Source organism: Phymastichus coffea, unplaced genomic scaffold (genome assembly GCF_024137745.1).
Source record: "Phymastichus coffea isolate CEN01 unplaced genomic scaffold, Cenicafe_Pcof_1.1 PCOF00078, whole genome shotgun sequence".
NCBI classification, from domain to species: Eukaryota; Metazoa; Arthropoda; class Insecta; order Hymenoptera; family Eulophidae; genus Phymastichus; species Phymastichus coffea.
The window spans coordinates 1,027,995-1,275,472 of NW_026706889.1; the positions used below are offsets into that span (position 1 = coordinate 1,027,995).

Consider the following 247,478-nt stretch of genomic DNA (forward strand, 5'->3'; position numbering starts at 1 on the left):
GCTTGGACTTGGCTGATTCCAAGGAGAGGCCTTTTCCTTTTCTCTCTGCTCTTCGATTGTCATTCCAGACAAAGTACTGATGCTACTGTTGCTGCTGGCGCTGTTGCTTTTGCCACTGCTGTGTGTTGATGAGCGTGTACTTTGTCTCACTCAGCATTGTTTGCCCGTGCGAATGGAATAGTTAACGTTACATTTTTTATTTTGCAAGATTTGAAAAGCCTCGTCGGTAAATAATGTATTAATAATGTCTTTTAAAGAACCACAAAAATCTGAAGGATGCAGCTTCGCCATACGATATATGTATGTATGTATGTGCGGTGAGCAGAGTTTTGCTCGATATACGTACGCGTATCAATGAGATTGCTGTTCTCGCGCCATCCGCTAAAACTTGACGGACGGGAGGAAAATAAATGGCGCAATAACAGCAGTTTTCGTTCTCGGGGCAAGGAATATTCAGCGCGACTACTGCTTTGACTTTGAGATGATTATTGAAGCCCGAAGCGTGTTGTAGCCTCCGTTCCATCGGGCACGCAACAGTAACTAACGTTTTCCTTTCGTCGGCTTTCGTTAGTTACGCGGCGTGTCGCGGCATATTGCGCAAGCGGCGAATCCTTGAGCTTCGATTTTTCAAGCCGCTCGTGTGCTTTTTCAACTCGTCGGGAAAAATCAGCTTCACTGTTTTTCCTCCGTGAACCCGTTAGCCGTTGTAAATCAATCGACCAGATTTTTCATTGTTTTGCCGGAGCGTACGTCTAGCATATGTCGGAGAGATTATCGATGCAGCAACACAGTGCTTAATGAGCTGTAAAAGGGTATGAAGCGTGATTTTACGAGTGACTCCGAGGAGGAGAGCAAACTTCTATGTTTTATTTCCTCTCGTGACGCGGAAAAGGGTAATGTAACGGTAAAGCCAAGTTGTTCTCGTCGGCAAGACTCCGCGAATTCGCGGCTGGCTAATTAGCGACACAACACACCTGACGGCCTGACGACGTTACGCGGGAATCCTTAAAATTTTACTTGGCGCGTGGCCTTAATTTCTTGCGGCAATTCTCACGAAACGAGAATTCTACTCGTATGGCCAACACGACGACGTTTGTTAAACAGGCTCCTTCTGTCTTGGTTCATCAATGCACACGCACGAAATATGGATACACGGACGGGTGATTACGGCAACTGTTTCCCATAATTCTATCGATAGCAGGTGTGAAACTTAGCCAATATTCCGTTCGTATATTTCTAGTGAAACTGAGTACGCGAGCTACGTGAATTTGTATATCTGTTACATTTTCAAACTGACGTGTTCGTAAAAAATTGTCAGATATTGCGGTATGCAAGCGAGAAGAAAAGTCATGTAGCGCATTAATCATCGCGAGCTGTGGCAATGTCTTTAGAGACGTAATTATCTTGCGAACGGCAAGTTGTATACGCTGTATAAACTGTCACATCAGACTTAAAAAACGAGCGTCGATTCGACGTCTGGACATGGTCCTGAAAGATCAAACAACATCTCTCCGAGCTAGGCACTGCACTGAAAGTGCAAAGTCGGCGCACGCTACGATAGATTTTGCCGCTCGGTGAGTGCGCTGGTGGGAGAGGCGCAAAGCAATAGCATACAGTTGCATAAGGTGCGCCTTGACCTTGACTTTGGCACTTGGTTACGAGACGACGGCGACTACGACAAACGGCCGTTTGCGCAAGCTATCCTATAGCCGCCAAGACATATTGCGCCGCGGCGCGCTAACCACGTGGGAAATGACTCGCGTCGATTCAATCGTGATTGTAAACATCCATCCTACGTATACACATTGTTTCACACGCGCGCACGCGCGCGCGCGCGTTTGCCTCTGCATAAAAAGCCACTACCGATTATTATTTTTGGACTTTCGACTGACTGAACTAAAAAATTGCTGCTGACGGAATCGCAAAAGCGTTGTTTGATGGACACATTTCAGTCATTTTTTTAACTCGAGTAATTATAAAGCAAGCATCATTAGCATGAAATCCGATCGACCGAGAATTTTTTGATACATTAGTCTTTGTTATGCGCTGTGTGACTCACGAATATACCGATTCCAATCAAAAACAAGTTGGAAAAAAAAATCGCCCGACTTTTTTGTCAGCGCTGTCTTTCAAAAAAAGAAGCAGCGGCACACGCTTACAGCGCGCGCACACACATGAAGCATTACGCTTTGCGGTGAAGCGCGATGAGCGTTAGATAATCGGTTGCGCGCCTCGCTAACGTAATGGTTGTACGAGTAGAGAGAGACCCAGCAGCGTAACGAGCTCTCTTTGCCGGTAAAATGAAATTCTAGGAAAGAATGCTCTTTCTCTTTCTCCTTGGTAAGCGCCATGGAGAAAGTAGGCAATGTGTGGCGCGGCATGTGCGCGTGTGTGTATTACTGAACTTGAAAAGAGTCTTACGAAATTTGCCTATGCGACTGTTAATTTAGCAGTAAAAGTAAAAAATGATACAATGAAAAGTTTGTCAATGCCGATCTTGAGAGTTTCATCAACTTCGTTGCAGCAATTAACAATCGACTCGTTTTATTTTCTTTTTTTTCAGATTGGTGAATAATCGTGTTTTTTTTTTTTTTTTTTTTTTTTTTTCATGAGCAATTTCGAGCTTGAATTTACAGCCATCTTCGTAGAGAGTGCTTTATGTCGGTCTATACAAGGATAAATCAAGGAGAAAATTTATCCGCGCGACAAAGTGTCTATCTGTATGTGTGTCAGCAGATAGAGCGCTAATTATTGCTTGCCGGTAAATCGGTATTGTGGAAAAGCGCCGACACGTTCGTTTAATTGAGAAATTAAGAGCGCCGTTAATCATTTTAGAATTCGAGTTTTTTCAGTCTCTCTTTGTTTTCCGCTAATCGCTTGCACGGAATCGGCTCGGTGATAAATTAAGTTTTTCTTCATTTCTGTTTTGTTGCTACGCGTAGGCTTGGTTTTAAAACGCAAACGCCCACGAAAAAAAGGTGCGGACTCGTGAAACATCAGCAGCTGCCATGCAGTAGCAAGGGGAATCGTCGACGCACAATGGGCGCGAGAAAAGGCCACTTGTCCTGATTGTCGGGGTGGCTCTCCGCATGAGTTATGCTCCGGGAGAATGAGACATCTCTTGGAAGATCTAAGGGATGCGTTTCGCAGGAGCATGTTTACCTTTTCACGATGTTGTCTTGTTCGAGAAACATTAAAATTGGAAAGAGCCGTGTGCATTTAAGCCCCATCTAAAGCCAGCGAAAGAGGGCACGGATAAGCTAATCAATGTAGCAATCGAAAAGTTGTCTACGATGCTGTGCGCAGGTATATCAACCAGTACCTGTTGCAACAACGGTCCTCCACTGCGCGACTCGGTTTCCACTTGAAAAAGAAAGAGTGCAATTGACCCTTTGAGAAAGGAGAGCGAGAAGAAAGAGAGCAGTTAATGGTGCGTACAAGTCCATTAGAACCCTTCTTGTTTTCGCACGAGCCTAGCAGCATGACCCTTTTAACGCTCGATCCACTGTTAGCACTTTCTTCCGTTTCGCGACACTCCACATGTTCAAGCCTCGAAATTTCGATCGAATTCGTCCATAAATCTAGAAGCGATCACAACCAGCCTCCAAAAATGCGTTTCTCGTTTGAAATCGACGAGGCATGCAGCCGAAGGATGGCATCGTAAAAAGAATCCGTTCCATAAAATGCATCTCTGTGGTTTGACTTATCGATCGGCTCTCGGGCCAATAAAGAAGGAAAAAATGCCCTTCGGACTTAGCAATGCATTCCCAGACTGCAGCGGCGAGCAACAGCGTCGGCTTGCATTGAACCGACCGGACAGGTTTCTCTCTCCTCTCTTCGTTCCTACATCCGCGACTCTCTCGCCGCAGCGGAGAAGCAACTTCTCTCTCTCTCTCTCTCTCTCTCTCTCGAGCGCCGCTACCACACAGATATACCACGTATTCCACGTACGGTATAAATCCCGCTCTCTCGCTAGATCTCTCGCGTAACAGGTCGCTTCGAAGGCGAGCGCAACCTTGGCCCCTACTTGGAAGCTCGCTCGTCGAGGACAGAGCTTTGGTCGCGCTTACACCAGCAAGTGGTGCACTGTGGCGTGGGCAGGCTTAGGGAATTGGAGCTTTCGGGGCTCTCTCTCTCTCTCTCTCGGCCTGGCGGCATAAAAGTCGGCGATGCGGAGAAGGCAGACTTGCTGGTGCGCGGATCGCCAAGAGCTTCGAGATGCGCGAAAGGGCTCTCCCGTTAGTTGCGCATGCGCAGCGGGAGCGCGACTCCTCCTTCCTCTATACCGCTAGCAAAGGGCCTCGCAAGCCGGCAGAGAGGGAGAGCGAGAGAGTCTCTTTCCGTGCCCGCTTCGGGACAGCGATAGAGAGAAGAGAGCCGCAGAGAGGTGGGGGCAGCGTATACCTGTGCCGTGCGTGAGCTCACCTCGGCAGGCCAGTCGAGCGCGAGAGCCTCGAGCTGCCAGAGTGCTCTTTGTCATTCCTCAGTTGCATTATTCCGCACGCACGCAATCCGTTTCCTTCTCCGAGTTGTTCCTTCTTCTGCCGGTATCTGGTTGTTTCTTAACTCTAAGCAAAAGTGAGTGATTCGCGGCAGATATGCGGTGAGCTCTCACCGCCCCTCGCTGCACACGTGCGCCCGAGATTCGCGACCAGACTGTTGAATGTGAGAATCAAATTTGAGTTGAGTGAGAGAGAGAGAAGAAGCCACGAGGATGCCCAAGATCTTTCTGATAAAGAACCGGCTGCATCAGCAGCAGCTGCGCCTCCTCGAGGCACAGCACCTCAGCAAAAGTCCGCCGCCACCCGGTTCCGGACATCATCACGTCATCGTCAAGGACGTGTCGCCGCCACCCATAGCCCCCACTCGTAGTCCTTCCACTCAGGAGCCGCTCAGTCTCATCGTCAGCAAGCACCAATGTGAGTTTCTTGTTTTTCAGCTGCTGCTACCAGCAGACGATCGGCAAACAATTCCCAAGGTTTTGGCCGGTATGCTTGGCCGAAAAAGCCATTCCCAGTTTCAGAGTTTCAGTAGCAGCGCGCTTTGTCGGTGTCGATGCCTGTGGCTGGTATCACGCGCAAACGGTACTTGAATTCTTGATACACACTCGGCATACGCGCCCGGCTGAATGGCAACTCGTCAATAGCGTCCACGTCGAGTCACATCTACGCTGTTTCGTCGAAGCTTAGAAATCTATGCGGGACGAGTGAAGAAATCGCGTAGCCGCTTTTACCGGCTTTTTTTTTTTTTTTTTTTTTTTTTTTCTATGAGATCAACGAGTCACCGAGAACTCGAAGATCGGCATTTCGCAGGTCGCGCGAAAATCTGAGCGTCGTCCGTTCGTATTGGCGAACGTTGCTCCGAAAGACCGTTTCGAGGATCGAAAGGTCGTCCGAGCTTCGAACGAGATGCAAACAGTGTTCCTCCTGCTGCAAGAACACCGAACGAACCTGTCCTCGAAATTCGCACGGTCGATAAACGATCTGACCGAGGAAAGGCTCGTTCGCGCGCGACATGCATACTGAAATAGGCGTAAATGTTATAAGGTCGCGCGCGGGCAAGCATCGGCAAGCGCATGCCGCGAGTCCTCCAGGACGCGCACGTGCGCGCCGATCAAAGGACGTCGCGAATTTCGGGCGTCAGAGGCAGGCGCGCGCGCACAGCTGCGCGAGCTCGTCGACGCCCTTGAAACCGGAGCGACAGCGAGGCCTTCGGTGCCAGCGAATCGAGAGAGGCTTTTCGGAGCAACGGTAAAGCGAGCGGGCGGCGGCCCCACCGGGGCAAACAGACGCAACTGCGACTGGTCGCCAGGGGAAAAGTCCTTCCGCCGAGGAATGCAGCGATCGCGGACGCGCTCGGGCAGCCAGGCCGCGCGCAGTGCGTGTAACGAGGAAAGTAAACACGGAGCTCGCTCGCGCTTACTCAGCCAAGGTTCTCGCCGCTCTGCAGCATCGCTCGCGCTCTTTTCTCCTTTGGCCGCTCTGCCCGCGCGCTGTCGACACGGCTCTGCTGACTCTTAACGGATCCCCGACAGCTATGCGCGCGACGCACGGTGACTTCAATGCCTCGCGGACGTGCCTGCATGCCGGCTTCGGCTCTCCTCTCTGTGCACTGCACGGCGCTCGGCGAGCGAGTGTCGGCCCCACTCGACTCCGCCGGCAGCCGAAAAGGGAACGCGACTAGCCCGACGAAACACTTTCCACGAGGCCGCGGCTCATTGTTAAGCCGTCCGTCGCGCACGCAAAGAAAAGAGAAGAGGCGGCGGCGAGCCGAGCGGACGCTACATAACGGGCGGCGCGCGGCGCGCGGCGCATTGACACGCACCGCCACAGCTAGCCTATAGGCGAGCATTGCGTATGCGTCGAGCGCTGCAGGTGGCTATCAGGTTGCGCGCTCATCGAGACGAATTACAATGCGTTGCGGCAGAGCTCTCTGTGCGCGTTTTCCCTCCGCAGATACGGATAGTTTAGCCGGCGTCCGGAAGTGCAGGCCGCCTCTGTGAATGCCTCTGGCCAAGCTGCGCTTCGTCAACACTGCGAGCGGTTTTCGCCTGATACGCGCGCTCGCCGTCTAACGCTTGTCGCCGTCAGGCGTACGTACGTGCGTGCTCGAGAGAGCCGAGACCGGCGAGCCCTGACCGAAATTCCGTCTACGGGGGCCAAGTGCACGCACTGCGCTAGCAGCCAGTCACACGCGCGCAATCTCACTTGGCCGCTCTTACCTCTCTCTTTTTCTTATTTTCGCCGGATGGACGCCTCGCGGCGATGGTTCCTGTAATGCGTGCGGCTCGTTTTCTTTCCTTAATGCTCGTGGGACGGAGCAGCAGAAAACGAGTCGAGATCGAGTTCAGGGCCACGAGCGTTGACTGAATGATATTTGCCAGGAGAGACGGCCGACTTGACTAGTGACGAGGATATAATGATATTGCTATTTTTCAAAAAACATCTCCTCGCTCGATCTTGGACCAGCCTGTAGGCTCATCTGCATTTGGTTTGGCAAATTCGCATAATAAACTCTTGGCCGGTGTATACCGTAAACGTTTAACGTGAAATTGCGTCGGCGCTACGGCTAGCGAAATCTCGCAACTGAGCCGAGGTGAATTTGAGTGGCTCGGAAAGCAGAGAAAAAAGGCTCGCGCAGGAGTGAATCATTAAAATCCATCAAACGAAAAACTCATCGATCTCTCGAGCGCGCCTCGGCTCAATTAAAGCGCGCTCTGACGTTTGTAAAATGCCCAGCGGCGGGGCTGCATCGCGCAATTTCTCTACCTTGACTTGCGCTCGCGCGCGAAAAACCAGGGAGACCTTGTTCTCGCTCTCCTTTGTTCGACTCCGATCTCTTTTTTGCCTGTGTGCGAGATGTTGATTCTTTTTTGCTCTCGCGCGCGATGATTCTGCGTAACGGATTGAGCTCAGGGATATGGTCTGCAATTGAATTTTTCGCCCGGAGACACGAGCATCATCCTCGGGCCACCATAGTTTCGCATTATCCCCATTGACAGTTCTTCGTTGCGCGAGAGAGGGTAACTGCTTGCCCGGCAAACGCTGCTAAAAGAGGAGGAGATGCGCTAACGAGGCACACGTCCGGCTGCCAGTGAAAAATAAACTGTTGTAGCGCCCGAAAAATCACATCTGGCCGTGCAACCCCCGAAAAGGGAGCCGCCACGTGTACTTGCAATTATTCAATCACCTGCATGTGTATCCTCTCTCGGTGCAGATTTCACGTGTGCCTGCTTTGACCGCCGGGTCGTCTTTGGCTCGCTTCTTTCTTTTTTTTCGTTGTTCAACACACACACAGACGCGCGCGCGCGTGCCTAATTATACATACGGCTGCGGGCATACGGGCTAAGTACAGACGTACGTATGCGTGCGTACGTGCGATAATCATTTGACGGACGCGCATTTGAATATGTATCTTACTATACGCAGCTGCGCGCGCGTGCCTTGGTTTCTTTTTCGGCGACGTACGTATAAGTCGTGGCTTATATGGTAATTGCGCGGCTACTTGAGGCTTCTGATTTAAAGGCATATCGTGATTGCGCCAAAAAAGGGGGATGCGCGTACTTGGCTTCTTCCAGGTGCAAATGCCCTTTTGTATAGCCGATTTTTGAGCTGCGCGCTCGATGAAAAATGGCCAAGAGTGGGTGGCTGGCTATTTTGTATCGTGATTTCCTTCATTTTTTTCGGCAGCGTATGTACGTACTTTGCCAGGTGATTTATTCTATCGCGCAAACGATCGCTAACCGAACCTATGCAGGTTCTCACTGCTTGTTCTTCGCCAAAATTACTGCTACCGTTCGATCAAATAACTCTTTAGTTTTTTGCTTTTGTTGCTTAGATGAAGATATTTCGCGTTGCACGTGTCGACGGATACACGCTTTAATCTTGCACAATGATCAACCTATTTAACTAAACATAACGAATCAAACTATTACTGATTTACATTTTTAAATTGACTATCGTTCATTTACAGCTATTAAAAAACACCATCGCGTAGGCTTCGTAATTCTGAGATAGTATCAACAAAGAGTCGCAGAGACAGAGAGAGTGAGAGACAAACTTTAATCAAGTGCATTCAACAACTTTGCGATTTCGGTATTTGGGAGTTGTACTGCATTTGGTTAATAGCTACCATGGTAAAACGTTTCTAAAGCGCATATAGACTTTCGATCTCAATGATATGCCACGCGCGTGTCACATATACGTATAATAAATCGTATATTACGAGAAATTTGACCTCGTCCTTCGCCCGAAAAAATCGGCTCGTGTGTGCAAAATAACCCTCTCGCGAAAGATCGGCGCGACATTGAATCGTTAAGCGACGACATTGACCCGAATTTCGTATTCTGCCGCGAGCGAGCCGTTATATGCCGCGCAGCGAAGGTTTCCTTGTCCAGGCGTTCGTGTCTCTCTCTCTCTCTCTCTCTCTCTCTCTCTCTCTCTCTCTCTCTCTCCCTCTCTCTCTCTCCTACGGAACTTGGCAAACACGACGAAAAAGAGCGACTTCAAGAGACCGATCGTTACCTAATCATCGCACACACGAACTGCCATTTTGAACGTGCCATTTGCCAAACAGAGAAAGTACGTCTCGCTCTCTTTCCGAAGTTCTTGCCAAAAATAACTAAAAATTCTTATCTGCACAGCAGCTGTGCCGTAAGCGTAGGCAGCTGCTGCTCTGTGATTTTTTATTGTGTCACAGCACATTGACAATCCACGTGCCGAGATATGCTGATGATCGCTGCCAAGCCATTTTTTGCTTTTTTTTATGTAACTGTAACGCGCGTGAAATTAAGATCGATTTTCAACGCGTCGAGACAACGGTGACGACAATTGTTTGGCGCGCGCTGAATGGAATGCTGTCGGCGCCTTTTTCCCTTTGTTTTCCATGGCTTTTTTTCACGTGCCAAGGGATTTCTGTGTGCGAATAATGGAAGCGAACAATTGCGGAAATTTTTGTAGATGAAATAGACACGCAAACACACAAAATTGAGAGAGATTCGTACAATGTTTCGCGCAGTTGTGTATATGTATCTAGAGAAAGAGATAGAGAAAGGGGGGGGGGGGCAATTTTCGACTCTACTACTTTATAAAATAAAATCGAGGCAAAGACACAATTGTTTTTGCAAAGTAATTGTCTGTTCTCTGAAACTATCACCGCACAGTTTATATTTTATTACAAAGTAATCATTTTACAATACAGAAATAAGCGTATCGTTAATAATTATAAATTAGATTTCTCGATGAACTCGTTCATATTTGTTCTTTTCATTATAGATCGTGAAAAATCCGACGATGAGCGTGCAACGACACCAGAATCACTGCGAGGCGGCAGCTCGCCAGCACCGTCACCGCCGCCAACTTTAGTTCCACTACCGCCAATCGTTCGACCGGAGACGACAACGACACCACCACAGCAACAGCAGCAACAACAGCAACCATCGACAAAAACAGCGCGACGCTTCATATCGAGTATCCTCGGTGGAGACGTACCGTATGGCAGTCGTGGACATGTACTCAGTAAAACCGACAGAATCGAACTGCCAAGGCCGGCAAGTCCGGCGGCAAGGATACCAGAGGCGCCTACAAGGGTATCCGTCATACAAAGGGTCCCCACAAAGGTACAGGCTGCTAGGAGGGAGGAGACCAAGATCGAACTGCCCAGAACTCAGGAGCCGGAGCAGGTAATCGCTCGAGCTTCTATCTCAATTAACAATTTTGAGTCACAGTAAATCATTACGTCTGCAAATTGTCTAAATGGGTCGTAGAGTCTGCAACGTAGCACGTCTGTATGTTAGTAGAGTAGGACCCTTCGAGGACTGCCGCTTCTTTAGATCACTTTATGACCTTATTGTGCGCGCTAAACATTTACCCTCCCATCTATATCCACTCACAGCAGGGGGTTAATATTCAAAAATTCGTGTCCATACTTCTTGGCCGACATTTTCCCCAGAGCTCAGTATGCCTTCGACACTCTCGAAGTATAGAGCCATGCGGTTCCCTCCAACGATAATCGCTAAGCTTATCACTAGCAATAAAACATTAGCAATCTGATTGCCAGGACCAACCTATCGACTACGCGGTTCCGAAACGCAACAAGGACGACCAGGAAGAAAGCGGACACGAGACAACGAAAGCTACCTCTCGTGCGCCGATCGACACTTCGCTAGCCCGACCCCTGTTGGCGGCTATGAGAGTACGCGTACCTGCAGGAGCCATTCACGTTGCTGCAAGTGGACACGGTAGATCGAGCAGTGCCAGTGGTGGCGGTCAGTCGAGTGGTGGTTCCGGTGCCTCGTCTGGTTCCGCAGGCGGTGGCTCGGCTGGAAGCGGTGGTGGTTTCGCCTCTAGTGGAGGGGGCGACGCGGGTGGTGGCGCCGCTGGCGGCAGCGCCGGTGGCGGCGGCATGAATCCTGGCGGCAACGGTGGACGCGGCAATTACGGCCCAAGCTCCCCGCCGACCGGTTCGTTGCCCCCGTTCTATGAGAGTCTCAAGGGCGGAAACAACTTGGCTAACTTTGCCAATCAATACAATGGTGAGTTTGTTGCCCGTCGTGCAGATTTCGTGAAAACTGACAAGACTCATCAAGCACTTGCGCGATTCGCCAGGTAATGGATACCTTACGGCTTCTCCGGCAGTCGGCATGGAATGCGACACCGGTCAGGGTGACAGCTTGAACTCGCATAATCAGTACTCGGCCCAGGAAGGCAAGCAGTACTCGCTCCTTCAGAACGTTTGCGCTTCGTACGGTATTGCATTGAAAGAGGAGGAGGACCTGGCCGGGTACAAGATGCAGCCGAACGACCTGTTATCTGGACAATACGGTGGCTACGACGTCACCGATTCCGGCATGATGTTGGACGTCGTTTCTGGCGCTGGCGTCGATCCGCTTCAGTTCTCAGCAACTTTGACATTCACATCGTCCGATCACTCGGCACTTCTGGAAAGTCTGACGGACGCTGCTGAATTATTCTTACCGAGGCTGACTTCGGATGAGAATGCCGAGCTACTTGATGAAACCTTACCCTCCCCTGCTTCCGCCGCTAGCAATGGCATCGCTCAGGATGCCACGCAACTCAGTACTCCCGTTGAGCCTAGCGTCGATCCGTTTCCTGAACACAGTATCTCGCTTACGAGAGGATTCGATGCGTCGAGGTTAGCTTGAATAACAAAAATTCAGTGTCTAACATTAAAATCCCATTTTAAATAAACGATTTTCAATTTTCATTGCAGACATTACGGAGCGCCACAGCACTTTGGCTCGTCCAAATTACCCTCGCTCTACACCAACGGTGATTCCACCTACCAGTCACTAAACAAAGAGCGCAACGAGCTTGGCCTTCACATCAACCAGAACCAGACGGAGCCACAGCTTCAACAACTACAAATTCAAGTGCAACTACAGCAGCAACAGCAGCAGGCGATGTCACCACATCCACCGCATCACCAAGGTTTGCTGAGTCCCGGTCTCAGCTTTGGCAGTGGTGGGCTCCTTTCCTCTTTCACTCTCTTTTTCTATTTCTCTACCCCCCCCCCCCCCCCCCCCGCGCTCTTAACAGTTGCGTCGTTAATTATTCGATTGATTTCTAACAGTTGTGACCTTACTAAGTCCTTGTAGCTCAGAAGTTTGTTTTATTTATTTTTTATTTTTACTACGATCATTGAAAATTCAGTGCCAATTGCGACTTTTTAGTGCTTCTCGAAGTTTAATGAGAAATAGTTATTTAGAAATAGAACTTTAACAGTCGACTAACAACCTTGCTACGAGCTTACTTCCTTCAACGACGTCCTTGCCTATAACTATTTGTTTTATTTTCCAGGATTAGAACTCGACTCGGCAAGTAGCGGTTCATTGCCAAGTCCTGGAGCTGGAAGCTGCTCGTTGGACGCTACTTCGACAAGTACGTCACCGTCATGCGCTCTGATGGAACACGCACCAAGTCCATCGGCCGTGGCAACAAATACTCCGAGCAGCACTCAAGAGCCACCGCTTGTGGCGCAAAGGGTTGGTGCTCTTCAGCAGAGGGTAAGCTGCTCATATTGATACAGGCAAACGCATAGCGGACAACCAATACTTTTATTTTCTCTTCGTGGTTAGTCAAATCAATCAGAATATATTTTTTATTTGTCAAAGAAAGATCGGCTTCCTCTTCTGCTTCCTCGGATGATTAGTCTGCACGATAGACTTTATTAACCAAGAAAGTGTGGTACGGTTTTAGCTAAAAAAACATTATATGCAATGCCAATCAACTTGAGTGCTGTATCCTAAAATATATCAGACGGCTATGCTGTTTTAATTTGAAAAGCGAATAGCAATAAAAAACGCGCATGGTTTTCTTCTACAGCTGGGACTTCCCGGTGACTTACCACTAGAATTCGTGAATGGAGGCCACGGAATAAAGAATCCATTGGCGATCGAAGGGCAAAGGCAAGCTACCACTAATAGAGACGAAGAACGCACAACTCGAGCTCCGACCAGTAAGGTAAAATACTAACACTTGCTTGGATATTTCCACAAATAATATTTTCTGTTGTAAAATAATGCTAATCATTTGGAATCTCAATCGACAGGACGACGATCCCAGTCGATTCAGCTGTCGTGTTTGCAACAAAAATTTCAGCTTGCAGAGATTACTGAATAGACATATGAAGTGTCACAGCGATGTGAAACGTTACCTCTGCACGTTCTGCGGCAAAGGCTTCAATGACACGTTTGACCTGAAGAGGCACACGCGCACGCACACCGGTGTACGACCCTACAAATGTAATCTCTGCGAGAAGAGTTTCACGCAACGATGCTCCCTCGAGAGCCATTGCCTCAAAGTACATGGAGTGCAGCATCAGTATGCTTACAAAGAACGTCGCACAAAGGTAAATTGTCGAGCGCTTACGTTACGTACAAACGTTCTGCTCTTTTTTGAGGACGTAATTAACTGTAATGTCGTTTGTCCGTGCAGGTTTACGTGTGCGAAGAGTGCGGCCACACAACGCAGGAGCCCGAAGTGCACTACCTGCACCTCAAAGACAAGCACCCGTACAGTCCGGCCCTCCTCAAGTTCTATGACAAGCGTCACTTCAAATTCACGAACAGCAACTTCGCCAACATGCTGTTGCAGGTGCGCACGTAGAACAAAAGACCACGACAACAAAACGATCCTTTTTTTCAACTCCTAACACATCACTTTTGATATACATCCGCGATACTTTATTGCGTATATAAATAAGCACAACTTTGCTTATCGCCCCTTCCCTTATTGCTTCGTGCGCGAAACTTGGTTTCCTCGAGCGTGTACAAATTTTTCAGAGCTGTATGTAGCATTTTAAGAGACTTAGCACGATAAGCAAAGTTTTCTTAGAGTCTAGACGTATACTTTTCACGCTATATAAACTGCTTCTAACATCACAAATCAAGTTTAAAAGACAGACGTAAAAACAAACTTGTCGTACGTAAAATCGTAGCAGGCGCAGCTCACCTGTGCATGATGTGGTGTTCTCGAATGTGTGTAATCTGCAGGGCGGGCTGCTGCAGCGGGACTCGCGAAACCCAGACTCCTGCGTCAAGTCAGCCTCGAAGACGCTCGAGACGACGCAGCTGCGCAGGGCCTCGACTTTGTTGCACATGGGCCGGGCGGCATCCACTTTTTGAGCGAGAGACTCACGCAAATACATTACGAAAACCGAGAGAGCGAGAGATAGAGAGGGGGAGAAAGAGAGAGAGAGAGGGAGAGAGAGAGAGAGAGACAGAAAGGGAGACTACCTTTTTTACAATCACGGATGATGGACACTCACTCGTAACACACACCCTTACGTACATTTCTCCGTTTGCAGCGGCATCGTTCAGTATTTATTTTTGTTCGCACAATCATAGACACACAAGCGCAAATTTATTATCATACGTAACCCAATCTTTCATTTAGCGAGGTTTTATTTTTTCTTGCTCTGGTTTTCTTTCATAGGGGAGGGTACATAGCTTAGTTATTTTCTTCGCGTGAGAAGGGTAACAGAACAAAAAAACACCGAGGGCCCAAAGACTTGGAATCGACGTTTCAGGAATGTTCAATAATGTATTGCTTGCTCTCTTCACGGTTGATTTATTATAATGAGATGCTCGGCGCGTTACGTTGCTTTCCGACTTTGCGGGCCGATTCTTTAAACGAATGCTCTTAAGAGATCTTTCGCGTTGCAAGCGAGGAACGCGCACCGCTTTTACGTGCAGCTCTTCTCAAGCAGCAAAACTTTTGTGACTCTTTTACATTTTGATTAATCTCAGAGATAATTTTTGCAAGATGCAGCGACATTTTTCTATGCGAATACAAATGAACGTCATTACAAAGTCTGATAATCTCATGTTTTATTTCGCACGCACAAGTTCCATATTTAGTGTAAAAGACTGCTGGACGTTAGAGATCTCTTAATGTACTTAAATGGATCGACGTTTATACTATTATATAGAAGATCGCCGCAAAGTTAAGAAGCTTTCGGTCGATTCTTTTATTCGACTGACGTGGTAAATACTTAAATAATGTTAAATAATTACTGTATAAAAAAATAAGGATAAGAGAAAGCTGATGATGTAATCCCTTTCTCTTCTTTTATAATATAGATTTTATGCGCACCTTTGTTAAATGGTATAACCTGTGATATAGAGTGGCCCGAATGATGAAAAAAATAGAAGCACAATTTCAAACCAATTTTCTTCTTCTTGAATGCTGGCGTGAATGAGGATCTTTCATTGAACACAGATTTGAACGTGAGCTCTATAATACATAGAAGATTTTTTATGAAAGAAAATATTTTAGGGCGGGACGATGCAATCGAATTTTTACATGTACTTAAAAGGCGATACATAGTTTCGCATGGCATCGAATGCGAGATTTTATATGCGCGAAAATCAAACGCGTATTATAAACATAAACACAAATCGGGGATTCGTGCAATTATTCGCGGTGGCAGAGAATCTTAGTAGGCGCCTTTCGCTTCTATTTGACAAATTATGCGTAGGTAGATTTCTTTCTTGTCTTCATTTGCAAGACGGGACAATTAAAGCACGCAGGGTGCTTTATTTGCTTGGAGGATCAGAATCTTTTTAAGGATAAACAGTAAAAAAATGACGACGAGGTGCTTACTCACTCTTATAACGAATTTAAGTGAAATTATTTGTACATATAGTATTTTAATCGAGAATTTATATAGATATGTACGTGTGTGTCAGAAAGTTTTTCTATGAAAAAGAAGGGAAATGCGATATAGATGTAAACTAAGAAAAGTTATGTCGTCGAGGTAACACCTGCATTTCTTTATGCTTCGAGTAAAACATTGTCGGCGCTCGCGATCTTTACTTGGCACAAACTTTCATTCCAATGATCATTAAAGTTATACATGCGACCATTGTGTAGTTCTTTTGTAGGTATTAGACTAGTGCGTTTCTCTCTTTTTTAAAATATAATTGTAAATCTGTTTAAAAAGCAAAACTATCTATGTTGGTGACTGTAAATAATATCTTATCGATATTTTTTATTTTGGGCTGCTTTTCAGGCCTCCTACGCGGGTCAAATTTCAGTCTTTACACTATTAGTACCTTGCATATTTTAACTATAAAATATAAAATGAGTAATTGTATAAATAGCGTGAGATTTTATTAGTATATTAATAATATTAATACAACTATTATATAATCATATAATTCTATTGATATATTATTAATGATTGATTATGGATGATAAAAGTAAAAAGGCTATTGTATAAAGAAAAACAAATCAAGAAGCATGAAACAAATCCATCTGTCCAGATTCAAATACTCAAGTAAAAAGCAAGTGAACACCGAGGAGTGCGATTACTACGACTCTATTATTTAATTTACGCCCAGTATTGTTTTTACCGCATAATAAATACAATCTCTCTCTTTTTTCTTTTGTGCTTGAGTCGAATTAAAACATAACGTTATGCTATGTGCGTAATTTCGAATATATACGTATCATCAGCAAGCGCTCAAACACGATTTATAACACTTTTTACATATTGATGTCTCTTTTTTTTAACTTTATAACGTTGGACTCTCGTCGTTAATAATAAAAACATGGTTATTGTCCGTATTATATTATTAATATTATTGAATATATTATAAAAATATTTATCGTCGTTAAGATCAACGCATATGAATGTTATTATTATAGAATAAATAAAAATGGTGAATACATTTGTTGGGACGGCAATGAGAACGCCTACCAATTTATAAAAAAATTATCTACGATGACTATCTTTTACGCGCTTAATAATGCCTTTTTATTGTAAAAGCTGCGTAATTAGCGTTTCAAAATATGAAAATAAATAATTTAACGCACAATTAATCGAGTATTTCATTTGTCAACCTTTCAGAAACATTATTATTAAGTATGGATTTAAATGGAATAGAAAATTGTTATTGTTCAAAAAAATAAATTTTCATTTATTTTGTACTGAGTGTGCTTTGTAAAACATGTCATTCGATCTTATAAAATATCAATCCTCTCGTAGTAAATTTTGATTTTACAAAAAATTAAAGTTTACTTACAAATATACAATTGAATTTTTTCATGCTATTCAATCAACAATATTTTGTTTAATTTAAAGTTAATAAAATCTTTTATATAACACTACTCTTATACTACTACTCCTGGGTGTGTTTTAGCTGAAAGAATATTTATTTTTATTACTATTAGCGTACAATTAATTATTTTTATAAGTAGCCAAATAATTTTTTTTGTCAAAGCATACATATGCTTTCACTTTATTGGTAAACATGCAATTAAAACATGCATAAATACATAATAAGCATTACTACTCACTACTGACAACAGAGCTCATTGGTATGACTCTTGGTTTTGCTGGAACTTTCGGAGCATTTTTTCTAGATTTGGACGATGAACTACCTTCGCTCGGTAGTTGTTGCAGCTAAAAATATTGCAAATGTAAATTACCGTTTATACAATGTTTATATACCACTTGGATTATCTAAATTATGCAAACCTGTTCATCAATCGCATTGAACTGCCACTTCCACGTGTGATTATACAAAAATTGTCTATGGTCAAATCGGTTGTCATCTGGACTATAAGTTTCAGCATGACAGGATGGAGTTAATATAGTCATTTTATGACGATTGATGGCATAACAACGGTAGAAGTGTTTGACTTTATCTGCAACCTACAAATATTTCAAATATTAATGGGTAAGTGTAAAAGTTCTAAATAGTAATAAAGTTTTCCGTGAAAAATTACTTCTTTTGGTGAAAGGTGATTCCATGTATGTACAAGTTGACAGAACATGGAAAGTGGACCCGCACAATTTTGTTTTCTGAGACGTCCGAAAATTCCTAATTCTACATAAGTCATACCCATGTCAATTTCATCGAGCTGTACTAATTGTCCGGCTTGAAGAGGTTCTAGTTCGGCCGTCGGTTGAGCCTCTAAGATTTGATCAATGGCTGGAAGGTTATATTTTTTCCTATAATTGAATAAACTATATTTTTTACGAATTCTTTTCAAATTACTCGAGGTAATAAACGTAATTAACGACAAACCGGAAAAATATAAGAAAACTCTTTAAGTCATTTTTAGCGATCCCGCCAATGGGATTAATATCAGCACTACTGCAATCGTATTTGGTAAAGTAGCCTCGCAATGCTTCATCGACGTTGCCGCTTCCGAGAACGAGTAAACCACCTGGTCTGCCACGTACCCAAAGCATGAGTTGTGCAAATAAATAAGCGATCACCATTCGTATTCTCGCCTGAAAATCAATTATTCGAGTGAGCGCCGATTCCATACGACGAGACACTGATATTTTAATATATTAGCGAGCGGCAAACCTGAATGTTTTGGAGAGCCAAATTTTCCCTCGGCGAGCCACCTTGGACTTTGAATCGAGGCTTTAATTTTGTCACCTGATAAAATATACCGAGTATCGCCGAAATAGCAGTATCGATAATAACACTGTGATGGCAAGCGCCAAGTTGGCTTGCAAGATCGGCCGCTCTTGACTTTGTCTCGGTCGAGGAATTTTCGGTTGCCATGTAACAAGTAACAAGAAGCGTGTTACAAAGTTGTTTCGGATCCGTTGGGACATATTCCGGATCACCGACAATTTTTCTTATGTCCATGAGAACTTGCACGTCTAAAAACAGCATTCAGAGAACATTATCCAATTAAAATTTTCATATACGCATCAGAAATCGCAAATATGTAGACATCTGAAAGCTTTGAAAAAAACGTCTTCATATAGACGAGAGACTTGAAAAAAATGTGTCATGCATTAGAGTTCAATTTGGATTACCTCCTTTCTGCACAGACTCGACAATCATACAGCACATCGAATAAACTAGACAAGCAGTGGCTGAGGAATCGACACCGCCACTCAGTGGTAAGAAAAAGCCACCTTGACATGAGCGCCTTCAAAAACAAATGGAAATTCATAACAGTTTATCGATGCGACATTATAGATGAGTTCGCCGTTTAAGCGTTTACCGTAAGTAGTCCCAAAGCCAGCAAGCAGGTGCCATCGAGATTTCTTCCTCGGGCGTGTAGTAGATTATTTTAGATTCTTCTGCCTCGTCATCCTTGAGATTGATCGGCGCATCTGGAGCATTAAAAATTAGACTGTCCGAGGTTAGCGCGAAATCCACTTTAATTCTCGGATACGGATTGGTTTTCGAGGCGGTGAACGTCCTTGAGCGAATGCTGTTCCGGTAACTCCTACAATTTGGTCATGATCGTTATTGAATGTTCCCTGGCGCTTCTATATGCGAAGATTAACGAGGTTACCTAATATCTTCAAGATCAACGGTAGCAACAGTAACTTCAACTTCAGCCAGTCCAAACTGTTTGCTTCTGCTAAGTACCTGACCATTAACGGTAATGCTTGAACCGCCATTGAAATAAACCCTCGCACCATCGCATCCGCGCATATTACTAAACATGTAACAACCACCTGACTTGTAGGTAGCCGATTTGACAAGATCGACCGTGACGTAGGCCTTTCTAAGCTCAAAATAAGAGCCACTACCTGCGAATAATTATCACAACTGATTAATTATCCTTGGCAAAATAACGAGTAATTTTAAGGGAAAATGTTTTGGCGCTGACCGTTTGATATGATCTCGACGCCGTCAAGTGCCATTGGTATGTGATTGCTGGACGGATTCCAAAGCTCCTCACAGATCTCGAAACCGATGCAGGTATCGTGTGTGGCGATCACCGCGTCGCCAATGTGCACCGTCTGTTGCGACGTGATTTGTGCAATCATTCTTGGCAGAAAGTGCTCCTCGACCGTGCGCTCCTTTTACAATTTTTGATGTAATAAATCACACTATCACAAGCACAATCAGTTTGATTACGCGGTTTATAACCTTCATGTTTGCGTTTTATTGCGCATAGCATATTATAGAGAGAAGATTTAATTTGAATTTATCATTGTCTGGGCTAATAATATTTCCGAATAGCTAGTACGCGCCAGTATTAATATCTTCTTTGTGCGTGGAAAGTGCGAATGCTTTGTTTTCGCACGCAGAAACATATTGTCGTCACGAGAGAGCAAGAAAGATCATAACCCGCCTTCCCGTCTGGCAAAACGTCCAACTCCGAGGTTATAAAATTTTCAGTTTTACTTTTTCTCAACGATACTTCATTAACGAAAAAATAAAAAAATATATGGAAACATCTGTTTTAATTACTCGCCTTGTATAAAATGATTGTAAACGTGAATCAATGAAAAAAAATCGTAAATGAGTAAATAAAGGTACCTTTGACCAGGGCGAAAACCATCTGGATTCCCTGTAATTGCCATTGTCACACATCGCCATTTTCGGTCTGATAAGAAGGATACGTCGATTGAGAAAAGCAATTCGGCAATTGTAGGTGACGTTCCTGTGCATCACTGGCATACCTACGTCGACGAGCATGTCCTCGCATTCGGGTGACTTTAACAGTACGGCCAACACTTCCCAACAGTGCAGCAACGTGTCCGACTCGTAGAAGTGATCTTCGCAGTTGTAGCCACTGGAATTATGTAATCTGAGCGTGAGTTTTTTCCAATAGCTTCTTCCAGCCGTTAGGGTTGACATCGCTATGTACACACAGTGTCTACAACGAATGTTTCTTCTTTCATTGACATCATAAAAAAGTCAACGTTCGAATAAAATGCCAGTTGTTGTTTAAGATCAGGGAATCTACGTGCATATTCTCTGTTCGCAAAATACACGTAGATCGCAGCGTTGAACAAATGGAATAAGTGAAATGAGTGAAATGAGTGAAATGAGAAGAAATGACTACAAGAAATGGCTCGTATTCGCGTGCTGTTTTGAAAAATGCGAGATTAAATTGTTCGCAGCGCGTCAATTAAAAACGAATCTTAATTTACACGGTTGTTACCGGTTTCATTTTTAGACCAGTGTTAATAACAAACAGCTAAACAAATTACCATATTTCAAGCTCGGGACCGCTTCTGTATCTAGCTCCTGCTTCTTTAGCTTGCTGTATGCTGAGTAGAATCCTCTTGAGGTTGCCCTCGAAATCCATAGCCCATTGGTTGAGGGTACACACCGCGACGGTGGCTGTCCGTCCCATCTCCAATTTGAATGCTCAATTCCAAACAGAAAAAAGAACAAGAGCTGCAACAAGCAGATAGGCCTCGAATGAGAAACCGAGATAGTATACTAAAAAAACCTTCTGCCGTGCGCCGCTCTTGATTGATCAATATCACCTTAACGCCATGTTCGTGCCCTCACGAAACCCAACCCACCGACGACGCGTATGTATGTAAATTCCTCAAAGCCGCGCGGCTGAAATTTTCAGTGCAACTAAAAGAAGTCTAATAATAGCTTGAACTTGACTGGTGGCTAAAAATATCCAGGCTGAACCTTAGAAAAAAGAAAGGAAGAAGGCTCGTTCAGCTCCATTCACTAATTGTCTTGCCGACTCAAGGATAATCAATAATGACAATTGGCAATGGCTCAAGGGAATATATCGTCTGCGACGATATAATCAAGGCCACTACGTTTTTTCATTTCTTTTCCGCTTGCGATGCTGTTTACATCGATACTTACACACACAAACTAAGAATACACGAAGCGTTAGTTGGTTGCTCGCCAGCGAGGCGCCGATTTTTCACCCCGCGCACGTGAGGGCGATGATCAGCAACGACCACCCTCACCCGCGCTCTGTCAGTCTTGCTCGAGCCGTCGGCTCGACAACATCACGCAAAATTTTACTCGCGCGTTAGCTCGCTTGACCTAGTATATGTCTGCAGTAGAAACGCGCAGAGGCGAGGAGGTAAAAATAGTGACGTTCGCAAGGCAAAATCAGACCTCTTGCTCTCTCTATTTTTTCTTCTTTTTCGCATGCCTTATTTTATTTTCGGTAGCAACGGTCGACATAAATAAAGTGCGCCCGATCGATTAGATCGATCTGCGTTCTTCTCGCAGTGTTTGTTGTCATTCTAAAATTAGAGTTACAAGTGGCAAAGTCGAGTAGCAGGCTAGCCCGGAACCTTGGCAGATACACGTTCGAATAATTTTCGCGTCGTGGTCGTCGTCGTTGTCGTCCAAGTTCTTTAAATTTGAGCAGACCAAATGCGCTAAGTTCGCGCAAGGTTCGCAAAGTTGACACACTGATTGCATGGGTGAACGAACGCGGGCGAGTGAGCGAAGCGGCTCGATCAATCACATGGACGCGCTGATGCGCCTGCATATCACGCTTGTCGGAATTCCCGTCGGATCGATTTAACAAACCAATAAGACTTTTGTAACTCGAGTTTGCTATTTTATATGCAGCAGTAGCGAATGAACAACGAATCATGAGATTGCTGTGCTCGATTAGATGAGATCGAATATGATGCTAAGGCTTGTGACTGAGGATGCTGCCGGACACGCTGACGACGAGACATGGAGTACGTCGTGAACGGCAAAGTGAAAGACCTGCAAGCTGCTCTATTTCCGGTACAACCGATTCCTGGTAAACTTCGATTGTCTTTAGTTTTGTTTTTCTTGTTTCTCATTGTCATCATTCTTTTCGTTTTTGAAAAATTTTCCTGATTTTTTTTTTTAAGAGGAGCAAAGTCAAAAACCTAAAAAGAAGAAAGTGAAAAAGAAAGTTAAAAAAGTTAAGGCTAAAGGTATAAAATGAGTGATGGCTTGTTCTGTTATTGAGTGATATTTGCCATTTCATTCATCTAAAAATACTAAAGCCACTTTGTATGGATAAAATCTCTGTTGGTTAACTAAAAATAAGAGATTTTGTTGATTAAAAACATAAAAATGCTTGCTTACTCTTTGACTAACGACTGCAACAACTATATGCGAAGATAAACAATGATTTGCTCTGTGTCGAATTACGCTTCCTGTATTCCATCAAGAAATTCCCCGGGCAAGGGTCCAACATTTCCTGATTATTAACGTATACGCGTGTTGTCTGTTTTTCCCACGAATGAAAAAGTAATTAATTGGATGCATCTGCCTGCTTGTTCTAAGTCCTAAAAACTGTTCCACAGGCAATTCAATATCGAATCAATGTCTGCAAACGCGGTTCGGCATCGAACGCAAGGATCTGGACTCGGTTCTGACTCTGGCCAATGGCTTAGTCAAAGCGAAGGATGGTTTTCTACAGGGTGGCGATGCGAACTTCGATGCAGTGGCACGATGGCCAACAGAGTGCCAAGTGAGCATACATATGTGTTGCAATGATCGTCAGCTCTCGGACTGAAATTTATCACCGCGACAGGTGTGTGTTTGCAACGAGATATGTAGGAATGCATTTGGTGTGCAGGTATTAGGAGATCGCGTGCGACACCTGGACTATTCGCCAGCAGAACCCGAAGTTTTTTACATCCCGAGTGGCAAGGAACCAAGACCAAAGCCCGTAGGAGAAGAGTCTGGAGAAACTGTGTTCCAGTATTGCCCGGCCGGCCCCATCAATTACGTAAGAGCTACACGATTTACTTACGATATGATTTGCACGCGACACCAACAACAATTTGTTCTGCCTGGTAATAATGAAGTTTTTATTGCGTAGTTCAGCAGGTCATGCATAGGCGGTAGCGCTGTTGAATTGAACAATGAACGGAATGGAGAACAGCCGCCAGCAAACGTTAATAATCTGGCATTCGAGTCGAGATTCGAGTCGGGTAACTTGGGCAAAGTTATCAAAATCACCGATACGTATTATCAGCTTCACTTGAGAAAAGATTTATATACGCAGAGACATATGCAGTGGTACTACTTTCGGATCACGAATACTCGTAGCAACGTCATGTACAGGTAAGAATAGGAAGGCGTGTGACAAAGATATTTTGTACTTGGTCGCGCTCCAAGTTATAATTTTGGAGAAAATCCAAAGTCGCTCTCGAGAAAGAATTTGCCGAGTTTGCAATTTCAAGAATTATTAATACTGTCAGTCAAATACTAAAGTTTCATCAGTGGATTAAATCGCAATAGCGCCAATACGCCTGTGCCTGTGCCTAGTACGCTAATTCTCAATTTCTCAAATGCGTTAGAACGCCAGACTGATTGGCGCTCTGAAAGTGGAGCAATGCTAAGTAACGATCTCGATACATTTTTCATCAGGTTATCCATAGTAAACATGTGTAAGGAAGACAGTCTGTACAACGAAGGATTGCGACCGCTAATGTATTCGGAGAAGGAGGCGACTTCCAAAAAAATCGGCTGGAGGCGCTGTGGCGAGAACATTTGCTACTATAAGAACGACTCGTCGTGAGTTGCGCGCACACGCACGGCACGCCAAACTCGAGCAATGCCTCTTTCGTTAATAATCGTCTCGAAAAATGTTGTAGGGACGAAGAGAAAGAGAAGCACACGTTGACATTCAACGTTTACTTTCCTCACGATCAGGACACCGTCTACCTCGCTCACTGTTACCCGTACACCTACACCGATCTGCAGGTATGCGTTGCACCTAACGATCAGACTCGCTGTTACAACGAATCAGTCAACAATGACAGATCACGCGTGTACGACAACAGGAATACCTGGGCAAGATAGCCAACGACCCGATAAAAGCACGCTTCACAAAGCTACGCCTGCTATGCCGAAGTCTGGCCGGCAACGCCGTCTACTATCTGACGATCACCGCGCCTCAAGCCAACGACGACGCCCAACAGCGCAAGAAAGGTGTCGTCATAACGGCGCGTGTTCATCCTGGTGAGACGCCCTCCAGTTGGATCATGAAGGGCATTATCGACTTTCTCACCGGCGAGTCCAACCAAGCGAGGGTATGCCGAAGCAGCCGTAAACCACTTGAGTCTTGGCGTCGCGCTTTCATTTCAAAAGCCAATGTTTGCTCGAAGGAATTACGCGAGCGTTTCATCTTCAAGCTCGTGCCAATGCTGAATCCAGACGGAGTGATCGTAGGTAACAATCGCTGCTCGCTCGCGGGCAAAGATTTGAATCGTCAGTACCGCACGGTTTTGCGAGAGAGCTATCCCTCGGTATGGCACACCAAGCTAATGATTCGACGTCTGATGGAAGAGTGCGGAATCGCCATGTACTGCGACCTGCACGCGCACTCGCGCAAGCACAACATCTTCATCTACGGCTGCGAGAGCAAACGCGCCGGCTATCCGGGCAAACTTGCCGAGCAGGTGTTTCCACTGATGCTTCACAAGAACGCCGCCGATAAGGTAAAGTACACAAGCTTGTATTTCCGAGGAGGGCGATAATTGGAGCGCCGACTGGTTTGCAGTTCTCGTTTGAGAATTGCAAGTTTCACATCGAGAAGAATAAGGAGGGCACGGGTCGAGTTGTGGTGTGGCTGATGGGTATCCAGAATAGTTACACGATGGAGGCCTCGTTGGGTGGCTCGCGACTGGGCTCGCGAAATGGCACGCACTTTAGCACGCAAGATTACGAGCAAGTTGGCAAGGCTTTCTGCGAGACTCTGCTCGACTTTTCCGACAGCGACCCCATTAAAGTAAGAGTGCAGCGTGCACCAAACGATCGACCGGTCGCTCCAATCGCTCGTTTTTCTTGCAGGAGAAACTCAGGAGCAAGATTATAGCAAGGTTAGCGAAGGAGGGTTCGAGTGCCGATGAGCCGACCAACATCGATTTAACCGATTACTCCAGGTGAGATCGCGCGAGACTATTGATCGTGAGGCTTCGAGCGCAAATTAACATTCGGATGCTTTTCGTCAAGCGACGAGGGAGACACGTCGGAGAGTTCGTCCGAGGACGATAAGTACAACGGCGACGTGATTTCGCGAAGACTGAGCGCTTGCAGCGAGGACCGGCGTTACCTGTGCGTGCCACCACCTTCGCCGATGCTGCTCAAACCTGCCACCGCCGATTCCTTAGGCAAGATTAAAAAGCCCAAGGCGACTCTGCCGAGATCGGTGTTGCCGCGAAGGAAAACGGTGAGTGTGCGAGTTCGAGTAGCCATCCGAATGACCGAAATCAATGGCTGTGGGTTCTCGACTGTACAGAGAAACAGGACGGCCATGGACCTGCCAACGACTGACCCCGGCAGCGACTTGTACGACATGACGGACTCGGGTGACGAGACAAACGCACGCTCGGCAGCGGAGAACCAAGGCGGCAGAAGCTCGGGAGACGAATCGCGGTTATATGGCAAGGAGAATCGCGTGTCGAAAAAATCCGACATCAATTTGCCGGCGATAGTGAGGCCGCGGAGCTTATCGCTGGGCGAGGAGATAATCGAAGACCACTTGTGCACGAAGAACAAACATCGGCTACACCGTCGTGACATGCCAAGGTACACATCGACGTTTTGACTTTTCTGATCGCCCGTTAAGCTGCCTCTCCCGCACTCTCTGTCTCTGTCTCTGTCTCTGTCTGTCTCCGCCTCGTGTCTCTGTCTTCGTCTGTCGCTATATTAGCTATAAATTGCAATTTGAAGGCCATTCAGGAATTTATCTCCTGTCATGCAAAAAGGCCAAGCAGCAGCGGACCACATGCAGATCAAGCTGCTGTCGCTACGTCGCCAGATTTGGACGGCCGTGGGCAATTACGAGCAAAGGCCAGACGAGAGCGTCGAGTACTTCTCCCTCACCAACAATTATCCACTTAGCTGGGCTGTATCTAAGATAGCCTGCGAGTATCAGATTGATAATGACGTCACTCTTGAGTGAGTTCTATGAGGCCAAGTTTTCATCAAGATATGTGTGTCATATGTTTTTTGTTTGTAGATCTTGTTCAAAGAAACTGGAGGAATTAAATTGCAATAAGAAGGACCTGAAGAAATCAAAGAAGAAAACGCGCAAAAAATTCACCAAAGAGAGGGTCACTGAAGCTCCACCTGTGATAAATGTTCTAGACGAGGACAACCAACAGACCAAAAAGAAGAAGCCTCGAATAAAGAGGCAGCGAGCTGTCAAGTCATCTCTAGAACCAATGGAACCAATAGAGAATAACACAATAGAGAATAGCACCAGCGACGGATTGGACTTGTTAAAACTATTTGGAACTGCCAAGCTACCAAAAGTTCAGTCCCAAAAGTCAAAGTTCGAGTCTAAGAAGAAGCTGAACAAAACAGTGATAGCTACTACAGTTGTTACTACAAAGTTGAAGCCTAATAAGCTTGCTGTTGATTCAGTGGATGATAGCAGTAGCTCTGAGAACTCTCCACCTGTCAGACGCAAGAGTATTAAGAAGAAGAGCAATTCGACAACTATAATTGTGAAGAAACGCATACAGAGTGCAGTGGCTTCCAAGAAAGATCCTAAATAATAGAAAAACGTATACTCACCTAAAAGCAACTGCCATCCATAATTAATTTTGCACTGCCAGTTAAAATAATATTCAACTTTATCGTGCCACTGACAAGAGAGACTTATTCATCAACATTTAAACTTATTAGGATAAACAGAATCATCACACACAACCGGGTAGCCAAAAAAACGGAAAAATCTATCTCTACGTGTTCTCACTCCGGCATAACCTCTCACACCTTCTCTACTATATTTATTAAGCGTTGTTTGGAAATACATTTGTAACATTGTAGATTGACATTTTTTATGCTCTGTAAAACAGATATTTGAATAATCGTTAATTGTTAAAAGATAATGTTAATTTTAACGTGTTCTGCCCAGCAGAGTTTTACGTAATACAATAATAAATGAAGGTTAGCAAAATATCGCTTTTATTTACTTTGATCGAATGCCACAAGTGCGGGTGTGGTCGTCACTGGATGGTCTTATTTTCCTATCCTTCTTGAAATCTCAAATGAATTTGACGTTCTCACACTGAGTTTTGAAAATAAAGATTTATCATGACGCGTCACTGGGAGTATTTATACCGGAAAATATTTTCAAAAAGTACACTCAAAGCTGATAAGAGTGATCATTGGCGCGCACGTGACCACGTGATTGATAACATGCGTAACTACCTGACCGACAGGTGCCGCTGGTGAGCCTATTGAGTTTCATTCTGTTTGCGAGTTCTTAACAATGAACTAAGACTATATTATCCGGCGATAGCGTACCCAGATTCATCATTAGAAATTGAAATATTCATTGCATACGCCATGAGAAAAGTGATACTTTACAAGAAAGAAAATAAACAATACGTATTTTTGAAAATTTAATGGAAGTAGCGCTACTTGTAAAATAAAATAAGTGACGAAATTTGGAATATTAACATTTAATTGAAAATCTTCAACAATAATTACTCATTTTCCAAATTTAAGAAAGTAAGTGATGAAGCTATTTGATATAAAAGAGTTAGTAAAACAGATGCAGAACATCATACGGGTCAGCGATCACTGACCTGGATATCCGCCCATTGTAAGCGTAATTCAATTTTTTCACATAAAAAACCTCGACAAACGTACCTCGTGTTTGCCACCACAACTACAACTACAACAGACTTTATTACTTTGTCATTATATACTTTTTGTGTATATCTATTTGCTAGCTTCCTTTTTGATGGCACGTTTTCACAGTTCACTGTAAAATTGCACACGCTGCTGTATAAAGCATCTATCTATGCATACTGCTTGTTTGATACATTGTTTTGAACGAGCGGGCTTTTTATAGTTCAACTGATCAGTAACACTCCTGAATTTGGCGTGAGAAAGTTACGGTTGAAAAATATGGAGTATAAAAGTACCTGTTTATATTGTTCCGGGCAAAATCAATAAAAAATAATAGCAATTTCGCTGTAAAAAGCATTGCACAATGACAATTGTAGAAATTGATGAGACATAAATTATCGCTGCGATCGACAGCGTTAATAGAATTCAAATGTTTGATGCTGAGCAGAAGCTGAGCGCTCTGGCAGTAAAAACGCCGATGTCTATGATCAGCAAAAATCAATCTCTCATCTTTCTTTAGCATACAGGAATTTCGTCGAAAGCTCTGGAAAAGCCCGTCGACCGTGTAGACGATAGAGCAAAAGCGGCGCGTAGTGCAGTGCGCCGGCGTGTAGTCCAAGTGAAGGCGAGAGTGAAACGACGTGCTGCTAGCTCCTGGCCGCCTGATACCCGCACAGTCGCATATGCAGAGGGAGTCGCGACGGAGATTAGGATTAGATGTCGCCGCCGCCGTTCAGCTCGGGAAAACGCCGAGGCTTCTATTTGCAAGGGCGAAGCCCCCGCTCCCCTTCCCACGGGGACTTCTGTAGCATGCTGCCTGCTATAATACACACGCGCGATGTGCACGCATGTGTGTGTTAAAGGCACGCGTGTTTACATCTGCTGCGCTATCGTCTAAGTGAGCACTTCGCAAGAGCAGAGGAGCTGGTAAATGAGAAACGACGATTTCTCTTTCTTGCTCTTTTTGCAGATTGAGAATTACGTTTAAAATCATTAATTATTCTGTTAAATGATTCATTTTGCGCATTGCTCTCCGTTTTGGTGTTCAAAATTAATCCTAGCTATTTTCTACTCATTTGTATTATGAATCGCTCTTTGTTCAGTGATTCTATTAATCAATGAATAATGAAGCGTACAGTTTAAAAAACTGTACATTACACGTTATATGAATGGATTTTGCAAATTTAAGGACTAGTTCTTGCAATTTTAGAATTTTAGTGAGTCACTTTTGTAACTTTTTATTCAGCCGCAATCATTGTTTGCAATGCAATGCATCGATCAACGAGATGCGATTTTCTATTTTAACTTATTTCTAGTTTTTTCTAGTGTAATTTTTCTTGTCCAAGAGAGAAACAAATAATCATTATCATTGATTCCAATACCGAACAGGTGAAGCAGTCAAGCTTCTAGGCATGTAAATAAAATCAGTAGAAAGTTCTAACGGATTTGTTTTTTTTTAAATAAAAAACGACACGTACCAATTCCCATCGCATTATAATATTGCGAGTTAGTTGTCTTCTAGCGGAAGAAAGAATGTTGGTGTCACCGCTTGCAAAAGTTGATCTCTCCAAAGCTAGAGCAAAGCAAAGCTCGTTGAGCCAAGCAGCAGACATGTGATGGCATTCAAGCACACACTGGTGCCGGTGATGAGATACCACTCGAAGCGCGTTTTTCCAATAATAGCATCCTCGGTGCGTAACGCACCCGTATGGCGTGCGTGATACGCGTATAAAGAGGGGGAGTGACGAATATACACCGACGGGCGTACACACGGCTGCGTTATACTCGGCACATGCTACCCTAGTACGTAAAGTTGCCTATTGGTGAGCTTCGTCGCCAAGGAGACGCGCTAGCGTGAGCTTGCGCACCCTCACGAGCTTTTTCAGTGATCCCATATATAGACTCTAGTTACAAACTACTGCTGCTGTCGTTCTATAATGGAAGTTTTGCCGTGAGAATTTTAAGACTACGTAAACAAACAATCTCAATGACGATAAGACATCGGCTGTTTAATTTTAATAATTTTACCAGGCGGAAAGCTGCTACCAGGTTGGAATTGTTCTGAAATCTTCCGTTAATTATTCATTTGTTGCAGCTATAGCTTTTCTGTAGTATGTAGACATACGTGAGGTGCATGCGAGTGACATTGCAATTTGAGTGTTTTTAAGCATTCGGCTCTATTTATTAAAAGATAATATTCATTTAAGTGAAATACGTAGAAATACAGAGCTTTATTTTCAATTTTTTAGTCTATATACTTTTATCTACTTTAGAATACGTAATGTGTTCCCTACGGTAAATCGTACAACCAATCTTACAAAGTTATAAAAAACATCTTTCTTAGACATATTAGCAAATCGAAAGTAATATTGAAAAGAAGGATATTTCATAAATGCTATTTACCGTTAAAAAAATATTTAGTTTAAATTATATTTTGATTAGATTTAGATTTTATAAAATGTTAAGTATAGAAAACAGTGTATTTCTTGAAATTAATACATGAAGTTCTAGTTCATTTTGTTTTTCAATTTTTGAAATTACTCGTTTAATCGTTCCAAATTACCCTCTTATTTTATTATCTAGTTCCATTGTATTGATCTAATTTGTCTGCCTATTTAAAGTATTTTTTTATAAAAAAAATCAACATAAAAATTCTTCCGTGATAAAATAAAATTAAAAATCATCATCTCAACAAATAAAAAAAAAAATTTCATGGTAAGTGTCAACCACTGTATAAATTAGAAGCGACTCCAGCGCAGGTTGGAGCGAATCACGCGGAAGCGATATATACAAGTGCAACGGTTGGCTCGTGTGTCATTCGGCTAACGTAAAAGCATCATTGTTTGCAAATGATCCTGACGATAGGCGTTTACATACAGCACACGGCGAAAACAGCGTGTACGAGCGTCGAATTCACGTGCGTGTAATGTTGGTGGCTGGTCAGCATGGAAATTTGATGATTGACATGCGATCGAAGGAAAGCCGGCAATGACTGACATTACGATCGTGAACAAGAAAGATAAGCGCTGTACGATATAGCAAATGATTTTTTCGTCAACCCTCGGAACAATCCGGAGATAATTCCGGAACACTTTCAAGTGGTTCCGTACTTTCGGATACACGACTCAGGCAACAGTTTTCACAAGCGCACGTGTGAAAAAGTTGGGAAAATGCGAGGTTATTATACGGCATTATACAACAATGATGAATCGCGATCGGTCGATTACAATGCTCAAGTTCCAGCGTGCATTTTCATTCTTGCATTAGCAAATGCGTCGCTGGATAATGCCCGGCTTCGACGAGGAAAGTATCCGGAAAAGAGTGTAAAATCTTCCACGATTTGATTTGACATTGCCAGTGATGAGCACGCATCACAGCAGACGAGACAAGCCTTTCCGATAATGCTGACTAGTACAGCAGGACATCGAAAACCACGTGCGCCCGCGGTGTAAATTAAGGTAAATGCGTGTTGAGCAGAGTGATTAGCGATTCAAATGCCCACGGCGACGATCATTCGGGGTGGGAGTAGAGCTCGGTTATAAAAGGCAGGAGCGAATCGCAGGCCATGTCAGTTCGGTGGTGGTTCATCAACTGCGACTCGGCGCAAATTGGTGCGCTTTTAATCGTTGTGAGAACGTAAGTGAAAGAATTGTGCTTCGGCCGGGTTAATACAAGTGCTCGCGACGGATTGTTCTTTCCTGGGCTGAAGGATGTTTTGCGCCTCGCGGACCTTGTTCGCCGGCACTTGTGACGCTAGCTGAAAAATTTTGTGTGGTTTCCTTTCGATCGAGATTTTTGACGTGACTGTCGAACGTAACCCCATTCGTAGAGCACATTTCAGTTGGAAACATTCACCAACTACTTTGAACGCTCTGTTCCACTTGCCGAAAGACTTGAGATCTGCATTGACGAGCACGGCTTTACCTGTTACAGACGAGCCACTCATTGCAGAAACAATGTCGGCAGCGGGACCAGAGATGATTGTTGGGTCTGTGGCCGGTGCAGCCGCCGGGGCAACTGGTTTTTCCGCCACATCGGTGTTCTTCACCCTCCTCGTTCCAGCCCTTGTACTCTACTACATCTACTTCCGCGTATCCAGGGCTCACATGCTTGAGCTTGCCGAGAAGATCCCTGGACCAAAAGGCTTGCCACTGCTTGGAAATGCTCTGGAACTTCTGGGATCGTCCGACAGTGAGTACAACTTTACCCTGCGTACGACATTTCTTCGGCTTGTTTGATCGACTGTGCATTTGTTTCCCAGCGATCTTCCGTAATGTGTACGCAAGGTCGTTCGAATTTGACCAGGTAATAAAGCTATGGGTTGGACCAAAACTTGTCATCTTCCTCATCGATCCGCGTGACATCGAAGTGATCCTCTCGAGCCACGTTTACATCGACAAGGCTTCCGAGTACAGATTCTTCGAGCCATGGCTTGGCAATGGCCTTCTTATCTCTACTGGTAAGTATTTCTCTCAAGCATACATATAAACATTGCCTGTGTAAACACATACCAAACATGAATACATATTTTTGTTGCCGCTCGAACGAGAACAAGTGTATGTATTTTGAATTTTCCTCCTTACAGTGACTTCGATTTACACTTATTATCGGCTCCTAGTGTCATCAAGTGCCCTTATATCTTGTTTATATTAATATTTAGTTTTATGTTTGAGAGTAAAACTGCTATGTGGGTAACGTTAAAAATTCTAAAATACACTCATACTTGGTAGATCGTTGAGTGATCGCAAGCGTTATTTCCTTTTAATACCTAACAATTGTTTTAATAGTTTTTATTCCTTCAATTAACTGATGATAAATTAATGCAAAACTCCTCGCCTAGTAGTAATCCACGTGACTGTCTTGTTTTTAAGTCAATAAGATGCCAAAAAATGATTTCGCAACGAAACGCAACAAAAGCAATCTCGACTATAATTGCATTTTATTAGCGTGGATCGCGTGCCACGAGAAAATGTTGTCCTTATACGTAACCGCTAATTTCACCTCTTGATCTTTTTGCGTAATAGGCCAGAAATGGCGTGCCCACCGTAAACTTATCGCGCCAACTTTCCACTTGAACGTGCTGAAGAGTTTCATTGACCTGTTCAACGCCAACTCCCGCGCTGTCGTTGGCAGAATGCGCGAAGAAGGTACCAAGGAATTTGACATTCACGACTACATGTCTGAAACCACCGTCGAGATTCTACTCGAGACTGCTATGGGTGTATCCAAGAGCACTCAAGACAAGAGTGGCTATGAATACGCCATGGCTGTTATGAAGTAAGTTTTTTGAAAAACATATCAATTAATAGTCTGCTTCTTGTCATTATCGAAGCTATTTCAGTGGCTAGAGAAGTAGAAAATTTTGGCCAATCACTTGTGATTATAACTTGTTCGTTCGCGGAAATGGACAATTTAAGCTATTATATCCGTTCTACATATCGAGAAAAACGAGTGTTTACGAGTCCTTAACGAGTCCCAAACGCTAGACCAGTCTACAATTAGATCAATAATCTGTACCAATTTCCCAAAGAGCCGATCGACGTAGTTTGTAATTGACCTGCGATACTTAACTTATTTCTATGCTTCGTCAGGATGTGCGACATCTTGCACATGCGTCACACTCGGCCATGGCTGCGGCTTGACTGGGTGTTCAGCCTGACCAAGTACGGCAAGGAGCAGGTGCGTCTACTCGACATCATCCACGGCTTGACCAAGAAGGTCGTCGCCAAAAAGAAGGAAGACTACAAGAGCGGTAAGCGCAATTTCGTCGACACGGGCGCCACCGTGAAGGATGTAGTCAAGAGCACCACCGTGGTCGAGGGATTGTCGTTCGGTCAATCGGCTGGCTTGAAAGACGACTTGGACGTGGACGACAACGACATTGGTGAGAAGAAGAGACAGGCTTTCCTCGACCTGCTGATCGAGTCTAGCCAGAACGGCGTTGTCCTCACCGACGAGGAAGTGAAAGAACAAGTAGACACCATCATGTTTGAGGTAAGTGCAAACGTAGTATCTGCGTGGCGAAGGAGAAAAAAGACGCGTTATTTGGTTATTTACGTGCGCTCAGGGACACGACACAACGGCTGCTGGATCCAGCTTCTTCCTGTCGATGATGGGCTGCCACCCCGACATCCAAGAGAAAGTCATCCAGGAAATCGACGAGATCTTCGGTGACAGCGACAGGCCGGCCACCTTCCAGGATACCCTCGAAATGAAGTACCTCGAGAGGTGTCTCATGGAAACGCTACGCATGTACCCACCCGTGCCCTTCATCGCTCGCGAGATCAAGACTGACTTGAAGCTCGGTAAGCGAGTCGGCCGCCGGCCGCCGGACCGGCTACCGGTTGCTCTTGCGCACTGCATCTAAGGAGATAACGAATCGATTTGCAGCGTCGGGCGACTACACGATCCCGGCCGGATGCACGGTGGCCATCGGCACCTTCAAGCTCCACCGTCAGCCGCACATCTACCCCAACCCGGACGTCTTTAACCCTGACAACTTCTTGCCTGAGAAGACCGCAAATCGTCACTACTACGCTTTCATACCATTCTCGGCTGGTCCGCGTTCCTGCGTAGGACGTAAATACGCCATGCTCAAGTTGAAGATCCTGCTCTCGACGATCCTGCGTAACTTCCGTGTGAAGTCTACCGTGAAAGAAGAAGACTTCAGGCTGCAGGCCGATATAATTCTGAAGCGTGCCGAGGGTTTCAAAGTCAAACTTGAGCCAAGGACCGATCGTGGACGCACTGTTACCAAGGCCTAAATTAATTAGTTTAATTTTCTTGTCGTCGAGGGTACAGTGAAGCAACCGAGAATATGATCATTAGTGATCCGTGGAACGACAACTTGCGGCGTCGCACGGCGGTTTTGATTTCTAACTTCTCAGCGTTCGTTCATTATTTACTTATATCAGGGGGTGCGCGCTGTTCTTGAATATATTTACGTTATTTTTCTCTCTCGTCGCGCGACACTTTACTTTCTGCCTTGTTATGCCGAATGCTCCCACCGAGCATTTTACCTTGTATAGCCGCCTAAGTCTTCACAAGCACATTCATTTATTGCATATATTATTTTATGTTTGTACATTGAATTTCTTTTGCTTTCTTTATTTTTTCGCTAAGAGTGCGGCGCTTAGGGCTGCTCTGACAAATCCTATAGCTGTTTAACTTTTTAAATGAAAGTCTTCATTTATACTGTTATTAAATTTAATCTCGTGCAATAAATTGTGCAGTACACCACTGCAAAACCACCTAGCCGATGACTTTTATTTGTGACTCACTTCAGAGATTTTCTTCCTCGCGCGATCGCTCTAGTTGTAGTTTACGTATAAAAATCCAAAAAATTCAAGAATGATACGGTCGACTCGTGGAAAAACGTTAGCGTCAGCATTGCCTAAAGATATCCCAAAGGTTAAGGAGGAAATCAAAGCATCGCTGCCGCTCCTACGAGCAGCGGATATCAGAAGGTTAGCAATTGTAATGTTGCCCGATAACTTGCCGTACGCCTCGCTGAATTAACCAAATTTATTAAATTTATTCCGAATAACGAGATACCGTGAGCCGTACAATGAGGTACTGGTAGCAGAGTTACACGAGGAAGGTTTCCATGAGGCAGCCGAGTATTTTAAATTCCTCTTCGAGCTCGACGAGGAGACCAGAAAAACCGCTGGTCCCGACACTTTGATTTGGTATAAGCCACGACTTGCCGACAACGAGCAATACGTCGACAGACTTCGATCGGTCTTATTGATTTTTTGTCAACGGACGAGTAAAATTTTAGTCTACTTCAAATGATCTTTCATTTTATGCAGAGTTTGCTTTTCCTCTTAGTACCGGCTGCAGACAGAACCTTGGCGATGATCGACACCGCGTTATTTTTTCAAAATTTAACCTGGGAGTGGTGGTGGATCGCAGAAACCCTCTATCGCAGTGCATTTTATATAGCCAAGGAAATTGAAAATGACGATAAACAGATAATCAACATTTTACGCTTTATCTACGCTAGATTCTTGTTCTTTCAAAGTAAATTTTTTATTATGCCATGGCTACCAAACATTGAAATTTGAACGATTTACTTGCAGTGAAAAACGCTCAAACCGCATTGGAATACATTCGAGAAGCTTATCAAGAGTCTCGTCATAAGTCCTGGAACGCCTCGGACATCGTAGGCTTTGAGCAGGAAAGTTTATTCAACGAAAGTTGCGCTTTGTTACATCAAGTTTTGCTACAGATTGCACGGCAAACTCGCGATTGCGACGTGCAAACTTCCATCGATTCGTGCCGAGTAGCACTCAATGCTTCTAACGAATGTACATAAATACATTTAAAATTTTTGTATTCACGAGAATCACGAGAGCACCGTGGTAAGTTAGACTTTATTGGCAGCCGGTCACGATGAGCTCGTCGCGGAGGTAGAGTATGAATTTGGTAAAAGTGAATTCACCGCGGGTAACATCGAGGAAGCGATTACACATTTCATAAATAGTCTCAATGCTTACGAGCAGATTCACGATGCACAGGGCACTTGCACGGTTCACGCGGAACTTGTTAATGCTTATAAGGTAAGAGTTGAATTGATTGAGGTCATTGATCGAGAACTGAGCGAGGTTTTTTTAATCAAGCATTATTTCAGCAAATTGGGAATAAAGATATAATTTTAAGACACTTGGAGGAAATGACAAATATTGCTTCAAAATTTCAATTACAACAAAAGCTCGCTGAAGCTTATTATTTAACTGCAGAGTACTATTTATCACGGGTAGTTAACTTGAAAAAGAGATTGTTTAAGTAAGTTCTTAATTAAAGTTTTTGGCCGTAGGCCAATCTGAAGGAAGCGATTCCAAGTGCCGAATACGCATTTTCTTTGTATAATCGTCTTGGTTTGCGAATACAAGCGAATAGTGCTAGATGTCTCGTAGGTGTAACGAAAGGTAATAACCACGAATAATTCATTAACTTTTTTTTTATTGAATACACCAATTTACATACAGTTTTTTGTCTTTCTCACAAATATGCAATAGTAATTATTTTACAAGATTTTCTGGTTGTTATAAAATAAAATAAAATGGATCTCGAGAGTTCCTTAAGGACAAAGAAAATTATGTGCACGATACCTACATCTAAATAAAAAATAGATATGCGAATCGTTTATTTTCTCATTCAAGTACTTCAAATCAAAGCGGGCTATAGACTTACGTGTATATATATATATATATTCCTAAATTAATCGTAAGATTTTATCATTATTAAACATAACACTCGTTTCGTGTCATATAAAAATGTATTTATTTTAAATCTCTATATTACAAGCCATTTAACCTCTTGAAAAAAATGAGAAAAAATCACAAATAACGCAGAATTGTTTAACAAGTTGAAATTTCATTTATGTCAATTTATATTCAAAGTAAACTAGCTTTACTATGAAGTATTCGTGTATTTAACAGTCATGAGATGATTAACAAAAAAAACGAAAATCAAAAACTCGAGCTTATAAGCTGATGTATTCTTAACATGTTAAATACATTGTACAAAAAAAGTAATTCAACATTATGATTTAATAAATAACACTAAATCAAGTAGAACAAATTCTTCGCATTTTGCGTTTAATTTGTATATATTTACAAACTTTCAACTTGTATCATAAGTATTATCTTATATTTATTTATACGATTCGCATGTTTGATTAATTTTTTTTCTACTCAAGGTAAAGACATAACGGATGCGTACAAAGTCTTAATTAAAAGAAGTGTCGAAGGCGATGCTGACGCTATACTAAAAATTTGCCAATGGAGGGATCGTGGTGAATTATTCTAATATCTCGATGTGTATGAAAGGTGTTCTTTAACTATCTACTTAATAAATGTTTGTCTTAGTTATTATTGGTTTATAGTATCTCTCAACGCATATTCTTATGAGTTTACTTTAGATACTTGGAAGTACAGCAAATTTTGTAGGCACGTTTCGAAATTTTTCATTTTACAATGTGATAAAAAACAATGAAGCAGGATAAATTTGTAAACAACTAAATATTGTATTATAAACGAATGACCAAAGGAAACTCAAGGAATATACGTGAGATGTAGTGCACAACATATCAATTAATTTAAATTACCTAATTTATTTGTATCGTACATGTACGTCTCTCATATTGGGAACTCCCATTTGCTTTGCGCTACAAAAGAGCCGGAATAATGATTAAGAGGACTGATCTAAAGTATAAAAGCTATTAAACACTGGTTTTTTTCAATGACATTGGATGAAAAATGGTTCTATTCTAAACAGAATTGATTTTACAAAAGAACTCAAAGCACTTCGAGCGATATAGTGCAACTACTCTACTACGCAGATACAAATTTAGGATTAAAAATATCGAATAAAGGGAACTCTGATCATTTGATAAATGATTATGTAGATTGGTTTCGCCATTAGTTTTCGTCGAGTCGACGTCTCCGTCGGGACTAAATATGAAATAGCTAATTTTTTTAGGGGGAAAAAATATATAACGCCTCGCTGGTTGGCTGAGATCCTGTGATACTTTGTAGATGGAGATGTCGACTCTAAGAAAAACGTACGAAGATTTTTTTCTCACTCGTCCAGTCTCATGCGACGCCGTCGAGTGGGAGTGTGGGAAGGTCCAGTATTAGTTTAATACAGCTTCGGGAAATTGAAAGAAACTGAAAATAAAGCAAATCAAATTTAAAAGAAAAACACAAAAAAGCAAGCAGGTTAGTTTGATAAACTAGGGAATACATAAGTTTTTAAGCAAAGCAATTGATACAAAGTTATTTGTCAGATGATTAGGAGGATGTTAGTTTATAAAATAAAATAGTAATACAATGTACTCAATCAGTTAAAAAGTACATTTTAATTATTTATTAGAAAAAATATTAGATAGCGAAGATACCAGAAAACGATAATATTTACGAGCCATACATTAGTTGTTTGAAATAACGATAGCAGTAGCCACCGATTCTCAAAAGCAATATACTATCTTTTTTGAACTAATTCAAGTTTTATAAAATCGAATAAAACTAATTATGTAACGTTGAATCGAGTTGTAGTAAATAGTTGAGGTTTACTATTGATTATAAAACATTTAAAAAATTTATTTCATCTTTTTTAGGGATTATGAGATGAAAAGAAATAAAATCTAATTAGTTTTACCAAAAATTATGGATAGTTAAATATAAAGTATTAGGAAACTTTAATTACACAGGTATACAAATAATATAGGTTATTTTCTGTATCACAAGCGAACTATAGTATTACCGAAGAATTTTGGTGCATCGGATCCAAATCTTGCCTCAGAATTGTTCCACCACATCAGGTTTTTCAGATATCCCAACCTGAAGTGCAAAAAACATTATTTTTTTTACATATTTGAAGTTATGTAGCATCATAAATAAATTTTTTTACATAAAACTAATAAAAGCATCTTAAAGTACAAATCTTCCTCTTTCAAATGCCGTTGAGTATACCTAAATATCTTTTTTTTCCGCTAAGATATCACATTTTGAAATATTTATATGTATGATTTTCTTAAAATTTGAAAATCCATTAACCCTTTGAAGCACACGTTTTTTAATTAGCTATTTTCACTCGTGATTTTGGAAAATTGAAATTTAATAGCAAATTCAACCCTGAGTTACTATTTCTAGAACACAATTTATGATTTTAAACATTTTTCATTTGGCCATTTTGAATTCGCCATCTTTGATTTAAAAAAAAAACGAAATTCTGTTGCAGTTCACATTCAATAACCCCAAAAATCCTCGAGTAAAATTCTTCATACAATAACACCTAATAGAAAAAATGCTTCAAAAGGTTAACGAATTTTCGAATTTTGAGAAATTCATAAACATAAATATTTCAAAATGCGATATTTTGGTGAAAAAAAAAAAAGATATTTGGGCAAACTCAACGGCATTTGAAAATGGAAAATTTGAACTTTTAAATGCTTTAAATAGTTTTCTATGAAAAAATTTATTTACGATGCTACATAAGTTCAAATATATCAAAAGTGTTTTTTGCACCTTTAGGTTAGGATATCATAAAAACCTGACGTGATGGAACAATTCTGTGGCCAGATTGGGATTCAGCGCACCAAAATTCTTCAGAAATACTATAGCTCGCTTGTGATACAAAATCTTGTACACCTGTGTTATTATTTATAACTGTTCACGTATGACTTAAATTTGAACGCAATCGTCTTTTCTTATTTTTCAAGTCTATAAGAATATGTAAAACATGTATTTACAAAAAAATAGCACACTAAAATTAAAAAATCCCTTTGATAGATTTTTTTAGAAGAAAGCTTATTCCTTAATTCTTCCAAATTAATATTAAATTATTATATACAATAAAAATTTTAAAATGCGACCAATTTCTTGCATGACTAGACAAATTATGACATGTATTATCCTAATATTTTTATCGCACATCGAGTGCTCAAAATACATTTGATTAAACCTTGTTTAACATCATTGAATGAATGATTTACGATGATTATATGACTAAAATGATTTTGAGATGCTCATAAAAACAAACTTTTTGTGAAAATTAAGTATTTCATTATCACAGGTATAATACTAAAACGAAATAATTTTTTCAAATTTAAAGAAATATAAATATATAAATTTTATAATTGAACATATAAATTATTTGTCAAAGGAATAAAAACCGCAAATTAAAAAATTGCACAATTAGAAAGACTAGCATCTCAAAAGTAATAGTAAAGCTATTCATCCCCCGAGTCCTCGCAAATAGGATCGAGCAAAGGCATATCCTTACTGTTACGAGCTTCCCTTGGTACTTGCCCAAGAGGCTCAGCTCCTAATGTATCATCGTCATCGTCGGATATTGGCTCTGTTTCCAACTCTATACACTTGCGTTCCTGCAAAGCTTGACCTACTACATTATTAGTTACATTTAGACAATTACCGTTGTTGCTCTCGACTTCGACCTCCTCGACGACATCGTTCTGTGGCTGTACGTCGTCATCGTCGTTCACCACTTCCTCGACTACATCGACGTCTTGTGTAATTTGAACCTCACCGACGACAGACATTTTATTCGTCTTATTGTTAGTAATCTCTAGAATTTCCGTGCATTCAGTGTCGGAGATTTTGATCTCGAGCTCGTTATTAGTCTGGCTTTTTTTTAGTGGAGTGTTTTCTTTTTCGGAGCTAACATGCAGTTCCTTCTCACTTTCGTCTTCGCCGTCAGTTACCGATTCTGCGAATTCATCGACCACTTGAAGGCCTTTGCGTTGGAGTAAATCTTCAAGGCTTTCTTGAGCCAAAGCCTCGTCTTCGGTGGTGTTGTCCGTGTCATCATTTGGTTTAGGATTTTCAGCGTCATTCTCGACTGTTGGCTCTGCCGCGGTTGTAACATTGATTTCTGTCACAGAATCAACGGTGTTATCGTCCTCATTAACGTTTCTGTCTGGCTCTTGTATGATCTCTTCAATGTCATTATCGTCGTCGTCGTTGTCAGCTTTTGAAGCATCTTCGATATTATCCCTTTCAGTGAGATCGACTTGCTCGCATTCGACAACTTCATCAGGCATAACAGTTTCGTCTTCGGCTTCAACATCTTCCACTTCCGTTATTTCAATCTCTGATTCCTCAGAACGTTTTTTGGCTTCACTCTCCACATCAACCACATCTCTAGATGCTTCATCATCAAGGTTAACCACCGGATGTTCTGGTTCTTCTGGTTCAGCGTCTCTACTTTCAGTGTTCGATTCGCATATGACTTCATCTCTCGAAGAGTCATCCGCAATATCGTGAGTTTCGATTTCTTGTTCTCGGATATCTGCATTTTGCATTGCGGTGACTTCAGTTTCACTTCCAGACTCGACTTCTTGCTCGACTGTTTCAACCTCTGCCTCATCATTCGACACTACTTCTGGTTCTTTATCTGTTATGTTTTTATTTTCCTTCTGATTTTCTATCATTACCTCATCTTCCTCTTGATTTTTGGAGGTTGATTCTTCTTGTATTCTCTCATGTAATTCAGCCATGTCATTTAGAGTCTCTTGAACTGCTTCTGCAATTTTATCGGGTTCAGCTTCAATAACTGCGGTAGTCACTTCAGATTCAGGAATATTAGTTGCAGTTTTCCTTCTTCCTCTTGTTTTCTTTTGTCGCTTCTCGTCTGACACTTTGCTCGAATGGCGTCTGAATGCTCGTCTACCTCTACTGTTTGGCGTGACTTCAGTTTCTGACTCATTGTGATCCGTGACTTTATCCAGTTCATCATCTTCATTCACTGTATCGATTCTGTCCAAATCATCATTATTTCCAGGTTCTTTGTCATTCACTTCAGCTATTTCAATGTTTTCATTCTCTTTCTCTTTGTTAAGTACTTCTGTCTTGTCAGTTTTCTCTACGTCTTCATCATTTTCGACTTCATTTACTACTTCTGTATCTTCGTCTACGTCCATTTTCTCATCAACTCCGTCGCTAACGTTTGATTTTCTCCTTTCTGGTACGATTACTTTTTCCAATAACACTTTTAAATATTTTGCATGCGTTATCTCATGTAGGAGTCCATCATATTTCTTATCAAAAATTTGTTCACATACATTGCACGTGTATGTAATCACTATTGGTTCATCAATAAATTTGGTCTGTTCTGAATCTGAAACATCAGATACAATATCCTTCATTTTACACTTTTCAGATTTTTTTCCAGTAATAGACTTGGATTTTCGAGCATTCTTCTTCAATGATCGTTTTTTTGAGGCAACCTTATTTTCTTTTCCATCATCAGACATATCTTGATCATCCACATCGGATTTATTTTTAGACATACTGGCATCATTGTCATCGTCATTTTCTTCAGCTTTAATTACATCTTTTTCAACAGACTTTTCTTTTGTATTTTCTTCGATTGTTTCTGGCTCATCTTGATCAATTGACCTAAAACTCACATTACTCTGAGCATCTTCATTAATCTCATCATTGAGTTGAGAATTTTCTATACATTTTGATACCGAGTCCTCTACTTTTTCTACTAATTTGTCTGCTACGTCATGCTCAGAATCTATTTCAATGTCAGAAATAGCCTTAGAACCATTTCCTTTATCTAAACTTTCGTCGTGCTTGCTCTCTTCGTCAGTTGATTTTAGAATATCAATTTCTTCCGATTCAGAAGACTCAAATTCTTTAGATCTCAACACATTTGTCTGAATTTCTGTTACATTTGTACTATCGTCAGTTTCTTTTCTAGAAGGTGATAATGGCTGTCGCTCTGGCGTTGGCTCTTTACTGGACATTGGAGAAGATTTATTTGACTCAACTTTATGTAATTCTGTATCGCTACGTTCATCATGCAAAGCTGTGTTTGCCTTTCGACTGCGTTTTGGTCGGGTAAGTTCTTTCTCAACTTTATCTGTATCAGATACATCATCATCAATTTCAATGATTTCTTCTAATGCTTGTGTGTGCTTCTTAACATTTCTAGTAGACATTCTACGACTGTCTATTGACTCAATTGAACTACTTCGGCCTCTCTTACGTTTAACCGTAGTTGTATTTTGTACTTTTGACTTTGTAGTAGACTCTGATTTTGCACTAGATTTCTTGGCTCTTTTAGTTGATGGTCCTTCATCACTATCAACGTCTATATCAATTTGCACTTCTTCTTGTTCACTTTTTTCAGAGTCTCTTCTTGAGGGTTTAACTTCAATACTTTGTATGCTCTGTACACTTAGTTCTGAGTTTTTTCTGGATCTACTCCTTGTAGGCTTTTTTTCATAATCTTCTTGGACACTTTGCTCAGATTCTTTCCTTCTTCGGGCAGATCTAATAGGTCTAGATTCAGCAATTTCTTGTACACTTTGGTCAGAATCTTTTCGTTGCCTGGTTGCTCTAGTGGACTTGACTTCAATATTTTCTTGGATGCTTTGCTCAGAGTCTTTTCTATGTCTAGTAGTCCTACAAGACTTCACACTCACTTCTTCTTCTTCATTGTGTTCTGAATCTTTACTAACTCTAGTAGTTCTTGAGAACTTAACAGAAATATCTTCTTTATCTTCACTTTTTTCTGAGTCTTTTCTCTCTTTAGAAATTGAAGGTTCATCTTTCTTTTCATATTTACTTTGCTCTGAATCTTTTCTTTGCCTTGTAGTGCTGAATAGTTCATCAGTTACATTTTCATTATCTAGACTTTTCTCAGACTCTTTTCTTTGCCTTGCTTTGAACTTTGGAGATTTATCTACTGTCATTACTCTATTGTCACTTTCTTTATGTTGTACATGACTGATCTCATCACCGGTTACTTTGAAAATAATATTTCCCTTTTTATCTTCTATGATTGTGTATTCACTATCATTAGTTGAACGATAGAGATCTTTTAAAACAATAGAGCATAACTTTGTTGTTGGATAATTGACTTGGGTTTTTTTACGCTTCTTGGATGTAGTAGCTTTATTGAAATCTGTACTGAGCCAACACTGTTTGCAGAGTGTCTTTCCTGTTTTGAATAATCTGTATGTGTCAATACTGTTACTAAATGCTGTTTTACATTGTCCACATTTTGCAGATGATTGAGAAGACTTGCTCTTCTTACTGACTTTCTTCTTATTAGCCATGCTTATAGATGTATCGCTATCTGTATCTGATGGGGTATTTAGATGTAAATTAGATGACTGTATATATGTGGTCTTGCGACTGGCAATTATTGTTTTTGTCTACAAAACACATGAAAAAAATACCAAAATTATTTTTAATGATGATTAAAAGCTAATTCTATTAATAATACAATTCTTTGATATAATAAGATTTATACCTTTGGAAGATCTGCTGGATCTATACCATTTTTCACAATAGATTTCAATTTATCAGGTACTTCATCTAGTAAAGTTTTTAAATCAGCTAATAAATCCACACAGTAACGACATGATAGACATATAAATTGTTTTTTTAATTCCTTATTTTTCAGCTGCAACAAATTAAAAACTAATTAGACTACTTGCTTGCAATTAATAGCTTTATTTTAATATAACCTATCTTACTTCATCTGAAAATTGGTCTTGTAAGCGTTGGAACAAGCCATTTACTCCATTTTTCTGTTTTGATAAATCAAAGAGGTAAATTTTGTCTGGTGTGTTAAGGCATAAAACGCAGGAATCTTCTTTGGCATTCTGCGCTATACTAGCTTTCTTAACTTTTTCAATAAACAGGTTACATTGGTCTATCTCGAAAGCACACTTATGACAGATTTTATTGGTCTCACTTTCATCCCAAACCTACAACACCAAACAACAACATTAGATATTAATTATTAATGATAACATCTAATGGGATTTTAAATAAACCCTAGCATAAAATTTATTCATGAATATATTTAAATGATGAATCAGACCATTATTATAATTGTAAATGAAAAATTAGGAACACATTGGAATATTCATTGAAAACATAAACTAAGTCACAAACCGCTAAAAATTACTTATGAAAATACCACCAGTAGCCGATTAAAATATACGAATCTATCGACTACATATACAAAACTATTAAAAACCATCAAAAACTGCAAACCTAAACTTCGTGAGCTTAATGAAAAATTTGTGATTTTATTGAAAAATCGTATTAATGAAGAAATATATTAAAAAATTTGCGAGAGGTTAAAGTAGCTTATTCCGCGAGACTCGAGAGAGAAGCTCCTTCTCCCTCTCTTTTTCGTGGTGCGCTGCAAAAACGGGTCTCTACGTATACGTTTCCACGACGTTGCCTGCGTATGTGTCCGATAAGCACTAACACACGAATTATAGAAGCTGCTACGGTTGCTGAGACGGATTTTGATTATAGTTTGCAAATCGAATTTATGATTCTTTTCATAATTTAGAAGTTTATTTTGGAATACTGTGTGCGTTTATATCTTGTATTCTACATGAAAATATAATTGGAGAGTTTCTCCTTCTCTCAACGTGATTGACAATTGTTAATCAAATATATGCAGCGTGCAGAACGAAGCCTGCATTATAAGAAAAAAATTTCATTTTCCCCATATCTCCTTTACTCTCTAGCAAAAAAAAAACAGTTGCTTTCTCTCTCTCTCTCTTTCTTTCTTTAATTCCCTCTTGGAAAATTCATCAGTCAGAGATATTAGATGTGCAAAAGAGATGGAAGGACCGACTAAACTTCCATTACACGCAAGCGCGAGAAAAGCGCGCGATATCTTAGTCTCGTATGCAACCTGTGCGTTGTGTATGCATTTTATGTTACTTGATCTACCATTTGAATCGCAAACTGATATTGCAAAGCCGCGTAATAACGCTTAGTATGTTCTGAAGAGAATTGTCTTTTTGAGATTGTTATACTTCAAGCAGATATATGACAAACGATGCATTAATCATATGAATGCCATTTCTATTATCAGTTATTCGAATATTTTTTTGTTCGATATATTTTTTCCGAGTGCACAAATTACTAAATTCTAATTTTTTAAGGTAGAAGGTAAAATGTCACGACCTTTTTCATTTACAAACAAAGATACAATTACGAATAAAGATTTGAACATGAATTGGATAATCGCTTATCCTAACCTACAAATGGTAACGAAATGATCGAATAACCTTTACATACCTTATCTAATCGGCAATTTTTTGCCTTATCCTTGAGTTCTGGCTGCTTCTCGATGTCCACAAATACGCCTTCATTTGTGGCACAGACTAAACAATTGTCTTCAGGCATTTCGACCGAAATATTTTGTTTGCTTTCCCTCTTGAACGTACTGCCGGTGGTGTAGTGTCTACGGCCACCACACGCTCTCCTGTGACTGTACGTATGCGTCAGGATAAAAATTCCAAGCCGCGCAAACTCGCACCTAGCCTAGCAATCATAAGATTACACGCGATCAAAAAAAATCTTTCTCTTCTTTGACACGATAAATTAAATTAACTTATCACTGCTCTTTTTTTGTATTAATATCCGCGTCGTAACGTATACGTACCCACATACAAAGAAGGGGGGGCAAAGAAAAACGCGGCAAAACACACACTCATTAGTTACGACACTTTCGTTATTTCAACACGTGATATATAATTTTACCAGCGAATTTTGTTGCTAATTTTCACATTACCGAAAAAAATATTTCACGATTACATCTCTCACTCGATATACACCGTTTGCGAATAACTTGCTTATGTCGCTGATTTAGAGAGCCAAACGCTCGGCGCAGTTTCAAATGTAAAATGGCCGACAATCCCGCGCGCGCCTAAATAACCGATAGTTTTTCTAGTTTTCCTTTTTCTCTTAACTTTCCAGTCCATGACGCCATCTCACCGTGACAAGTTGAATTTAATGTTTCGGTTATCCGAAATTTGAAGATTCACAATGACTAAGATTCAGATTAAGAGTTATTTATTCTTTATGTAAATTTTGTATAAAAAAGTAAAATGTTGTTTATTAATACAGTTACGTATTTTTGAACGCTTTCTGATGACTTTTTGAAAATCTTTAAAAAACATTGTTTTGGCATTATAAAATGGCATATCGTCATAGAAAAAAGAAATTAATCTTGCATTTCAAACACTTGATTCGTAAATAATAATCTGCACTATAGATTTTCTCGGTTCTGGTTTAGCTTTAGAATTTGCAATATCTCGTAGAATAGCCTCGACTGCCGCTTCCCACTCGCTGTCTTTGATTTCGCGATTTTCTACGCCGCTCTTTCGACGTCGTGGCATGGAGATGACTTGGAATACGCGTCTAAAAGACATTGATTATGTACAACATTATTCCCAATCTTAAATAAAAAAATTTATTTAGAAAATGATTGTTACTTGAGATCATGTTGTAACGCTGACATATCACCGCCAGCTTGTTCGCCAAGTTTTCTAAGAGTATCGGCGAGTGGTCCACTCAGAGATTGTAGTTTTTTCCACGAATCCGCGTATTGCATCCGCACTAATTCGATAATTGTGCTGGTAAGTGCGAGTCCGATTAAAATGTAACCGGTACAGAACAGCATGTAATTTGGTTTTGCTGTAAACGAATAAAAAAGCCTTTTGAATGTCGCTGGCTTGAGAAAAAGATACATCGATGATTGTATTGCGCCTGGAAACCTACTAGGCACAACGTCACCGAAGCCAATAGTAGTCATCGTAACAAAGCAAAAGTAAAATGCTTCGAACAACGACCATTCGTTTTCCCAGAGCTTAAAGATGCCAGCGCCACAAGCGAGGTATATGAATAAAAGCAGCACCGCGCCTAAAGCTCCTGTAAACATACAATCGAATGCTAATAATGATCCACTTAAAAGTATTATAAAAACACCGTAATCAACTGTTTCACTAACATTCAATTTTTGAAAATTGAATTTTGATTGCTACTTACCTAGTGTATTTTTTCCAGCTTGGTTTGCTGGCATACAGGAGTTCAAGCACGACGGCATTTTCGTGCGAGATTTTTTAGCCAAGGCGCTTACACCCTTGGCGAATAATTTACCGTAGTCAGCGATAACGGTTAAAGTCAGTGGGATGCCAATCAAAGCGAACAGAATGCAAAATATTCGTCCCAAAAATGTCGATGGGAATACGTTCCCGTAACCTGTAAACGTTAAAAATCCTTGAAAAGTATTTATTTGTACTTTTAGTTTCTTTTTATCTACCTATAGTAGTTAAGATTGTGCTTGCAAAGAAAACCGCTTGGAGAATACTCCATCGATCAGCAAAGCATGGCTCCTCACCCAACTTGAACGGTTCCATTGAAAGACCTGCTCTTGTGGCGCTTTCCACTGCTTTCTCGTATGGTTGTAGATATTCCACTTCCTGTAAATTTTTCCAACCTTGTAAGTAATTGTTGCATTAATTGAACATCAGATTTTTACCCATTCTGAGCTTGTTGCATTGATATTATTGAGTAGTTCTTGTCTTTTTTGCAGTAGATCCGCTTTTAATCCATCTAGTTTTATCTGTTCGGATGGCAGTTCAATTTGACGAAATATCTACAATATTATTATTAATATTATGATTATTATTATTGTAATGATAATCATCTTTTCTACAATATTAAGATAAATTTTATATTTGTTCAATACCATCAGCTTATGGAAACAAACATAAGAATTTTTCGAATTGAAACTCGATGTCATCATTGCTGGAAGTTTGGATGAAAATTGGAGGCCGAAATAAAACGCAATTATTTCGTTAACGTTTTCGCATCTAATTTTACGAAATCGTATACAATTCGGATATATATGCATATACAGTGTGTGCCTAAAATTATATAACACATCAACATCAAAGATTATTTTTGCGATCGACGCGCATGCACTCCAATGTCTATTTCCACCCTATCGCTCGCGCGCGCACTGGACAAAGTGGCATCGCGCAATGTTGAGCAAACAAATCTCACAGGTCGTTAATAACGTTCAGTCGCCTTAATTATCTTCTTCCTATCGTCTATTTTTATGTTTTCGAATGCAGCTGTGAAAGGAAAGATAATGCAATTGGAAATTTCAAATTAAATAAGTTTCACTTTTTGACGTACTTCCAATAATCGTCTCGAGACAATCGAAAGTGGCGTTGATAAATCAAAAGAGCAGATTGCACGTAATGTTCGAAGAAACAAATGTTTGAAAAGCTAACAATCAGATAACTACCGAGAATATATATTACCCACGCCAGATTTTCGTGTCGACGAGCATCATCCAGAAACCAGTAAAAACGGCTTTTTCAATAAGACCAAAGCGATTTCAGCTGACTCGATTACAACTATGTAAATTTTCGTTTTATTCTCTGCTTCTGTGATATATGTGTAACACATGGTTATGCTCAAAGTGGAAGGTTATTTGGCGAATGTGCGTTCTATCTGCAAGATTTTCCGTGGCATACCCTAATGTTTTAGGATATTTAAAAGAAAGTTCATTGTCCCAAATGCAGTATTAAAAGTTGAAGAACAGTATTTTATTGCAAGTTAGTGACATTGTAAAACTTCTTTACTGTATGCTTTAAAGTTCACTTGAAAAGGAACGTTTAAAAATAATTTCTAAATCTGGTATCTGTATAGACAATTTATGTTGGAAAGCAGCAAATATTTACCGTAAAAAATTATTCGAATAGTGATAACGTTTAAACATCTAGTACGACGAAGAAATATTTGCTTGACACTTTAGCAATGGTGTTTACAATATGAGCTTGTGATCATCAGAATATAAAGCTTACTCGTTTAAAGTATTAAAAAAGTAAAAATTCTTTCAAAAGAATACAAACCAACGAGTAACGGTGAAATCCAAGAAATGAGCTTGCTTATTATGAAAAGCTTTGTTGGCGAATATATTCGTTCACATGTTTTGTTTTCGAAGCAGCGTGCTTAAAGTTCTCTCCCACGAGAGATGAGAGTCGCGCAGCAGAAATAGTAACACGACGATTCGTCGTTCAGAATATAGTAGTCTTATACGCGAAATGGAGGGAGTGTGAAGTCGTAGAACTGGGACGTGTATAAATATATCATTAGAATGAAAAAAATTATTCTTTATAATTTCTTATTTTCGTAATGCGTTGCTCGACCGAGAACGCCACACCGGATTTTTTTAGTAGGTAGATTACTATGTACTATAAAAATTTAATGCACACGATTTGTTTTTAGCGGTAATTAATCAATAAATTAACAAATTTGGGATATCATTAATTACTAAGGAATAATCGATTGCTTAAATAATATTACTTACTATTCCTCCAATAAAGGTGTAAATCACCAAAGTGGCTAGTAAACCAATATGCCCAGTGATAGATTTGAGCTTTTTCAAAGTATTCGGTTTTAAGCCTAAGCAACCAGCCGGCTTAGTCTCAATAATATAGCTACTTTGCAATTTTTTGTTAAAAGACATTCTAAAAGTTATTAAAAAACTTGAAAGAACAAAGGAAATTGCTGAATCTTTAGTCTTGTCGGCCTCGTGTCGGTTTCCTCATCGTAAAATCATCACTACAGGATTATTATTTTTACATTAATTTGTACTAAAACTGCATAAAGCAACAAAGCAACTGTTATAAATTTAACAAAAAAATCATCGTCGGTTTTTAGCGAAAAGCGCGAAAAACAAATATAAAAGCCGCCGGTTGGCGCGCTATCGAGCAAGTGGTTAACGAGCGACTAGCCAAGATTTTCGAGGTGAGGATCATTCTTCTCTCGTGAGAAGAAACAAGGAACAAATCTCATCGACGCATTCAAATCGGCGCCAGCGCAGTCGTGCCATCCATCGCAACTGAATCATACGAGACTCTGCTTCCTAACCTTCGTTCGCTTTAACAATATTAAATCGATCAAATCAACTTGGCTTCAAGCAATTCTCATTCTATACGATTGTTTTTCACTTTGTTTTTCTGATGGAAAATTTGGTTCATTTTTAAAGACTCGACATTCGTTTGACTCGAGTAGTGATGGGAAGTGGGTGTCGCTCTCTCGGTATCGTCGACGTCACAATCTGCTCTTTCTTGCTCACTCTCACTATCCGTTGCACGCTTATAAGGTTGGTACGGGCAAGTGGGCCGTCTATCGTTCGTCTTTTCACTGAGACAGAGAGCAGAGTAGATAGTATAGTCCATCATATAGTACTGAGTGTTTCCCCATTTTTCGCCTTATTTTTTTTTCATCGTCCACTGCCAATACCGTTATGTGTAAGTAGATGTCCTTCGACTTAATATCGGCTCGACTCGTCGTCTTTGCGCAATTATATCCATGTTCGCAATTTTTGGAGTAAGTCGTAGCCCTCTTGCTCCGGCAGATCGATAATACAGCCAGTAGTCTAATACGAGAGTGAAATCCGTTGTCGCGTTGTCGTGCGCGGATGTATCATTTTTAGAATGGGGCGTATTTATTGATGAATTGATATCACAGACTGTAAGTTCAATCATTGCTGTTGCTTGCTTGCTTGAATGCTTTGCTAATTAGTTACTCTAGGTGCACACATGTTGGATTTGTTACTCAATTTTCTATATTATTTATTTATTTACGCAATAATAACGGGATTTATTTAATGACATAGCAATAAGTAAATCTTCAATCGTTCTCACGACAGTTAAACATCAATTACTTCTGCTGGTTGGCTTATATAAATCTCTATGCAAGACACTTTCATAAAATGTTCAATTATTTTGATTCTTTCTGATATCCAGTGATATTACAGGCATAAATACCGAACACTACAGCAAATAAATTTGTCTACAATTTAATGTATAATTGATGATACAGCTAATGCAAAGCTAATGAATCTTTACAGATATTCTAGTGTAAAAGCTGTTCAACATATCCACCAAAATGATTGGTGGTTTGTTTGTCTACAATCACAAGGGAGAAGTCCTTATTTCTCGAGTGTATCGTGATGACATTGGCAGGAATGCAGTGGATGCATTTCGTGTCAATGTCATTCATGCTAGACAGCAGGTACGTTCACCGGTGACTAACATCGCTAGGACTTCATTTTTCCACATCAAAAGGGCCAATATTTGGCTAGCTGCAGTTACCAAGCAGAATGTCAATGCTGCAATGGTATTTGAATTTCTCCACAAGATCATTGATGTAATGCAGTCTTACTTTGGCAAAGTTTCAGAGGAAAATATCAAAAATAACTTTGTTTTGATTTATGAGCTTCTTGATGGTACTTATTATTCTAATTTTATCAAGTTTGATCATATTTTGGTATTGGAGTGCCATAATGGAGTTTTTTTCAGAAATACTTGACTTCGGTTATCCACAGAACTGCGATACAGGAGTTTTAAAAATGTTTATCACACAACAAGGTGTAAAGTCTGGTACAAAGGAGGAGCAAGCACAAATAACATCACAAGTAACTGGACAAATTGGATGGAGAAGGGAGGGTATCAAGTACAGGCGCAATGAGCTCTTCCTTGATGTACTAGAGTATGTTAATTTATTGATGAGCCCTCAAGGACAAGTTCTTAGTGCTCATGTTGCTGGAAAGGTGGAAAATATTTTAAACAATGTTTTTATCTTACTTTGTTTGCATTTTTTTAACACAAAAATTGTTTTATTCATGGGATAGGTGGTAATGAAGTCCTACTTGTCTGGTATGCCTGAATGTAAATTTGGGATCAATGATAAAATTGTCATGGAGGCAAAAGGTATGAAAGGTGGTGGAGGCTTAGGAACTGTAGGAGGTGATGATCCTACTGGGGCTAGATCTGGAAAACCTGTTGTTGTCATCGATGATTGCCAATTCCATCAGTGTGTCAAACTGTCTAAATTTGAAACAGAACATTCCATTAGTTTTATACCGCCCGATGGAGAATTTGAGTTGATGAGGTATACAGTTCAAATTAAAATTGGTGTAAAACAATAATTTCTTGTGATTGAACATAAAATCATAATAATTTTCCCTCTTATAAAGGTACCGCACAACAAAAGATATTTCATTACCGTTCCGCGTGATTCCGCTGGTTCGAGAGGTCGGTCGCACTAAAATGGAAGTCAAAGCCGTGCTGAAGTCAAACTTCAAACCATCTCTTCTAGGCCAGAAGATCGAAGTTCGTGTCCCAACGCCGCTGAACACAGCTGGAGTGCAACTGATATGCTTGAAGGGTAAAGCGAAATACAAGGCCTCTGAAAATGCAATTGTATGGAAGATTAAACGTATGGCTGGTATGAAGGAGACTCAACTGTCTGCCGAAATTGACTTGTTGGAAACTGATACTAAAAAGAAATGGACGCGTCCTCCGATTTCAATGAACTTTGAAGTACCTTTTGCACCTTCAGGTTTCAAAGTTCGTTATTTAAAAGTCTTCGAATCGAAGCTAAATTACTCTGATCACGATGTCATTAAATGGGTCAGATATATAGGCCGAAGTGGTCTCTACGAGACAAGATGCTAAGATACTCCGATTAATTTGTTAATAGTAAATGAGTAATCTCAGTAATTTCAGAGTTATGATTTTGTTATCGTTTTTATGCTGCAAACTAACGTAAAGTCACCCGGAATTATTGTATCTTAATCAGCAGAAAAAGAATAACCGCTTAACATTGATGCCATAAAAGATATAGCACACTTGTCTTTCGACAGTTTGAGCTTTGTTTGCAGGTAATAACGTTACTAAAAACAAAAGAAGTATATAGCTTTCTTGAAGATTAATTGGAGCCAAGCCAACTTAGTATTGAAAATGTTACCTCGGTAGTTTTTGTGTTGATAATATTTTTCAATCATTGAGTGTGAAAAAGAAAGCTGAGTAGATTTTTCAATACAAGGGTGTCTGGTAAGTGTGACTCTTGTGTAAAGTGGAGGATGAGTCTCTTGTCTCTTAAGCATCATTGTTCGGCCCATTGTTGATCATATAATTGACATCGCTCCGTTCATTGACATAAATTTCATTAAAATTGCGTGACTATGTAGACGATTACGAGTACCAAACGTACATACACAAACAAGTATCAAACATTGTTTTAAGAATATGTCGTTAATGAGTAATATACTTTGTTCGAATTTTATCGAGTAAAACAGATTTGTGGCTTTTGTCTGTATATCTCAAAGTCATTATAATGTATGTTGAAATACATGTGCAAATGATACAAAGATCTTATTTATTCGCAATTGAGTATTATAGCAAATCCTTTAAGATTATGAGTATAAATAATAATTTTAAAACGATTTTTAGAAAGAATCATGAAAGATATTAAATATTAAGGAATTGAATGAATTTAAGACAATTAATACATATTGATCAAATAATAATCATGAAATTCATTGCAATCATTGAATATATTAGCTTGATCATGAATTGGGATTACATATCTGGTAGTATTTAGAAACGTGATATGCATTCATTTTCTAAATTTTTTTCATTTTATATTATTTTTATTGTATCTATGTTATTAAAGAAGTTAATGGTTAAATAAAACTGTAAAATACTGACTAATTAATGAACCTCTTACTGATCATCTTATATGCGAGAAAACTTATCTTTTTACTATAATTTTTCGCAATAAAATTAGTTATTTAAATATTGAAATTTAAAAATAATGTTTAACAAGAATTTTATCAGAAAATCATCTGGATTAGTTTTCATTCTGTGCTAAATTAAATTGGACTGTTTCTTTTTTTCTTTTTGTGATTGCGTGTTACTGAATATTCTGAGCAATGAAGATATTAAAAATTCTCTAATTAAATAACATGTGCTACAAAACTTATTCAATGACAGTAGTGCATTGTGTCCTTGCAAAATTATTCAGCTAGTACCATGTGTTTGGTATTTCTGTTATTACTTTGTGTTTTTCTCGTTTCGCTATGGAAAATATATTTTCCCTCTAAGAATTCTACGTTGACGTAACATTAATATTAATATTTGTATGGTTGAAATTGTTTTTACGATCGAAAAATACTCCTAGTATTTCTGTATTTATCTTCAAACTTTATTAGTTATCCGATAACAATTTCCAATAATAAGTTGAAATTCTTCACAATTATACGACGTACACGATGTTGATCGCCGTGACAGTCTGAATTATTAATTATCACGTAAATTTTATTCATTTGAAAATTTTTATTCTTTAATTGAATTCTAGAGTTTTGTTTACACCAATGATTCTCATTTCACTTAGCATATTTATATTATTGATAAAACTAATATTGATTCTTTTATGTAAAGAAATTATAAATGTTGTAAAAAGGAAATAATTAAAATATTCAATCATTTTAACATAACATTATTTTTAATATTTAGTTGATGCATTAATAACTATATTACTATGTTAATCTGTCATATATGGAAATATAAGCAAGTGATGTAATATTTATTTTACCAGGATAAGGGACTTTCTACATAAGAGCTATCGGACATTGGACATCGGACATCATACGTGAACGAAGCTGTAAAAATGAATTAATTATTTGACATTAACTCATAAAATAATAATTAATGTTGCACATGGTCTTTTCAGACCTCGCACAAATCTTTAGTAAGATAATAACAAACAATCAATTTGTTTTTTTACCTCAATATTCGTCTAACATCCAATGTCCGGTAGCTCTTATGTAGAAAGTGTCGTAGAAAGTTCCGTATGCTATTGATATACAAGATTTGAAAAATTATTTTAAATTAATGATATAAAAAATATCATAGCACGAAGAGATATCATTACAATTGATTAGATGCTGGTTGTTATCTGTATAAACTGCACATTTAGGTAATATCAAAACACTTGGACATACAAATTAAAAGATTATTCACTTAATTCTATATAAGTCTGACTTAAGCAGACAGCAGTTCCTTGCAGTACAAGGGAAAAAAAAGACATTCCTGGGCGACCGACTAAATCGTGACTTGATCTACTGCGAGCAGCGCACACCACTGCACCCTCCCCCATCTGTGTGTCAGTAGTAAAAGCCAAAGCATAATCAGTCAAAGCGTGCGTGTTCAACGTCCATTCAACAAATCTCGCGCTTCTCACGTCAGCGGGTTGCGCGTGCGCGCCAAAGCTAGTCTTCTGCTAGGGCGCATGCGGCCACATCGCTCTCGCGCTGTGTGTTGCCTTTTGGTGGTTTTGGTTTTCCCGATAGGTATATATTTGTGCGCTTCTCGGCAACGACCCAAACATTACTCCTTATCACAAATCGTTGTAACTACGAAGAAAAGACGTACGGAGTATCGTGCCAGCATGACGACCAGGCGGAAAAATTGCCGAAACGTGAGTCCCTCTTACTTTAATTCGATTATTAGCATCAGTCAAGCCGTACGAAAGAGTCACTCCGCTGCTTCGAGCGTGCGAGGCTCACATATACACAACATAGATTGACTTTTAGCTCGAGTGCAAGTCTCGAGAGGTCGCTTTCCGCGGCTCTTAGCAGAGAGGAGTGTCGGAGGAGTAAGAGAGAGAGACAGGTACGTACGATATATCAGTGCGTGAGCGGAATCCGCGACGGACGGCAGGCGACAGCGAGAGACAGAGAGAGAGAGAGAGAGAGAGAGAGAGAGAGAGAGAGAGAGAGAGAGAGGGAGGGAGAGAAAGAGAGAGAGAGAGATAGGGAGAAATTATTAAAAAGAGAAAAAGAAAAAACCGAGTTTCAAAGTGGATATGGCTCCGCTTCGACGATACTGCTACAGTCGAGACACCAACAGCTCGCGACATCATGGACGGGCAAAGCATCTTGTCAGGGACTGATGATTAAAACGTGTGTGTTATAAATACACCTACCCCTTTACTCTCTCTTGTTCTCTCTGTACTTATCATTCACACTAATTCACACTCTACTGCCACTCTTTCAGTATTTGATGTTTTCCCTTCTCGATGTTACTGCTAATTGTTTCTTTCTCTATGCGTGCTCTCCCATGCTCATTGTTATTATCAACATCATCATCGTCATTGTACCCTAGGGGGTAAGTTGGCACAACGGCCAGTAGTTAAGGCGATCTCTTGTTTTGCTACACTTATTGCCTTCGTCTGGCCGTCGTGCAAAAGAGGCTGTTTACGTATATAAGGTATCTCTTACTCACACACACATATACATACATCGATTCATTTAAGTGTATTATTAAATTATGATTGGCGATTAGTGTTTTTCTGTGTGCATATGTGTATGTGATATAACTGTTGATATAACCATCTCGATATATTTTTCGTTTGAGCTACCTTACCTTTCAATTATTTTTCCTCCCATCCGCCTTTGCAGTACCCAAAAAAGCTAATTCATTGAATGGACATTATAGAAAAACTCTGTCGTCAATCTCATAAAGCTCATTGTAGTTTGGTTTGTTTTTTGTTCTTGACAGCTATTTCCTTTCCTTTATGTTTACATTAATAGAACCATTCACCGACAGTCTCTTTCTCTTTCTCCAACGTCATTATCATTCTTTCCGAAATCTGCTATGTTCGTGCGTTTCACACGCAGAAGAGGCGAATTGGGCCAATTTCCTAGCCCAATTATTCACAATACGTTAAGTACATTCTCTTTCTGGACGTTGATGTACCTTCTTGTCAGCACATACACATACATATATCTAGATGTTTTTCGTGTACACAGACCAATATGTTGTTAAGTACCTCCTAGAATAGTCATTAACTACGTAATATAATTGTAATTTTGTTTATCTCTTTCTCGTTATAAAATTAATACCTGTGTATTTAATGTTATTTATTTGTAAACAAAAATATAACTATTCCCTCACTAACTCTCATACTTATTAACCATAAACCCAATGTATAACTTGCCTTATATATTTGATGTATCATTATGATGTCAGTTTTATTATAATACATAGATGTTGCATAGAACGTAGTGTATGTCCAATAAAAAAAATTAGTTTATAAATTAGTCTCGTAAAATTCGCATGCGTCGTAGGTGTTGCCTACGCGCAATGTTTTTTTTTGTTTCGCTAGTTATCTTCTCGCGAAGACGAGTTATACGTGAAACGGGCGATCCCATCGCATTCCGTTCTATTCGCGAGAGTTCTATGTGCGCGCGTGTATGTGTTGCTCCTGCGACTATTTTTGCATCAACGACCATGCTTATGACTTTTTCATTTGCTGCCGTGGTAGTTTAAAAAAAGAACAATAAGCCTTTCGGACGACAAAAGCCTCGCGGATCGAGTAGTCTTTTGAATGTATGTGTACGAGGTTCGCGGTGCGAGTTTCGTCGTTCTTTTTTTAAAGACGTGAGTAATCTCATTACGTTTGCGCGTACGGTTATAATACATGTATTTGGAACTGTTTGTACTTCATCGGGAGTTACATATTTGGAAATTCTCACGAGGCCTAGCTTAAAAGAAAATAAGAAATTTCAGGGCGTTGAATTGTACGCGTATATTCACATTAAATTATTAATTCTGTGCGCGTGACATTAACATTTTATTATTACGTTACCAAAGCAAACGCACACATGTGCTCGAGTGTTTTCATTTAACGAGGTATCATTTGCTTTCATTAACATTGAGCGATGTGCGCGCAACATGGCATGCTAGTGTAATTAATTAAATTTGAGAGAAAATAAAGAAAGAAAGTAATTGACAATTTTGATAATATTATTGGTGTCGGTAAAGCAATAAAATGAAATATGTAAGTAGGTTTTTCATGGAGTCTACGAGGGGAAACGAGGTCGCGAGTTAGAAAAAACAAGCCAGTGGCTGCAATAAAATGTAGATTTTGCAAAGTCAAGCGTATCTTGTTTCGAAGCTTATAGCTCAGATAAAATGACAAGTCGCTTTAGCAGTTTGTTCTCTAGTTGTTTTATTGGTTACTCAGTTTCGTCGTCGGTTTCTCTCTATCTATCGTGTTGTGTTCGTGTTTTCGTTTGCGTCACCACCTGTTAAAGATCGAACGGAAACTCTTGTCTTTTTCCCATCGTTGTTGATTTTCCGTTAATCGTAGACGGCAATTCCTTTTATTTTTCACTGAAAATCGATTTCGCGTCATGCGCGCGCGAGCAAATAACGTCGGGGACGAGCGCAGCGTGAAATTGATAACGTCACTCGTTAACAAAAGCGATATGTAGTTACCTTGTCGAGCGGCGCGACCGCTAATTATTCCCTGACCACCTCCCCTCCGCCGCTCCTGGCCGTTTTGTCCGAGTTCGTTCGCTCTTAATGACGTTTTCGAACGAAGCGAGCTGATAACGTTTAATTTAACGCTCCTTTGATTCGTTCAACTCCCCTCTACTTTTTTTCGAGCTCGATCCTTTTTCTTTGTGGATAGAGAGAAAGGAATCAGACGGAGAAAAAGTCGACGAGGGGATGTCTTTACTTGGTTTGCCGAGCAAACATCGCTCTTAGCCAATTACTTGTCCAACGTCTAATGAGATTTTTCAGTGTTTTCGTTTGACGCTAACATACAGCCGTTTTCACGACGTAAAACTTGGAAAATCTCTAGGTTACTTTTAATTTATTTTTATTTTTAGAACTTCACCTGTCAGTTGGTCAAATAATTAGAAATACGGTTAAGCAAAAAGTAAATACTTCGTGACGCGTAACTTTTTTACGAAGATTCATAAAACCCTCTGGCGGAAGATTTTGAAATAAAAGTTCCGATTTCCTAAGTAATATTCAAGCAAGTTTTAATTAAATTCAGTTCATTTTTATCTCTTATTGAAAAAAAAGCCGTATTAAAATTCGTTAATCTAAGATTAGCAAACCAATTTTTCAAAGAAAATTTTAATTAAAATTTTCTTTTGCGTCTTGAGTACTCGCACTTGCTGTCGTATCGTCGTTTAAACGCCCTCAAAGAAACACGCCTTTGGTAAATGAGCTAATGTTTCGTTCTACTTAGCCCGATATCAGAGTTTCATGAATGGAAATAGAGAAGTGGCTGGAAAAATTGAAACTTACAATAAGAAAGCTGAGGACGCGCGCGCGGGTGCGTAAAAAAAGAAAGAAGAACAACAAGATAAGCTGCGAAGCCTCGCAAAAACAAAAGCGTCGTCGGCTGGAAATTCAATGGCACTCTGCCCCCTTTCTTTATCCCAACAGCCACACAGCCACACAGCCACGCAGTGCGCACCTTCGTTTTTTTTATTCGATTCTCGATAAGAGCAGCATCGTCGGGCGAGTTAAGCATCTTAAAGGGTCGATCAAAGGTACATAGCGAAGCCTCGCTCTTAATCCTTATATATAGGCTTGTCAAAGAAAGCCGCGGAGCAGGCGCCTTAAAGAATTCTCTCTTTTCTGTGCACGAATTGCAACTTCACATGCGAAGGTTGGCGAGAGATCGGCGATCAATCAAGCTTTAACGCGTGGCAACGACGTCAGGTTACACGCAGCTCGGCCGCTCGCGGACGCCTCTAATAATCATCATTTGCATTTGAAATGAATAGTAGGACCGTGCGAGTGTGTAGAAAATAGGGCGGAACAATCGGCGGAACAATTGTCGAAAATACATCGGGGCCATTCGCGGAAGGGTGACTATATGCATACTCGGTGTGCGCATGCAACACACAACACACGCGGACCAGACGAACCGACGGACGGACGGAGAGAGAGTTTATGCCGTGCGAGATCCACGTCACGAGCTTTCGTGACTCGGCCTAATGGATTGATCAAACAGTCTGGCTGTTGTATATACGTGTATATACACGTATATATGTGTACGCGTGATACGAGAGCAAAGCTATGAGCTTGGGGGACCATGCGAGGTGTTGATAAAAAAGCGATGCACGCGTGCCTGCTGCTGCAACGAAAGGCAGCTGCGCGACAATCGATCTTTTGCTCTCTTGCTCGTCAAAGCTCTCGCTCGTGTGTGCGCTAGCTACGCTCAAACGCCGACAAACAGAGTGTTCCAGCCGAGAACTGCTTTGAATAATTAATTCGATGTTCAGTATAGCTTTTCATTGCTTTTTACGTCTCGCTCGGCATACAAATTCTTCGTTAACGCATCTTTAATTAGCGCTATGAAAGTCAACAATATTTATTGGGCATTTTTATTCGGCCGACTTTCCTGGTGTCCTCATTATATAGGGAAACATTTTGTTTTTTTCGACATACAAGATTGAGTGCACTTCAGAAGAGCGAACCGATTCTACAAAGCTACAGTAACGAGAATGTCGATAAGAAATCTATCAAATTAAAGAGAATACGACTATAAGTTGAAAAGCGTCAACATCCGCGCGTTCAATAATTAGCCTAGTTACGATTGATTGAAGCCGAGAATGGCGTTGACAGGCCAATTAACACTTTTGACGATACCAAGTTATTAATCAATTATGTAATTAATGAGTGTAGGTCACCGATTCTGGCGTCAAGTGGATTCTAAGCGAACATCTCGAGAAAACAAGCATTTACAATTTTATGTTGTAGCTCTCATTAGGATAGTGAGAGAGAGAGAGAGGGGGGGGGGAGCGAGCGAGTGAGTGAGGCCGAATATGCGAAGAGGGAAAATCGCTGGTGCGTGCAACAATTTCCGCTCAGTGCTGGCTCGTGCCAAGCGCCGTTCTCTCTCTCTCTCTCTCTCTCTTTCTCTGCGAGCTTGATCAATTTTTCAGTTTCTCTCTCTGTTCGTATGTACGTTCGTTCGTCCGTGTATGTGTGAGTTTGTATTACGAGCTCTTTCGTGTTTCTCCCGGGCCATTCGTTCACCTTGCGGCCTGATTTATCGGGGAAAACTTGGCGATTAAATCTTTTTTACTATTGCTTCCCACCCCAATACACACACACACATACGAATAATCGAGCTTCGAAGCAATTATTCCTTACTATATCGCTCGCTCGCCATACCTCAGCGAACGCGTTATATGGCGCGTTCCTAACGCTTAATGCCCGTCTTTTTTGCAAAACTTTTCTGTGCTGTCCTTCCTTTTGTTTCACACACGAGTTGATTGGTATCTTCTATTTTTAAGTCGCGCGACATTCGCTTTTTTATTTGCATTGTTTGCTTTCCATCAAATTTTCTGATTCGATGATGCAATTTATACCTTGCAGCGTACTTTGATTCACTCAAAGGAAATTGGCATAGTTACAGCATTCTTTGCATATCTCGTGCCACATTCTTCCAATGTCATAGGAGGAATTTGCGGCTACCACAGCAACAATTGCAAATATTCGCGGATTCAATAAAACGAGTAATCAAGTAGTCCTTGAAAACTACAACGTTTTTCATACTTTGACGAAATGAATGCTGTAAGATGAAATTCTCGTTATTTCTAGAGTACGTAGAGTTGTAAGCTTCCCTCAGAAAAAGTGGATTTCATTTTAATTGGATGAAACGAAGCGTCTTCTTCATCTTGTTCCTCCTTAGCCAACATTTCCTTTATAGTCCAAGTCAAAGAAAATAAAATCGTGAGGTTTTAACGTTCGTTACAATCAATATCAATTCGTCGATGATACCAATAAAAAAGCGAGGCTTCTCCTTAATAATTTTTCGACAGAAAAGTCGATGTGTTTTCTTTCAGTATCATTAACTTTCGGGAAAAATCAGGCCAGTTTTCTTCACCATATCGCCAGTAAAGATGCTAATCTTCGCTCTCCGTGGGTTAAAGCTCAGCTGGTTCCTGTTTGGCAGCAGCAACTTGCCAAGAGTATTCCTTTCGATATCCGGCATTTGAAATGAGCAAGGAAACCGTAAAAGTGTGCACACACGATAACTACGAATTGCGTAATTAACAATGACGAAAAAAGAAAATTTTTTTCGAAGATGTAAAGTGGAGCGCGAAACACGCGTTACATCCACAAAGCTCTCTGGGCTCTTTTATAAATAGCCGGGGAAACAGCACTGCTGTTGACGCGACGTCTAAAATTCACGCGTGTTGTCTTTGAACGTTTGGCTTTCGCATACACGCGCGTAGAGCGAGCGAGAGAGAGTGGGGGAGGGGAGGTGAAGGCTATAATTCTGCATAAAAAAGTAATACATTGAGAGAGTTACGGATGCGACGGGATATCGCGTTACTCGAGCAGTGTAGAGAAACTACTTTACATTTGCATTTAGATGGATGGATTTCTCTCCTCGCGCCTAAGTAAGAGCGCCGCCGCCACGATCGAGTTCGATGTGTTTTCAAATTCGTTCTCCCACTCTCTTAACGAAGCTGGGAAAAAAATGCAAAACAATTTTTCCCTTTTTTGGGGGATATAGGTCGTGGCCTCAAAGGCCGAATCCCTTGCCCTTTGCCGTTTGCTCTCGCGAGTGCGCGGGTGCATTTTTGATGAGTGACTCGGCTGCAAGTGCTCAAGCTATTTCTGTCGTGCTAGACACATCCACGTCGGCTCAGGCACGCCGATAGGTCTCGATCGATGTGCTGCTGCTCGGCTTGTCACCTGTATATCTCTCGTGTTTGGATGTTCATGAGTTTGCGAACTATTTGATGCTGCTTCGATTTTCAGTTTGTGAACGATGGATTTTTAGTTTGTTTAATTTTCATTGCTCTACCGTAGGAATTTTTTGTCATTATTTTCTGCACGAGCTGCTAGAGAGATGTCGAAACTTTGATAGAACGTTATGTTTGCTTTGAACAATATATTATTCTTTAAAACTTGCACCGATCATGACATGAAATAAAACACTCACATAATGCACATTTTATTATTCTTCTTGATAAATATAATCTCGAACATCGCTGTATATTTGTACCAATTTTATAGTTCATTTTTCTATCATTGATCATTTATGTGGTTCACATGACTTTTTGTTTAATCAATTTCTGTCGTACAATTCTAATCTTTCGAATCATCATTGCTTAGATTATATGTAATTCTGATTGACTCGAATGAAATTTCCATAAGATTAGATCTGTCGATATCGCGCATCCGACATTTGCTATATGAAATTTGTAATCTGTGATCCATGCGGATGGTCAAATTCGTGCTAATTTATATCGAAGTTAAAATAAGAAATAAATGTCACTTGTTAGAATAATTGTATTAACAATTATTGCACGATGCCTAACGTGAAAAATGTAATTTCGGAAATCACGAAAAAAGATGTAACGTTAATTCCAATTGGCCGTAGGCCCGTGTAATGTTTACGATCGTGGAGTTCGTTAGCTCTTGGTGTGGCGCCTGGCGCTGTGCGATGTACACATACACTCACATACGTGGTCCATAGCCGAAAATAAGACTCGCCGGTTATCCTGCTCGCTCGTTTTCAAACGGCCGCCGGACTACGTTTTATTAATAGTGGGCGCTCATCGCACGCGGCAACCCCGCAATTCGCTCTAATTTTAGACAATTTTTCCAAGAGATAGTCGTGTCCACCAAATTAGGCTAATGGCTAGCTTGGCTCTCTTCTGTGTCGCACTGAAAATGTTTCATCTAAAAAGGGTTACACCTACTGTCAAAGGATATTTCACTATCCCAATTTTTCGGCTCTTCATTAAACAACAACGTGGAAAATTTTTTCAAAGAAGCGCGTCCGCAGATAATGAATTTCATTTTTACCAGCAGCATCGTGGTGACCTACGAAACAGGTTGCATGCAAATCGTACGCGTGCTTGGAATTTTAATTGTATTGGAAATATGTGTCATGTAAACTTTTTTTTTGCGAAAAATAGAGACTGTAAACAGAGGCACGTTGGTTGAATGCAAAAAAAATTTTTTAATAATGCAGAAAAGAAATTTATGTGCATTTTTAGCTGATTCTCTTTGCTGGTCACTTAAAAAATCGTTCGTTATTTTTAATGATTACAAGGCGCAAGCATTTCATTAGGGATTGTGTGGGCTTGTGTAAGAACACTCGCGATAGCTATTTATGTACAAACAATTCGTGCGGCAAGAGATCGCATTTTGCGCGTGCAGAATTACACACGCGCAGTCGGGAAAAGCTACTTTGATAATTTGCATCTTCGAATGTTAATGCCACGGCATATCATGTAGAATAACAGGCGTGTTTATTTAGTAAATAACTTTTCTCTTTTCATGAGCAAGATGCAGATCGAATATTTTACGAAGAATAATATTGCGTGCAAGGAAATTATTTCCGTATTGATTGTAATGCACGTGCTTTGTCAATGAATTGTATTCATTTGTTGGAAGCACTTGCAGTTATTGAATTTATCGTCCAGTGTGAATTTTTGTATTATCTGGTTAACATAACTTTCACTGAGACCATCGTAAACTGAAAATTAATAAGTTTATAATTAGGCAAGTGAAAACATACGAAAGGTAAGCTTTGATTGAAAATAAGCCTCGCCGATGCAAAAGAGCAGCGGTGTTTTATAAAAAGAGCTGTCGGTCGCGCAGAAGCAAACTGGCATCGCTTCAGAGAGATACTTTTGCGGAGCTGTGAACAAGCGTCACGACAGACGTGCCATTTACACACATAAAGACCATCAAGCCGGTGTATAATCAACAATCGCCAAGCTCGATGAAATACAGCGACTTGACTCGTGTAGCGCGCGTGTTTTGCTTACGATCGTCGGCGTTGATTACCTCGAGGCGACTAAAAGCCACTGGCAGGTACATGCATGTCGTGTTATTTTTTGTTTGTTTTTGAGGGCAAAACAACGAACCACCTGCGTCCTGCTCATCTCCAGAAATTAATACGTCACTCTAAAAACAGCCTTGGCAGCCGGTCAAAGAGCTGAGCTTTACGAGCATCAAAAGAGATAGACATTAAAAAAAAGCGCTCAAGTCCAAATGCTACATTTGAGCGGGCCAAAGAAACAAGGGCTTCCAAACGTATAAATATTTATTTGCTTGGAGATTCTTTCGTTTGATTTTCGCGATTGCGACTGGGTTGTGGAGATGTAATACTTGTCGAGCGTGATTGGAAAGGGATTTTTCCCTGCCATCTGTAGCGTCGTGCGGTCCATGGGAGAAGCGTGCGATTTTTTTCCTTTTTTGTTGATTTGGATGGATTGGATGAATACCATTGATCCTCGTTTGATTTGAATATTGCTTTTTGAATTTCAGATGTGTATATACTTATACCAGATAGCTTTACAAAATTCGTAACGTGTTTCTTTTCGGAATAGACAACGTTGTGGCTCGGAATTATTTATTGCTGCTTCTGGAAAACGCGAAATAACAACAAAAGCTGTTAATTTCATGGTTGACGCCAAATGGATCCACTCACAAGTTCATAGTAGCTTGAAAGATCTGCCGTTACTAGAAAATTAAGAGCTACAATCGAAAGATATCTGCGTCGATAAGCTTTGGCTTTTGCAATTTGATTGTGCTTGATATGAAAGTGATACATCTTTCTCAGGCAGAAGTTTATGCACAGTTATATAATTATGAATCATTAATTTATATTGTTAGATGTGCGATAGATAAGAAATAGTACTTACATTGCAGGAGCGCGCGTATTTCAAGAACCTCGGAAAGAAAGTATGGTCATATCACGAGCACATCAAGCCGTCGCACCTGAGCGCGGCCAAATTTGTATAAAGGAGCTTGGTCTTGCCTTTTTTCGCTATCTCGGGTATATAGAATCCTTAACAATCGGTGGCGTCATTGCCAAGCTCTAGCATCCTCACTTTTTTCTTTATCGTCTTTCACTCTCTCAGAGAGAGCGAGAGAGCGAGAGAGCGAGAGACGACGACGACTGTACAATTGGCGTCGCTCAATTTTTCGCTAGCCTTCCTTTCTCTCATTCCTTTTTGTTTCGTACATACATACATATACATCGCGCTGCCGCCGGAGAGTCGCACGTGAGCCGCATCGAAATACACTTGGGGCGGTCTGCTATAGTCAGCAGAATTTTCCATCCGTAGGCTCCACTCCAGTTTTCAGCGACTGACTTTTTCTCGCTCACAGACAGACAGACGACTGAGCGCGAGGGAAAGAGAGATGGAAGAGGATAATGGCGTGCAATTATAAAAGCTTCGCACAGACTTTGGGGATTTATTTCACGGTCGCGTATTGATTTTCCTACAAAGTCTTGCGATGTGAGTATGTGTGCAAGCACGTATCACGATATGTGTCTGCGTGTGTACGTGTACGTGCGAGAGTGAGTCGAGCGACAGAGTAGAGCGACCCGTTAACGAGTTGTGAAGTATGAGTTTGCTTAATGGCTCGCTTTATTTTTAGCCTCGGGCTCCTCTCTTTTTAGCCGGCTGATGAGAAGAGCACGTTAATTACGAATCGAGGTGATGAAGGAATCTTCTTTTGATTTTGTGCTTAGCGCCTTTTACACTCAAAAAATGCGCACATCGCCATCTCTATGACGTTTATGACCCAGCAATATTTGTGTTTCTCAAGACGTCATTTGTTGGGCGAGCGCGACCGCCCAGCTAGGCAATGTCTAATGATCATTTGTTGGTCCGACTAATTTTCGTTGACATTACGTGGCACGCGAGTATCGTGCAAAATGCTCGGTAAAATGATTTTCGAAAGCGTAGTTTTTGGATGACGATGAAAGCTTGCGTTAAATATGAAAAAACCGTCAATGATACAAATAGAGGCAACAGACTTGTTGTTCGGAGTAAAAACTCGTTGATGGCTTTTATCAGAATTGTTTACTATGAGTATCCGAAGCGATAGAGCGTTAAATAAACGCATTAATTCGCAAAACAGAAGCATAGCGTGGTAACAGCAATCTGTTTTTTTGGTTCTGTTCCAGAGCACAGAGTCGCGCGAATGGCAGTAAGTGAGCCGCCAGTCCACTAAACGAAAAGGAAAATCGTTCGGTTCGTTGCTGTTTTGCAACGTTCGTGCGCGCAAAAGCAACAGTGAAAAGTAAAGGAGAAGTGGTGCGCCGATAATATGAGGCAAGTGGTGGTACTAGAGCCGGCGGGTAGCGTGCTAGTGATACGCCAGCAGACGAGTTGCTGCAACGCAACGCAAGGCAGCACAGTAGGGCATCATCGTCAAGCTGCTCTTGTGCCGCGCAATGCAGTAAGCGCCGTGCAGGCGGCTACTGCAGCTGACCACAATCAGAACAGGATCGTCGTCGTGCGATCGTCCGTCACGGTTAGTATCTTGTTACTCACCCCTCCCCTCCCCTGCGATCGGAGCTTGTCGTCTCGCATATTGGATCGCGAGAGGCAGAGGTTATATGCGCGCGTTCGTGCACCTGCTTGGACTGTTTTGTGGTTGACGATCGCCAGGAATATAATCTTAACTTTATCCATTTTCATGGGAATTCTTGTAAAAGCGCCGGAAAATCGGCACTTTCGATAGAATTACGCCAAGTCGCCATTGTTTAGCTTATTTTTCCACGCGGAAAATCCAAAGTATGTACTTACACGATTGCCAACTGGAAAAAAGCGCGTTCAACTTTCGCATTTTCGTGTCTGTTTTTCCGATCGGATTACGCACAATGAACAAACGCACATGCTATAGAATTTCCTCGCGACATTGTCAGCTTCACAACGAGCCTCGTTTTCTGTATCTCGCACGACGCGAAAGGCTCTACCGACAACGTGTGAATAAGCAGCCAAAAAGGACTCGCATTCAGATAGCTTCGCTCGGCAAATGTCGAAACCAATGAGAATAAATGGACGAACTAGCTTGCAAAACAATGATCGACAGTGAATCAAGGCCGCGCGATTTGGGCCTCGCGTTCTTTTTGAAACGCTTCTTGAAACATAGATAAACTTGAACACTTGATGCGTATATAATTCGAAAATTTGGGAGAATGTCTTGCGCGTGCGACCTAGTTTCGTAGCTCATGCATATTCGCAAATCCACGCATACGCGCGGCTGTATATAGGTGTATAACGAGTCCCTTGCTAGTGGGCAAAGTCTCTTGCTCTCAAGCGGGCTGGAGGCTCAAATCGCATTAGCTAATTGACGTTGCGCAATTGCCATGTGCGTACGTGTATAGGCTAGTAGTACTGAGTTCGGCAACAACGAGCAGCAGCAGCGTCGATCGAGCAACGATGTCAAGAAAGAAGAGGCCGTTGATCGGCCGAGTAAAGACGCCAATTCTGATGTTGGTGTTAACGATAACGCTGTGAATGGTGAGTCTTCTTCTTTTACCTTTTAACGGCAGTTTTATCTTATTGCCCATCAACTTTGGTTATTTGTGGATTGTAAGAACTGCAAACTAGGAGAAAGTGCATTTCATCAACATATTTGTCAAAAATCAATTTTCCATAGACTGTGAAAAATCGAGCGATTAAAAGAACATTTGAACTGAAAAAAGCAAAGTAGAAATCACATTGAAACCAAATCAGAAATCAATTATCTCAGCGACCTTCCCGCATTTACAAGTTCATAAATCACGAGTAAATGGAGAGGCAGCTTTTTCGCGCGATCAGTGTTTTTTAAATATAAAGCAGAGCTCCAAAATACATTCCTCAACTTAGTCGTAAATCCAGCAAAGCATTTTGGCGATGCCATAATTTACGACTTGAAAATACACACTTGCCTGCACTAATTCCTTTTACCCAAAAAACTTTTTCCACCGCCACGTAGTTGTAAGTAAGTTACAGGGACTCGCCGCAAAAACTGCAATAACTTAGTGTCTTCATACACGGACAATTTGTCGCCTCTAACTCGAACGTACACACAATAGGGCAATCGATCGTGGTGTTGCGGCGACAATGCTCACGTCATAATGCACACAGCTATGTAGAAAAAAAGTCAAAGCCAAGTCTTTGGAAGGCAAGGCGAAAAACATGTTCGCGGTCTACGCTTCAAGCTCGAATAGCCCATTTCGTTTTCTCTCTTGCGCGATCTTTTGTGTGATGCTTTTCGCAATGAGAGAGACAGACACAGACAGAGAGAAGGAGTGTGATCGCATCCTACTATTATTCGCAGGACGTGGCTTATTTTTTCGTCGAAAAGTTCCCGCGCTTTTGCGTTTATCAATGTCTCTGTGTGTTGTCAAGGTCGAATTAGAAATTTTGCTCACTGTTTAGTACTGATTTTCAACTTGAAGAATCGTTTTTTATAAACTACCAGTAGAATGAGAATTTTTATCCTGTCGAAGAGTAAAATGCTCATCGTTTACGTATTCGTTAGTTTAGGAAAATGAAAATAAATGACAAAGTGCAGATTAGCTGTATCGCGAATTGTAGCCATCACATGTATTGTGTGTGTAATTCAATGTTGGTTTAGCAAGTTAAATATGTTGAAAATAAATATCGGCTTATAAATGTATAAACTTTGTATAAATCTCATTGTGAACGACGACTGATTAATTACATACAGGTTTATTTCGTATCTTTTCCTTTAACATCATAAAATTTACTTATTTAACAAAGCAATTCCACTCATAATAAAAAGAAAAAATTAACCTAATTCAGTGCAAATACCCTAAGTTAAAAAGTTTCTGACTTTTTTTCACGTACACAGCAGTAGAAGTCGCGAGCACAGAGAAGTTCGAAACAGAGTATCTCGCGCCAGCCAAGCGTACAATCCATAATCTCGGGTGCGATGTAACGAAGCCTCTGGATTAGTGCACAAGTACCTCTGTCTCTGTGAAGTTCGCGCGCGACCGTGCACGCGCAAGTATGCGTGTGTGAGTGTGTCTGTTCTTTCGTGAATATTAGGCCGCGCGATTCATTTTCAGTGTCTAACCGCTAAAGCTGCTGCAACATTTCTGCTCTCGGAATTATCCGACTGGGCTCTCTCTCTCTCTCTCTCTCTCTCTCTCTCTCTCTCTCTCTCTCTCTCTCTGCATGTGCGCTCGCTTTGTAATTGGGATTATAGTTTACGAGGCTGGGATTTCTAGTGCGTGTACAGGTAAAGCGAGCGAGCAGCAACGGTGCACGAGTTACGCGCCGTTTATTGCACTCCATTCCTCTCTCCCACTTCCCTTTTACGAGTAGTTCGCGTGAGACTTTCTTTGTCCATTGTTCTTTTTCTTTTTTATTTCTTAAATTGCTTTATTGTTTTGTAGACTCTCCCTGTCTGTGTTGACACTTTGCGAACCTTCCTCTTGTTCGCTTCAGAGCTATACACACAGAGACACAGCCTCGTAAAATGTCGTTGTTATACTGCTCAAACAAGTGTCGCGCGCGCTATGTTTAAATTCCAAATCATGTCGTGCTTTCTTACCTGCTGCTGCTACTGAACGTACATGTGAGTATATACGATGTGCGATCGATCTCCGACACTCCTTCAGGGAGGGAGCTTTTTATAGGTCAATGTAAAACGCTCGCTATGCCCTCTATTTTCTGTTTTTTATAGCCAAGCTTGCGGCTCGTAAAAAAGAAAGCTCGCGGTAAAACAATCGCGCAGTTCCAATTCTGCCCTGATCTCTCTCGCTTTTTTTTCGAGCAAAAGTATTGATTCGTTACATCGGCTGCATTCCAAAAAAGCGAACAAACTCGAAGAAAGCGTATAGAAGCAGAAGCCAAGTGCTGCCAGACACGTTTCTCGCGAGCGCGCCTATCTCCGCCGAGAGTCGCGCGACCGATTTTCTTCCCAACGAGCTTTTATAGAGTGGATTGTCGGCGGGAAGTTTCGCGCGCGCCGTGCGAGAAGGATGGTTGTTTTTAGCTCGAGTCGCGGGGGAATATATGCACGGACTTGTTTTGAATTGTTGAGATCATTTTTTGTAACGAGTTTTTTGTTGCCTTGAATCTCACTGCACGTCAATGCCTTAATGTGACTTGTATCGATGAAATATTTGAATCCGAAAGAAATTTAACTATTTTCCGCTAGATGGATTGTTTTAAAATGTAGCCTTCTTCTCGCAGGTTAGTTGATTTTTAATGATGAATATCTGTTCAGTGTCCAAAATGAACGAGCAATTTTACAGTGAACAGCTACGTATTTTGGGTATTTGTGAGTGTCATTGTTGATTTATAGAGAATTTTACAATTAAATTCTCAAGAGAAAGAAAGTTGAGGTAAATCGCAAGCTATATCTCCACGTCAGTAGTAAAATAAAGCTGAAAAATCATCGTTCAAATTGTGCACGATACATGCAAATGTGCGTGCATCCCGCGAAGGGCACAAAAGCCACATGAAAGACATTATTACGCGCTTCGACATTTCACAGCTGGAAATTCAATCCGTAGTTGGACTCCCCGTGCTTGAAAGAATGAAATGACACGTTAGAAAGGTACTTGAACTGTCAGGCTTTGCTTAGAACGCGCACACGCGTACATGCATAGGAAGTAGTAGGAGGTAGGAGAATTCCAAGGTTGATTCGCGTCGATAATCATGCGAGAATTCCACGGATGACGTGGACGGAGCGACAAGTGGCGAGAAGCGAGAGAGAACGTTCGCTCTCCCTCTAAAGTTCACGGCAGGTATTGCATTCCGGGCGTTTTCTTCTTTCGCTGTAAGCCCGAGGATTTGCCCTACCCAACCGTTACTTTCAATTGCATTTTGCCTTTTGCTTCTCGCTTATGAATTTTTCAGTTGGACTTATCTTTCTGAAAGTCAATTGCACCTAGTCGACGCATCTGCACTTTAGCCACGGAATGTGTACTTTAAGCTTGTCAAGGATCCTTGGAAAGTCTGCTTGTTCTTCGCAAGATCGACAAGGTCGCGCAGTTGATTCTTGAAGTGTGTGCGCGTACATGGCTTGAGGCGTTGACGCAAACAAGCCGAACTATCCGTTAATTATCGGCAAACGATGTAGCGTTATATTTGCATGAGAGAGGCGTTTACGGTGGCGATATGGCCGGACGACGGGGCTTTAGCTTTAGCTACGGAGATAGCGACAGTCGCCAATAATCGAGGACCCGCCACTTATTTGCAGTCAATCACCCGGTTAATGCGACCTGACGGCCTTACGGCTAAGTGCTTGTAAATTCTTCGCAGAGGCTGTGTGCATGGCCTGTTTCGCTCCACACAGCGAGATCAATTCTTTGCTTTCGGATAATTTATCGAAATGCTGTTCGTTTCGGCATTTTTCTGAAAAGAAATTTCGGTTATTAAAGTTGGAAAGCATCAACAGTGCTACATGAATAGCGATTAACAGCTTATTCCGAATTCACATATAGATTTTCACGATTTCCTAACAAAACTTGATATGTTCTTGACAAAAACAGTTCGCATCAAAGTCACGCACTATTTGTATTTTGTCCGTGTTCAGGCATACGCAGAAAAATAATATTTGCGTGAGACGAGAGCAAATGCTCGTATATTTTTCAATAACTGCGTAATATCCACGTTACACTGCGTTTTGATATTTTACCCGACGGATTAAATTTCTATTTGCCACACGCATTGTTCGACCTCGTCCGACCAAAACGGTATATTTCTACTTGAAGTATGAAAAAAGAAACATATATCATTATGCGCCCTTACCTCAAGTTTCACGACATCGAGTAACCAGCTTATACTCGTGTCGTTTTTAATGTCTCGTTTTACGTTACAAGAAACAAAAATACTCGTCGTGATGTCAACAGATCACCGTTTTAGAACGAGCGCCATCTTTTTCTCAACAAATCAATATATCGAGTGCAGCCAAGATCTGTGAAAAAAGAAATAATAAGCGCTATCGTTAGCCAGAATAAACACAAACACACTTGACCCTCGCATTCACTGCTGCAGCAGCAGAGTAGCTAGCCTGCCAAAACAATCACTTACAAAGAGGAGCTTAATCGAGCGGCGCGACTATCGTCGATTATCCGCTTACGAAACACGTCGGTGGAGGAGGAAGAAAAAGAGGAACGCCAAGTCCCACGAGAAAGACCGTGACGAGTGGTAATCTTATCGATTGTCTCGAGAGTAGTAGCAGCAGCGGCGACTCTTTCTCTTGAGTAACTAACGACCGGCGAGTCGCACGTCCGCCTGGACGCGAGCTGAAAAAATTGAGACGATGTCGCGTTACTGCTGCTGAATCCCTAAGTGCCAGCTACCTTCGGCTAGGCCTTCTCTCTCGGTGCTTTAGCTTTTCAAAGGGATTCCAAGATGGCCGAGACGACGTCGACGACTTTTTCGAGGATTGACTAGGGTTTCCGGACCAAGAATTATTTATGACTTTCCAATTGTTTCTTTTTTTCGCTAGTGACGATACACTTTTCAATTTCTCTATCTCTCTCTCTCTCTGCTCTTCTTTTGTTCGTTGAATTTTCATGGTAATAATGTTGAGAAAAGGGGAGTGTTTGTCAACGTTATAAATGAAAGCTCATTTCAATACATTAGTCTTAGGGTATTTTTTGATCAGTCGTTATTATTACACAATGGTAGATGACCGTTGAGCTTCTTGCATGCTTTAAGTTTGGTATGTGTCTTATTAGTAATAAATTACATATTCTATAAAAGTTTTGTATAGTATTTGATTGCCATCTTGAGTTACCCTATCAATTTTTAAATCTAGTAGGTCACTGTTAAAATTGCTACTAAAGTAATAAGAATTGATTCATAATCCCCACGAGAATTTTCAAAGCGAGATCGAGCATAATTCGTCTTTCGTTGGCTGCAAACAAGAGGTAATTTTTCAACAAAAGTCTATATCTCAGAGTAAAAAGCCTCTCACCCAGAGTAACTCATATACCTCGGTATTATCCGGGGTAGTTGCTCAAGATAAAGCATTTCTTGTCGCTCGGCGCCTAGCCTCCAGAAAAAGCAAACAAAAGTCTAGAGATTAGTCGAGGAAGAGCTGGCAAGGCAAGGTGCTCTTTAAAGGGCTGCGAGAGGATCGTCGCCGTGTAATTTACGAGGTACGGTCGCGCGGCAATGTCGTGGTCGTGGCGAAAACGCGCGACCTATATTCCATTGTCGCTTTAGGACGTAACTTTGATCGGTTATCTCTGCGTGTGTGTTCGGACGAGGAAGAGAAGGCTCGTTGAATATCTCATAATAATCGGGTTGACTGTTGCGAGCGCGGCATTCTCACGCATTAAGCTTTAGCGAGGCAACATATTCGCTTTACGACGCCTGCAGAGGGTGGGGGTGAGGCGAGCGAGCACCGCTGACGTGCCGGAATCGATTAACGAGTAAACGCCGCGCCGGACACGGGTCCTTTGGCCCGCCGAGGACGTTAAATCCCGAGCGGAGCCTCGCAAATCTTTCTCGACTCCCTCTCTTTCTATCCCGACCCTTCTCCGTCCGTTCTTCCTCACCTCTTCATCCCCTCTCGGGGGACACAAGCGAGCACCTACCTACCCCCAGATTCTCCGTGTTTGTTGGGGGCCTCGTTATTTTCACTCGCTATTTGTTGATTTTTTGCTCTAGCGTGCTGCTTCACTGCCTCTTTTATTTTGCTTATTTTCTTCTATATTAGAGGCACCGATTTGCTGATAACGATAACATTGAGAGTATTATGGTTTCCGATGACTTTTGTCAGCCTTATCTGTCTCGCTGGTAAAAGAAAATAAACCGAATGGTAACCTCAATTAAAAAATTATATTTCAATATGGTTACGAGCTGGACACTAAATCGAATATTTCTATCTATACTAAAATTGGCCTAACTTGTGTTGTATTATTTGTATTAATTTTCGTTCAAGGTTCTTTTTATGTAAAACTCAACAAGTTGTTTGTATGACTGTAAAACTTGAGAAAATCAGGTAATTTTAACTAGTACATTGCACAGTGACCAAACACAAATCAAGTAAAAACCCTTAGCCATGTTTTACATAATGTATAACGCACTGAAACGAGGCGTTATATTCCTCGGACGCGATACATAATCCCCCTGCTGTATGTATACTCTAGCCGGATCCCGGCTATTAATCAGATTCTCTCTCGATAGGGATAAAGCTCTCTCTCTCTCTCTCTCGTATTCGCGCTTACTCGCTTGCTGGGCGCCAGTGATTTTTAACGTTGGCGCGCGATAGCGAACTTTATCCTTTTTCTCGTTTCGAATTCCTTTCACTTCGATTGCTTGTCTTCATAAGAGAGCAAAAATTTTTCTTTCGCAGTGAGAGACTTTGAATGATTATATGTTTTTTTCGTTCAGCTCGAGGAAGAAACGTTCGAATGTTCCAACGGCCGTTCAACTTTCACCTTGGAAAATGAACAAAACGAGATTTCTTTTTTATTTTCGTGGATTCACTTTGTTGCGTTGGTAGTTACCGTGAAAAGTGTCAGAGATTTTCATATAATTTTCATTATAGTACCTTGTAATTTTGAGACAAATATCGGAGCCTTAGAAATAAAGCTTTCAATGCTGAACAGTCATAGAAGTACCAAAATTACTTTATATGTGGGCTAAAACTGCTTTTAAGCAGCTTAGACTTCTAGCCGCCAAAATTGATTTTGAAATAGCACTTTCGGTAGCAAACAAATGATCAGTGTCATCACGTGGTATCGTCGTGCAAAGGCTGAAAAGACACGTTTATATAATTCAGAAAGCTTAGATCGCGCGCAACCATCTTATACGGCGCCGTTTGATAAATTGAAGGGGAAATTCTATCTTCCGCTGCCGAAAAAAGAAAGAAGTCGAAGGTTTTCAAGTTTTCCGTCGTCCTGAATTCTCGAGCACTTGCTGGCGGCGTGTAGCGTGAGCTGAGAGTGGGGTCACTGGTAGGTGGCAGCACAACCCTTTAAAATTCAAACCGACGAAAATCCAAACGTCAAAGTGCCTTCCACGACCGAAAGATAATCCTAATTTACTCCAATTTCTTTTTTTTTGGTAGCAGCTGCTATCTGCTTCGCCAAGGAAAGAAAAGAAAAGCCGCGTTTTAATTAAGCTCTAGCGCCTACGTGTTAACCGATTCTCGTCCTTGTGCGCGCGGGCGCGAGCCACGTCTGCTTTAGCCGAGATAAGAGCATTAAGGATTTCAACGAAGTCGTGCTTATTTTTTTTTCGCCTCCTTGTGTCTCTTCCTAGCTTTATGGTTGCGTGTGTTTTCTTGCTTTGTTGTTCACTTTGTTTTTTTTCTGCTTTTGAGCGGAGGGAAAAATGTTGCGCGGATTTTCTCGGATGAGCAGAGGAACTCTGAGATTATGCGAATTATCTACGTTAAGAAAGGCTTTCGTAAGCTGCGAAATATTATTTACGAGGCTAATTTCTTACTTTCTCAACTAGTCCTTCAATACATTTTACGAATATAATTTTCATTGCCAATTCATACTTGCTTTGATGAAAGTCTTCATTTTAGCTTATATTCTCAGTTGAATTCTAGGAGTACTCAACAGTATCAACGTACATTCAATAAATCGACAAACAAATAATTTGTAAAATTGTAAATTGTACAGAAATTGTGTTGTGCACATGCGTTAGGCTATGTAACTAAATAACATTTCCATCTTATCGTGAGTTACAAGTAAACTAAAGTCGTAAATCCCAGTCGAAAATACCTCAGAATTACATCGGTCGAGCGCAATTGTTTCCTCGCGAGCATAAATATCTTTCTATCTCTCGCTCGAAGTAGAAATCTCTGGAGAGAGATACCCAATACATTTGTGAGAAACAATCCATCACTAAGCCATTATTTGCATCGCAATCGCAAACGAGGGTAAGAAATCTTTTCCTTCTTTCGCTCGCTTAAAATTCCGAAATATGTAAAAGCAATACATTTGCGATATACAGATTCTGGTAGTACACGCGCGCGCGATGAATTATAAATTTTCGGTCTTCTGCAAAATGTGAATCGACATGTAAACGGCACGCTCGCGCGCGCGCGCGCGTGTGTAAGTAGGTCAGAGAAAAATCAGATAGAGTTTTAACGCGCACCTGTGCCAAAACGCCGCAAACGTCGAACTAAAAATCCCTGTTGTCTCCTCGCCCGCGTTGTTTTGTTTTGTTTTGTTTGGAAGTTAGCTTTCGAGTAACACACAAGTTAGTTTAATAATGTTTCGACAAAGCGTGACAAAGCCATGGGAGTATATAGTAGCAGTAGCGTGAAACGGCGCAAGGGAGAGAGAGAAATGACCGTCGGCGGTATACCCTAGCCTCGCTCCACGCACAGTCAGGCTTGCATTATTCAAGTAGATAATCCATTTATCACCCGCGCACCTTTTTAAGCTGGCCCGCTTAATTTCGAAAGCCCCTCTCCCTCCCCGGCTGCTTGCCCTTGCGTATAATGATCTACTGATTAGCCATTTGACGTCCCATCGGCTTAAAACGCTTCCTCTCTCTCTCTTATTTTATTTTATCGTTTTATTTTAGTTTGCTATCCGAACCCATGGATAATGCGCGTAATCAGACGGAAGGTAATTGCGCGAATAGTTGATTTAAATTGTATGGTTTTAGGATTATTGGAGTGTTTCATGTTGTTTTTTTATATTTACAATCTTATTCTTTGTACTTGGATAATTTTGTTGATAAGATTTTTTATAATTTATGTAAGCGGTAAAAGTATTTAAGAGGCAGTTTTTACAATGAATAGTAATCAAGATTGAGTTTCTATATTCAACGATAAGTGAAAACGATAAGTATTGAAACATCAAGTTTTCATTGGAAGGATTGTAATTTTTCAAAAAACTAATAATCAATACTGATATTTTAGCACCGATGGGTATAATTATTTTACTTACTATATGAACAATACTTTTATGGTGCAAGTTACTTACTTGCTTTATAATGAGTTTTAAAATATAGTCTTTTGAATTTTTATAAAAATCAAAGTTAATATTGAAAGTAATAATATCGTAGCATACTTTTTAATAAAAATGCTGAATCAATAATTGTTTATATTATTCAGTTTGTTTCTGATAGAAATTCAATTGAAGTACACATTACATACTAGAAGATCATAAAGAAGCCAAGTTTATCCCTAGAAAATGATGCTTTTGTGATTATCAGTAAAAAGGGATGTAGATCTTCAGACTGAGTTTTTTAATAATATCTCCTGAAAACATAAGTTAGCCGCAGCAGCAGTTTTAATAGTAAACGGATGCTCTTCGAAATGTGCTTTTCCTCCGATCTTCTAAAAGAAAAATGACATTAACCGCTGGGAAAAGTAATTCCGATCGTAATTTCAAAAGGAGGCAAAGCCTGGAACATAAGGTTTCAGCATTGAGCGAGCTTTTGATCGAATTATTTATCGATTTCTTGGATAAGAGTCGTATTCGCTTGTATGTGTGCGCGCGTAGTTGCCAAAGCATATAAAACAGATTGACTTATTGCTCTTCCATGTGAAAGACTCGTTGACTTTTTTTCTCGTCCTCCCCTCTCTCCCGCACCGACCTTTACTTTCGAGTGCTAGAGCCTGGCCAACTTCTTTTGCCCTGCCGACGCCGCCTCTGACTACTTGCGGAATTTGGCCAATGCTTTTTATTAATTATAAATCTTACTACACATGTTCTCTATCTCTGGCTTTCTATTTACTAATAACTTACTGGTTCTCTCTTGAGAAAGGGAGATACTTAAACTTGTCAACTCTTTCTTTCTTCTTTTTTATTGGCTGACCCTCATTTATATTACAGTTGTCGGATACACAGTAGATACCTATATATTTTCAAACTATTCCAATTCACTAGCTCAAAGTATTTCGCAAAGTAGAAATGTGTATGGTTAAACACATTTTTCTGGTTTTATCAAACGCTATTGAAAACAAGAAAAAATACATTGCGTTTTTGAAAACAGCGATAAATATAAATTGTTAAGCTGTGAAAATGGAACGGCAAGTGAACATCAGGCTGGATATATATATATATATATATATATATATATATATATATATATATATCGACAAGCGAGTGAGAGAGATAGGGAGAAATTTAAAAAATTTTTTTTCATCGAGGAAATAAAAACTAATTCATTTGATCGAAAAAAGTACACGTACACCCGCATACACACAGATATACACAGCTTTCAATATCGGTACGTATTTATGGCTACTGTTTCGACTAGCTATCAATTTTCATCGTCGCGGATGTAACCTAGATTTTCCCAAACGCGAAAATATTTCTCTCTGCCTCTGGCCACGAACAACGAAACAAAAAAAACAGGGATCGTCAATTGTAGTTGAAAGAGCTGTGAAAAAAGAATAAAGTTCTAGGCAACAATAAATCAAAGTAATTACGAAGTTGGGGTAGAACGCAAGGTATGAAGTGTTCATGAAATCCTAATGAAGTGGAAGCCAAGACTAAAACTCGAAATATCCGACGTTGTCTCGCTCTCTCTCTCTCTAGAGGAATAATTCAGGGGCGAAACGTGGCGATCGATCGAATTATTCATCGATATCTCGGTGGCGCTTTCTTTGGAATTTTTGGGATGCAGTAGCCGGCGCATATAAAGCAGATTGACTTATTGCTTTTCCACGTGATGTCCCAGCCACTGCCGCCGCACGCCGTGAGCTTCTTATTCGAAGAAGAAAGGGACCTAGATCATGCGTACATAAGAGAACTACGGGTCGTGCATGTTCGCTCCGCTTGCCGTCGAACTTTCTGCAGGTGTCACACTCGCGCGCCGCCGGTTCACAGCCAAAGGTGCGAGAGCTGAATATCAGGGTCTATGCCTTTTTTATGGCCTCAGCCGGAGACGAGCAGCCTGCTGTGAGACTTTGCTCTTTTTTTTACTGAGCGAGCATTTGTAATAAAAATATGTTGGCTAGCTTTCACATTTTTATTGTTGGCAGAGTGACATGTTTTGTACCGTCATTTGGAAGGATAAATATGGATTTGAAACATCGTCCTAAGTTCAAATAATATATATGACATTTCGTTATAATTAGTTTAGACACGTTAGGCACGTAGCAGAAGTCAATTTTTCAATTATTGAATTTATATTTTACCTATCTGACATACATTAATCGGAAATAAAAATAATGCACGTGTACTATTAATCTGTAGTTAGTTACTTATCAACATTATTATCAGGTTTAAATTACGTTGAATATTTCTGCTCGTATTAAAGTTGACTAAGTTTATTAAAATAACAGAACGTTAATTGCGAAAAAAATTGCATTACAAAATTTCGAATGTATTTGACATACCAAATTAACGAATACGTTTTTTCACTTTGTTTGAAATCAGAATAAGGACTGACATCAATAGGAAATTCATAAAAAAAATAAAGTCCTTCGAGCATTATATTGTCCCATTGAAAATAAGTAATCAATTAGTCAAACCAGCCCTTTTAAAGTTTACTTTCATTTAAACGTTGCCATGCAAAGCTATGACTTTGTTTTCCTAGCAGCTTCTGAATTAATAGCGACGATGTAAAAGTTGAATATTCGTAAAATAAATATTATCATATAAAGTTATTTTCTGTACGTTTAGTTTGTGTAAAAACTTGGACATTAAAAAGAGGCGCTTAGAAAATATATCCGATCAAGAATGTATTTCTCATTTAGTAATTTAAGAGCTACATGATCATTGCCGTATATAATAAAGTTAAACCAACAATAGGAAAAGTGAAATACGCCTTGACGTGAACTTGAATTGCTAAATTGAAATCTATATTTAAGTCACACAGGTTTTCTAAAATTTAGAGCTGTACTTCGTATATTGCTTAAATTCATGAATGTCATCGTCTATTACGCGCACTACTAAGTCTCACATCCGCTAATTGGAAACCACGGAAAAGAAAGAATTAAAATAGTTCGTTGGTCTAGGTAAAACATGAAAAAAAGCAACGTTGCCTTAAAATGAAAAAAGATTGAAGAGCCAGTATGATCCGTAATCTGAAAAAGACTCAACGACACGGAAGTGTATTTTGTCTTGAGGAAAGAGAAGAAGAAGCAGTAAAATAAGCCGGCAGAGCTGAAGTAACGCTCCCATTTTGGACTTCGCCATATGAGGCTGACTTCGGCCTCGAAGCGCGAGAGAAAAAGAGCGAGCGAGAGAGAAAGAGTATTCGGGGAGGCTAGCGAGCGAGCGAGCGAGCGGTGGGGCTGTGGCTGCGCGCGCTCGAGGTTGGCAGTGGGAGGGTAGGGTAGTAGCAGTAGCAGCAGCAGCAGCAGCACAGGCAGCAGGAGTAGAACAGTCCGTGGGCTCAGTAGTCGCGAGAGAGTTGCTGCTGCGTGCAACGACGACGACGACGACTCCAAAGTGGTGAGGCCAAGAGGACACGAGAGAGAGAGAGAGAGAGAGAGAGAGAGAGAGAGAGAGAGAGAGAGAGAGAGAGAGAGAGAGAGAGAGAGAGAGAGAGAGAAGGTACGGCAGTACAGGAGTCGTCGGGAGGGGCCGAACTCGAGAGGATTTCGGCGGTGGAGCCGAGGGTAAATAAAACGCAGTCACCACGATAGTACAACAGTTGGAGCAGCGGGCCGTCGAGGCTGAACACGCCTACAGCCTGCAGCGACAACGACAACAACAGCAGCAGCAGCAGCAGCAAACGATAAGCGGCAACATCAGTAACAATAATCATCAAAGCACGACGGGCAGCACGTGTCGACTGCTGCAGCAGCACGAACATGCTGCTGGCGGCGCCGCTGGCAGCGAGTTCTTTAGGCTTCGGGCTAAGCGGCGCCGCAAGGAGCCCGGATAGGACAACGACCATCTCGTCGAACGTCATCGCGACGACGATTCATCGCAACAGAACGGCAATCAGCAGCAGGACGACGACGATGTCGTGCAGCATCTGGTGCTGATGCGCGGGCGCAATTGCAACAAACTCGTTGTCGTCGACGGAGCCATGGCCGGCTATCAGCCGCAGACCAGCCAGAGGGTCGTCTACCACGCCACTTATCCCACGCCCCTCGCACCCAGTGAGCAATAAACAATACGATAGACAGCACGTCTCTCCGCTTCTTGGCTCTGCACTCTTTTCGCTTCAAGTAGAGATACTCGCGGTTTAGTCAGACGAGCAGCCTTTTTCCTCCCGACCAAAAATAATCGGATCAAGTGCACTTCCACGCCAATTAGCCTGAAAATTCCATTTCGATTGTTCTTCAGCCGTTTGTTCTTTTCCAAATGGAAAAGAGATTGGCCCGAGCGCGAAATAACGAAGTAGCAGCGTGGAGAGTTCGGAGCCGAGCACATGGCTGGAAGGCACGTGACGTGTCTCGGGCTCGTTATGAGCGCCGCGCGCGAGCCAACGGCGGAGAGGCTTTTGCTTTGCTTGCGCATGTTTCTTTTATAGACGTGCTGGCACGCGCGCGCGAGTCGCTCTTTCATTAGGCTACTCCCAACCAAACTCGATTCCTTGACGTACATGCAAATTCAATCCCTCTCTCGCTCACTCCGTGTTTCGGCTCATTTGACTTGATAATGTTTACGACGACGACCAAGCGATGCAACCGTCTTTCTTCTTTTCCTTCTTTTTCCGATTTTTAGGTTACCAGCAAACTCTGTATTTCTATATATGTGTTAAAGGCTAGGAGAACGAGGGAGGTAGTGATTGATGGCAGCTAATAGTGCCGAGGAATTAGCTCCGTTTATTCTCCGTAGAGAGAGAGAGAGAGAATGAGTGAGAGAGAGAGAGAGAAAGAGAGAGAGAAGGATGCTTTATTAATTGATTGAGCCCCCTGGATATCGCGCGTGAGTTCCGATATAGCATGGCATGTTTCTTACGGAGAATCTCCCTTGAGGATGAGCTTTCTCCTTTTTTTGGATTGTGCGGATGGCTGCTTTTTTAATACGTTTTCGCGAGAGATAGAACTGTTATTTATTTGTTTGTGTCGCTACTTTTATTGGCTGAATAATCGTCGGGATTATTGGTATTCGACGTGAAAAAATTGGATCATAAATGTGAGTTATAACAATTTGTTTTCGAGATGAACTTGCACTTTGAGTTATTATAATAGGTTTTAAGAATTCATTTTTTTCTCATTCCTTAATGCATATGATATTTGATGTGTTTATTCGTGAGTAAACAAATTTTTGAATTAAACTTTATTGATCGCTCCAGTGACTTTCACTTTGTGTTGACTCTTAATTTCATTTTGAATCTTCTTGAATCTTTTAATATCAGCATAAAAAAAGTTAATTATAATTGATAATTGATCATTTTCGTATGTTAATATTATGGATAGGTAGAATTTAAACTGCCAAACAAAACTGCAATTAACATAGTCATCTATACTAATAAAAAAATTCTGAAAGATTTAGTATCTATTTTTATTTTTACAGCAAAATTAATGCTGAAGCTTCTGTTATGTTTTATTGATCATTAGAATTTCTCAATTAGACCTATTTGGATAGTGTTTCGAAATGGAGTAATTATCAAAAGGCATCTGTTGCCTTTATACAATAGCAAATGACTGTAATAAAAGTAATATTTAAATTCATAGCGAAAAAGCCGTACGAAAAGCATATGAGAACTAAAAAACTCGAAAGTGTCGTTAAGCCGACAACCGAATACCCTACATTCAAACTCAAGATTGCAGTGTTTCACCCCAGTAAGTACGTAGAGAAAATGCAAAAGAAAATCGTACATTCATTACTGAGCCCGAGATTCCAAGTTATCGCGCCGCCTCTCTTTCTTTTCCTCTGAGCATTGCATAATAGAGTCGCCTCGAGAAGAGACAAAAAAAAAACAAAGAAGTGAGGCAGCAGCAATAAAGATACGTCTGCTCGTGGTCGTGGAGGTTTCGGTCATTACGAGGTTACTGACGAGCGATTGTTCAGAACCCTGGTAGCTTTTGTTATGGAACAGGGTCAGCATTTCGTTTATCGCCTCTTACCTTTTTTCTTGTTCCGAAAAATTCCGCTTATTAATCCGCGATCACTAAGATTTTGTGAACATATTTTCAATCAATCGCATCTTCTTTCCTTGGAATAAAATTAATTCTCAATCCAAGGCTTTGTGTCCGCCCGAAGGTTCCCCACTCCACTGGATCAAGCTGTACATCGGGATGCTTTCTTTACATTTGAATATTTCGCTCGTTTTCGTAAAAATTTCTTGTTTTAGCCTCTATTTTTCCTAGCTATTTTTTCATACTCGTACAAGTGTGGGTTTTTAAAGAGTTTCATGAATTAGCATTGCAAATCTGCAAGAAGAAAAAATGAATATTAAGTCCGTAGAGCGTAAACCATCCGGCAAATGATATTCATTTCAAATAGGCAATTACCATGATGTTGCAGAGTTCGTTACAACAGTTCTTACAATGCCCATTTAACGAAGTCCAAATTTAATTTATTTGCACGAATACTCTTTAGCAAATCAATAAATGTGAATATAACTAAAGCGAGACTATTTATTTTGCGTGTGTGTCCCATTTAGATGGAGATCCGATCAAGCTGCCGGAAAATTTGGAGACTTTGCCGCGCGCTGAGCATTTTCCGACGCAAAGACATCGATGGAATACCAACGAGGTAAGTGACCGATGTTTTCGCCTGCTCGAACGAAATGATTAGTCCTTTGGAAGATTTGCTTATACTAACATGCCAGCAGAACGAACCGTGGCCCCGTCTTTTTTTATTTCACCACTTTAAGAGCTTGTCGAGGTGACACATAAATTAGCGTTCAGAGAGCTGTTTAATTCACTCGGCAGCGATAAAGCAAAGTGCTGAGCTAATCTAGCAGGTAGAAAAAACTGACGATACATTGGTGTATTCATAAGTGGTCGAATGGCAAGTTTTAATTCAGGCGAACGTATGCGGCTTTATATGCAGCCACGAGGGATGGTTAAAGCTTTCTCTCTTGTGGCATTATGCCGGACGCTTTAGCCATGCTAGAGGCAACGTCGTAGTTCGTCTGTTTTTTCATTTGCATTTTTAGAGCTCGTGCCAGTGTGCATACCGCGGCTATTTATTTTATTGCCCTTTTCGGGCCGCGCTTTGCATGAGTTCTCGGCTCGGAGAAAAGAAAGCACACTCGTAAAATTAAGTTTGATAGTTAACGGCCGTATTACGCCTATAAAATCGCCGACTTATTTTCGGTAGTGAAATTGTTTCTAATGTGGGACGGCCACTAGAATAGTGGCCAGCTTCTTCGCATTTCCTTCGTTTTTTACATTCCAACGATAATTCTTTACTAGCTAATCCGGAAAATTCCAATCAAGACCAAGTGATAGCAATTTGTAAATGTAATCTTTGTGGCTAAAGCCTATATCGATCCCCGATATGCCACTCGCGCCATGCCGCGCACGACTTTTTAAAGCTTTCATTTATCCACGGAGCTCGGCTAGAATAAGTCTCTCATGTCTATTGCACAAGCATCGAGATACTATATTTTATTTATTTTTCTTTTCTTTTTCCATATATTTTATGGAAGTTAAATTTAAGACGAAAACACGCTACGGATATATACTCATACAGTTAAAGAATACTTTCACGCCCCAAAGACTATACTGTTTAGTGTGTGCGCATTTTCTAGCTGAAGTTTTAGGGGCCAAAGTAGAGCACTTTATTATTCCTTCGTCATTTTCAACGTGAGAAAGCTTTTTGCTTAACAAAAGCTAAGGGACAAACATTAAGTATATTTGTCGACCGCGAATAATTGAGTGCAGCACGGCCCCCCGGTAGTGAGGGAGACGCAGCTCGGGGTAGCATTTTTGAAAGAAGGAGAGAGAGAGAAGGCGCGGGACTCGTCTCACGGCAATATCAGTGCGAGCGCGATAGACGCACGTGCATTAGCAAGAAATCTACAGAGCCGCGATGCACGTGCATCCAAGTGAAGCTACACTGCCCCTTCTCCCTGGCGAAAGTGTAGAATCGTAGAGGGAGAAAGAGGGAGAGAGAGAGAGAGAGAGAGAGAGAGAGAGAGAGAGAGAGAGAGAGAGAGAGAGAGAGAGAGGAAGCAGCTGAGCTGAGAGAGAACTGGTGGCTGGGGCGCCACTCTCTGACTCCGCTTAGCCTCACTGCGATCAATAGCTGGAGCCGCCGTCGCCACCGCCGCGCAAGCGACTGTGTGCATCAAGAGAGAGTAGAATAATTGGAGGAGGATGCGCACGGGAAACAATGCCTCTCGAGAAATGTAATTGGAAAAAGCCGTGTGATGCATTCGCGCCCTTTTCCTCAGCAAGCGTTATATCGTTTAGCTACCAGCCAGAACTTGGGCTCCATAAAAACTTTTATTTGTTCGCGAGGATGATTCTGTTTTTTTTTTGCTGTCGTTGTCGCGACCAGAACGGGATGCTCTTTCTTTGAGAGACTGTCTATTGGCTTTTATTGCCACTCTCTCGCTGCTGCTGCTCCTGATGCTGCTGTATGTGTGTCTGTTTATTCACCCGTTTTCCAGTTTCTATTCTTTTTAGTTTTATAGTAATAATAGTTATTCACTATATAAAAATCGGTTTGAATATTGGAAAAGCTTCGTTTTGTATAAAATTTATGCTCGGTTTTGGAGATTAAAAATTATTGTGTCGTTGTATCGTTTGAGATTTTAACTGATAGATGACTCAAGGCATGGTTATTCTTGAATATATTAATTTGAATATTATATTGAATTTTTGTACAAAATAGATTAACTTTGATAGTGTTACGTTAAGCCTATGAAGAATTTTATAGGTGCAAGTAAAATTGAATATATTTTTAAATTTTCCTAAAAAGAATTTTGTGGCCCTTGAAAATTAAAAAATATAGTTATTCTAAATAAAAATATTAGATTTTTTAAAATATGCAGTCTTCAAAGTCAAAAATTTATAAAATAGGAACATTTATCTTCAAACTTTCGATCTCTTTAGTTTTATATTGTTAATATGAGTGAAAATGATTGAATCTTTTGGTTACTTGAGATTATAATTGATAGATGGGCATGGTATGGTTATTTCTATATTCATAAATGTCAATGGACTTTTCAAAAGCACGGGAATTTGAAACGTTATCAATTACTATTCAAACTAATAAAAAATTGTTGCATTTTAGTAAAAGCGTTACCGTTCATAAATAATTGATATCAAACGCGAGCAAAAGTACGCAGTCGAATCAAAGACATACCAGATATGTTTTTTGCCTGCTGAAAAAGTAATGCGAAACAATTCAAATAATCTGGCTGAAATTATCAGCGAAGTTCGCGTCCAAAGAATAGAAAGTAAGCGAGCGCGCCGGAAGAGAGAGCTAAAGCGGAAAAATAAAAGCAGAAAGAGGCAAAAACAAACGCAAGAGAATGTACCCGAGAAATGATAAAGCGGAGAAATTAGATTAAGAAAATAAATCAAAACTCGAGAAGACGAGCCAAAAGCGTGCGACTCTTTCCCCTTTCTTGCTGCCCCTCTCTCAAGTTTCTCGTGTACACGACAAAGTTCGACTCGTCACGCAGAGCTTCGCGAGAGCGAGAGAGTGGGGAGGGGGGGGGGCGATTATGAGCTGAGCGCGCGAGTTCGTGCCTCATTAATAACCAGCCTGTTTAGTCGCCAATTGGCTTTTCCACGGATACTCCCCTCGCTTTGGCTCGCTTTATACGCACTTATCTCGATGAGCCTATTTAACGAAAAAGAAAGTCGGTTACGAACGTCTATACGCTACTGGCTTTTAATTGCAGTTCTTAGTTTCAAATTTCTCCTCGGTGATTGCTTATTACTTTTTCAAGTTTCAACTTTGTACTCCTCGTTCTCTTACTATAGTGATTCGTATCTCTATCTGATAGCTATACAATTAGCCGCGACGTTTGATTCAGACATGTTTTAACCAAGTACTATACGTTTTTCAATTTAATCACAAAGTGCGCAAATCATACTGCCATTGCTGACTATTAATTCAGTCCTTTGTACACGGAGTGTTGGCAAACAAACATTTGAAAACGCAATTTAACTAATTTAATCACGCGACTTTGAGTGTATTAAACTCGGAGTATAATCTATAAAGCAATATCAGTCAGATTGAATAATGAACACATAATAAACGTCAACGAATAGCCCTCTCGCAAATCCAGGATATAAAAGATTGACGTAGAGTAGCGCGAGCGAGCGAAATCGATGCCGGAAGGGAAAATTGATACATTATACTACCTTCTACCGTGACGTGAAGTCCTTGACGCGGCAGCTGCTGAGAAAAGAAGGCGCGAGAAAATCACGTGCTCGCTCTCTCTCGATTTCGCGCTACAAGATTAATGAGCTTTTGTGGCTTTTACGGCACACAAGTGAAGGGAGCTTGCGAGCCGTGTAAACATGCGATGACTTATACTGAATAGATGCTCTGTGTGTGTGCGTATATGTGCGCGCGCGCCCACCTATGTGTGTATGCAATGTCGATCTTTGAGCTCGTAGCTTTTTTCTTCTTTAGCTCCCTTTCGGAATAATTTTGTTTTCGCCCCCGCGGTACTTTATTTTTGAGGTGACACGCTTTCTTTTATGTCTACAAGCCGGACGCTTCTTCCTTTTTTCATGAGGCTTAGCTTATTTCAGGTGACGTTTGGGTATACATGAAAGTTTTACTCTTGAGACCGCATGTGTGTGCGGGTCATAAAAATGCTATGAGTTATGTGCTTTTGGATAACGAAAAAAGAGGAATTGATAGCGATTCCGAGTAAAAATTTTTGCAATCTGATTGACAGATACTCGTATTATGTAATGCGTTCACGAGAATTCGGTCGCTGTTTTATCAGCAATAAAATTTACGACCGCATTTTTAGCCAGTTGGCTTTGGAGTAAAAGCTCTTCCGAAAATGTTATCGAATACTACGAATTGTGACTTGAGTTTATTTTCAAAAAATAGATTAATTCAAGATTGCATTGACCCTAATTGACATATTTGTTTTTCTCAAAGTCACACGCCAGTTACGTGATCCCTTGTGCATCCATCCATGTCTTACTAAGATGTATCCGAAAAGATAACAAGTTAGTAAAAAGTACGTATTCGTGCACACAACAATAAAGGAATCGGCAAAGCGATAAAATAATTCAAATGGAATTTTTTAAGATATACTCGAGTTGGCTGGTATCCAGACGGTTCGAATAGAAAATTCAAGGTAATTATTAATGCCAAATAACCGTCAAGACTTTTAAAATTCAGCTGGAACGAAGTAAAGAAAGAAGGAAGAAGGGAAAAAATCGAATCGAAAACTTATCAAATTAAAGGAATTTGCATATTTAGCGAATGGAAAACATGCCACACACGAATCGTCGCGTGTCGAAAAAAGGGTAGAGAAAAAATATTTTTTGCAGCTCGCAGGTATAAGGTTTTTTTGCACGTGCGATGAGGATGGATTTGTAAATTTGATAAGGCTTAACCTGATTGCCTAATGAGGTCGCGCAAGTGAGAGTAAGTAAGCGAATGAGCGAGAGAGAGGGAAGCTGATCACCGTGTCAAGATCACGTTTTGCCTTTAGCCGAGGTGTTTGACACGGATAATTATAGCGTCACGACGACGACAGCAGGGACTCGAGAAACGCTCGTCCGCCACTTCTTGCAAGCTGCTACTGTTTCACGAGCAAGCATGAAGCTCAAAGCCAGAGAAAGAGACGACACAACCGGTGCCCTGTTGTTTTGAATATTTAAGGCGTGCCGCGCGTCGCGCGTTCTCGCTACTGACGACTCCACATCCCTCTCCCCTTTTATCAAAGCGAAACTTCAATCGGTGCGGGGGGGGGGGGGGATATTATACAATGTAGGCTAGTAGTGAAAGTTCCTTCCGCTTGTTTCCTGCGATATCTGACTCGTTTTTTAGGCCCTATATTTGTAATGAAATATTTCTATTTTGCGTCTCGTTCCTTAAATCTTGATCAATAAATTATTATTTCTGGAGACAAGAATGTTTTCTTTATTTAACATCTTTCGGTATCTCGGATTTTGCAAAAATTGAATACTTCCACATAAATAGGGAATTTCTCATCATTACCAAAGTTTTCTCTGCAACAAAGTAAAATCGACTTACTTAACGTAGCTTTGCTGCGCGTCTGTGATATGACTGTCGATATTGGCATTGACTTCGAATTTAAATTTTGCTATGATTCACATTTGAAAATATCGAATATAAAATATTGATTTACTCGCAGATCTCCGTCTTGAAAACAATTTAAATATAAAATAAAGTATAACGGCTGTCTTAAATCAAAGTTACAGTGAAATTATGCCTATAAAGATAAAGCTAATGGAAGAAAAACAGAGTATTTAAATTTAGCAAATGATTTATGAAACAGTTTACTTATAAAATCTATGGCTAATAAATCGCTGAGCAAGCTAATATTTTATTTTATAAATTATGAAGCCACTATCATATACATTGTCAACAAGACTGAGTGACCAAACATGAAAGAATGCTTATCAAATTCAAATGATATACAGCACGAAAGAAAGGCGATTTTTCCAAAAGTGGTCTGGCTCAATTTGATTTTGATACCCGTTGGCAAGATGTATGATAGTTCATACCTACTTTCGTTGGTAGGCGGTATACAAAGAGTTTTTAAGTACCATAAATCTGGTGAAGGCTGCGTCGTTTGGTTGGCAAAAGAGAAGAAGATCAGTCAGCTGTCTGATTCTTTTGCACACCTTCAGAGAGCTAAGCGCCATTTTTCTTTCACGAGTCTTGCGCGACCGCCACACAAGAAAACTTTTGGCCAAAAGTGTCACTGCTCTACGTTAACTTTTGCAAGCAGCAGCACTCCATTAGCGCCCGTCCTTTTGCAGCTTCTTTGTCTCTCCTTTAACCCGCGAAGCTTACGATGTTACTCGTGGATTTTTCGCCGCCGAGCGAGCGAGCTTTTAATTTTTCGCGCAACTTCGCTCAACTCTGCGTTTTTCTCGCGACATGTTAAGTCCGAGCGCAGGAAAAATGGCTGGTGGCGGTTTTTCTTCGCGATCTATGTTTGCAATGCAGTAAAGGCTATATTTCCAGTTGTCGTTATTCGTAAAAGTATATTTTTCATTTTTTATTCAAACATACTTTTTTTTAAGTGCTTCTTTCTTGTAAATATAATAGTATAAAGGATATGGTTAGCTTGAGAAATGATAAATGTATTTACTTTAACTTTAACATACACCGCACATTTAAGTTGAGTGCTTTCTTCTATATTGTATGCATCGTGTCATAGATCAAAGCCCTTCACGTTACGTTCACATACATCTTTTTAATGTCGATTGCTTTTCAAATTCATTAATTTTTTTGTCACATTTTTCAATTACCAGAAAAAAAAAAGAAAAAATAAACCAGGCAATTCTCACGACGTACATCACTATTATGCTGATTGCATAAAAATGATATGCTCGAAAGCACAAAGCATGCAAGTACAACAAAAGCGTGAGAGTGTAACTTTATCATCAATACGTTAACGAAGTGTTATTGAAAAAGACAGCGTTGAATAAAAAAAGAAATGAAGGTCATTCATCAGCGAATTAACGAATATATGGCAGCTGACTGTGAATTGACGCGCGACGATTCGCTCTCTTTCTCTCTTTCACCCTCTCTCTTCCGCATACTCGTTAATCCAACGCTTCGGTGTGTCTGTCGACGAGCTCTTCTTCATATTAGTCGAGTTAGATGACGACGAGAGTGCGAGAGTTCATCGGGTATGCCTTAATCGCCCGTGGAATTACAGTGGCGCTCGCGTACGGCGACAAATCCAATTTGCATCTCTTCTCCCGTCCGCGGGCGACAAAAAGGAGAGCGAAGCTTCTTTATCGTTGATTCTCAACTGAATTGGCCCTCAAACAACCTGATCTCAACCTACATATGTTTCCCCAGTCGCCATTGTTAAACATGGAATTTTTCGTTAACTGCCTCTTATCTTAGAAGAAAAAGTTGACTTTGAAAAAGCTGTCGAATAGTTTTAGTCATCCGTCTCAGTAAGTACGAACAATGTGCATTTTTTGTCTGGATGTTTCATTTCACTTGACCAATCTGAATTTACGTGATCCATATTCAGCAGAAACAATTCTACAAAAAAATACTTTCCGCTCGTCTTTTTAGGAGCTCATCTTTTGCATTGTAAATGAGTTCGACGAATCCACTGCTACACAAAGCTAGTCATGAAACAAAAGTAGCTCACTTGCAAACTCGCTTCATCGCAGTCATTTAAAAAATCAAAATTAACGCCAATCGAGCTCTTCTCGCCAAAGCGCAAAATCAATTGAAAATTGGCGATTTATATTGGCGTTGTGTTGGTGTAAGCCGCGGAGAAGCCAGAGTATCGTTTGCTCGGAGAAAAGCTCTCGTTGTTGATAAAAGTGAGAAAATATCATGATAGTGTTCATAAATTCGTACGTGGCTTTATGAAATTTACATTGGCCGGCAACCAAGCTTTTGGGTGGCGTGGCGTCGCGTGGTGTGGCGTGGCGTGGCGTGGCGCGGGTGGCCGCCGTGCCAAAAAACGCAAACCTTACACCTTCTCCACTCTCAAATATCTAATCTATATTTACTCTCGGCAACGGCGACACTCAATTTATATACTTTCTAATTGTTGACTTTACCGGGTACGTGTAGCGTTGAAAGGGTGAGAATGACATGCTGTTCTTTTTTCGTAGTGGTGTCGTGTTGCGCAAGCGCTGCGCATCTCGTGATAAGAGGCTCTAATGACTGACGAGAATGTATATTTCAGAATAGCGTGCGGCAGCGACATCGGCTTCTATTAATTAAGCTCGTTATATACGTAAACATAAAATTGTCGAACATCACTGTGCGTACCTCTCTGTCGAGCGGCGCGAAAGACAAAAGGCCGTAGCTGCGCTATAGCTATGTAATTGTGCGTCGTTAGGTTCATTATCATAGGCTGTGCCGAAAATCGTCGCGCGCACAAAGCGATATCGATTCCCAGCAATTTCCGCGGCAGAGAAAGCCCGGCCTAATTGGCTCTCTCTCTCTCTCTCCCTCTTGCCACTATTCTCTACGTACATACCAACGACGACGTCTCTTATCGCTTTCTCTTCTCTCTCGTCGTCCTCACGTGAGGGACAGATTTATCGGGTGCAATGAAATATCGCGAGTCCGCAAGGACAAAGCCCCCTGCTGCAACCCTGGAAATTGCCTAATTTTTCCGACGATCCATTGTGTGCTGCTACTTCTGCTCTTGATACGCGATCGAGGCGATGCTCCTCGTTGAATTATTTCGACGAGTCGTTCAAATTTATTAGATATACGTATACAGGCAGCGCATGCTTTTTCAGGCTGCTTTGCTTTTTTCTCTTTTACGAGCAGAAACCCCTGTCTTCTTTTCTTAAGGCGTTTTATCTTTGGCACTTTCCCGCGGGACACTTTACTACGAGATATGAACATTTCTTTGAATATTTTTTTAGTCGACGTATGATTTAGTGGAAATTACATCGTCTTCAGTATACTATTAGTTATTTAATACACATTACTCGGATTCGATATATTATTAAGGTAGAAATTATTACAGAAAAGTATTTGAAACTCTAAAAACATATCGCTATTTCAAATTAAGTTCATTTGAAAACTCATAAAGTTCATCACTTATAAACTTTTCTGTCATTTATGATATATTAAAATCGGTTTTCGTGTACATTATTATCTAAAACATTATCCGGCCTCCATAATTAAAACAGAGTTGAAAATATTTTTAAAATCAATATACTACTCGTTTATAGGTCACCACATGTAAATATTTCTTATAAATTTTCAATTTCGGACAGATTTTTAAATAATTTAACTCAAGATAACATGTATATTTGTTGAATTTTCAAAAATTTAATTCTTAATCTTTGAAAATTGTTAAAATATTATTGAAGTTTTTAAAAATTTCTTAGTAATTGGTTTACAAATTACAATGAATTGGGAGTCATGACATGGAAACTGTCTTTTTTAAAATTTTTAAGAGTTCTGAAAAATTATAATATTCCTAATTGAATAACCTTTCTAAAAGATCAGTTTCATTTGACTGGTAACCAATAAAAATAATTATTTCGAGTCCGTGAAATGTTAAACAATGTAAAAATGTAAAGTTGGTTACACATTTTTAGAAAAAGGTCTAAAAATTAGTTATTTGAAATTGTAACGAACATGATAATTTTTATAAAATCATTATTACACTGAAAGAAATATCGCGTAAAAATTACCATGATTGTCACGGTAAAGCTGAGATGTAATAGTAGTTCATAAATTTTTATGATGAAATCGGCCGAATTATTATGAATATAAGCATAAAAATTGTTCAACACTCCAAGAAATATTACAATTCCGCATTGTAATTTTTTCGAAGTATAACATTTTATAATGAATTTATAGAATTTTTCTGACGATTTCGAGGAATTTCTACAATATGCTCATTAAATTTTACAGTTCCATTACAGTTAATTTGTAGTAACGGTGAACTACAAAAAAAATTAAATTTAAAATTCACATAGGCAAAACAGTAGCGCGGCGACAGTACTATTGGCACAAGATGAGTGAAAACATTTGTTATTGTTGTATGTTCCTGAAAGAAGGCAAAGTAAAAAAATTGGAATAATTAATTGAACAATCAATAATAGAAAACTATCTAATAAATTAAAAGGAGTGCCAAGTCCGGTTTGTAGAGGAATTTGCACTGCGATGCAGACTATGAGAAAAATTATAAGAAAATTCATAATTTTTATGCAATATCACTTAAAATTCGTGAAGCAGTGATAGTATCTAGCTTTACCACAATGCACTGTAATTTTTATGTTGAAAATCATCGTAATTTTTAGGAAACGGTACTTTCCGTGTATATATTCTTAGAGATGATTTAAAACGTTATTGCGCCACCTAGGGAGAGGAATCTTCAACAGCCAATAGCTGTAAAGCAAATAATAAAACAGCGCAAGTTACACTGGCGAATATAAAAGAAGGTGTTTGTGTGTGTGTGTGTGTGTGTGTGTGTGTGTGTGTGTGTGTGTGTGTGTGTGTGTGTGTGTGTATGTATGTATGTATGTATGTATGTATGTATGTGTGAAACTAAATGAATTTTTCCTGTTCGTTTTGCGCGCGAATTCCGTATCAACGAGTCCCCAGAGCACGTCGTTGACTTACGATCTGCTCTCCCACTGAGAATTAGTCGTAGTTTTTGCTCTCGTATCGTAACGAGAAACAAAAGAAAGGCAAATAGAATTTCCATATCTGTCGAATTTCCATGTCTATTCGTTGTCGTCGAATATCTCATAACTTACACTTGCCTATGATCTCTCTTTACTAAATTGCTTGCCACCGGTGAGTAAATTCAGTTTTTCGACCGTGGAAATAAGAGCCTCGATCTTCTGATAATGGAGTTGCAAATGCAATATTCCGTGAGAGGTGTGATATTTAGTTCGAGCGCAAGAGTCAGTAGTTAAAAATATGGACGTATATACAGCCTAAAAATAAGGTGCATTATTTTCCCCTGCCATTACTAACTAGCGAGTCTGGCGCTCGGGCTAATAAAAATCCAGTGACGTTAGTGTTGCTTCTGCGTGTATGTGTTTTTTGCTCTTTCACGAATCACACACGGGATACGCTATGCAACGAGCTACACGTTATCTCGACGGCTGTATTTTCAACCTCCATATCGACATTAGGCCGTTGAGTTATAATATCGCAAGCACGCCCATCCAACGTTTCATTCGACATTCACATCACTCTGAATTCTGTCATTGCATGTACACACTAGAAAGATACTTTTTTCAGGAGACCCATCTTCTTCATTTTCAAATATAATTCATTCGAGTTTATTTTATTATATTATTTTATTTTACTTTTTTTCATTCGCGCATTCGAACGCGATAATTCTGTGAAATATTCACAGCTATTAAAATGTTTATCGGGAGCCGCGTCGTAGTCGTATGCACAACCTGCTGTTGTAAATATTCGAATGGTTATTCGGCTCAACTGTTATGTTTTGCAGTTTACCGAAAATTTTCAGAAAATACTCGATCGCAGTATCGAAAACTCGCTCGCAATACCCCCAAGGCCGCACACATGTTCCTGAAATAACCGCAGTCATACTACTATTACGTATGCATTGGAAACCTTTTAATACATACAAAATAAAAGGTTATTTGTTTGAAAGTATTACAAATAGCAATATCTGCTGTCATGAGCGAAGATGATATCATACGGAAACACATGCGATTCATCTGACGCAAGTGGTAATATTCGAGATTAGTCAGGCAACTACATAATCAGCCACTCAAGAGTGAAAAACACTCAAAAAGCGTGTACAAAAGCAATAGTTCATATCTGGCGAACGAAAAAAGGGCAAATTATTCACACACGCGCGCACGCACGCAGGAGGCATATCGCACATATACAGGCAGCTTCACCGCGATAGACGCGGGGTGAGAGGGGTGAGAGGATTGAGAGGGGGTTAAGCGAAATCAACTTAATGTAATGCGGTTGACCAGTCGAAGATCGATAGGCAGTTTCTAGCAGGTGAGATCTGTGTGTGTGCGGCTACACGAGCTCTATACTGCACGTTGAGTGGCCTTATTATATATTACGCGAATCTGAGAAATGTCGAAGCGATCACCGCGCGCTCCCGTCCGAGCGATATGCAGTTTTGCATATAGTAAACCAAAGGCTAGTAATTTCGAATAAATGCTTTTGGCCGTACCACTCCCTTATTAACGCTTTGCGTGATTTTTATCGACTTGGCATATATTGTATTTATGCTTGTTATTTCTTTACAATCCAATTTATTTGCACTGCAGCTCTAATCATGTATGATTTATTACGAATCTTTGTTTTTCGTTTTATTTTCATTAATCTGTTTGAAAATTTGTTATTGCTAGTTTTATGATTTTGAGTAAAACATTCAAATTCTTTGAATTATGTCAGTGTTTCATTTGTTTAACATTCGTCAATAAAGTCAAATTGGTTTCACAATACGCAGCGTTCTCAATCGAGGACTCGCATATTAAATTTGCGATTCCGAATTCCATCGTGACCGAGCAATTGAAAATCGAAAGAAATAAAAATTATTTGGCATGTTTCGACGGAAATCCAATGCTTAACAAAAACTGTATTTACCAAATGGGACACCTAGAATGTGACGAAATATTAGAGCTTTTAGCAAAAATTTAATAGAAAAGAAGACGATATATAAGCGTGAGAAGGCCGATGGCCGTTGAAATAAAAAGATAAGTAAATAAAAGAGTATCCTTGATGAGTCGAAAGTGCCACACGCGCTATATGCGTATTTATATACTAAATAACGTGAAGTCAAAGGGAGGCGTCGGTTCACACACTCGTCAGAGAAAAAAATCTCTTACACGCACCCTCAGCTGCCATTTTTTCTCTCTATTTCTCTAGCTTTACTTGTAATTAGTAGTAAAAAGAAGCTTTTGGCCACACTCGTATACACATATGGCCGGTTGGAAAAGTGGGCCGGTGGTCGGTAGCGGCATCCGCATCGAAATAATGAAAAGGCCTTTGCAAGTAAAAAAGCACCCTCTCTCACTCTCCCCTAGTGGCCGTACAGCCTCGAACGAAAGAATTCCATTCGAAAATTCTTCACCTGCTTCGGGATATGCATTTTTTAAGCACACCCGGCGCCAACAAATTTCGCGGTTTTCACCTAGGCTCTAAACACAGTGAGGCTCCCCCCTTCCCCCGACTATTCTTGCCCTCTACTCCCGTCCGCCCCTCCACGAGGCTGCGATATATTATTCCTTCTGTTTATAATTGAAATTCGCGCTGAATTTTTACTGCGGCTGGCTTTTGTAAATACTTTAGCATTGCGCGGGTATCCTGTTTTCTTGCTTTTTATGTGCGGTGTATAGATATGTCTTTCTTTGTTTTATTTTCGTGAAATTTCTCTACGGTCTGAACTACTTTAAGAGGAAATTTTCCTAGCACTGTAGTTATTCAAATACGATTTGTTAACAAATCTGTGCGATCCAAAAGTTTTTATTAATAAACTTTCTGAAAAATCTTATTTACGTTCAATTTTAAGTAGTTTTAGAATTAAAATGATTTACATCGAGGAGATCTGCATAAAAAATCACAGTATTATTAAAAGTAGAACAAAAATAGTCAAATAGAAGTCCTTGCGAATGAAAACGAAGAAGCGTGTACTACAAAGAACATTCAAAGCTTCAAAAGCCCATTATAATTGCCATTCAGAAGTAGGAAACGCGCCGTAGTAAAAGTTACTCGATCGCGCAACAGCAAAAGAAACGAGAGAGAAGAGAGAGAGAGAGAGAGAGAGAGAGAGAGAGAGAGAGAGAGAGAGAGATAAAAAAAACGATGGGTCATGATAGCGGTGCATTAAAGTCAAAGCTGAGATTGAAGGACAAGGTCTGTCAAAGTTTTTGTTCGCGCGTGAGTTACCCAGTGAAATCTGCATACTTCTTTTTTTTTGCCATATCGTCGTGCGCTCGTGTCAGCTGTCTGAGTACTCACTTCGTTGTTTCGAACGCCCGGACGCGTGTGTGTAAAAAGCTATCACGGTAAAAGTGAGAGGGAGAGAATTTCAATTTTTGCTCGGCAATTTAATACCACGGGAGCAATCATTTTTGGCTCAGCTAATTGAAAGTTGAAACAACCCTTTCCTGCATTATTTCGCTTCCTGAAATATAAGACTTTTTACTGGATAATTTGTTCTTTCGAAAAGCGATAAAAATCAAAAGAACTTACTCGCTTATCGCACTTGAGCGTACGAACATTCTTTTTGTTCTGAACAATGTCGCGCGCGTTTAAGCGCCCTAACGTTACTCGTGGATGTGTCGCGCGCATTGGGGCGACACAGCTATCGACGCTAATTGTAACAAATCGCGAAATCCCATTAGCTCTCTCTCGCGCCTGGGAATGCTCCCTCTTGTGTGCGAGCGTGGAAGCTATAAAGTAAGGATAGGCATATAGGTGGTAGCGTGGATGCGAGTTGGTGAAGCGTAAATCAGTAGAGCCGGGGACACATCACTTCCGGTTCACGCTGCTCAAGGCTCCCCCGGAAGCTGAGTCGCCAAATCTATTGCTTTGGCACGCGCTCGCTCTAAATACGACGAGTGAGAACCCTCCCCGCGCTCCTCGCTTTCTACCGTTCCACGCAAAAGATCGCCGATCCAGATAACGACAAGTCGCGAATGCCAGCCAGCCTGCCTGCATCTAGATATGATAAAGTTTACTCGACGACGACGCGGCTGTGCAGCTACTACTACCTTCTGCTATCCGCCTTTTTTCCTATTCTTCTTCTCCTGGAGAATAGACTGGGAGAGACGAGATTTCTTCTTTTCGGGGCTGCGTAGGATGTATTTTTTGTTCTTGAGACAATGCATTTTAGTAACGAATAGTTTACTTTCTTTCTTTCGTTTCGCAAGAGTATTCGTAACCGGGAATAGCAGCGAATCTAAAGTTTTATTAAATTTATTTACATTTTTCCAAGGCTCTTCTCAATCGCCACCTCGATAGGAAATTAAACATCTACAAATAAATTGCGCAATGCATAAAACAATTGGATGTATGATGTGTATTTCCGTTCGATGCACTGAATACAGCCAATTCGTGTCATCGGTTCTTCTATTTCAGTGATAATTATATTGATGGAATAATTTTAATCTGCACTTTGCAGAGATTTGTGATTAAACTCCATTATCCACACGCGGAAATACGGCTATCGAATGTTTCGATAATTTGACAGGCGATAACACGATTATCGGTCGCTCGACTCTGACGTACTCTTAATGTAAAATATAGCGTTTATTGCTTGCATTTATTGCAAATCGACATCTATAAGTGCAAGGCAGAAAAATATAAACATGTTTGAAATGTCGAGCGAGACCTGGAAATTGGAAATTTCAATGAGCGCAAAGCGTAAAAGGTCGTGTGCGGCCCCAGCGTTAAAGAGTCGTTTTGCACTGAATTGTATATTGAGAGTATCGATTGGTCGGTTGGCAAATTTTGAATGTCATTTAGCACGCGATTGCTGATTGCCTTGGGCATCGAACGATCAATGATTTCGCCTCGTGATTTACGATTCTCCCATTGTTTTGAACTGGTATGAGTAATGAGACTGGTTGCATACTTAACAATCTTTTCAACGCGCGATAACATCTCGTGGCGGGAAAAAAGCCTGACAATTACGTTCGCGCGAGCGGCAAGCTATTAGCGAGTAAAAAATCGGATGCATTGTAATTTAAAAATTATGCGGGCGGCCTCCTTGGCGAGAGCCATGATTTCTACGATTCATTATATGCCCCGAAAAATTAATTTGCATAATACGTGCCTCATAAATAACAATCTGCGCTCGCTTACACACGCTCGCTCTCTTCTCTTTGGTATAATCACGAAACAGGAAGAGAGACAAGTAAAAAAGATCCACGAAATCTGCATACATACACGAACAGCGCATCGATCAAGCGAAACAATTCCAAAATTTTCCCGTGCTCGCGCGCGCGAATTCGTACATATTTGAGGGAAGCTTTCTCTCTCTTTTCTCTCTCTCTCTCTCTCCCTCTGTGCAATTTCGTTGCGGCAGAGGAGAGGAGAGGCCGAGTGATTTAGCGCGAGGCGCAGGTGAATTAGCGAATTTCTTGCGGCCCTCTTCTTCGTAACTGTTCTCACTGTGCATAAGTGATATAACCAACGTCTTGAAAAAACAGCCATTCAGTTAAATGTCGTTCCGCTCACTCGGCGTTATTTAATTCTTTCACTTCGACATACTTCGAGTTATGCTAAGTAGCTTTGCCTTCCTTGCGTTCTTTGCAAATCTCTTCGTCGTCGCGACTAGCTGCGGCGAGACAAAAAGGACCGAAACGAGATTATAATGCGAAAAGTTCTCTCGCGACGTTAAGTTTTCTTCTTTGAGCTGTTCATTAGCATGTGTAAATAGCCATGACCACGTGCGCGCGGCTAGGAGAGAAGGAGAGGAGGTGGTGGTTTCTTAAATATTTCACGACGGTTAACCTATCGAGGGAATGCACTTTCAAACTTCTCACTCCTTTCGTGAGCTCTTGCTATTTTACGAGCCGAGTGCATATGGCTTTAACTAGCTCATGCTCCAGCTCTAAAAGATCTAATCGCGTTTCTTTGCAAAGTTCATGCGGTTATTCGGGAAAATATTTTTGCCTCGACGTTAAAAAAAATCTCATAATTGATTTTATGATTTTCCAGAGTACTATTTCGGTGGGTTATCGGGGCAAATACCACATGTAGGTATTTGTAGGTGCCTATCTATTTCGTCTTGAGCCACTCTCACCAGAAACGGCTCGAACTTAAGTGAGTAACGCGTATTGGAAAATTGTTTGAGAGCCTTTACATTCCGTTTCCAAATCATCTAAATAACTTGAATCACTGACAAATGAAGACGAAGTGCGAAGGCACATTTATGCAGTTGGCAGTGTTGCCACTTCGTAAAATAAATGAGGCATATCGCGACTCATTCGTAGAAAAAGCGGCAATGGCAAGAGAGCGTGGCGATAAGTCCCTTAGTAAAATGTGTCCAGAATGCAAACGATCAATTAACCAGTTGTAAATCAACGTGACAAGTCGAGTACTGTCAGGCAGTCTAGTCGCGAATCTCCGAGAGGTGCACCACTACTGTAGCAGCGCCGCCCTTTGATATTTATATCCGGGACACGTTCTGAATCGTCGGCGAGCTCTCGAAGGTGGGGATTGTTCTGTTTCTTTAATAACTGTTCGTCTCGACTAGCCCAAAAAAAGAAGCTTTGGAAGCATGCGCTGGAGGATCGTAAAAAAAGAAGTAGCTAAGGAGCGAGTGTAACGAGCCAGTCTGATTCTCTTTTGCTCCTAATTTCACTTCCTCTCTTGGCATCTTTTCCTCCGCAACAAAGCCGATTTAATTCGTAGAAAGAGTGGGTGAGTGCGCCTGATTGACGACCCTGAAAAAGTTCCGCCGGACGCGAATTGTATAGATGTTTCGGTTTCTCTCTTTTATCCACCCTGCTCTTTTCGATTGCTTTCGTATAACTGCACCACCTTGTATTCCTTTTACTTCGCAGCCTAATGGGCTTCGGTATATATATAGGTTCGACTCTTGTTAATAGGATAAACATCTACTTTCCCTTCGACTTTTAGATCTTTTCAGCTACCGCACTGGCTTTAGTGAGTCTTTAAAATTTTGTCGGCAAATTCGGAACTTCAATTCCAGTTGCCGGTCTGACAAGTAAATTAAAAGATATTACCCGTACTATTTTCGGTAATATCTACAGTAATAGTGAAGAATTTACCTCAAATTCGTATTATTTGTGAAAATTCACATTCAAAATTCATATTCGTTATCCGTCTATTTCATTTTACTTTAATGATCGAATTACAAAAGTAACGCAATCAATCAATTTTTTAGGAGACATGTTTATTTTTCGCATTCCTAAAACAACCACGCCAAAATGAAAATCCACTATAGAGAAAAAAGGGAAAACACTTGTCGGACGACTGTCCCCCGATAGGTAGTGTTCCGGTCAAGCAACAATTTATGAAAGAAAACTGAGCGTCACGGTTGTCCGTTCTATTCGAAGTAATGTTTATGTGTGTTGTATAAGGTCGGAAAGTAGGATATTAACATCCAAGCCACGTCCGAGATGTTGCCGTGTGGAATTGTGAGAGAGAAAGAGCTAGAGAGATGGGCTGCGCTTTGACTGGCTGTTGGAATAAAGAAAGCCGAAGGTCGGCTTCTGCTTGCTTTGCTCCCGTGAATTCCTTTCTTCGCCAATTTCCTCCGTTCATGCCCTATTTCACTCTTCTCTTGCTCTTCCCGCTCGTTAAGAGAAAAAAGAGAAATTTAATACAAGCGCCATGTAATTTTAGCGATGCGCCGTTGCCGAATAACAATTTGTAAGAGCCGCATTTTTCTCTCTTACCCCCTCGTTATCGAGCGTTTCCGGAAATGCATTTTGTCGCCGTCGATGGAAAAATCTCGGGGCTCAGCCGCGCGGCTGACACCCTCTTTTCTCCCACGTCACGTGCAATTCCTCTCTCTTTCTCTTTCTCTCTCTCTCTTCTTTCTATATGTGTATATATAGGGAGCGGCGAAAAGCCCACCCGCCGATGTATTGAATCTGTATTTTCATTTTGAAAAAGTGGATTTTTCTTCTATCCGGCCAAATTATTTTACGAGCTCATGCGCGTTTTCGTCTTCATGAGAATTAATATAGGTATTTACCGAAAGAGAATGGATTCTCTCTATTTTTGTTCTTTAATTCTGTTTGTATGTATATATCAAGCGAAAGTTTTGCTCGATATCTCATGGAAAATAAGGTCGACTACTGCTGATTTTCAAGGATGAGGCTCATTACAGTAATACGATTCTTATTTTTCGTCAAAGTATAATTAGTTTCGCAATATGAAAACTTGCACTACGCCTTTAACAGTGTGCTGACACTGTTATGTGTATTGCAAATAAGCTCGTGCCAATTCAATTCGTACAAACGTATTATTTTGTTTCTATATATTTTCCCGCGAAAAGAGTTCAGTTATCATCGTCATTCTAATCACGATAACTACGCAAAATAACTTGAGAACTTGGTGTAGATCAACCAACAGTGAAGACTTTGCAAATATCCATAAAACAAACATTTGTACAATTCACGTAAAATCCTTTCTCTCGCTCAAACCACATGTAGGTTAAGCATTGCAAACATCCGTATAAATCGTCTAGCATTTGAATCCATCATCCTGCTGCGTTACAAATACAATAAGAAACGTAAAAGCATATATTTCCTGCGCAAGACAACTCCAACTTACTTACTCGAGGTTTATTTCAATCGAACGTATTTTTTCGAAGCTAAAGAAAAATCAGTAAAACATTAAATCCCCGAGAGAAGAAGGTATATATCTTAGCTTGCGCGTGCGAAGTAACTTGAAGGACAGGCCTCTCGAGCGTAAATCGTCGCTCACTCTCGCAACTTTATGAAAATCCCTGTGACGGTAATGGGGAAAATCCCTCACTGAGCGATAGCCTTTCTCGCATTTGCGAGAAAAGGAAGGTGAATAAAGACATTTGCAGCTCGCCCGCCAAATTTCGCGACTGAGGTAAATGGAGCAGTGACTTAGGTGCGCCTTCCAGCTGCCAGTCGAGGCTTGCATTTGTTTTTTCAACGCTTTCTCCTTGATCACTTTTTCATCGAACCTCATGTTATCTTTTTTCTTTTGCTATCATTACGATAAAAATTGTGCATTGTGAATTTTTATTACACGCAATTTGTATTTTTCAATTTACGTAATCCAGCACCAGCGGCGCGTGGCACTTTCATGCTTGGCTGAGCGACTGTCATAATATGTCTGAACTGCTCAATTTTCAAACTACACGGTATTCCAATTCGCGTTGAGCGACGTGAAAATAATGAAATTTTACAACAAACAAAATAAATACATTTCGTTAAATTCGGTAAACAGAAAAATACATATATATGCATCGCAAGTCAATTATATAACAATATTTCCAGCGAATGTTTTAGACACGGTTGCAATTCGTTAAAAGCCAAACGCATTATAGCAGTGTTGATTAAAAGCTCGTGATTCAATTTATATTCGTTAACCAAGACATTTCTTTCTAATAAAGCAGGCAGTTGAACAAACAAGGGAAAAAAAAAAGAAAATATCGCGTCGTCGTCTCGTCTTTAGATCCACGAGCAACGACACAAGAGACTTGTTAAGTCCAAGCTCACCCAAGTCAAAGGGAAGCAAGTAGCCCTTTAATTAGCTTCGAATATAAAGGCCATGCCGCTGGTGCTTTGTCTCTCTCTCTCTCTCTCGCTCTCTCTCTCTCTCTCTCTCTCTCATGCAAAAATAATTATATAACGTTCAAGAATAGAAAGTACATTATATAGCCGCTCTCTGATATTTGTCATGAACTGTAAAAACGGATAAATAATCTTTGTACGAGGAATAAATCAATCAATCGATATACATCTTGGACGTGGCTATCCGTTTCGTTTGCGAAGCCGGTTTTTGACTCTCTTGCACTGCTATACATTTTTTATTCTCTTTTATATCTCTGGCTCTTTTTATCTTTGGCTTCCCTATTTATTTTTCACTTTTACTTGCACGCCAACTGTATACTTTCTCCTGTTTTGCTGGCCGTGACTTTGTACATCTGATCTGAAACATTAATCAACAAATAAAGAAAAAGAACATAGATTTTCACGAAGAAAAGGGGAATGATTTTTTGCTGAGACGCGCTAATTCAAATTTCCGTCTCGAAAATTCGGCGTCGATGCCTATCGAGTTCTGTTCGAGTAGTCCTGCCGGGGAAGTCGGGAGATCGCGAGCAGCATCGTAATTTCGCCACGTGCTTATACTTCGAAGACTTCTCCTCCGTCCCGTCTTCTTTGGCCCACTCGAAAGAGCTTCGAGCCAAGCGATTCTCAAGGATGAATGAGGAACGAAAAAATCCTGAGGGAAGGTGCTTTCTTGTAACGTGAGAAATGTGGATGAACGAGCTGAGTGAGTGAATTTTCGCACGAGACCAATGTTCTCTGTTTACACTGCGAACATTTTGAATCTTTAACAGTCCACAAGACTACTATAGGCTACAACTGTACTCATAAACTTTGCACGAATAGGATGTGGCAAAACTTTAGGTTGAATCTCGATCAGAAAAAGAAAAAGCTTTTTGTACAAAAAATAAAAAATGTTGTGTTCCTGTTTGTTGCAGGAAATCGCAGCAATATTGATAAGCTTTCAGCGACACGCAGAATGGCAAAGTCGGGAGGTAAAGGTGCGGCCAAGAAGTGGCTCGATGCTGCTCTACTCGAGGAAAAAGGTTCGCTATCGGCGCGACGGTTACTGTTGGAAAAAGCGCAAGGATGGCAAGACCACAAGGGAAGATCACATGAAACTCAAGGTAATATTGCCAATACTTTCATTCCATTGTTTTTTTATAAAAAAAAAAAAGAAAGAAATCTTATGCAGTATATTGCATTTTTCTGCAAAAAGAGCACATTTTTTGCATAATAGAAGTCTTGGTTGCCATTTCAGATTTTTAAACTGAAAGCACGCTCATTTTCGAAACGAATATTTTTAGTCGTATCGTAAATGTCGCCTTAAATAATCCGTAATGTCTTGTTTATCTTCTGTCGCGTGTATGCGTGCGCAGGTGCAAGGCGTGGAATGCATCTACGGCTGCTACGTGCACTCCGCAATCTTGCCAACGTTCCATCGTCGTTGCTACTGGTTGCTACAAAACCCCGACGTTGTATTGGTGCATTATCTGAACGTGCCATATCCGGATGGCGACGCGAAGTTGGCGGCACTACCACCATGCCTGTCGTTGCCACCCGACAAAAAGGAATGGACGCGAGACGAGTTAGCGAGTCAACTAAGGCCAATGTTTCTCGGTGGTGACGAGCCTGACAACGCGATGCCCGGGGCGAATCAACATCCTTCACAACCAAACTCACATCCACATCCCGTAGACATGATCGTCTCGCAACTACTCGACAGGCAGAGAGCTACTAATGCTGGCTCAACTGGCGCTGCACAGCTTGCGCCTAGGAGACTTACTCCTGACAATCAGGTTGGTATTATTTCTCATCGAGTCTGCGGAAATTTTCGACAACAAACAATTATTTCGTATTCGACGTGGCGGTGCAGGTCTCATCGACAACCGGAGGGCAACAGCCAAACACAACGGCCTCGTCGACTCCGCGAGTTTACTCGAGACATTCCCATTCGACTCAGGGCCAGCAGCCGGCCCCCTTAGTATTAAGTTTACAACAGATCCAAGGCGGTGGAGGCCTTCTCATTCTCAATAGTCAGCCATATCATCACCAGCAACAACAGCAGCAGCAGCAACAGCAGCAGCAGCAACAGCAAAAAGTCCAATCGCAACAAACGTCACAGCAGCAGCAACAACAGCCAAATCAACAACAAGACATACAGCAGCAGGTTAGCGATCAACAGCAACAACAACAGCAACAACACGTCATACAACAGCAACAGACGACCGTCGAACGGGAGCGACAGAATCCACAACACGAGATCGACGCGAAAGACAGTAACAACAGTCACAGCAGTCACAACAGTATAGACTGTTCAGGTGGCCAGTCAGTAGGTCCAGGTCCGCCTCCACCCGGCGTAGCGGACTTTGTGGAAACACTAGATTTGAGTCAGGAAGACATTCAGCGTACTTTGTCGGCGAACATGGTGCACCCATCGCCGTCGCCATCTCCCGCCGGCGGTATCAATCCAATGGACTTTATTGACTCGAGTGACGATGTATTAGTGAATTTAGATGCTTTCGACATGTTCAGTGATCTACCCGAGCTGCACGACTTTGATGCGTCCGAGTCTACGTCCAGCCACGTCAATAAGACTGATAATCAACGGCATGAGGCTGTCGCCAGTCATCAGCCTACGTCGTCCCAGTGCCCTACCGTCCACATCGCCGAGTACAGCCCCGAATGGAGTTACACAGAGGGTGGCGTTAAGGTAGGTCATTTTTTAATTGTAAAAGTATATCTGACAATTGCCCAGTCGATGATTTCCAAGCGACACTTTTATTAAACAATTTCCAAAAAGGAAAGAAACTGTTATCAACGATTCAATGATTAACAGTCTCGTTAATTTCGTTAAAGCGAGCAGCAGCACATTTCTTTTCACGCCTGCGTGTGTGCACGCGTAAAGCTATTTGTTATCGGCCTGCACGAACGCCGCGTTCATGACCACTCTGTATATATATAGATATAGTTATGTGTCTGTGGTCTTACAAATTTGTCACCGGACCGCCGCGCTTAATCGCCTCCTCTGGGCTTCTTTTTCCGCCTATTAACCGCTGCTCGCGATTCTTAATGATGATCGATGTTTTTTTTGTCCTGGAGATATCGGCAATTTGAGGGGGGTACTGATGTTAGCTTAATGTTATTTGTCAATTTTGATCTGTGAATTGTATAAAAAAATTATTAAAATTAAATTCTTTGGTTTTTTGCTCAATTTAACCACACCGCGCTGTCAATATTGATAATTGAAAGTCATAAATCATAGTTTTACGCAATTAGGATTAAAATAAAAACAAAAAGCAAGAGGCTGGAACAAGGATTCCTTTTCCGATATTGATTTGAAATAAACATGCAATTTGTATTCTGATATTAGTTTTCGCATGGTGATTACCAATATAATTAAGATTCACAGGTTGCTGCGCGAAAGATGAAATTCGATATTGACAAATAATACGAACGATTTGAGTTTTTTTGAAATAAATCGCATAACGCTTTTTTCGTTGATTTGAATGATTGCAGGTGTTAGTGGCAGGTCCCTGGACAGGCAGTGCCTCGCAATCTTATTCGATACTATTCGATGGCGAACCAGTAGAAGCGTGTCTAGTGCAACCAGGAGTGTTACGTTGTCGCTGTCCAGCTCACGCTGCGGGTATAGCCTCGCTGCAAGTCGCTTGCGACGGCTTCGTCGTGTCGGACAGCGTTGCGTTCGAGTATCGCAGGCTACCACAAAGTGAGCCTAGTCCTGAGAAAGCGTTGCTCGATCGACTTGCCGACGTTGAGACGAGACTGCAGGGCCCCGGGCCGCCTTCGCCTGCTGCGCATCTGGAGGAGAGGCTTGTTGCTTATTGTCAGGTACGTCGCAAAATACTATCCAACTCATGCAATCGTTACCAATTATTGGCAGCGAACGATACGGTCGAAATATAAACTCAATCCAATCATTTTCATACTAGCATTGTCTCGAATTTTAGCAGAGATAAAAGCTTTCAATTTCCATGCTGTAAAAGCAGGGCTTAATTCAAGCATTGTATGTAAAATCTGGGGCAACGTAATAATTGTGACATACGCTCTACTAAATCCGATAATTGCTGTAACAGTATTCGACGTACATTGTATCAATATTACATTTCAATATTACATATTGTTAATAAGCGCGAATATTGATTAAGTCGACATCAGAGTAATTTTCATGGAAATCCAACTGTTTGCAGGACGCAGTGGTAAGACCGTGGCGTACGAACGCCGAACCATTACAATCGGGTGGTCCAACATTGTTACACTTGGCAGCGGGCTTAGGCTATTCTCGACTTGCTTGTGCGTTATTACACTGGCGAGCCGAGAATCCAAGCAGCGTTCTCGACACGGAAGTCGATGCACTTCGTCAAGACGCGGCTGGTTTGACTCCGCTAGCATGGGCTTGCGCAGCTGGTCATGCCGACACCGCAAGGATTCTCTACCGGTCAGTTGATTTCAGTTTGACACTGTGTTTGCTTGCATAAAAAGTACTCGGGTTGTTGCTCGGTTTTGTTCGGCTTTTCAAACGACAAAGTTAGGTTTTGCTCGGTCCGAAGAGAAGAACTAAAAATTCACAGGCTGGTTGTGAATTGTTGGTCTGTCGCAGATGGAACGCGCAGGCGTTGCGCGTACGGGACTGCGAGAACAGGAGCGCGACCGAGCTGGCCGCGGGCAACGGTCATGGCCAAATTGCCGACGAGCTGAATCGCTTGGAGGCGCGACGCCAAGACGAGAGGCTATTTCTCAGACCGGCCAGCCCAAGTCCGCGGAGGCACTCCCAAGACAGCGGTCTCGATCTGGCTCTCTGTTAGTTTCTTTTTATTTTCAAAACAACAACAAAATTATCCTCTCTATCAGTGTTTCTAACTCTCTCTTAACTTTTAACTCTTCGATCTTACCTGTAATTATCCTTATCTCGGAATTGTAGGTGCGTAATATACGAATTTTATTTTTTCATCGAATATTTTGTACATAAGTCGAGTTCGCTTTACCTACCTGCAACTCTGTCGTACCAATCCTCTCTCTCTCTCTCTCTCTCTCTCTCTCTCTCTCTCTCTCTCTCTCTCTCTCTCTCTCTCTCTCTCTCTCTCTCTCTCTCTCTCTCTCTCTCTCTCTCTCTCTCTCTCTCTCTCTCTCTCTCTCTCTCTCTCTCTCTCTCTCTCTATGTGTTCATTTTTATTTTTTACTTTTTGATTTATTGGTGTATTTTTACCAAGCTCTCTGCTCGTGTTGATTGATGTTTATTAGCTATAGTATGCAGAAACAAGACTATTTAATTATCCCCTGAATTTTTCGCAGCTGCAGCTCTCAATACTTTTTTCTGCATTCTATTAACTAACATAAAGTTTTTCTCTCTTAGAAAACTCTTTAAAGACCGTAAAATTAATTAGTACGTAAAAAAAATTTCCCTGTACATTTTCATAACTATATATAGATAAATATATATGTTAAAAATTTAGTTACGAGAGAATTATTAAAAGTATAAGTACATCCCCGAAAAAGCTAGTGATTAAAACAAAGTATAGTTATATAAACGATCCTGCGATCTGCGTAGATTTAAAATCGCGTCTGTCTATCTGTCTGTCTCGAATGAAAAACAAACTGAGTATAAAGCAAAATATCCACCACGAACTGGAAATATGCAGGTGGCTCGCCGCTCCTGGACAACATGGAGCTATTGCAGGATGACGAGTCGTCCTTAGGACTGCAGGGCATGGATAGCACCCCGAGTCCCACGGAGTCCTTAGGTCCGTAAACACCTAATCTCTCTCACGCATCAAACCCGTTTAAGAAATGACAACTTTTCGACTGTGTCTCTCTTTGCTTGTCTGTCTAACTGTTATCCTTTGCCTGGGTGTGTGCGTGTTTAACTCTCTTCTCTCTCGCTATGTTTCTGAAAATAAACAGCCACATATACACAACGCTATCTCTGGCTCAGTTCCGTAACGTGTAAGTGTGTGACAAAGGGGATTTAGCCGCGTGATTTAATGGTTTTCGTTACAGTTCATTGGGGACACTTATACGTTTGTTTGTGTTTTGGGAATCTTTTACTTTGTGTTTGCAAAGCGCAATTAATCCTTCACCTATCGGACTTTTCATTCTCTAATGGTCAATTAACAACAAACCTCTCCGAGCCTTTCAAATATTTTATTGTATCCGTTAACGTCGTTTTATTAAGTATACACACACACAATGTTAATGACATGCATTGCGCAAATAGCTCTTACTATATTAAACTGGCACTTTGTTCAATGGTTCGTGCATTCAATCTAAGATTAAGCCTAAACGAGACAAGCTCGATATCGATGGCCCCTTAGAGTGGCTACCAAGACGTCGGATCCTAGCCCTATATACGTTAGTATGTGTACGTGTGTATATATCTATGAGTGTAAGTTGTCCATTGCAGGCTTGCTGATTGATAGACGTATAGGTAAGATTTACCTGGGGGTGGTGGCTTGAGTGTATTGGTGTTGCTTTTGGCCTTGCTGGAGCTCTGTGTCTTGGACTTAACGTTGATTGATGTACACGTGCGACATGTCTCTGTCTCTCTATCCCATTGGCCACCGGTTTATTCTCTCCATGCCCACACTCACACACATGAACGACTTCTATTATTCCTTCACACGTTTTATTCATTGTTGTCTCCCTAGCTTTTGTTTGTTGATGTTGTTTGATTATTACCTTTCACACATCTCTATCCACCTACCAACACATAGGCGTGCATAATTGTAATTTATTGCATCTGTGTTGATCACGTTTACATAGTTGAATCATCATTCATCGTAGCGTAACATCACAAAAATAATGTCGACAGAGTACGTCCTACCTTCATTAGTAGCGTATATTCATTTAGATAAATAGAATCATGAAATTTATGTGTGCAGGTATACCTAGAGACTTTAATTTGTCATTAGATGTACATAAAAAAAAGAAAGCCTCAACCCTTAACAGTAAGCCATCTACATTGACATGTATACCTCTATATATACATTTATACATTTACGGCTGTGAATGTGAGTGCGTTGATGTTCACGGCACGTTTAACCACCGATCGCAAGCCTGGCTGGCTGGCTGCGTGCACACTGTATCGATGTTGCAGCTGTGTGGAACTAACTTTTGCAGGCTGCTGCTGCTGCTGCTGCTGCTGCTACTGCGGCGGCGGAGAATCAAGGACTGTGCTCCTAGTAACCCGCGCATCTGTTCATATCTATATGTATATCTATTTATACGCTAAAAAACAGCAACACGAAAAGTAACGATGCCTCTGTGTTACGTATAATACGTGTGTGCGGAATTACTGTTTGATGTACATAGATCATTTCTGAAAGCGACTGCGAACCTTTTTTCATTGACAAATTGGCAAACGAGCTTGTATTGAAAAAGGTGTTCGCGTTTGCTCTATATATATATATATATATATATATATATATATATATATATATATATATATACCTACACGCTGTTCATTGTTGTCGTTGTTAATCGTTTGGAAGGCTACTAGGCCACAGTGCGCCATTTGTGTGCTTTGCTTGTTTGCAGGGGAGGAGGATCCGAGGGTGTTGACCTTGGCCGAGCAAATTATTGCCGCGCTGCCCGAGAGGATCAAGAGAGAGCAATGTGACCCCACAGCCAATTCACCAGCCTCACCACCACCAGCGGCGCCACCTCTGCCGCCACTCGGAGATGCTCTCATGGAGCAAATGGTGAGTTTGCACTTTTCCCACGGAAAAGTGGGAAAGTGAGACGATAACGAAAACGCGTTGCGCAGCCATTGGACACCGGCGAGCTGTTCGACTCGTACCGCGAGTGCAGCGGTGGCGCAGCCTCGGTGAGCGACGTGGACGCTGAGGCATCGCCGTCCTCGCCGTCATCGAGTTGCCTGACACCGGACTCGCCCTCGCCACCACCGACGACAGCCGACTTTTGTGACTTTCTCCAGCTGCAGCTACAGCTCGACAGCGGCGTCGGCTCGCAAGCGAGCAGCTGCTCAACCGACAAGGTGATTGGTAGCGCGGCGATCGCGAGCTCACCGTCCAACTCGTCGATCATCGATATTACCAACGCTGGCGAAACCGATCTCAGCCGACTCACGTTGTCCGACAAAGAGCAGCGAGAGTTGTATCAAGCAGCGAGAATGATTCAAAAGGCGTATCGGAGCTACAAGGGCAGACAGAGGCAGGAGGAGGCTGAGAGGCATGCCGCCGTTCTCATACAGCAGTATTATCGCCGTCACAAGCAGTATGCTTATCACAGGTCTGCGTGATTTTTCTCTTTGGCTATAGATAGTCCGATAATATCGCGCTGATTTATACGTGCAGTGCCGCTGACCTGCTTTCGATTCGTGTGATAATTAGTGTTATCCAATCGTTATAGCAGACGCATTAATAGGCTTCTATTACCAATTTTTGCCAAGTTAATCGATTTCAAATGTATCATTTACGAAAATGTCAAATTATAATTTCGATAAAGCATTGCCATTATATGCCGAATATCAACTATCTCAAAGAATGCATAATTTTCTTACATCTTAACAAGAACTAATTAATCTTCATACAACATCGTGTGCATTCGATGAAAAAGGGTTTAATTATATGGCCAAGTACGATCTATATATATGTATATTTCAGGGACTATTATCGTCTAAAATTAGTATCGCTGAAATTTCTCGTCACGCGTTGACACGATATACCTCAACGTCGTTTTTTTAACAAGAGCAAAGACGGTAATTATACGTGGCTGATAAAATCAGAAAATGACGAGCGAAGAAGTTCCGCTCATAAAAGTTGACTTTTTTTTGCGCGCGCGCGCGTTATGAAAAAGGAAACATCGTCGCTTAAAAAAAAATAAGGTCAACGATAATTTGATAAAGTTCAATTGCTTAAATGTTTACCCTATGCTACTATGGAGTAGTAAGAGAACTATATAAGGAAGCAGCGCGTGAAAACTTCTTGACGACGAGATGAGTATTTAACACACGTACTTAGGACGACAGCCGATCATCAGTTATTCGAAGCTCCCGGCGGTCTCGTTTCGAAATAAGTCACGATTACGCTGCTACTGCTGCTGCTAGAGAGAGCGTCTTAACGATCGTCGTCTTCGTCGTCACTCGTTTCTGACCAAGCTCGCGTTGAACTTTTAATTGCCATCGTAAATAATTCGGAAAGTTCAGCAGCGAAGAGAGAGAGAGAGAGAGAGAGAGAGGAAGTCCTTCTTCCTTCGTTTTCTTGCGGGCAGCCGCGACGGGCCGAATACCAAATTAAGCTGGCATTAAATTAATACGACGCGCGGGACGGAAAGACAGGAGGGACACCTTGCGACGCGATCTCTCTTCTCCGCTCTCGTTGTTGCGCGAAATGAACGTGGAGAGCTATATACTCTCTGCTTAGCGCTATACTTTTCTCACGCTTCTTCGTACTTTGTGTGCACGTTGTTCACGTTGTTCACGACGATTTATCGCTTAGCGTCTCCGGATTAGACGACGAATTTTCACGCTCAGGCCAGATAGCTGCAGGCTAGCTACATGGGCACGTTTTATGAAGTCAGTAGATCAGCTCAGTGTTTGGTCAGGCGGAGGTCAGGGTACACTTTTTTTTCTGGCCTACTTTGATAATGATTTTTTCGTAAAAAGAATTTGAAAAGTACAACCGAATGAAGATTGGTTCGTTTTTAGAGGCATTAACAGATTATTCGATGCATTGGCATATAACGCAACAAAAAAAATGATATCAGTAATCAAAGTAAACAAAAGAAAAAACCTGCAAGTCTTAAAAGGAGCAACGGAATGCACTCGAGAAAATTATTTTCCGTGCAAACGAGAGTCGCGCCTTGAGCTGGATAAACACAGAAACTTGGTCGAAAAGTCAACACGAAGAAACTTCGCGGAAAGTAGCTTAAGACACCGTTGGTTTGAATTTGTAAAAAATCTCTTGTCTTTCCTTGTCTCTCTGGGATTTTTGCCGTGGCTGTGTAGGCAAGCGACGAAGGCAGCGATGGTGATCCAGAACAACTACCGTAGTTATCGCGCTCGCCCGGGCACAGCGACGAGCGCACGTCAACAGGCGGTGCAACAGCAGGCGGCACACCAAGCAGCTCGTAAGATCCAACAATTCATGCGACAGTCCAAAATCAAGTGAGTTTATCTTTCCGCGATAAAACTGCCGGTCTGCTTAATAATGCTTCTTTCTCTCACTAACACGTAATAAAAATTAACCATGCGCTTCTCTCCTTGATCTTGTCCAACCATGCAGCCTGACTTGGGACGACTCGCGACCGGTAAGTAACCAGTATTAATGCGAAAGAAAAGAGCGAAATGATAGTCACAAGTCACGTATCGCGTGGTGGTTGGTATCACGCGAGGCACGAACATGCATACTTTTGCCAATGGGAAATTTTCTTCTTGCGGTTCAAGCAAAAAACAGATTACGCGCGCCGCTTTTATTGCTGTTGATTCTGACACGAGAATTCCGCAGCTTTTTCCCCTTCTCTTTTTCTCTATCAAACTTTCGCGAAAAGAGGCAATTAAACGTTCTTAAGTGCTTCCCTCTTAACATGAAACTAGATTTCCAACGCGACGTAGCTCTGAGAGTGGCTCTTCGATGATCTATCTTTTGCCAGTTTAATGTTGACTGATTTTGTTTGTCACGAGAATGTCTTGTCGTTGCTTTATCATTGTAATTGAGTGAAAATAGGACTTCAACATTGGACGTACGTGTGATAGCTCGAAAAATAATTCAAGGATTAATCTTTGTTAACAATATTATTGAGAAAAACTTTGTGCCCGGCCTTCGTCCTATCTGACACGCTTAATCATCTTCGGAGCCTCATCGCAAATTCTTCCAATCTGCCCCACTAAAAATTTCAGCTTTTTAAAAATCGAACTACTGTAGTCTAGCGCTCGAAACGAAAATAAAGAAACTTTTGAAATCCAAGCGTAATAAATCAAGAATAAGCGAGTGTGTGGCTCACAATAATGAAGCAACATTTTCTGTTCCTGCTGATATTACAGACTGCAGAACGCCAGAGCCGTCGCAAGCGCGAACGGGAGGCAAGCGGGGCCAGCGGTCACTTCGCGGGCGGCTGCTGTCCACCAAAACTCGCACTCATCTAGCCCAGGTGCAGCCGAAACAACGGCGAATCAGTAACTACGAGCAACAGCAGCAGTGCCAGCCTTGCTCAACTTGCCCAAGGCCATCGCAACATCTAGACTGTCTCTCACATCCCTCCTCTTCTTATTCTTATTCTTCTTCTTCTTCTTCTTCTTCTTCTTCTTCTTATTCTTATTCTTCTTTCTATCCCTATTTTCTCTCTTTAAACAAACACTTATCTTTTTCCTTCTTCGATATATACTACAGCGCTCGCACGGATCTTAACCACTTTTCGCTAAAAGAACGAAGATTTTTGTCCAACGTTATACTTTCTTTTTCGTCCATTCACTATTGTCTCGACTCGGAAACTTGTCGTTTATTAGCGTAGTTTATAGGATGTCTTAACAATTTCAAGTTAAGCAATCAAAGATAATTTTCATTACTACTGCAGGTAAGATCTACTGTTCGAGTTTCTTATTATAGTTATGATGTAGTAGGAAATGATTGTCGAAGGGGAGATCAATTTTAGGTAAGAATTTTCGAATTTACGGTTGATTTCAATGGAATATTTATTGAATTTTCAGAGGTACTTATGATTACCTAATTGCTTAGATGTTATTGGCAATCAAATATTTAATCAACTTTTGAGAATGTATTTTCTGCGCCATTAAAGGGCTCAATATGATTAAGTATTATTCAAGTTTTTCAAAGTAAAACATTAGTATTAAGCACTGCTTTATCGAATATTTTCAAATGAAAATTCCTTTTAGAGTATTTTACATAACTTTTTGGTTCGACATAGAAGAAGAAAAATATCAACTCATTAGTTGAACCATTCAGACAATCATTTTTCACAAAATTATTAGACAATTTCACAAAAAATACCAATTTAATCGATTAATGAAATTGCGAAAGTAGTACAAATAATGACAAGTTTTCGTGCTATGCTTTTGATACTCTCTCTCTTCCCCCTTCTCTCTCCCTCTCTCTCTCTCTCTCTCTCTCTCTCTATCTATATATCTATCTATCTCTCTTCAACTATATATATATATATATATATATAAAGTAAAACCGTACTAGCTTTGTCAGCTTAAAACTTTGGCCTGTTCAAAAGGATGAGTCTTCTTCTCTCCGTAATCCATCTCGATATTTTTCTACGCGATCTAGCTTGTCACTCGTGCCGAGACTGCAGGGAAAATTCCTTTTTTTATAAAAACGAATGAAAAAAATAGATTAACAAAAAAAAATTAAATACGAAGAGAGCAAGAGAGAATTTTCTCTTTCGAGACTTTTCACGCTCTGTTAGCGAACGCGCGCGAACGATCAATTCTTTTTTAAGTAGATCCGTATTTAAGCGAGATGTGAGATATGTGATTGTCTCAAGGTTGACGCGTAATCAAGTACCTGAATAAAAATTTAGTAAAAATTGCGCAAAACAAAGTCGCAACAAAACAAAGGCACCACATATTCTTTTTTCTCTCTTTCTCTCATACCAACACTTCAATGCACTAGTTTTGTAGAGTCAACACATGCATGTACACAATTCGTCGTCATGTAACTTGTAAGATAAATAATTGAGTACGTTTGTCGATTAATCAAATTTTCATTATCGTGAACGAGAAATAAAAGAAGACAACCAATTTGTACTTAAGAGACAAGTCCTTTTGAAGTTTAAACTAGTGAAGTGTAAATATATATAAACGACGTAGATATTGAAAAGTGGTTAAATCCATGGGAGGCAGACTTCACGCGTCCTGCATACAATGTGATAACAAGTCGCAAGTTCTTTTTGTAAAAGCTAAGCGCTCGAACGTAGATTATTTATACATATACACACATATATATATGTGCGTTAATGATGGTTATTTTCTGTTTTTAGTTTTGTGATGATCGACACATGTATGTGTGTTCAAGGAAACATGGACTTAAATGAAACATTGTTCTATTTTATTTGGCTTTGTTTTATTTTTTTTATAACTCTGCTTTTTGTAGTGGCACATTAGACAGAGTTTATTCGACATTGTTCTTTGTATAACGACGTTAGTTTTCTAATGCGTCCATCGACATGCAAGTTGGCAAATTTTACGTAATATAGTTTACATTGTTGATTAGCCTTGTAATTATACTTTACATTGTTCGATTGTTGAGATATGTCGAAGAGCGATTTATCTATATATTTTATGACTGTATCATATAGAGTTGCATCAGGTAACATATAAAAAAATAAACGCAGCGAAAGGCGTGTGTACAAGCGTAGGATATTTTTGTCTTATTTAGTAATATCATTCGTAAGAGAGAAAAATAATTTTGTCGCTTTCGTATTTTTTATTTTTAAGGATTTTTCTAATGCTAAATTTAAGTCAAAAATAAAAAAATAAAAGAAGTATTGTAAGAAAACAAAAAATTCAACGCAAGAGCTACGCAAGATAAGAATTAGCAGTAAAAAAAGGAAACAAAAACAAGGAGTTTACAAATGGACTTTGTTTTACTGTGTCTGCGAGAAACACGTCCATAATTCCTTCGTTTAATGGTATACGTGCTTATAATTTTCAACAAGTCCCGAGACTGCGTGATCTATGACTGCGTGATCTATCGTGAAAGAAAAAAAACATAATTTGCTCGAGGATGAAGATATAAAAAATGAAACAATATATGGTGCTAAGTGCGCGTGGCGTGCGCACTGGCGGCAGAAACAAAACTTTTGTACGCATGTCGTCGAAACATTATGGTGAAAACAAAGCAAAAGACACTAATTTAAACAAAAGAGTCGATGCCCGATGTAACAAGGCGGTGATCTTTTATCTGTGAGCTCTCACTCAAGTACTGAAGACGAGGAAACGAAGAATAAACAAATAGTAACTCGAGCGCGATCAAAGGAATCGGCGAGTTCGAACCTATGTTAAAAGATAGTGAAAGACATCACACACATATACACAGCAAATACAGACAAACTTTCGTACATTTGCTTATTGTACGTAACGGTACAATCTAGTGATTTGAGGCGATTTAGTCTCTGATAACGTGTAAGCCGATTAGTCTAATATAGCGATGAAAATATTTCAAAATGCGTAGAATTTGGGTTTACTTCGTGCTTCAGACACTTTTTCATAAGGTATTTTAAAAAAAAGTCCAATTTTTCGATTTTTACATAATTAAAATCTAGTGCGAGGAGACTGTGAAGGTGGTACATTCGTAATTTTAACGAATTAAACATAATCAAATTAATTTTCTTAATTCTTGTATAATCGAGTCTTATTCTCCTAAACTACTGATGAAAATTTATCCACGTAAAGTTGCGAGTAAAACTAGGAATGAGTCGTAGCGTAACGAGCTTTTACGATTAATTAAGATAAAAAAAAATATATATATATATATATATATAAATATACATAGAGACAGAGGAAGACGACGAAGAAACAAATTTATAAAAAAACGTAAAACGGCGCACTCGCGTCGCTGACGAGTCTACGAAGTTTTCCGATATTTTTGCAATGAGATATAGATAAAAATAAAAAAATTTACGTAATTATAGTATTGGAGCTGATGGCTGCTGATTCCTTCGAGCGCGTTCGCAAATAAAACTGGAAAAACACGACATACGTTGAAGGCGATGAAAAAAGTTTGGACGGGCTGTGCAAAGAAGTCACGGTGTTTTATGATCAATTTCTTATATTGAGATTTTAAATGTAGATTAAGCGAAAAAAAATTCAATCTAGCAATGAAAGACACAAGACGTAACGCGAAGTCGAGACGAATTGAAAGAAAACAGAAGCAAAAGAAAACTTATTACCGTAGGTGCAAACTTTTAACGTTAGGCTTGTTATCGATTATCTAATTACCGAGATTTTTCCTCCACTCAGGAGATTTTTAAAGAAAAGAATAATAACAATTGATGGCGAACAAGCCATCAAATATAAATAATATATAATACGTAAGATTAAAAAAAAATAACGCTGAGAGGTTTTCTTTCCGCGTAGTGCGCTCTCGCCAATGCGAACAAATAATGACGGTAAAAAGGAAGAAAACAAATCAACAATTTATTTCTTAGCGTAAGCACATTATACAGAGCCGAGGGCCTCGCGTTCCTGTTGGTTTGTAGCAAAGAGCAAGGGGAGATTATTCAATATTGTGATAAATCCATGGTGATCTAAGAAAGTATTTCCGTAATCTGCGTCGTGACGCGCACGCGGACACGGGGAGAAACACACGTAAATGGATGACGTACGGGCGGGCGAATTCTCGCCAGTAAGGCAGGCTGAACAAATTTTTTCGACGATTGCGAACCTCGTATTCACTCTCTTTTCTTACGTTTCCTGCACATTCGTATCCAGTACAAACCTCAAGCTAAAATAGTTATTTTTATGAAAAATTTTCACTCGCTACACTCACTGCGTAGCTAATATTCTGAAAAAAATATTTTTTTTCTAATTTTGTGAATTTTATTGATTCAGTTGTTACTTTTCTAATTGGACTCATTTCACAATTTTTCGTGCACATTATTTATCGCTGCTAAGTGAATAAAAAGAGCTTGCATAATCGACCTTGACCAGTTGTACTTATGTATAGACTCTGAGGTCAATCGTTTCTTTTCAATTCTGTAAATTGAACGAGTTCGAAATAAAAAGAACTTCTCTTTATTTATCAATGTCACGTATTCAACATCTATATAACGGCAGGCAGAAAAAAAGTTGTAAAGGTTTTCGCTCAGGTCGCTTGGGTAATCTGGCAGCAGGTCAAGATAAATTTTTTGGCAATGGGCTGCGGGATTTGGTGAATTACTTTTATTAGCCCTACTTGCTCATTCGCGTGTTCGTCAAAATGTTTTGTTACAATCAGAACGTGTTGCAGAATTGAATATAACTTTCGATAAAACAAACAAAAGTAAATGTAAAATGGTAACCAAGAGGTGAAAACGAGGCGTAATCGCACATGTAATATTGTATACATGAGTCAATTCCAACGAGCATTTTCATGCCACTAAGCTTAAAGATTTTATTAATTAATTATACATACATTTAAAGAAAAAATGTGAAATGAAGAGCGAGCGAATTTAACGAATGAGTGAACTAATATAGCGAGAAAGGAATACAATAAAGAAAAAATCACGCGAAAGATGATGAAAAGAAAGAGGATGTAAAACTTTCAATCATTGTTAATAAGTTATTTAATTAATCAATCTTGATTCTATTAATCCTTAACAAGAAAGAAAACGAGTAATGGTATAGTTAATAATACATACAAACTATCATATTCATATTTTTGCTTATTGCATAATTAAAAATCTATTATAAGATTTAGCGATTTTCAATGCCAGGATGGATTAAACAGGCTGGCTAGTTTTACTCTGAGCGAAGCTACAAATGACTGAGCTTATGTTAAAAACAAATTAACTATCGTAGATGATATATTTTTAACCTGCTCTCGAAATATTAGGGTTTTACTAAAGTTGAGCGAAACAAAGATAAATTAATAAAATTATTTTCATTGATATGTCTCTGTAATCTTTATATTAAAATAAACTCAGTTATCTGTAGTTATTGTTTCGGACAGATTTTTAGGATTAAATCGTACTCCAAGCCCGACTTTTACTACTAAACAAGAGAAAAAATAAACGCGATAATACCGTCATCTTTCTGAGACTTATAAAGTATAAATTATAACGCAGTATTTTTCGACCGCGAGCCAAGGCCAATGTTGAGCCTAAGCTGGGTGATAAGAGAAAAAAGAGCATAAAAAAATTATTAAAAAAATTTAGTGTAGTTTTTTTCAAGTAAACTTCAATCGCATGTATCGATAAATAAACGCATTAATCTACTGCATAAAGAGAAGCTAGAGAAAGAAGAAAATGGAAAAATCAAGTATCGCAATAAAGTCCACTCGATTATAAAAGATTTGCTAGGATAGAAGCTTCAATGAATCACTTGAAAACCTTAAAAACCAATTTCAACAAATTAATCTCAATCTCCAAATAACTAGAGGGCGAAACTTTATCAAATCTATGTGAGTAAAAAAAAGCCAAGAAGACTAGATTTGAAATAAAATATATAGAAGCCGCATGGCCTAATCGCTGCCACTCGGACATTCTCTTAAATTCCATAAAAAGAAAAATAAGAAAGCTCGTCTTGCGTATAGAGAGAAAGGTATCTGAACGAGTGTAGGAGCAGAGCGTATCTTATATTTCACCTTTTCAAACTAAACTTTTTAGAGTCAGAGATATAAAACGAAAGCGTAGTTGAGAGATAATAAAGTACAGTAGAAACCGACTATATATCTACACATGTACACACAGATTCAATACGAATACACAACTTAAACACACATAATACACTCTAACAGAATTATGGAGTGGGCGGAAGTGTCGAGACCGTCGCGCGCCGCCTCGCCGTTGCGAAACCCCATCCGCTTGTCCGTCCGCGCGCACTTCCCAGAGGATCAGAGGCGTAAGAGCGGCGAGATCGGAAGAGAGTGTAAACCCAAAGACCGTCTCGATACTACGTGACCGCGTCGCCTCTTCGTCTTGGAAATTGGTTGTACAAATTAAATAGAAATAAATTCCAACGAACTTAATGATAAACAAATCGCGAAGGTGATCCAATACGAAACACGGCGTTCGCGGTCATTTTTGCGCTATACCTTTCTAGTGCTAGTAAGGAAAAAACAAACCAAACGAGTAATCAGTGCTCCATCTCTTTTAATATTTTTATTATTGCAAGCGTAACGTTCATTATACGAAGAAGAGAAAAATGAAAGAAAAAAAACTCTTGAATTTATTAAGGATAAAAAAAAAGACAATTTTGAATCGTACGATTGCGAGAGTGGTAAACATTATTAAAGGATTATATGTGAGACAACAACAAAAAATGTACTGTACCACTATTTATTATTATTTATTAACGACTAATGTTTAATTAATCTTGTAAATAACGAAAATATTTTAACTATATATTTCCGATTCGGGGGTCGCGCGGACGCAAGAGAGGGGAGTCGCGCGCGCGCCATTATAATTATTATTATTATAACCTCCGCGTGCTGCCCGATCCTCGTTTTTTCTTCGCTGATTATATATAAATATATTATAATTAATTAATTATATTGTACTTAGGAGATTGAATGAGATGTGACGAGCGGCGATCGTCCCGCAGAAATAATGTCGCCGTGCGCGTCCGGCGCCCCCATTGTTACACCATTTCATCATTGCATTTAATAAATTATATATTTATTGACTGATTTATCTTCTGTTTTGGCAAGCCTTAGTATATTTGCATCCTGCTTCCTTTCATCGCGTTTCCTCTTAAACGATCTTGACACTTATAAAAAATACGAAAATTAATTAGCATATTTTATGTTATTTATTACAGTTCATGCAGAATAATAATTTTTAAAATTATTGACTTTAATTTGTGCAGATAATTGTTTGACGGTTAAGGAGTGATAAATGTGAGGAAAACAAAAAAAACACGAAACAGCCTCTTCCGCAACAATTTATTTAAAGCATACAAACAGTACAAACTATGTATCGTCATTCTTCAAGTACAAATTAAATTAAGTTATTTATGTGTTCACGTTATTATCGTCGTGTTTCACGTAATTGCGCACATCACAACAGGCAATTCCTCTCATTCCGAATCTTCCACTTGATAATAATATAATAAAAGGTTATAAACTTGAAAAGAAAGAACGAGGAAAACTGATTTTCCATATTTAAAAAATAAAAAAGAAAAAAAACCTGATCTAAAAAATGCCTCCTTCAGTTTTACTCTTCATTTTTTAAGTAGCTCAAATAGATAATCTCAAAAGACGAAAGGAAGGTCTACAGTCAAAGTCATAATGTATAATATTAGTCAGCAAAAATTCCGAAAATTTAAAATCTCTCACTCCGATTAACTAGTAAAAAATTTTATAAAACACAAACTGAATTAACAAATTTTTCATAATAGAAAAGACACACGAAGTCATCAAAGACCAAAGTATTCGACTATAGGCCTCCCTTGGAAGTCAAAAAATAGATAAGAATAGCGCTGATGACGATAAAAGAATCCGGTAAGGAAAAATGTTAAGAGCGTGATTAGAAAGATCGTCATCCAGAATAGTATCTTGAACAATATGGCACAATAGTCGGTGTCGCACGAATGTCAGAAAACTTGTACCCGATGGTTCTCTCTGTCGCAAACGATGATATTGCTTGCGGATGTCACGGCAACACCTTCCAAACCTTTAAATTCGCCATCACCACAACCCCAATTTCCAAAGGCTTTCAAAAACACACCCTCTGGAGTGAATATCTGAATTCTATTATTTCCTGAATCTGCAACAATGATGAATCCTTGATCATCGACAGCGACTCCTCTTGGAAACTTGAATTGTCCATCGTCTGAACCTTCACCTCCGAACGCAGTCAGTACTCTTCCATTGACATCGAAAATCTGAATCCTGTGATTATTACTGTCGCTGACGATGACTCTGTTGGTGCTGCTAACAGCGATGTAATGTGGATGTTCAAGTTGTCCGCGCCCAGAACCACAGCTACCGAATTTTCCAACGAAGGTGCCATCTGATTGAAAGACTTGGACACGATGATTTTCTTTATCGCAGACATAAATAAAACCCAGAGCATCAGTGGTTATACCCCATGGATAATTGAATCTACCGTCGGCTGTGCCTTGATAACCGAAAGCACGAAGGAAACGACCTGATGGATCGAAAACTTGGATACGATGATTGTAGCGATCGGCAATGATGAACTGGCCGATACGATTGACTGCCACTCCGGCGAGGCAGTCGAATTCTCCTTCGCCGTTGCCGTATGTACCGAACTCTCTTATAAAGTTTCCGTTGCCGTCGAACACCTGTATAATTATTCAAATAATGAGTAAGTGAAAAACTATCGATCAAGAGATGACATTGAAATCAATTACAATGCTTATAAATACGGTTTTAAAATATATTAAAAGTTGACATGGAAGCAACTTACTTGAACGCGATGGTTAGAGCTGTCGGCCACGACGATTGAGTTGTCGGGGCCGACGGCCAGGCCTCTTGGCCATGTGAAGCATCCGGCTTCGCTCCCCCGCATCCCAAACTTAAACAGCTGCCGCCGCTTTAGCAAGTATTGCCCCCTTGGACAGAAATACATTAGGGATATTAATAATTAATATGAAAAGAAATTAAAGTATTTATAACACATTCGAGAGACGCGCAATCGACAATATTTCAAATAAAAAGTAATGACATTGTGAAAAGTAAGACGTGAGAGGAGAGAGTGTAACGAGAAATTGGCGAAATAAAATTTGCTGTAGCTAAGGCGAAATAAGGATGTACGCGATCTGCCCTCGCGAGCGACAGTATCGGAAATTTTGGCACAGATCCCAGACGTTGCTCGTGTACTTTCTCTCTCAGACAGCGTAGCGCGCTCGCCCCCTTTTTCCTTCGAAACTTCACGCGAGTGCATTTCGTGCTATCTAAGCAGAAATCCATTTGGTATGTTCCACCCAAAAACGTTCTTCTCATCGAGATTAGATTTCAGATCAGATATTCAGTGCCACACGCCTCGCGCGCAATGACAAGGTCGTTCTCTTTTGTCGTCGTCCTCCTCCACCTCCTCCTCTTTCTTACTTCTTTTTACCGTTTTCTCAGCAAATAGTCTTACGAAACCGCGAAACTACCACAACTGTGTCAAATATGTATGTTTCGCCTAACTCACTGGATAAAAATGCAAAGTTTAATCATTAATATTTTTAATAGTTATTACGAGCAAGAAGTTTCTTTGTTTCAATGAACCATGAATTTGAAAAGTTTATCGAATAAGTTTTTGATGATTTATGATAATTGCCGTTCAACTGGTAGATATATCAGTCGAGCAAGAGTTGAAAATAAAACAAAAAGAATTGAAACTCACCTAGTGGAGGAACCTGCTGCCGCGGGTATAGCGGGAGCTGCTATAGGGGACGTGGGGGAGCCTGACGGGTTTTTTTGATCGTCGTCAGAAGATTCAAAGGAGGCTTGGCCTGTGTGTCTCAATGGCAGGCCCAGAGACAGTCTTCGCGAGGCTGAACTTGCGCCACCGCTGCTGTAATATCCAATACACCATTACCATCAATTACAATATGTCACATCTCCTTCACAACTCAACACTTGTTACAACAAGGAAAAAACAATATCACAGCGCCAAACTTAAAAACTATTATTGTCACACATCCTTCTGCTTTCACATGTTAATACAGATACAAGGAGCCACTACTTCGGTCCAATCCACGAAAATTTTGTGCTCTTATATTATTAGGATTTCGGGGAAAACATCTACGTAGAAATCATCGGCATTGTTTGATAATATGAGAACGAAATAAATAAAATTAAAATACTCCTGATTTCTACGTTCATCTACCAAGCACTAAAAATGCAATGATTAAAAACGACAATAATTTCTTTATGGAAAACATTTTATCACCAAAACTCACAGGTTTTAAAATTTGCTCTCAAAACTGAGACTCATCACTTAAAAGTATACATATGCGTGATTCTGAATAACTAGAGGTATGTTTTTTGAGGCTTCGGTATTATATATCGATTGAAAAAGAAACAACATTAAGCGGTAACAAAGTAAAGTTGGTTAACAAAAAGTAAAGCTCGAATTCTTCATAACAGCTATACACCCGTGTGAGGGAGAGGGGGCAGAATTTCTTACCCCACGCGATACTTGCTATCGTTCAATGTATTAGATACGGAGTTGATTTTATCTCCCAGTCGTCTAAAATAAAATATAACACTATTTTATCAGTAGCTCACTGCTTCTTTGGAAAATCGATTAATTCTTTTACACATATGCAGTGATAAGATGACGAATAAACAAAGTTAATAACGTTTTGATGAAGATTATTAATTATCACTTTTTACTGATAAAAATATTAATGGGCTTTTTGATACATTATTTATTTATTATTTCACTGGTGTATTTTGGGGAGTCGCTTACCCGCCCACGCGATACTTGTTTTCTTTCAATGAATTAGCTACAGCATTAAGTTTCTCTTCCAAGCGTCTAGAACGGAATATTACGAGTTGTTTTTAAATAATTGCATTATCGCATTGCTCAGCTGTGTATGATATTATGGTGAGATGACTAATTAATGACACTTCAATGAAAAGTGTCAATATCACTTTTTCATGTATTATTATTTTTTAGTTTCGTTTGTATTTCTTTGACTAACCAGTATCAAATTATGCTGTATCTATTTTTGTATTTATTCTTACATCTTCATAACTACTCTAACCAAGCATAAATTATACTACATACTTGGAAACAGTCAAACTACTGCCCTATTTAAATATGGGTAAAATAATAATACACTGTTGGAAAATGATGAAATTATTAGATTGTTAAATTAGCAATCGTAATATTTGCTTCAGTTAAATCGATGATCTGACAATGTGTTAATGTGTACATTTATAAATTATTATCAATGTTTCGAATCACATTAAAATTATTAATTTGATAAAGAAAAAAAATATGAAAAAAATTAGTTGCAGTGTTAATAATTGTAATTATTATTTTTGCATCGAAAAGATTTGGCAAAGAACAGAAAGTGTTCGCTTTTAAAAACAACATTTTATTCAAACTTGCTTCAACAGTAATTAGTGATTGATAAATAAATAAATAAATAACACGACTGAGCATTGTTTATATAATTGTACTTTTTATATCACGATATTTAACTTCAATGATGATTCAGTTAAAGTCTTAATATCTTTTGCGTCTGAAAAGTGACAAAAAATATTGTATGTTAGAATTCATCAAGTTTTCCAACCGTGTAAATGAAGAATATTGAAAAACTGAAACAACATGATCGTCGATAACTAATCTCCAATAAAAATTGGTTAAAAAAGGTAACGTAGTAACAATCATGTCGTTCTCAGTTTTGTACAAAAATATAACTAAATCAAATTGTATCGAGAATGGATGAAGTGGAAAAAGTGCAAAAAATAAATTACCTGGTAGAGGGTAAAGCAGAGGAGGCCGAGGAGGGCGGCTCTTTGTCCTTGGAGGTGCGATTACCGTACTTGTTTTTGAGGTATCTGGCCCACGAGCTGAGCGCGGCGCCGTCTTTCTCGGCGCCTGGACGCTCGCGATCTGGGCTTGGTTCCCTGGACTTCAACGCATGAGTGCTTCGGCTCCTGGCCAAGTCGGAGCTCGCACCGTACTTCGCCGCTAGATAAGCGTTGGGTGATTGGGTCGTAGGCGACGGTGGATCCTCCTCGATGTCCATGTCCTCGCCACCGAACTGATGGCTGCTGCGCGATCTCGCCAGTTTTTGACGGCGCTCCTTCAGCGCCGCGTAGCGCGCACGCGGGGACATCAGCGATGACGAACTGTCTTGATTGTTGCTTGCACTCAGGTCCAAGGGCTCTGGTGCCTGGTGATGGTAGTTGCTGCTTGGACTGACATTGCTGTTGCTCCCTGTGCTGCTGCTGTTGCTGTTGTTGCTGCTGCTTGTGCCCACGGCTGCCTGACTCCGACTCTTGTTGAGAAACCTGCAACGTTGCCAAACACCAGGATTTTCCAATGGTTATTCGGCTGTTATCGTGTAGCTTTGTGCTGGTGGTGCGGTAGTGATGGTTTTATATGCCGATTATCCCACGACGATATACATTGTTGATGCTCATTATTTTTGTCATTTCTTTCCATGAGGACTAAGTCTACATTGGGATGTAGCAATCGATCAAGCCAATATTAAGCTTTTTACGACGATGATTCTTTCATTTGAAAGTTTGGATGACGACGTGAGATAGATTGAATAATTGTAAAATTTATTTTCAACGCGTTAAAATATAGAACGTACTGTAGGATTTTTCAATCGAAAACGGTATATGCGTTACATGAATACAATAACAAGAAGTCTTATTCGAACGTGAATAAGTGATTACGCATTGTAATGTGATGTACAAGCAATGAACTGTTAGTGCACTTTTTTATCGTTTTCATATATGAATGCGGGATATCGTAATAATGCATGAGGTAATCGGTGTATAAAATTTGTAAGTGTCACTGTTAGGTGAGTAATGTGAGAATGATTAATTTACAAAGTGATATTGAGTGAAATGGATTACAACAAAAAAATTAGCGACTGATGCGTTTCAACTAAAGAAACAGTAGCTAGTATATGAGTCTGGATCGTGGTCTTGGTGTCTCTCAAAGTGTTGGGTGGCAAACATAAAGAAGAGAACGATAGAATCAAGGACGGTGTTTGAGAAGGTAAATAAATAATGCCTCTTATCACGATAATTTAGTTTATTTACCACACCAACAATCTCACGCAAGTTTTAATTAAAAGCTATATAGAAGAAAAAATTATACAAAAAAAGGATTATATAGTGGTAAGTAATTTAAGGTTTATTTTATCGTTGCCTCGACAATAAAACTTCGATGATAGTAAGTATCTTCGACCGTCGTATTGCCAATGCAGCTTCAATTTTTATCACGAACGGCGTTCAAGACTCTAGCTCTCTTCTCAAGTCATTTACCGGGGGCGGAATCATTCAAGCAAATTTCTATTCATGGGGGTCTTTAAACTAATAAATGGCGTGCGGGAGTTTTTGATGATATATAGACGTACGAACGTACAAAAATTCATTACAAAGCTATGCAATGCATCTACTAGCTCACACGAGCAACAACAGCAGTCTGAGAACGCGAGGTTTCAACAGTCAAAAATCGAATTTCTCAAAAAAAAGCTTTATATTTTATAATTCATGCAACCTCGTATGAGAAATTTTGAATTTTGCCTTAAAAACTTAAAAAAAAGATAATGACAATATAGCACAGCCAATTTCACTAAAACTAGAATATATGCCAATAGGAACGTCAACAAGTTATCGCGTATTTTTATCACAAAAGATTAGGCTTTCCAGGGAAGATAAAAATGCAAATGCCGTGCAGCTATATCTATTGAACAAAATCATATATCGGTCCAGCTATATTTCTCACAGTAACGTATCGTCAGTCTCTTACATCTAGCCGCAAGAGCGAGATAATTAATGTGGTTTAACAGTCATATTCTCGTCGTATTGCGAGACAAAAAATGACATCAGTGCGTATGTAGTAGATAAAAATAAGACACATCGTAACGTTAATAACAGCGCAAATTATGTAGTAACAGTAATTGTAGTTGTAGTGTTGTTGAGTTACATAAATAAATTAATTAAGACACTACAACACAGTACGGAAACACAGAAGACGGTGGTTACCATGTGCATGGGTAAACTCGCATCGTTCAGTAAAGAATTGGGTTTAACCGACGGCGCCACCGCAGCCGCCACCGTCGTCGGCAAAGCACCATCGTCGCTCACAGTCTGTTCCTTGTTGGCTGGGGCATCATCATCATCGTCATCCACGACAATCCAACCGTTTTCCCCGATGCACCATTGGCCCTCGTCGAGTTTGTTACTGCTGTCGTTATTGTTGTTTACATCGTCTTTCGCATTCGCGTTCGCGACCGCGGAGTTTGTGGGTACCATCCAGCCGTTCTCGTCCAGCTTTTGATCTGCGCTCATAAACGGCGCCTCATCTGCGACCACCCAGCCGTTGTCGTCGAACTGGCTTTGCTCCTCCTCCAACAGTTTATTGTACTTTATAGGAACTTTTGAGTTGAAGGAATTATTGGAATCATGATTTAATACCACTTGGCTTTTGGTGATGCCGACTTCGATTTCATCTTCTGATTCGTCTTTAAATTCCTTAAATACATCTCCATTAACCATTTTTTCTTCCTTCTTTGTTTCCTCTTCAATACTTGATTTATCGTCATATTCTATTTCACCATCTGAATGATCTGTGACCTCTCCATTGAAGTTATTTACTTTAGCTCCATTATGGTTTTGTGATATTACGTCTGTTCCTTTTACTTTTGTTGCTTTGTTATTGAGAATTACATTTAATATTTTTTTCTTCGATATATTTTCCTCATCTTCTTTTTCATCCTCTTCTTCTGACTCTTCTAACAGTCCTCCGTTCAGCAATCTTTTTTCCTTTGTGACGTTTTCCAAGTCATCAATTTTATGTTTTTCTTCAAATTTTGAGATTTCTTCAATTATGGCGTCATCTACGTCAATTTCTTCTTCCAAAATGCTTCCTTCGTTGCTATCTTTTTTCGGCTCATTTAATGAATTTCTATTTAGTGTATTCTTTCCCTTTATCTTATTATCAAACGGGCTATTTTTATCTTCATTTTCAACCTCATTATCAGACTGTTCAATTATTTCTCCATTTGTTAGTTTACTATTCTTTACCTTCTCAAATATCATTACATCTTTTATTTTATCATTTCTTCCAATTATAATTTCGACATTCCCACCTTCACTGGATTCTTCCTCTGATTCGGTCATACTTTTTTCTTCTTTATTTTCATCTACACTCTCACCATTCTTAATCATAGCATCTAGTTTAAACTTTTTATGGTCATCATCCTCATCATCCTCATCATCCTCATCATCCTCATCATCTTCAGCATCATCATTATCGACAATATTGTCATTCGTTTCGTTCATTTTAAGAAAATTTGGCGAGCTATCGCTCTCAGTCTCAAATCTCTCTTTATCATCGTCTTGGCTCGACCACTGTTCGCCTTCGACGAGTATCTTAACTGTAGGGTCACGTTGACCCGCGAACTGTTGGCGACTATCGGTGCTTTGCGACAACGGCGACACGGCCGAGTTTCGACTACTGGACAAGGACGACGAGGACGCTTCCCGCTCGCCCCGCACTACTGTCTGTGTCGTCTCGGTTATGTCAAGGTCAACGTCAACTTTATTGTTATCACGATCGCTAAATGTCCTAGAACGATCATCATGAGCCAGGGAATTACTGGAATTAGAATCGAAGTCGTGAATGTCGTGATCGCTGGTTACGAACCTGCTCGTGTAACCGCCTGGGGAACTCGATCCCGTTGTGCTTCCTGCCGTAGTACTTGTTGGCGATGTTACAGATTGCGCAGGGCTTCCTCTTGATGTTCCATATCTATTCAAAAAACAAATATGAAATTTTAAGTTACTGACCTGTTCTTTTGCTAGTGATTTCACTCATCGTGTTAGTTTGGAGAGTTAGTTAAAGCAGAAGGTGTGTTTCCTATTTTTTCTTCTTTCATTTCAGAAATAAAAAAAATTGTTTTTATTTTAAAGACAACTCAATGAAGAAATAAAGAAAAGTGATATTATCTTGATCTTTTGAAAAATAATTGACAACTTTTAACTGAAATGTTTAAGACTGAAATATATCAATCAAATAATTGAAAAATGAAAAGATACACGATTGAAAAAAATAAAATAAGTGAAATTTCTGAAAATATAACATACAATTTCAAGAAGCTTAGTTTTTCATATCACAACAGTTTAAGTTTTACATTTATTTAGATTTGTTTTACATTGTCGTAGATAAAGTATACAACTTGTACTGTACAGTTTTAAACATTTCTCCCACATTTATCACAACTTCATATTAAATATTTGTTTCTTGAAGATAAACTGTATCTTGGTCAATAGTAATGATAGTAAATGAGATTTTATAGTGTCAATATTGGAATGATTAAATATGCTAAAAATATTTCATTCAGATGTTCAACAGGTAATAAACAGGTATGTTAAAGCTTTTTAGTGGTTAACAGTGTGAGTGCAGGTATCGTATAGAGTTATGTTATGAATAACATATAAGGTATATTCAATTGTACTAGTGCCATTATAGAATGACTTTGAAGTGAAGATGCACTTCGATAGATGCATTTGTTAAATAGTTTGTATATTTGTATATTTTTCCAGCAAAAGCAGAATCAACATATAATTTTATATATTTAATTTTCATAATATAATACACAAAAATATTAGTATATATAATTATATCTATCCATCACATTAAATACTTTTCCCACTTTCTTCAGATGAGTTTAATTAAGGATACTTGTTACAGTCACAATTTTTGTTAATTAGAAGCTTATTAATCTAAATTTAGTAATAAATGATTGGCATAAAAGAAAAGAACAAAAAGGAAATTCGTAATAAAAATATTTATTGTGCAGTGAAAATAAAGTTTCTTTTACACATTTTTTTCTTTTCAATTTGGAAACATTGACTATCAAAGGTAAATTAGATTTGAAAAAAAAAGACTTTCCTTATTTATAACAACGATTATTATATAAATCTATCCAATTTTGTGTCACATATAATTTACTGCACAGTATCCTTAAAGACTCACAGAAGCCCCTTTTTGTCAAAATAATTATAAATTTATGCATAAATTTCTTTCAATTTTAGGACCAGCCTATAATTTTCTTTGCATATCTCACAACGATTACTTTAATACTGCGTTAACATCTTTTTCTTTTTCAAATCCGGAGGAACAATCTATAACAACATATTTGTACTACAAAAAAGGACTCGAGTTGATTTTAAACGATTAAACAGTAATCTGACAAACTATATAACTTTAACAGTAACATTGAAGTAAAACAAAACAAAAATAATAATAAAAAGCGTTTTTTTCATTTCACGAATGTACTTTAGCGAAGTTTATGTAACTAAATGAATGTGCTTATCAATAAAATAGCATACGTAATATGGCCTCTCGTTCCGCGAAAATATCCTCTATCTCTCTAACGATTAGTGAAAACATGTATGTATATATAAACTTTGTTTTCCATTTAAATTCCGTCATATATCACTTTGTGCGTGTGCATATCTGTTGATTTAAGGTACGACGATTTAATGGATTCGACTCTTTTAAAAAATAAAATTCTATATGCTTTCACTTTATGAATACGTACGTTGGCAGTTCCTTAAGTACCATAAATTCTTTGTTTTTCACTATTGTTTCAAAAAATATCAAGCATCTTTTCAACTTTAGTCCACACTCTATTACCCTATTGCACTGGCGTCCCAGCGAGGCGCACGAAGAAGGCTGCCTAATTATCCGAACAAACCTTCGCAAACGCTTATGGCAACTCTGCCGGCTGCCTTCTTGATGCGCCTGGCTTTTGAGTTTTTATTCTCGATTTCTCGATTGATCTCGTTGTCGCGAATAGCGCGCGCGTCGTCGCTTATGGAATCTCGTTCTTGCCTCGTGCTGGGCGAATCCTCCTTGCTGCCCCGTCTGGCCTCGGCACTTCGGGCAAGAAGTGGTCCAATGTCGGTCCTCGCCATCGCCGACTCGTTACGTTGTTGGTTAGCCATCGGAGTGGTTGTAGGGTGAGACGCTGGCTCGGGCTCGGATTCCTCTTCCGTTTCGGAATCGGTTTCCTCGGACGAGCTTGTTGTCTCGTCCTCGTCTACTTCCTCGTCTTTCTTTGCCACCGCGATACTGCTCGCTTTCGGCTCTGGCTCGCGGCTCGGTTGGGGTGGTGGCGGCGCCGCGCGGCTACCTGAGATCCAATAGACAATCAACAACTAACGCCTGTGCATTTATGCTGGCAATTGCGATTACGCGAGTCTCGATTAGACTTTCGTGTCGCGCTCGTAGCAAGATGAAAAATACGAAGAACGTGTGATTTTTGTGACGCTGCGCGAGCGCTTGCTCACGTTCGATTCGTTGCAAAAGTTGTGCAACGTTTTCTAACGCAAAACCAATCGAAACAAAAAATGTGCTCTTTGTTGCAACGTCATGCATTCGCTTACGAAAACCACTTGAGCTTACATACCCCCGCCTAAAAAACGGCTCTGAAAGGGTCTTGGCGAGCCGGTAGTAATGGCCGAATCACGATTTGACGAGGGCAACGCACTCGAGGCAACAGTGGATGTGTGGGTTGTGTTTGTCTGAGGTGCTCTTGACAGGTACTTCTGTTTCATTTCCTCGGTGGTAAAAGGAGCTCCAGTGCTGCGGATCCCCGAGCCGGTCGAGCTCTCCGAGCCCGTGCTTGACTCCGAGGATGTACTTCGGCCGCTTGGCCCGTGGACGTCTGACGATGTTCTTCGACTGTGGGATCACGATAGTCATTAGCGGTCATGTGTGATAAAACGTGATGCAACAAAGATTGATCACCTAGCAATGGACTGATTCCGGGCAGAATCCTCGTGTTGCTCGTGATCACGGATATTATCCCTTTGATTTGCTGTTAGGGACTGAGGTGGTCTTTCCTCGACGGTCTCTTGGACGGGTGAGATGGCTGCTACGGGTGACGGGACTAGCTGCTGTTGCTGTTGTACTTGCGGCTGCTGCTGCGTTGGCTGGGCGCTTTTGTTTTGCTTCTTGATTCGCGAGATCTCGTCGTCCTCGCTGACCTGACGACCGACCGCCGGCTGCTGTTGCTTCCTCTGTGGCTGCACCTGTTCCGGTTTTAGTCGTCGGTTAAACACTTTTGCGGTCTTGTATAACAATAAGATCAGTTACGAGTTATAGATCAAAATAAAATCAACGAAACACCCGAGAAATGAGCCTTTTCAAAACATTAAATATTACAAAAAGCGCATGTTGCACTCCACGTCCTATTCGTTTTTTTTTTGTTTTGTTTTTAATGATTGATGAGTCGATGATTATACTCTGATACTCATGAATTATTTTTAGCGCTAGAAGCGTAGCTTTTTATCTATCATCGGCAAATAATTTTGATTATCAATGAACAGTATAATTATGAATTGACAGTTGCTTTTCTAAAATCTTATTTAAAATCGTTAATGTGATCGAAAGAGTCATTAGTATAGTCTGCATTATATACGTGACATTATTCGTGTAAAAACTATGAAAGATACATGTGTGCAAAATATCTAATAGAAAAAAAAAATGTTTTCTTTAAAAAATATCTTAAATCTAAGTGGCTTTTGATCCTCATAAATGCACGATTACGCAGCTTTGCTAATAAAAAGGCAGAACAAATAAAAATAAAAATGTTCAAAGATTAGTGTCATCCTCGTAAGTGAGGCAGTACTTAGCGCGCTCATGCGACTAAGCGGAATAACAAAAAATTATTGTAAATTCGCTGATTATGCGTTCTTGGCATGAGTAGGCTAAGAAAAACTATAATGCGCGATAATTGAATACAGCAAGTTGCTCGATTTTATTATTAGATAGTACAAAAAACTGAAACTCTTTGTGCTTGAACAGAGGGAAAGAAAAAAATGTTGAGCAGTGTTGCTAAATTACAAATCCATAGAAGGTGTGAATAAGACAAGATAAAACGAGATAGAGAGAATGATATGAGAATAAGTATAGAGAGGTAGAAGAAAAGAGTATTTAGTACCAAACCACCAAACCGTATATAAAATCTTATAATTCGAGAACTTATTTCTGATATAATCTTTTTGTTTATTGCTCTTGCTGTGTAAGTGAGAGAGTTGTGCGAGAGACAGAGAGTAATCGTCGAATTGGGCCACACGCACGGTTTATCCTACAACGCTCGGTGGGCTGTAACTTGAGTCTTTCACTGTCAAAAACACAAACGAGTCGTCAATTTCATCAAACGTAAAAAAGAAGATAATTTTTCTTTTACTGAAATATTTGTTTTATTCATGTCGTTTAAACAATATGAGTTTTTCACTTACTGTACTACGATAATACAATGATGACAGATAAAATGTATGGTCCGTTCGGCGAATGACGAATGAGAATAAGCATTTGTCTTTTGGTAAGACGTGAGAATAGTTAAGCAGAGTAGGAAGAAAAGCAAGAACAAGTAGAATGAATGGCGTACGATGCAAAGATCCAGCACGTAAGAAAAAGACCGAGGTGCTGCCTCCGCATGAGCGTAATAAGACTAATCTTGATGCAGCTCTGCGAAACGCAAAACTACGTGCAACATAATCCATTAACTGTCGATGAGCAATGATCGGACCAACCTGAGGTTTTGGCTGCTGTTGCTGCTGCTGCTGCTGCTGCTGTGGTTGCTGAGGATCGTCCTTCTTGCGTTTGCCTTGTCGCTCGCACTCGGTTAGTTTCTTGATGACGCGCGGCGAGTCGGTGAGCCGGTAAATGCCCGACAATGGCCCTCTCGATGCGTCGTCTGTATCGAGTACTCGTTCGCGTTCTGCCCTCAGATGGTAGGCCCCCGTTGGATCTTGAGCCGTGAAACGTACTCCCGACGAGCGCTGGTCGCCGTCCGAGTCCTCGCCGTCCCGATTGCGCATAAAGCGCGACCGGTAGCGCGACCGCGACCGAGGCGCCTCGTAGTCCGGGGTGTCGTACCTAAACACAATCAATCTCAACTCATCTCTCCATTCGGTTGCAATATTTTAATTAACTAAATTTTCGACGTACACCCTTGTGACGGCATGAAAACATGTCTCAGCATTTTTAAATTTCATTTTGGATAGCTAACATTAATTTCAATTGAAAAAGTCATTTTCATTATGTGGAATATTATGGGGAATCATTGAATGAGTTTATCTTCCTCGCGCGCAAATAAAATCGTTAATAGATACATGAAATAAGTGATAAAACGAGGGAGAAGAAATGGAATAGCATTTCAACTATCTGACAGCTAGACTTTGAACGAGTAATACCAAAAGACCACCGAGCGATGCTCGGAGTTCAAGTGAGTAAGTAACTGGGCGACACAGCCTTGTGCCTTGGGATTATCACTCGCGTGGCATTGAGTAATCGAATTTACCGCGGCGCGTCGGACAATCCTACTGGCACTTTTTTTTCTCCCACCCTCGCGCTACGCATAGATAAGCTTTCTTCAACAATGTAAGTGAATGAAGAGAAGCCTGCCGCGTACACACACACACACGGGACAGATAACGCGCTACAACTATATAATCTAAATGCAAATTTAGAGGGGGAGACCAAGATATCAGTAGCCAAATATTGGATGAAGCTGCGGCTATTTAATGAACTTTATCTCTCGAATGCAACTCGTTCGGATTACCTAACTAAAAGTTTTTTTGCCTAAATGAAAAATTTCGTAGAGAGTGCGAAGAAGAGAAAAGAAATAAACGTTGTATTTATAACTCGAGGCCGTTATGTGGGTCATTCTGAAAAACGGACGCCTGCTGCTGTTCTCGGGCTGCCCGCGGTTGGGCGATGGCAGCGTGCCAAAATAATCCGGGTACACACAGACGCGATTGAAACCCCTTGCGACCGAAACCGACGGGCCTACGCTTCGGATACGTGAATCTACTTTATGCGAGGTATTTCGTGAATTATTTTTGCCTTTTAATTGAAGGTCAATGAGCGTTATATTGATAATTAATCGCGATAGTGCATCAAGATAATATCGATAAAAATGTTAGAATAAATATTGAATACTCGAAGAAAGTGTTTACCTAGCTCGGACAAGTGCACAACAAAATAATAAAACTAGGACAATTCCGAAATAAGCATTATGAGGAAAAACTGGTAGAAGCATGTCAACAGAACGCCCCTCTCTCTATACACCCATAGAATTAGGAAAGTAGGTCAGCCTCGACGCGCTCTAAAGGAGATGTGCTGTATGGCAAAAGGCAACACAGATTAATGGGTACGAACAGCTCGCACTACATAAGAAACATGGAAAAACGAGGTTACAAGAAAAATCCATTTTATGAATCGTGACTTTACGACTCTGAATTACGTTTCGTTCAGTTTCCCGTCTCGAGCTATAATTAAACATTATAGGAAACGATTACAGAGCATACGAGAAAGTAAACTTTTTGCTCAAGCACTCAGCAACATAAAAAGACACACACAGGCACGCACGAGTATTTGGTTTCTTCGAGTAGAATCGTAAGATAGTCAATGTAAAAGCTGCGATCAGTCTATAAGCATCGCCATGAAAAAATTGATTTCCACCCCGTAATGGTGGAGCTCGTAGTAGCCTCGTATATAGCTAAAAGCCTAACCTTTTCCACAACTCGCATCGTCGGCAATTAAGCGACGTGGGGAGCGGTTGCAAGCACAATATTCTGCAATGAAAGTTTCTGTCGTAGCTCCTTGTATGCTTATCTAGCCAACAGCCCTCGTAACCCCCAGAGCATCGCGGAGGTTATTTTCAAGGTTATTATTGATCGCGCGTGTACAGTATACGCTCGGAGCCTCGTCGTGGTGGCGCGCGCAGTGCGAGGTTAGGTACGCAACAACCCCTTATCTCGATATCCAACATTTGCTCAACAACAAGCGTCACTGAAGTCCGTCTGATCTTGAGAGCAGAGAGAAACTTGAGGCGTCTGTCGCTCGACTCGAAGAAACCAAAACACCAGTGAACAAGGAGAAATACGCAAGAGAAAAGCTCACTCGCTCGAGGAAGTGAGCGCAAGCGTCAGTACTCACTCGTAGTCGGGCACGTATCGGTTTCTAGCATGGGTGCGGTCGTCGTCCTGCTGTCGGTACTGCGAGGCAAGTCGATGGTCGCTCTTGCTGCGCATGAGCCCCGCCGGCGAGCCGCCCGGCACTGCCAAGCTACTCGAGCTTGTGAGCAACGGATTGGCGCCAGCTGGATCGGGCTTGATGTTCAATTCCCCGTAGCCGGCCACGTGTAACACCAATTGGTTTGGCTCGTGAGTCATCACGAAACGCATTCGACGACTGTAGTCGCCGGCTTCGTACTCGAAGTTTCTGCAAAACGGACAGTCGCATTGATTTGCTGCTCAATTAGCTTTTGGTTGGATGCTATTCTGGGATAATGCTCTCTGAGGGGGGTAGAGAGTAAAAAACCAAGTTCGATGGTGCCGCAAACCCATCAAGAATTTACAATAGGGAAGGGATTTAGTCTGCTGCGTCAGTTAGGAATTTGAAAAAATCCAAAAATCAATTTACGTGCCTTTTTGCAAATGTTTCTTTGTTTAAATCAAAATTTTAAAGACTATAGCGTCATCCTGCCGAATGTATAAAGTTACATATTTATTGATCCGCGAGCTAATTTTAATCGAGACCAATGACCTCTGATTACAAAGTTTCATGCGCCACGTGAACATTCGCGTGAAAAAAGCGTCGTAAAATCTTCGCCATATTCTAATGAAATTCGAGTATTCGTATAATTTAACTTTTAAATCCACGATATAAGTAAATGATAAGCTCACGGCATGAAAGTAGATAAAATATAGTTTACCTGATGAATTCGAGGGTACGAAGAAACAATTCTTTGGTGTCAAGAAGCTCATTGTCATCCCAGGGCACATTCTCATTAATATGCGCATCAGCGAGATCACAGTTACTTTGAATGTTAGCGATTTCTTGCTCGAGATTTTCCTTCAGATGTATAAGGCCTTTTAGTTCAGTGCTGAGGTAACGGTCGACTTCGTTACGTAAAAATTCTGTACGGTCTTTCAAAGCTTTGTTCAACCGCCTGTAAATTTCGTCAACCTCTTCGCTCACTGCTGCCGCATTCGTCTGCAGCGCTAAGGTGTTCTTTTCTACTTGCGACAGCGTCTCTTGCAATCTATGCAGTGCCCTTCGTACCTGAAAAAAATTAACTTTATAGTCTAGGCTTACTTATCGTGCGAATAAGACTTTTCATAAATCATATTTATGGATGTCGGTTGAATGAAAGTTTTAAACAATAAACAGCAAGAGCCATTGAGTGTTATGTCTATTTAATTTTATTTGAAACTTTATCGAGGACTTTTAGAGATCTACAAATTGTCTACAAATTGCTCAGCTAGTATAAACATTGTAAGCACTTTTTCGAGTGCTGTATATTGCCATTGATAGTCAATTATTTTGAATATTTACTACCAGTCGCAAATTTTCAAGTAACCTATACAAAAGCATATAATAATACAAAATTTCTCGTTTCTATGTAAAGATGGCAGAGTAAGTAACTTATCCAAAATGCAATTTACTTTTGCCCTAAAATTTTAAATTGATACTTTAAAACGTAACTCTCGAAAATAGCTCAGAATTCGCCGAGGAGTGTCTAAAGTATCATAACACTTTACGCGCTCTTCACAACTCTCCGGATTTAGTTATCGACGTAAAGGTAAGTCTATTTTCTATTTTCTTTGAACTGCCCTATTACCCCTCCTCGTTTCGCGCTCTCTCTCTCTCTCTCTCTCTCTCTCTCTCTCTCTCTCTCTTTCTCTTTAAAAAAGTGAAAAGCCTCGTGATTTTTCAAGAGTACCTCATTTCATCCTCTCACTCTTCGCATTACGTTGAAATTAAATGCATGCCCGTTACTTTTTACATCTCCGTAAAGTTAAACGATTTCGCGCAAGAATGGGCGTCCGTTATCGCTGCCAAGGATTCTCTTAAACATCGCCAAGAAAATGATTATGGGGAGAATATCTTCGTCTGCTCTAGCGAAGATTCCAAGTGCGAGCTCGAACCTCGAATGCCTGTCCAAGCTTGGTAGGAAGCCACATTTGCCGGATAATCTTCTATTTCGGCAGGAAATAATTATCAACTGTACTTTGTGAGTCTAGGTACGATGAAATATCGGCATATGAGTTCGGATCAGAGCCATCAGCCTCGGACATTTGCAAGGTTGGACACTTTACCCAACTGGTTTGGCGTAGTTCGAAGAGACTCGGAATTGGTGTGGCCGTCAGTGAAAGCGGCAAAGTTTACGTTGTTTGCAACTACGAACCGCCTGGTAATATTGTCGGCGAATTCTCGGATAATGTGGCTTTTAAGAAGGTACGAACTTCCGGCTGATAGCAGCAATCTTAATAGCAAATAATTATATTTGTTTGCCTGCTAGTGTAGCGATAAACGTATCGCTATATATATTCGTTTATCCTACTTTCGATTTTCGATAGCGCGAAGGAAAATGAGCTTATTCTATTTTTTTCTCACCTGTGAATTAACGCTACAAATATTCTTTCTGAGAATCTTCAAGTGTTCCTCCTTGCATTCGGGGCAGCACTTTTTCTCACAATGGGCGCACAGATTGCAATAACTCTTTTCCGAACAGACGCTGCAACGTTCCATTATTTGTCCGCTCGTAGGATCTGGCAATTCGCCGGTAATCTCGATGTGTAAGTCGAGGAACCGTTGGAGTGTGACGTTGGTCGGGTAAGCCTGCACGCCCTGTATGCATCATAGATAAGAAAATCGTTAATGTATCATCGAGATATGTTTCCATATTGTGCGCTTAAAATTTGATCCCCCTGTAGTTTGCTTTGATTTCAATCGCAAGACGAAAATAATTTTCGTTATTTGCATTGAAACATATAAATTTAGCTTTCCGCTGACGCAAAACAGAACTGTCGTCTTATTCCAAACAAGCTTATATTGCATGACCACGCTGATTCATAGTTCGATCAAGTATTACTGTAGAGGCTGTTCTTTCATTTGAGAAAGATCATTGAAACAATTTGAATGTATGAGGCTTATCATTATTGTATAATTTTTAAATGATAGCACAGTAAATATTAAAAAATCGAAACGAATGTTGGTAATTGTTGATCTAATTATAGGAAATAGAAATCAAAAATAAAATAATGAAATTTGTGTTTTAGTTTAGAAAAAAAAAACCAGCGAAAGACGTTTGTTTCTCACTGGGAAAATTGGTATGAGCGATGGTTTTCATTTGCAGTGTTGATTTTGAGACGGTCATTCAACGAGTATCTAATTATACTTTCGCATTTACGTCAGCAATAATAATCTGAAGCGAGCTAGTAATCAGGAAATCTTGCGAATTGATCTTCAAAAAATAATTTGGCAGAATGCAAAGAAAAATAAGAAATGTTACCTGGTAAGGAATACGATGCTCGGCCCTGCATTCCGGACACTTGACTTGTCGACGTACATAATCGACGAGCCCGTCCATACAGGGTTCCATGCAGAAGCTGTGCTGGCATGGCAGTAGCTTGGGATTCCTGTAGCGGTCCAAGCAGATTGCGCATGTTAGCAGCTGCTCGAACTGCTCCATACTCCCTACAATCAAAGCGAATAATGAATAAGCTAAATGTTAAATTTTCATAATCTTATGTTTCTGTTTTTAGCATTATGTAGGTTTTTCAATTTATCTCTGTCCACGAGGTAAATGCTCGAACAAGCTGCCTAAGCAGTAGATAAGGATTTGTTTAGACGTTATGTATAATATAGATGAATAACTAATGATAATATGCATGAGGCATTGTTTTTATTGTTTCCGATGAACAGTGAATGAGTTGAAGCTGCATACGTACAAGGCGCAACGATTTTGCACATAGACTTAGTAAACCCAACAACCTCATTGATCTTTCATTCTTGCTTCAAGCTTTCCTTTGCGAGCTCGCCGTCAGTTCCAATTGCGACACTCGTCATTGGGATTTCAGTTTTTATTGTGTATTAATAAATAATGTTGTGATTTTTTGATAGAGATGTTTACAATTTGTTCTGTTGATATGCATTTAATATTATCACGACGTTGTTGCATGCAAAAAAGCTCATCGATATACTGAATTATGCATCTTAAATAATCAATCGATCCCGTCTGGTATGAACGGAACTGTAACCCGTTAAATATTGAACTACAGATGTTCAACGATAAAAAAGATGGCCTTTTGACCGCGAATGTAGGAATATCTGAAGATCTGGCCTTGTACAAGTGCAGAATATCCGGCCAACAGATGCGTGGAAATCCTCGTTTAAACTTAAAACGCGCAATTTCGTAAGCCCGAAACGTCGACAGCTAAAATGCTGCTTCGTTCTTTTGTGTCTTAGCTGGAGGTCAATAGGACGGACTTGAGAATAGAGAAAATTTCTTCACTGTCAATTTTGGAAGAAGTAAACGTACAGCTCTAAATATTTTTAAATTTTCTATATTGTTGGAAGACGCGTAAAATATTTGGATGATTTTGACTATTGTTTCTATAAAATAAAATGAAACATTGTTTAAATTGACGTTAAACGAACGTGTTACTTTGAGAAATTACATGTCAGTGAAGTTTTATTATTTTATTGAATGAAGACGACTTGTCGAATCAATTTTCCAAGATTCTTGGCACGCGCGGGGCCAGATCCTCTTCCGCGACGTTGTTTTCAGAAAATCTTATTTTATCTCTCCAACTCAGTAAGTTTTGTTTGCCTCGAAAATTTTGCGTTATTAATAAACGACGCTCACACTCACGCGCCCGCTCATTTGACCGCACCGAAGTCTCGACGACCACTCGTTAGATAAAAAAATCCGAATGGTTTTTACGTTAATTTGAACGATTTTGTTTTCGGCTAATACGTTATTAGCACTTATTTCTTCTCAGTTTTCTGCTTCTCTTTTGTAAGTTACTTCAATTTAATCAAGTAATCTAATTAAGAGTGTCGTTCGTCAGTATTCGAAGTAAAACCTTAAACTCCTTTAGGCTATAAAGCCATTTGGCATCAAACAACGAAACAACTGTGCGAGAGAAAATTTGCACTGCGTGGAAATTGAACAGGCGCCTTGTCATGTGCATGCGAGTTGGAGCGAAGGAACATGTAAACGACTTGCACAAAGACTAACCTTCCTGCTGGCTATAACAAAGATGCCGGATGAAAGCGTGAAAGCTCTGTCGAGCTTTGTGATCACTTTCATGCATAGTCTTTTGTTGTTTACATGAAATTTCAATTGAAAAATGCTTTTCGATCCCCGAATCTAAACTCCATCACTAGTCTAGTGGTGTAGGCTATGATATGGGTTTTTCCTTATTTTTACTTGGTTTTCTCAAGTTTAAGTATTCACAAAATCAAAGCTTATACAAGAGCTTCTAAAATTAGAACGAAACCTTTCATACATATGGAAATTTTTTTTCCAGATATTAAACTGTTTTGTGTGAGGTTTTAGCAAGTTTATTCAACCTCCATCATAAAAATATATATTCTACCGCATTTTTTTTTCGCAATAAACCCTAACCGACGAAAAGTCAAAAGTAACCTTACTGTAGCATTTTTATTGATCATAAAAGAGATTCTTTACAATAAAATTTCAAATAACTTTAGCATCAATGATTTCCTTGACCAATTTATAAAGTAATAAAGTGCCTTTAAATGAGCTTTCGGAGATAATTGAAGAGCTTTCAGAATCCAACATTCAGAGCCATTGCAACACGCCGTGCATTCTGTTATTCACTATTGAATTAATATCACAGAGGAGTGTGCATCAAGCGAATAATAGAAAGGACAAAAAAATGTTTGCGTCAATGGGAGAAAATAGATGCGTCTATGCGAGTGATTCACGCGACACATTTCTCAATAGCATAAAACTATCGGCGCACGTAAACATGCCTTTATTGGTTTCCGCTTTTCTTTTTTTCCATAAGTTCTTTTATATTTTGACTAAGAAAACGTTATCGAACAATGAGGCCAGTGAAACTAATCCGTCAAGTGTCTGCATGCAAAGATTTGAAAATAGAAACGCGCGCGCGCGCTAGAGAGCGTCCAAGAGCTTGCGGAGTTTCATTTGGCTACAAGCTTCGATAAGCATTCTATTTCCCACTAGAATTTGAAAGCTCTCCAAAACAAAATAAATTATCATTATTTACCTGTATTAACTTACAGCTATGAACGATATATACAGAAAACAAAATGCTGTTTGCTCAAAACGAGAAACACACGATTTTCCAATTAAAAAAATGCAACTGGTTCAACGTCGGTATTAGCAGTTGTAATTTCAAACTAGTTATTTATGTTTTTTTCCTTAATATAACAATGTGCGATCGCGCACCAGCTGATTGCCGATGCAAAGCCGAATTGGCGGGCGGATAATCGGATACTGATACTTCTCGGTTGTGCCTGAGCTCGCTCGCTTGTCTGTGTCTTTATTTTTAGTAAGCCCGCAGTGGCGGCCATTTCTCCGCTTTCCAGCGGGATCCCTAATTTTATTTTCAAGCGCGCCTCCTCGCCCATCCAAAATACATGCACGCGCACAAACAGCGAGACCTTGCGCTCGGTCGTTCGCTTACCGACGTTACGCGACGTTACGCGACGTTACGCGGAAGTGGACGTCGGTAAGGCTGCGTCCGGCTGATAAAACTTGCGCAAGCTCTGCACTATCTCCCGCGGATATTGACTTTCTTTGTCGGCATAGTTGTTGTTAGCACATATTCGAGCGCGCCCTTCATTCTCAAGTTTCGCTCTTTGCAATTTGTTGTCCTAAGTGGGAGGATTAGCTTGGGGTTTTTCAACTTTTGCAATTGTTGCTTGGAAATTGACGAAGTTTCATTGTCATCGTCATGATTACGCGGTTTCGTTGCAATGGCGCTTCTTTCTGACTTTGACAATTGTTCCTTTTTACATTGAAGTTGCTGTAATTTTCGAAAATTACTTGGCCAAAGGGAAGCTCTTCGCAGTAGTGGTACCTTCTCTTCTCTTTTCGTCGACGCGATAAAAGAGTAACCGCAGAAGAATGTGTCCAGCTATTATCTGGCAAGGGAAAACTTGACTTTTTCTTCTTCCATTCTTTAAACCGTCTTTCTCGTGTGCTTTTCACAAGTAGATAAGGTCGTGACATTAGACGGACCCGACGCTTCTCGTCACAATAGTACTTGTCATAATTTCTCAATTTCATATCTGCGCAGCAAGCTTCTACTTGGGAGGTGAAGAAAAAAATAGGATAAAGCTCCATTTTCGCTCGGCGATAGCAGTACTCGTCGTAAGTACTTCGTCAGATGTTGGCAGTTACAACTGAAATCTCGTTGTAACGTTAAAACAAATTGCCGTGCTGACCTCGACTCTTCTGTACACTCGCGCCTATTTTCACCTCTTTCTCTTTTTCCGAAAGATGGAAGAAGAGGAAGCTCAAAGTCTCGTTAGGGAAATGGTCACGAGAAGTTGACAACTTCGCAAGTCCCATCGCCGTGCATTATCTTGTAGAGAGTGAGTGAGAGAGAAGAAAAACTTCCAAACAACTGCACAGATTATTAAACTTTTTAATAAGAGCAACTGCCGGCGGCATCCAGCTTACTCTGTTTCACTCGTACGCTAAACGATTTATGAAAAGTTTGTTTCTAGTTTTGCCGGACTTGACATCTGGTCTTGGTATCTGTCTTCGCACTTTTAATGGATACAATTTATTGAATTTGAAAAATGCTTTTGTCGCGCGTGATTTCGTAGTGAAAAAGGTAAAACAGTGCGACGCCTCTTAATTTTTTATACTTGGAGGAACTTTCTGAATTCTACTTTTTTGTCTCTAATATTATAAGGAGATGTTGCTCTTTCACTTAAATTTTTTTCCAAGTCAATATTCGAACAGCTAACAAATGAATTTTTATCGGAAATAGCTTAGTTACCGATCAAAAACAGCGGTTCAGATTTGAACCAATTAAAAGCTCTAAGTGATTGACTGATAGCTATCTAAAAAACAACTAATAACAGAAGGCTCGTTAGCGAAAAATAAATAAAGCCACATAAAAAGTTGGAACTGTTGAGAAGAAGAGTTATAAAATTGTCAGACGGTAGAGTGCGCTAGCGAGTTTATTCTATATGTATCAAGGTACAACATCAATAGGGGTAGTTATAAGAATAGTTAAAAGGTTTTGACGAGGCCACTAGCGACGGTGCTAAGGGTTTCTGGAAGCCTCTCGCGCACGCGCGAGAACCAAGTACTCACCGATTACCCGCGAATCCTAGCGGTGCTCATATGTGGAGAGAGAAATCGTTATTCAAACCTACGTTATTCGGTTTTATGATATTTTACATATTCAGCACGTCCGCTCTGCGCGCATTTGTGACGAACGACCTAATAAATTTTGACATTCCTACCCCCTCGCGCGAGAAAATTTCCAACAGTGAATTTTGAATTTCAGTATTTGCCGCACAACGCTCGATCAATCAACCTTTTACTAGTTTTTCGAAACGCTGAATCTGTAATTTACTTGTTTCCAAGTGTCATGAATTGCGGCTGGCTAATTCAGTTGAATCGTTAATTCGATTGTATCTTGCAATTAGAATGGGAAATCAAGCGCAAGCGCAGGCTGATAATTTGAGTAAAGGAGTGGTTTTGAATAATTGATCAACTTAACTTGCTCTCCACGTTTCAGTAGCATGATAACTTTTACTGATTTTTAATTCATTTCTGCGTATAAAGCTGTGATAATGGAGCCAACTGTTGAATTAAATTTTGGAATGACTGTATCTTAGTACCTAAATTTGTTTTCCACGGTTATTCTACTGACAGATTTGATAGGGAACGATGATTGGTAAAGTTACTGAATGCAGTTTTTCAAGTAAAATTATCATGTTAGCACAATTGTTGACTTCAAATTATCAGGCGACTCTCCACGTATTGACATATTTGAACAGAGAGAGATGATTTTACAGTCTGTTTACGGTATTTTTATTAATAATTTGGATGTTCTGCTATCAAAAATTCATATAATTAAAAGAAAAAGTCAGATACTTACCCTCCGCTAAATCCGCCTAACGGCGGTAAGTGTCGGTCGGGGGCCCTATCTAGAGGGCCCCGGCTATCGGTTGACTTCTGATAACCAAAATCTTGCGCTGTAGACAGCTGTAAAGTGAATAAGAGATAAATGGTTATTTTATGTATGTTTCGTGGTCTATGCCGACTGAAATCTAAATTTGGAGAGCAACAAAAATCTTTGTTTCGACGTAGGTGACTAAATGCAACAGCGATATACTTTTCGCAGAAGAATGATGAGACAATGAGAAAGAGAGGGTTATACTCATTCGCTCTCAAGTACAAAGGACAAAGTTCAAGAGGGAACGCGCACTCGCTTAGCCAAGTATTTCAATAACAGCTCTTATTGCATTCGTGAATTTACAAGTTTAAAACGTTAATTAATCTTCGTTTACAAAGTAAGAAAATAGTAGGTCGCGCACGAAACATTCATTCGTCAGTGGCGAAATAGAAGCAACAACGCGACGCATAAACAAATATATATCGATTCGTCATACTTTTTCTTACTCGGACGAGGCGACTTTGTCCTCTTTTAATTTGAGCGCACCTTGGTTTCAGTCAAGGGTGTAGCGAAAAAATTGGCAGCTTCACGGCAAAAGTGTCAAGAGCGATTATTCCACCGAATATTGGCAAGCTCGTGGAATATTTATTTTAGTCCCGGAGACAATTACTTGTTTTTCCACATTTTTAACGGCAGCCACAATATTAGGAATTTCAATATCGGTAAACTTGATCGAGTGTGGTGTTTGTGCGATCAATTGATTATTGGGATAGACAAGACAGAGGCTAAAATTAATTAGACGCAAGGTATACTAATCTAATTACACGACTCAAGATCACGAGAAGCAATCACGCATCAACTCGTCTCTCGACGTGAACTGCTTTTGCAACCCACGAGCAGCAGTATCTCGTAATAGCAATTACCAACATCAAGACTGACTTCCGATTGAGTTCAGGTCTCAATATAACGTTGATCCTTGGATAGTACAATCACTTATATGCAATTAACGTGTGATATTTATGCTTGCGGAACTTTACTGATTCAGATTCCTTTTCGCGAATCATGTTGAGATTAATCATTATCTCTGATTAATAAAATGCTAATATCTTTCAAAATATATTTTTAATGTTTTGAGAATCATTGTAATTACAGTTATTCAACAAATTTCATACTAGATAAAATTATTTCTTGGATTAGAATATCGTTTTTTAGAGCACTGGTTATTTCCTCTGACGGAAGCTTCTACAAGTTATTAATTCTATTTTTAAGCATTAGGTGCCAATTTTTTAAGTCAAATAATACGAGATATAATCAACAAAATACGGTAGAATTTTCAATTAAATGAAATAGAACTCGCTGCAAGCTTGCAGTGAATTCTTACCATATACTAAGATAACATTAACCTTAAGGTGAATCTTTCCTCAACAAAATCAGGCATGCCCTGCAAAAGTGTCTTTCTCTCTTACCATCCCAAATAATCAATCAGCCAAAATAGCCCTCCAACCTCCCTCTCTCTCTCTCTCTCTCTCTCTCTCTCTCTCTCTCTCTCTCTCTCTCTCTCTCTCTCCCAGCATTTCACCTTCAAGTACAGGCTTACAATCTCTTCTCTTACTGAAGCATAATCTCTCAAAACAGGCGGCAAAGTTAAAGCTGTGTGACGGCGGCGAAGCGACAGAGAGAGAGAGAGAGAGAGAGAGAGAGAGAGAGAGAGAGAGAGAGAGAGTGCAGAGTAGAGCAATGGAAGGGGCACAGGTAATTGGACACCCGGTAGCCATATTAGACCAGCAACAGTAGCACTAGCAGTAAAAGCTCGTTGGCCCGAAGCCTCTCTCTCTCTCTCTCTCTCGCTCTCCATTTCTCTCTCTATGTCCTCCTCTTAGCAAATGAGTGGCCTCTCAAAGGCACATCTTTACATGACAGCCGACTCATCGTTTTTATACAAAATAATACACATCTCAGTTAGGATGCCACACTGTGATTATCGGTTGTTATGACCACGTGGGCGTGATGATTTATAACACGCATTTATTTTGAAAGGTAGCTGACTGCGGAGCATTTGGAAATTTCAAAATATTGGTAGAAATCTTCAGAAGCTAAAATATACCCGAGATAGAGCATTGTATTTGTGCATGATTATAAGCCTGATAAATAACCAAATTTCTCTTACTGCTGCATCGATTCTTGGCTGGTTAAAGTGCTTTTCCTTGGCTATTAATAGGTATAAATGTAGATAGATAGGTTCTAGGGGAGAAACATTATTTTAATAATCTTATGTCATTTCCCGGGAAATTTGGACTTGTAATGCACCTGCTGCATTTCCGTAAATCGAGAGAAATAGTATCTAGATACAATTTATATAGTTTAGATTTAAAATTTAGCAAACAATAAAACGATTGCTGATTAGTTCACGAAACACATACGTCAATTAGTTAATTAACTAATTAGTCAATTAGCTAACATAAAAAATTATAAATTTAAACGTTCGTTACTAACACACCACGCGACCTAATTAATCAAACCTCGTAATATGTTCGTCGTGATTAGTTTGGCGTAAATTTCTTACACAATTAATCATTATCGACGGTTTTTCGAATCAAGCCGATAATCACGCACGAACGAAAGAGTCGAGCTTTGGAAGGATTGAACCGGGAGGAGCTTTCCTCAAACGCTATATACACGTAGATACTCGCGATCGCAATTCGACGTGGCTACGAGGCGCAGCGCCTGCGGTACCGTTTTAGCTGAGCGTGCTTGCGCGCCGACTCGGATTATCTAACACTTAAATTTAGAAAGGGACGAGACACACGATCGACATAAACTGGCTGCTTTACTGCAACGCGTACACGCGTGATTTCTTTGCTTTTTTTATTAGGCGATAAGCGTCGCTGCCATTCCGATCATTTTAGATTTTATATTGAAGTATTTCGAGCGAATTTTCTGTGTCGATGCCTTAGATTGGATCTTTTCACTTGATAAATAATTTCGTACGAACATACATTCAACATTACTTTCCATTATGCAAATGAGAATCTATCATTCGATGGATATTTCACCGTCGTTAGGACGGATATCGGAGTATTAACTACTTGATCAATCCCCTGCCCCCTCTTCCGCTCCTCAACGTTTCAATGTTGGAAACACATATATGTGTCAATTAAATTCAATGATTCTCAAGATAACATACAGGCAATATTAATCTCTCTTCATATGATCCAAACGCGAACGCCATCATCATCGGCTCGCGCATGAAATCCGCACGAATAGTTAATTATAGCATACCTCGAACGCGGGCGCTGATCGGCTTGTAAATTTAGCATATGACGCGTTAATTGCATCTAGCGATTTCGATTTGGAAGCAGAACGTTCAATAATACCTCTGATACGAATGAATAAAAAGAAGTCCAAAGTCAGAAACGAAAAATGGAATAGTCATTCGTTTCAAAAGATACTTATGCAAACAAAGCCATTGGTTCTCTGTCGATCGGTTAGAGCAATGCACCATGCGCACACAATTCATCACTAACACTTGAAAAATTCGACACTTGACACTTGTCTTGAATTTGTTCGCAATCGAAGCACTGGAGATAAGAGGAAAGGAAAGAAAAAAACTTAGGAGATAGTTAAAGAGAATGCATAGTTGTCGGGCTGGGATATAGAAAACGTACCGCGTTCGTCCGGGCCGGATGGCCGCCCGTCTCAGAGTGAATGTCTTATTAGTTATTTCTGGCTGAGCTTTACTCTCCACTTCCACTGCTGCTGCGTTTCTTGGCTTGCTTTTTTTTATTTTCCTCCCCCGCCTCTTTTTCTACTTACACGGATAGCATGAGACACTTTGTCTTTTTTTAGAGGGAGACGGACGCGCGTTCTTTCTTTCATCCTTTTTTTCGCAAAATCCAATAGACCAAAGCAAAGGAGACACGTACACAAGTGGATTGCCCTAGTGGAAGATGTTTGTTGTCGGATCTTTTTGTTCTTAGGTAATTGGAGTGATTCGCTCTCCTCTCTCGGCCCTTTAATCCGACTTCGACTTTTCTGTGTTAATAACGGCTTGAACCTCTCTTCTTTTTTTTCGTCACATATTTAGACGACAATTCATTTCTTAGTTAATGATCTTTACATGGAATTTTTGACGGAGTCCATTATAGACTTTAATATTTGTTTACGATTATTAGGATCATTACGGATTCGTGTATTTGAACGATGGGTTTGAGTCAAAGTCGGCGTGACGTATCTAAGTGACTGCAGAAGAAATCCCGGTGCACAAATGATTGACAAAGTATTCGATAGGGTGAAACGATGAAGTAGCGCGTCGTTAAGATGAGAAAAGCTCGTGTAGCGTGAACTGTTAAAAGGTTACTTATTTAAAGACTTTGAGAGAACAAGATGAGAGATAACAAGTCACTGAGGAATTCCGAAAGAATTACTCATCCTGCGGTTGTATGTTAAAACAAATTCAGACACCCCACCTCAGTCCCTAAATAAGAAAGATTGCTGAGTCATTAATAGACTTAACTTTTGTTTTGTTGCACGCGTCATTTGCACTATTGCCACTGTTAGAACTTTAATATTGAGTGTTCCTACGTTTTTTCTTTGTTTACCGCTGAACAAATGAACTTCCTCAAAGTTATTTTTAATAAAATTTCCTCATTGTTCCCATGGTCAAAGGCAGCTGAAGAAAGTTAGACAACAGGCTCGTAATAAATCCATTGTCGTGTTTGATTTGTTGCCAGATTCCGGTAAACAATGGCTGCGGGGCGTTTAACATTTTTTTTATTGTGACTGTTGTAGGCTGTTCAACAAAGGAAGATAGTTAAAATTGTAAGGGTGCGCGCGCGTGTGTTTCGGTCGTTGACGTTTATCATCGAGAGAAAAAGCTTTATTGAATCGTATAAAAAATTTATCTTTTCTCCAATATTCATTTTTTTATGGTTGTGTGCACACGCACAAACGTTGAAGCCACACTGAAATTTGTAAGTGATATAAAATTCGCTTTTATAATCGAACGTTGGAAGGTTATAACGATCCGATTATTTTTTTGGAATATCAACGGAGACATCAAAGATGCAGTAAAACAAGTCACTCTGCTTCACTGATGCACAATTCGCTCCTCTCATCAATCACCATTTCTCAATGCAATGTATAACTTAAGCATTTTTAATTACATTATACATTGAAAATTAAACAAAAAGTGATTATTTTCATCTGTAGATATGACATTTCCGACGTTACTTCTCCTTAATCACTGTGCTCGACGAATCCTCAATTTTGAAAAATTTTAATGTTTTCATGAAAATATTTTTTTTATATTCAACATTTCCGTAATAAAATAAACAGTTAAATTTAACACATACACACACATAACACTGATCTACTATATTTTTATAACACAACACACACCGGTGTCAGATTGCTGATCTCGTTTCTTCAGGTGATGTATAGGGGAATGCTCATTAATTCTTCTAATGAATAACAGAATAATTACAGAGCGAACCAAAATCAGGTATACACATTATAATAATATTTGCTGTCCTATCATTAAAACATTTTATTATTCCAAGTTAATAATAGAAAAATGTTAAAGGGCAGAGGAGAGGGCGGATGGGGTCGGAAAAAAAGAGTTGCGCATTTTTTTTCCTTAGTAGTCAGGTTTTGCCATTCTATTCACTCCACTCGACAATCCCCTAAACGTAAAAAAATGAAAACGATACATAAGTAATAAAGTAGTAAAAGTAATAAGAGTAAGAATTATGAGGAAGAACGTTAAACATATGTGTATTATTAAATGGTTTTACATAAATGTACTTCCGTAAAGATAATTGACAATAGGTTGATTATTTTTTAGGAAAAAGAAAGTTTTTTTCAGCTGAAATTTGCTAATTATCGACAATAGAAAGCTGATAATATTAAACATTTATATCACTACAGTTTTTTAACGAATAATAAAATATTTAGAAAAATAGGATTGCTTTTGGTTTGTCCCGGAATAATTCCAGTATTCCTTGCCTTCATAAGCATTTTCTTATGTTGTAGAAAAATGAATTCACCCCGATCAAAACTAAATTTTTATCAATAAAATTATTGAAATACCGTGATATTTATATTTTATCCTTAAACAAGCGTCTTATGTATACGTACGTTGCATATTTTGTTATATGATTACATTACTACTAATATTTCATATTGTTTAATCTGCACGATTAATTAGTTGAAAATAAGGGAAAGGCAAGGGTAAGTTATTGAAGTAGGTGGGTGTGTGAGGTTGTAAATAAAGATTATTTTAATAAAAGAAAGATACAGAGAGATGACACTTAGCCGGCATAAAAAACCCTAGTCGTGAGTGGGGGAAAAGCCATTTAAACTGCCACTCGTATAATGAATTTATAAATACAAGAGAAGCTACTATTTGTTGCGCTACTTACAGATGGCTCGCGTAGCCTTTAAACAACTAAACGCTAAACTTACATGAATGGCCATTCACTAAATTAAACGCTGACCGAGCGATGCCGCATGTACGACTTGTGCGAGAAGGAAGACGTCTCCTGGAGAAGCGTAGTGCCAACGTCTTGGTCACGGGCACAGCCCGCACTACGCGACTCCTAGTGTTCGAGGTGGGCCGAGTGCCACTGATCGGGCTGCCCTGAGTTCGGAGACGTCTCAGAGGGTACCGCACGTACTCTCAACTAGGCCGATGGTTGCCGTAGCCCCTTTTGAAGCGGTCGCCGGCGGAAGGGAGAGAAAGACACACACAGGTACCCGCGTACCAGTTGCTCGATGCAACGCAATAATAGCACTTATACACTAAGGCGCGCGGTATACAACACCTGAATAGAACAATGAAGCACACACAACGATAGGAACTAACTGAACGCAACGATCTGCACTCGATACAGAGTGAGGAAGAACTCTGATGAATTAGGCTGTCAACCTCTAGAGCCGAAAACTGGCACGATATGGTCTCATCAGAGCCAGCCAATCAGGGAAACTTAAACAAAGAAAGAGAAAACGCCCGTCCTTATCTTGGGCCTTGAGAGTGGGGCCGAACAGCAACCGGGGTTATTCCAGTATGCGTCAGTGTGGCCCTCGACCGCCTGTGTGCAATCGGACGCTCGAGTGTGACCGCGCTCAACACGTGAACCACAGACCGTCGCATTCGTCCACGATTTTGGGTCTTTCTCACCTATCCGGACGTGTCAAGACACGAAAGAAAGCGAGACCATACACATGCGGTCGGCTCGCAGTAATTACAAAAAAAATAAAAAATGAACGTCCGCTCTTGCGTCGTTAGGAGCGTAGAATGCCGCGAACACATAATAAATAGAACTTATTTGATGGAACATATTTTACTATTTTGAATACAACTTATAATTAAAATAATATTTCAATAACAACTACGACAATATTTAAATTTAAATTTAGACTCAAATATCAATGTAAAACTCGAATGGGGAAAAAATAAAAATATAATTAATTCATTATAAATAATTACTAAGGTCATCAAGCGCGCATCACGCGCTTATCTCTCATTCGTACTAATATTCAGTTTCATGTCTTTCAATCAAATCAGAACTAATTATATTAATTATATTAAATTATATTAATTATTATAAGTTTGAAGCGTTGAAGAAGAATTGTTTGTAAACAAAAATGGTGAACACACTATCACTATGTACGTACACTTTGCATTAATACTACAATTTCATCTACTTTTATATAACTCTGACATAATATTGCATGTGTTATTTATTCTCTAATAACAATTTTTTTTATGTATTTCTAATAATTGAATAATCAATTGTTTATTTATATAATAATTAATATTTTCTGTTAAATATAATTTGAAAAAATAATGAAAATAAAAAATAATTTATTTATACTACTCATTTTGTGATTTACTATGTCCCTAGACATTTTAAAACTAAGCGTAAAAAAAAACTTCAATTCCTTTATTTTTTAATGCGCTAAAAAACCGAAAAAAAATTTTTTCTCTATTTCTTTATTTTGACTTTATTTTCATATTCTTGAACACAAAATAAAACTTTTTTCTCTTTGGCATTTTTTTCCTAAACGTACGCAAGTCGAAGTAATTGAGGATTGGAAAAAAACGTTGCTTTTTACAAAAAACGCCGTAACTCGGTTAAAAAACATCGGATAAAACCCTGCGGGAGCTCATTTTAAAGGGAAAGACATTACCCTCCAAACCCCTCAGGTCGATTTGCCCTCCACCGCCTGGTTCTAAATTGGCATTGATTTAAGTCGAGGTTAAAAAAATTGAAATTTTTTTAATCAGTTTTTTTACTGTAAAAAACACATATTTTCATTTTTAAGTCTCTGCACGTCTTAAATGAAAGCTTTTGCATTAAAAATTAAAAATTAATTTTAACCTTTAAAATTCCCTGCGGTTTTTTGTAATACGATGATTTCCGACCGAGATATAAAACTTTCAAGTTTGCCTAATTTTGAGGTAAGCATGGCAAAAGTGATTGACGGGCAGTGTATATATGTATATATGTTTATATATATAGGTAGATGTACCATAGTAGAATAGTGCTGAATAATGCCAAACAGTAAAGATTTTATGGTAAAGGGTCTTTGTTTAATGTGCGCTTATTACCCTGGCACGAAATAAATTCTCGTGTTTCTCTCACGACTGCACAGTTGGTCGCTGGCCAGAGAGTGAGAGATACTGAAGAACAGGTGCGATTCGTGGCAACGGCCTCTGAACGATAACTCGACAGTGATTTTCGCTAAATTTGTCATATTCAATGATTTTCCAAAACGCACGCACGAAATCTCTGGAGCTAAATGCTCGATCATGTTTGGTAACATCTTTGATATCAGTAAATACTCTAATTACTCTTCTTAAACATTTCTTTTACAAAAGAATATATATAGTTGTTCAAGTCAGATTTATTAATTTTATTTCTTGAACTTTACCAATGTGTTTTTAAGATTTTCTGTGAGTAACGAGGAGAGAAAGAGAGACTTCTAAAATAGTGAATGGAAGTGACAGTAAACGAAAAAATATCTTAAAATACATATCAAAAAGGATATTTCTTTAAAGTGATGTCAAGTTTTTTTTAAATTAATTTTCATGAACATGAATAACGCATTAATAATTTTAAAAAGTTATTATTTTAAAAGAAAAATTGTTCTTCTTATTTGAAATTCGATCACACGAGAATATAATTTTCGCAGTGCACAATCTCAGTGAGCATCAGATTAAAACGCGACAGTCTTCATCAACGAAAAACTTTCAAATGGAAAGAACCGACGAGTAGTAATTTCCTGAATACAGGTATATATCGATTTCAACACTCGATACATTACCATCGCAGGAACAAGAACATGAAGAAAATCTAGATTGTAATAGTAAGCAATTATTCTGCCTATAGGAAGCAACCTACATTTCCATTGTATCCGCCAGTCCGATCCTTCATTTTCCAAAGAGCTGAAACAGTATATCAAACTCTGCAGTCGCTTCCTGACATAACAAAAAAAAGTGATACCCGTGAAAGACGCGCTCTCAGTTTAAATATATACTCCGATAGTTTTCTCACAGTCGCATAGAATATTTTTTAATAACGACCACGAGATCGGATAACAACAAAAAAGTCTTTTCATCGGGAATAATTTATCTTTCGACTTTCTATATTCTCAGAGAATGAAGCACCAAGTGTGCAACACTACAACTATTTTCTCGGGTGGTCCATGCACATATAAGACCTATTTTCGTATAGTGCACGTTATAACTCGCACTAAAGTTGCTACTTTCTACGTTATAATCAATTTTGTTATGAACGTTTTCTAATTTCATTATCGCAATTCGTAATTATTACAATAAAATACAAAACGGTAATTGTTGTGTTCATTTCTCCAAATACCATTAGGATACAGAGCTCTCTGGTATTTGCATGTGCGTGTGGCAAGAAACACAATATAAGTTTCATTTGTTGACGTACACAATTAGTCATCATAAATATAATAATGCCAGATAGCCTAGTAATTTACTATCTCTGTTTCTCACACACACACCATTTCACGTCAAGATATTTGAGGGGCTTTGATCAATAATATTTTTAGAGAAAAATTCTTTTATTGCCCCATTAAAATTGCCATTATGATGCCGCGGGTGGATCATATAAATATGCACATTAGTATTACGGGATATTTTATGTTGGTAATTGAAGAGTTATTTATGCATTGCGTGATCTTGGTATTAAAGTGATTTTGCCGACGAAACACGTTTGTAACGTGTTTGTAAAGTAAGCAAAAAGTCATAATCATTTGACGTAGCAATGAGATTTGTCCAATATAATAGCAGCGTTTCACTCGTTGAAAATTCTTAAAAAACTGTGTCCTATAAAGTTTCAATATATTAATTGATCTATTCAATTAATATTAATTATTAATTCAATGTCATCTATTATTCGTATCTACAAATTATTCTTTGTCTCCATTAATTGATATTCTACAATTGAAAAGCATCAGATGTGTATTGAAAAAATCGCAGTGTATACAAATTATATGATTCTGGCTGTGAAGTTGGGGTGAAAGAAAAAAGAATGCGAAAATTTTTCATAAATCAACAAAGTCGATTGGCAATTAATCACGTTCGAACTCTCGAGTCTGGTATTCGCGCGCGTGCAGTATATCTTGAATCTCCAAGAGTCGTTCACCTCGTTTTTCATAACTCAGCATTAATTTATACGACGTGCGCGAGTCAGCGCTCATATAGAGTTAATAGTCACTTGCGAGGAAAAGGCGACAATTCAATTACGCAAAATAATCTGAATGGAAATCAAGTGAATAATTCAAGTGATGGAGAAAACAGAAGAGTAGATGGTAGAGGTTGTGCGTAAATTTCCATTTCAGCAAGTGGTGAGAAAAAAAGCCGATTTGCAGGACAATTTCTGCCAACGTAAGCGTTCAAGAACGTTTGGTTTATTCTTACGTCTACTTTTACAAACCAATCTTACCGCAAAGGCTTATAATTCATTATGTTCGCGATTTATTTTTCCAGCGCAATGGCAAGCCTGAAATCTAGTACGATAAAATATCATTGCGAAGCCTTGCGAATTCTCATCTTCAGGTCTCTTTTTCATAGGAAAACGCGTTCGTAAAATCTTTTATCCAGAAGTACGAAAAAAGCTGTTAAGGCGTGTTCAGCCATGCCGGTAAGGCGCTACGCATGCACGTGCTGGAGTATCGTTAAAGGGACGGGGCAAGCCCTCGACTGCACTTTGACTTTGATATTTATAACCTAATTACGCGTCGATGCGTTGATTGACGCGTTTCTCCAAGCTTCCTATGCTACGCACTATCCTCGAATGGCGGCAGCAACGCCTATGAAGCTTTACGACTTTGAACGTAGCATAGGCTGCATCATATACTAGACACTTGCGTTACGGACTTCTTATCTCGCTTGGTTTATTGAAAACATTTCCCTTCCTGCTTTCCTTTTCCTACATTGTTTTTCGTGATATTGAAAAGAGATGTTTCTGTGTATTGGCTTTTGTATAAAAGTAAATTATGACTCTCTCTGCCTCGGGTTGAGAAATTCTATCGAATTTATATACCCGTGTGTGTCGATACCTCGCTATCGCGAAATAAATATAAAAATACAAGAATTTAATGCACACGTGAAAGTAATTGCCATAAACTTTAGACATCTTACAGACGATTTCAAGTTGCAAGTGTTAACTTGGCAAGCGTGCAAGGGAGAATAAACCAATCGCGATTTTATAGTTATATAAAGTAATACATATTTGTGTGTGTGTGTGTATGTATATATATTTGTCGATAAAATAATCAAACAATTGATTCCGCGCCGAAGCCTCGGCGCAGCGTGGCGCACGTACGTCGCGATTTCGTGTCCGATTTTACGAGGAGAACGCGATAGTTAGAGAATTTAACGTCTTTTTGGATGTGCGCAGGGCGACGACGACGCTGCCGATAACGCTGTACCTGACCAGACGACCAACGCTGGATCCATGCTCGATTTGTAAGATATTACCGTACTCTTTTTTCTCGTCTTCTCTCGACCCGCTTCGATTGTTTTTATGGAGGTTTTTGCAATGGCTTATTTAAAGGATATTTTTTTTGCGAGATTACTACTATTGCTCGGAAAACTTTCTTTCTTTATCGGAATTTTTATGCGTTTCTTATAGTTTTATGAGTTTCTTTTTTAAAAAATACTTCAAGTTCTGACCTGAAGATTATATTTTTAGAGCAAGTCCAAGGATGGAATTTATAAATAATGGATCCGTTGTCGACAAATTTTGATTAGCGAGAGCATTAAGAATGCGCGGTATGCACTGGAAAAAACTTTTAAAATAGCTCGTAGAGATACGCTTTATATAAATATTCTTCTCTGATATTTTATTTAATTACTATTCACGTAAAATTACTATGTGTGCGTGTATTACGAGCACTTTCAGAACTGAAAAGTATTACGAAGAGCAAGATAAACGACTGCGAATCAATATGAATGGGGCATGTTTGTACAAATTCACTACAGCGTCTTCTCATCTACTACGCCTTGCGAATGGCTGTCAAAATTAGTTGGCGAGTCTACCGGTCATTTAGTCCAAGGTGTAGATTGACTAACGCAGATTCGAATCTGCTGAGAAAATTCTCATTTGCTGGCCACATTCTTTGCGGTTACCTTACTATTTAATTAATTATCTTCTTGCTCAATTCGAGAAATCATTTTTCCAATTAAGCGATAACAGTCGAAATATATTACAAAAAATCTGTTAAGGCTGATTTGATTACAATATACTTGAATATAACGAAGTATTTATACTTCTATGAAACAATATCATTTGAAGCTTTATTGTAACGAAGAGACTAGAGAATTGATCTTTGTAAATTTTTATTACCTTCATCCTACCTTCGCAACCACCGTGCTAAACGATTTGTTTCCTCGATATTTTTTAATTGTTTTTATAATTAGTGAAACCACTTTTATCGCAGTTACAAATCAAATTATACCGCTCTCATCCATCTTGTCGCGGAAGTAATAGAAAAAAAGAAACATCAAAGTAATTTCTCAAAGCATCCTTGAACAACGAAGAGTGGGGGGACATCCGCTAACCAGATCTCTAAATTCTCGGAAAGGCTGGAGTTGCTCTAAACGAAAATCCCTTTCACCCATTTTATAAAGAAATACAGCGGAGCTCTTGGCGTTGTCGAGATTGAAGGCAATACCCGAGGAAGAGTTGCGCCTCTGGTCGGCCTGGCTGACAAAGGTCGCCGAGGTTGCCCTCGGCGAATGGCAGCAGTGGCTTCAAGCGCACATATACCTTGCCGCAAGGATAAACGACCAACTACTCAAAGCTCAACGGGAAATCGAGGAGGAAAAACGCCGACGTGCTACTGCTGCAGTTGAGGTAAGTTGCCTCCAAGCTGAATGCATTTGCTTCTGTTTCTTTTACTTTTGGTTATTTTTTTATTTTTCGTTATGCACAGTATTAAAAGGAAATGTTTGAGTAGCTTGGTCTTAATTCATTATTTCCTTTCTAACGTTAGCGAACATTCATACAATATTTATTTCCGTGGTAATGCCAAGCAAGTTCTTAAAAGATAAATAAAGCGATCATTTCTCTTTCAACTCATGCAGACATTCGATATTCATTTTGAAAAGTAATAGTACAATTTGTACGTTGTTTTAAATACCATAAAATTTAAGTTTTGCAAGCGCTGAGATTTAATTCACTTTTTATCTTTAGCAAAGTGAAACTAACGGTATTGAAGCTGTACACGATCCTGAAAGTACCCTCGAAACCTCCGGTAAGAAGTATACTTCGAGAAACAAGCATATGTACTATAATGTTAATTATTAGAATAGAGAACCAAGCAAATATTTATTTTTTGCAAAAGACAAAACAAATTCAATAGCGTACTAAAAAATCCTCCACAACGTACATAAAGGTCCATTACATAATCGTGTGTGCATAGCTAACATAAATGTTTATCGAGAGTTAGACAAAAAGCTCGCTAGTATATAAGGCAAGAGAAACAAGGAAAAGGAAGCGTACCTTATCACATAAAAAAGGCAAACACTTTAAAGCGGAATTTTATCTAGGTTATGGTGAGAAAGACGACTTATATTAATTGCCAGAGGATAAGGTCAAAGCTTTTCTCTTCTCCCCCTCCCCTCTTTCTCTCATTCATACTTAAACGTACGACTGCTGCTCTGAGTATGCAAATTAAATGGAACTTCTAGATTTTTAACTTAGTTGTGAGTGAGTGCATGGGTCTTTTGGAAAAGCTAACCAACAAATATTTACCCGCATCTTTCTTTGAGCCGTCTCGAGGCAACAGGGAAGAACGAGATTGTGCATCTTTTATGTAAGTGCGGACTAATAATTCATGAGATAGCAGTACGTGAAACGCTTTTCAGTGATTGAACTTTCACGAATTTGTGATCATAAGAGGCGCGCGTGTGTGCCATGAGTGACTTCTTGAGACTGTCTGTCGATAAATCGCAGCAGCCCTGTACTCCCTTCCAGCCGTGCGAGAGCGTGTACATTATTCGGATGATTGATTTATCACCGTGGGTGTGTAAGCCGTTAGTGCCTATAAAGCGCTGCTGATGTTCGCACGTCAAGTTTTACGAAATTTCGCCCACGAAATTTGTCACTCGATCTTTCCATCTCTCCTTTTTCAGCACGTTACCGTGAAATTGCTGAAGCTTACAGCTGAAAATTTGATATGAAAATGCGTACGCGTCAAGGACAAAATAGGAAAACAAGAGACTGAATAATAGACGTTGATTCGTCTAAATTTTCATTATTATTTTAATTGTTAGAAATCTTACCTGTACAGTTTTCGTCCTTTCGCAAATTTTTGACGACGAAAATCAAGGGATATCACGGTGGCCGTGTAAAAATTTTATAACTTTTGACACGTGTTTAGACTTTACTATTCATGTTATTTATAAAATACTTTACGCAAAAATCCCACGACCTACACTAGCCGTCTATAAAAATTCAATATTCACTGTGTCGTGATAAAATTTTTGCATAGCTCTGTCTGTCTTGAATATTGTAAAAAAGCTTTCACACTGTTGGTTATTTTCGAAAATATCGTGGTTGTTCGGTGATGGGAAAATTTGCATTATTCATCATTTACATCGTATAAACTAGACCAAAACGTGTTTTCGAAAGCCGCTGAATAAGCGCTATGTAACACTACTACTCGCGCGCTGTCAAAGAGCCGATGAAAATGTAAAACATACTCGTGCAGCACATAGCAGTAAGCCTGACCGCACTTTGACCAGTCGTTTAACAAGGTATCAGTTAAAGGGGCTTAGGCCGTAGTAAAACTTGCTCCCCAGAAGTACCCAACAGGTTTTATGGTAGCTGCTGAGAATTCGGTTTTACGAGCCGTCGTGCTGCTGCTGCTGTTGTACTTTCCTTATCGGGAGAAATTTGCGAGCTCGAACTCTAACCCAACTAAGTAGAGTCTAATTGGCAAAGCCCGAGCAAAATATGACAGGCCGTAATAATGAGGCACAAAGATGAGCTCGAAAAAGTAATCGATAAACACTGCGCTGATCTCAGATTTAACGATCTTTGTTGACGGGCTGAAAAGAGAGCAAGAACAATGGAACAGAGACTATAAAATAAAACGCCACCTACTACACCTTTTATTACGTGAATGTTTGATGAACAAAAAGGAAGCACTCAACATACACACATTCATTATAGTTTTGCAGCAAAGCTTTCCAATCACTTGTAAAATCTCGTACAATCTTGCGCGCATAAGGAATAAAAACGTTGAAGAATGACTATGAAACGAGTGGAGAGAGAACAAAGATACGCTTATATTTTCCGCAGACGTAGCCGCGGCAACTCACGACAATGACGACGACGATGTAGACAAAGAAGCCGTCGACAACAAAGAAGAAGAAGAAGAAGAAGAAGAAGAAAACGAAGCAGAAGAAGAAGAAGAAGCTGCAGCTGCCGAAAAAGCCGAGTTCCGTAGCATAGCTTCAGATGGCACTGTGCTAACTGACGACAACATAGTGAAAGTATAACCACCAGGCTATATGCTTTATCTCTCGTTCTGTTTTTTTACTGTTTTGTACTTTCTTTCTTTTCGCTCTGATTGATATCGTGGCGACTCACGCACTGTCGCCACTCTATCACGGCAATACGGCAAAGAATGCGAGATAGCTATTCGTTCATTTTTAGAGAATGTCAATGCCGCGCGATGCCGAGGAGATGCTTCGGATTGCCAGGCAGTTTCGGCGAAGAGCAAAAAAATATCAGTCGCTCTACGCACATTGGCTGGCTCAAGCCGACAGAGTAAGAATTTAATATTTTAGGCCTTGTCCGCGCGACCTTGAGAATTAAATAGTCCGGCTCTATATTGATTGTCTCGGCTAGAGCAAGAGCATCACTTATTCAACGAACACTCGGAAATTATTGATTCTCAAACCAATATCTAATGCATTGATTTTTATTTTTAAATAACTGCAATAACAGTACTATTTACCATTACCGTCTTTCTGTTAATGACCTTTTCGTCATTCTCTAAATATAAATCTCGGAAATTATCTTATCGTTTATATTAATTCTATCGTTCGTTGATTCCCGTAAATTTCAAGTTTCATTTTCCTTCAACCGATCATCGAAATATATGTTTTATTGAAAACCCATTGTAATTTAATTGACAAAGTAAACAAGTAACTACGCAATCTTATACATACATCCTATAAAAGCATACAAACAAATTGTCCTTAAAATTGAAACTAACTCTAAAGAAATTGTTGTTTACGAGCTAAACGAATCAACCAAAGAGAATGGCTTGTAAAGAAAAAGTTTTATTATCAAGTAATTGAAAAGCCTCGTCACGTTTGAAAGTTTTTATCGTACCATTTGATATTCTGGTTGTAGGAAAAAGCAATTTCGAACGTTTGAGGAAAAGCGAGAAGGAGCTTAATTTATTGCTGACCTAGGTAATGGAAGAAATAGGCGGCAAGCCAACGGCGAAACAAGTGTACACTCACGAGGAAATTCCGTCTTTTTCTTACTTGCGAGATGAGGCTGATGTTGATATAAGAATCGACGAGAACGACGACGATGACGACGACGACGACGACGACGAAGATGTGGAAATGCCAAGAAGCTCATTGGAAAGAATCACTTACAACGGTCATCTTCACTTATTTTTCAATTTGACCGATAAGTCAGACGATATTGAGGAGACAATTTTCGATGAACCGATTGAGGATTGATATTTGCCAATTATACTGCTCGATAAAGTGCTTATTAAATTACTTGTATCAAGTTCGAGCCTCTACATCAGGTAATTCGTTTTGGTACCTATGTAAAAATCAATTTTATACTATTTTATTATCAACTAAAACGTTAAATAACAATTCATTAAAATAATATTGTATGCTAATAATTAGTTCGAAAAATTTTTAATGAATTAAAAAAAATCAGCATTAATACATTTTGATCGCACCCATTTCGAAATATATAATTTACATATTCACATATACGCTACATAATTCATATCGTTTTCGAATGGAATCATAAATTTCCGCATATATGTTTTTATATTTGTATCGATTTCAAGAACGTAAAGTGATACTAACAGACATTTCATTCATAGTTCCGAAAATTTTATTTTCTAAACACGCTTCCAATTTTCAATAGACATTGGAAATGCGATTGTAAATGTGCATTTGAGTAAATAGAACTAAATATAGATAAATAATTTTGACGAAATAATTTTTTTCAAATACAAAAATAAAATCAAAAGAGTAACGAAAATCAATGAAACCGAGTGAATGTAAATATTTCAAAAGCGTTAAAAACCAATATTAGAAAATTATATATATTGTTGCTTTTACAGACTTATAATATAGTTGTATTTTCAATGTATAGAAGCCAAGTTTTTCAGTTAAACAAATAAAAATCGAATAAATTTGTATAAATAAATAAAAGCGTAGTCTCTACGTAGGCAACGCGTACAATGAGTATTGTATCAAAATGAAATTCTTAAAAGCCTTAATAAAATTTAATAGGCTTAATCTACTAAAATAGGAATTAACGCATAAATGTAAATGATTAAATTTGTCTAGCATCATAGTGAGTTAAACGTGCTCACGGGCTATGGTATCCCTGTGGAATATTAAACCGAAGCGTTTTTAATAAATGATTTGATAGTTCAATTAGTTCCGCGCAATTTATCCTCGCTGGCTGACAAAATGCGCGTGAATTTCCCGCAACAACTCACGAAGTCCTGGGAGCATTATTTCATCAATAATATATTCAACTTGAATATAAAAAGCGATGGTGGTATGAAGTTGGTGGGTTATTATAATAAAAGCCAATCGTGTCTCATGGTCGTAATCGGTATACCGTTAAGCCGACGGTGCGAGATAGAGAGAGAACGCGACGTCTCGGTACGCGACGAAGAAAAACACCTATTGAATAATTAAACTATTGCTGTCACGAGACAGCTACAAGTTTTTACTGGCATCAGTGCCGAGCGTTTCTTAGCTGGATCAAGGGCTTTCAAGGCAAGAACTTAATCGTTGACTGAGCTAATTTCCTATATAAATTGGGATTTTTTTGGCTTTCTCCAAACTTTACCAGCTGCTTTTATCTTCCAAATATGAAGCTTAATTTTTTGTCTTTTTCCCCTTTGTTAAGTGCGTGCTAAAGAGATTTGGTTTGGTATATCAACGGCTTAAAGTATTTAAGTTACTGCTTGCAGACATGAATTCGTAATTGAAGCTGAGTATAAGTCAAGGTCGATTTCTCAATTCTTCATGAATTTTGGCCGGATAACACATATTCATTATTCAGAAGCTCTCGTATGGATTGCATGTGATTGCACCCGGTTACTACTGCATTAGGTTACATTTAATAATAAAAGAATATTATTTCATATTGAAAGTCGAATATCGCATAACGAGTGTACACGAGTGATACAAGCCAACGTTTGGTCTGACATCTCATCAGTTTATATTTTTATAGCCGTCAACTGCAGGTAAATCAAAGGAAAGGAATATCAATCATTCCGCAATGCAGCGAGAAATTGCGCTGTTCACTGTTGCGTTTGTAACTTTACAATCCGGTCGGAAACGAACGGCCACAGTGGGCAATTAAAACTAATTCACAGGGGAAAGCAGGGCCAAAGAAAAAAATTAATGAAAAGCCAAAGTAAGAGTAGAACACAGCACACATATACACATTCGCGTGCATACACGCACGTGTGCGCGCACACACACACATACGTAGATAATGGATAAGCGTCAGCAGCCGCAAAAGCGTGGAATCTCTAACCGCGACTAACATAAATTTGAACGGCACGCATTACGAGTGCGTGTGCCAAGGGCTCTTGAAATATGCTACTGAGTAGTAGAGAGAACCAATGGAAATGAAGTAAGTCATTTGAGGAATCGATTCTCTCTTTCAGTGTTTGTTTTTTTTCTTATCTCGTGCTTTGTCGGCTTCGCTATGCCAGCGCATTTACGGTCTGGGAGTTAAGCTCCTCATGCGCAGGGGGTCTACTGCTGATTCTTTTATCAGTGCCAAGAATTGCGCTAGTCGAGCCAGGATTTACTTTTAGAGTGCAAGCTTTCTTTCGGAATAAATGCAACGATAATGACGCGTCGAGTATTAGAAATATAAATGATCCTTTTACGAGTGAATTTTCACCAAAAATTTATCGATTTGTTCCCAATGATGAAATGTGTCATTATGAGCAGTATATCGATGAATTTTAGCGCGGCAATATATATTTGTTTAGACGTAAAAATAGAAATGGTAATACCGTTTCGTTCGCTATAAACGGCTCAAGTTAATACGACGTATAACAATGAACGTTATCTGAAGTTACTTAGATTTTATATTGTCGTTTTAGTTCAAAGATTAATATCTGTGATTTTTCTTTTGGATATAATATAATTTCATCATAGTACTATATAAATTGCAAAAAATTTTGAACTGAAGCGATTAACCTGGTATTATTATTTATAGAACATATCGGCTCTTATTTTTTTCTTTGATTTACACAGGGGCGTTATGCATCTATCACATTAGAAGGTTATAATTAGATTGTAAGTTTATTATAATCATATTATCGTTACGCACGTATAACTTCACAGAAGACAAAGTTGTCAATCTTAATTACAATGCGAATGGCATTAGCAGCAGCACTCGATGTGCCATCGAAGTTTGCCAATTATAGCAATAAATTGGCTCTGCCTGAACAAGTAAATAACGTAACAGCCTTTCTCGCCTCGGGTTCCGGCTAAATTAAAACTCTTATTTGACGCTTACCCATTCACTCGTGCACGTACGCACATGATCGCACTACGTAGCGGCTAATTTATTGGCATCCTGACTTACGTTCCAACACTTGGTTAAATTTGCTTCTCTTTTTACACGTCGTTGAACATGTGGATATCGTGTCGTGTCATAGTTGAAACAAACATACATAAGCGCTCTTGGACTCAGAGAGCTTAAGGGCAAAGGCTTTTCAAAACACATTAGCAGTTAAGCACAATTATGATTTTTCAGTTGCTTGTGTATGACCTTTTTACATGAACGGCGGATGCCAAGCTATGTAAGTGTCTTTTTTATAAACCTCTCACGATTCGAGAGGGCTTATTTGTAAAAATTTCATGTCAGATATTAATTAATCCGTTAAGCTTGTTTCGAGTGTATTGTATGTACATAACATGTAATTTTCTTTCTCATGTAATCCGGCAATAATTGGATAGAGCTTGAAATAAATATCGATGACGACGCTGATGTAATGCTATTAAAAGTTAAATCGAAAAAAATCCAATGGATCACAGGTCGTTACGAAGCGTAAACTATGCTTGAGTATCGTTAATCGTTATCACTGACATCTATTTGAACATTTCCATTGTGATTTCACGTGCTATCACGTTACGATCATTTAAGAAATATATCCAAAGTACAAATTCGGTATTTGGAATTATTTTTGCTATCACATTTTTGATCGGGATGTGGTAACATAGGAATGACAAATAGTAAGCGAGTAAATGTAAGTTCGGGTCTTTAATGAACAAACGAAAATCTAAGATCTTAGAATGCGCGTGGCTTGAAATATCGAAATTTGCATCGACACAAATATGTCTAAAATAAAAGAAGGAAAATAAATGTTCGCTCGCTGGCTGGCCGTCGGTAACAGTATTTCGCATGACATTTTACGAATTTAATTTTATTATTTTTAAAAGAGGTTCGGTAAGTGAGGTGTAGATTTCGGCAAATGAATAGCATTTCCCACAAGGCATACTGTAAATGTTTCTGCGCAAGTTTAGTTTTCGCAGCACAAGAGTATCTTTGATTCTAGACAAGGCGTAATTCTTGACATACTGAACTCGCGTGTGCAAACAAACCGCGGGCCTCTACTTATCTTCCCTTTGATTGCGAAAGTAAATCACGGGTGAAAAACACGAAGCCTAAGCAAATGTACCATGAAGCGCGCAGAAGCCTTTAAAAGATGCATTCCTCGATGAAAAGGTGGAATATCTAGACAGCGTTTTTGCCCGAGAGAGAGAGAGAGAGAGAGAATACAGTTGTATATAGCGTGCGAGGGAGCAAAAGCCCTCCCCCGTAAAAATCGCTCTCCTCGCGGCTTTACGTTCGAGTGGAGAGAGGGGTGGTCAGCTGTATGTTTGCGCCTGCGCTTCGGATTGCGCGTGTATACGAGAAACTCGCACCGGGCGGTTCGCGCAGTACTGCCACGGTACTTCGGATCTCCGGTTCTCACTCGTCTCACGGACTTACTCCCTCGTTCGTCGTCATCGTTACTCTTCGCGCGGGCGGCCAAGGTGCGCGCGACTTTTGCGCTCCACGGTTGTTGTTTTCATTCAAAAGTGCTATCGTTCCTTAACGTGCGTTTCTCCTCTTCGCACGTGTAATAATGAGTGTTGCACGACCAAGATTGTAGCCTGTTATTGTCAGCAAGCTCGAGTAAAAGGTGAGTTTGCCGGTGACAATTATTTCTTTTTTAACGAGATCGCCAATTTCTGTTTCATATCTTTTTAGTGGCACGGCAAACAAAAAACGTTTATTACCCGAGCAATTTTTTTTTCTCGCGCGAGTGTGGAGTCGTACTGCTGATTGCAAATGCTGATGGTATGGAAATGAGGGCACTAATTTTTTTTGGCGTTTATAGTCGTTTCGCGCGTTAATTGTAAACCGGCGGTAAAAAAATCTCGGCACGTGCAAAAACTTCATTTAAAAATTTTGTTTTCCTCCTTTTTTTTCACTTTTATGAAGTTTTTCTTTTGACATTCATTTCTGACGTGAGTCGATAGACTTGGTTTGAAAATGGAATTGAAAGTACTTGAATTTTGCTCCGTTTGTTATATGTACCAAATACATCTCACTGGAGAACCTCTACGAAAGACCCAGGAAATATATGATGTATGAGGCATATGATATATGATCATTTACCATTTGAACGGTGGCAACATGAAAAACATTTGGATGGTGGAAGGACTTTTTTCGAGGATATTTCTTATATTATTAACCTGATCGCGTTCTATTGAAAAGTTTGTTTTGGTCGAGTGAAAATTATGTAAATAATTAACCTGTTTATGAAGCACTTGTGGATGTATAATTAATCTTCATAAAACTATTGACAGTAGAATTTTGGTTAGTAGTGCTTTCAACTATTTCTCTCAGAAAATTTGTCGAAATAATATTATCGTTGTGCGCAAAGAGCTCTGAAAATACGAATTTGAAATTCAAACGCAAAATAATCGTATGTAAAATCTTCAAAGTCATTTCCCTTATTTCCATGCTTCTTTCTGACTTTCCAAAGCAACCTCTCTTTCCGTTTTCTGCACAATAGATTAAACTTCAAATAGAGTAAGTCGACTAAAAAATAATCGGTAACTTTAGTCATTACTATTGATAATAGTTAAAGATTGTATTAGCAAAGCTTAACATGATAGAGAGTTTGTCACCTCATTGTATCGCTAAAGACTTTATAAGATGCTTTTATTTGACGGTTCATTGCCGATTCGAAAAACCGGTTCGAGCACAAATTATTATTACAAAATAATCATTTTTCGATTATATGTTTTCTTAATTTTTTTGAATAATTTTGTATTTTTTTTAATTTCTTTTCTTGCATTATTCTTTAGCTTTTATTTCTTTTCAATTAGAAAGATTAAAGACTCATTGTTTTGTGAGATAACAAAAGTCTGAAGAACGACGTACCTCGTTTATCGGGAATCGATTGGAGGTTTTGAAAAGCACTGCACGCGACTGTATTGATGATTTTGCGGTCGCCGCAATCAGTACCACTTGGTATGTAAATGACTCGGACACTTTGCAACATTTCGTCATTAGCCATCGGTATGGGGAAGCTCCGAGATAAATAAAAAAAAAAAAAAAAAAAGATGGAATTACTGAAACATCTGACCATTGCTGTAGCTTTGTTAATGCTTTTGTTTCAAAGCACCCTGTTTCTATTAAATCATTTTCAAATGTTGAGCAAAGCAATCTTACAATTAAAATCATCATAAATAAAACAACAGAAATTAAAACAAGTGGATAACAGGGAAATAATTGAAATTCCAGTTCCAAAGGGTATTGCCAAAGTTTGTTCCTTCTTCTCTACTGCAAACGCAGCAATGAGAAGAGTACGAAGTTATTGATGAGGGCTCATTAGAGGCGCGATCTCGCGGATTTGACGATTCCCAAGTTGCTCGATGAAGTTGCGACTTTATGGAATAAGAAGGAACTTAACGCGCGCGTTCATGCTGGTTCCGTACTTCAATTTTCATAATATCGCCGAAAATTACAGTCTATTATCAGATACATCGGGCGTTCGATTCGTGTACGAGCTCACTCAAACTGATTAAACTGGAACTACAGGGATGTTAGCCAGTGCTAGAATTAAAAAAAAAGGTTTATCTATAAAATCTGTAAATTATTTAATATAAGTCCAATCGTCATTATGCAAGGAAGGAAAGAGCGACTTTGCATTTCGACGAAAACAGTTCAATCGTGCTGATTGTGATCACACGAAGAAAAAGTTCATCAGATAGAAAAGAGAGCTAGAGTAACAAACGGCATGGATGTGCCGTGATAAATTCCATACGATTGTTGCGCAAACGGAGATTTCTCATCGTCTCGCGGCTTTCTATTCCGTGACAACTGTGCAGCCGTAGAAGCCTGCTGCTGCCGTAGCAGCTACACGAAAAAACATTCAATCTCGGCTGATGTGCTACTAGGTATGTTCCTCCTTCACTTCTTCGCTCTTCTCGTTTTTTCGTCGAATCGCAAGAGACACATTCAATTCCGCTTTCTCTGAGTGTCGCGCTGGCGCGCATGGCTCTTTGTCTTGTGGATCCTATTTTTCAAATTGCACGCGGTGCTGGTGGCTACGAAATCACTAGTCGGAAAGTATTGCCAACAAGAGTGATGAGGCTCGTGAGTTTCTATTCAAGGATGTTCAATGTCCGTTCTTATGAAGTACAAATATATAATATAAAGTGATAGTATTGGCGTACTACTACGGAGAAAAGTAATGTTATTATCGATTTAAATGCTGTTACATCATTACGTCTTTGCCAACACTGTCGAATAAGAATTTAATAGCTATAAGGCGATGTTAGCTTGGTGTTAGTTCAGTGTGAAGTCTTATCAGACCATCCACCTCTTCTTGTCTCTTTCAATATTCCCCTCGTATCATTCTTCTCGCGCGATTAACATCATCCATCCTATTCCCGCCGCGTCGCGTTGTATCTTAGAGGCACGCGTGCGCTATCGCCACCGTCTCGCTTTCTAAAAGACGGATGACAAATGGTAAAGTTTTGTTGCCTTGAAAAATAAATAAGAGTTTCAAGACCTATTGACATTTTTACTTTATTTTTTATTCGTCGTTCGCGGCAAAAGTTATAACTAATGCACGGCACGGCACGAATGGAATTATTTTCGTGCGATTGTATGCCTTTAACTGTGAAGGTAAAGCCGAAGATGAAACGCTTTTTTATATTCTCTGTGCACGCGCCTCGAGCGACAGACTCGAACTTTGAATTCCATTGGTAATTTTTTTCTCTCTTCATTCTCGGGGGTGAATTATGGAAAAGTGAATTTCTTTCGAAGCAGAACGAATTTTCGGGCTAAGAAATATTTTCAAAGGCTAATGACTTATACGTGATTTTGAGATTTGAATAAAGTTTTGCGAGCCAAATTTTTTTCTCCGTACTTTCGCGAACCTTCACATCGAAGCTACTGCGCTGTATTCGAATTTACATTATAAATTATCTACGGCTTTTCTATACCGTCCAATTTCAGTCAATACCGACGAAATTAATTAAACTTGTTTAGTTAAGCTCTTTCTGATGTAATTCGATCTTATAATAACGAAAAGCGTGTGCATGTGCGGACGACACATTCGACCGCCATCCTGTTGATCAAATGAAATAGAGACGATTGAATATCTCGCTCGCCTGAATAGAGACCATGTTAATGATTTTCTTTTGTGGCTATTCGCAAAATAATTTGCTGGAGCTCTTACCCATCTACCGCTTGATAACATATTTTAATTTTCATCAATGTAATGAAGTATGCTAAAAATTCTCTTTCTCTCTCTCTCTCTCTCTCTCTCTCTCTCTCACTCCACACTTTACGCACATCATAAAAATAAATAAATCACTTTTTCACAGCTCCAATATCGATCAAAGCGCCGAGCTCGTATAAGAGAGAAGTAGAATAAGATCTTACGTGAGCCTTGAAGAAGAAGGGCAGCCAAAGATGAAGATGATTTTGATTTGGAGCCGCAGTCAAAGTTTTCCAAGTGCGCGGCCAAGCGCGAGTAAACTTACACAAGCGACGAGAGCTATGATGAAAAGACGAACGGTGTTCTTCCTAGTGTAGTTCTCCTCTTCAAAGCTTCGCGGAGGATGCTTTACACTGTACACTGAGTTCGTGTGTATTGTTCGCTAGTTGATAGCATTTTGTTGAGAGAGAAAGAGAGACAGAGAAAGTGAAAGAGAGACTGACAGGAGGCAGAAAGAGGGAAAGATGCAAATTTTGAACTCGAACGTTCAGATTTCGGTTGAGTGTATTGTTACACGACATTTCTGTGTAAATATTGATTTTTTTTTTATTTTTGCGCGTGACATATTTTGTCTGGATGGATCGAGGTAATTTGAATGTCAGTAGCAATTTTGAATTGAAAAATTGTAATTGGAAGATTTTTCAACATTTTTTTTCACAGGTCACACAATATTACATTTCAGCGAAGTGAATGGCACAGCAATAATAACGATTTGCAAGCTCTTTAATTGTCTTTAGCACGTTAAAGCAGCGCGAGCGCGACAAGCTACAGAAAACAATTGACAGACTGGCTTTGACTCTCCTCAGCGGTTTCCTCAAGAGCAGTTCGTGCTTGCCTGATGGCAAACTATAAACTTTAACAATTAAGAGGAAGAAGGTGGGGTGGTTTGGACTTGAGGACACATAGCAAACACGTCAGTACGGGTGCTCACTGGCGAAATGCCAAGGAGCCAGGGGCCAACAAGTGTTTCGCCTCGTGTTTGTCTAGCGGATCAGCTTCATCTTTTCTCTCTTCTTCTCCTTTTTATATAATTTACGAGATGATGAAAGGTTAGAAAAAAAAAACGATATTACTTGCTGTTCTTTCTTTCATTCTTCTCCTTCTTCTTCTTGTTCTTCTTCTTTTTCTTTTGGTCGATGATGTTTGCCGGGTGGATTGGTCGATTTTCGTGCGGAAACGCAGCTCTAGCTTCTTAATATTCTACGGCGACTTTGCACAGGCTGTTTGCCTACCAGCCACTGAATACGCGAGAGAGCTTTTCCACTGAATTCTATCTCACGAACGCGCTCGCGCAAGGATGAAGGGCAAATATTTCGGAGCTTTGATGTTGCGGTAATGTAGACCTCTCTAAGCAACGTTATCCAAAGTATTCGCAAATTGACGACGGCGACGAGACGAGAAATTTGCAATGTATTTGCTTGGCTTGATTGTCGGTTCACCAGATAGTTTGTTGGCTTGTCATAATAACAACGTTAATCCTGTTCCGATAAATTATCGCGGATATATATGTATCTATTTGTGAAAGTCACTTCAATATCGCGTTCAATTTATCTGCAATATTACGCGCGAAAACCTATACATCGTACAAAATTGTCGTGCGATATTGCCGTGAAAGTCAACTGACGAAAATTGCATTGCTACTCTCTAGCAAGATGGTATCTAAACGTAAAGGTCATAGTGGTGACATATTAATCCGCTGTTTTTTCTAAGCCATCTCAGCGATATGTGGCAGCAATTATTTACAACAGTTATTCGAAGTAATATGAATAGGCTTTTCAGAAGACAATCATTTTCAATTCCACATTTGGAGGAAAGTCGACTGTAGTACACCTGGAGTAGATTGGCCATAAACAAGAATTACGCGAAATGCGTATTCTCTTAATAGTCCGATAGCGCTGATTCATGCGGCGTTTCGCTTCGCTTCTGCCGCCTTTTCGTTTCCGCTAAAGACCCGATGCCGCACAACGTCTTTCCAATATATTTTTGTTCAAGCGATTCATTCCAACAAACACAAACACACAACGCCATTTTCCTCCAACAGCAATTTCGGCGCATAGGCAACGTCGGATCATAATTCCCGGTGTAATTTCATTAGAGAACATATAACTTTGCTCCCAGGCGTTTTCGGCGAATAAAGCTCCTCAGCATCAGCATGTTATATCTCGGCCATCCCGATGGTTAATAGCCGTTTTATATTGTGGCCGCGTGTGCGCGAGAGTCCGACGCTGTAGTCCTCACATAAGTGAAAAAAATGTTCGGGCCAAGTTTTACTCGCTGGCCTGTGGACGTTGAACAATACTTATAAATCACTGTCGGATAAGAGCCCTGCCGTTATGAAAAGTTTCGCGGTAATGAGGAAAAGAAGAAGGGACGAGAAATCAAACTGGCCGCTCGTTTATTAGTCAGTCTCGTCCGGAAGAAAGAAGAAACGATAATACATCATATCAGAGCCTCTCTCTCGCTCCTCTTGTTAGCGAAAGTCGAGTTTGATCAAGGCGAATAGTTTGGAGAGCTAAAGTTTTTTCATTCCGAAAACTCGCTGCTCCTCTCGCTCCGCATACCAATATATTCGGATGTATTCTTTTCGTCCCTGCTGAGATTGTACGATACCAAAGAGCTTCTTCGTCATTCATTTATCTTTTCATCGCGAAGGCTTTCTGCCTTGATTTTTACCAATATAAGAGGTTTTTAATTGAAGCTATCGCTTTTATATGATCTCAGGACAGTCGATTTATTTGTCGACGATAAGGGAGACGGAACGTATGTATGTACTTTATATTGGGGATTATTTGTTTTGAAAAGATTTTGACCAAAAATATGAGAGAATGTCGCTCTTATCAGCGAGATGACGATCACGTTGCCGAGATTACGAACAATTTTGCTGATATATGCTAGGGAATTTCCTTGGGAATATCGTTCATGTGATGTCCATTACGTCTGACTGTATTTCCATCTGCTCTACTGAATTTGTATCCTTCGATTTCCATGGGAATGAGAATGACCGATTAGAAATCGGATGAATGGGCACACATATGGCAAAACATCAAATATTATTAAATCTACCAAATGAATCTTCAAGCTTGACTATATAGGCTCTGGTGAAGTAACAAAAAAATCATGCTTCATTTATGGCCATACTACCGACTAGGTTTTCGAGCACGCGTGTACACTGCATAGAAAAGTAATATAAAAAAGCTTTTAGTCTGATTAAAACACGTACATGTGTGAAAAGATCAAATTTCAAATGCATGCAACTTCAAACAGAAGTTCGGTGAACGCTCAAAGTTATAATAACAAACACTTGCGAACGCTCGTATTTTCTCTCTTAGACGCACGCAAATATTCGAATAAACACTCGTTCAAATTGATACGTTTGCAAATACAAATGACAGATGGCTCTATATGCGGATGTTATTAAAATCGACGAAAGAGATGAATTGAAACGTTATCTCTGGCATGAAATTAGCAGTAAATAGAAACAAACGGAGCTTTCCAGCTATAACCGAATAAATTTCGGCCCAAAAATGTTGAATGCAATACAAGAGAGAAGATCCAATTATGATAATGCCCCTCTACTCCCTCTCATATTCGCAAATTAAATGGTTTAAAACGCATCTGCATTTCTAATTCCACTGTTACTGTCGGAGCGAACAATACATGCATACAGTCGGAGTGAAGCAAAATAAAAAAGGTAGAAAGCTGCGCGTTTGCATACTCAGCTTGAAATTGCCGAGTTTGCATCGTGGGGTAGAAGCGTTGCACACCTGATCGCGCGTCTGTTTGCTGCGATGAAGCATACACGCGACGCGAGCGACAAATATTTAAGAGCGGGTTACAAACGCGTCGAGCTGTGACCTCGGAAATTGCCATGGAAAAAGATGCGCCAGTGACGTTCTCTCTCAGTCCCTCTCTCTTTCTGTCTTCGTGAGAGGTTTGTTTCGACAAGCTTTACGACATCATCTTTTTTCTTGTTTTTTTTTGTTATAAAGATTCGCGAGGTTGTGAAGAATTTGGATTCATTGCGTTGAAATATTTTTTTTTACTTTTGCGTTCGTAGATGAACAGTCACTGCTCAATATTATTTCCGCTGAAAGTTTCTCGTAGAGAATGAAAATTTTAATATCATACACAACGTTAAGCTTGTAAAATGTAGGTTAGAGAGTTTCCATGCAAAAATTTGATTCTGAACATTGAAGATTCCAATAAGGTTCATGCAAAGATTTAAAAATATTAAGATAAAGAACATAACATCTTACTTTTTGCATTACAATATTTTCTCTATGCCTAGTTCAACTTATCATAGAAAGTAAGATCGCGAAAGATCCTAAAAAACGAAAATATAAAGTTGACATAATAAATTCGAAAATCTCTATTTCAACGGAATTAATCTGTTTAAGAAAATAGATATAAATTACGAAACGTCAGAAACTCGTTCAATCGTAACTTTTCTTCACTTCAAGATAAGACAAACTATCATTGCTTAATTGTAATGGCGTTGGGAAAAGTAATTTTGCAGTTTACCAAAGTTTGAGTGCAAAGATAATAATGAGGAAGAAGGAGAAATTAGCGTAAACAAGTAGAGAGAACAAATAAAAAGTATAAATACGTATAAGCAATTACCTGACGCCGACGATCCACAGGCATACGATTAGCATATCTCGTTAATTTCCGTAATGTCCGGCTACGTGGTAGCAAGAAAGTAGCGTTTTATGTATAGTGAAGTGAGGTAGGGAGAAAAGCGATACTTGGCGAGCTAGTTCAGAAAATTTCGCGGGCCGGAAATTCCGGGCGACCCTTGTTTATATCCGTGTGAAAACTTGATGTTTGCGGTTAGAAAAATGTAAGCTTAAGCTGCTTGACTCAAATTGAATTTTTGCTCATTACTCCGCTCGCGCTTGACTGATTGAAGAAACTTGAGACAAAAATGAAATGAAAATCGCGCGGCCGTAACAAGTTTGAAAATTTCTCTCTCTTTTCTTTTAATTAAGAAAGTTGCGCACAAGCGGCAGGCTAATCAATCAAGTACTATAAATTGAAGACTTGCGCTTGCGCCAATTATTCGCAAAGGTTTTACAGTTGAGCCAACTATTTAGTTGACTTGTCAGTCTTGCCGTTGCTCTTTTTGTTGGACAGCTTTGTAGCTTTCTCAACGAGGATATGCTTTCATCGAAAGATTGCAGGTCAGCGTGAGAGAAAACAAGGAGAAACGGCTGAAAGACCGCTATATTAGACTAGAAATGAGGCCAAGTCGAAAAAGCTGATTGTCGAGTCAAATTTACTCATCTGTTATTTTATTGTTCTTGGACATTCTCCTAAGATATCCAGTTACCTGTATGCTTAGGCATTTTATCCATAAAGTGGTCTTTGCTAACGTTCGTAAATTTCATTCTCTGGGTGACAAGATAAATGATTTTTTATTCTTTTATTGAAAATATGTAAATAATTCTTTGAAAATCATAAAACATATTATGTTAATTAAAATTCGTTGAACATTTATTTACTGTTTCGTTGCGAATAAATTAAATTATGTTTTTAATTCAAAAATTAAAAAAAATGTAGTAGCTACGGTATCTTTCCCATGCAAACTTAACTCACATTATTCGTATGAAATTCTCTCCAATTTTGTTTTATAGAATAAAAAAATGATAAGTATCGTAATTGAGTCCATTTCAATTTAAAATTTAAAAAAATGTGTTGCGCTGTAGCTGCATTCATATTTATAAAAAAAGAAAAGGTAACCCGAAAAATACCCGAAGATTGGATAAATGGCTCTCACGGAAATTACTCGCCTACTGAAAACTTAATTTAACACGTGATAACAGATTAACAAAAATTGAAAAAGAATTGGATTTTCTAAGAGTACAATGCGTGCCTCATTCGCACGCGGAACGTTGGTGCGCAACAAACGAACATAACTCGCTTTTCCTCTCTGCCTACTGCTTCGCTCTTTTAGTGAAATTTTTATAAAACGTCGGTACTTGGCGCACATTCTAGCCTGAATATTCAGAATCAAGTACGAGGTGCAGCAGCAGCATCACGCACGTGTAGGGTAATCGAAGCTGCCTTTCGAAAAATGAGAGCAAGCTCTTGACTGATAATCGCGCCGAGTGTAACATACAAAAGCGCAACTGCTGTTGCTTTCAGCGATATATTGATCATTGCTCTATTTATTTTGTGACGAGTGAACTTTACCACGTTGAAATTAATTTACAGCTCTTTTTATTATTTCTTGTTTCTTTTATACATTTTCGGAGATTCTGCGTCGGTTGAAAAGGAACGCAACGACATTGATGGAGTGCCAAGTCCATAGAGGCAGAGCTTAAATTCTGTGGATTTATGAGAGCGGAAAGCCAAATCGGGCCGTTAATGACTCCTCGATTTCTCGACGAAAGGTAGTTTGCAGAGAACCTCGTATCTTCTAGATCGAGAGCGCGCGGTGGAATCAACGACTTAAGTATGTCATGTGAGGATTTTCCCATGCGGTAATTAATCATGAAACTTTGTTAAGTTTGAGGTAATTTGCTCTTTTCCTCTCTCTCTCTCTCTCTCTCTCTCTCTCTCTCTCTCTCTCTCTATTTTCACCTTATGATTTTTCGGTTTCAAACCGAGACTGTTTGTATTTTGAAATGATAATTATTATACATAATTCAATGCTCATATTTTTTATATTAAATATGCAATGCACATATTTGAATAAATTATTGTAGAACAAGGAAGTACGTTCCGATAACACAAATAAGGGCAAGATTAGAACCAATTTCTGCGAAAATGAGATATAAAAATATTTGTGAAGATTATCGAGGTAAACATCAACAATACGTCTCTTGAATAACACGTACATAATCAATAGAAAACAGACGATCGTGCCGCGCACGCAAATTTTCTGACATGGATATATTCCAATAATTGCACGAAGTGAAATATATGATATATGGACTATTGAAGGAACTATTTGAAGAGTTCACCATCGGCATTTTCTTCTGCCGCACGAACAATTGCCGAAACTTCTAATGTTGTTGGATCTATCAAGATCCATCAAGTCGTGTGAGATCTCATATACAATCACCCAGCCGTCGCTTCATTCTAGGCCAAGTTGACCTTGATTTTTCTAAGTTTTCTATCGTGTAACTTACAATTCTGAAAATACAAAAATTATGGTTATCAAAATTATTCGTTAAACTATTCTATATAATATATATTGCGTAATATGAGTTATTACATTGACGAAATTGATGAAAATATATTTAGTTGAACTGCAGGCGAAGCTGCACGCAGTAGCAGCAGCCAAGGATGGGAATCATGGAGCAGAAAGCAGTGGTGATCAGGCAGCCGCAGCAGCAGCGGTGGAGGCATCACCAGGTTCAAAGCCGGGCGGAGGTGGTCGAGTGATAACGGACTCAACAAGATCAGCAGGGTTATGGATGTGACGGCGAACGCGAGCCTTCAGGCGAATGCCTCCTCGCTCGCGGCTAGCAATTCGACCCTTGACGACGTCACCGTCATACTCACCGCCTTCATCCTCGGTATTCTCATCCTCACCACTGTCATCGGTACGTATACACTACTTTTTGATGATCGCTCAAAATGGAAGTCGTAAGAAATGAAGAATAAGATTGGCTTTTCGTTCGTAAAAAAGATAAAAGTTTAGTATTCAAATAAAGAACAGTAATTTTTCAAGCGAGAAAGACAACACGGTTAATAGTTCCTATTTGATGTTGGCAGTTTCGGTAAATTATCGTGTCGCTTCTGTGCTGTCAGCTATCCCTCGTATATAGCTATTTGCCAAAGTTATTCATGGCAATGTCACAGTAGACTAAGTCAAAGTTGGATCAGCCAAAAGCAGATGAAACCGATCGTCTGTTTAGCCTGTTCTCGTGTATACCAAACACGTATTTTTTGTGAGTGGTACTGCCGAGCCAATCAACTGATCTGTAGGAAAACGAAAAGAAAAAAGAAGAGCAAATTACACGAAAATTTTATTAGAGGGCCGGCCGGTGTGGCATAGAATCAGATATAAACTGTGTTACAATGTGCGGGCACGTCATTGAGAATCAGCTCGTAAAAGTCGACTTGTGGTACTTGCGTCGCACTCGTAAAATCTTCGAAGATGAAAAGTTTTTCCTTGGCTCTTCGCAGGAACTCAGAAAGAGAATCCGAATATAAAGGTCATCTAATCCAACGCTAGGATCAGCCACATTTCATTAAGCCAGCAGAAAGGCCCTTTTTAATTTCCATACGAGAGCATGACTTTACGATCTCGTGAAACCCCGATGCAGGGTGTGTATGTCTCAAAAGTAACTTTTTATTTCATTCTTGCGCGCGCTACGATGCGCGTGCATCATTGTTTTTCTCGCAAAATTGTAATCTGTTGAACGCTACTACTGGATGCTGCGCTCGTGTTTTATTACCGGCAAACTGAAGTAGTTTATGAACAATGCCAAGTGTCTCGTTCATGCAGAAGAAACGAGCTTTTTTTTAATAAAAAAAATTTTTTTTCGTGCTGAGATTTTTGTTCAAATTTTTTTAATCGTGTCGAATATTGCAGAGACGTAATTGAAACTTCATTGTAAAAGCTCTATTCACATTTTCTGTCGTTTAATTTAATTAACACTCTACATAATAAGAAATTCATGCAAAAAATTGTCCTCCAAAATTTCACCTTCGTAAAAATTTCAGTCTGTTCTCATAAACACGCTCGTCAGTCGAAGAGTGTGTACCAGACGAGAAAAAAAGTAAAAGAGAGAGAGAGAGAGAGAGAGAGAGAACTTCTAACGAAATATCACCCCAAAAAGCTTTCACTCAAGCACGAAGGTGGCGCATAAGCTTCGTGAAAATTTCAAACCAACTTTACTCGAAAAAAGAAAAAGCAAAGAAAAAAATATTTTACTTTCAAACAAAGACAACTAACTAAGGCAAATTCTTGTTTTTTTTCTGTTCAATCTAGATCATATCTGGAAAACACAACACGCTCATATAAGCAGCAAACAACAAGCTCAGCGTATCATGGCCAACGAGTATTTCGACCTTCCACGCCGCTATTTTCTTTTCCGTTGTATAAATTTTCACACGGTTGCCTCGTACACATACATACACACATACACACACACGTACACACGTGTTTGAGGTTTAAGACGAATGGTTTCGTATAAAATTCTTCCGTCTGTTCAGAAGGAAAGAGAATTTTGTGGCTGCGAAGAGAAATTTTTTCGAAGGAGAACGGGGTTTGGTAGGAGAGAAAGTGAAAAGGGCCAAACGCGTATTTACATACATACACACATACGTGCGCGCGCGCTTGCACACAAGACACACACACACACACACCCACACAACACATACATACATATATATATGTATTTCGTTTCTTCCAGCTGAATTGACGCTCACTTGTTGCTTCGCGCGAGAGAGCACGCAAATTCGTTCCTTCGATGCTCTTCGTTATTCCCTCGCTCTCTAACATTCGATTGAATTAGTTACCGAAATCACACGTATTTGGCTTTCTATTACTACATTGAAAGTTTTAATCGAGTATTTAATGAATTCATTTGAAATCACGTCGCCACTAGTGATGAAATAAACGTTTCTTATTTTTCTTTTTATGCCGTAGCAGATAGATATCCGCGACGTAACCTATCAGAATTTTCGAAAGATCATGGTCTTAAATGGGATTACAATAAAAAGTGGCGTGCAATCAATGCTGTGCTGTAACAAGAACTTTGTAAAGAGCTTCGCGTTCTGCCAGTAGTCCAATCAAGTGTCCAACCATGCATCCGTGACTCTTTACCTTATCTATACTACGCCCTCATAACTCCGGAATGCGAGAAAAAGGGTGGATTAGAAGTGCTGGTGATATTTTTGGTTTGCATTGTAAAATAACATGGAATTCTACGGGGTCTGTCACCACGACACATAGAATTAAATATAATGTCGTGAGATTGCTCGAATCAATTTTGCAAGCTCCTAACCACTCACTGCACCGAGAAAGAGTTTATATTAATTTTATCAGGTTATATTACCGCGTTGGGTTAAATAAAGTTTCATAATTACGGATTTTCAAAGTTACATTGCTTGCCACCAACCTGAGCGCATTGTATTTTGTAATTTGAATTCAAACTGCCTCACTATAGTTTTTTGAAATGAATATTTAATTAGAAATAACATTCAATGCACTAGAATGCGAATTAAAGGTTTCGGATTGAACTATAAATGATTAATAAATGGCACTCTTTTTTTTTTAATCTTGCGAGAAGGCGGATGTAGGACAGTTATGAATGCAATAGTTTTAGATATATCTATGTTCTACTGACGTCATCATAAAGAAAAAATCTATTGAACGTAAACAGCTTGATGATGTACATTACGTGCTATGAATAAAACTATTCTTGCTTACTTCGTACAAATTAAAACATGTTTCGGTAAGGTCCATTTAGCTAATTGATTATGCTGATTAAGTCAGTACAATAAGCTCATAATGACAATTGACAGTTGGAGCGGCCACCCGACGTTAGATATTAATCGGATTATTTCCACGGAGCGACAGAAAGAGTGGAAATTTCAAACGTGGCAATTAAGCGATAAACTGAGCTGCCGCTCTCGACATAATACTAAGATATCCGTCGAATTAAAGTAATTTGTCGAGTCTCGAGCTCAGGAGAGAGATGCACGAAGAGGATCTTATCTTGATGCATGCGCTCTCTCATTCTCCCGACGTTATTACACTTCAGCGTCTCTCGGCTGAAATTGTGCTGTCGGATTAGAGATAAACAAAGAGAGAGAGAGAGAGAGAGAGAGAGAGAGAGAGAGAGAGAGAGAGAGAGAGAGAGAGAGAGAGAGAGAGGAAAGCGAGTGAATCGCTTCCTGTTGAGTTTTATCCCATTGAAAGCCTGTTACGGCGTAAAATGCACGACAGTTTAATCATACGCACTGACAGACTCGTTCTCTCCATCTTTTTTCTCTTTTTTTCTGTTTGTGTCGTCTTTTTTCCTCCTTCAAGCGTAGTTTTACGACGCAAGGGATGATTCCCTTCTCTATGTATTCCTGTTAGATGTATTAACGGCGTTAAGATACTCGACGAATATTTTGCTACTATTCATTCTCGCTTACTAAATCCACGTGCAAGGCTTTTGACAGAAAAGAATGATAAACATTTCTTTTCTCTTCATTCTTGCCTTCCTCGTCTATTCGAACTAAGTCAAATCTAAGCTGATTATACGTTTATTCTGTAATTTATAAGACGCTAAATGTCGAGAGAAGCTGATTTTCGCCTGAAAACTTTTTTATATTACTCAATACGATTCTACATTCTTGCCATCCTTGTTTAAAGATTTATTCTTATTTTTGTTCTCTTATTATTACATAAAGTAACAAGTTATCACTCAATTGATTAATACTATAGCGCTGTCCCATTTATAATTTATGAAATTCCAAATTCAAATTATTAAATTGATGAATAACGAAATACTCACGATTAATGTTTGATGGAGCGGTCCAGTGCTTAAACGTCATTTTCTTTTTGAAATACAACAGTCATCAGCAACATTTAAAGATTATTCAATTTTATATCCGTTATATTTCGGATATGGAAATTAAAAAATAACTGCATAAATTGAATCTGCCTTTATATTTATCCAACTTGTGATTAAATACCGAATCGTATGGTCATATACGATGAATTGCACTTGAATAATTTTCACGAACGCTTTCTGCAAGCAGGTTAAATGCGAATTTTTAATTTGAAATTTGCAGGCAATGTGTTCGTGATAGTGGCGATCTACATCGAGCGCAATCTGCAGTCGGTGGCAAACTACCTGATAATAAGCCTAGCAGTAGCGGATCTCCTGGTGGCGTTGCTTGTCATGCCATTGGGAGCCGTTTACGAGGTACGTACTCGCTCTATATATTCACATACGAGTGCGTGTGAATGCAAAATTGCATGCAATTATCCGACTCTTGATGGATACGCTACATGTCGGATTAAAGAGACAAGAAAAAAATCTTTGTTTAACTTGGTTTAATTTCTTGCGTGCCGGGTAAATAACACGAGTATCACGCCAACCGCCTTAACTCTTTCAATAGAAATTATGAAAACCAAACGAAAAAGCTTGCTTGCGTTAAATTGACCATCTGTGTGCCTTTTGCCTTGCCTCGCGGGACACGTTGAAAAAAATTAACCACATTGGCCTCGGTTATTTATATATCTCAAAAAGGCTTGTTATCGTTGAGTCGTAAGCTTGATTTATAGCGTCAATTTTATCGAAACGCAATCAAAAATTCATTACTCCGTCACACATACACAATGTACGAGTAAAATATAAAACTCCACTGCTGACACAGTACGCTATGAAGACACTTCTTTCAATTTTTTCATATTTTTTCCTTTTAGCAGAAGATCTCATAAACGGTTTTAAAGTCTCGTCAAATGCGTTCCTTCTTTGTATTCTTAAATAAACGAAAATATTTCCAAGTACATTATATTATTAAGAGTTTTATTCAGAGCTGCGGGTGCAAGCGCTTTAAAAATCATTTTTCACTGTTCAGACGATAGAAAAGCAAAATTTATCATAGTTGCTATATCATGAAAATCTCAATGGACTAATAAGCGGTAGTATTGCAACTTACATTTCACATTAATCGATAGTCGATAGCTTCACCGGTCAAAATTAACTTGATGTCACACTTTCTCTTGGGTGCATTTCGCTATTAAAGCTGCCATTTATGAAGCTTATTTTTTTATGACGTCGATGGAAATTATTGCTCCGTTAATATTATCGATGATTTTTAGTTATAACGCGTTAACACTTGCGTATATGTTTCCTGCACTTTTTACTTGCTTAGAACATATTTTTTTTATTCAATTATATATAAACGGACGAGTATAATACAGTAAGATTTTTACGATGTAATCATTGATTCTTTTAACTGAAGAAAGATAAATAAAAGTAAAAAAATAAAATGACTAAGAATCAATTAAATATTTCAATTTTCTCTGTTTCATTCATTAATAATGAAATAAGTTCAAAGGTTTGAAAAAACACTTGCGACAGTGAACGGTATCGGGGTAAAGAAAGAAAAAGTAATAAATAGGAGGATAGTCTTAAAGAGCGTGTTTCAAGAGGTCATGATGATCAAACAAAAGAGAAAGATATATCCGATTGACGATCTCACTTAGATCCCAGTAATATTCCGTGCACTATAATGAGAAGAGTAACGCGCGAAACGAAAGATACTAGACCGGAGAAATCTCATTCGCACGAGCATCCGCGTGCAGAGAGCGAGAGAGAGCAAGTGAAAAAATGTACAGCTTACTAGTCCGGATAGACTAAAATAACAATAAAGGGACGGCAGGTAGATACAACTTCTTTTTGGTAAAAAAACGATAGGAAGATGATGAGCGCATGTGCAACGTTATATCTCGTACGTAAGCTCTTGAGAAGGTTCTTTCCTCTTATACTACAACCGCCATGTGCCCGAGTATTTAAGTGCTTTTAAAGATAAAAATGCGCAAAAATGCACTATCGTGTGTATTGTCTGGATTTACGGCAAGTAGAAAATTATTATAAAGATATATTTTTTATCGAGACTATGAAGAGTTGCTTTATTCAAATATACGTAGACGCGGGATCTTTTCATCACATTTGTCCTTTTGGATACGTGGTTTTACGAAAGAGAAATGGAAATTTCAAGGAATGAGAGACACAGTTTTGTGCTCGAAAAAATTGACGCTGCTTAGCGTACGTGTATAAGTAGAAAGGCAAGAAGAAAGTGAGCTTTTAACTCGTGGGAGGATATTGCATTCTGAAAAATTCAATATTTTAAAAATCTGGTAGAAAATTTTTTTTCAAATTCTTGCTGAAAGTTTTTGGCGTATAATTAAAAGTTATGAGAGCTGTTGGAGTAATGTAATATTATTCGCTTGTAATGAAAACTTCAATTTCATAAGCATAAAGCTTAATATTTTTTGTAAATTAACATGCATTTGGTGCATGAAAAATTGCACTGTAACTCAGTTATTAATATTAAATAGCACTTTCCAACTCAATTTGAAAAGCTCTGAAAGTCAGAGTTGGAGTGAGCTCCTGTAATGACTTCACTCATTAATGTTAAACGTTTATGACTTCATGTTTACTCGCAAGTAAATCACGAAATCTCTTGAAATATAAAGCACGTAATACCGAAGACATATATACATACACACACACCACAGTAAGCAAAAAGACAATTAAAAGTTAACGATCGACACGTAATTGTAATAACCGTTATTACCACGAGCGTAAAAAAATATTCGTTAATAAGCAACAACGTCCAGCCATAAACGCCTACAACAGCCGCATATTACGATATCAACAAAAAAAAAATAACGAAAAAAGTCGGCGAGAAAAATAGGGCGATAAAAAGTTGGGGCGGCGCGTGTAAAGGGTTAATGAAAGCTTAAATGTGAGCGACAAGCCGTAGTGTGACGGTAGGGTTCCGCGTACAGTGAGAGGCAACTAATGCATCGGCGATCGCGTTTTATGAGCGTGGCGGTGGTGCGCGAGAGAGAGAGGTTATACGTCCATTTGCGACTACGTCAGCCTCAGTGCACTCAGCCAACGCACCTCGAGGATGCGCTACGCTATATTGCATTAACCGAACCACCAGCAACCGCCTGACCATATTGCTGTTGCCCGCCAAGCGCATACGTGCAGCATAGACGCTCTATAGTCGTCTATAATCTTCGTTTTCAGAAAATTTTCACTGCTTTTGGCACACACATATACACACACCCGCGCGCGTACACGCACACACACACACACACACACAGTGTCGGTGCTTTTATTTGCATTTCCGTCGAACAGTTATTATTGAAAATTTAGATAAATTTGATACTGCAATTATCAGTTTATATGACCTCGAATAAGACACGTTTAATTCCGCTGTATTTGATTTGCATTCTCATGCAATAAAACGGGGAGCAGCGTTAATTTGTTGCTATTAAAGGGCCGAAAAGCCTCACGGCACTGGTTAAGGAATCTAACTTTGCTTAGTAGATGTAGTTCTATCCCAGATACTTGCAGCACCTACATAGAGTGAAGTTAGGAAATTGCTAGAATAAGTTGTTTCTTCACGTGCTAAATAATCCAAAAGAAGAAAAATAAAATATTAATAAAAACCTACTTTCGTTAATATAGTTATCGACGATTCTTCTACAATAAAGCTTAGTAAATATCGAAAATTGAAAACAAGTCCCTCCGAAAATTGTATAATATGAAATTAAAATCGTCTTAAACGAAAATCGAAATATCAATGTGAAGATGAAGTTCCCTCCAAAAATTACAAAAACGAAATATGTTGTGCTTTTAGCTGACATTACAGTGCCACTTTTAGGCGTACGCGGATCTTTTATTAATTTATAATCAACATCCCTCTTTTGGTTCTCCGAGCTTCTATAATCCAGAGTAATCATCTCGCCGTGATTGATCTAATAATCTCAACATACTTTGAAATTACTTGAAATGGCGGGGAGATTGATTTATAATTTACCGGAAGCGTAATCAGCTTTAATTTGTTAGGTAGATATATTTGAGTTGATTTTTTTTCTTTAGAGTTGGCTCAATGAGTACTTTTTTATAATATATTTAATTAACTGGCAATTTTTTAAATCATGCATTTTACATAATGTAATTTAACATTATAATATTGATTACAGAATTGACAATAATATAAACAAGATTGAAATTTCATATTTTTAATTTATATTAATTGACTAAAAGTCATTAAAAAAGTTATTTATGAAAAGAAATAAAACATTTCAATTTCATTTATTTATACTAACTCTAAATTTCATTAAAAAGTATAATTTTATAAGATTAATTAATAATTTGATTAATAAATATGATTTATAATACATGTGTGTATCTTTGTTGCAATACTTGTAAGTTAGCAAAGTTATATGTTAAAGAGAGAATTCAATGTTTATATGTGATATAATTTTCGTTAAAAAATATTGAATTTTATAAAAAGTACTTTATAAGCCTTCTATATCTCCGTTTCTCATGCTGAAATTCTTTGTTAGATGCATGATTATATGTAAATGTAATGGTTGATTCCAGTCTGTCGTCTCGCTTAGTTATCGACTTTATAGAGACTCTTAATATTTAAATCTCATATAGTTTTCGTTACACATATTTAAAAAAATAGCAGTAGAAACGTTATTAATAAATTCGTACAGTTTGATGAGTTATTTACACTTGCGAATAAATCTATTTTCAACTAAAAGATAGATATGCAAAATATCCTTCTTTTGCATAAAATTCTGCTCAATACTTTTTATAAATTTTGTTTCGCTGTGATATTTTTGATCCGTGTCGATAATAAAATAATAAAAAATATAATTTTAACTCTTGCCAATTAAATAGAAAAAAATTTTAAGAATATCGATATTTATTCTGATACCAAGCATATTTACTAATTAATAAAAAGTGAGAATATTGAATTTCAGATTTTAGATTGAAAAGCACCGTGGCCAAAATCGTGTAATCCGTGCTACTTGCAAGTTCAAAAATTAAAAGTTCTCTAGGAACATACTGCAAAAGCTTTAAAGTTTCGATCTAAAACCACGTTATCGATGGAAGATTGGGATTCCCTCCGAGTAACAAAATTTGATGAACTCCATCAATTTTTTACAATCCATAAAAAAAAAGAAGAAGATACAGCGTAAGGGCAAACGAGCTTATTAAAAAAAAAGGAAACAACGGCCCATCTATTCCCCGTCGCGCGTATAAAAGATTTATTGAAATCAATATCCCGTCTGCCGTTCCCAATAATCTTTAAACTAAACCAATTTGAAGAAAGTGCTTGGGAACTGCAATCGATTCATCGTTATTCCGGTAGCTTCACTCGTTCTCTCTCTCTCTCTCTCTCTCTCTCTCTCTCTCTCTCTCTCTCTCTCTCTCTCTCTCTCTCTCTCTCCTCTTCAAGCATACACATACATTGCGAAAGCTTTCGCGTCAGCTGTGCTCTTGTCCGTGAAAAAAGAGTTGCATCCTTTTTTTGCGCCCATCAAACAGCAACAACGAAAAAAATTCGTCGTGCACTTTTTTTGCACACCATTAAAAGTTTTCATCGACTTGCGCATACGATGGTAGCTTTTATCCTATTTCCGTGGCGTGTTGAGAAATTCTTTCACGAGAAAGTGAGTAAGAGAGTCAACTACGGAGTTTCGTTCAAGTTTCAGACTCATTTTTAAGTGCATGTTTTATTTAGCGCCCAGCGCGTAACTTCGACGCGTCGTTTGTAACTGAATTTCCTGTCGTAAGAAGAGCGACGAAGCTGAGAGAAAAATAAATTTTTGTCTTTATTCCACGTTTAAAAACTTTGCAGAGAGTTATACTTATGACCATAAACTTCGACAGCTCGTTATTTGTAAATTTATTATTTGATTATATATTTTATCTAGCCAATAACCGAATTTTCATGATGATGTCTAACTTGTCCATTGCTTGATAAGTAATTATATGAATTCTGATAAGCGTCAAGCGCCTGCTGAATATAACAGCAGTTATGATCCTCAGGAAAAGGAAGTACTGTATTTCATCATAGTCACATAAATAATGCTCGTAAAACTAGAAGAGCGAGGCAGCCAAAGAGGGCGAGAGAGAGAGAGAGAGAGAGAGAGAGCGCAACTTTATCTCGTCGAGGACATTATCTCCCGCGGGTGCCAAAACCGATTATACAAGTAAATATCAGGCGGTTATGAATATTTCATAGAGGAAAGGGAGAGAAATCGTGGCTATTAACTCACTGGAAAAAGAGCACCTTTTCAACGTCTTCGGTTACGTATACCTCTCTTTTTTTTTTACTACTCTAGCTTCGCAGTCGTGTGCGAAGATATGGAAGAGCAGATATCCTGATACTCCGTGACATCTATACGCGCTATAGCTCGCTCGCAACTTCGATTTTCTTCGACGAACCTCTTTTCCTCCGTGATGGGAATAAAAAGAAGTGAAAGAGAGCATTGGAATGATCGTTTCCCCGTCTTTTCATTTTTTTGTATTGTTATGACAGCTCATGCGAGAACGTTCGTACTTTCGTTTTTTCATTTATTTTATAGGATAACAGTTTTTCGCGAACTCGTTTTTTACATCGACGTCGAGAAAAGTAATAAGGTCGCAGCAAAAATGTTACAGTTAGTCGAGCATATGATACAATTTCCAAGAATTATAATCGGTCCTCTGCGTCACTGACTCTTACCTTTACTTTAATACTTAGCAGTTATACCGTTAACATTTCTTAGAATTAGAATTTAACATTAGAATTTCACGTTATTGATTTTATTGACGTAATGTTCGTCCGTGATTGCGTATGCAATACTTTTAATCCTCTTTCTCCACCAAAAGATTACAAATAACCGTATACCGGACTGCAGCTGTACAAAAATATTTTATCGTAACAAACCCTCGTTCGCGCTTCAACGTATATCTCATCACTTCAACATTTTTGCCGAGAGCAACTCACTTACCGACAAAAAACTGTACGCTTTAAAATTGCTCGTTTAAAATTTCCGGAAAAAATAGAGCAAACTCTTTGAGCGAGCAATTTCGTTCGGCGCAATGCTCGGCATAAAAGCCGGCAATCTTTTTTTTCCGTTGTCACAATAAGGTAGAGAGACTCAGCGGTAGCAGCGAGCTGCGATGAATATACGGGATCTAGCACGGGAAAACCAATAACGCGTATTGTGCGTAAGCCTATGCAGATCGATGCGCGCGCGAAAGAGAGAGATAGAGAAAGCAGATGGTCATTAATAAAAAAGAACCCGAGGAATAAGAGTTAATTGCGATTGGATTTTCTTTCTGATTTTTTTCTTCGCGTTCTGCCAGCATCGATCTAGTCGAATCTCTTTCTCTCTCACTCTCATGCTTGTGAAAAGAACGGCATTAAGAAAATTTTGCGATAGTCGTTTAACGAAAGGAAATTTGGTTGTCAGGTCCGTGTCTCAGGAAATAAAGAGTCTAGATGATCTAAAGGGTCTAGATGACCTCCAGAGAGCAGCTCTTATGTTAAAAATGAAATCACGTAAGCGTTTATCTAATTTTCACGTAAAGAATCGGCCCTCGAGAGTCGCTTCACTCGTTTTTTGTCTCTTGTCCCCCTCCGCTGTAAATAGCTTATCAGTATTCGGCGACAAGCCGGACAACAGCTCTGAAACATCGTCGGCAAAGGGATAAATTTTCCGTTCGATTGATTGATCCATACCATAAAAATTCTAGCCTCGTGGATTCTTAATGACGTCGCAAGCATAACGTACACGTGCAATTGTACTTTTGGGGATTGCGTCGTACGAACGACCGAACGAGCAAAGAAAAGAACGTTAGAAGTGATAAATATGTCTGGCCAACTGAGGGCTCGAAAAAGATGCGTGCGCCATTGTTATAGTGCGCCGAGCTGTACTTTTTTCGCACGTGAGTTATTCATCCGCGAAGTTACGTATTTTCCAAAAGTTTGAAGTCACGGCTGGATTGTTTATCGCTTGACCGATATTGGTTCTTTTTTTACGGTATTATTTATTAAATTTAACTGACACGCGGAAATGCCGAAATAAAAAAGAACAATAATGGAAGCAATTTTCGGTCAGCACGCGTGAAACATTGTTTGGCGATAGAACAAATCGACGTATTGTGTGAACGGCCATTGGGAATGCTGCAATTGGTTTGCGGGAAAAATATTTACTAATTGCTAATTAGTATCCGCGAGGTGGTACATTATCGGATAAAGTAACTACCATTAAGCACAGCGTAATAGACGAAGCGGAGTGTATTGTCTCTGTACACGCTTGGCCAGTGAATAATAGTGGCCTGACAGTGCATCTAATTTTGGGATCTGCTTTGCAGTACATTTTTACAAACTCTCTCGTAACTACGGTTTTCATACAGCGACTAAGCGAGATTATTTTGATGGACAGTTTAATTATTCCCTACAGTTAGGCATTCGTCTCGAGGGAGTTCGAAGACCATAATTGGCAATTGCAACTTGTTACGCGTATAGACGAGTTGTAACGGGTAATCTGTCTATCTGATCTGGTGATTTTCAGCGCTAATGGAAGAAAGGTCCTGCGAACAACATAATCAGAAGCGACACAAAGCCGTAGTCGTCGGTTGCATTAATGTAATTACAGGCCGCTGCTTGTCGGGAGGAAGAAGGTGGGGAGGATCCTAATAAACCATAATACGATTAGATCGGCGCTCGGCGATGATTTTAATCTCATCAACACTCGCTCGCGAGCGAGCGCCCGCACATGCAATTAGAATGGCTGCGACCGCAAGCGCCAAAATGCTCCTGACCCTACTACTCGCAAGCTTTTTTGGGTATTGTTGTTCGCTCGCCCACTAGTTGTGCCGTGACACTTCACTTTTTTTCTCGCTGAATTTTAATTGCTTTATTCGCTAAAGAGTTCACAGCTCGTCAACTTTTACGATGAGAGCTTTTTTTACGCCGCTACGGCGTGTCCGTTATTGAAATTTCGTGTTTACTGCTTATACCGTTAACTCGCCAAATAGATTTTACCATCAAGTTGATTGTACACATTTCGAAAAAAAAATCTGAAATACCCTCTATGAAGAAAACGCAACGCTCGCTAAGTAAATTATTTCTTACCAGACAATAAACGCGCTTCGTTACAGCGTTGTCCTCGCTAACAGCGTGGTATAACGTAGCGCAGCTGAAAATACGCGGAAAACGAGATCAGGATGAGAAAAAGAAGCGAAGAAAGAAAGAGACAACTACGCAGAGAAGCAAGAGAACAATGATGAGAAAAGGCCGGGGGTAAGAAACAATGAAATCGAGAGCTTGTGCGAAGAAAGCAGAAGGTGAAGGAGGGTAGGAGGAGGAAGCGGAGGAGGAGCTGGAGGTGGTCTCATTGAAAAAGAGAAGCGGATGATCAGACCGTCGTGCGATTTCTTTCTCTCTCCTCAGCTCGCGCGAGCCAAGGGGTAACGACTTTCTCTGAAATTTAGCTACTCTCGAGAAATCTCGATATCGACGAGGACGTAACTAGGGAAAGCGTATGCCTTATATATGCGTGCGCGTGCGCGTATACACGTGTGCACACACACACACACACACTCACACGGAACCGAGAAGAGAAGAACCAGAGCGATACGTCTTTACGAGCTCGTAACTCTCCAGGTTGCATTATTCGAGTTATAGGATCTTGCTTCTGTGTGTGTGTGTGTGTGTATATATATTCCTTTTTTTTCTGCTTGCCTTTAGCGCACAACATACTGAATAATGCAATGAGACGCCGCGCCCTTTTCGCACGTATATTGAAATCAAATTTTCATAACCCCCTCGTGTATACATGTCTACCTGCTCTACAAATAAACGGTGTGCTTCCTTTTTTCTTCGATTAGTCCGACTCTTTCTTTTCCTCTGCTTGTTCACCTTTCAATGGAACACATACTTTCTTTGTTGCTATTTTTCAATAATATGTCAATAGATCTGCGATGTATTTAAACATGATACGTGAAACGAATGTGGAAATTGTTCTATTGAAAGGGAGTTGATTTATTGGAAAGAAATTGTGGATTGAGTTTTTATTTACAAAAAATGAAAATTCAATTCTCTTATTTATTTTCAACGAAAATACGCTTGTTTTTTAATTTTCTATCAGAGATTTTAATTGGAAAACTATTAAATATCCTTGCGACATCGAAAACTTCACTTCCACCGACAAAAGCGGACATTTTAGTTATCCATTGTTAGTTTTTAAAATAAAACAGATCAACCGTAAAATATATCCAATTCTGAAATTGGTATTCACGTGGGAGAGAGTGAGAGAGCGAGAGAGTCAGAGGCAGGGGGTGAGGGAGAGAGTGTTGAGATCAGTTTGCGTAGCATAATGCCACGGGTACTTACACGCGCGCATTTCGCGTAAAGCGTCGCATGAAAATGCGAAACATAACCGGCAGATATATCATATATCTGATTATTGCATGAAAGTTGCTCTTCTCTCCTACCGACTTGAACAGTTTGCATTATATCGAAACATTTTTGACGCGAATTTTTCGTTGGCTTGATTTATCACTGCGACACGTATACGCGTCCATCTGGGAAATTACATGGAAATCATTGGACTCTAGTTCGTTCAATTTTAATGAGTGAATCCTCGAGAGGAGTTAACGTCGCATGCATAATCATCGTGTTGAATCAATTCTCGCTAACCCATCCCTCGTTCACTGCGGACAGACGAGCGTGAGCCATTAGTATTCGGCACGTAGACTTTATCGATAGTACCTGAAATAATTACTCGCGACCTTTGAGATACGAGGAGCGTACTATCCGCCGAGCTTATATGTGGGATAAATTAACGAATTTATGTGATTCTGTGCTACGAGATTTCGCAGAAACAAGTCAAAGTTATTAATTTAGTTTGCTTTTCCCTCCCAAAAGGAGATAGAACAAAGTGTGTGAAAAAAGCGAAAATAAGAACACATACGAAGCGCAAGGTTGCCGTTGATTTTATTTGACCCCGAGTTGATCTGGAGGGTCAAGCGAGAAAGAGAGAGAGAGAGAGAGATAGAGAGAGAGAGAAGCTTGATGTATGCCTGCTTGAAAGTCCATTTCATGGTATTAGCTTGCGAAAACATATGGCGTAGTTGGGTCTTTACGGCCTCTTTAGTCGATGGAATCTTTTTCCACGAGCGACACACATGCACACGTGCGAGAGTTATATACCGTGTCGCGTTACTATAATGGCATGTGCGCGCATGGCACGCTATACTTTCGGTGACTGCAACCCTCCTTTTTTATCAGCAGCGGTGTTGGACCAGAGATAGCGTTATCTTTTTTTTTTTATGCACTTTTGCACGGCTTGATATTCTCGAGAATTGTAAGAGAATTAAGAAGCGTATGGAAGGGATCGGTTTGATGCTCTCTTTCTCGGAATGCCTGGTCGATATTGTCTTTTCTTAAGTTCGTTCTTCTCCACTTTTTTTTCGAAAGATCAATTTTCTTTCCTCGTTGAATACCAGAGATTCTTCCTATGTTAGAATATTTAAAATTTCATTGTTTATATTTATTACTTGGCATGAAGGTCTAGCGTAATCGAGAAAAATTGCTGTGTACGTCGAAAGCACTCTACACGTTCATTTCGGTGTTATCAATGCGAAGAATTGAACTTTTATCAATACAAGAGCTTCGGTACAGTGTAGTAATTGCATAGTCAATATTTCTATCAAAAAGTGAAAACTCAATTGAGTTGCAGTTCCAAACGTATAACAATAATTCGTGCTCTCCGGTTCAAACGGTACATTCCTCTCGCGGACGTGAACAATATTAATATCCCGATTGGTTATTGTGTGTTCGCAAAATAATTTCTACATTGCGTTGAAAAACGATGAAAAGCATGATCGTTCTGGCGCCCAAAAATAAAACGTGAAAAGAAGAAAATGGCCGTATAAACGTAATGAGCATGAATTAAAAATTACAGCAACACCTATTTTCAGTCTACTTATTTTCGTAGCTACGTGCGAGACTCTACCCGCGAGAGCTATATTTCTTCTCTTTTTTATCCGTCTAGTCGTCGAGTTCTTTTTTCTACGCTCAGCCGACAATCCCATGGGTCGGCAATTTCCTTAGCGCGTTGGCCTTATTAGCCCCGGATCAAATTAATTTATCGTGGCTACGTGGACACGCGTGTATTTAATTTTGTTTCGAGCTGGCAAAAAGTTATCTTATATGCGAGAACGAGATGACGTTATATCTTTATTTTAAAACAGGTTTCATGCTTTCAAACTCAAATCAAGAGTATAATGATAACTCCACGAGCAGCGCATAGAGAGAAGATATCGTTAATGTTAAGTTTCGTTGCGCGTTCGCCAAAGTTTTAATGAAAGCGTTTTCGACACGAGGCGTGATTTATAACCGCGCTCTAATGCGCGTGCGGCAGCTGAAAATTGAATTAGCTAAAGAAAGGCAGAAAATAAGCAGCCTCTTAATCTTACTTACTGTTCCGTTGGAAAGCTATCCTTTCGCAACGAAACTTCATCAGAAGACCCGTTCATAGTAAAATAAACTCGCTGTCATCGTCTTCGTCATCATGATTACAACACTAGCCGCCACGTGCTCGTGATAGCTTAACTCCTTGAGATCTGAAAAGTCGCAAAGAATTGTTTACCGCGACAGCCGAGCCTATGGCATCACGAGCACTTTCAAATGCATCCAGAAAAATTTTCCGTAGGCAACTCACTTGCTAATCATACTGTTAAACACACACACTTATATAATAACGAGCAACGTCATTTATTATTACAATAATTAACAGCATAATTAACTAAAAAAAATCGAAAAAGCAATTAAAATGTTTAGTAGTGCAGTTGTTCTTTTCTGAACAATCAAGCTACATCATAACGACACTTTGTCTACATTGATAAAAGCCAGTCGAATGTGTCAAACTTTGAGATTTCGTTTGCTAGCAAAGTAAAGCAATGGTGCGAGAGAAATGGCCGTGTCTGCATCTCTTATTCACTTTGGAGTTAGACGATTGAGAGAGAGAGAGAGAGAGAGAGAGAATATGGGTCCCGCAGGAGGTAGACTTGATTGTGCATGTACTTGCTCAGTTGCGAATCAACTCTTCAACTCCCAGTGCTCATTGGCTTAGCCCTTCTCTCGACTCTCTTTAACGACAAGTGTTTCGCTTGTCTAGTATACTGAGTTTGGCTTATCGACTTGCGCGCGTCACCCGACTCTCCCGAACTCGACGGTAAGGCATTGACAGAATCGGCTATCTGACACTTGGTTGCTCTGTTTGTTGAAGCTCAATGCTGCACTTTCACGTTATACTTACACCGAGAAGGAAATTTATCATGAGATACATTAGCAAGCAGAAAAGATAGAATTGAGACAGATATACGTGATGATTTCTAAACAAGTTCCAATAAACAATTTGTTAAAATACCAAAGGGTAGAGTTTGCTTAAAAAAAAATTGCGGAAAGTTTTCCTTCGTGTGAACACTACGTAGGTATATACAGCACAAAAATAAAGCTCGTCAACGTATTTCCATTTACCCTATTTTTTCCCCCAGCAAGCTACTAGTAGTATATCCCTTTCCAGTTCAACGCCACGCGTACGAAAGCTCAAGTTCGTAATAAGCATAAAAACAAAGGAAAGCTAAGTAGCATCAAACAGAGCTCATAAAAAGAAAGGAAGATCCTGGCTCCCTCGGCCGAAGTAATCGCATCAAGAAGCAATAGTTGTAAAGAGCCATAGTGACCAGCGAGAGAGCACTATAATACGCGGAAATCGCCGAAGCTCTATGTCCATGAAGGAGCAGCAGCAGTTCTGCGTATACATGTGAAGATCAGCTAATAAAGATTTCTAGATATCGTATCGTGCAGTAATATCGCGTGATCGACAGCTCCGCGCTTTTTCTCTTTCTCTTCTTTCTCTCTCGGGCTTATAAACGAGGGATTCCCTTATGTTAGCCTAACGGCGAACGGATTTGCGTCGATCGACTGTAAAAGACCAAAGCTTGCAAGCGAATGTCGCTCGTTTGTTAGCCCTGAACATTGGAATTTTTCACATGCTTGCTCTCTTTGCTCTGACATTGTGCGCCGACCGAGGATTTGTGTCGAAAGAGTTAATGTTATTGACTTTTTTGCTACTGTGGTTATCGCTAACGGAATTGTGAGTTTCCAAGGAATTAGATTCACTCACTTTTTTCAATCAATGACTTATTAACACGTTTTTTACGTATAAATCGTGAAAATAGAAAGGGAAAGGCATCCATCACCAATACGAGACTTAAGAAACGTAAATTAATGAATACATAAATAAATCTCAATCTATTTGCTATACACACTTTGAAATCAAGACAGAATAATAAAAAGAGGAAGAAAAAGACAATCCGATAGTTGGATATTATTACATCTTCATGTAGGTAAAAAAAAATCATTCAATATACCTTGTATTTTGTTATGGATATATACTATTATTTTTGGGGGAGTAAAAAATGATAAATGATAATGCATAAAATAGCTGTAGATAGTTTTTCCAACGAATATCGCATTCGTAGATATCGGTTTGCTACATTTGTATAACAATCGATTAAATACTGGAGATACAAAGGGTCATATTCAACTAGAATGCCTGGACAGATATATTAAATGCAGAAATAAAAAAAAATCACCGACTGGTTATCGTTTTCCGTCAATGACATTCTCATGCTAGACAAAAAAAATGTCAGTAAAATAAAGTCGCTGTCATATCAATTTTACTACGTGAAACCAAAGAACAAGAAAGATCCATATTTCATTTGTGTGAAAAAATGAAATTCACACTCTTGTCTATTGCGCGCACGGACACTTTATTCTAGTCTCGCGCAGCGTCAATACCCAAAGAGCCCGTGCACTTATACGGCTTTGTCTCTCTTTGTGGCAGTCGAGCTGCCGCTGCTCTCGCTTACGCCGCATAGTCGACTATTTCTCTTTCTCTTTCTCTCTCTCTCTCTCTCTCTCTCTCTCTCTCTCTCTCTCTCTCTCTCTCTCTCTCTCTCTCTCTCTCCCTCTTTCTCTCTGTGGCGCAATATCATCACGCGAAAACTGCGCTCTCTCTCTCGTGCGATGCAAGAATATCGAGGGATATTGCCGAGCGCGTTCCCTTGTGTTTCTGTAACACACGTCCATTTTCTCTCTTTCTGGCGAGAGGCACTTGGCTTCCTGTCTTCCGTGAGGTTTGATGATAACGATAACAAATGGCGCCTTTGCTCTTTCCGAAAAAAGAAAAGACCAGAGAACCTGAATTATTCCGCTGAGCGTTATTTCTTCGCTACGTTTCGGCCTATTTTTCTTCGACTTTCTGTATATTTTTATCACGCTTTCTTGATATGACGATGACGGATAATGTAAGCTTATGTCTCGCTTTGCTTTCCTCGTTGCAAGACAATTATCGAGTGCTGATCGTTCGTCTGACCATTTAAACCTGACCTTGAAAGAGTAATGACGGTAGATTTGTATACTTTGTTGGTTCAATGTACGTTCGATAACCTTAACGGAACATTTGTTCTGAAAGTGTTTATTGAATGATGGATGAGATTGTACCAATGCAACAATTATTATGTTTTATTACTGATATTAATTACTTGACTTTCATTAATAAGTTAAGTCATCATTAATATCATTGTGGTTTTCGGTCAACGAATAATGAAATGTCTTTCTCTAATTTATCGAATTATAACTCAAAACAAATCTAAAAATTAAATTAACGCAGAAAACTTATTTTTCCTACATGGAACCGGCCGCGAGCAAAGTACTTGAATTGACGACGAAACTCAGTTGAAATACTTCATTGTCGGTGCGGCCTCTCAAAATTCACTGCTTTCATCAAATCCATTAGCGTGCCAGAGTAATTTTCCGCCAGTCCAGAGAAGCAATTCATTCACAGTTATGTAAAATCAATAAGTGCTAGTTGCATTTTATTTTAAGCACTATTTTCCAATACAATTCATTTCATTTTCGTTCCTTTTTTTCTTTTATTTCTCACACTTTTTTCACCCTTGGAGACCCGCATAAATGAAAGCTTTCTATTTAATGGCACAGAAATTACGTTAAAGCCAATTATTATTATTCTCGTTAGAAAAGTTTTCCAAGGACTTTATTAAGACTCTTCATCTCTAATTTCAAATAACATGATGTGAATACTATAAAATGGTTTGTTATTATTATCATAGTAAAAAATATCCGACATAAAAATAGTGAAGTATCATACATAAATGAGAAATAAAATCAATAAGAGTTGAAGCGACATGGGAAAGTTAGAAAGCAAAGCAATACGCAAAATGTCGCCTCTCTCGAGAATCTGGAGCAAAACGGAGGGAAATCCCTTGCGTCAATAGTTTTCTTATCGAAACAGCAATCATTGACGGGCGTACGATTGCGCAACGAAAGGTCTGAAAAAAGAGTAAATACACGTGACGTATTAAGCTTTTAATCAGAGCAACTGACATTGCGTAGGAGAAGCATACACAATTGGACGTTAAAGTATATGAAGATGATTTGCTGAGAGATCTAGAGTGTTCGGAAGCATCAGACCTTACAAACGAAAATCGGATAATGAATGTTATTCCAGATGCAGACGTGAGGTAAGAGAGCGAGTTTTTCCTCGAAGCCACAATGGTCACCTAACGCGTTGCACGCGAGCGCGGAAAAGAAAAAAGAGAGAGACGCTGCTGGCAGCACTGATTCAATCGATCGCGAGAGCGGCTTTAGCCTACGGCGAAAGGAACTCAATCAGGTTTTTCCTCGCTGAACAGATATGTGTTGCCACGGAAAAAAGACTGAGAAAGAAACTGACTGAATTTTTTTCTGGAAGCTGCGTAACAGCCCGTTATTGCCAACTACAGCCTTTCTGTTCGACTTCGCACATTTTGGGATTATTTCATATTCCTACTCCGATGGGCTACTATTCTCGCCCTTTTTTTTCTAACAGTGTGCAGTCGGGTATCCGCTTGAATTAGATACAGTTCACTTCTATCTGTACGCCCGACTACAGCAGCCAATTTTTTTTCAAATCTTTTTTCGCATTTTTCGTTGAGCGTTCTGCTCGTTATTTTAAATACGAATCGTTAGTTCGCGATGACGTTCATTGGAATTGTCGGTTGTGTTTTTCAGCCATCAGTCGGCTTCGATGTCAAGTTGATTCAACAATTTGCAAAAAAACACACTTATCTATTTGTTCAAGTATATTGGCCACTGCAGTGACTTCGCGACATGTAGCTTCGGCTGCTGCTTGTGCAGAGTAGGAAAGCGGCTTCTCCCAATATACGATCGTACATCATGGAGCTTTCAGCAGCAGAAATCATGCAGGCGTTCACGTTAATCGATAAATCGCGCGGAGCGAGCGCGCGCGCGTACGGCTCAATTATTATCGGGCCGATCGCGTTAATATGCCTCTGGAGAGAGAGAGAGAGAGAGAGAGAGAGAGAGAGAGAGAGAGAGAGAGAGAGAGAGAGAGAGAGAGAGAGAGAGAGAGTGAGAGAGAGAGCGTGAGGGGGGGGCTTATTGGAAGGCTTTCAAAGCGCTCGAGTTATCTCGGTGAAACTCCTATTAATAACGCCCAGCGAGTTTAGCCATTGTTAAAGGAGAGAGCCACTATCTAATAGCTTCTCTCTCTTCTGTAATGCGTTAAGTTACATCGCTGTTGAAAGTTTCCGAAGGGGGAGGCGTGTAACTATCCGGGGCACGTGATTTCTACAGTTGCCATTTCCGCGCTCGCGCCAATCTTTCATAGAAGGTTGCCGAACGCGGTACGGAATGTACATTTGAAAAGCAGTCAACGCAGTCGAGGCTCTGCTGTTAATTGTTACCGAACCGCTGGTCTTTTATTCATTATATTGCTACCTGTAAGGAGAAAAAGAAGGCGTCCGTCTGTATTGGACTCGTGCTACTAGCTGGAAATTCAAATGCGAGAATTACATTTGTAGTCCGGCCGAAGTACGTTCGTACCGTTGAAAGATGAGAAAGTAGGAAAGAAAAAGGAGCGTAGATGAGATTTGTGTGAGATGGGATTTTTCGAAAGAATAAAGCTGGCGCACTCCACAGGAAGTTTGTGACGAATAAAGTTGTGGAATTGTTTCGTCTCATTGCAGATATACTCCAGATGGTCTCTGGGGCCGAGACTGTGCGACATGTGGACCATCAGCGACGTTCTCTGCTGCACGGCCTCCATATTGCATCTGGTGGCCATCGCAGTCGACAGATATTGGGCTGTCACCGATCTAAATTATATACAGGTTAATTAACGCACGTATCTAGCTGCTGCCTGGCCGAGTCCGCATGCAGAAACACAGCTGCGCATAAACAAGTCCGCGCGAGTGCGCGAGTGCGCGAGTGCGCAAGTGCGCGCTTGCGTGCGGTTCTTGAGTTGATATTGCTGCTTATTATCGCTTCCTTCGCCACTACTCGAATCTGCTTAAATGTTCGGCAAATAAATTCACTTTGTTGCAACGACGAATGACATTGGCCCCCGAGTAGCGCGTTGATTGCCAAGAGATGACATTACTCTTGTAGCAGTGCGTTTACTGCGATTGCCTCTATAAACAGAGGCAATCGCAGTAAACGTACTCCCTTCTTTTGCGTATAATTTGTTTCTCAGGCCAAACAACAGAGCCGAGTTTACTGATGAAATTGACTGGAAATAGCGCTCCCTCGCGCGATTATAATCCAACGAGAGTCTCTTAACGAAAAACCTAAAGCCAGTCCGCGTCGCGAGGCTGAAAGAAGTAGCAAAGAAAAGGAAGCAAGAGCGTCCCTCGTAAAATCGACCGACGTAATGAGAACAAGCAATAAAAGAAACATCGTCGCTGTTGACGTATAATGCGTCCATTTACTCGACGAGAGGAAAACTAATTCCGTTTTTATGAGCGTTTTGATGATCAAATAAGAAGGATAGACTCGGTGTATATAAGAAAACTTTCGTCGAGCGAGAGAGCGACAGAATCGCTAGAGAAAAGTGAAATTAATGGCGTTTATGTAGCTTGAGTAATTGCCCGCGAGAGAGTTGGAGCCTCCCTGATTAATACGGATTAATGCTGATTTATCGTTGATATGTCTAGACGTGCTCTTCCGCACTGCACCGCGTACAAATTAAATTTCCAGGAACATTTATAATGCACCCACCGACTTAAATTACTATGCAACAGTATTATAATAATCATCGTTAAATATACTTGGGAGATATTAATTTGCTTAGCGGCTTCGAATGCCAAACATTGGGCTCATCTCGTCGTTTCACATTGCTGGCAATTATAGAGCCAATTAGCGAGCGATGATTGATGGTAACGAGATTCACTGGAATAATATTACAAAGCGAGAGTATCGAATGATCGATAGCTCTTACGCGAATCATTTAATTGGAATGCGATAATTTCGCTGGATTGCCTGTGTAGCTGCTTGAATTTAATATTGTCCTTTAATGAAAAAGTTGACGAGCAAAGAAATAAGTAAATAAGTGGGACCTTAATCGAAGCTTGGAAAAGAGCCACAGCTGCGAGAATACGATTCAGCCTTTAAGGAGCATTCATTATCGCCAGATTCTCCGGATTTATCGGAGAAATTCGAAGAATTCACGGGGCATCAAAAGGCGCGTTCGTTTCATGAATTCCCATCTCTCTTGCTGTCGCTTGGCTCCAAGTCAAAAATACCCGAAGCACGGATATCATTAGGGCGACTTGGCATAGGTCCTTTGGAATTACATTCGCCGAATAGCACCACCGTCGCCAATTTGATGAGTTCATTCCAGATCGCAAACAGCCGTCAGGCAAAAGTGTCAAGATTATGTATAAACGGCCTAGCAAAAAGTCTGCGCGCGACATTCTAGTGATATTTCCATTCCAACTCCCTTTGTTTTCTCAAATGTATCAATGTGCTATGGAGATTGACTATTTATTTTTCTGTTCAATCTACTTTCCACTCTCTCTCTCTCTCTCTCTCTCTCTCTCTCTCTCTCTCTCTCTCTCTCTCTCTCTCTCTCTCTCTTTCTCTTTATTCTTCAATTTAATTTGTCGGTTGTAGATGCCTTTTCATTTTTGATATTGAAAAACGAAGATTCTGTTGTTCTGTTTGTTCAATTTTTTCGCGTCCGTATGCTTGCTATTTTCTACGTTTGTATTGTTGTTATTGACTGAATTTAAAGATCTTTTTAAAATCTATTCAATCTGAAATAATTTTATTTAATTTTTACAACAAATAAATTTCAAAGTTGAAAATCTATCAACAAATTGAACAAATTTCAATTGAAAATCTATCTAAAATATGTAACGAATGATGGAAACAGTAAACGAAAAGAAAATTATTTTTCAGACGTTGTGAAACCTTTGGAAAACCAACATTTGACAATAGTACATTACTAAAAAAGTAACGTCTTCTGTTAAAAACAAAGCATATCGTGAATGTTTCGGGAAAAAAACATGGCCTAACGCTATTCCAATTGATAAAGGAAAACGAGGATCGACAATATCAGTTTTTCAAACAGAACAGTTGAAAGCATATTGAAACCCTCAAATAAAAGAAGCAGAAAATTTTATTCGTGACATCCCCTCGGCATTCCAAAAAAGTCTGATCCTCTAGCTTGCTTTCGACATTTTTCAACAACAAGGGTCAGAAAGAAAGCTTTCTACTGTTACTAGAACTGGTCGCCCAGCCATCTATAAGACAAGTGCGCGCAATCTTCACATGGGTACACAAAGTCTAATCGCTCTCGGGGTCTGAATTGAATGGCTCGTCTTTCGATCTCGATATCTCCATGACATGCACGTACGCGACACGCACACATTATGAAATTATTTATGGGCTTCCTTGGTATATGTATAATCGCGAATAAATATCACGGATTATCTCGCTTGCGCTATATCTTCATCTCGTGGATATCATATATTGAACATACATCGATCTCCTTTCATTTCTCGCTCCGTTGTGTTTTTTCTTCTATTTTTTTTTTCTTTCCTGGATGCTCGCCTGATATTTACGAAGGGAGATTGGTGTTTTACTGCGTGTGCGCTGTGCGCGAACATATCTAACGTAATCGTATTCATCCAATATACATTCGTCTTGCTGGTCTCGTGCAATCGTGTATGGATTGCAATTTTACATTGGCACACGGCGCGAGAATAAATTTCGCGAAAATACTTGCCCGGGTGAGATGCGGCGCTGGGATATTTCTTTCGGATATTTCATTATTATGATTTTTTCTTTCGAATTCCTGACTCCGCGCACTCGCGTTTAATAATTCCACAGCGCGATCGCAATCCCACATGAGCATTACATTGAAACGAATCTCGCTTCTTTTTTTGCTGCGAACTCGTTGTGCAATTTTATTTTTCTTTCGTTGGAAAAACTCGTTACCCTCTTAAAATTGCAAGTATATTACGGAATAGGTTTGTAAAAAAATTTAAAATACGACCCTTCGATGTGATTACTTTCTGCTTTTTTTTTGTAAAATTTATTGCTTACTACACCGACTGGTAGTATGCAAAAAATTTGAATTAGCTTTAAGATATTGCGCTGTAGCCAAGCAAACTCATTTCTACATGACGTGGAAATATTATCAGCTGATATGTTTAATTGATGTACTTCATTTCAATTGTATTTATTTGAAATGCATGTGATGATAAAAACATGCTAAAGAATTGCTTTTTTTCCAATTTCACTGGACAGGCGCGGAATCCACGGCGCATAGGCTTCTTGATAGCGGCCGTGTGGATAGTAGCATTGGGTGTTTCTCTGGCACCACAATTGGGTTGGAAAGACCCGGGCTATTTGGATCGAATCGCCGAAGGAAGATGCCTAATCTCGCAAGACCCAGCCTATCAGGTAAGAAGCGAGCCGCAGAGCAAATATATACGAATCGGCCACTGTCGCACAGTTTTATTGACATGAAAATCTGCTCAACCGTGTGAGTGTATAGAGCTTATCGATTGGCGGCTTGGGAGACAGTGCAGTGGCGGGCGATAAATGGTGTGCGCTCGTCTCGCTGTAAAACGGAGAAGTTACTCGATTGTGTGTGGCCGAAGCTCTGCGGAAAATTCGATTGGAGTTCCACTTTTGTCTTATGGGAGATGCCAAACGGAGCCGAAGAGAAAGAGAGAGAGGGAGAGAGTAAAAGAAAGAGAGCCGTTTGCACGTACTTCGTGCACGACCTTTCTTTTTTATTTATGTTTAATGGCGCGATTCCTTTTATTGCTCTTACCGAAACTACTAACGGGGTTTTGTTGGATCCTCTCGCCAATCGTAGATTGCCACTCTGTCTGTCTGTCTCTCTCTCTCATGATTGGAAGCGTTAGGGTATTTACACAATGTGTTTTTAATTATTCCGAGTATAGAAAAAGAAGAAATATTGCATCATTAATGTTTTAAGAGCCTCTGATTGCTCGCTTAAACTTACTGAATGCTCTTATCTTTGTCTTGTTTTCATTCCGCATGAACCACTAAATATTCATTTGATTTTTCGATGAGAACGATTTATAGAATATTGCTGTGTTAACAAAAAAAACGTGTTTTAAAAGGTGATCAATCAATAGGTTGTATTTATAAAATTAAAAATTATCAAGGAAGTAAGAATCGAGGAAAAGTTAGGTTGTACGAGATCACTAATCAATAGGCAACGAAATCAGTCTTTAAGATTAGAAATCCAAGTTGAAATTGCCTTCGCCTCAGGAGATGAAATTTCAGTTTCTTAGTGCTATATAGGTTGGACGCCTCGCGCATCTATTACAAGTAGGCGTCAACTTCGACACGGCCTACGCTTCCTAAGTTTTGCGCCTTGTAAATAAGATTATTTTCCAGACAAACTCGCTGATTGGAGAGAAAAGCTCACGCATCTATCGGATAAAAAAGAAAAAGAGGAGACGCTAGCACATCCCTTTTAATGGATTAGACTCCTAGAGAAAAGAGAGTCGACGTATCGAACCTCTGATGGAATTATCGGCAATTCTCGTCTCTTTCTCTTTTTTCCGCAATTCTCGGCTCTACTTTGCCGGAGGGATGCGCGTATAAAATTGACAGCTAACCTGAGAGAAAGCAACGGTTCGACTGATTTCCACTGCCAAATACGCGTGTCAAGGGATTGCTGCTGGATTGGATTTTTGTTCAGGCTCTCCGAACAATGTTTCGACGTACCTTTCATTTCCGAATGCATTATATTAGAGAGGAAGGGAGATCAAGTTTTCAGAGGAGAAAAATGTTTGCGATCGTGTTTTAGATATGAGGATTCTTCTTCTTCGTTAGTTGATATTATCTAAAGTAGCTTGCTTCAATTTAAGTTTGAGATTGAAGGGAGAACGGGTTTTCCGTCTCGACAAAAACGCGAATTGTAAGCGCTTGCACATACTATTTCTACGTTATTTTCGACCGAATAAAGTTGATAAAATACATTTTTAAAATTCAATCACTATAGACTAATGAAAAAGATGAAGAAGAAGTAAAGCAATGACATTTTATCAATATCAAATCTTTCCTTCTTTTGCAGATATTTGCAACATGCGCCACATTCTACTTACCACTGCTAGTAATCCTCTTTCTATACTGGAGGATATTCCAGGCGGCACGAAGACGAATACGTAAGCGACCGGGAACTACAATCCAACCGCCACGCGAACGTCGAGGAATTCTCAGGCTTGTCAGGAAAAGGTTGACATTTGTCTTATTTACATATAACAAGACATGCTTTAGCCTGTCGTTTAACTTGATTTGTGTAGGTGCGTTTTCACGCTACTCACTTATAATATGATTGACTAGTGATTGATTGAGTAATTTACAGAAATGCATTTTCCACAACTACAGATCTTTTTGAACACTATTAGTTTGTTCATTGTTGCGATATTTCAGAAATAAATTAATTTCTTTTATTAAACCAAAAAAAAACTCTAAATACGAAATTTAACAGTTTATTACTAAATTATTGACATAGCCACACTAAACTATTTTTATGTCTACTTTGTATACATTTTTGCCTCTAACATCAACTACTGTATATCAGTTCAGTAATTCCATCTCACTAGTGTAAAGTGACAGAAACTAAATAAGCATCTCTCGCATGTTACATTTGCTTGTTAATTTTCATAACTGAGAGTTTCACGACATCTAGGGGTTATTTATATGTATGAATTCCTTGACATCAGAGACCGTTTTCAGAGGTGTCTCAGCAAACAAACGATCAAGTTGACACTTGCTATTACATTGGAACATATTCTTGCTATTTCTTCTTGGTGCATGTTTTTCTTATATACTCTTGGTCTCGGAGAGTACGAGTCCACTTGTTTCTATGAATTGTTGTTCAACTTGGAGAATGAGCATGGTGGCAGTTGGTCCGATCAACTGAACTAACAGAATCATTCCCTAAAGTTCGCGTACAGTCCGATCAGTTCTCTCCTCTCTCTTTTTGTCTCCATCTCCATCTCTACTTCGAAGGATTTTCTCTGAATTGAATTAGAAGGAGAGAGAGAGAGAGAGAGAGAGAGAGAGAGAGAGAGAGAGAGAGAGAGAGAGAGAGTTGGAGATGCAGACATTGTTTGCTTGCTTCATTAAAGTTTCAGAGAATTAAAATAAATGGACCTGCGCTTGTGCTCTCTCTGTCTCTCTCCCTCTCGTTCTCTCGTTTCGAGTTTTCAATCGACTGAAAATTATTAATTAGTTTTCGACCACAGCCGCGAGCTTGGCTGCTCGGCTGTTCATAGAGTGCTCGAAACGCTGCAGATAATTAAAATTTTGCGGAACCTAATTATCAGGCGAAACGGAACTGCATTTCTACCAAGATTAATTGTTCTTTACACAAAGCAATCGGCGTGAATGTTGCGATGAAAATAACAAATACTTTTACGTATAGTCCACGAGAGGAGTCAACCGCCTTCACGATAACCCGCTCGACGCCGGATCACTCGTCGGTTTCACCGGAAAAGTCGTCATCGCATAATGGAGCCAATGCACCGGCAGCAACGACTGCACCAACGGCAGAGACAGCCTCGGCAACAACGCCAGCGGTAGCGCACACAACAGTGATGACGACTACAACGCTGACGTCGAGCAGCTCAGCCACGACAACGATGACGACTACGACGATAACGGCATCGACGCGAAAGACGAGGGAGACTATCGAGGCGAAACGCGAACGTAAAGCAGCCAAGACATTGGCTATCATCACCGGTGCCTTCGTCGCCTGCTGGCTACCATTTTTCCTCGTGGCGCTACTGCGAGCTGTTTGCGGTCCGTGCCAACCGCCCGATCTCGTCGACAGTGTGTTCCTCTGGCTAGGCTATTTCAACAGCACCCTCAACCCTGTGATCTACACCGTGTTCTCGCCCGAGTTCCGACAAGCTTTCAAGAGGATACTCGGTATCGCGCCACCAAGGCAGGCACGCTGACCGACACTCACGGCAACCTCCACGCTTTAAAGGTTCGTTGCACGTTTCTATTTTCTCTTTTCTTTCTCCCGAGTGTGCTCGACGATCGATCGGTCGCAGCTTTGGGATTGTCAACATGGTAGTTTGGGGCTTTTCAGGTTCCATAGCTTTTTCTATTGCTGTTCTCTGACGCGGAGTTTTGCGTCGCTTTGATTTTTCTTTTTTCACAAGCGGAAGACAAAAGGCTCGTTGAAATCAGACTCGATCGCTGTTCATCGGATTAAATTAGAATTCCGCATGAATTGAAAACCAGAGAAAGCCGAAGGGCGTATAAGCAAAGTGAAACGAAGAGTAATTAGACCTCGACGCTGAAGTCGCGCCGAAGATTGAAAATCGAGGACAATCAATAAAAGCAATAACGAGCGTTAACTAACCGAGCTGCGGATCGGCGCGTCGGCGCGTTGGCACGTCGAGTGTTATAGCCGTCGGCCTGGCTTGATGATCCCTCATCGCTTGTGCTTCGCACCGTTACAGAGTGAATTAAAATTCAACAGATGAGCTCGCAGCTTCAATCTCTATATACGCTTCGTCTCACTCTCGCAGCCGCCCGAGCGCAGCTGTAATTGCGCTTGAGCGCTCGCCTAAACTATGCGCGCATATGCGTACACATGCATACGAGCCCAAGTCGTCGTAGCGCGTGATTACATGCGGCTGCATGAGTGAACGCTTCAAGACATGTATCTCGAGCGCCCATGCATTTTGATCGATCAATTTACCAAGTGTACGCGCGTCATCCTACGTATTTCACAATTTTTTCTTTTTGTTTTTTCGTATTTTCGAATAAAGCCAACGAGATAATATCTACTTCGTCTTTTGTTTCCTTTGTTCGATATTGGCACGAGAGGAGGCAGATGTGTGACGTGTCTCCTACTCTCCTCTGCCTATATAGGCGAGGCTTCAATGTTTTTGCTGGGATATCGTGCTGTGCCGCGTGTCATTATCGACAACCGATCAAAATGGATACGATATGCCCGCCAGACTATTAATTGCGTTTTTTTTTCGTCGACATTTTCATTGTCACTCGATTATTTTTAGCGCTTATAGACGTATCGTGCAATCGACGTCGAGCTGCGTTTGTTTTTCATTCTTTTCATTTGACATTTGCAGTGATCTATCAAGCTGTCGCGGCTTGCTTGTTTCTTTTTTTTTACATGCATTTTTCAATACTGTAAACGAGATTCGTTATGTACGGTAGATAACATATTTCATTTGTGTCGAGCGTGCCAACTGCATAAGCATTAACCAATTATACATTTTCGCCGTCATGCGTGATGCATTATATTTTTTATTTTTATCTGAAAATTCAATCAATATGCCCTTTAAATAAACTACATCGTACAATTAAGTATTAATATTTTTATATAGGAAAGACAAGCAAAAAATTCGTTCTGTAAGAATGTCATACTTGTACGCAACAGATTTTGCTAGAGATAAAACTACCATTTGAAGTTAAAGTTTGTCGTTTTATATTCTTTTTTACTTTTTCAATCCGTCTACTATTATACGTAATATAGATAATCGATAGCTTTTACGTTGACGATTATACGGTTTGGCAGCTAGAACAGTTCAACAAAGAAGCTGACGCCATAAAGCTGTAAATTATAATCGAAGGAATGGGCGGAGCTTCTTCATTCACTATTATCGACGCCGATAGCGTAACAAACGTACGATCGCTTTTTGTTGCAGGTCCCTCCAGAAGGGACAAATATGCCGATGAACTGTAGCAGACGCAGGCTTATGGACCACCTAGAACCAGAAAAATGTTTACCCCCTGCTGCCGTCGACCGGTGTGTGCAAGGGACAGTATATCAAAAACTCAGCAGCGGCAAAAGGAGACAGTAGCGAGGCGTCCCGGGCTCGGCTTATAACTTGAAAACTGCATAAAAGCGGCAAGACTTTAAGAAAATAAAGTTTATGAGGAGGACAGGCGACTCCGATTTCTTAGAAAATAGAGAAAGCCTAGATAACTTGGTGCGCCAACATGAATTCGCAATGAGTCAACCGCCGCATCGTTGCACACTATGCGCTTTTTTTTATTCTTACGCGCTAACAACGACCGAAAGCTTATTTTTCTTGTTTTCTTTTCCTCGAAATAAAACATACTTTTCTTCTCGTCACGACGTGTCCACCTGCTACTTTGAGCCCTGTAGCTAGGACTTGGATATGACGTCACGGCTACTTTGAGAAACTGTAAATCGTTACATTTTTTTATGGTTCTTTTTCACTGCAGCTTCAAAATACATAGACCACGATTACACACGTATTATCACACAAGTCCATTGACTTTCAAACTTTCCGTTGAAGAAAGTTTTTGTTTCGACGTTCGCAGGCGAGTAGACGGCTAAAACTTCTATTGAAAACGATACGTACATACACGCCGTGGAGAAAAGTTGAGCGCTTCGATGGCATAGAGTAACAAAAGAATTCTAAAGTTAAAAGAAAAAAAATTGTTAGCAGTGATAATACACACACATTCGGAACGATACGGGAGTGTAATATCAAGTCATGTCTTCCGACAGAAGACGAAGAGAAGGTAAAGAATAGAAAATATAAGTATCGTAGTTAGTAACTTTTTTACGCGTCCTTGGATAGAAAAGGCAAATGAATTTTCTGCGAAAGAACGGTAACAAAATTATTCGCGCATATCGTTGCGTTCAAGCACAGACATTTGCAGAGAAAGGGAGAAAAATACCCGCATTCGTCGCGTTGGATCATAGATATCGCTAGTTTAAGAACGCGAGGAATGTCAATACGTAAGGATCATATGGTATTACAGCAAGAGCCGCGCGTAGGTGTGTGAAGGCTTTCAATTTGATGAAGCCACATCGCGCGCGTGCCCTTCGGTCAGAATAATAAACTTTATCGCCTAAATATAGGTGCATGTTGCATACTCGTAAATAGTATTCTATACACAAAGCAAAATTATCGATCGAAACGACACACGCTTATACAGCAAGGCGCGTCTTCTGCACGTAAACACGACACACTAAGCAGTTGTGCGCGTCTTAACTATTTGTTATTACACGAGGCGGAATCACTTGTGTCACACATCGCTGAGAGCTTGGGGGTTTCGCTTTTTATAATTCATATATAAATATGTTGTGTGTGTGTGCGTGTGTGTGTGTGTGTATGTGTGTGTGTATGTATGTATGTTGTGCGCGCGCGTGTGTCCGTATAAAAAAGTAGATATCGAGCAATTGAAGAATAAACAAGAGATTTTATCCTGCGAGAAACTGCGTTTTTCCCCCTGTAAATAATTCTAACGAGCGTTATAGGTTTTTAAAGAGAATGCGAGATCGTTGTTGTTTCAGGTTGGCCATGTTGAATTCAGAAACATTTAGATAGTCGCGCGCGCGCGAACTTTTATCTTTGACAACAAACCTCCGACATCTTTCCGGTGTGTATATATATATATATATATATATATATGCGTCTGTATAAATTTTAATACACACACACCTGTACGTACGAGCGACGCGCAAGCTTTGAACTACGAGCGGCGCAGCTTGGCTTTATTGTTCTAGTGCGAGGCGCGAGGCGCAAACCGAGACAGAGACAGAGACAGTGAGGATGTAAGTTTAAATTATTACGCTTACACGACAGCAGCCAACCGGAGGAGGCTCTCCTAGTCTCTCTTTACTCGCCGTCGCCGCGCGGCAAAATGCAAACTAGATCGCGCGAAAATGTCGTTGAGTTTATGAATGAACAAACAAAAAAGTATATATAACGTAAATATTATAACTGCGACCACCTGATCATATAAAATTATTATGTCTCGATCAAGCGAATCGCATTGTCAAGACACACATCGTTCAAGTTTCAAAGAATAATAAAATAAAGTATCAGGCGGAAATTACGAACAAACGATTGTTGTCATTTGCAACCTGCAATCCTGCTCTTAATCCATTTTCATTTTACATTAATTAATTTCTTTCCATGTGAAAAATTGCATCGGAGAATAATAATTTTTACATTTTAAGAATTTTCTTAGTAATTTGCCACGCCGTAATCTTTTCAACCGGCATAGTTATCACGTTGAATTTTAAATGTCGCACTGCACAGTCCACGGTTTTCCGGAATAATTATCATTAATTTTTGTCAATACGATTTCTACAAAAATGTCAGCATTTTAATTTGTGAAGTTCCTAATTTTTATTTATTTATGACATCTTGGAGTAGCTATCACATCAAGGCAGTCTTTTTCCAGTCAGTCAGCGTACTTCCATTCCACAGGTGAGTTAGAACCTTATAAATTAGACTGTCAAATGTTGTTTCAGTGTGATACGTGAGCTAAAAAAGCACGATAATAATAACTAATAATTAATTAGTTCCGAGTGCGTAACGTATCGATTGAAATGACTGAGCAATAACCGTTGATTGGCAGAGGCAGTAATAATGAAAACATTACGTAAGTCACGGACGCAAGATAAGCAGATTAAATTCGCATTGAGATCGGTCTCTTTCGCTCGATGTCCTCGGCTCAAACATTTTCTAATCGCAACGTTTCACCGAATTCTATTTCGGAAACGAGACAAAGTTGTGTACGACAACTTCATGACTTCGCCGCCTCATTGAAGTCCGAACAATCCCACGTCGGAGAAGAATAAATCTTTCATCACAATCCTTCGCACCATCCATTCTCGATCGCTTCTTATCAAATCCGGGTGATAGTGTCACCGATTGCCGCCGCCAACGCTTTCACCTTTCTATTGACATAATCCTCAATGTACAATTGTTTAATAAGCTAACCATCATGTCATCGGAAAGTGAGAGATTAATTGGCATTTATCGTTCCTCACTGTCAATAAATAACGTTCTTCTTTATACTACTCAAGAGTTGTGAATTTGATCTTTCCAAAATCCGACTTAGCTGATGTTTTGTCATCTTGTAATTTATTACCGGCTATTCCTAAGCTTATATATTTATATATTTATCTCCATGACACCTCAATTAAATATTTATAGGTGTAATCGATTTTACAATTGTAGCTGATATAATTAACCTAAAGATGTGAATTAAAAAATGATCCGAGCCGAGGTACACAAAAGAAAAGATTAAGAGAGGGACAGCACGAGGAAGGATTCTTCTTGGTTTCAAAAAGAGAGATTAATGTCTCATTAGCAAATGAAAAGGTTCATTGTTTAACTTTACAACATGTGCTTCATTCTGGCGGCAGGAAAACATGAAAACCGAAAAGTAGCCTTGTCAGATTTCTGCCAGTTTATCGGCCTAATTTTCATCATCGTCCAAGATTGCAGATGTGAGCTTCTGGTATAAGAATATAACCTTCAGGAGGGTGAATAAGGACTTTCTCCCCTTCCACCTTTGCGGATAAATTGGCCGGTTTATTCCGCTCACGCCATCGGCAAGTATAAAGATTCCAGTTGGTTCAGCAAAGCTTATTACTCTCGAATGAGAGAGAGAGAGAAAGAAAATGAGCAAAAGCACCCAAGAAAATCCCTTGGTCCTGTTATGACAACTGAATTTTCTTTGTGCGCGACGCGCCAAGAATTTCTCCTTCTATCTATTTTTTTGCTTTCCTTTTGTGCGTATAGTCGAAAAAATTGTTATATATGTGTGCGCTTATGAATCGATGGCTTCTTCGTCGACAACTGAATTTGGTGGGAGGCTTGAAGAATGAGCTTATTGACTTTGGTTTTGGTTAGCCTGCTTCTCTATTTCTTTCACTCACTTGTGCGCGCGCGCAAGCATACTTTATATCTGTGCGTGCATTTCCCATGTGTACCTATGAATTCCGAGCACGAAAATTTCTGCTTTGTTCGCTAAAGTCTCATGCTGATGTCTCCAACGTTTTCGTCATATAATGAAAATTTTTATTTTCTCTTCCTCTCTCTCTCTTTCTCTCTCTCTCTCTCTGACCCTGTGAGTATGTTTTTCTTGTATTTCAATAAACTTTTCTATTGCATTAATTAATCCAACATTCATAACTTGTGTCATAAAAAAATCGTTGATATAAATACAAGAAACAGACAACGAATAAAATGTTGATACAAGTTCAGCTTGAAAGAACAAACATGAATTTATTGACATGTCAGTACTGTCGAGATTTATTTTCGAAAATCTGAAAGAAAAACATTTCAGGAAAGCCATATTTCATCTTTTCGAAGAGTGTATTCGACTTAATGAAAGTCCAGTCGAAAACACATTAATTTCAGCGCTGATATAACGCGTCGTCAATATACGCAACGTGTATAAAAGCTACTAAAACCAAGATATGAGAAGAAATAGTCAATGTTTAAATTCTAATGCGTATATTAGAATAAAGTTTCGTGAAGAAAATTACATTTAAAAATTAAAGTCTACGTTGCATAGTGTATGTTAGTGAAAAATCATAACGTTTCCAGAAAAAAGGATCGTAGTGTTTGTTATCGAGTGCATGGTTTGATGGTAGGCAATTTTGATTTCTCTCTCTCTCTCTCTCTCTCTCTCTCTCTCTCTCTCTCTCTCTCTCTCTCTCTCTCTTCGGAAATTTCAACCAACAGCCGGCGGCTAGCTAGCTGATAGTTGAACCACCTTAACCCTTCGGCATGAGGCGAGTCATACATTTTTCGTGGTTGGCTGGTGCACACGAAAGTAAAAAAGAAGGATAAACTGCAGCTAGTTTCTTCCTATAACAAAAAAAAATTAAAGAGAAAAGCTACAGGACTGTTTTATTGGTGTGACGTCTACATGGTAGTAATCTTTTTTTTTCTCTGTCTCTCTCTTGGACAACCTTATTTTTCAATTTTTTTCTTTCTCTTAATAAAGTTTGTATATATGTGCAAACGCGCAAGCATATTTTTCACGTTAGGATGATTGATTTCCTTTAACCGTTTACGTGCGCGTTCCTTCTTCGCTTCTCGTTGCTGCGTTACTTTCTCTCTCGCAGAGGCGAGATGTTCGTAAAAAGGGAGAGGCGATAAAAAAAAGAAGAAACTACTTGGATGGCTAAGCATGTTGAGGATATCGGGTGAAAAGCGAAAAGCATTTCATTCATTAGTTAAGGTTCAAAGAGTTTTTACCAGGAAACTCAGGGATAGTGGATCTCTTCTGACCACCAAAGTTGATCTCGCTTATTTTGAACTTCGTTCTCTAGCTCTTTCGTTAGTCTCTTCCACTCATGAAAAATTCATCGAGGCTTTAAATACGTAGAAAAAAATATATTGGAGCCGCACCGGTAAGTTAAGGATTTATTTCTCTTTTTCCTTCTCTCACTGAGCTCTAATTGCTAAAATGATTGCTACATGCCCGGTCTATGCATTTTTATTTCCATAGATTTTCGACCAAATGGGCATTCACGTTAAATCAATGTTTCTCTGAAACTTCTAAACTATTTTCCAAAAAAATATCATTTCACTCCAGAAAATAAGATAAGTAACAAAGAAACACAAATCCAAACGGCACCCTTCGAATAGAGAAAAAAAGAGAAGATGCAAATGGGAAGCGATAAAAGGTGGCAGAAGTATGCTGGCGACCACTGCCGCGGCAACAGCAAGAACGTCATCAATAGTTTCGGCAACTCCGGGTCTGTACTTCTCTCTCTTTCATCGGCAGCGAGCAGTCTTTCTGGTACGATAAGCCGGATGTTTAAGAGTGCACGAGGGACCTAAAAGCGCCAACAGGCAGCTGTTCTCTCTCTTTCTCTCCCTCCCCCTTTCCCTTCCTCTCTGTCTTATGGCTAACTCGATTGCCTCTGAGAGAGAGAGAGAGGGGGGGAGGGAGGGAGAGAGAGAGAGAGAGAGAGATCTCCGCAGTTGTAAAGCGTAAATTTATTATCGCGCGAGTGCAGCAAGCTACCTAGTGCCCGCAGGCTTGTAAGGTTCTTTCTTTCAACTTTATCTCACCCCTACCAAATTCCCTGCAGTATCTTCTCTCTTATTTCTCTTCCTTTTTGGTTTCGCCCGATCCCTCGCCCTTCAGGGAAAGTAGAAAATCACGCAATGGGCGTTAATCATGCAGTAAATGAACACCGAATGAAGTACACAGACTCGTTAGTGTACTCGTAGGCAAACCTGATTGAACAGACTAGCAGTTGGATTAACCAAATGTCCGGGGCAAAAACTGTAGAGAAAGAGAGAAAGAAATCTCTTATAAATAATACATCGCATGAATAATAAAAATTGATCTGGTATACGTGCAACGAGGAAAGAGAGCCACCGCAGGCTTACTCTTTGAGCGACCGCATGATGAATACGCTTAGCGTGCTGATGTGTATACCTACCTTTACGTTGAGCTGTGCTACTGAAATCTCCCACAAGCAAATGCATATACCGATAACCTACCCGGATTTGTCTTATATTACGATGGCGCATGCACATTTACGTACCAACTACTTAGGTACTTTTGTCAGATTTCTGTGGATAATATATGATGGCGTGCATAATCCGCCTGTATTTTGAAATTGTTAAAAGAACCGAAGTCAAAAAAGAGATTTTTACAATTTAGTTTGTTGGTACTCACTTTCGTTTAGTTTTGAGTTAGCTTTTTCGTTACCTTCAAAACTCTTAAATATTGTTCTTTATTAAGAGTAAATACGAAATGAATAAACGGTGAAAGTTTCAATTCTATCTCTTCAGTTCATCACTTGTATCAGATAAATATGTTTCAAATCAATTGTATACACAAATTTAATGAAAAATTTGACTGACAAGTGAATTAGGTATTCATAGTTTGTGCAACAAACAATTAATGGACTATTCTACGAGAAAAGCTGCCTACTTGTTCAACTTCATTCCTACTAGTATCTAACGTAAGCCCATCGTAGGTGTATTAAATTATCTACGGATCAAGCGTCGAAGAACGACAAGGACGATGAGAAAAAAGATGAGAGAGAATAAGACATTTTCCAACGAATAAGCGGACTGTAAGAATAAAAATGATCGTCGGGCGCGGAGAAATTTAATACGAGCCGACGTAAGAAATGCCGTCGTCGCTCGACCGCGGAAAATACCCGAGGTATTTGTCGGGGATTCGTGAAATTTTTTTACACCCCGCTCTCTCTCCAAACCGCTTTTTGTCGCCGCTTGTATCTTATACCGCAGGATTGTCCCTATGACAAGCGGGATTGTGTCGCCTATAAATCTGTACTATGAGTCGACTTCTTTTTCTTTCTCCCTTCCTCCCTCCTCTCTTTCACTCTCTCTCTCGCTCTTTCTATTTTCCATCTTTTTTTATGCAATTTTTTCCGAATCCCATTGCTGTATATGACCCTGATTTTTTTGCTGGATTTTTATCTTGAGCTTCTTCTTATGCTATCTCTGTACGGTCGACTTAACGTCAAATTATGACGCCGACGGTTTTGCGTTGTGATTTTTCAGTGCTGCTGTTAGGATTTAGGTCACTGCGCAAAACACAGCGGATTTCATGAATAGTCTAAATTCATAAATGCGATTAGGAATTCACAATGATAAATTGTCCAAATTCAGAGTTAATGTACTAGGTTTCTTGATTTTTAATTCGAACCATTTAATGGCATCAAATTTGTTTTCTTTGACATTACAATTGCATGTTTTCTAAATCGACTTTCATTTAAATTTATCTTGCATCTACACAAAACTTTTCTACTTTAAAATAATCTAAAAACAAATGATCCAAAGGACATTCAAATTCGATTAAAATCTAGAATAGTAATCAGGCTCTTGCGAACCACAAATGTAAGTCTTGATCACCGTTCGTCTAATGTCTCGGAAAGCCGATATGCTCGCCGATGGCACACGTCCGGGATAAGCGCACGGCTACATGAAGCGGCCAAAAGAAATAATATGAAACGAGAAATTTTGGGCGAGCCAGTAGCTGTAAAGAGTTTACCCAGTTGCGCTCTCGACGGTAGTAACAGCAATTCGTTTTCAATCAAACCCCGAACAATGTGCAATCGAAGTTAGAATTGGCTTGACGCACTCTCTCTTTCCCTTCTCAACAGCAGCAGCAGCATCCAATCGATCGTTCAGACCTTTATGCTCTTATATTCGTAGCAGCAGAGAGCGCTCGACTTGGAGCTAACGGGTGGCATTCAACGCGGCGCGCGGAATTTTAATAACCGCACGGGCCTATGCACTAATATCTGATGTAATCAATAATGCATCAGTTCGTCTTTGCCACCGCCGGCTCATTCATTCACTTCCTCTCGGGACCTAGGCCATAATAATATATCGAGTATATGTAGCACGCGCATGGCTTGCACAGCGAATAACAATATTTGTTTCAGCTAATGTGATTGAAGGCTTGCGTTCTTACAAATTTATTTACAAACAAATACAGCTTAATATGGACAGAGAGCGAGAGAGAGAGAGAGAGAGAGAGAGAGAGAGAGAGATAATGTTCAGGTGGAGATAGAAATCCGAAAGAAAATAATTTACTACATGCCGAGGACGACGTCATCATCAGTAGCAGCAGCAGCGGCAACAAGCCAACGCTGCGAACCAGAGATAGCAAGACAAATGAAGAGAGAGAAGTGGCGGCGAAAGAAAGAAACCGACTTTAATTTAATAGAGACTTGATCGAATTTATTCCGGATCTAATAGAGCACAATATCATTTCTGCTGCTATCCTTTATCCCATGCCGCGACTCGACTACTCTCTCGTACTCGACGATACAGCCCGTTATATACTTTATGGCACTCGTTACCGCGCCAGCCGATGCCGACGATTGTTACGTCTCTTCATTGCGAGCCTGGCTACTACTTTGTAACTGTTCTCTTAAATTTCAGAGCTATAGCCAAAGTTTATTTTTTCATGAATGAAACTACCATCGTAAATGTCTTGGGGATGAAGAAAGCATGCGTTCGTTTGCCAATTACAGGCGATGAATCGCTAGTCTGGTGAAGAAACACATAAATAAATAGTAAGCAAAAGTATTAGGCTACTTTGATGAATCCACAGAGGAGACACTTTGTATACTTATGAAAAGTGAAGTCTCCGTGAGGAACAAAAAGGAAAGACAGAAATTACGAGGAGGTAGGTAGGTTACAAGGCGCGCAGAGGCAGGCGAGCGACAAGGAAATGAAAAGCAGTGAATTTGCATAGAAAGCGCGAGCAGTTTTTGATTTACACACTGCCAGACGCAATCGCATCCTCTTGCTTAACGCTAATCCCTATTCTCTGCATAGAAGCACCGAGGACTTTTTTCTTTTGTCTCGTACGTCTCGCTGCAGCGGAATTGCGTTGCAGGAGTTCGGAAGCTATAGCGCTGAAAAATTCATATAAATTCGCGCAGCGCAGATAAGATAGGGCAAGGAAGAGGCTCTCACGTGTAATGGCCGTGAGAAGAAGAGATTAGCCCACAAGGAAAGTGAGCGGAGACGCTTTGCTTGTTATCGTGCATCGACCGCGCTCGCGAGCTCCACGCTCGTCTTCATGAATTTCAATGAACGGACCGTAGTGAACGTTAATAATTATCAAGTTACTGCTCATGTATACGTGCACACATACGGTAGACTTGCTCTCGCAGGCGATTCCACAGAGATTGGCTGAGTAATTCAACGTCTTGTTGAGAGAACGATCCGTTTGCGCCCGTTAGCCGAGGTTTGTGTCGGTTATTTGCAATTTGCAGGAATTTATCGCTGCTCAAACGCTTTTATGACATACCAATTGGTATTTATCGAACTTGAATAATGAAAGAACGCTGAGTTTACAAGTTTCTTCGATAGAGTATTTTTGAGCAACTCTTGCTAAAAGCGTTCACTTGGGCGCTCGTAAATCACTCGGACTTTCTTAACAACGCTTCGAATGATCATCGATGAATCAACAGTTGAAGTAAGAGAACCTATTCCACGAGAGTGAGAAATTGTAGATGAATCTTGAGAATCAGAAACCTTTTTTCTGGGAGAGTAGAATGAGCCGTAAAAACGAAATAAATATAACAAGAGCAGCGACGAAACAAACTATTTCCAAGTGTAGGTAGTCGGACATGTGTCGTGCAATAAATCTAGTTGCTGTCTATGTCTCTTCCAACCGAGTGGTCAGTGGCGGCAGCAGCTGATAGGGGATTTTTCTCCCACTTTTCAGCTACCTCTTATTGTCCGCCTCTGACAGCCATCTAACAGCGTGAACCATCTAACAGCGTAACCGACGTACTTTAGATTTCTTGAATATTTACTGGATTAGAATGAAGAATATATATATAGGAGCAGGAATCTAGTTAGGATCAGGATTGGTAAAAGATGGTAGATAAGAAATTAGAAAGAGATCGGAGTGGAAAGAATGAACTTAAAAATCAGTAATGTTACCAGCGCTCTGCTTAACTTAAAGAGCACATACGTTAGAAAACTTTAATATTAATAATATGAAATGTGATAGTGAATCTCTCTTAATCATGGTCCCTAATTAAATTAAAAGTCTAGATCCTGGACAGTTGCAACCGTGCATAAAACTCTCTAAATTTAAGGGTAAACTTTCTCTATGTGTGGTTTCTTCATTACGTTGTTATGCAAAAATATGCAAAAAAAGAAGAAATTCAGAGGATATTGCTCGTAATTATTTATTACTATAAGAATACCATATAAATCAATTGTGTTCTTCAATTAAAACTATATGGATAAAGGAAGTTCTAAAGGACAGTGCTATCGATATATGAATTTCCTCAGCTCATTCCACAAGACACGCCGCTATTTCAACTGCGTTGAAGAAAGATAATTCTATCTTAATACATTGTAATCTTAGTCTAATAAAATTCTAGAACTTCTGTTCAATTCTTTAAATAACTACAATAAGTTAAATGTACTAGAACGAAGACGATATGTAATTAAAATCGAAGTTCACGTACAGGTAAGTTCGTAAACATGGTTTTTAGTTAAAAGACTCAATGGAAATATACTCCAACTGACTCGAGTAAGAAAGATATTAAAAATCACACTGACGAATTTGGATTGGTAAATCGAATTTTAAACCATAGTCTCATATTTGACGACACAGCAACGTTAAATCCAAGCAACCAGCAATACTTTGATCGCTCAAGCCAACGAAAAAAGACGTATATCTTCGAAATATGCCAAGAATGCATACTTGGACGTGATACGTTCGTTCTTAAAACAGGAACTTGAGAGCAAAAGGGTCGACCAGGTGGGATAAGAATAAGAAAAAGGAAGAGGGTGAGATGCTCGCAGATAATATTGTAGCATTAAAACAGCACATACACCGAGGGAACGCGAGTACAAAAAGATGAGATTTCTTTAATGTGCGCGAGCTTTCGTGTTTGGATTATTTACACTGACAGTCATACCCGTAGATGGAAGAGAGAACACATAAAGCTTGCGGAAAAGAAAGAAATGCGTTCGCGATCGTGCTGCTGAATTTTCAATACACGCGTGCTCTCGTGATTGCTTGTGCGCCTGCTTTTTTGCTTTTCGATGCGCATTCTTCGCTAACTACGGCTAATTCAATTGTTAAAGTTTATCCAACCACGAAAGAGAAGTAGCTTCGCTTTAATATTAGTTACAAAGCAAGTTTTAATTGAAAATGAACTCGATTTTCATCAACTATGCGAACATCAATTTTCGGAAAATCATAAGAATGATCATGGCTGCGGTGAATAATTGATTAAATTCATCGTTCTGAAAATATTTAATAGTTGAGAGAGTTAAGAGAGAACCGCAGTATCCGCAGAGTAATTACGCGTTTTCCCCCAAGTGGGCGCTAAAAAAGAGAAGCTACTTGCATCTTTCCGCCTGGCTGAATTTTACAAAAATAAGGTTTGAAAAATTTGCCTCGTCGCGAGTGCCTCAACGAGAAATTAACGGAACGTTTTGTTCTTTTTTTTCCCTCATTCTTTCACAGCCTGCATCCCGTAATTAAGGAGAGCGCCTTGCTCTTTTGTCAGGCGCGCCACTTGCAACGATATAATGAAATATGGGCCGCCGCAGCGGGATGCCGCCGCTGCCGCTCAACAAAGCTACTTTAAACGAACGTCCGCTCGGGTAAAAGTAAACTTCTCTCCAAATGAGGTGGTTGTAAGAAGTGAGGCAAAGAGATGGCTTTATTCCAACTTTTAATTTCGCGTTTGACTTGACTGTCTATTTATCATATCTTTTCTCACGCTCTATCTCTCTCTATCTCTCTCTCTCTCTCTCTCTCTCTCTCTCTCTCTCTCTCTGATCTATGAGCTTGAGCATCGAGTATTGTTTGGTAATAAATTAAATCTATTGAAATCTTTTTATTTTTACATTCTATTCAGCTGTACAGCTGAAGCTTTTCTTCTAATGTTTGAGCGACAAAAATTATTGATATGGAGATGTTTATACTTTGTGAATAATAGGAATTCCAGTTTTGATTTGCAACAACAAAGCCGATATTACAAAGTATTTCTGATGAGTAGAAGTACGATGTCACAGAAAAAATATTTCTTTTTCTTATTTATCATGTTATTAGAGAGAGTAAGAAGTAATGTAGATAAACGAAGTAAGAAGTAATGTAGATTCATCAGTACTCAAACTCATATCCAGAATCGTATATCTTCAACTTACAATTATTTGTTCACAATTGAGAATAATTTAATATGACTGAATTCTGCAATTCTCATTTTTACATACAGTCATCATTAACTTTATAAATGCCAAAAAGCGTGAATAAATTTATTGGATAATTCAATGAGCTCTTAAAAAATCAGTTACATATTCAAAACTCCGAAATAATAGCTAACGATTTAATTTAATCCAACGATAAATTCGAGAATGAATCGTAAATTAATTTTAATTAAACACATTCACATCATTACGAGCCATACTAGATATTCTCTCTCTCTCTCTCTCTCCCTGTGATTGTTTTGGCTAGTAAAGCCCTCTCGTTGCTTGCGTACCGTGAGCGCAGCTGCGGTATTGGCTCGTGCAAAAGTTGTGCCCGGCATGCAATAATAAGCCGTGATTGGAATAACTAATCGATGCCCCCCCTCTTTCTCTATAATATACACACACACATACATATATTATGCAGCTCAGCATTACGCATCCTTGTGGGCTAACTTCCCAAGATTGCTTCCCTGCATTAATCATCTTCAAGCGCATCGTTGCCTCTCTGATGCTTGAAACAAACATTATTAACTTTAATTTAATTTGCTAAATATAAAAATTCAATATGGACGTTCGACTATTTGTTTACTTTTGTAAAATTTTATTTCAAAGTTAGGAAGAAAAAGAAAAAAAGACTATTTAGTAGAACAGAAGTTACAAGGAAGAAGAAGAATAAAAAGCAGAAGAAGAAAAGCTTTGTAAGGCGCAACAGCGTCGCTCATCGTGAGCTCATATAAGCCTGACAGAGTTTTGGCGCGTCGGTAAGTCTCATCTTCTCGTTATCGGCATTCAAGCGGTTTCCTTTTTACCTGCAGCTTATTCCCGGCCTGTCGACGAAACGTTCAGGAAAAAACTTCGCTGATAGTAAATGTTTTTATTTTTGTCAACGTCTTATCACGAGCGTAGGATCTTTTTCTAAAATTTCTTCTGCTTCTTCTATTTTCTTCTTCACGCGTGCGCTCCTTGTTTTTTATTATTATTTCTATTTTCCTTTTTATTATTATTTTCACTACACTGCTGCGTAGAGTTCTTTGCTTTCTTTGAACATTCTACCTTTTATCGCGTACTTTCCATTTTTACGTTTACCTTTCATTATGTACGCTTTCGATTGGATCAATCGCTTTGTTTTAACTTCCTTTTCTATATCGTTTTTGTAGTATTGATATAGATTGTACTATTTTCCGATTTTTATCTTTTCGTTCTTACAAACTGACAGTCGCCGTTATATTGTAAAGGTGGTTGTTATTTTAATAGAAAAATATTTTATATTTATTCATGCAAAAACATTGTAATTATATATCTTTGCTTTTAAATCAAGTATTTCTACAAAAAGATTATTTCAAAGTAAACATTCTTGATTACATGGAAATAGTGTTTACGTTCAAATCATTATTTATTTTCTGGATTTACTGATAATGAAAGATGAAATGTTATTATGTCCACTGCAAAAAAAACAAGCAAATTATCAAATGATTATTAATTTCGATATTAATATATAGCTGTGATTAATAAAGACGTACACTGGAGTTTGAGAATCATCATTCGCAAATAATCATTACCACATTTCGATCCGTAAAACTCGATATATTATTTTCTATTAGTCTTTAAAGTCTATAACCCCAGTCATTCGCTGCATCGCTTGGATTTGATTACCTCCTGGATCTCGCGCTCAATTCTCTCTCACGCGCCGTCTATATCAAGCGGCAAAGTAATTAAGCAAGTTTTCCGTGACGAAAGCCGAAACTATCTGTGCACGTATACGTGTGAGTATATGTGTGAACCAATCGGGCAGAACAAGCTTCGCGTGTGAACGATACGATATTCAATATCCATAGAAAGGAAATCTTGTGGTACGTGTTGAGAGAGAGGGAGAAAAGCTACTTTGACCCTGACCCCAATTGACGTTTAAACTCAAAATTTTTATGCTCATTTTACGGCTTACTTGGCTTTATATATGCTAAAACCTCCCTACCTCTTACATTGTTTGCGTGATTTTGAGTATCAATTTGCGATTATGCATTAATAAAGCTTTAATAACACTTAGATTACGAATTATAATAATACAAATACTTTATTTTTATTTTTTTTCAACCATTTTTATTCACGGTCTATCTACAAAACGACAACAAATAAATTTTATAAAAATACAATAAACATATAAATAAAAGTACTTCTCTAATGATCCGTATTGTTTACATAATTACATTACTTTTATAAATAACATGATAACAATACTAATATTACGTTTGTACAAAAGATGTTTAAAATTTTTTTAATCTTCAAAAATTTGGTGTTATATGAATTAATTCCTCGCTAAATGATTTAAATGTTCAGATATTCTGTTAGTATACCGTTTGCATGAAGCATCTATTATTTGTCACCTTGATGACTTTACTATGTATCTCATTCGTAACGAACCACGCTGGATTAAAAATGGATCTTAAGGATTTATTTTGAAATCTTTCAATGATATCAATGTTTAATTCTGACCCATTATTAGATTTCATAAATCCATATTAGTATAATTATGCACTTACATATTAATAATAATGTATTATCGATTGAAAGTTGTGATTTTCTACCTAACAACTAGTGAAATTTCCGTAACTGTAGATTGAAATGATTTTGTTTGGTCCAAATATGCTCTCACCATGTTAATCTGCGATCTAAGTTGATTCCTATGTATTTAGCTTTATCTCCTTACGGTACTGATTTATTTTTTATATGGACTGGAGTTCCTTTTCTTGTCTTAAGATATAAATTACCTGCACAGATTTTACTTTGTCAATAGTTATCCCCTATTGTTCAAACCAAGGTTGGTCAATTTCCAGGTACTTCTGCATGTTTGTAGAGAAATGGAAAGTATTTGAAATGTGATGTTGAGAGTTCGGCTTTGAAGCTACAATATCATTTCCACGAGAAGCAAACTTTTTGTAGGTAATGTGGGTGGTAGTGCAATGCACAACCATCCTGGACTTTTTGAAGTTTTAATCCACAAACGTCAGGATTTGAACACAATTTCAACAATAGACCGTCATTAGCTGATTGAAAACGTCAAAGCAAAAAATATTCGTCTTTTTGCTTTGCGCTGTAAATATTTATCCGCGATTTTCTATGAATTCACCTATTTTCTGGAGTATTATTCAGGATTTCTAAATTTTATAAATTCTCCAATAACAAAATCACACTGATCAGTTTAAAAATGTGTACATGCTTGCCGTGAAAAAGTAACGAGGAACCATGTCATCATTAAAGTACCAACACGTGCTCAGCTTTTGAGAAAAAGAAAAAAAATGAAAAAGGAGCGAACATGGAATCCTATACCCTTGAGCATACACGAAAAGCGTCAGCAGAAAAACAGTCGCTGCGAAGTCCCCCGAGAGACTAATGACGAGCTCGCTTGCAGGACTAGCTTTCTTTCTTTCTGTCTCTCTCTCTCTCATGCTTGGCGGAAAGAAAATTTTCGCGGGCGTTTTATTACAGAGGCGAGGTCGCGTGCATAATGGAGTATGCTCGGGCTTCTTTCGGGTTAATGGATTTACCTGGCGAAAGTAACAGGTGTTTGTATGATTAAGGAGACAGTTTAAAAACAAGGTGCTATTAAATGAAAAGAAAAGACATTTCACTTCTGCGGTTTTTTTTCTTCCGCAACTCACTCCTATCTCCCAAAAAATTACCTAAATCAAAAAAAAAAATTAATAAATAAATAAAAATAATGAAAAGTAGGAGGTTGAGGTTAACATTTAGTTATAAAAACAACTGTTGTAGCACTCTTCATCGACGAACAATACACAGCTGTTATTAACGATACAATAACTGCTGCTACTGCTGAGTCATATATCAATGTCAACGCTGTCGGGAAATCGACAAAGTAGTTACTTCTTCGTCGCGTGCAGTTCTTTCTCTTTCGTTCGGCTAATCGATTTCCGTTTGCTTCGTCGAAAAGAACAATCTGGCATGAAAGAAGACTTTGTCTCTCGACCTTTGTTGATGGCAGAAATCAGGAGGGTGTGGAAAAAACTTTTGCCTAATAATAAAGCTAATCGTTAGGTAAAATGTGTGAATATATGGTTGGAAAGTTTGTTAATTGATATCGAGACTTTGATGTATCGAGAATGTTCAATATAACTTTTTCTTATGCATCAAATTTGATATGAGTCGCGATAGTTTCCGTAAGTATCCTTAAATTAGACGACAGAGAATGGATAAAAATAAGAAATATTAGTGATAGGAAAATTAGCATGTCGACTAATAATTTTATTGTCATGGACTGGACACTTTTCATTAAAATACAAGTTGACATGCAGACATTGGTAAATACATTGAAATATATAAATATTAATCAAGGAAAAAACATAGCAGAATAATAAACTGAAATGTCCAATCATTCAACGCTCATGCGTGAAAAACAATTTTCAGCCGAAGGTTTTGGCTGTAATCACAAGAAATAACAGCCCACAACTACGCAAATAACGAGAAAAAAGAAAAAGGAAAGTCAATTACCGCTGGCGCGCGGTAGCAAAATAATATGAAATTACGCGAGGCAGTCCTTGCGTATGCTTACTTTAGACTGCGAGACATTGGGTAAAAAAGTCGAACACGACATAGACCTCGAGTTAGTTTTTTCAATGTCGACAAGCGTAAGGATGATCGATCAAGTCGTGTTTCTTTTTCGTTTTGCGACACGAAAGATTTTCCGTAAGTGCAAATGACAATTACAAAGGAAAGCTTCTGACGTTAATTGAACAAGAAAGAACGCGCGCTGTCGAGAATATTATTCTCGTCAGTCAAGAAGGGAATGTACATCGTCGGCAGAACGTCATTCATGTTACGACTTCAGTTATACGGACATAAAACTTTTAATTTGATCAACGTGACTTGAATTGTCATGGATAAGTCCACTTTTTCTCTCTGATGGAAATTATTCGTCATTCGAAAATCATATTGTTTTAACTTTGCATTTTTTAAGTTTAGATTATCGGTGCCCGACCATAAGGCGACATTTACTGCTGAAAAATTTTTTTTCCAATAAGTAAAAATACATTGATTAAATTAGTTACAGTAACAATATAAATTTCTACTATAGTTCAGAAAAACGATAGGAGCAATCATGTGAAGGATGAAAATCGAGTAACGGAGCTTGCATCGAACGATGTTACGTCGGAGGTTTCCCTCTCGCGCCTAACATCCCGAAACACGAGCCCTTTGGTATGCCATCGTTTAGACTTTCACTACTATATATCCGATGGTAAACGAGCACAGCAGCAGCATTTGGCGCTGCTGGCAGTCCGCCAACCAGTCGATAATCAGTTTCTTCTTTCCGGCCCTTCGTTCATTACGTTGCGCCCGCCGCTCAAACTCTGGCGGCCCAATGGACTCCCGCCAAATCGGCCGGAAATGCGCTTATCGACGCGACGCTCTTCTCTATTTTTTAACTTTTTTTCTCTCATCCCGCACCGGATAATCGTAAATTTATGACGCGACCGACTCTCGATGTCGACTATGTGTTGATAACCGCAACGAGTTGGCGCAAAGGGAACTTTTGCTTTTATTTTTGTTTTGGACTTTAGTGAATTGACTTATTTTTCAGTGTTTTATCAAACAGTTTGGAAATTACATATATATTCAAAAAGTACCGAACTGGATGTTCTCTATATTTTATTTTCTTTTTAGCTATTTCAACGTTCTATTTTATAAAGATACTGTATATTTTAATGTAAAACGAGTTTTTTGATCACTCAACCAAGATCGTATCAAATCTAAATCAGCTATCGACGTTATAGCGGTTAATGGATTTGCGACGTGTATTTTCTTAAAATACAATTTTCATCTCTGAGCCTGCGTATCATTGACACATATGTCACTATTATACCACCACACCATTCACTAATTAACTATTCTTTTTAAATGAATAATCTTCCATGAAAATACCAATGGAATATCACTTGAAAAAATTCTCTTACTTTGCATTTTGAAATTCTGATAGAAAGTGCGTTAATTCCAACAAAGTATTCCTTTCTTCCTCGAACGAAAGAGAGCTGAGATCATTTATAGCATGAGAGCAGCAGCAGCAATTGAACTTTTTCTTCAAGCAGCTTCGCGCACAATATATCACAGCAAGCTCTTTATTCTCTCTAATGGTGATCCATAGCCGGCGGGCGTTCCCTTTCTTCAACGAGCTATTGTTTTGACGCCAGCTCGCGATTATGGAGAGGCCTTCTCTCCGACCCACGCAACTCTTGAGCGGCCTGTACCCACTTCAGAACTGCCGATTAAAGAAAAAAAGCAAATTGAGTTTATTCTCGAACGAGGCTGCTGATGATTCGGCAATACTTTGTTTCTTCGCTCCTTTCTTTTTCTAGAAGTTTTCAAGGAATCCTATTTGTATCCAAACCCCTTCTCAATTATCATTATTCATTATTTTTTCTTTACAGTCTAAATTTAATATGCAAGCAAATAAGGAACGACATATACACAGCGATTTTCATCTATACTTACGCTGCGTAGAGTTGGTTCGTCGTTAGTAAAGGCTATGGCGCTAATGATTTCCAAATTAATAGGATCACGTCTACAACTTACACAAGATAGTTGAGAGTATGTGCGGATACGTTGCAACGATATACATGCTCGCAGATATGCAAGCACGCAGTAATGTAGTAGCAAGTGCAACAGCTAAAGTACACGACCATACGAGTAAGGTGTCTCGAAAGATTCACGACAATAATATTGTAGCACCGTGCATTTCATCTCTCACGCGAGCATTACAATGTGCATATATTTCAATAAAAGTTTTGCTGTACGCGCGGCTGACGCGTCCAAGTTTGCCGTGTGAATAAACACACGGGTAGCCACGCGCGCGCTGCCGCGTAAATAACGCTGTTGCGCGCGAATGTATGCGCGAAGATTTCGATTAGCCTCGCAGAGCTGAGGGCCATATATAACCGTGAAATAATTGAAAAACAAATTAGCGGCGGCGCGGCGCCTCTAATGCGCGTACGCGTCGGACGAACCTGAGCTCGCACCGCTCCACTCTGCTCTGCTAGCGCTGCTGATGCCCTATCTCTGCCCGCGCGCGTCCGTGTATGTGTGTAACAGGAGCCCAATTAAAACCAACGAAAGCTGCGCTCCGCTGTTATGAGCAGCTAATTCCTTGCAAATTCGCTGAATTAGGCACGTACTTTTGGCGATTAGTCGGGACGACCGAGCTGCCGATAGAGGCTACTCACTCTCCCAGTGAGCAGAGCATGGATAATTTGAGATCTAATGGTGTGGATATAGCCATGGCGAAAATGGTCTTTCTCCAGATAAACAATTCCTGACGCTTTTGTTGCCAATCAATTCCAAACTAGCTATCAACTTGTCTTCAAAAACTAAGTATTTTCTAAGCGGCTAATTACTAACCGCTTGATTGGCAAAATGGAACGTCTTGTTCTTGTCGCGCAGCAAGTCGCGCAGCATGCTAAAGCAAGACGAAAATCAGCCATGAGTTTGATGATCTTCGGAAAATAGCAAACTACAGCAGCAACGCCTGGGACAATGATAATTAACGAACTTGCGTTCAGTCCAAGCACAGGGGCTAAGACGGTAAGCGAACGTATTATATATAGACGGGCTACGGAGAGCAGCATAGAAAGATAACAGTTAGCGTGCGGCGGTAAGTTTTAAGCGTGGACACGGCAGTGAAAGCAAGAGTGCAGTTCGTTAATGTGCCAAGCGTGCTGCATGCGAGCTTGAATTAAGCTGATTAGCCTATGAGATACATCGAAACAGAGCGACATTCGTATGCGACATTATTTCTTAAATACCTGCATAATTACCTTTACATTGTCAATCATATTGCGTGTCGAAAAATCAATTTCATTATACGTCAAATTGATAATTATCACCATCGCGCGTCGCCTTCTTTCAAAAATATTTATCACCGCTTCCGAGTCTATACACACATGCGCGCGTATTGAACGCGAGCGGGACTACCTATTGCGCAATGTGGATCTAAGCGTAGACATGTATATTTATTTAGGCCACGTCGATATCGTATTGGATTGCGTTGCTAGACGATGGCTGAATAAGGAAGGAGGCTCTCATTAAGCTATAGGGCTTATGAAAGATAGATGGACCAAAGTTCGTATTATGTATTTATGAGATCAGATAAACAATAGCGTTAGATATTGGAAATCGATATATTCTAGCATCTCTTGCTATCGCTTAGATGGAAGGATGCGTAATCCCTTTAATTAATCGCCGCGGCGACAATACTTTTCCGCCTATCCTTATATATTTGCGTATAAAGCGTTACGAAGACAGAAAAATTCTCATATATGTTATGTTTAAGTGCGGTTGGCAACAGTTTCTTCAAAAATCGCAATGTCATTATAAGTTGTTAATTATCAAATTAAATAATAATGCAACTGATCCTTATTATCAATAGTATCGTAATAAACTGGTTAGTATCGTTTAACAGAAAGGTGAGTCGATGACGTGTATAAGAGCAGCCAACTGCGATCAGAAAAAAGCTGCACGTCGAAGACGAGAGAGTTCTCGCCATGACCTTTTCCGAAACATGAGCTCTACTCGCCATATTAAAGCCCACTTGGTAGCCTTTTTTCCTTCAGGATTACATAGGTATGCAACGTAGAAAATTTAATAGGACTATGAAGCATAGCGCTCGGATTTCTGTCCCTCTTCCTTTCTCTTTCTCGGATTTAAGTATGATTAAAGTATAGCATCATTGCAAATTTCTCCTTCTTCAATTGATCATTATAATGTGCTACTACACGACACAGTGCACGCAATCGATTGACGTTACGCCACCACACTCCTAATGACCAAAATGGATTTCACGCGCGTGAAAGCACAACAGTTAAATGTCCTGGTCAATGATAGTCGAGTTGGAAGTTCATTAACTGCGCCTAAAGTACCGTCGAGTGTCACCGTTGCGGGACTCACTCGGCACCCTATATTGCTCTAAACTAAAGACACGAGTGACTCGCGACAAATTCAACGGCTTTATCTTGTAAACATCATTTCTGATCTTGTTTACTTCTTCAGATTTTATGTTTGCAATTATATACGACGATCTTACGTAATTTGTTGTACCGGAAGATTATAGGAATCATAAAAAAAACCAATAAGCTCAACAATAAAGAATTAAAGTCGTTCTTTCTCGCCACTTGCGCTGATTAATTTTCCAACCGACTGAGAACTTCATTTAAACCTTTTTCTTGTCGACGACCTTTCTCGTGCACGAGAATATAAGTCACTGTCTGTGGCACTGCTATACCACTAATTAATATCCATGGGAAGGGAAATAGCTTGATATTCGTTTGCCGATACTTCGTCAATTAAGCTATCAGAATCAGGCTCCAAGTAAGTTTTGAGCCCGCGGAGGGACAAGTGTCGTAAACAACATTTAACAATATAAATAAATTCAATTGCTGTTATACCGAGGCTTATATTTCTCAACTTTGTAGGCCGCGAGCGAACAAAGTATAGATGACGATTCCGAGCCTTTTTTTCCTTCCTAAGCCATTAGCTCTTGTCTTTCTTCGAGACTCTTTTCGAAAGGAGATCGCGCAGTCTCCTCGTTATCACAAGTCGATTAAGCGTAATGCGCTTTGAAAAGTCGGCTAATGCACTTTTGCTTTGGAAAAGGGGAGACAGGATTAGGTCAAGTTAGCATAGATTAGCTTAGGCTCACACACGTAGACAATATATATCTATAGAGCTACTTGGTCGAATCCTTCATCCTTTATATCTACGTGTATATAACGGAAGAGGATATTAGTTTACGAAGAGACATTAGTCGGGTGCGGATTCAATTTGCCCTACCGCGTCGACGACCAATGGGCGAACAATTTCCCACGCGCAACCGACGCTACGCCCTGCCGAGCACAGCCTCGTTATAATTAATTCAAGGCTTCATCTTTGTCCTTGGGCTTTGAGCGCACGATTTAAATCCGCTTTTTTGCGACTCTTATACAACAGCCGTCGCATTCAATACAATTGTCAAATGTTTATAAATTTTTATACAGTAAATTGTATAGTACTTTCTCAATTGAAAGTACTATTTATTATCAATTACAATAAAATTATTTACTAGTGATTACATATTCCTTATGTCTATTGTTATTTAGGCATGAAATAATTTAGGCAATGAATGTTCCATTCGTGGACATGACTTAATGTTCGAGTCTATATCAGAAAGGTGGAATAAATTTTGGCAAATGCTAAAGGTGTGGCGGTGGCGAAACAGACAAATATTCGTGCCGAAATATTCTAGTTCGCTCATACAGATGGATAAGGGTAATGCGGACAGATGGGTAGTTGTTGTATCAGGGTCTTCACCTTGTAAAATAGATGGTTTTGCTAATGTCTACAGTGAAATGTTTGACTTGTTACTCTGAATTATAAACAAAGGGAAATAAAACTTTTGTTCGAGGAATTTTCATTTATTAGATATACATAAAACATAAATACCACCACCAGATAAAATTATGAATTCATATCTTTTTTGATATTCCAATAAATGTCTGTTATACAGCAATAACTAAACGAGTTTTCGGAATTTCTATATACTTTTGAAATGAATATGTGCGCAAAAAACGATATTGAACAATATTTACGTATTTTAATACTAAACGTTTTTAACATAAATCGAAAATTTTTATGAAAAAAATTTTTTATATCTGAATGCAAGTTCTATATAAAAATTATTTTAGTAATTGCTTTTATATTTTCATATAATTTCATTTGTTCTAAACGATAATTAATGCAACAAATGTTCAACGAACGATGTTTAGATAATGAAGTAGATGAATTTTTAATACTATATTTTACAAATATCATACTTACAACTAAAAAACAATTTGAATAATGTCTCAGTAATCAAATCAGTAGAGTGGTGAACTCAAGCGTGTATACTTGTTTTTAATAGCACTCTCAACAGTCGTCACTTGTCACGTAACAAAGAACAAGCATGAAAACGCTTCGTGACTCATGATTTATGCATTATTCGTTTGAAGAGAAAACTATATATACGCCATCTGATGTGGCACGCAACTTTCAACCTTGTACAAGGCCACAATGACGTTGCCGTTAACTTATCCCTTTTTTATTCAATTGTTCTTTTCTTTTACTGCCAAATCGTAAATTTGAATGCTCGTGATAATAAGAGATGATCTCTTGATAGAAGGACTTTTTTTAATGGAAAAATTGGTTTTATATCACGGAGAGTCTGTATCTTGCTACATAGAGTTTATTTTCCTCAGGAGTTTCCTCGATTTTTCAAACATTTCCATGGAAAACCTTCATATGCTCCTGACTTCGCAGTGCCATATATTGAGTTATTGATAAGCTCGGACTGCAATACATTTGAGCTTCTCGTTCTATTTTAAAAAATAAAAGGTGAATCCACGTATGAAACTTGCCATAGATAAATTCTGGGTTTTAACTTGGAAGATTTTTATCTTATTGCGTAGGGACCTTGGCAATTTAGATTTAGAATCAGAGTATACATATTTATAAAGTATCTATATATCATTCATTGATTCTTACTAAATTCATTTCTATCATAAAAAAAGTTTATTCAAACGATAAATATAAAATAATTATTAAAAACTACTGCCAGTTTCAATTTCTAATCCCGAAAAACAATTAGTTTTAGCAATCTTATACCCCTGATAAGCAAATTCCTCTCTCTTTTCGACAGAATATTATTTATTGATTCCGTACCATCAAAATACCAGATGAACATTTTTGTTTATATCAAGAAAACGTGTCTATTTACGCATACATTCATTTCTCTATTCCATAAATAAAACTGCCGATGCTTTTAGACCCCTTTGCACTTCTTTCAACAGTAGTGTATGTGTTATTTTAGTCAGCTCCATGTACGAATTTACCGTTCGTTTTTTACCACGTCGACTACGTGCGCCAAGACCTCAATGTTCCATCCGAACAAAATATGAATATTTCGTAAATACACATTAGGTGTACGTAGATACAATGACTAATACATGAGCGTTTACATAAATCCAGAGGGGTTTATCGTCGAGCACCGAAAAAGTTAATAGAAAAATGTTAGGTCAGAAAAACAAAAGTCTTTTCCCAGTAAGCATCATTACACCAATATGATCGGGGACAGCTTTCACAATCTGAAACAATTTAGGAATAGGGCGTCATCTTGGCTTTTCTTTTCCCACTTCCAGAGCTGTCTCGTTCTCCCTCGATGCAGTCAGGATGAAGATAAGCCGCGATCGCGGGCCGATCGATGACTAAATGGAAATTGTCGAGTTAGTATACACCCCACTTGTATGCTCCCCCCGATGCGGGACCGATTGACGTTTCACTTGAGAAGGTACACTTGAATTACGTTCGATTGTTACTGCTAATTGAATACTATTAGTTGTAAGTTGATCTTTTGTCCTCTGGCTATTGAGTTTTGATCGTTAATTTTATAACTTGTAAAACTCACCATTTTCTTTCAGCGTCTTTTTTTAATGCATTGCAAAAACGAATATTTTCCGTACATTTATTGTGAATATTTGTAATACATTTTAACATAGATAAGAGCGAATGAAAAGATTTTGTTTGATCGAATGATATTAGTTTTGTATACAAAAATGACGTTTTTACGAAGAAAATATTATTTTATGAAGTGCGAAAACATAATTTCACAACACCCTTCACAGTAGATATTGTTGGAGATAGTGATAAATTCCAAATATATTAATTAATGTACAAAAATCATGATGCAGGCTAATCAAATAAAAAAGTTTGATTCACGACTAAATGGCTGTAGTCTTTCCACAAGCATGATTTTTAGATAACTCAGCGTTATTGAGTAAATCCAATTGTCTGTCGATGTGCCTTTTAAATCAATGTCTACGCAAGTATAGGAGAGGAAAGAGCCAAAATTTAATATAAACCAGAGAGTTTTAAGCGAAAGATTGTGCGCGGGAATCTCTTCGTACTGTATTCGAAAGTTTTCGGCCTTCCGTGAGTTCTCGCGTCACACGAGTGATCCATTAAAAGTCTTAAATACTTTTTATCGTTAGCCTTATCGTAAGGATTAATTTGTTACGTGTAAAGGCTGCCTAATCAATTGAATGCGCTTTTATAATCGTCTTTTATAATCTTCGTAATAAGTGTCGAGGTGGTGACGTACACCGTTTTAGGTTTATAAATTTCACTGAAGCTCGATTGATCCCGCGTGAAATAATAATTGTTAGTCTTCAACCGAACGAATACGTGGACTTCATGAAACTGCGTATAAAATTATGAAAAATGTGCTATGTTGATTGACGACCTTAGCAATAAGTCTCATAGTAATAGCCTTCGAGAATCTATGTGATCCATTTGCAAACGATACAAATAGTAATATTTATATAAATTAAGTTATAAATTTTAATTAATAATGGATTTGCATTTAACTACTAGCCGCCATGAATTTTGATTTATATTCAATTTATATTCAATAATTCCCGTGTTATAAATTTTAATTAATAATGGATTTGCATTTAATCTCTAGTCATCACAAATTTTGACAATTTAATCGCTTATCTTGCATTATTATTCCGTTAACATAGGCGCTCTTCGGTGAGAACAAAATTTCAATACCGCGTAGTTTTAATTTGAAAACTGATAACGCATTCTAAAATACAATTTATCTTAAAGCCTTAAATTTATAGTCAAACTCTTGAACAACCTTCGAATAAACCACTGCCGGTACAGAAGACAATAAAAAATTATTGCGCGAGGACCGAGTCACGACTCATCCGGCAAGTTATTAGTTTTCTTTATCTTTTCTCATTCCCCTTACCCTCTTTAACGGTCATTTTCACTTGAATACAAAAAATATCAAAAAATTCTTAGTAAAGTAATCAAAGATACCAAAATAAAAGATGAATGAAATCATTTCAATTACTGTGGAAAGGACAGCAAAAGTGTATGGAAATACGTTAATCATAAATGTGGTAGAAAACGAGTGAAGTAGAATGTGGCACACACAATTGAATATAATAATACTCATGACAATAAGCTGATAGAAATCATCAGTATTTTTAATAAGTTCTTGCCAAACTCGCCATCAAATTAGCGAATAAAATCAAAGCCAATAGTATGAAAGTGTTAAATTTATCAGAAAGAAAGGACAATAACATTCGTTATCAGTATACGGACACAAAGAAAATATTACGGACAATACAAAGCACACTGGTCGATGGCTTTACAATTTGTAGAAATCGCGCCTATACAAAAACAAGGAGAAATACAATTACCTACAAACTATAGATCGATATCTGTAACCTCAAATATTGTAAAAGTCTTCGAAAAATTAATCCACGCGAGACTATATAAATTCACATAATATCAGATAAGCAGTTTAGGACTCAGAATTTTGAAAGAGAATGGCAATAAAAAACATTTTAGTAGGTGTAACAAGTCAAATAATTACAGCAATTAGTGTGAATAATAATGTTTGGGGTGAGGCAAGTAGAAATATGTGAGGGAAATAGTTCTATTGGCGGTTAGAGTTTATTTACAACGCTGAATAACTGAAGGGCTAATTGAAACAACTATATAAATAAATGGAAACGCAAATCAAAGAAGAACATAATACTAAGAGGGGAGCACAAAAGATAAAGGATGAAAGGAATAACTAACGCTGATCGCAAGCGGTCAATCGCAAGGGTACAGACCTGATCGAGAGCTAGAGCACGTCTGACCTTCAGCCCAGGAGCGCCAGGAGGAGAAAGACCGGCCAGTAGCCGCCGAAATTTCCCTGTCTCTTGCGGCTTTTCTCCCCGCTCGTGGCCCAAAGGCCCGGGGAGGAGCTTTTCGTGCCCTACTATATATTGTCGCGCGGTTTGTTACCCCGCTCCTCTTGCGAGTCTCACAACTTAGCATCGATGGCGGCCCACTGTCTGCCTTATTCGCTGGAGGGTAGTACAAGTTTCTTTAACTCAGGAAACTGTATGTTCCGAGTTGTCAAGTGCCCTTGATTACATACGGACCTGCACAGGAAGTTTGAGAGCGGTGAGAGCGACTTTGCGATCGCTTTGGTGCGCAGCTTTTTCATTGATTGGACGACGCAAGGAGAGTTTCGACCGCTTACCGTCTTTACCGTCCCGCGAATTTCCCCAAGGGACGCACCCAGGGTCTCTGCACCCAATACTCGCGAATTTATTGTTACACCTTATTAATTGCACTTGCATCTTGTTCCAACGTGCCGCATGCTATTGAAGTATCGACGCGATTGAAGATTAATCACGGTTACGGATGATTTACACATTTTTGTTCAATCCATCCGCCGAGCGGAGGCCGTTTCTGTCACTGTCGAAGAGGCAGGCGACAATTAAATACGAGGCGCGTAGATGCCCCTCAGCTTGCCCAAAGGTGCCGATCCTCGTCATGTAGCCGAGCGATAAGATCTTCTTCGTATAGGTCGGCGACTGTAGGTCGAATGATGTCTTAGTTTTCTTTGTTTTCTTTTTCATTTTCTTTTGTTTCGCGCGTGACCGATCAGTCAATAACCCAAATATGAGAACCACACGTGCTAAGTCACGAGGCTCTTACGAACCATCTACACTTTCTTCGCTTGCTAAAACCGAACGTCCAAAACAGATGAAGTATCGGCAATACATTTTTGTTATTATTATTGTACTATCATTGGATAAAGATTCAAAGTACCTTATATAAATGTGCTGGAGGTATTGTACGATATGATTATACTGTTATGAGCTCGAACCCGTGAGTATATGTGCAATTATAGCGATGATTTTTAAAAAAGCTTTTTTCCAGTAACAGTATTTAAATATAATAACTCATTAAATTATTACATTTAAAATAGTTTAATTGCTCATCTCTCGGCACAATGTGTGTGCACGATGGTTTTAAGAAAAAGAGGCTTAACCATGAAAACAAAATTTTTTCTGGCAAAAAATAAATTGCTTAGCACCCAAGAATAGCTACTTAACATTATGTAATGCACGAAGTCGAAAGAATGAAAAGTAGACGCTTGTAAATTAATAGAAAAGCCGAGCGGTTAAATTTCAAGAGCGCATGCGGTGACTCGTAAGAAATTGGGAAGGGCGAGGCGGTCGGGATAGTACGAGCGCGAAACAAAAACATGTCAATGGCGAGCGGTGAAAATTTACGAGCGACTGCCCTGCAGCTGTACGTCGCGCAAGGAAACGCTAATGGAAAGAAGTCTGTTTTTGCATGTAGCCGATTTTCCACTTGACAGCACCAGACTACCTCATTATGGTACATATGGAACGAGACACCTTCTCTTCTTTTTCGGAGACTGACTTTTATCGTACAATGCACACGATGTTTGAGATTGTCGTGATGACGTCGACGACGCTCTGACAGTCTCGTGGCTTAATTACGCAGAGCCACGGCGTCAGTTCCATTTTTATGAGACACTTTTCGAGTGGCTTGCGCGCGCTAATGCACGGCATTTTCTGAATTGTACTGAGTTCGCTCGACTAGAGCTGATTTTCTTTCAATCCTTGGTAGAGATAGCGCTAGTAACGAGAAACTTTTTAACTTCGGGAGAGTTAGCTAACAAAACCCTTTCATATTATTTTATAATATAACTATATCACCTAGATTTTTCATAGTTAGATAATATTTCAATTTCTTTCATATGACATTGTTTGGAAAATATTTCTTAGAAGTTCTTTCCGAAAAAAGTTTCCTTTCATCTGATACCTATTGAATTTCATAAAAACGCTCTTCTCAAATCCTCTTAAAACACACGAATACGCATACATAATGAGTTTGTATTCCCGATAATACGTGTATAAATTTCCACATGACGTAGAAAAATCAACTTGGCCTCTCATCGCTCATAGCCTCTACCGTATTTACCGCGACTTTACAGATCAAAACCGTCAGTGTGTCGATATAAGAACGTTCTATTGAAAATAACTTTTCTTTGGAGCTCCCATATATTTTTACAGTAAGTTCCGCTTGTCATTACCTACAAAGCAGTTAGTATAATAACCACTAATTTAGTATACTAACGATATTTCGAAATGTAATATTTATCTTTGAATTTTCTTTTATTCACTCGTTTTGGATATCCTTGCTTAATTTTTGCAGTATTAAAAAAAAACTGATTTGTTATTCTAAAGATAATAAGGAATTAAGTAATAAAAAATATAGATACTGGTATTCATGGATTCCCCGTTCTAATAGAATGTATACATGTACAGTTTGCAAAAAAAGTTTCTGACTAACTTTGGTTTTATCTATTTTTTCAATATTTCCATGCAGTCAAATCTTATTCTGCCTGATCACTATGTGTTATCTTCGAGATATTTGTAACGAAAGCAATGCTATTACTAATAATTTTGACTGAAGTTGACTGTTCCAATAATGTCTTTGGAATTAAGCCTCTTAATTCCACAATCGGTCGGGAACTTTTTGTAGAGATATTATCAAAAGTTACGACGGTATATAATTTTTTTGCTCCACGACGAACAACAAAATAAAAGAAAGCTGGAACTCGGCCACATGATTGAGAAAAAGCAATTTGCTCCGTTCTCATCTAAACTATTGGGAGATATTGGGATGAGAATGGGCTATTTTTGATCCCCGTTTTTCCCGTAGACTATATAGACAAGTTTTATCGTACAATATGTGCAAGAATGCCTTCATTTTGCAAAATAGAGATTTTTCCAGAGAACGGAAATAATTTTTTGTAAAAGATAAAACAAACTAAACAAAGGACTTTTTTACAATGAAAAGAAAGTGAGAACTACTACCAGCAATATAACCAGAGTTGGACGAGATTAACAAAAGGGGCATGCATAAAAGAAAACTTTTTTCCAAGTTGATATAATTTTCGGGAAACTAATCGTACATTCAACGAATTGTCTATTATAAATTAATGATCAAAATAACCTACAATTTTTTTTAACTTTTTATCGATGTTTAATTATTTAATTTTTCTAATAATTTAATTTCATTTTCAATGGCTAAAAACATCTAATTGAATGACATTTCGAATTCAAACATAAAACAGTACCGATAAAATTCTCATAACTACCAATTTTTTAACTTGGATAATTGAAGCGCGATAGAATAAAAGAAGACTACCTTCTCTGCTTCGATGATCATCAAAGCCTCGAATTTTCGCAAGTGTAAAAACGAGCACCATCCCCTACCATCAAAAAAACTCACTAGCAGTTAGCACGAATTGGCACTCGCCTGGGTCGCGTTGAGCGGAAACGTCGAATTTTTTATGACAAGCCACAAAGTGAGTGGCGTGCGCCCGACCTACCTTTACAAATGTTTACCACTAGTATAGTTGGGGTGTAGAAGAGAGAGAGAGAGAGAGAGAGAGAGAGAGATAGAGAGAGAGAGAAAGGGAGACTGAAAATGAGAGAGAGAGAGAGAGCTCGCGTGCAACGCGCGCGCTTTTGACGAAGCGACGCGACTTCTTATTTATAGGACTGGTCTTTTGATGTACTCGAGTTAGTTAACGGAAGTGTATATTCACGCTTTGCTGCATTTCTTTTGATTTCAGTCTGGTTTGACGGTGGTACGAGTAATGGTTAGAATCTAGAAAAAAGAAATTCTTTTAAATTTTCGAATACTTCAGTTGAATAAAATAAATAAATTTTTGAATAAATTTTTTTTATCCTAATCACAAATATTTTTTATATGTTAAAAAAATCTATATTTTGTTTTATTCATTAAATTTACTGTCATCTCAATGTTTTTTTTATATCAAACTGTTTTTTTTTTTTCGAACCGTACATTTTTAAGAAGTCTGTACTTGAATATTTTAACTGTGTGTGTAAGTAGCAATTTTGTAGGTACAAAGTTATTAATTTACATCATTTCGTAAGATCTATAACGAACCTTGACACGAAAATTTTTTGCAAAACGATAATAAAAAGATTTAAATTTTAGTAGAACTCGAAAGATTGTATAAAAATTTTACAGTAAAATTTCAGAGTTGATGGCGATAACTGACTGTATAAAAAACAATTTATACTTGAAAAAAGTAAATGAAAATAATAAAAAGCAAGAACATGACATTGAATAACTATCCGAAGTTATGTGCAGTTGTAACACTGCAAGTAGAAATGTCGGGATACGGTCAGCCGGTGTATCCGCACAATAAAAGCATCAGCGGGATAGAGAGCGAGAGAATCGTTGCCGCATAATCATCGCGTTCTGCCGTTGAGCTGTCGTCGAGAATTTGGTCACTTACTCAGTCGGCTCGTGTGTTCCGCATACTCGGTCATTAGGTTGCAATTTGCGTGTGGAAATCTGGAATCCCGGGCTAGAAAGCATCTTTGTGCATAGATGTGTCAAGCATCGATTCGGTATGTGTCTGAAGTGTGATCGTTGACTAGAAAAGAAAATAAGCTACAAAGTGAAAGACACAAGTTTGAAAAACAGGAAGAGCGAGAGAGGGTAAATGCTTGCAAAAGAAAGAAAAAGCAATGGTCTCAAGGGGCTTTCGTGTCGCTATCCATTTACGAGACGCGCGAGCATCGCTGAGCGTTGACCTTACATTTGATGTCGCGTCGGATCTCTTTATCAATATTAAAAATTCATGTAGATGCTTTTACGTATCCTAAAATCGTATTTCATCGTAAAAATCATCAAATTGTCCATATAAAAGTATCATGGGAATTACTAGATTATCATTCCAAATGACCTTACTTACGAAATTAACTGGATTTATTTGATTACAATTCGAAATACTCGCTCTAACTATTCATCAATCCGGCGACTATGTTCAAATTGATCGTTAAACATAGTTAACTCACAGTAATATCGTAGCACTCAATGAAAGTATGTAAAATGAATGATCAAGTGTAAGCATTAATTATACGTACATTTCAATTGATCGACCGCAATGAGGTAAGGTTATAGATATTGTCGGCTCTCTCCAAACATAAAGATATTTAAGGCCGAGTTATGGCTCATACGTAAACGTTAATTACACAATGCATATGAGCTGAAGTTTTGCTAAATAATGCAATAGTGCTAACCGTCGAATCGCAGAATTGAAAATCGATTATGCATCACTCCACTCGTAAGTTTCACCTTCGCCGAGCGCATTTCACGAGCAGATATCGTCGGTATTTAATTCTTCATAGCACCATCTGGACGTATTAATATTTAAGCGTTAATCATTCATTGTATTTATTGATGTGCAATGTTCTATTTTCATATCAAGTGCGCTGTGCTCGCGAGTAATTGAAATATTATAAAGCGAAATGTCAATAACCGAATAAATAACTGTTTATGGCACAATGCGAATTTCCAATTTAATTGGATCTTTGTTGATTCATTAAAGGTTTGTTTTAATTCGGGCAATGTTCATTTAAATTGCAGCAATACTTTGATTTCTAAAATTACGAATGAAAAATTAATAATACTGGATTTGTGATAAATTAAGTCTAATAGATTTTAGTGTCAAACCGAAACCGGAAATGCTCCAATTAACTCAATAAAAAAAATCAAATCTGACGAACTCATGAAAATTCAAGGGAAAAATTTTTATCGGCACTTGATATCAAAATCGTTAGAGCAACGACATCTTCAATAAATAAATATCAAGTAGCTGCTTCCATTACACTGGCTCTCAAGCGATCGACAAACAAGATAAAAGGCAATTAAGTTTCCCTCGTTCTCCTCCCCCTCTTGAGCGGTTATAGCAAAAAGAAGAGGAGACACACACAAACACATCTGTATATGTGCATAGTAGCGGTAGATGGGAGAAAAGCGTGGTCGTCGCATGCACGTCGCTCACAAGGATGGGGACTGTGGAAATTAAGGGACGATACACACGCGAGCGAGGGCTTTGCATTTCCAACGGGATGTGTCACCACGAAGTATAATTAACGACCTCTCAAGGGAGATTACTTGGTTATCAAGGTATCGCATTGATATTGCTTTTTGCATGACAATGACTCTGTTTTTGAATTCTCAACTGGGAATAGTGTCTTTTTTCTCACTCGATTACTCTCTCTCATTAATTTTGTCTGATCGTCTTTTAAAAATAGTATACCTTGAAAAAAAGCTAATTATATATTACTATATAGCACAATGGCAAAGCAATTTTCTAATGAAAATGAGTAAAAATACTCGGTTTAGTCTACCTTTATTTGCCAATATCGAGTTCGAATTGCTGTAATTGCATTTTCTGTTTTTCATTTCCAGAGCATTAGCAATTACGAAACCCTTTACAATAGCCTCACGAAATGCATTAACGTAGCATACATTATTTCCAATATTAGACGAATGATACTCCGACAACCAGCCGCAGCCCCCTTTTCAACGGGCACATCAAACTTTCCGTGCTTTTGCGAGGCAAACAAAGCAACTTTAGCAATCACGATCATTCGTCTATCTGCAATCTTGGCTATCGATGTATATTCGCAAAGTTTGGATGAATTAAAAAGTAATGGTGGAAAGTG

The 247,478-nt window shown here is 39.4% G+C and overlaps 10 protein-coding genes across 39 annotated transcripts; 6 read left to right on the plus strand and 4 right to left on the minus strand.

Moving 5' to 3' along the window:
• The first annotated feature begins 4,451 nt into the window (after positions 1 to 4,451).
• On the plus strand, positions 4,452 to 16,832 carry LOC131668535 (transcriptional regulator ovo-like). 4 transcript variants are annotated; one of them, XM_058942813.1, is made up of 10 exons: positions 4,452 to 4,919; positions 9,774 to 10,180; positions 10,558 to 11,032; positions 11,106 to 11,652; positions 11,731 to 11,981; positions 12,318 to 12,523; positions 12,843 to 12,980; positions 13,069 to 13,368; positions 13,455 to 13,613; positions 14,012 to 16,832. In XM_058942813.1, the coding sequence occupies exons 1-10, from the start codon at positions 4,715 to 4,717 to the stop codon at positions 14,141 to 14,143; spliced, it is 2,820 nt and encodes a 939-aa protein (XP_058798796.1). In that variant the 5' UTR covers positions 4,452 to 4,714; the 3' UTR covers positions 14,144 to 16,832. The 4 variants fall into 4 exon arrangements, with proteins under 4 accessions (XP_058798796.1, XP_058798798.1, XP_058798797.1 ...); XM_058942815.1 differs by having other exon boundaries at positions 12,318 to 12,502; XM_058942814.1 differs by having other exon boundaries at positions 12,324 to 12,523.
• Positions 16,833 to 16,923: 91 nt separating this feature from the next.
• Positions 16,924 to 27,817, minus strand: LOC131668465 (glutamine-dependent NAD(+) synthetase). Of its 3 annotated transcripts, none has more exons than XM_058942657.1 (13): positions 27,646 to 27,817; positions 20,950 to 21,139; positions 20,273 to 20,528; positions 19,617 to 19,809; positions 19,296 to 19,536; positions 18,999 to 19,226; positions 18,808 to 18,923; positions 18,344 to 18,648; positions 18,056 to 18,264; positions 17,754 to 17,979; positions 17,503 to 17,679; positions 17,322 to 17,427; positions 16,924 to 17,164 (listed from the first exon to the last, which is right to left on the minus strand). In XM_058942657.1, exons 2-13 carry the CDS (start codon positions 21,093 to 21,095, stop codon positions 17,136 to 17,138), a joined length of 2,232 nt encoding a protein of 743 aa, XP_058798640.1. In that variant the 5' UTR covers positions 21,096 to 21,139; positions 27,646 to 27,817; the 3' UTR covers positions 16,924 to 17,135. The 3 variants fall into 3 exon arrangements, with proteins under 3 accessions (XP_058798640.1, XP_058798641.1, XP_058798642.1); XM_058942658.1 differs by lacking the exon at positions 27,646 to 27,817 and adding an exon at positions 27,245 to 27,628; XM_058942659.1 differs by lacking the exon at positions 27,646 to 27,817 and having other exon boundaries at positions 20,273 to 20,339; positions 20,416 to 20,528; positions 20,950 to 21,089.
• LOC131668464 (uncharacterized) lies at positions 22,335 to 35,563 on the plus strand. Its single transcript, XM_058942656.1, has 19 exons — positions 22,335 to 22,481; positions 22,576 to 22,641; positions 23,017 to 23,183; positions 23,292 to 23,444; positions 23,538 to 23,782; positions 24,089 to 24,235; positions 24,316 to 24,424; positions 24,505 to 24,753; positions 24,829 to 25,161; positions 25,224 to 25,451; positions 25,514 to 25,605; positions 25,676 to 25,892; positions 25,962 to 26,211; positions 32,333 to 32,500; positions 32,571 to 32,768; positions 33,334 to 33,586; positions 33,901 to 34,303; positions 34,377 to 34,614; positions 34,700 to 35,563. Exons 1-19 carry the CDS (start codon positions 22,412 to 22,414, stop codon positions 35,071 to 35,073), a joined length of 3,960 nt encoding a protein of 1,319 aa, XP_058798639.1. The 5' UTR covers positions 22,335 to 22,411; the 3' UTR covers positions 35,074 to 35,563.
• A 96-nt stretch (positions 35,564 to 35,659) lies between these two features.
• LOC131668466 (uncharacterized) lies at positions 35,660 to 38,123 on the plus strand. The gene is made up of 8 exons (XM_058942661.1): positions 35,660 to 35,785; positions 35,870 to 36,077; positions 36,140 to 36,331; positions 36,391 to 36,618; positions 36,695 to 36,870; positions 36,942 to 37,067; positions 37,128 to 37,239; positions 38,013 to 38,123. The coding sequence occupies exons 1-8, from the start codon at positions 35,660 to 35,662 to the stop codon at positions 38,120 to 38,122; spliced, it is 1,278 nt and encodes a 425-aa protein (XP_058798644.1). The 3' UTR covers position 38,123.
• LOC131668462 (cingulin-like) lies at positions 37,289 to 47,520 on the minus strand. Its single transcript, XM_058942655.1, has 6 exons — positions 47,270 to 47,520; positions 46,903 to 47,148; positions 45,330 to 45,563; positions 45,104 to 45,256; positions 41,249 to 45,005; positions 37,289 to 38,982 (listed from the first exon to the last, which is right to left on the minus strand). The coding sequence occupies exons 1-6, from the start codon at positions 47,273 to 47,275 to the stop codon at positions 38,954 to 38,956; spliced, it is 4,425 nt and encodes a 1,474-aa protein (XP_058798638.1). The 5' UTR covers positions 47,276 to 47,520; the 3' UTR covers positions 37,289 to 38,953.
• Positions 47,521 to 47,662: 142 nt separating this feature from the next.
• LOC131668480 (TWiK family of potassium channels protein 7-like) lies at positions 47,663 to 51,388 on the minus strand. Of its 2 annotated transcripts, XM_058942684.1 has the most exons (8): positions 50,990 to 51,024; positions 49,358 to 49,535; positions 49,148 to 49,264; positions 48,929 to 49,088; positions 48,655 to 48,867; positions 48,388 to 48,537; positions 48,102 to 48,303; positions 47,663 to 48,027 (listed from the first exon to the last, which is right to left on the minus strand). In XM_058942684.1, the coding sequence occupies exons 2-8, from the start codon at positions 49,520 to 49,522 to the stop codon at positions 47,844 to 47,846; spliced, it is 1,191 nt and encodes a 396-aa protein (XP_058798667.1). In that variant the 5' UTR covers positions 49,523 to 49,535; positions 50,990 to 51,024; the 3' UTR covers positions 47,663 to 47,843. The 2 variants fall into 2 exon arrangements, with proteins under 2 accessions (XP_058798667.1, XP_058798668.1); XM_058942685.1 differs by lacking the exon at positions 49,358 to 49,535 and having other exon boundaries at positions 50,990 to 51,388.
• Positions 51,389 to 51,781: 393 nt separating this feature from the next.
• Positions 51,782 to 55,069, plus strand: LOC131668503 (AP-2 complex subunit mu). 2 transcript variants are annotated; one of them, XM_058942738.1, is made up of 5 exons: positions 51,782 to 51,935; positions 52,538 to 52,915; positions 52,989 to 53,239; positions 53,321 to 53,580; positions 53,666 to 55,069. In XM_058942738.1, exons 2-5 carry the CDS (start codon positions 52,576 to 52,578, stop codon positions 54,144 to 54,146), a joined length of 1,332 nt encoding a protein of 443 aa, XP_058798721.1. In that variant the 5' UTR covers positions 51,782 to 51,935; positions 52,538 to 52,575; the 3' UTR covers positions 54,147 to 55,069. The 2 variants fall into 2 exon arrangements, with proteins under 2 accessions (XP_058798721.1, XP_058798722.1); XM_058942739.1 differs by lacking the exon at positions 51,782 to 51,935 and adding an exon at positions 51,955 to 52,158.
• Positions 55,070 to 56,823: 1,754 nt separating this feature from the next.
• LOC131668502 (calmodulin-binding transcription activator 2) lies at positions 56,824 to 124,040 on the plus strand. Of its 5 annotated transcripts, none has more exons than XM_058942734.1 (16): positions 56,824 to 56,952; positions 57,068 to 57,146; positions 68,239 to 68,588; positions 69,445 to 69,580; positions 85,526 to 85,617; positions 106,676 to 106,864; positions 107,117 to 107,536; positions 107,614 to 108,450; positions 109,257 to 109,589; positions 109,949 to 110,196; positions 110,359 to 110,558; positions 111,398 to 111,499; positions 113,292 to 113,455; positions 113,521 to 114,005; positions 115,723 to 115,881; positions 116,758 to 124,040. In XM_058942734.1, the coding sequence occupies exons 3-16, from the start codon at positions 68,382 to 68,384 to the stop codon at positions 116,891 to 116,893; spliced, it is 3,708 nt and encodes a 1,235-aa protein (XP_058798717.1). In that variant the 5' UTR covers positions 56,824 to 56,952; positions 57,068 to 57,146; positions 68,239 to 68,381; the 3' UTR covers positions 116,894 to 124,040. The 5 variants fall into 5 exon arrangements, with proteins under 5 accessions (XP_058798717.1, XP_058798718.1, XP_058798716.1 ...); XM_058942735.1 differs by lacking the exon at positions 57,068 to 57,146 and adding an exon at positions 116,000 to 116,024 and having other exon boundaries at positions 56,838 to 56,952; XM_058942733.1 differs by lacking the exon at positions 57,068 to 57,146 and having other exon boundaries at positions 56,838 to 56,952.
• Positions 124,041 to 124,307: 267 nt separating this feature from the next.
• LOC131668498 (RING finger protein nhl-1) lies at positions 124,308 to 152,854 on the minus strand. Of its 16 annotated transcripts, none has more exons than XM_058942721.1 (17): positions 152,698 to 152,851; positions 149,015 to 149,121; positions 143,407 to 143,591; positions 142,509 to 142,742; positions 140,824 to 141,173; positions 140,046 to 140,330; positions 137,636 to 137,981; positions 135,846 to 136,129; positions 135,505 to 135,779; positions 134,928 to 135,228; positions 132,735 to 132,839; positions 128,819 to 129,358; positions 127,803 to 127,868; positions 127,518 to 127,580; positions 126,732 to 126,899; positions 125,808 to 125,952; positions 124,308 to 125,682 (listed from the first exon to the last, which is right to left on the minus strand). In XM_058942721.1, the coding sequence occupies exons 3-17, from the start codon at positions 143,584 to 143,586 to the stop codon at positions 124,969 to 124,971; spliced, it is 4,056 nt and encodes a 1,351-aa protein (XP_058798704.1). In that variant the 5' UTR covers positions 143,587 to 143,591; positions 149,015 to 149,121; positions 152,698 to 152,851; the 3' UTR covers positions 124,308 to 124,968. The 16 variants fall into 16 exon arrangements, 7 of the variants coding, with proteins under 7 accessions (XP_058798704.1, XP_058798703.1, XP_058798707.1 ...); XM_058942720.1 differs by having other exon boundaries at positions 126,732 to 126,902; XM_058942724.1 differs by lacking the exon at positions 127,803 to 127,868 and having other exon boundaries at positions 152,698 to 152,850.
• Positions 152,855 to 166,177: 13,323 nt separating this feature from the next.
• LOC131668499 (5-hydroxytryptamine receptor) lies at positions 166,178 to 215,378 on the plus strand. Of its 4 annotated transcripts, none has more exons than XM_058942728.1 (8): positions 166,178 to 166,348; positions 181,862 to 182,163; positions 186,356 to 186,489; positions 204,226 to 204,369; positions 207,791 to 207,946; positions 209,601 to 209,761; positions 210,957 to 211,523; positions 213,217 to 215,378. In XM_058942728.1, exons 2-7 carry the CDS (start codon positions 182,031 to 182,033, stop codon positions 211,489 to 211,491), a joined length of 1,263 nt encoding a protein of 420 aa, XP_058798711.1. In that variant the 5' UTR covers positions 166,178 to 166,348; positions 181,862 to 182,030; the 3' UTR covers positions 211,492 to 211,523; positions 213,217 to 215,378. The 4 variants fall into 4 exon arrangements, with proteins under 4 accessions (XP_058798711.1, XP_058798710.1, XP_058798713.1 ...); XM_058942727.1 differs by lacking the exon at positions 166,178 to 166,348 and adding an exon at positions 170,790 to 171,013; XM_058942729.1 differs by lacking the exon at positions 166,178 to 166,348 and adding an exon at positions 174,744 to 174,977.
• The last annotated feature ends 32,100 nt before the right edge of the window (positions 215,379 to 247,478 follow it).

Bases quoted from the DNA above. Each gene is read 5' to 3' on its own strand.
- LOC131668535 (XM_058942813.1), top strand. From the start codon at position 4,715: ATGCCCAAGATCTTTCTGATAAAGAACCGGCTGCATCAGCAGCAGCTG. The intron at 4,920-9,773 runs GTGAGTTTCTTG...TTTTCATTATAG, and splicing joins CATCGTCAGCAAGCACCAAT to ATCGTGAAAAATCCGACGAT. The intron at 13,369-13,454 runs GTAAATTGTCGA...TTGTCCGTGCAG, and splicing joins ACAAAGAACGTCGCACAAAG to GTTTACGTGTGCGAAGAGTG.
- LOC131668465 (XM_058942657.1), bottom strand. From the start codon at position 21,095: ATGGGACGGACAGCCACCGTCGCGGTGTGTACCCTCAACCAATGGGCT. The intron at 19,810-20,272 runs GTACCTTTATTT...AAATTGTAAAAG, and splicing joins GGTTTTCGCCCTGGTCAAAG to GAGCGCACGGTCGAGGAGCA. The intron at 18,649-18,807 runs GTAATCCAAATT...TGCTGTTTTTAG, and splicing joins CGAGTCTGTGCAGAAAGGAG to ACGTGCAAGTTCTCATGGAC.
- LOC131668464 (XM_058942656.1), top strand. From the start codon at position 22,412: ATGGAGTACGTCGTGAACGGCAAAGTGAAAGACCTGCAAGCTGCTCTA. The intron at 26,212-32,332 runs CGAAGAACAAAC...GGGCAACTGGTT, and splicing joins AATCGAAGACCACTTGTGCA to TTTCCGCCACATCGGTGTTC. The intron at 32,501-32,570 runs GTGAGTACAACT...TTTGTTTCCCAG, and splicing joins ACTTCTGGGATCGTCCGACA to CGATCTTCCGTAATGTGTAC.
- LOC131668466 (XM_058942661.1), top strand. From the start codon at position 35,660: ATGATACGGTCGACTCGTGGAAAAACGTTAGCGTCAGCATTGCCTAAA. The intron at 36,332-36,390 runs GTAAATTTTTTA...ATTTACTTGCAG, and splicing joins TAGATTCTTGTTCTTTCAAA to TGAAAAACGCTCAAACCGCA. The intron at 37,068-37,127 runs GTAGTTAACTTG...TTTTGGCCGTAG, and splicing joins CAGAGTACTATTTATCACGG to GCCAATCTGAAGGAAGCGAT.
- LOC131668462 (XM_058942655.1), bottom strand. The intron at 45,257-45,329 runs GTAAGATAGGTT...AATTTGTTGCAG, and splicing joins AAGACCAATTTTCAGATGAA to CTGAAAAATAAGGAATTAAA. The intron at 45,006-45,103 runs GTATAAATCTTA...TGTGTTTTGTAG, and splicing joins ATCCAGCAGATCTTCCAAAG to ACAAAAACAATAATTGCCAG.
- LOC131668480 (XM_058942684.1), bottom strand. From the start codon at position 49,522: ATGCATATATATCCGAATTGTATACGATTTCGTAAAATTAGATGCGAA. The intron at 48,538-48,654 runs GTAAGTAGCAAT...GTATGTTTACAG, and splicing joins AGCTGGAAAAAATACACTAG to GAGCTTTAGGCGCGGTGCTG. The intron at 48,304-48,387 runs GTAGGTTTCCAG...ATTCGTTTACAG, and splicing joins CTTCGGTGACGTTGTGCCTA to CAAAACCAAATTACATGCTG.
- LOC131668503 (XM_058942738.1), top strand. From the start codon at position 52,576: ATGATTGGTGGTTTGTTTGTCTACAATCACAAGGGAGAAGTCCTTATT. The intron at 53,240-53,320 runs GTGGAAAATATT...TTCATGGGATAG, and splicing joins GTGCTCATGTTGCTGGAAAG to GTGGTAATGAAGTCCTACTT. The intron at 53,581-53,665 runs GTATACAGTTCA...CCTCTTATAAAG, and splicing joins GGAGAATTTGAGTTGATGAG to GTACCGCACAACAAAAGATA.
- LOC131668502 (XM_058942734.1), top strand. From the start codon at position 68,382: ATGAGGCAAGTGGTGGTACTAGAGCCGGCGGGTAGCGTGCTAGTGATA. The intron at 106,865-107,116 runs GTAATATTGCCA...ATGCGTGCGCAG, and splicing joins AAGATCACATGAAACTCAAG to GTGCAAGGCGTGGAATGCAT. The intron at 108,451-109,256 runs GTAGGTCATTTT...GAATGATTGCAG, and splicing joins ACACAGAGGGTGGCGTTAAG to GTGTTAGTGGCAGGTCCCTG.
- LOC131668498 (XM_058942720.1), bottom strand. From the start codon at position 143,586: ATGGAGCAGTTCGAGCAGCTGCTAACATGCGCAATCTGCTTGGACCGC. The intron at 135,780-135,845 runs GTGATCAATCTT...GTGATCCCACAG, and splicing joins CGGAATCAGTCCATTGCTAG to TCGAAGAACATCGTCAGACG. The intron at 135,229-135,504 runs GTATGTAAGCTC...ATTGGATCTCAG, and splicing joins GAGCCGTTTTTTAGGCGGGG to GTAGCCGCGCGGCGCCGCCA.
- LOC131668499 (XM_058942728.1), top strand. From the start codon at position 182,031: ATGGATGTGACGGCGAACGCGAGCCTTCAGGCGAATGCCTCCTCGCTC. The intron at 182,164-186,355 runs GTACGTATACAC...TGAAATTTGCAG, and splicing joins CATCCTCACCACTGTCATCG to GCAATGTGTTCGTGATAGTG. The intron at 186,490-204,225 runs GTACGTACTCGC...GTCTCATTGCAG, and splicing joins CATTGGGAGCCGTTTACGAG to ATATACTCCAGATGGTCTCT.